The sequence below is a fragment of the Corvus cornix genome, chromosome Z (assembly GCF_000738735.6).
Source record: "Corvus cornix cornix isolate S_Up_H32 chromosome Z, ASM73873v5, whole genome shotgun sequence".
In the NCBI taxonomy this organism is placed as follows: domain Eukaryota; kingdom Metazoa; phylum Chordata; class Aves; order Passeriformes; family Corvidae; genus Corvus; species Corvus cornix.
This window is the reverse complement of record NC_046357.1, coordinates 63,957,958-64,207,214: the sequence shown is the minus strand read 5'-3', so window position 1 is coordinate 64,207,214 and position 249,257 is coordinate 63,957,958. Positions and strand designations below refer to the sequence as shown.

Sequence of the window (249,257 nt, the reverse complement as noted above, 5' to 3'; positions counted from 1 at the left end):
TGCGAAACTGTGTTTTGAGAAATGTGTGCTGGGGCATTGTAAGTCCCCATCACTGATTAACAGGCGGGAGGAACTACCAGTTAGTGGCTTTTCCCCAGAGAAATTCAGAAATGGCTGTTTCAGGGCAGGTGTTCAAATACTCTCACAGAGACTCTCCTGCTGCCAACAGACCCTTCAGGTGGAAAACCGTTGGTGTGACAAATGAATATGCAAGGAAAAGGCTGAGGACAGCTGCAGATTTTAGCATAGTGACCCCAACACAATTGCACAGATGGGAGCAGTCACAGAGCAGCAGAGAAACCAGATACTGCAAGTTTAATCATGGGAGAGACATAAGGCTCAACAGTAGGTGAAGGACCACTTCCTTCTTTTTAATCTTGGGATGTCCTTTCTCAAAGCATTTCTCAGCTGCTTCAGTTCGCAAGTAATGAAATGGTCATTTTCAGGCATGATACTTTTCCTGGAATTCTTCAATGGAAAAAAATTTCAGTTGCTACTAAACCTGGAGTTGTGGTGTTGCTCTGGAAAGAGGATGAAAATGAGGATGAGAGGGGAATTGTTTCATAACTTGAAGCAAACTGCAGAGCTCTGAAGCACGCGCCTCACTCCTTTTCCTTTAAGCTCGCACGGCCTGACCAAGTCTCAGTGTCCATTTAAGACAGCAAATCTGTCATGATGGTCATCATGTTTTCTTGTGGGGACAGTTTTGTTTACACACAGTGCCTACTTGCTGGTTCTCTTCCCAAAAGAGAATGTTTGGTTCTGTTTTGTCTTGAGCATGTCCCTGGGTATCTTCAATCAGATACCTTCGTCAGATCTTGAATGAGTGGTTCATTACCTTCTTAAAAGCACTTCACTACTGACAGATGAGGAGTAAAGTATAAGTGGATTGTTTCACAGAACAACATATTGCACAGATGCTAGGGGAGCCATGAGGCTACTGCCTCTTGTTAGTGTATCTAAGAAAAAGCGTGGTTATTTCTAACATCTCTTCTCTGTTTAATGTGATGTCCTTTAGCCAATGAGGGAGTTTCTGCTGCTTGTGGAAAACAGAGCAAGATTTTTTAATAGTTTTTTTAAAATTCTTTCCAAGTATGGCCTCTATCCGGACAATTTTGTTTCAGGACCTGAAGTCAACTGACTATCTCCCAGAATTTATATGAGAATACATGAGCATTTGTCAAGGTTAGCTAAGGTGAGGTGAAGGCTTCCTATCCTGGCCTGAGGGGAGGGTTGTACTTTTGCAGTGGGCAGGACTGCCTGCAGTCTTGCAGCTGATCTAAAACTCACCAAGGTTTGATCCTGTTCATGCCTGCTGCAGCTGACTCCATTTCAATATAGTGAAGTGCATTGGGTGGTGTTGGAGGCACAGCCCACTGTAGCAAGCAGGTTTGAAAAAGTTTCTCTCTCCTGGTGCACTGTTTTGGGAACCTGCAAAACCAGGTGAGGTCAAAGTAGAGGGAAAGACACACTTGGAAACAGCAAACTGTGTGACTGCTGGGCAATTGGGTGACTGTCATTCTCCTTGTGGACTGGAGGGCTGGAATCCATTCACAGCATTTAAGGTAAGTGCAGGGATTTGAGCAGAACTTGATGTACAAGCCTGTTCTCTGCAGAAAGGTGAATGCTTCTTGGTGAGAGAGCCTTCTGTTGTCACTCAGAGACTGTGGGCATTGCTTACAATGGAAACTCAGTGTTGTATGCTTAGCAAGCAAGTCACTGAGACTGAAACTGCCACAGTTGTGAGGATAAATGCTGGCTAAGTCCAGCATTTCTAAATGCTCTAAAATGATACTAAAAGCAAAATTAAGCATAGGATAATTTATGCATCAGGTATTCCCCCTTGTTTAACAAGGATGCAGTGAATATCCAAGACAGTACAGTTAGGATTTCATCACAGGCTATGATACAAAGGGAGCAAACTTCAGCAGAGGGACTGAGAGCTGTTTTGTTTCCTGAAGCTGAACAATGAATCAGTAGAAATGTGACAGGCCTACTGCAGCCAGGAAATGAGGGTTCCAGAGGAAACTTCTTCTGTGGATGTACTTTACAAATCTTTTTCAGATTCTTAGAGCAGAACAAAACATTCTCTCCTGTTGTGATTGAAGAAAATAAATTCCCTGAGTTAGATCCTGAGGTCCATTTTGCTTAGTGTTTGGGAATCCGCCTGAGGAAAGGCTAAGTAAAAAATGGCTAATAGGACGGCAGGATTTTAATTGAGTTTCAATAAGGCAATGTTGGGGATCATCATAACAATCTGAAAAAATTCTCACCTGCCTTGGTCTGGGGCAGACAGCTAAATAAACAGCACTGGCACCAGAAGTCATGTCCTCTTTCCAAGGTCCTCAGGGAACGCATACACACAGGCTTACACATTTCGTGAGGAAGTGCATTCCTGGGCTGCTGACTTACAGCTCTGTAAAGAGCACCAGTCTCTCCACAGAACTCACCTGGCATGACTCAGGCTGCCCACTTGACTGAGTTGCTATTGCCCCCTGTGACTGCGGTGCTATGCTCCCACAGCCTGGCTGGCTGGGGTACCTCAAAGGGCAAATCCATGCCTGTTCTGTGTTAGCCCCACCCCCCTTCTCCTATTTTGTGGTGAGTTGGCTGGCTTTTCAGCAAGAGTAGTTAAGCAAGGCAGTATTTCTGCGACATAACACTGCTGTAAAGATATCAGATTTTACTCTTGCTTCAAGCCACGTTTTCAGTATTGTCTTTGATACACACAGCTCCACCACATGCCTGAAGGAATCAGTGTCCTGACCTCCTTTGTAGTGCAAGGCTGTGGGGAACAGACACATAGCATGCTGAATAAAAGTCCTGGCGGCTAACACCTTGGCAGGGTTACTGGACTCCCCAGTTTTCTGCAGTTACAGAAATGCAAAGACTTGAACAGTTTGTTGTGGGTTTTTTTGGCTCTGCTTCTGCAATAGATGTGTAACTGAATCATATTCTTGGTGTATTAGATAATTACAGCTGTCTGCCTTAAAAGTGTCTTAAGGTTTTCCAAGTATCTGAGATAGACATTTTAGATAATCTTTCCACAGACAGCTCCTAAATCAGGTCTGCAGAAATAGTTTCCTAAGTCCTGTGACATAGCAGGGTATTGAAGTTTATAGGTAGACATGAAATAGGCAGGAGCAAGCTGTTACCGTGACTTTGTTAGGGTATATTCATACAGCTGGGATGCAGGCTTTTTAAAATCTGCCATTTTTTGTTTTTCGTAGAACTGATCATTCAGGCTGCAACAAAGAAAATGAAGATGGCACTTATTCCTGCCTTGGGCAGCATTGCCTGTCTCTGGGGCCATGTGCTGCTGGAGAGGAAGCTGGGCACCAGCTCTGTGTTCCTTAATTTTCCCTTGTTCCCACACAGTGCATTACGAAGGAGCACAGCTGTCTGCAAAGCACTGTTATTACCATGCTGCAATCAACAAGGTACTTTGAAGCTAGAAAAAAGCAGTCACCCTTGGCTTCCCATTGTTCCTTGGGCCTTGTGCTTTGCCCGTGGGTTACTTTGTGATTTTGCAATGTTTCTTGACAAAATATACTAAATACCTTAATACCGAGCAGCCAGGCCACCCCTTTTTGAAGGCTTTTGTTCCTACCTTTGCAGTAGAGGCCTCACAGTTATCAAAGGGATGTTCTTCCCGCTGTCCCTGAAAGTTAGTGCACTGCAGCATCGTTACAATGTGGTCTGTATTTTAGGGCAGGAGATGCTGACAAGAACATCAGCTACAGGGGAAAGCAATGAAAGGACAATATCCTGTTCAAAATTAGGCTTCTTTGCACAACACAAGGGAAAAACGCATTAAAAAAAATAGTAAGCACAGCTGGTGCTAAATCACTCCGGTGTGTGTCTTTTTCTTCTGGAAACTGCTCTTTTTAGTGAGCTGCAGTGCAGACACACTGTGCGCCGCTCTGCCCTTCTCCTTGTACAGATGCACATGTGCACTGAGCCCTCGCTACTGCCGTGCAGAAGAACAGAGACGGAGCTGACCTCTTCCTTCTGTCTTCCTGCAGTGCTTCGGCTTTCCTTGGGTTTGAGATTTTTCCCTCTTTTTCCCCCTCTTCTTACACTTCCAACACTGAATCTTTTCTCAAAATCTCCAGGTTTCAGCTTCCTCAGCTGATTGTTGCTTTCAATATTATTTTCTATGGAGAAAGGGTTGAATTTTGTTTTTCTTGTTTTCAAGACTTCTGCCATTCCCTCTTGTTCTGAGGCTCACATAGCTCTTCTCTGCTCATCCTCCCCCTTTGTTCTCTTTCAACCTTCTTCTGTTGAAGAGGAGTGGCTCTGACCTTCTCTCCATTTCTCTGTCTCACCACTTTTATTCCTTTCCTGGCATCAGCTCTAACACATAGCTACTGAAGCAAGAGTCTTGTTTTTTAAAATCTAGCCATCTATACAGAGAAATCCAACGAACAGATAAAATCCCCCTGCTTGTTTTTCCTCTTCCTCCTCTTATTTTTCCTGAGTTAGGTAAAAAAACTGTTTATGTAACTTCCTACCACAACTGAAAATGGCTTTTATTCTGAAGGAGAAAAATGCATGGATGCCTGTGCAACAGGCTGAGCCCAGAGATATGGAAGACAATCAAGTCCTTAGGGACATAAAATGTTTGAGCCAATCTGATTGTAGCTTTTGACTTCTGGGCCTTTTCTTTGCCTTTCTTTGGTTTTTTGCTTGGGTTTTTTTATGTGTGTGTGTTGGGTTTTTTTGGGGGGGGCCTGTTTGGTTTTGGTGTTGTGGAGGTTTTTTGTTGTGTTTTTGGGGGGCTGTTGTGGTTTTTTTTGTTTGGGTTGGTTTGAGTTTCTTGAGGGTTTTTTGTTTGCAGGTGTTTTATGTTTATTCCTAAATAATAAAGAAATGTTGAAAATCTACCTTCATAAGGAAACAAAAATGCTGATCAAATCTATGCTAGTTCTCAAAAGCAAAGTAGCAATAGTGAAACAAAATTATTTTTTAACACCATCTTTCTTCTGCATTTATTAATCAGCAGATGTATAAATGAGGCATCAGGCATTGAGAAAGGCATTTCAAAATTGTTTTACTCACTCCTTTTTCACATACTTTGAAGTCGAACAAATTATAATGAGCAAACTACTCAGTGAGTTTGAAGCAGTTTTCTCTTCAGTTTGTAAATGATGGAAGCACTAGTTTACATTCTGACAGATTGTTTTGTTCATAAGATTTTGAAATACACTTTGTAGCCATATATAAATTCATGATTTGCCCACAAAGCATTTGCTTCAACTGCCTGTTGGTTGATTTTCCCTTACTAGTGGATCAACACCAAAAAATACAGGAAAATAGTTCATTTTCTTACTCAGAAAGCAGGAAAGAATAGCAAACCATTCACAGCACTGCTAAATATCCAGGTATTAATGAATGCAGCCACGAAAGGCGACTTAAAAAAAAAGTAATCTGTGTAGGAAAGTGAATTTAACAGAATCACTGAGTAATTTAAGAACATGCTCAACAATAATTATGCTGTCTTTTCTTTTTCACCCTGCTTTAGTCTACATGACATTCTCTTTCCTCTGATCTGCTGCCCATCTCTGCTGGATCTCCCTTGTTTATTATAAAGCAAACTTTGCAGGATGGTGTTCTTGGACAGAGCACAGAAAAAGTCTTCTTTGTATAATGAAAACACTGTGAGGGAGTAATTTATTGGATTGGCATGTTGTTGTTTTTGCTGCTTGAATGGCAGATTTACAGGCCTTTGCCGCGTACGTATTCACTGCTGAGATAGGGAGGAAACTGAATCATAAACATCTTGGTGACTTTGAATAAAAGCAAAAGAAGTGCTGAGGTCATTCTAGCAGCTTGTGTTTGCAGAGTGCAACAGAAGGTGTTCAGCATAAGACAAACACTTTCCTTGGCCAGCTGCACTAGAATCTGCTCAATTAATGTTATTAGCTATTATTTGTTTGTATGAGGGAGATGTAGAAAAACAGCACTCTTCTCAGTAAGATACTTTGTTGTCAGTTTATCCTTCACAGAAAGATTCTTGTATAATTAGCTCTCTTTTTTAGAGCCACAAAAATCCCCACATAAAGTTACTTACCCGCTCCAAATACTAGTTTGAGAGATGGGATTAGGAGGAAGTAACAAGAGGAAGCCCATCAAAGTCAGTAGATGCTCTACACTTCATGTTTATGTGCCTTCTTGAGGCACACTCCTTACTCAACAAGATGTGTCTCCTGAGAGACCCTTGGCTACACAAAAAGAAGAGCACAGCCCTTTCTTCCAGCTGTCAGAATGAGGAGAGGGGAGAAGGCTAACGATTTTGATGTGGCATTAGCCCTGCATGGTTACAGCTGCTTAGCATGTGTTTTAAAATCTACAAGTAGCTAACACGTCTACACATAGGTAACTAGATATTTTGTCAGCAAATATAAACACCTCCAAAATTTGCCCTGTGTTTCTACCGGGAAGATGACAAAGTTCAGGACTACATGTTACATTTTTATTCTCAAAGCCTACATAGCAGAACTCATTATTATCTTATGACAGCATATATTACCACCAATGGGGGGGGGGGGGGGGAAAGAATGTTCATTTTTGCTTAATTTTTAAAATTGTGAAGTACCCCCATACAGGCATGTCAGCTAGTACTAGTAAGTGATTTAGAACAAATACACAAATACTGATAAATATTTTGATATGTGCCCACCACTGAACCTTGTTTTATACCATAAGGGGAATGGCCCTCCCTGCAAATACAGGTCAGCAAGATGTTTTGGCTGTTTTAAGAAATTGCTCAAGCTTCTATGTCTTTATTCAGAAGTCTGTGTACAGTATGCTTATTTTATATTTAGTGCCTGACCAAAGTTCACCTTCAGCCTTTATTTGTCCTGATGTAATCCTGACGTAATCCTAAGAATTATAATTTCTATATATCCAGTAGATTTACTTTGCCATAACTCCACAGCAATAATGATAACTTATTCAATTTATGCAGAACACTAAAATTTGAAATACAAAATCCACTCTGCAGAACCTATTCTTACATTGTTTTTGTTTGAAATCTGTATCCCAGATTTTCCCATACCTGTATTAATATAAGAGAAAAAATACAGCTTTTAAATACAGGATTTCTTTGCACCTAACACTGAAAGTATATTTCTGCTTTGTTCTTTCCTCTCTGATGTTGCAAAAATAACCTCTTCTTGCTGACTTCACTAGCACATGGCAGTGTTGTCCACATCACATCATCAGGGTGAGACTCACAAACCAGAAACCAAGATTCCAAGAGTGGTATTTTAGGGTTCCACAGCTAATTTCAACTTTAAAATCCAGTATTTGTGCAGCCTTGACAAGTGGTAAAGTCACTGTTGAAATGTGATCTGTGAAGCTCATGTCCTCTCATGTCAAATATGTGTGAACTGTCTCCTCAGACAACCTCTGGATTATCTTTGCAATAGCCCCACTTTGTGCAAGATCTCGATCAGATGACTTTCAAAGGTAGACTCCAGAATTTGCATAGCAGTCCAAGGAAAACACCACATTCTTGTGGTAGGCCGGATTATGATATGACACTACTCTTCTCCCACCTCTGTGTCACCAAAGTAGCCTAAGATGACAAATCCATCCTGAAACCAGCAGGATGAGGGAGTTTTAACTGTGTAACTATAGTGCTTTCTGTTCACTCTGGGAACTTTATTTAGTTTGTTTATTTATTTTATTTAATTCAGTCCTCCTTTCATGCAGCATCTCATGCTGCGGGAGGAAAAAAATATAATCTATTACTTACTGATCAGCAATGGTGCCCATGGCCTCCCTGAAACCAGTATATCATTAAAGAATGTACCAATCAAGATTTGCAGTGTCTGTTGTGTATGAAATGTAATCTGCATTTACCATAATGATTTTGAGGAAGCCTGTTCATCACCTGTTGTGTGATAGCCATGTAAAAGAGAAAGAGAACGCAAGGAAAGAATTTTCCCCATTGGTCTTGCCTCAAATCACTCCTCTCAAATCCCCAACACACTAAAACAAGAGAGTCAACATGAGTTGCTTTCAGAACCCTGGGGATGTGAGTTTTCCTGCTGGAGAGATAATCTGTTTTCCTTCAGGCAGAATGTATCATTCGCAATTCCCAGTACAAATGTGTTTTCTAATTCTCTTCTTAAGGGAAAAATATACTAATTAGCTCAGTTTGTGGTTTGCTGGGTCTTAATTCATGCGTGGAAACAGATATCTCAAGGTCTGTAAAACCTGACTTGTTATGTAAAAAAGCTGGATACTGGACTCAGAATAACATTATCAAGGTTCTTGAGCTCTACCCACAGGTCTCCTACTGTGCCAAGAAATATCTCTTGTCCCTGCCCCTGGCATAAAAGTAATCCCAGTGCTGCCTCCTGATCTATTGGTAAGATTTAAGGCATGACTTTGTATAAAAGTGCCTCTCTTGACTGTAAAGTTTGATGTGCTCAATCCAAGCTCCTAGAAGCAGAAGGGTGATGTAGCAACCCCAGTGAGAACCACAAGAGCACAAACGCTATATCATGTCCATCAGGATTGCTTCCAAGAGCAGACAGGTGCTCATACCACCTCAAATGTGTGTGTCCTGAGCTAAATACAGCCTATCACTCCCACCCCACAGTAGCTGCATTCTGGCACATAGTGAGGAGTCATGGCATTGTGCTGCTGTGACAGTCATAAGGGTTGAGTCTCTGGGCCTGTGCCCAAAGGGCTCCCAATCCCCTCCACAAGTCCATCTGACTCAACCTGAAAATGTCTGAGGAATAGACAGACTGTTTCCCTTTTTGCTTTTGTAGCCTTTGACCAGTCTTAGTCAATACTGGCTTGGCATCTTTTCTCTCAAGTCTATGGAAAGCATTAGATTTCTGTCTCAACTCTGCAAGACTCCTGCTCGTTTCCAGGAGGCCACTCCTGAGCATCTGAAGTTTTGCCAAGCAATTTGATGTGGAGATAACTAAGGCAGCACTTGGTCATTCTTAGACGATAAAAAAAACCTGACAATAGACAAGGACTGACCAAGGCAGTCTTGTTCTGATATTTCTTGGCCCACTGCAAGTGGAAGCTCACTCTTGTCCTGCCTATCCCTTTTCTCCAACACACATGGAGTGGCTGCCAGAAGTACCAACCTGGAGCTCTTCAATGCAAACTTTTCCCATGGGAACTCATCCATGCAGAAAGCCACTGGGCAAGTGCATGTATTCCCATGCTGTTTCTGTACTGCTGATCTCTTGAAAAAATATAAATTAAAAAGAAAGAAGTAAAGAGGATCTTTGGGGAAGGTTTTTAAGCTTTACTGAAAGGATTCATATGGTCTGTGTCAGGCATTCCCTTTGAATGGCAGACAGTTATGTGGTGATGAATATATGGTAATGCAAATATTTTGTTTTGATGGCCCTGGCCTTCACCTGGAATACAGAAGGCCATACTCAATTCCTCCATCTACTGAAATGGACTTGATAGAGGTTGGTACGAAGTGTAGGTGTATGCTTTTGTTAAAGTTTGGCCTTTGAGGACAACGCTCTCCATTAAGAGAGAGTAGATGGCAAAAGGTAAGAAAATCATGGACTTCCGAGTTAATGTCAAGAAAAACTAAATGAAGAGGTTGCAGGTAGCTGATTAAAACCAAAGCTATGTCCGATATCTACATGCATAGCTATTTTGAAGGGTGCAATCAAGAGAGTTGTAGTTGTTCAGTGATCTATTCAGCAGCATTGTTCCACCTCAGCTACTGCCCATTTGCAGCAGTTCATCCATGGGAAGAACCTATGCAATGCTTTCTGCAAACCTCTAACTCAGAGTGCCCAGGGGCAACTGCAGAAAGACAGAACGAGAAAGGCACTGCGACAAGACTTCTTGCTGCATGACACAGCTTGGCACAGTGGGACATGCCGGCAGGGCTGGCTCATCCCCTGGCCAGACACCTGCCACCCGGTGATCTGATGTCCTTCAAATGCCCTCTAGTGGCTGTGGCTCTGCCCGGGGGCCATGTCCCCGTGGTGCAGCTGGAGGAAAAGAGCACTTTGCATGCACATGTAAAGCAGAACCTGAAAGCACATGTGTGGAAAATGGCTGGTGCTAACTGGTAGCCCCCAGCTCCCCCATTCGTGGTGCTGCTGCACAAAAGTAGCATCCAATAATGCAGCTCTCTGCTCCACTAAGCAGAAGAGCTAGGTTGGGAAGCAACTGGCATTCCAAAACTGATGGAGGCTCAGTGGGCCCTCCATGTGTTCACACAAGGTGCAGTGCTGTTTTAAAGACCGCTGTCTGAGGAGAAATTTTCTCTTCTGAACCTCTGTTTAAAAGGAGACATAACAGTCCAGGCACCAGGGAGGGAGATGAGGCTCCCTGAGACAACATGGTCGGAATCCAGTGAGTGAAGGACTCTTAATACAAACACCTGTGGGGTCTGCCACAGGCTGAAAAAAGTCTGTGGACAGTGAGGCTTTATTGCTGAAGGTCCTAAATGGTAGCTGGGGAATCTTCTGCAAGAAATGAAGGAATTCAAGGAATTCAAGACACACTATGAGCTGCATATTTACTTTGGGGAGTCAGATGGAACAACAACAAGCCCCTTCCCTGTCATCAGGGAGCACAAGGCTGGTTTCTGAGGTCTCTATTATGCCTGTGCTGTTTGCACTTTCAGGTGAGGGCTTTGTCTGACCTGCATCTGAAGGTTTTAAGGAGCATATTGGCTTGCCCTCTGCTGCAGAAGATCATGAGAAGTCAAATTGCTGTGACCATGAGAATCAACACAATTGATGGGGACGCCAATTGGAAATTCCTGTGATAGTCTCTCTAGATTTCTTCTTTATCTTTTTTCCCAGTATTTTGTCCTCTTATTATTACACAGCTGCTACTTTTGCTTTTCAGCTGCTATTTTTGCTTTGCAAACCAGTATTCACTGACTGCTCCATGGTTGCCCTTTGCTCAGATAATCTTTGGGAGCAACACAGCTCCCACTTGGTGTGTCTGTGACTGCAGAGTGCTTTTGTAATGCTGGGTTTGTCATTGCTAACTTCTCACACCTGCTGCAGACTTATATAAATTATTTCTCAAGTAATTTCAAACTTGTGTGTGAAGAAAGAGAGTTACAGAAATACTGCTTCACATCCTGGTTCTCTGCAGCTGTATTAAGAGTGTAAGCTATTTGGGGCAGGGATCACCTCCTAGGGCATTTGTTCAACCTGTGGCACAAGGAGGTCCAGGAGACCTAATATTTTACTGCCCAGAAAAGCAGAGAGGTAAAAAAAAGCACTGCATCCTTATGGGAAGACTGTCCTGATCTATGATGTGTGTGGATGTGCAAATTACAACAGATGATGCACTTAGCAATCATGTTCTTTGCATACATAAGCAGGAAAAACAGCTCCCAGACTGCCAGTATCTCTCTTGATTCTCACCAAATGGCTGCATGTCACATGGTCACACAGGAAGGGGGATCAAAGAAATGAGAGGAAGAAATGACAGAGGAGGAATCTTCAAATGGGAAGATACATGCCTCTCCAACAGGGAAATGAACAGCATCTTTGAAAAAGACTGAAATTCACCTGCTCTTCAGGCCTTTTCTTCTTTGAAGTAGTTTGGTTTGAGCATTTTAAACTCGCTCTGAAAGGAGAAAAGTGTCTTCAGCTACCCATGCCCAGGAGTGCTGAGCCTGTCTGTGTGGTGGGCTGCTTTCTTAACCAACTCAGTTTTCTGCCCTTCCCTCTCTGTCTCCTGGATCTTCACATAAACCTCCCACCAAAAACAAACAAAAAACCAAACAAATGAGCAAGCAAACAAACAAAACCCTCAAACCCAACCCAAACGAAATAACCAAACAAAAAAACCTCCAAACCCAACACAAAAACCCAAACCAAAGTCCCAACATGAACAAATGAAATGAAAGGAAACTCTGGTTCTTCTGGTAGACCACCTTCTGAGAATTTCCACGATTCATTCCATATTCTGAATTACACCCCTCTGCTTATACAAGAACCATGGCAGACAGTAGGCACTAGACCAGAAGATACTATCCCTTCCCATGTTGGCTGTACGTTGAGCACTTCCTCCAAGCTCCCAGAAAGTTTGAGAGAAAGTGTAAGAGCTGTGTGTGGTTTAGGACCACTAAGGCTGGCTTCTCCTAGCAAAGGGAAAGTTCTCCTGCCCTGAGAAAACTTCACACTGACAATGCTGATGGAAGGAAGACTGCAGTTTCTGCAAGTGTTGATAACCAGATAATGTTTTACATCACCTGCCACACAGTCTTCCCTGAATCATGGAGTCTGCTGTCTTTTCTACATTTCTGCAGACTTCAGGAGAAAGAAACTTTTGACTTTATCTGCATGTGAAAATAGGTTGAGACCTCCAAACTCAGACATTTGGAAGATTTTAATTTGACATGAGTCAGCATGATTGGCAGGTCAAAGCACAATGCTGGCTCTTGCAGCTCAAAAGCACATGGCAAATTGGTGGAACTGCAAAGCTCATCATGCTGTAGTCTGTGTGGTGCATTTCTTGATATTCCCTCTTCGTACAGTACCCAGAACAGTTATTTGATAGTCCAGATTATTCAGACCACATCAGGGCTCAGAAAAGGTAGAAGAAGACAGAAATGGAGGTAGCCTGATCCTCTGACAGGTAGCCAATGAAACAATGACACCAGGTGTGAAGTCACTTAGGGCAAGCTTTTGAAATAACACAGCCTGTTGGGTGGTGCTGAGCTCTGTTTAAAAACTGGGACAGAATTTTTGCAATGGAAACAGCTGGATACTGAGTGCTTTTAAAAATCTGGCTCCTGTTTAGCTGCCTCCATGGGAACTGAGCTTAACTGAAAACCTGGCCCTGACTGTGTATGCTGAGGACTTTAAAATGGGCCCTTCTGGTCTTTAGAAATTTCAACTGATGGCATTCAGCAAATAGCTGAGATTTCCTTTCTGAAGTACTACTGTTCTGTGTTCCATGTTTTTTGTTGTGGCTTTCTTTTTCAGCTGACACAAACGTCAGTGCCTGCCAGTCTGTTCCAGGCTCTTTAAGCTTGTGTGGTTACAGCCTGCTAATTCCTTTGCTTACATGCCAAAAGCCAGGCGTAGCTATCCGTCACCTTACTATTTGTTGCTTTTGAATCCCAGCCTGAATGAGTGTGTGCATCCTTCAGCCTGAGTCCAGAGGAGTGCTAAAATTCAAGCCTGCAGGAGGAACACTGACCATCAAGAGCCTCAACCAAATCTTGGGGCCCTGTTGTACTCACAGTTATGCAAATAAAGCCTGTATGTTCCCTGCAGAATAAATAGGCAATATTGATATGCAGCAGTGAGAGAACCAGAAGGTATGAAGTGTTGAAGCCACTTAGATAAGAGTGCACAAAGCATGGATAGCCAAGGTGGGAAGAATATTATATCAAATTTCTCTCACTGTGTTTCAAAACCACAGCTGGACAAGTGCTTGATGCATACCACCAACTATCAGGAATCAGTGAAAGGTTATTAATAATTCCTGATAACAATGAGATGGGGCATTTCAAATATAGACAGAGAAGCATATATTAAAAGTCTTTTATAGGGCTGCATCCAGTTATTTAGCATGGGTGACTGCCAGTTGACAAGTGGGCTGTTTTGATTGCTTGCTGTGATGCTCTTATGGGAATGGGAGAGGTGTCTGGACAGAATATCACCAACACTCATGTCAGCTACACACTTCTGGGAAGTGGTGATTGGCGCCATGTAGTGCATTAGTGTATGGGATGCTCTTGCCTGCAGCACGGGGACATGTAGGCAGCAGCAGTGCTAGCTACATGATTATGATGTGACTTTAGGGCACAGTATAAAATCTGTGGAAACAAGCTGTTGAGCGTTTTTAGCAGTCTCATTCCAAAGGGCCAAGGCAATGCAGCAGGCAGAAGGCTAAATTTGTCTTCCCATGAAAATCTGGTTTTTGTACAGGCAAGGAGTCATTTACTGTTTCTCTGAAGCTGAAGAGTGATGGTAAACAGAGATTCAGTGCCAGCTGGAGTGTACGCAGATAATTCTGCTTTCATATAAAAGGTATGAGGCTGGTCTGAACCACTTGACTCTCTGGGTAGAGGACAAATCTCCCTGCTGCTAATTTCCTGTTGGCTTCCTGCATCTGAAAATATCTCCTTCTGGGCAGTAAAGTCAAAGCTAAGTGGCAAAAACCAAGAGAGGTACTCCTCCTGCTCTCCCTGAATCTGTGGATTTCTTGCTGCACCACATGGGTCTGTTCAGAAGAGAGCAGCCAGCTTCTGCTCACCCCATACCTAAACAGAGTTCATTCCTGTGGTAACACTGTCTTCACATTTTCATGCAAAGTATGATTTGCACTGCACTGTTTAGATTGGCTATTATGTGATAAAATCATTCTATCAGGGTGGGGCAGTAAGGGAGGAAAATCCTATCTTTTTGTTTTGCTTCTGCTGTCTGAGTCCTGAATGGGTTTCTAAAAAAAAAGAAAAGAAAAAAAAAAAAAGTTTGTGAGAGAAACAGGAGACAGAGGACCAGTATTGATTGCTGCTAGGGAAAAGAGCATTTTGTTGCCTAAACTTCATAATGAATTATACACTCTTCTTCCCACATTAAAGACCATACTGCCTTTGGATGTTATGCCTGTGACCACAAACTCGAGTGAAGAATATGTCTCTCCTTCTCTTCCCTCTGAGTGATAGCAAGGACAGGCTGCACCCTCCACAGGTGCAGATGGTGCCTGAGTGGCTTTTTGGGGTCTGCAGTATGCCCACTGTCAGGAGTCAAGTCTAATACTTTAAAAATGGAGTTCTTTCTGTATGAGACACTAAATTTACTATCTCTTTAATATATCCTTGATATTGTCCTACCAAATGTCTTATTTGGGAGAGAATCCTAACAAAAGCCTGACACAGATTAGAAGCTGGGGTCTAATACTGGGCATTTTCTGACAAAAGTTTTGCTGCAGGTGATTTGGTTCCAATTTGAAGCAGATTTCCTCTTCTGTTTCTTCAGTATCTCTAGGGTAAGGGGAAGAATGTGCTCCCTGATGCGCATTCTTTCCTGCTGCTGTTTCTGACTGTGCATAGTCTGCTTCTTCACAGTGACCAGACCAGGGTGTTTAGTCAGTGAATAGCCTGTTATGGGAGATTAAACAGATTTCCCTACAGTGAGAGAACAATAATCTTGTGATCATTCAGTGGTTGTTTGTTTTTTTGGGTTTTTTTTGTCCTAAACAGTTTCACGATACTGGAGTTTCATAAGCAGAGATCCATAGAGTACAAAACAAGAATTTGGTTTTGTGCAACTTACTGATACAGCAAGAGGTCCACTTGTGAAGATGAAAATACGGACATTTACTGCATATATTGTGGAGAAACATGGCAGTGTGACATGAAACGCAGCATCAAAGTTAGTGGAGGAAATCTCTCAGGCCCAAACATCGGCCTCGTGCTTCATCTTCATGACTTCCTTAGATAACAGCTGTTAGATATTTACACATGGGATCTGAGACCCCACTATAGATTTTGTTGGGGTAGATGCAAGAATGAGCCTTAGAGACTAAGAGGGAGCAAACCTCCTCCAATGATAGGAAGGCATGGAACAAAGGATCTAAAAACGAATCCCTACATCTTGAGAAGATTTATGACTCCTACCCTTGGGATGGCTGACAATGAATTTTTGCTCATCCCCCTCATTTTGCTTTTCCACCTACAGTTTTGTGCATGTGAAAAAAAAATGGCCATCTGAAAAGCCTCAGAGTCAGAGCTCTTTCCACTGATCCATGCTCAGCACTGCATCTGCATTGCACACATCCACCAATGGACCACATATGGTGCCTTCTGCTCTCAGAGGGCTGTACCTGGGACAAGGGAGGTGGCAGAGCCTGCATACCACTTCAGCCTACAAGCTGCTGCTGGAGGATGCTGTTGAACACCACATGAGCTGCAACTGACAGTATGAGAAGGCCTGTCCCACAAAAGCCCCAGAAGCTATCTGTGTGCTCCCCTCCCTGGATTGTCCTCATGCACAAACACACTGCTGCTGTTTCACCCAAGATAACAGGCTCCAGCGTCACACAGCTGGGCTCAAACTGGACCCAGCACTACCCCACAGACAGTGAGAAGGATGGTGCATGGGAAAATTTCAGAGTCCTTCCATAGATCTCTCTCTCCCCCTCCTTGGAGCTGGGACAGGGTAGTGGGCCCACCTCCAGGGCCAAGGCCTTGGTGGAAATTCCTCCCGATATACTCTGATGTTGAAACAGTCCAGCAGGAAAACAAAAGTTCAACTCTCCATCTCTCTCGGGAGAAAGAAAAAGGAACTGAAAAACTGGCTGAAATCAAGCAGAGTGCTTTCCCCACTCTTGCTCTGCTGCCACAGCTGAAAAAAAAGTCTCTGTGTGACCTTGAACGAGCTGCAAACTGCTTTGAAGAAGTTTTTCTCAGGTTTTCCTCCCCCCTTTCAGGCTCAGTTTAAAGGCACAGAAAGGCACTAAATTAATTTCTGGGCATGGGGCAGCAATAAGAGATACACATCACAAAGTCACCCCCAAGACATTCCACCCCTTATCCCATATCGTTGGCTCAATGCCCAAACTAATATATTCTAGTTCTACACACACACATCAATACATACATATATATATATACAGAGCTATGTACAAACAGTGACAGTGACATTCAGCAAGCAGTGGTATACAGGCATTCCACATTACAGGTGGAATTTTCACCCAACAATCAGATTTCCCTGCAATACACAAGGCCTTGCTCCATCTTTCTGCATCACCCACCAGGTGCAACCAGGCCCCTGAGCAAAAACAACCCCACGGATGGGTTTGTCTGTGCTCGAGGCAGAATTAATCCAAACAGTCTTTCCTAACAGACCTCTGACATTCACTACTGGGACCTTATCTCCGTCTACTGTATGCAGGGATTCAGATTGGGCTGGACCAGCTCTATTGGTGGAACCTTGGGTGTTAGCTAACCAGGTGGCCTTTGCTAGATGCTGCTCCCAATTTTTGAAAGTTCCCCCACCCCACAATCCATTGCACTGTTCCACTTTGCCTGCAGCTGGTGCATGGTAAGGGATGTGGTACACCCACTCAATGCCATGTTCCCTAGCCCAGGTGTTTGTAAGGCTGTTCTTGAAATGAGTCCCATTGTCAGATTCAATTCTCTCAGGGGTACCATGCCTCCAAAGGACTTGCTTTTCAAGGCCCAGGATGGTGTTCCAGGCAGTAGCGTGAGGCACAGGGTAGGTCTCCAGCCATCCAGTGGTGCCTTCTACCATTGTGAGCACATAGCGCTTGCCTTGGCAGGTTTGAGGCAGTGTGATGTAATCAATCTGCCAGGCCTCCCCATGCAGGTCTGCAACTTAAGAGCCTCATTAAAAAAGTGTTAAGACAGTTCTTAACTAGCTGCTGAAGTCCTTGTGAGGACTGGGGCAATTAGGAATTAATCTTTGTTTGAAACAGGAAAATATTTTCCACCAATGCAAAACCTGAACATAAACTAGTCAATAGGTGGAGAGATTTATTTTGATGACCTCTCTGTTCCTGTTTGCCCTTCTCAGGACATAGCTAGCACAGAAGAAAATCATGGATGCAGGAATCAGCCAAGTCACTCCTCTTACAGAAATTAAAATTTCTGTTCCTACAGTGTAAAAAAAGGAGAGGAGGAAATGCATAATCTTGGGTCTTTATCACAAATCATATGGGGATATTAGGAATTATACTGTAAAATCATTGGGACTGGAAACACACACGAGCATTCTCTGCAATCTCACTGACTGATAGTCTTTCTCTACCTGAGATGCAATATAACAGCAGTAAGATAGCTTTGCTGATAAATAAAATGATAACAAATATGTCCATGCACTGAATTAACAGGGAAAATGAGGTTTTTGCATGTACAATAAAGTAGACATATGTTGCAATTTATCTCTCTACACTGTTACTGCCCAGAGAAATGTACTTATATTTAATCCAGTTCTGGTGCACATGACAGGCATTCTGCAGCTGTCAGTGATGTTATGTACTGTAAACTCCAAACATCCATTGTAAAACTGTGCTCATTATAAGAAGCAAAATATGGTACCTGAATCTTAACCGAAGTATTAATAATAAAAATGGATTACACACATCCTGTTTGCTGAGCAATTATTCCAGGGAAGAGATTGATTTCAGATTTTCCCTGACTGACTGAATGGCAGAACAGGTATTTGCACGGAGTATCTCTGACCTGAAGAAAATGTCAGAAACTTTATAAGCTTTATAAGGAGAAATAAAACGTTCTTTGGGTTTTTTTGCCTTAGCTATATTTAAGTAAAACTCTATTGTCTGTGCTATTTCTTAGAAAAAGAAGAATCTCAGAAAAATTTAATATAATTTATTGAATCAGAAGTCTGTATAACCATAAATTTCTCTACGCTTGAACACAATCCATTTTTCAAATGTGTATCACTGAGGCTTTGTTGATAGGGCTGTTAATGAAAACCCTGACTCTGTGTGATGGACGCACATTTAGATGATGCAGTAGTGTTTAAATTTATGGCAAGCTTCAGATGTAGGCTGCTGGAACTGCTTAGCCTTTATATGTGCAGAAAATGTATGAAACATTTCACTTTTCCCTGTGTGGAATTCTGGGCCTCTATCTACACCTCAGCCATCGACACTGTGTACCAGACAAGCTCTGTGCACATCTCAGTACTGGCAGCCTGAATTCATAAAATCATAGAAAGATTTGGGTTGGCAGATCCAAAGAAAGATTAAAGATCATCTATTTTCAATGCCCCTGTCATGGGCAGGGACACCTTCCACCAGATCAGCTTTCTCAGGGCCCCATTCAACTCTGCCTTGAACATTTCCAGGGATGGGGCACTTGCAACTTCTCTGGGCAACCTGTTCCAGTGCCTCACCACCCTCACAGTGTCGGGGTCAGTCCCCCCTGCCATATGGTCCTGGGAGAGGGGCCCTGGAGGGGACAGACACGGGGTTTCCCAGCCCCTGGTCAGCCTCATTCCCCATTGGTTGTTTTGTGTTCCCCTGCGCGGGCAAGGACCCTCAGGTCCCGTGATTGCCTCAATTCCTCAGCAAAACCTCTGGCCATGCGGCTGGAGAAATAAACATCTCTGAAACATCTATCAAGAATCGGTCCATATATATTTCTTTTCCATGGGCCTCGTTGTTTGATACGTGTGTTGCAGTTTCCCCACTGTAACAAATGGTGGAGAATTGCAAGCAAGCAGAACAATCCCTGATCCCTAAGGACAGCGACTGATTTGTGAGTAAACACTGGATTTCTCTTCTTGTTTTGTTTGAAACAGGAAAACATCTCTAAACTATGGAGGAACCATGGAAAGACTCTTGTCTCTCAGAGCCGCATATGGACATTTATCTTAAACTTGAAAAGATTCTTGAAGAACGATTTGTAAATTTTAGCTTAATTCAGGCTCAAAAGGAACTGAAACATTTCCTTTCATGGCTGTTTAAGAACTTTTTCTACGTTTCTTGGGATTTAATTCTTACCAAACAGCTCAAAAGGAACTGAAACATTTCCTTTCATGGCTGTTTAAGAACTTTTTCTACGTTTCTTGGGATTTAATTCTTACCAAACACTTTTTGAATACCGTTTGGACACAATTTCTGAGTCAAAATATATGCTGATGGAAGAATATTCTCGTGAATATTATTTAATTACCGAGACTGTTGAGCAATGTCAGCTGTGTCTTGGCGAAGGGAAGCCTGGCTCAGGGACCGTGTGACCGTGGCCACGTGCGCCAAGCGCTCTCCGAGCAGCAGAGAGGCAGTTCCTGCACGCAGGCGGAGCGGCACGAGCTGCAGTGTTGGCAGCAGAGCGAGGCGCGGTGAGAGCGGGGTGACCTGGCCGTGCCCGCCCGGCCCCGCACAGCGTATGGTGGAGTGAGCCCTGTGAATGGCCGACTGAGAGGGGCGGTGCACAGGCGGCGGCTGGTGGCGGTGGTGAGGCGGAGCCGCGCTTAGCTGAAATGCGTGCTGGAGCAGGGCGCAGGGGGGTCGTTGCTCAGGGGCCTGGCTGAGACGTGGGCGTGGCCCCAGGCAGCGGCAGCGGAGCTGAGAGCAGAGGAGGTGGTGCGCAGGGAGCTGAGCAGCCCAGCCCGGCCCGGCCCGCGTGGTCCCGAATGTGATCCCAGGAAGAGCACGCAGGCACGAGCAGCCCCGACGGCCCCGGCAGCACTGACAACCCTGGCAATTCCAACACGGGAGTGAGCGAAAGTGAAAGAGAAAGCAAAAACGCAGCGAGACAGAAAACAGCAACCACTTGAAAAAAGGAAAAAATCACTGTAGCTAAGGTTTTAGGAATAGTAAAATGATAAAATGTTAAACAAAATTATGGTTTTATAACAAGATGTGACAACCAAGACGACATATTCGTTCATAGAATGGCTATTAAAAAGAATAACCCTGAAAAATGCATCCCAAGCTTGGGAGATAGAGAGGTGGTGGTGTTGCAGTGGGGATCCTGCAACATGCATATATCAAACCAGGAGTCCTGTGGAAAGGAAATATATATGGACAGACAGATTCTTGATAGCTGTTTCAGAGATGTTTATTTCCCCAGCCGCATGGCCGGGGCTCTGCCCAGGAACTGTTCCAGTCATGGGACCAAGGGTCCTTCTGCCCGCGCAGGGAACACAAACCAGCCAATGGGAACGAGGCTGAGCAGGGACAGGGAAGCCCCGTGTCTGTGCCCTCAGGGCCCCTCTGCCAGGGCTACACGGCGGGGGAGGGACCCCAACATGGTGGAGTTCAAAATTGTGCAAGGTAGAAAAGGGTTACAAGCAGCAGAGGTCACTGGGTCTGATGGTGTTCCTGTAAAAGGCAGTATATATGCTAAAAATCGTAGTCATGTTAGACAATATCTCCATTATAAGCCCCCCCTACAGTCTCCCTTTCCTAATCCCACCTTCCCCTTTTTACCCTATGTCCTATTACCCCCAGTGTATTCCCAATCCATTTTTTCACCCATGGTTTCCCTCACAAAACCATGCCTTTGCCAACTGTTTCCCCAAAAATCCCTTTCCAATGCCGAGTGGGGGATGAAGAGGGGGAGGAAAGAAATTAACTATTGTTGTTTAGAGTTCCAACAGGTACAAATGGAAGAAACCCTCTCCTGCCTCAGTTTCCCCACAAAGCATGCCTGGAGAGTCCTGTCTCCCTTCTGTCAGCCTTAAGATGTTCCAGAAAATCTGTGTGGACATTTAAAGACTCAGGAGGGTGGCTTGTTTTGTTTTGAAACTGTTCTTGTTATGTTTATCCAGTTGTTTTCAATGTTAAGTTTTAAATCTCTTTTTGTTAAAAATAAACAGGTGAAATGTTGGGGCCCTTCCCCTGCCATATGATCCTGGGAGAGGGGCCCTGAGGGGAGACACGGGGTTTCCCTGCCCCTGGTCAGCCTCGTTCCCCATTGGTTGTTTTGTGTTTCCCTGCACGGGCAAGGACCATCGAGTCCTGAGATTGCCACAGTTTCTCGGCAAAACCTCTGGCCATGCGGCTGGAGAAATAAACATCTCTGAAACATCTATCAAGAATCAGTCCATATATCTTTTCCATGGGCCTCGTTGTTTGATACGCGTGTTGCAGTTTCCCCACTGTAACATCACAGTAAGAAGTTTCTTCTAATAATCTAATCTACATCTACCCTCTTTGATCTTAAAGTCTTTGTCCTACCACTACATGCGTTTGTAAAAAAATTTTTTTACAAACATCTTTTTTACGTACCCTCTTCTTCAGCCTCTCCTTTGAAGAGCCCTCTTATCTAGTGTCACAAAAGTATTGAAACAGTGTGTTCTACCCTGGAATAATGCTGAATCAGGACAAGGAGCATCTTAACTGTAACAAGCGGAGTACTTAACTAACAAGAGGAAAGTACCCTGTAGCCTTGAAAGTTACCTTGGCAAAGTTTCAAAAGCTAGAAATATAAACACCAGAAACTGGCATAACAACAGCTGATTTCAAGGATTCCCTATTGCTGCCCATGAGATCTAAATTCTATTGAATTCAATAGTGACATTTCTTGTTGTGGAAGGTGTTTTGGACTTTTTGTAAACTTAACCCCAAATGTGGTTCAAATCAGGACCATTTTACCCTGGGTCAGGCAAAGTGTGAGGACTTTCCTTCTGCTCCTTGAAAAGGACTATTCACATCTGAAAGAGCAAAACCACTGAAAGCAGGAGGGAAAAACACATTTCCAGTGTTCACTGCCTCCCAAACAAGCGAGATGGAGCTGGCAGAGGGTGGTGGGACTGTTTATCTCATGGCCAGTGCCTCACGTGCTGTCTGAAAGCAGGCTCGTGTATCCATGGCAATGGGCAGCTCAGCTTCTAACGTTTCAACATGCAGAAAAGGAAAATCCATTATTTCATACTTGATGTAATGGCTGTCTGGTCAGACATCCACAGCTAATAAACAGTAAGATTTGGGTCAGGTATTTCCTGGCAGCTAATGGCCACCTGGGCGAAAAGCTGCGAGTTGCTGAAGTAATTCATTAAATGATAGAAAATGGACTTTACATCAGTCATTATGGCATCAATACAAAAGTTTTGTTTCAAGTGTAATCAGCTTTACTACACGAATGTCACTTCTAAGTGAAAATGGGAGTTGCCTGGTAAGTAGAGTAACGCATTGTGCGCAGCCAAACTGGTAGTTGCAGAGAAAAAACCCAACTTGTGAACTGCCAAACACCAACGAAAGGAAGAAATACCATTATCTTTCTAGACAGAATGCACTACGTCCTTTACAACTTACACTTTTTCTGAGGAGCCAGGGGAAGAGGGAAGCACAGGACCCCACTTCAACACTTAACACATTAATTCCACTTTTACGGAACTATGGGCAAAGTATGCTTCTTACCAGGATGTGAGAAGCCATAAAAAAGCAAAAGCCTTCCATACAGGCAGTCTATCATTTTGGTAAGAGCACATGTATGAAGTTCTAGTCAGAAGACATTAAAATGACAAGACTCATGTAAGTATTCACAGTTCCCTGAACCACATGTTTCTAGGTGTACCATTTGTAATGAAAACATGTCATAAGAGCCCCAAGCTTGGTACGCATCAAAAGGAATCTATTTTCAAGTTTTAATTTGTGCCGAATCTTTGGTCTATCATGCAGGTTGAAAAAAAAGAGGGATGATCACAGGAGAAACAAAGGAGCAGAATAATGAGGTAGCCACATTGGCCAGCGGAAAACAGCAGGTAATTTGAGAAGAATTTCGTTACACAGGGCAAATTAAAAGATTGAACTTGCAAGTAGAAGCCAATAAAAATGACAGTGATGAAAGAATTAGGAAAAAATAAACGAATAAAACTGTTGTGGAAAACAGAGGTAGACAGAAGTAAAATATTGTTTTCATCACCTAGTGCAAAATATGTATTAATGTTTCAATAAAGGGACAAAGGGTGAAAGAATTACATCAGACCATAATTTTAAATTAATCAGGTATCTCTTGCAGCAAATTCATATACGTATATATATGTATATAATGTATGTGTATGTAACAAATACATGCAAATTCACTCCCACTGCAGAAATTACTGTCAGATTTACCCACTTCTGCAGAATTCCTTCAGTCTATCTTGTCCTTACTAACAGTGTCTCTAATGCTCTGTTTCTGAGGTGAAAATGGAAAGGTGAACAGTATGTGAATCATAATGTCTTTCAAAGTCTGTTGACAGCCTGAAGAAAGACTAGAAAGGTACAAACTAGCTGAATTCTGACATCTGAAGTTAATAGTCTGCATTTTATTAAAAATAAGTGCAATATAAAATTAAATATAATACCCCATTATTATGAGATTTACTGAATGCATAATTAAACTACTAAAGAATTTCTCTATCTGCCACAGTGCTTTGCAAACTCCAGAAGACTCTTTATGAAGACAGAACAGGTTGCAATTGGAACAGATTTGAGACCTGGCTGTTCACCAGACAAAGGCTGGCAATTTTTGTCATTGTGCAACGTAGTGCCTTAGTGTAGATGCACCCACTGAAAATGGTGACCTTGAGAAGATATCTGCAAGCTCATGCTTCTTGTGTCCTTTAGGGTGATGAACCAGATACTTTAGCAGGGAGACTTTAAAATACAGAGAAAACCTACTTAGACTTGACATCCGGTTTTGTTTCCTTCACAAAAAAGGAATTTAAAAGGTCATCTAATGGAGGTATATGTTGTCCCACTGACAAAGAAAATGATTGAAACAAATTACAATACTTACTATGAAAGTATGAGGTGAAGAAGTGCCAATGTTGTGTAACAGACTTACTACAAGTTATTAAAAGGGGAAATTTTGACTGAAAAAGGAACTATGAAGGAACATAAAATGTCAGATTTCCGAAACTCTAAAGACCTATTTATTTTTGAGCATGGATTAGGTTTAATGTTTTATAAATGAAAGAAGGAATACAGAGTTTCTCTCTCTAGTTTTTGTTCAGGGGAAACCACTGAAAAACAAATCAGGCATTGATTTTAAAGCAAAATAGTGCTCCAGACAGACTCAGTATATGGAATCATATCTTCTCTGACGTGCTTAGTGGTAACTGGGCTTTATGCACCTTTGAAATAAACAAAGCTCAGGCCATGAAAAAGCTCTTCTCATGAACGTCCTACAAATGAACTTACCCAAGGAGAAGAAAACGAGTGCACCTGCAAAATAGTAATTCTTGCAGTTGAGATATTTGGTTTTATTCCACGTGAAGACAGAGGTGATTGGGCCATCTGTGCTGTGCAAATAAAATTAAATCCTAAAGTGCATGAACCCTACAGCACCTTTAGAAAAAGAAAGGCTTTTTTATTCTTTGGAGACCAAAACTGGCCTCAAGGTGTATTACCTAATGAGCATCATGCACTACCTAACAGGCAAATATGTGAATGAGTCTGAAATCCTTCAAGTCACTGCACACTGTTTCTAGTAGCAAGAACATTCTCCTCCTCTCATACCACTGATAGCACCAATTTCACAAAGAAAAGTAAGTAACAAGTCATTTTGAACAGCAGGTAATGACAGTATTGGCCTTTATTCTCACTTGTGCCAAAACCCCTTTCACACCAACCTGGGAGACTAGAGAGTCCTAAAAGCAGCACTTTATCATGTGTTGAGCAACTTTAATGAACATGAAAATCAAACCTATTACTTGAGAGAGGGTATGATAAAATGTCTGGATGCCAACAACCCTCACACAGGTGCCCCACTCACTGGGAGACAGAAGACACTCATCAAAGCAACTAGGAAGGGAAATTATTCTATTAGCTGCAGAAATCAGGGAAAACCACTTCCAAGAAAGGTGGCACTGTGTACTTGGAAGGAAGGAGAGCCTCTCTCCCACTCTTCAGTTGGTTTTGCAGACATTAAAAGGTTGTGGAAAAGGAAAAAAAAAGAAAGAATAAAGGAAAGAAGATGTCTTTCTAAAGCTTGAGCACAGGTCATCTGAAGGATCTACTGACTCTGCAAGATAGTGCATTTTGAGCAGACAAGTGCAGCTAAAGATGCCTGGAGAGGCAGGAGAGGAGAAGATAAAAGAGAAACAGAGAAGACAAAAGCAGACAAAATATTACTAGAGTAAAGCTAGAGGGGAGAAAGAATCAAAAATAAAAGGGAGGAAAATGAACATAAAAAAAGCCAAAATCATACACAAATAAACCTACAGACTTGAACCAGATGTCTCTAATAGGAGTTTGGGCTACAATGCAGTACAAATCTGAGCATAAGAGAAAACAAAAACAAGACACATGGGGATACTTTCAATTCGTCCTTGTTTGTTACATGTCCTGATTTTACTTCTAAAACTCTCTGGCTGAGAAAAAGCCTTAAAATTTCCTTGCTGTTACCACTTACTTTCTCATCTCCCATTCCCATTATTGGAGTGTTTTTACTTTGACAATTCATGTTTTCTCTATCATCAAGCAGCTGCACTGAGTGCATCACCTGGGCACAGTGGGACTGGGGTCTGGCACTGGTGAAACAAGGATAGTAGTGACATCCAAAATCCACAGTATCTCAGAAGAATATTTCCCATAAGAAAGGCACAAGGGCATCATGCACCTTTTGCACTGAAACATTTTGGTTATGCCTTATGCCCAGAGCACGGAGGCAGTAATCTTGGGTAACTTCAGCAATGCTTACTAACCTGGTGCAGGACGGCTTCCCTGAAGCTCTGCTGTTCCCTGCAGCCTCCACTGAACCAAGGCCGGCTCTGGTGATGCTTCAACACCCTGCTCCACTGCTCTGCTCTACCTACAGAGGTGAAGGTCAGTTCAGTCCTGCAGGTTCCTCCAGGCTGAGTGTTCCCAGTCTTTGTCTGGAAAACCATCCATCTCTGACCTTGGAAAGTGTGCAGCACTCTTGTATGCAGGTTTCCTATCTGTGGGGGTGGGCCAAGGCCACGTTTTTTACTCTGTGAGTGATATTCCCACCCTTGCAAAGGACAAGCATTTAATGGACCATCTGCCTATGGTCTTCTCAGGGTCTACCATGCTCCTGGCAAAATGATACCTCCCATTATGTTTTAGCTCCTTTCCCTTTAGGTTTAATAAAGCACTCAAGTGTGTGATGTCAAAATCTTGACACTATAGGAAAGGATAGAAAAGGCTGCAAGCTAAAGGGGAATTCTACATATTACTGATATGGTAGCAGCTATTGTTTTGCATAATGCCTACCCAATCCCAAATTGATGCAGCAGATGGAGGAAGGGAAAACAGGTTACATGCCTGCAGTGTAAATGTACTGCCAGGCTTTGCTCTGCCAACTACCTAAATGACTTGCCATGCCTCTGTTAGAGTGGTTTCTAAGAGGATGTGAAACTGCAGTTTAGATTGTGATTTATGAGTGCTTTTCATGTCAGAAGAGTGTGCTGAAGCATAAGTTTATCTGCAGGTACCAGCCCTTGGGTTTAAAATAATTATTTTGTAAAAGGCAAAATATTTGTCATTTGGATATAGAAAACAAAGAGTAAGCCTTGATCAGAATCTCCTAGAAAGACGCACCTTGAAAAATCACATTATTTGTATAATCATGTTATTTGCCACTTTGTGACTTTAAAACAAAGAAAATTCAAATAAAAATTTCTCTGCTTTATTTGCTTCCAAATTAATTTTGCCATTTGCTATTTTATGACTTCACATTCTCAGCTTTCACACCAGCACTTCTGAGACTGGGGTATCCTAATTTTCCTGATGCACACTTAAGATCAGATCTAGGAACTTAGGAAACTAGGTGTTGAGTTCCCCCAAACATGTGCCTCTTAAGGACAGTCCTGGGAGTGCTGAACCTGAACAGTCAGAAGTCAATCCTGCTTTCGGTTCTACTATGAATCCTGGGCTGGATTTGATGAAATAACATTTTTGAAATCTGCAGAGTTTACTACCAAAGTCAGGTTTTTCTGTAAAGTATGCATGATCAATTGGTCTGTACCTGTTTTACTGCAGGCTGCACATAAAAAATAATTTCTACAATATTTCCTATTACAAATCAATAATTACTTCAGCAAACTTTTTAATTTCAAGGACAGATATAAGATTAGTGAGGGACAAAACTGTGTGAAACAGGCTGAGATTCAGAGTTTACAGTATACTGGCCTAATATGCACTAATATACTGTTGGTTTATACCTGACAGAGTTAGTAGCTAAGCATATACAACAAACCCAGTTTAAAGCTGTGAAGCTCTAACTAGCCAAGAGCCAAGCTGTTTTAAAATAGTCTTGCTAAATATTTTCTAAAAAACACCCCACCCATTTCAAATCTAGGCAAGTCTATGTATGGCTAACTTAGGAAAGAAGAAAATGGTCTTATTCCACCTTGAATTTCTGCTTCCCAGGAATCCCAGGTGCTTTCCAGTGTCCTGCGCTATAATCAAACCTACCCTTTTCCATCCCCAGGCTGTGCCCCCTATCCTTGCTGACCACTACAATGCACTGACAGGTATGGGTGCCTCATCCCCATCCAAGCGGTTGTAGGCCAGGCACAGGGACACAGCTGCAGGACCAGGGCCTTAGCTCCAACCCCTGTTGTCACACCTGCTTGCTATGACCCAGAACAAGGACTTGCAAACTCCATGATGAACATGATAAGGCTCCTTGTCTGAGTTGTTAAGATTTATCTGCTTCTCATGGTGAAAGCAGCTTAATAGGTAAACGGGCTTGCCATCCCATCCCAAAACATGTACATTAGTATGTTCACACAGGATCTGTGTGATGGAGCAAGGAGATGAAGTTTGCTTCAACTTGTCCCAGTAAGCTTCGGTTGTTCTGGTGCATTTTGAATGCAGCAAAACTACTTGTACCTTTTTCACCTGCACCTAAAGTAATCTGCTGTTCATTTAAACTACACAGTCCTTTTGTGAGATGATTTGAACGATTACAAAGACGTTTATGCTTGCCTGGAGTCTTAATCACCCCCTAGCACTAAAATGGGGGCTTGGTAGGTACCACTGCCTGCTTCACCACTGTATGCCCACAACAGCCTCCCCATAGCAGCATGACTCAAGGACTCAGTGCCTTCCTGCCTGCTTGCCTACAACCACCATTTCCTCCCCATCTCTTGATCTCTGCTGCCAATCCACATTACCTGACAGCAAAGACAACAAATTGCCACCATGGGACAAGGGGCTCAGGCATTTCATCAAGGGTGGTATTATACTATGGCCTCTCCCCTGTCTTTGGTATTTCCCTCTCATTACCGTTGCCTTCATGGATCCTTTCCATGTTTGCCCTTTCATCTGCACTATTGTCAGCCTTTGCTGACACGGTACCAGCCACATCCCTCGTGAAGCCAGTGCATCAGACAACTAACCTTTCCTCTCAAGATGTCCTTGTCAGGGGTTTAAAATTCAAATTAAATATACCTTCACCAGTTTTCCCACCTGTGAGGGAAGGCTATCAAGTGCTGTGACACCAGCCAGGGCGTAGGTAGACAATTATAGGGAAAAAACTCGTCCTAATTCTGATCCCTTGAAAACACTACTCCTGTTTTCACCATGTGTCACATTTAGCTCCTTTTTGTGCGTTTTGAAGATGTCCCCCTAACCTAAAAAGAAAATAAACCCTCTGGGATTAAACCATCCTGCTTTTGCAATCCTTCAGTTGCTGTACTGCCACTGCAAATCAGTAGGTCACAGTTCTGTATTCCCACACATCAACTCAGCAGCAACAAGAGAGCCAAATGAAATTTTTCTACTCATTTGGTTTCTGTGGTCTAATACCTGCCAAGCATTTGACCACAGATCTTTGGCTTGTGTCTACAGCCTCCAGGACCCTGAGCTGTCTTGCCTCCAGCTACTAGCTGAGCCCACAACAGCTTAGCTGGCATGGGCAGCACAGGCAGTGTGCACTCAGTTCACTGAGGCCATAGGCACATTACATTCAGGTTGGATCTCCAGCTCTCTATAGGTCTTCGGGGAAAAGGGAATCCACTGAGCAACTGATTTGTTTTTGCAGAAATATGTAACAGCTCTTTTTAAATTTCTGTTGCTTTTCCTACATAATGATGATTCCATTTAGGGACATCTATAGAAACACTGACATATTGAAAGTACTTTTGGAAAACAGGAGACCTAGAAGAGACATTTTGCAAGGCACACCAATCCGCCAAATGTATGAAAATGAAATGTGAAAGAGTAAACATTTTTAAACTGATTTTAAATAGTTTTGAAGTCAGTGGAGCATGCTGCAAAAATCAGCCTTCTAGTTTTATAAAGTGTGCAGTTCTCCATCACCTCCACCCTGACTTGCACAGAGCATGGATCAGTCTTTCCTTGAATGAAGTCAAATTAGAATTTGCACACCAAGACTGCACCTAAGGCACTTCTGCCCCAAATCAGTCCAGGAGATCAGAGAGAAAGTCCAAAGCAAAAACTCCACCATCCTGAAATGTGCATATTGTGTATGTGAGTCCTTGACATTAGCTGTTTCATTTTGTAGAACTCCTCTTGGATCAGTAGAAGCAGTCCACACCATCTTATAATGCAAATATGGTTTATTGCAACCTATTCCGTCTGGAAGTTGAGAGGATAAACTGAGCAGTGCAGGAGCAATCCTTAGCAGCTGCTATCCATGTGGAAAAATACAGATAGCTCCCCATCTGATATTACTACTACCATTTACTAGAGAAGCATCTAGAGGCCCTTGATAGGGATTAGGCCACTATAATAGGCACTGCTTGGACTTAATAAAGTAGCCCCTGCCTCAAATAATGAAGAGAAAATATATACTGAGGTACAGCCTATTTGTAAAAGGAGCAAGACAGAGATTACTGCTGTGGTTATACACTTCTACAGACCAGGCATAAATGGGGTCACAAGTGAAAAATTCCTTTGGTGTCATTCTCACCCAGATTCATGTTCACCACTAAACTGCAAATAATCTGGCAGAGTTAGCTGATCTCAGCTGAAGCCAGCCCTGAAAATGCAAAAATGCTAGAGGTCAGGAGCCAGGTGGGACGGAAAACTGGGCAGGGAAACCTCCTCCAGCCTCCCTCTGCCAGCTGCTGTTTCTGAAAGCCTCTGCCAGGAGACCTATGCCTTTCTAAGCTCTAAATCCACCCCTGACAGCTACTGAATATCTTTGATTTGTATGAATAAATTTCAAAATGTCCTGTGATTACAGCTTCATAACATTCCGGAAGCAGATGGCAGGCACAGATGACACTGACAGTAGTTGTAAGTGTAAATAGGAGATGGCAGAGAGGAGTGAGGAGAGACCATGTTTAGTGTAGGAAAACCATGAAAGAAAAAGAGCTATTACTTTGAAGATGCATCCAAATAATGAAAGCAGGTAGAGAGGATTCAATTGCCACTAGGAGAGAAATACAGAGCTCTGCTTCTTGAACTAGCACAGTGTGTGCTTAAATGTCTTACTAAACAGAGAAGAGAGGGACAGAGAGAAAGACATTAAAATATTCAACTGCCCTTGACCATTAGGAATGAAACTCTGCTCTCCTAGGAAATAAACAGCAGTATACATTTTGGAAAGTAACACTCAGCACCTGGATAAACACACAATAAATCCCAGCTCCTTCCTTACTTCTGGACCAGGTGATAAAAGTTCACTAGTCTGAGATAAAGCTCTTTTCTAAATCATCTCAGAATACAAAGCATTTATCTGCCAATCCCACCAAAGTTTTAAAAATCATTATACGCTCACTGCAAACCTTGAGGTGATGTTTACTTTTATTAAGATGCAAGTGGGAATGTGAAACCATCCATGGTACTAAATGAAGTTCTTACAATGTCTCTTCAGAATACTTTCACTCTCACTCCAGCCAGCAAGAAGAGATTATTTCCTTCCTTCTCCAATACAAAGAATTAAGTAATAGAGAGGAAATCTCCTGGAAGATACTCAGTGTATCTTTCTCTTCTCCTCACCACCTCCCCTTCACAGATGTTTTTTTTAAACATAGCGTACATCAAAGTAAAAACTGACATGCATTTCCCTGAAGCTCTCCTACAGTTTTTTGATTTTGGAAATTTCATTTTCTACCTTATGATGATTACATGAGTGAAGATAAAATGCTTGCTTTGGGATTCATCTTAGACAGAGATGTAATAAACATTGTAACTTTGCACTGCAATGGAACAAATTCTTTTGTAGATGGGCAGGAAGGGACTGTGAGGATTAAATTATATCTGATCACTTGAATATGGATAAAGATGCTATATGATGAGTATATTGACGAGTGGAAAAAAGAAAGAGAAGAAAAGAGGGATTGATGACCTAGCCAGTGAAGTACTCACTGCAGTCCACCAGGTTTCTCAGTCCCATTGAGCTGCAGCTGTCTATTTGCACACACACATACAGAGTCCCAATTATTAATAAATAATTCATGATATTTTTCAGTTTTTCCTCAGTTAATTGCCAAGTGTGAGTCAGCATGAAGACTGAGTTACATCTACCTTGTACCAAAAAGTTTGTTCTTCCAGGTGCACAAAACAAGACAGAGATAATTTTAGCCATACCATGCTGTGCTGGATTACTTGTTTGCCTTTTCTCCTTGTAGGATGCTGTCGTTCAAAGGGGACACCACTGAGGCTGATAAATTCACCTTACTTCCAGCTTCTAAGTAGGAAAAAATAGCTTTGCGTTGCCCCGATTTTCCTTTCATGAAGTTTATAAAATTCCAAAGTGCATCCATACCTAAAAAAGAGAAGGCCATCTGCTCAACACCTCTGTCTTACACATGCTTGCACACCAATCTCTGAAAGAAAGATCCTGCTCAAGTTTGTCTATCAACAACATCCAGTGCTTTGTCTTTCTTTTAAAAGCATCTTTTTAATTACTTTAGTGTCCTGACATGCAGTATGTCTTGACATACCCTCAGTGCATGAATAGCCTTCCTCTGCCTCATCAGAGTGGGGAGGAATTAATCCCAGAGATGCTGTGGCAGAGCCTGGTGGAGTGCACAGTGAGGTCTGGGAAGTTGCTGTGACTGGGACACTCCTCTCCTAGTGTGGGCTGCGGCTGGGACCAGGACACTCCTTTCCTGTGCAGAGCCACTCATCCTCCTCTGTCATGCTCTTTGCTTGCTCTGGCTTGCCCATTAGCCCAGTTAGATAACAAAAACATCACTAGGACACTGACAGTGCAGGCAGCAGACATCTGGAGTGTGGTTCCTCTATACTCCAAGTGTGCTGAAGATCAGAGCAGATCAGTTCCTGAGAGCAGAGAGCAAACTTAAGGGTGGTGTAGAGCAAGGCTAGGCAGCATGGTATCATGCAAAAGTAAGCTTGGTAAGGTTCTCTTTCAAGGTCGTATGCAGTAGGATTCATGACAGGCTCTTTCTTAGTACCAGGAGCTGGCATTGATGCCGAGCTCTGAAGTGTGCATTCAGCTAGATTCACTGCCATATGTCTGATGGGCATCTGTGTAGGCATTATCTAGGTAACATGGGGACAATTACTGGTTAGCTTCCCACCTGGCCCATTTCACACGACTCATGATCTTTTGGGAATTTAGTGACACTACCTGAGCGTCTTTGCAGTAGATATGTGGCACTTACACAGTATAGGCTTGTTGGTCTGCAAGACTGGATCCCCTCAATGTGCTGTTTATCTTGGCTGATGGCCACTGCAACCTATGCTTTGGCACTGTGGGTGACCCCTCTTGGCATTTTGCCAGTATCTTTGAAGGACTTAGGTTACAGTGGATTGATTTTATTTCAGCAGTTTATACACAGGCATTGACCTTTGACTGCTGGGTCCCAACAGCTTTGTTCATCCAGCATTTAGACTCACATCATGACAGTAACAGTTGAAAGACTTTTCTTCCAGCTATGCCTACAAATAAATAGCAATATCTAAAGAAGACAAGAGCACACCAAGAAAACTTGAATCAACCCCAAATGCAGTCAAGTCTTTCACATAGCAAAACCTACTTTCATCAGAGATGAAGACAGCCTTACCTTGTGAAAGAGCTTTGTTTCACCTCCACCAGCTTCTCTAGCATACCCAGTCACATCTTGACAGTGGTGGGAAGAAAGAGATAAAGCCCATTTCAAAATGGATGTATTTGTATGATTTTAGCAGCTACAGAGCAAGCAAATTTAACAAAGTGTCACATGTGGCCCTGCTGTAATGTTGGGAAAACACTGTCCAGACTGTCAGAGCCAAGGGTTTATTTGTGAATCATCCCCTTTATCAACTCCCACGGGGATTGCAGTATCAACTTGCAAAAATTGGCAATGTCACCTACGCTGATTATTCCAGGATATTGGCACTGAGGTGTCTACTTGGACAGTAGACACACAGATAAAGTGAAACAGTTTTTAAAGAGAAAAGGAGATTGCTTCTGGGTGACCCAAGAGCTGTTCAATGCATTTTAGAGAAAGTATTGAGTGTACTGAACCTTTGGCACACAGAGGCTTAGGTTGCTTCTGAAATGCCATAGTTCAGTTCAATTTGTCTTGGAAATAAAAGGTTATAATTTTATTTCAAAATAATTGGACTGCAACTGCTGTTCAGGAGCTGTTTTACATGCAGCTCAGTTGTCTTTCACACAGCTGAGCTGTCCATGGGTAAGGAATGGGATGGTTAGCTACAGGAGGTCATCTTATTAGCCCTCCCAAGAATAAATTCTACTGACACAAGTTGCCCTTCGCTTACACACATTTAGATTTTCAACATCCTTATTTGAGTTAGGAGTATGATTTTCCTACAGTACAAATACTGTGTAAATGTCTTTCCATAGCATATAGACTGATAGCTAATTGGGCTAATTAGCTTAGTAAAGGTCTGCCTTTTTGTGGCCTAACAAAGCCTTATGAACAGAACTCTCCAAGCACAAACATGGCCAGGGGCCAGGCAGTCCTGAGGAGTGGTGTCAGCTTAACACTTAAGGGAATCCAGACCTCAGTCTAGTTATTGTATCTCCATTTCCTGTTACACTGACCTCTGCATCTCTTTAAAGGTGTGGAAAGACTTTCAAGAGTTTTTAATTCAGCCAACATGAATGTTGTAATGTCCTCAACTGCCTCCTTCTTTTCTTTTAATGACAGCTTCATCTGTGACCTCTAAAGCTCCTCCTTGGTTTTCACAATTGCATTTGTGCTCTTTCCCTAAGATTTTATTTGCAGCCTGTTGTGAGTAAATGTGGGGAGAAGAAGAGAAATAAACTGCGCAAGTTAATCCTCTGGCTTTTTCATCCGACCTCAATGTGTGTCTCCTCTACCTAAGTGCAGCAGCCTGGATTTCTCATGGTTTATTTCAGGTATCTATGCTAGCCTTCTATTCATACATAAATCAACTTCACTGATGTAGCGTTAGAAATTATGTATTGGGGTTACCAGGAGAGTGTAGCTCAAAAACTTTTATGTTCCAAAAGCAGTAAAACTTCCAATATTAAATTCCCACAGTATACTGCCTAGCTGAAAGGCAAAAATCTCATGCTGGTTAGTCTAATTGTCCACTAATAACAGACACATCCCCTCTACTATGACATACTACTAGAGTTATGATGGAAATTGTCTAAAAAGGCCTCTTCCTCTCGATTTTCTCTCTTTGCCACAGTAGAACAGCAGTACCACTATCTTTTTTTTTTCATGTACACTGTACACCTTGTATAAGGCAACAGTAGACTAAGAGAAAGGAAATAATGACTAGTTATTTTGTGTTTCATTCACTAGAAGAGTATTGCATCGAAAGTAGAATGGAAACTGTTATTTGAAATTTTATCTTTCTCAGGAATAAATGAATAAATAAGACAACTTTTGAATGATAAGAAGATGGCAGGTGGTTCACCATAGAGATATTTTGCTGTCTATCAAAACTGCATCCAGAGTCTTTATTCAAAATTGTGAACTATTAGGGCTCCATGTAAGACATCAAATAATGTTTCTGCTTGTCAGCAAGATGAATCATACAATGTGTCCTTCCTACTCTCAAGCACATTATAGGCTACCATATGCATATAAGCACACACCCGTGTGCTTCGGACTGCTTGGTTTAGATTAATTTCTTAATTTTCCAATTTCAACAGAATGCCAACTCAGTCTATTTTACCATGTTTTCTGGTGGCACCATGTATCATATAATTTTATGATGGAAGGAGTTTTTACCCATAATAATGGGCTTGTGAGGTTTTCAGCTGCCCTTCCTATGTAGCGCTCCTGTGTCTAATACCCAGAATTTCATCACAAGGTTTTACATCAAGATAAGAAAACCACAAAGATCTGGTCTAAGCTGAGTTAAGATCGCCCATTTTTTGCCAATTCCTAGGCAGACCAAACCTTAGCTTTGAACTAAATCACTTGAATGGCATAAGTATATTCTAAAAAACAGGTTGATAAAATGAGTATATTAACATATTCTGAATACAGATATGTGATTTTTGTGTTCTGTTATTTTGAGCCCCACAAAGCCAAAACTACATTAAAAACATATTGAATGGAAATCATGCAAATGCAAATCAATAACAGACCCCTGATCTATTTATATAGAGATCCAAGTTAATACTAAAAAAGATGGGAATCAATCATTAAGGATATTTTGCAGTGTCACTATCTGTCTTATCACAAGCTCTCATTGGGGTCACTGCTAGCAAATCCCTTAAAACACTCTTTATACCCATGAAGCCATGCCAACAAATTAACAGCCCTGAAGCATGGTCCTTTCAGGAATTCTCTTTGGGCTGTGCAGCTGCCCACAACTGACAACATGGACCATGGGAAAATAGAGAATGTTCTCAGCTTCTTCATTTGAAAGTGAGGTGTACTCTGGAAAACCAAAAAAGGAACAATTCACTTCAGACATCTGTCTGTGAAGAAAAATTTAGTGCCAGCATCTGGAAAATGTCTGATTGAAGCCATGCTGAAATTGGTTTTGAAGGAAAAGTGACAGTAATTAAAAAAAACAAAAAGGGCCAGGGATGTCATTTTCTTGTTCCTTTCATGATAGGAACTTCCACACCCTTTTATTTCAAATTCAGAAGAAATCACCTCCTGGGCTGGAGGTTATTCCCTCTGCCACACTCCTCCTAAAATGGCATGGACTCACAGGGACACTCTACACAAACATCCTTTGTAGAAGTTTTCAAAACACTTTCACTGTTTTGGGTCCCTTCCAACTCACCATAACCTATAATTCTCTGATTAACATCTAGGCAAGGTGGCTTCATCCGCACGTGGTTCCTGCAATAAGTAAATAATCACAAATGCGTTCAATGCTAATGTGTTCTTTATGAATTAAGTCCTTATCTGTCATTGTGAGTGTGAATGATACTGTTTACAGTGATGGAAGAGAAAGAAGCCCTTACCACAAACATTTTTGCCACCTGACTCTCATTTGCCTGCAACATTAACAAAGTCTCAACAGCTCACCCAGGTAGCTGGCATAGGGAAGGGCACTCAGCATGCTCATTGCTATGCAAAGCATGATGAACAGTGATGGTCATCACCAGTTTGGCAATTATTTCTCCATTTTGTCATTTCAATATGCCTCTGAGGTTGCACAGAAAGCTCTGTGTCTCAGCCATATTTATGGGTATTCTCAGCTGCTTGCAGTTATTGTGCAGCTCTGATTAATACTTCCTTCTCTGTGACACAGAAGGAGCTGCATTCTAATACCATCCTCATTTTTTTCTACCAGATCCCATACTTTTGCATAAAAAATTCCCAACTTATAAATCAAGGAGGTATGGTTGGAGGTCCATAAAAAGTGAGACCATGAAAATGTCATCACTACACGTTTTATTTTCCTGTCTACTCTTCCTGAATCTTCCAAATGTTGTTAGCTTGTTTATGGCTGCATTGTTCATTTTGGATACCTTATTCTTAAGAGGTATTCTGGCCAGGACCTCCAGCTCCACTTTCATGGTTCAGCTTGTGTTTGCAATGGTTATTTCAGCTTCCTTCTTCACAGGCAAGTCCATCTGTTAGTGTCTGTGGTAAGCTTAGAGTATGAATTGAGTATTGTTAATAACGTTTTTTCTTTGTCTGGCAAAATTATTGTACTTTAGTCACACTATTTCTATGTATTCTACTTTCTTCAATGACCTATACTATTTTTCCTTTCACCAGAGTAGACATTAATAGGCTTCACAGAAAATCTTGGCAACAAAGATCACATTGTACAATTGATATCAATCTACTCCTGTGTGAATGGGACTAGATTGCGTGGATCAGCTTGCCCTGCAAAAAGCTGGAGCACCTATCACCTGGGTCTTTATTTACTTTTATAATACAACTTCTCTATTTTAATTAAAAGCCACGGAATTTTAGTCTCCCCTTAATGGGAAGTTAGGCTAGTTCTACATAGGCCTTCTCCTTTTGAATCAGAGCCTATAATCCATACAAGCGTAAATTGTATTGATAAAACCTGTATTGATATAACATGGATACAACCCATATAACAGGCTGAATACTTGGTTCGGCCTGCAAAAAATAATGACATTTATAACTATGCATTTCAGTAATTTCTTCTTCTCTTATTCTATGGTACTCAGCTCAGTGACAGCCTATAGGACTTAAAACTGCCATCTGCATGTTTTTTATAGGCTGAATCCAGATAAATTCTGGCAGTTCTGTGATACCCTCCGTGATTAACACAAAATCTTTTTTGATGTATGCTATTGTGTAGTTCAGTGTAGTAACTCACCTTCTCTAACAGGAGTTGCCAGAGGTCTATTACAATTTATCTGAAGGGTATAAAGTGGTAAAGTGTTCTTTGTCCAGCAGTTGAGGAGTGTGTGCGTGTGTATGCAATACATGCATTTTTCTAAATTTCTGTAACAGCTGTTGATGGAGGGGAGAACGAAGGGAACAACTGAATCAGACAGAAGGTAGTTCCATCAGGTTGCTCTTCAAGAGGTGGACAGAGGCATTGCCAAAGCATACTGAGTGACTCTTCCAAAGCCATTTATTGTGAGAGCCTAGATAAATATCACAGCTTACATCTAACATCTGAAACGGCAAGCCAAATAAAATGATGGATAAGTAAGGCCATGGACACAATAGTAGAAACAACCTGAAATATAATGACGCCAGAGCCAATCCAGGCTGCAGAAAATTAAGCCAGAATGGAAATAAGAAAGCTAATAATAGATTCTCCAAATGGGGAAAAAAATATTCATCCTGACGTTTAGCGTAAGTGTAAGTGTTCTTTGTTTACAAATGCAGTGCTACCTAAACTATTATCTTTAGGCAACTTAAGCTTTCATTTTTTATCTGTACTGTAACTTGTATTTTGGGATACCCCATGAAACAACAAACGACTTATTATGCACCACTATAACTAAAGTATTCAGCATGCATTTTCCTTCCTCATTGTGAATATGATGAAGTTAATCCAGTCCTTTCTTAATCAACTGCTGTAAAAATCAAAGCAGAAGTACAATACATTCTCAAGCATAAGTGTGCTGATAGAAAATGTACCATTTCAGAGTTAATTCAACAGAATATGTCACCCAGTGGGGGGTGTAAATACATAAGAAACCGTGACAAAGGCACTTGTCACATCGTCAGAGTAATGTCTGATCCAGAACATGACATTCTGAAATGTAAGGAGTGCATGTAACAATGAATCACCCTGTGTTATATGTAATAGAAAGGATGCTGTAAGAAAATATTTATATTATTACAATACGAAATAAAAAGTATGGTATTATTCATACAGTGACTTCCAAGCCTATCAACATTTCACAATGTGTGATGCAATAATGGCTAAGGAGGAAAAAGCAGTGATTAAAACAAAAATCACAAGACAGTGGCCAGGAAACATTCAAATGCAGAGGATGGGAGAAGAATGTGCAGACAGAGAGAATGGGCTTCACCCACCCTGGAAGGAGATGCACAAGCTGGACAGCAGACATGAGCAGGCTGGCTCACAGCAAACATCATATTTCCAGGAAAAATACTGTTGGTCAACCTGAAAAAACCTCAAGACTGCAGAACACTCACACCATTTTCTGGAAGATTAAAGCTTTGTACAGCTCTATGTGGACTTACCCGTGGTATGAACATGTTCAGCCCTTCCAGATCACATAAAGGAAACACCTCACCTAAGTTAATTCATGATCCAGGCTCACACTTTTTCCTTCCAGTATTGTGGAGGTCAGTCTAGTACAGCATCTTTGTACTGCCTTACTAAAGAAGTTCATTTGCTGAACATGCCTGGGCAAAAAGCACAAAGTCTATGCTTAATTCATCACATGGATGTAATTTAGCTCAAACTGCATGATGCTACATGCTTTTCAGTCACAGCCTTCACTGCCTGAAACCAGTTATTCTTCAATTATACCTGAAGCAATGATGAGAACAAGTGTATTTCAATCTTGTTCTTTCAGTGGTGCTACCCTGCAGGGAGAAGGAAGCACCTTATTCATGCTGGTGCAATAGTCACAAGTATACAACATTGCTTGGAAGCCCTGAAGAAACCTGATTGACATTGGTCCCCTTTTCTAGTGATTCAAATTACTTCACTAGACTCCCTTATACTCTTACAAAATCTGTCATCAGGCTAACCTTGTCCATAAATATCTACTGAAATACCCAAAACCCATGGAAAATATTTCCATTGCAATTACCTACATCTCTTTCATGAATCCTAACAATAAACAAACTGACAAACAAATAAATAGCCTGGAAAGCCATGTTCTCTTCTGTCATGGCATTTACAAGCACAAGGAGAAAAATACCTATTTTTTAAGATGATACCGACGTAGTTATCACCATCTCAACTCCTATTGCATCATCAGTTCAGCAGCTTTCTTTGCAGTTATTAGAATCAGCAACAGAATTCTCAGCTCAAATGAACACATACTTTAAGTCTGAGAGTGCTTGGGAATTTAAGCACATATTTACAGTTAAATACATGCTTATGTCTTGTCACAGTGCCATATTCATCACTTCTGTAAGCAGCTGTACCTTCATTACAAGAAAATAGATTTGCTCTCAACAGAGTGGATTTGAAGGTGTGTTATGAGTTTTTATATCAGCATTCATTTCTAGTTCAAGCTGTTTTATCAAGAGTGACTGGTAAAAGCATATGTCAGCTGAGTGGGCGTGGACAAAAAGTGTAAGCAAGTAATCAGAAAGATGTGATTTTATAGATTTACAGGCCACTGTGACAGGGAAACGAGACCAAGGCTGCAAAGTCCCTGCCAATATCTCCATATTTTATGAACTGGAGTAGATCGAACCTAAGTTTGTCAGTTGAGCTCAGCTAGAAGAGATAGTAGGAGATGCATCTTTCAGGCTAGAGGCCATGGATCATTTTTTATTTTCATAAATCAAGACAGAAAACTCTAACTTTACCACACGTTTGGAATGATGTTCAGTTCTGAACCTGTGATTAAAAACCAGAACAGGATCTGCTGAACAACATCCAGCTCAGTTCTGACTGCTTTTGCATATTCTGATCTTGAATCCAATCAAAAACTCATGCAAGCATCACTTGTTTATGCTATAATTAATTTACATGTCATTTAACTATCCAAAGGTTATGTTTAATACTGTCTAATAAGTGTCCAGGTAACCCTAATTCATCATATGAGAGTAATCACTGATATTAACAGATCAGTGTTTGTTGCTCCAAAAAGATATTTCCCATGTTCACTATCTGTAGTCTTCGGTAAACTACTCACATTCTCTCTCTTCTCAGTAGTATTGAAATGTTTCTTTTACTTACAGATATATATATATATATGCCAGTGTTATCTGCATTCAAATGTCAGCTTGACAGGATATTGGCTAGAGCACATTAAATCAAGTAGAGAAAGGCTAAGGTGATATCTCAGCTTTTCCAAGTGGGAAATACTCACATTTTAGTATTTTCTGGGACGATGCACCCAAGGTAAGGTAGTAGTGGTTGTGTAACACTAATGCTAGCAATTACTGAGAAATGTTTATTACACAGTGTTATACTAAGGCAGTATTGCAATGTAGATATCACTAGCTTCCCCCCAAACTGGAAATAAACATAAATTAGAGCATTTGCGCAGGTTCAGCATTCAGGTTTTCTTTTAAGTTATAAAGAAAATCTTTAATTTAAAGCCAAGTTAGTTTTTTCCACTGTTATCGATACATGATTCTTCTGTCCAGGAGGTAAAAAATATTGAAAGCTTTTAACAATGTGAATGTCTTGGTGCCTTTTCAGATGTAAGTCCTTTTTCATACATTTGTGTTATGGATCAAGTGAGAGCTTTGGACAGATCTGCCTTAGGCTCAGATTTTTCACAGCAGCTCTACTTAGGTGACCTGCACCTGAACTGCTATGGCTCACAAGTTCTCAAGAATGGCAGATCAGGTCTATTATAAAATGGATTATTTATTAAATAGACAGGAGATTAACAGACAAAAGGCCTTAGAGTTAGTTACTACACAAGATAAAACAAAAGAACTACTAGTAGATTACATAAAACAGTCCATGACAGTAAGGTACCTATACTACAGCTAGCAAAGAAATAGTATAGATTAGGAGTAATGTGACTTACCACCGAATTGTCGACGGGGTACACAGAGACCTTTCACTCAACCCTCAAGAGAGTGACTCAAGATAGGCATCCCAAATCTCGAGGAGAGATCCCCACACATTTCCAGGGAATGCGCAGAAGATTTCTGCTTTGTGAAAGTATGGTGTAGCTTTTATAGTTTGTAGTGCAGTGTCTGTCACTCAGAAATTCAAGCTTATCTTCCTCCAATCTTGCTTTCAAGGCAAGATATTTATTGTCAGCTGGGAATGTCACCTCCATGGTGCCTAAATAACTTGCTACAAGACAAGCTGTCCTGACTGAGTTATTTCAGCAATTAGCAAATGCATGTGAGGGGGAAGATGCCCTGAGCTATCGCATCAGCTGATAGGTAACAAGACCTCCTGGGGGGGCCATTCTGCCACAACTTGTTAAAAAATGTTGCCATTCTGGAGATACCAGTCACAATTCAATAGACAAGCTTTCAAATGAGACTCTCTTCTGGGTTGAACAGATTGATGGCTACATGCAAACTGGATCGGGAACCACCTGTTTAAAAGCAGTTCTATAGATACACAAAGTAAGATTTGTCAGTTGTCAAAAAATTATTTTGTCTAAATATTATAAAACTCATCTGCGCCATTCTCCCTCCCAGAAGCCTCAATGCCTCTTTTCTGTTTCGGGGCCTTATTCAACAAACATTTAAGCCATTAGTAACTTCATGCATGTGAGTGAAAATCAGGTCCTGTGAGAGTTCTGCCTGGCAGGTGCCACAGATGATGATTATTTTAGGCAAGATGTGTTGTGGATTAAGGCTGGTAGACATGTCAGCCCCACACAGCTACTTTATCACTCCCCCACTGTCAGACAAGGAGAGAATAGGAAGAACAAAAGCAAGAAAATTCAGGGGTTGAGATAAAAATAGTTTAAAATGGAAGGAACAAGGAAGAAGGAAAAAGAAAGAAAACAACAATAAACAAGAGTAAAACAAAAGCGAGTGATGCAAAGAAGCCACTCACAAGCACACTGATACTGACACCAGGTTAGTCTTCAAGCAAAGCCTCCATTCAAAAAAACCCCAAACCCTCTCCACCCATTATATTCTATGGCATGGGATATCCCTTTGGTCAGTTTGGGTCAAGCGTCCTGGTTACATCCTCTCCCATCTCATGTTCCCCCAACCTTCTGCTGAGGCAGAGTTGGGAAAAGAGAAAGCCCCAGTGCCATACAAGCCCTGCCACAACATGGTGCCATCACCACTGCTTTAGTCACAAATCCAAAACAGAGCACCATCTGGAAGAAAATTAACTCCGCCCCAGCCAGGCCCTGTATAATGTTTATCTTTGTGTCTGCGCTCCCTATATTCAATCCTTAGCAAGTATAGGACTTGACCCTGCATTCAGATGATGCAGAGCAGAGATGTGCTGGCTTCAAGGATAACACACTAGAGCAGCTTCTTATTGAAGGATCAGTTCCTTGGGTGTGAACATATAAATATATTTTCTATGTCCTTAACCAACTTTTTAAGGGCATGGAACTTTCCTCTGCGAATTACTTTTTCCTCAGCGAAACCAGGCAGATATTTTGACTATTTCATATTCAAAATCATGGTTTTGCAGTTTTGCTCACATTTCCAGCTTTCTCTTAGGAGAAAGGAATGCCAGCCTTCCATGAAACATGAAATCCACAAAGGGCAGTAAAACTTTCAGGTTGGAAAGAACACAATGGTTTGAAACAAGCAAGCAAAGTGCTATTAGCAGTCCTCATCTGTCTTGATAAAAGCCTTCTCATGGTGGCTGCAGTTTAAAGGCTGTCGCATCAGTCACCACTGTTGACTATGAAAGACAAAGAAGACAAGGCAAGGTCTGGAGTGATTCAGAGGCCCTGCCTCATTCCACATGGTACTCTCCAGAAAACGTGGAATTTCTCTGCCTGTTCAATGCTCCCCGCTTCCATGGACTTTAGAGCACACAATTCTGTTCTACAAAAAGCTTCAGTTCCTTAGTTCATGGGTTTTAAACACACACCTATCTGAAAACTGATATTTATATTAGTTATGCTAAACTATTGTGGGCACCTAAGCATTACACAGACATTTACCCACTTCCCCACCCCCAAAGAGAGTTTTATGGGGAAAGACACAAAGAAAGAGCAAACCCCAGAAAAATCATGGGTCAAGGTAAGAACAGTTTAACAGGCAATGGAAAAGTGGAAGAAGAAATAGGGAAAAAAAACAGAGCTCATGACACAAGGACAATCACTAACCATCTCCTGTGCTAGAGTGATGCCCCACCAGTTCCCAAGCAATAGATAGCTAGCCTACCTAACTCCACTCCTCCCTGTCTTTTATTGCTGAACATGACACTATAGGGCATGGAAAATCTCTTTGGTCAGTTTGGGTTATCTGTCTAGCTGTGCCCCCATCCTACCTCTCACACACTCCTATCTATTCACTGCGGTAGGAGTGAGCAGAGAAGGCTTTCACACTGCACAAACACTGTTCAGCAGTATCTGAAACGTTGGTCTGTTACCAGCACCACAGGAGTTGTTATGGTGAAAATGACCTTCATCCCAGTCCGACCTAGTAGAGATGTTTCAGGTCAGTAACTGGCAAACAATCCCAACTCTGACCTATCTGGCAAACCCACAAGTCCTTTCAGTCTGGTCTTTGGCAGTCTTCTTGCTTTTCACTGTTACGTTACATTTTTAAAACAAAGACAAATGCCTCTCTCTCTTGATGTAGTGGCTGCAAGACAAATTGCTTTTGCAATGAACAGATGTTAATTGTTTGAAATTAATTTTTCTAATATAGTCTGGTCCTGCTTCCCTGGACAGGATTTTGTGTTTGTAATGGAAGCTCTCTATAGGAACTTACCTGTGGTGTGGCCATGTCCAACTCTTACAGCTTAATAAAACAGATTAGATTGGTTTCCTGTCTTCAGTTCACTGATGATAGCTATGAAAAATAGGTTTAACTTGTATGGTTAAGTTCTATCCAGATGCTTCTAAGTAATTTGTATTTGATGGGAATTATTTCACTGTCACTGAAATAGTAATTTCAGTGAGGGTGACAGTGGGACAACAGCCCTTGAAGTCACCGGAGTTGCAGTTGATCACATCAGGCTTAGCGCAACCTCTAATCCAGGAACTGGATCTCTCGAGCAGGTCCCTTGACTTCGCTCTTTTTCATAGCAAAACCAGCTTCCAGGAGAATCTAGATATTTTCTCTCCTTTCTCAAACACTTCTTCCGTGGTGTTCCCCCACACAATGATGTCATCAATGTACTGCAAATGTTCTGGAGCCTCACCCTTTTCCAGTGCAGCCTGGATCAGTCCATGGCAGATGGTGGGACTGTGCTTCCACCCCTGGGACAGTCGGTTCCAGGTGTACTGCACGCCCCTCCAGGTGAAGGCAAACTGAGGCCTGCACTCTGGTGCCAGAGGAATGGAGAAAAATGCATTGGCAATGTCAATAGTGGCGTACCACTTCGCTGCTTTGGACTCCAGCTCATACTGGAGCTCCAGCATGTCCAGCACGGCAGCGCTCAATGGTGGAGTCACTTCATTCAGGGCACGATAGTCCACAGTCAATCTCCATTCCCCGTCAGACTTGCGCACAGGTCAGATGGGGCTGTTGAAGGGTGACAGGGTCTTGCTGACCACCCCTTGGCTCTCCAGCTCGCAGATCATCTTGTGGATGGGGATCACAGCATCTCGATTTGTCCAATACTGCCAGCGGTGCACTGTCGAGGTGGCAATTGGCACTCGCTGCTCTTCTCCCTTCAGAAGCCCAACTGCAGAAGGATTCTTGGTCAGCCCAGGCAAGGTGTTCAATTGCCTAATGCCCTCTGCCTCCACAGCAGCTGTTCCCAAGGCCCACCTGAGTCCCTTCGGGTCTTTGAAATATCTGCTTTGGAGGAAGTCTATGCCCAGAATACACGGGGCCTCTGGGCCAGTCACAATCTGATGTTTCTTCCACTCATTTCCAGTCAGGCTCACCTCAGCTTCCAACAGGGTCAAATCCTGCAATCGCCCCCATCATGCCAGCAATAGAAACAGATTCTACCCCCACGTGTCCCTATGGGAGCAAGGTGCACTGCGCACCAGTGTCGACCAAGGCATCATATTTTTGTGGTTCTGATGTACCAGGCCAACGAATCCACACTGTCCAAAAAACATGGTTTTCCCTGGCCTCTACCTGGCTAGAGGCAGGGCCCCGCTAGTCCTGGTTATCCTTGCTTCCCTAGGCATACATTTTAGAGATTCCTTCAACAGGATTGGAGATGTCATCTTCTCTTCCATCATACCTGGCAGTCCACTACGGGCAATTGGAGCTACTTCCTTTCTGGTGAAACTTCCTCTCTGAGTCTTGCCCTCCTTCAATTCACGCACTCATGCTGCCGGGGCAGAAGTGGGATTTCCATCCCACCTCCTCATATTATCCCCACAGTCACACAGGAAGAACCATAGTTCAGCTCTTGGGGTGTACCTTCTCTCTCTAGCTGGGGGACACCTGCGTTTGGTAACAGAACCTCTGGTCCATACTGATGAGATTTGGAGAAGGCCCTCTTTAACTTTGTCCCTGAGTTTCTGGTGATTATCCTGCATCCTATCTTCCATTTTCTGCAGATGCGTTTCCACAGCTGCGACTCCTGCATGTGTTGGGCCATGCACAGCACCCGCATATGCTCGGAGCTTCTTCACCATAGCAGGCATGGTCTCATCCCCTTCATCCTGCTTCATCATTGCTAAAGCAGAAGCGTATTCTTATGGCCTAAGTCGTATGAGTTTTAGCCACATCACTGGTGTACATCTTCCCAAGTTTGGACTCCTAATTGTTGGGTCATCTGTGAAGACAAGCTCTACCACCACCAGTTCTCTCAAGTGTTGAATCCCTTGTTCTATGGTCTTCCACAGGGTTTGTTGCATATAGATATCATCTGAGCACAGGTATCTTTCCCCCACACTTCCCAAGAGCTATGTCCAGAGACTGAGAGGTTCAGGCCCCCTTACCATCCCCTCGTCAATAGCTGGACCATGTGACAGGGATTCCAAATGCCTTGGTTCAGTGCTGTCCAGAACTGTATTACCGCCTGCAGCATCCCAAATACAGACTAACCAACTTAATATGAATTCATCAGACTGTTGAGTGTAATCCTTCCTTAGGCCACTAAGGTCCCTCATGGACCCCCATGCCCCACCCACCCTGAACAGGTAGGGGATACAGCATCATAAAGTCGCCCCAAGACATTCGGGAAGTTCAAAATCACAGCTTCCAGAGAACCCAAGTTCAAATTAACTCATTTTCTTTTTGGGCCAGTGCATACACGCTGTTGATCAGCCCAGGCATGATAGTACTTTCAAGAGCTCGGTTAGGCTGGATGCTGTTTGTAGGCCTGCAGGAACAAGCTGTCTTTCTAGAGGTGCTCAGATACCATGGCAACTGTCACTTTGCAAGCAGACAGACAGCAGCCTAAGCCCCTGAGCCATCCCATTGCCCAGAGCTACTAAGGCTTTACTAGTTCCCGTAAACATTAGAGACACTGAAATTGGAGAAAACCAAAAAGCCTGGTTCCTTGTTTGCTGAGCAAGTTCTGCTGCATTAAAAAAAAAAAAAAAAAAGTTAGCTGGACTGCCAGCTGTATTTAAGAATTAAAATGGCCACAGCTGCTCTCTTTTGGGATGATTCATTGACAGTACACATTCAGGTGCATGCTAAAAACACAGTCACAGCATTGGATCCCTTTGGAGCTGTAGGCAGAGCACAACCTATCAAAGAACCTCTGAACTGGCTCAGGCATGACCCAGAAAGCAGTTCTCAGACCTGTCAAGCCAGCTGCAGCCTAGGCATGGATATGTAGTAGAGTACCTTAGGATGAAAACTCAGGTGCCTACACCCTTAAATAGGTTTATGTACAAACTGGACATACATGAGTCCACCACACAGTGGGGCTACACACAGGGGCTGAACAGCTGAAGAGCAGCTTGTCAGAAAATGTGCCGGAGGTCTGAGTCAACAACAAGTTGACCATGAGTCAGAAGTGTGCCCTGGAGGCAAAAAAGGCCAGTGGTATCCTGGGTTGCTTTAGGAAGAGCACTGCCAGTAAGTCAAGTGATGAGATCCTTTCTCTCTGCTCAGCACTGGTGATGCACATGCAGATGCTGGGTCCAGGTCTGGGCCACACTGAACATCCTGGAGTGAGTCTGATGACAGACCACAAATACAATGAAGGGACTAGAGCACCTTTTACAGAAAGAGAGGCTGAGAGAGCTGGAACTGTTCCACCTGAACAAGAGAGGTCCCAGGAGGGTCTTATAAATGTGTGTAAACACTCAATGGAAGAGAATAAAGAAAATGGAGTCAGACTCTTCCCAGTAATATCCAGTGAAGGAAGAACAGGCAGTAAGCACAAATCAAACTAAGACATTCCATTTAACCACAAGGAAAAAAAAAAAATACTGTGAGGGTGATCAAATACAAGAACAAGTTTTCCAGAGAGGGTGGTAGTCTCTGTCCCTGGAGATATTCAAACCAAACAGACACAGCACTGAGGAACCTGATGTACCTGACTCTGCTACAAATGCCCACCAGCCTCAGTGGCTAAGGTTCATTGCCCTCATGCATTCCATGCTTCCACTTAGTTTCTAGGGACCTAAACTCTTCCATGTTAAGTGACTTAAATATTCTGTCCTGACTGCCAGCCTGCAAAACCAGGGCTCATTTTCCAAAAATCATAGAGAAAGGGAACATGCTAGTTAATATCATATTTACTCAAATCTGTGAGTGAAAGTTTACAACAATTTGATTGATTGAAATTTAATTTGGAATTAAAGAGATTGAATTTGGAATGAAATTACAATTATTTGAGTGTTTGCAAAAATTAAGAAAATACCTGTTCAGCACACAAAACCAGGCATAGCACAGAGTTATACTATGTCCCATGGTCAGAGAGATGCAGGAAGTTGGATATACTTTCTGAAAGGAAGGTTTACAGAAAAAGTTGAACAGTACCTGAATAAATTCTCACTTTTCAGCATTACAAGAAAAATAATCTCTGGCAAATCTGAGGACTGTGGAAAACATCATCACAGAAGTGGTGAAGAACTTGTAGGGAAGGAAAATTGGCTGAGTTTCATCTAAATTTATCTAACAAATTTCAATTAACCAAAATTAACGAACGTATTTTCCCTATTAGGCATAGAAAATTAGGAGTAAGTACATTTAATTTCATTTTCAGCGGGTACAGGTTAATTTTTAGAGAAAGTTTAACAAGTCTGGCATCTATACCACTTCTTCCAAAAACCTTAGACATCTTGTGAAACATCTCTGAGACAAGCATCTACAAAGACTGTTTTTCTCTGTTGAGGAAGCATCATTTCAGCATGATGCATGCTCAATTTTCAGCACATGCAGACTTGCCAATATATTACCTTAGAGCTTGTTTATACATGCAAGCACCTTCCTCCAGGCACCACCCAATCTGTCATAAACAATGGAAACAAGATGAAAGTCTGCCTGCTTTCTTATCTACTCACTTTGCCAGCTCAATTTAAATGACTCTGCAGGAGTGATTTAAATTAAACAGTCAACGAAATTCAGAACACCTGAGTTTTGGTCAGATTTGAATCTCCTCCAAGAGCTTCTAAATAAACTGCTTTTAAACCCAAGTATCTCCCTCATGACTGAAGAAGGTGAAATGAGACATTTTTTATTTGTCTGCATCTATGAATGGATCACTTATGGAAACATTATAACTGGAGCTCCAACATAAGAAAGGCATGGACCTGTTTAAGCAGGTCCAGAGGAAGTCCACAAAGATGATCAGAGGGATGGAACCCTGCTTCTATGAGGACATGCTGAGAGAGCTGAACTTAGCCTGGAGAAGAGAAGGCTCTGGAGAGACTTTAAAGCAGCCTTCCAGTCCATATGGGAGGTCTACAAGAAAGCTGGAGAGGGACTTCTTAAAACGGCTTCTAGTGACAGGACAAGGGGTATGGCTTCAAACTGAAAGAGAGCAGATTTAGATAAGATATTTGGAAGAAATTCTTTCCTGGGAGGGTGGTGAGGCACAGGAACAGGTTGCCCAGAGAAGCTGTAGATACCCTGTCCCTGGAAGTGTTCAAGGCCAGGTTGGATGGAGCTCTGAGCAAACTGGTCTAGTGGAAAATGTCCCTGCCCATGACAAGAAGTGTGGAACTGAAGGATCTTTAAGGTCTGTTCTTACACAAACCATTCTTTGACTCCAATATTTACACTGGTGAGCACTGTTAGGGTAGCCAAGAAAACTCTCCCTGTGGGAAAGATTGTAAGATTAGGCCTCATATTTCTGTAATTAGTAGTTTGCACTTTTAAAAATGTTGACCTTGATTATAATTATTAAGAAGCTGGCCTTACTTGCTTATTTAGGCATTATTTGTTGTTGAGCACATGGTCATGCATTCAACAGCTTTCTCACAAAAAAAGAATGGGCCTTATTAGACTCAGCACAATATTCCTTTCTTTTTATTTCCAGATGGTTTTTCATGCTCTGGCCTTCAGGGTTCTGCAGAATTAGGAATACATTTTATAAACACTGCTACATCTCTGTGCTGTGCTTAAACAAACCTTGGTACTGAAGTGTTCAGACACTTTCTCTGGGGAACAAGCAGGCAAGACGTACTAGTAAAGCTTTAAACTACATTTAGCAGAGAAAGAGGATGCTTTACTGGTTTATCAGCAAGGAACCAGGAACAACAGCACTTTAGGGAACAGCAGGGAAATACCTGTAAATCATCCCAAAAGAACTAAAGAGGGCTCTTCCCAGAAAATGAAGAGGTGGATAGCCCCACTGAAGTGCCTCTACACCAATTCATGCAGCACAGGTAACAAGCAAGAGGAGCTGGAAACCATGGTGCAATTAGAAAACTATGACCTAACTGCTATCACAGAAACATGGTGGGATGAGGTACATGACTGGAGCACTGCAGTTGAGGGCCACAAGCTTTTCAGGAGACAGGCTGGGAAGGAGGGGTGGGGGCACTGTGCTCAATGTTAAGGAAGGGTCAGATTGTGAAGAGCTCCTCTGGGAAACGGCCACGAACAGACTGAGACCCTGTGGGTGAAAATCAAGAAGCAGACCAACAAAGGACACCTGGTGGCAGGGGTCTGCTACAGGTTGCCTGACCGGGGGAACCTGTCAACAAAGCATTTTGCTTCAAATACGGGAAGCATCACACTCACAAGCTCTCATCCTGATGGAGGACTTCAACCACCTGGTCATCTGCTGGGAAATCAATACAGCAAGCAATCCAGGAGACTCCTGGAGAGTGTAGGGGACAACTTCCTGGTACAGGTATTAGACAAACTAACCAGAGGTGAGACATTACTGGACCCGGTAATCACTAATGAGGTGGGTGAGCACATCAAAGGAGTTAAGATCAGAGGCAGCCTTGGCTGTAACAAGGCTGGTTGAGTTTGTGATCTCAAGGAGTTTGGGCCTGGCAAGGAGCAAAATCAAGACCCTGAACTTTGCAAGAGTAGAATTCCAGCTGTTGGGAAAAAATGGTGAATGAGGTCATCCCCTAGGTAACTTTCCTTAAGAATAGAGGGGCTGATCAGAGCTCTCGTAGAGCACAAGAGATCTTTATCCCAGTGTGTTGGAAATCATGGAAGGCAGGCTGGAAAACAGCATGGCTAAGCAAGTGTCTGCTCAACAAACTGAGGAGTAAGAAACAAATGTACCGCCAGTGGAAGCAGGGACAGGTAGTCTGGGGAGAGTACTGGGATATAATTTGGATGTGTAGGGATGGCATCACGGAAGTCAAGGCAAAGCTGGAACAAGACTTGGCAAGAGATGTGAATAACAAGAAGGGATTCTTTAAATACATAGGTCAGAAAAGAAAGGCCAAGTAGAGAGTATCCACCCTGGTAAGTGAGAAGGGTGAACCAGTGCTAACTGGAAGGCTGAGGTACTCACTAAGTTCTTTGCTCTAAGTCTTCACTGACAGCCAGGCTTCCCACTTCTCTCAAGTTCCTGATCCTATCTGTGGGTGTTGAGGGAGCAAAGTCCTGCACTCTATAAGCAAAGAGCAGGTCTGGGATTACTTGATGAAGCTGAACAACCACAAGTCTATGAGATCTGATGAAATGCACCTCAGGGTCCTGAGGAAAGTGGCTTTTGTTGCCAAGTCACTCTCCATCATATTTGAAAAGTCCTGGCAGACAGGTGAAGAGACTGGAAAAAGGGAAACCTCACTCCCACTTTTAAAAATAGGAGAAAGGAAGATCTGTGGAGTTATAGACCAGTGAGCCCCACCTACATGTTTGGGAAGATCATGGAGTAAATCTTCCTTGTAGATATGCTGAGGGACAGAAAAGACAAGGAGGTGATTTGAGGCAGCCAGCAAATTTTACTGAGAGCAAATGCCTGACCAATCTGGTGGTCTTCTATGATGCAGTGACAGCAATGGAAGGGACAAGCGAAGATTGACAGATGTCTCGTATCTCCTTCTGTAAGGCCTTTATGGTCCCAAATGACATCATTACCTCCAAATTGGAGAGACATGGATTTGATGGATAAGTGAATAAGGAATCTGCTGGATGGACACAGCCAGAGACTTGTGGTCAATGGCTCTATGTCCAGGTGGAGGCCAGTGAGGGGTGGTGTTTCTCAGGACTCTGTCTGGGGACTGATGCTCTTCAGTATCTTCCTCAACGACATCAACAGTGACATCAAGTGCACCCTCAGCAGTTTTGCAGATGACAAGAAGCTGAGACAATGAAAAGACAGGAACCTATCCAGAGGGACCTGGACAATCTTGAGAAGTGGGCCCATGGGAATCTCATGAAGTTCAGTAAGTCCAAGCACAAAGGGCTGCCCCTGGGTCAGGGCAGTCCCAGATACGAGTACAGACCGGCAGAAGAACTCATTGGGAGCAGAGCAGCCTTTAGGAGAAAGACTTGGGGTTTCTTGGGGATGAAAAGCTGGACATGACCCAGCAGTGTGTGCTCACGGCCCAGAGAGCCAATCGTGTCCTGGGCTGCATAACAAGGCGGGTGGCCAGCAGGGCGAGGAAGGGGATTCTGCCCCTCATTCTGCCCTTGTGAGATCCCACCTAGAGTGCTGAATGAGCTCAGAAAAGACACGTGACTGTTGGAGCAGGTTCAGAGAAGAGCCATGAAGATTATCAGAGAGATGGAGCACCTCTCCTGTGAAGACAAGCTGAAAGACCTGGGCTTGTTCATCCTGGAAAAAAAGGCTCTGGGGAGACTTCACTGTAGTCTTCCAGTACCTTAAGGGGGCTTATAATAACGAGGGAGAGGGACTTTTTTTCTGGGCAGATATTGACAAGGAACAATCATTTTAAACTGGAAGAGATCATGTTTAGGTTAGCTATTAGGAAGAAATTCTTTACTGTAAGGGTAGTGATGCTAACAACTGTACTACTTGGACACAAAGTGCTCATTTTGTAATATCTTGTCAGATGTTAAGAACTGTTAGGGGATTTTTGCTTAGTTTTCATCCTCATTTTTTAACCTATGTTTGTTAAAGTGAAGCCCATGAATTTGTCAGGAAAGAAACTAACCCACAGAGGAATACTTCTGGTAGTTGAAACTGTGAGAGTGGTAGTCTCAGTCTTATAAAATTACTTTGTTGTCTTTTTTTCATGGATTTCTTCTGAGCAACTTGTATTCAGATGGTGCTCAATGTCATTAATACCCAAAGTCTTGTGCAAATCAAATTCTTTGCTGTAATCATACTAGGTTACATTTCCAGTCAGAAAGCAGGAAGAAAAAGATGTGCCCCAGCTATGAAAACTTCCTTTTCCTGCGCAATGGCAGATGGATCAGAAAAAGCTAAATGACACAGAAGATCAAAAACTATTATTTAAGAATGTTAAGTTCTTCCCTTCTGTCAAAATGCCTAGGAAAATGTTACAGCAAAAATGATACGAAATTACTGAAATTAGGGAAAACCAGCATAGTCACATTCTGATTATATCTGGAGGTGTAGTTATACCTGGAAGTTGAAAAATATTTTTCTCTAAAAACATCTTTATTCTAAAAGCTTTCTAAAAAGCTGTGAGAAACATATAGCGCAACACATAGCCAGCTTTTTGCAGGCTGTTTTTTTACAGGAGTGAAAATCCCTCTTTTGGGAAAAAAAAAATGGAATTACAGTTTCTGGACAAAATACGAACCTGTTATGGGCAAACCACTTGCACCAGCTGTGAAGCAATGAAGGTATTTACATTAAAGAGCTACTTGCAAGTCACTATGGAAAAGCAGCAATACACCACTTTCCACCACTTCAATGACACTCAGAGTAGACCAGACCACCAAAACTCTGAATGAGTAACTTTGCCTGCAACCCAACCTGTTGTAAGGTGAAGAAACCAGAATACAAAAGCACTCATAGCTAAGCTATAAATATTTAATATATAAATCCAGTTCCTGGAGGGTTCAAAAAGCTATACAAGCACTTCCTACATACCAGATGCATCTTTGACTTTCAGCTTGCATTTAAAGCATGCCTTGATGTTTTTCTTACTTCAAACCATGGTGAAGATTAAAACAGATTTTGGCACTTCTTTTAACCTCCAACTATTCTCAGTACTTGCAGCATATCTTGGAATCTCTGAACTACAGGAATGACTAAGTGACTGGGCTGAAAAACTATCAAAGAAACAAATAATTTTAACATGCAGGATAGAATAAAAAACATTTCAAATTGATTATTTTGTGCTAATATTGTTATTGACATGATATCAAGACCAATAAAAATTCCTACATCATGTTACATGAGATTGTATAGCATCTAGACAACTTAAAGAATACTGTGCCTTGATTCAAACTAGAGACTGCTTTTTACATTACCCTGATTTGAGAAAGAATGAGAAAAAAGCAGCTCTTCCATAACTTTCCCAAGAAAAATCATGAGAACTTTCTCAAGCAATTTCCCATGCATTATCTGTGGTCTGTAAGCTAGAAAACAGAATGTTCTTGCTTAGAAAGAGGATGTTGTCTTCTCTGTCACTTCTATAAGCTAGAAAGATGAGTCTGAAGTATCAATTTCTTTACTCTTATTCTTAGAGAAACTGTGAGACTGTACAAGCAGCAAATGAAAGGAGAATCCTATGAAGAACTAGAACATCCTTTTAGGAAACAGCAGGCATTGCCAGCAGAAAAATATTTGTTCAGATGGTGCTAAATTCCATTTTTTCTAAGAGGTCAAATACACTTCTATGCTTAGAGAAAAACAGGTTTTTTGATGCATTTCCAGTACATATACTTCACATTTATCTAATATAATTCTGCACTACAGTATTCAGAGAAACATTTTTATTAGGGATTTCAGGATCTTTTTACTATATATGATACAAGGAACTTATCTGCATGTGTTCTGTAATGCGTGATAAATCATTCTGCCAGAGATTAGAGCAACCCCACCACTATGATGTCAGTCATAGACCCTAGCCATAGTCATGTCAAAGTGTCATCTCATTTCCTAAGATTTCCTAATATATCCTCATTATTCCTGGCCGCAATTCATGCATCAGGGGGATCTTCTCAATGAGCAGCATATAAAAGGGATGTTAATAAGAGGCTGAAGGGTCTTTCTCAAAGCACTTGCCTGAAATCAGACCATTTGAGAATTATGGTCCTATGTAATCAAATCACATCTTCACAACTATGCTTTGTGTTAACAAATGTTGGCAATTTACAGCAGTCTCAACTTTGAAAGATGATTCTTTTTATTTGGAAACAGCTGAAGTGGAATCTGGTTTGGACCAACCCAGTGCAGCATGGGGTTCACCTCCAAGCCAGCAGCTGCCAGATAGGAGACGAGGAACTGCTGGGAGGCAAACATGGAAGTGTGCTGCACATGATCATCTCGTGACTCCTTCTCCCAGTCAAATGGAAAAGGCTATCTTTGCAATGAGCAGACTTTTGGTTAAGACATGATAAAGAAAAGCCAATCAAGCTTGAAAGGAAGAAACCTTTATAATCACATCCTGGGTTTCACTCGTATTTGCTAGTAAGCATACAACAAAGAGCAGATCACTTTTCCAAGGAGGATTACTGTGGGGAGATCCTTTATCAATGGACCAATAGAGAAGCTGCCATGGTAAGAAGTGGACTGGCTGCATTTATAGCATACTGGAATTTATACTAGCAGCTTAGTGCAAATTTCTGTCCCTAAAGGTTGTATTTAGACAAATTTTACCAGGAAGATATGGAGCATAACTCAGCTCCAGCTGCTGCTAAGGGAAACAAAAATTATTTCTACAAGAAATGTAAGTACAATAGTGAAAAACAAAGAACAATTATATTTATTTTTCCAAAATAATAGCATTAAGGTATTTTGTAAACTTACTACAGCAAGACATCTCAAATGCTGAAATTTCTTCAACTTTGGAACTGAGTTGCAAAAACCTACAGATATTTTCAAATCTTAAACATAAATATTTGCTGAATAACATAATTTGACTTCCATTGCAGAGAATTGTACAATCCTATTGACCCCCTAATACGTATCTATCCCTACTGAAGCCTCTTCCAAATTAGGAGAGAATGACCTCATCCAGCAGTATTAAAAACTGGGGTCTGTATGTAATATATGCTACACTTAAATTAACTTTTAAAAAGCTCAGCTGGCCGAGTTAATTAGCTAATCACACACCTGCTCTGTTTAGGCTTCAAGCTGGAAATCTGTAAACATGACAAGTGCTAAATACTGCAGGCAGTGCTGCTGAAACACAGGGACAGTCCTGTGTGAGCAGCAGTTCTACAGGGGGTTGTCTGAGGCTGTAAGACTGCTTCCACTTGCAAATTTGGGTGGCTGGGGTAATACACAACAAAAGAAATCAAACTGCAACAGAAATATCTGGAAATGAGAATTTCAAATATCTTATTAATGTAAACTGTTGACCTCAGATGACAGTTCTGTTTCTAGGGGCAGGGGTATGTCTGTATTTTAATATGCAGTATCTGTCTTAGTTATGTCTAAGACTGTAACTAACTGAAGTAGAATTTTCTTTGCTTTTTTTCTTTTTTGTGAGAGGTTATTTTTCAAGCTTGACAAAGTTTGTCAGCTTCAAGTCAAAGACAATCTCAAATAAATTCACACATACAAAAAAAAAAATCCAGCAAAAAACCCCTGTACTCTCTGCAAATAGGAATATGAGACAATGCTTCCCTTTCCTCAGTTCAGCAGGACTTCTCAAACACAGCACTTCCAAAAATCATACTGCTATTCAAGTGGACAAAGAATTCCAAAGCCTTATTTCTCTTTAGTGAAAGGCAGTAACTGCAATGTACATTACCATACTGAATCATATTAACCCTTGTAGGTACCTAGACACATGAAATTAGCTATTTGCCTCAGTTTTATGACTGCCGGTCAATGTACCAAAAAAATCCAAAAAAACAAACCAAAACAAGCAAAAAAAACACCCCAACAACTTTCGAGGGGCAAATGTTCAAAAAAAAGAAAGAATTTAGAATGGACTCACTATAAAAAAATAATTAATTAAACACAGTTTTTTTAGATTGAAGAATACTTGAAAGCAGATGAAGGGTTCTTCATGCATACTTTTTGCTTCTTATTTTAGAAGAAGAAAAACTACTTTCAGAACAAATAGTCTAGTGAAACAACTAAATAAATCCTTGCAGCAAACTTAACATTTATTTTTATCTTTTTTGACTCACCAATGGAGTTTCATAAACATTTTCAAAAGAAAATATTTCAGGAAGGTAGTTTTTTGTGTGTTTGTTGCACTTTTTTACAAGAACATGTTCTAAAGCATAGTTGAAGCCTGTTGGTATTCACCGGAAAATTAAGCAACCTTGGAAATGTGTAGAACATTACAAGAAGGAAGATCTAAAGTATAAGGATGTTTGCTACTATAGGATTTCACTTGAAACATGAGATTTAAACCTTTTCCTCTTCATTAGATCTGTGCATATTGCTTTTCAAATGGATCTGCAGATAACTGCACCACCAGTACAAATCCCTGGCTGGAGCTGCTATGAAAGACAAGAAGTCTGTTGGAATGATTTTACTAATTTTATGTTCTTGGATGAGTAAAAGACATTACAAGTGTTAAAGCAGAGTAGCCACTAAGACTACAGTTGAGACATGATTAATTTTTCCCTCCCTGTCACCTGTGCTAGTCTGTCACCTTTCTCTCTGACCTGTTTCTACTCTCATTTCCTCAGCACTCTGTGGACCAAATTCATATTAGTGACATCAGTGATGCTGAGATCAGAAATTGGCTCCTTGCCTTTTTTTTCCCCTTGCTCTCCCTTTAATTTGCCTTTCCCTGTGCTTCTCTTCAAAGATGCTTTGCTGTAGCTCTCAGTGCTTTGCAGGTATCCTTGACTACAGCTGACTTTCCCATTCTCTGGCCAGCTGGAGCAGGTCTGGATATAATCCAGATCAAAAGCAGGTGGCTAATCAGCAAGAGAGCAACTTGTTGGCACAAAACAGAAGTGACTCAGTCACTACTGGGTCCTCTCTTTCCAGTCTTAAATTTGGCCAAAAAGTAGTTGTGGGTGGTGGATCTTGAAGACAGTGAATTATGAATCATATCACAAAAAAAACCCAAACTCCACAACCACAAAATGGCTCTTTTGGAACTGAACAGTCACAGATACCCAGCCAGCATCCAGCTACACGGCAAACCAGAAAGGCCCAATACTGCAGCACACTTGTTATGTGCTTTTTGGAGATGGCGCCAAAATAACTTTGTAATGCAAAAATCTATGATTGGATGGATAGCAGACCTTCTACGGTATTAGAAAGAAAACTGCAAAGTATTTTAACAAACCTTTAAAGATAGTAATTGCACAATAATGTAACTGTTGTGTGAGATTTTTAATATATAACCCATCTAGAGTAGGTTCTAGGAACAAACAAAGCTGCCATGTGCACAGTGACTTGAATATGTTTACAAAGCCCTGCTTGTATTTGAAATCGAAGTACATCCTCCTACAAACACTTCCACTTCGTGAAGATACTCAGCAAATCATTACAAGGGTAAGATAAGTCACTATTTATTTTCACTCTATTCTTGGACAACTTGTTTTCTAAAAAATTTTTACTAAATAGAATCCAAATTTAAAACTACAAGTCTTTAAACTCAACTGTCAAAATTCTTGTTGACAGTGGTTGTTTTACAGAATGCCTTCGCAATATCCCTCTTCCTCCCATCAAGTGATTAATGCAAGTCATTGAGCCGTAAGAGGAAATACACTATATCAACACAGATTCAACATTCCTTCCAGCTAGATCACTGGATAAAGAGTTGACCTCTATGTGGTGTCCATATATCTGCCACTAATTTATTCTTTCTTTCAGGGAAATTGCATGCTGTCCTCATGCTTTCAAAGTGGGGATTATCTAACTTGCAAGAATTTAGGTGCTTGGCCAAAGTACATTTGCAGCACAAGAATACTGCTCTCAACAATGTCATTGCAGACGTAAGGAAACACTGGGGGAGAAAATGCACCACCATGGCATGCTTAGCTAGAAATTCTACCATCACGTGTTAACATGGCTCCGTATGCCAGGACTACATATTAAGAAAGCCAGTGGTAGGGATCTGAACAGCAGTATTGGTACAGTTTACTCAATTTAGCTTCCAATACAATTTAATGCTGCTTTCTTTAAGCCAAGGTACGAAAAAAAAAAAAAAAAAAAAAAAAGAAGCAAGCAGAATTTCTCAGGACAAGAAAATATGGTAGCTATGTGCAGCATAGTTCCATAATGTTTTGGCAGCAATTTACTTGCTGTTATCTGAATTAAAAATAAAAGAATTTCCAAAGAGGTACAAACCCAGATCACACGTGTACTTTCAGAAACAATACAGTAGGAAAGGTTCCATCTATGATATTTCAAGTACCATCTGCACTAACATCTTTACCAATTCTTGAAACCAGCACTTTGATTTTCCAGAGGGCCTCTGGCAAAGCCTGGCCATCAAATACAAACCTCAATATAACTGCAGACCTCCATTCCTAAACTGATTGTATGGTGTGTTGCAGGGCTTGTGGTAACTATCACAATCACAATCCTTTAAACAACAAATTTTCTACTCACCAGTGTCTCCTAATAGCCAGGCTGTTTCTTGAGTAAAATTACACAACAACGTAATCCTTGGTTGAATAAGCCATGCCTGGAAAAAAGCACTTTCATCATGACTGAAATTTGAGATCTCTGAAGGTGGATTGCCTTAACCCTCAATTCAGCCTCTCCACAATTGCAGCAGCATTAAGGCACTTGTTTCTTAAATAGGTATAACACTCCTTTAACCGTAACAAAAATTAATAGTGTACCTGAGCCATGGTAGCATGATAAAAATGGTACTTGTTTACGATCTCTACTGAGTCTTTTTTATCCCTAAGATCATCCTCTAACCAACTACAATCATAATTGCTTCTGTGCGAGGTTGTGTTGGTTGCTTATTCAGGAGGTTCCAAGTACACCTATCAGATGAAACAAAGCATAGAATTCGTTTTGACATTACATGCCAGCTATGAGAAAAACCTGCAGCAGCCATGAGGAGGCAAAAGAACTGGCTCAGTCAAATGGGCTTTCCACTAACTGCCAGGAACCTCCATTTCACATTCCCTGGCCTGAATTTTTTCCCATAAATTAGTTTTAACTTGATTTGTTTCTTATTCCCGTTATGACTTTTCTCTTATTCTTACCTTCTCTTGTGCTTCCTCAGCTTCCCCCTCATGTAAGAAAAAAGCCATTTTTCTTCTAGGCAGACCATGCATACCAGCTAGGAACACAGATGCAAGTCATCAGGTTTCATGTGTATTTTAAGGCAGATTTACAAAAAACAAACAAACAAAAACAGGGACAAAGCCCCACAAAACAACAAAAAAATCCCCACTTGAACCCACAGGAACTAGGTATAAGAAAGAGAATGGGTATTTAGAAGGAGCAATATTTTGGGGGGGATCCTTCATTCTTCAAAATGGCCAAAATTTTGCCTGTTTAACGGGTGATGTACAGGAAGCAAGGAATAGCAATGGATACATCACTGACACTGATAATGGAGCCTCATCTCTAGATTTGCCAGAGTAATACATTTTCACATCTTGTCAATGTTATTCTCTGTGGATGCTGACTATGTACAAGTGAAACCCACAGTCTCCAGTGTATTTGACTTATTCTTCAACAGTCCATGAGTTTTTGCTAACTGGGCCGGCTGCTATTGCCCTTACCCATGCACATGGTCCAACTCCTTTATTTAAAAAGTCTATGCTGAGTCACAGATTTTGTAGATAAACTTCCCAGGCAACAAGACCAGCTAGAGTCTGTCCCACTAGCCAATCAGCTTCTAAGTGGACAATTTCTATTTAACTTTTGGGATGGTTTCTGAATCTAACATGTTGCTGGTGCTTTTAGGGTTAACCTTCCAGTTTGGATCTGCCCTGTGCAAGGATTTGTGCCACACCTTTGCTCTCAGGGGTTCTTCCGGAAAGTCCTCCCTCTGTGTAGTGGCTTCAGAAACAGACATGCCTGTGCAATCTCTATTTAGACTGCTCTGAACGTAGCTCATTCCTGGATTCTAAATGCAGCCTGTTCAGTCTCTCACAAGTGAAAAAAACAACTTTTTGCCCAAGCAAAGTAGGAAGCAAATTAGCAGATTATCTGCTTTATTTGGAATAAGACAGCAATAATCAGTTGTTTCAGCAATCTATACAACCTGAAGAGTTAGTTTTACTTCCTATTTGCATAACCTTGGCTTCTGAGGAAAGAGTTGGAGGGATGCAAGGCAGAAGCAGGAGCAAACAGGATCAATAAAAGTACCGAGTTCTTTTCTTCTCCTGGTTGTCCTACACCATGGCAGAAGGAGCAAGCTTAGCCTCTTGTAAGTCCTCCTGACAGAGGACAGGTAGGGCGATGGCTGACTATAGTGGGAGTAATGTGGGAAGAAGAGCTGAAAGAAGGAGAGAGACAGAACTCTAATCATTACTTCAAAACAATTTTCCTGTTACCTGAACCATTATCACCTCTTCCACAAACAAGAAACTTTATGATAATAAATTCCAATTTATCAATTAACCCAATTTATCAATAATGCCCCTAATAATTTTCTAATGACAAAAAAAGTAGCTTGGTTTGTTTACAGTGGTGCAGGATAACGAATGCTTTGCTAGAGATTTCCACATGTTTCATACCTGTTTCAGGCTTATGCAACTGCATCTCCAATTAAACTGTTGTTAGCTTGGGGATTGTTTTGTCATTATATCCCCTACATGTAGGGCTATATTAGCATGTTTTTTTGAAAGTGATTGTATTTCTTTCCTTGTCCCTGGGATTTTCTTACACAGCACTCCAGTACGTGTTTCCAGTTAACTTTTAAATGTCACTTTATTTGGTCACTGTGGGGATGGCTGTCTTATTACTCTTCTATCTCAGTCTGCTTGCACCTATCCATTCACAATTTGTTTCCTTCCTTGTTAATTATTCTTAATGCATCCAGTCTTGGAGGTGCAGCAGCAGAATGCAGGTTCTCTGCATTTTTTTAAAGCCTCCTGAGCAAGTTTAATACAATTATGCACGTGTGCTGCTTACCAATCTGTACACCACACATACTAACACTCATGAACCTAAATGTCAACCTACACTTATACCCAGGCATACCACACTGACAGCTTGCTTTGCTTGATAATTTTTATCACAGTACTGGGCCTGGTGAAAAGGCAGATGGCAGTCAAGGGCAAAAGGTGCACAGCCATAGTCCTTAATGTTACTGTTAGCACACATTAGAATGCATGGAGGCAATAGTGAGGCAGAGGATTGTACCCCTGACATGCTTAGAAAAATCCATTTGCCCTGATAAATAGGAAGCAAATACAATGGGCCAATAAATAATACAGGAAACAACTGACAAAATTATAAGCATTATGGACAATATAATAATAACAACATATCAACCTAGTGTCATCACCCAGATTATTAATATCAGGCTCTTTGTAACTAAGGAGTGGAAGCTTACCTAGCTCATTGGCTTCCATGGAGTGGAATCACATTGCCTTTCAAAGCTTCTAATCAGAGATAACCCATTTAAATGCACCCCTTTATATTTACTGAAATTAGCAAGTGCACTAGAGTTAAGTCTCTATTAGACAAATACCTCTCCAGCACAAATCCACAGTTACATGATGGCTTATTTTCCTTGATACTTTCATCTTTTATCCTGGACAAATGAACTCTGAGCTATTAAACTTATCTACTTTCTTCCAGATACCAGTATGTTAAGATTTAGTTGCATCTTTCTCCTCGTTGTCTAGTATTAATACTCTACAAGTACACTTTAAGACACTTTATGACACCTCTGCAACTAGGTAGATAACAAGTGATGACAACTTTTTCCCAGATTCCCACTCCCTGCTGCAGGGATTAACCTGACAGTTGTTTTGCTCTATTTTGTTATTGCTCTAAGCAAGTCATTCTATACAAACCTTATTGTGGAAAAAGTCCTCATTAATTTTGCAGAAAAGTCCCAGGTTTTTTTAGTAAGTTGTAAATTTTCAGAAATTTAGAATGGTTGGTTAACTGCATGTGTTTTATACACTCTAGAGGAAGTGAAAGGAGGAAAACAATTTCTGTTTTGTGACAGTTGATAACACAAATATTTGAAAACCATTGTTAAGTTCTGTGTGACCAGCTTCTAACTCCTCTGAGTATCTTCTCATCAGAAATGGGTTATTTTAACACTGTTCGAAAGTTCTGCTCCTTTAGTTACAAAAAGCATTAAAAAAAATCAAGTTTATAACCCCACTAACAGTTCTTCATTAAAATATAATTCTGATTATTCTCTGTTTTAGGAAAAGAATTGAAGACCATTAGGTTACATACATCTACATTTGAGACAGTTAGAGGCTTTCAGACTGATAAAGCCTTTTAAAAGTAAAAAAAAAAAAACAAAAAAAAACCCCAATCAATCAGGTGCACCAGAACACGTTTTGATTGTGATAACAGTTTCACACATATATTATATTCCACCTGTGCATTAAAGAGTGCATGGCAAGAGATATAGGGCTCTGACTCATAAGCATTGCAGCAAACTGCTGCAGCAGTTGAAGACATTACTAACACACAGACCATTCTGCCTTCTGCCAGCCAGGACAATGGAGTGTCCCATGATGTAAAATCTCTTTCAGCAGGCTGTACTTTCTCTTCATGGAAAGTGTCAGGTGACTTTGTGAAGTTGGCAGTAACAGAGTCTCCATATCCATAGACATCTACAAAGCCCCACAGCAAAAACCACTCTGTGGTTTTGGCTTAAGAAGCAGTGCCATGTCCACACCTCAGCTATCACAGGTCAAACTGGAACAGCACCATCAAACTTAGACCTGGTAGTTTACTCTCCGCAAACAGCTCAGAATCTAATGGGCCAATTCCAGGAAAATGTTTTATGATTTATGGGAGAGGAAGCCTAGCCATGGGGTAATGTCCTATTAAAATATTTTATTTCAAACTACTGAAATTTGTGTCAGAGCTGTAATGAGAGGAGCACTATTTGAGCCTAGTAGAACCTTGAATAGTTTAGTAATTTTTCATAGGAGGTCTCTAGCAAAGCTGGTGAGAATAATCTGTGCTGAGCCTCACAATTTCATCTACCGACAGACTTTTTTCCTGTATTTATACCTAGGTTTCTGAAAGTATGAACATTTTCCAAGCTATATAGTATGTAGTTACAGCTGTTCTGAGAACTTTCTTTGCCAGAGGCTAACTATCTCTTAGCTGTCTCAGCTAACTTACCATTTATTGCACAAGACAAACTGGACAGTAAGTATCATTATCACTTATCCTACCCAGAAGCTGTCAAGCACTTGATTGTGAGTTAACTCACGTACATGATTCAGGTAGATTAAAACATCATGTATTAAAACAATGCTCCATAACTGCTGCTAAGTTTAACATGTACAGGATGGCAAAGGCCAAACAGCCTCTAGCTCACAGACAGCAGGCAAAGTCACTGCTACAATGAACACAAAACCCTTGCAACGTAAGTAGCAGAATTTACATGTAATACAGTACAAAACATGTAAAAAGGCTGAACAACTCATTAGGGTTTCTAAAAGGAACACAGGTATTTTCTTAACACAGAAATGTTCCTGGCTAAGACAGACTATGTGAATTCACAATTTTTTCACAAAATTATTTATCCGTTTTATGATATCCCATTTATGACTGGATGACTCTTTCTGGAATCACCTGTTTTGTTGGATTAAAAGTTGCCTTCACCCATCACATTTCTTGTGAAAAATGGAATTCTCTGTAACATGTCAAAAACACAGCCTGCAGCAGCATTACTTTGCCAAAATGCAATGGGTTGGCTCATATCATAGAATGGTCTGGATTGCAATGAGCCTTAAAGATGATCTAGTTCCAACCCCTACTATGGGCAGCACCACCTTTCACTAGACCAGGTTGCTTAGAGTTCCATCCAAACTCACCTTGAACACTTCCAGGGATGGGACGTCGACAGCTACTGTGGGCAACCTGTTCTGACGCCTCACTAGCCTCACAGGAAAATAATTTCTTCCTAGTATCTAACCTAAACCTCCTGTCTTTCAGTTGGAAACCATTCCCCCTTAGCCTGTCACTACCTGTCCTTCTGAAACATCTCTCTGCATCTTTCTTGCAGGCTCCCTTCAGGTACCGGAAGGCTGCAATGAGGTCACTTCAAAACCTTCTCTTCTCCAGACTGAACAAACCCAATTCTCTCAGCCCTTCCCAACAGGAGAGATGTTCCACCCCTCTATCATCTTGGTGGCTTCCTCTGGACTCACTCCAACAGGTCCATGTCCTTCCTGTGCTGGGACCACCTGCAGCACTGCAGGTGAGGTCTCACCAGAGCAGAGGGGCAGGGCTCCTCCCTGCTGGCTGCGCGCTGCTTTGGATGCAGCCCAGCACGTCTGGCTCTCTGGGCTGTGAGTGCCCATGGCTGGGTCATGTTCACCACACCCAATTTACATTACCAGTCAAAATTAACCCGATTTATCTGTGTTAAAGAGTGGTCATATGAATTGCTGTGTCAGCAGATCACTAGAAGCAGTGACTAACACAACAGTGGCAGAAAGCTGACATCTACTTCTTCCATTGGCACTGCTGAATGGCCTGTCCTGTACACCATCCCACAATGAAGGATTTATTTTTAAGATCTTTTAGCTTTAAGATCTGTTTAGCTTTAAACAGAAGCAAACTATTCTTATGTCCTAACCAGAGTGTGAACACTAAATTAGAAAAAGTCTGCATATTGACAAGGCCAGCTGAATTCAAAACTCCACATTTTAAATTGCATATCTTCCTTCTTGAGTAGCTGTATTCCATGTTCATGCATCTGATTTAGTAAGGAAGAAGTATAAATTGAAAATAAAAATACCTCCTATAACAGTTAGCAATGAGCTCATAGGGGAGCACAGAGAGAACACCCTTAAGGCTTTATCTTGTGATTACTCTGCAAGTTGAGTAGCAGCAGAGATAGCTCCAATTTATCCAGGTATTCGATAGCCTCTAGAAAAACTTACGCATCCCAGATCTGCTATTTGCCTTTGGTACTTCTGATCAAATTGTGTAACTGAGCAGAGAGCAGTCACCCACCTAGGAAAACTGTGTTAGGGTACCCAATAAAATTGCCCTTGCACACTGAGAACATATTTAACAAAATACTGAAACAATCCTCTCTTAACAGACCATTTCCCTCCCCATTTTACTGTTGTTTTCCCTTATCATCATACTCACCAGGTTGATTTTTGATAAAATACATTTTTGAGATAAGAAGGCTAATGAGACATTCCAGGACTTGTCTCAAATGTTACACATTTGGGTAGGAGAGAATCTTAACATATTCTGCTACTTCATATACATACTTCAATACAGTGCACTGACTTATAAAATTTACCAGTATGTTCTAATTGTATTCAGTTGCTATTGTATTATGTGAAAACAGATACCATGACTGAGAAGTTGCAAACATATTCTACTGCTTAAGAATTTAAAAAAAAATATTGATATAACACGTGCCTTGCTTGTGGATTCACAACCTTATAATCAGAAAACTAAGGACATATGAAACAGACAACAGGACCCCGGAAAAATACTGTGAAAACAACAAAAAAAATCGCTACATTTTCTCTTTGGAGAATGAGAAGTAGAGTTACTTTTTTTTTTTTGTCTGTGCTCTTTATTTTCCTGGTTGCCAGGACAAGAATATCCCCTTTCATATGATGAAGTTAAGTATGAGAAAAAACACATATTTAGGGAGGATGAAAGTCCTGTTAAAGTCATGCCAAATTCAGCTTTACTTAGATTCTACTGTCTTAAATATGCTTGTATCTGGGCAAAACCAAGTCCATTGTTCAAGAAGAGGAGAAAGTAGCCATAATTGGCTCTCAAACATTGTTTAAACAGTGAGCAGTAGCTTACACAAAGAAGTATTTTTTACATAATGTAATTCCACTGTGAGTAACACTGGCTTAAACAGCACTGATGAAGGAAAAAAACATTCTGGAAGAAAACATAAAGCAAATGAAAAAAATTAGGTAACTGTAAAAAGGAAGGTGAAAAGTGCAAAGATAAACACTTGTGAGAAAAAAGAGAGGAACACAACTCAAACTTGATTGGAGGAACGAAAAGTGCATGGAGGAGAAAAAAACAAGTTACGGGAAATTCTACTAATTGAACAGATGTAAGATTTCCCTGGTATGCAGCTGTGATTTATACAGAACTTTCAGTGCAAGTCACGCTTTTCAAAGGCTGACAATATTCACTGCCTAAACAGACTTCCTTTCTAACCTAATAGCATATTCCAACCTAGAACATATATTACATGTATGCAATATATGCCATTCTTTGAATAGTGGCTTGACTTGACTCTTAGTTGAAGAAAAAACCCATTGTCCTTGATACTTGCTTTTCACTTGGACTAAACTGAATCAGCATAGTCTTTGTAATCATACAGCAAAGAAATTATTTTTCCCGATCTCATCTATTCAAAGTTCTACAGTGGTAGTTTTCTTTATGTATTCTGACACTGCCCAGTAATTAGCATGATTCTAAAAAGGAACACCAGAATAAGTTAATCATGAGAGATTTTACCTGCATCTTGTACTCAAGAGGCAAACTCAGAGAATGTTTAAAGATGGGCAAATTCACATTTGTCATAGGAGCGCTATTAACCACAGGAAGAACAGCAAAATGGATTCTTTAAGAAATCAGGCTTCGGTTGAGAATTCTGGGTTTGCTCCACTGAACAAAAGACGTTTGACCGCTTCCAGAAGGCTGTGCAACAGGCCAGGAAGAGCCAGAACTAGAAAACAAATCATCTTACTACATGCACACATGAAGATAACGGGATGCCAGAACAACAACAGGTCAACACCCAGGAATGAATGCCTAATAACTGAGGACACATCAGAGTACCAGAGAGATCTATTCTGGGCATGGCTCTCTTTAATAGTCTTTTAAATTTCTTCAGTAATGAGTATGTTTACAAAATCTGCAGCTGACACAAAGCTAGTGGGATTTGGCGAGCACTTCAGAAGAGAGGATTGGAACTGAAATGGATGTTGAGAAATTGCAGAGGCTCAGAAACTATTAAGATAAAATTCAACAAAATCAGGTGTAGAGTGTTACTCTTGTAAAAACATACACACAAAACTGGGACTATTTGCTTGGGAAGTACAATGGCAGCCTGAAAAGAACAAAGGGAGAAAGAGGTAACACCACCATGTGCTTCCCCTCTTCCATAAAACATGACAGTAAACTAAACTCCAGAACTTTAGAGACCACAAAATGAATAGAACAGTAACACATTATCTCTGCAAGCCAGCTCACCTTTCTCACATACCAGCTTTATCATGGAATGTATTTAGAAAGGCTCTTTTGACCAAGGAGATTGTTATTACCCTCTGTTTAGCCTTGAAAAGATCTCACCTGAATATTGTCTTTTCAACATCACACTCACAAAAACACCTTGAGAGTTTAGAGCAAATGAAGCTACTTTGAAACAGGCTCTATCTTTTAAACCTGTGAATGCAGATGGATGAGCATGTCTCCATAAAAAAGAGGCTAAGGGAAAAGGGGCATGAGTACCAAGCACATTCATAAAAGTTGTATTTGAACATAAGTTTTACTTTTAAATTAAGTAGCAATTAACTCTTCCACAAGAGAAGGAAAAGCTCAAACCAGCTCCAATTGACTTTGTTCTCAATCATACCAGGCTGAGACACACTCCACATACAACAATAGAGTATGGTACACTAATTTCGTTACATACTGGAGAACAACAGATGGTTAAAGAGTAACCTTCCCCCCTGGATTCACCTACTTCAGGGAATGCATTGTTCCCATTTAACAGACAGGTCATGAGAAGACCACTGGACATCACCAGCCTCCTTGCTCAAGAAGGATCCCCTGGGGCATGGTACTCAGAATTTTGTCTAGACTGCTTTTGAGTACTCCAGGGAAGGAAACTCCACAGCTGTTATGGGCAACCTGCTCCAGTGCTCAATTAGTAGAGAACTTCATGTTCAGGTGGATCTTCCTGTGTTCCAGCTTCTGCCCATTACTCAGCATTACTAGAGAAGAGCTTAGCTCCATCCTCATGACGTCCACCTGTCAGATATTCAGATACTTATACATATTGATGTGATCCTCTCACAGTCTTCTCCAGACTGAATAGGCCCTGTCCTTTAGCCTTTTCTCGTAACTGGGACGCTCCAGCCCCACCTTTGCTGCCCTCCACTGGACATGTTCCAGGAGCTCCAAGTCTCTCTTGTCCTGAGGAGCCCAGAATTGAACACATTGTTGAATTTCAGACGGATCCTCTCTGCTCACCTCTCCAACCTGCTGAAGTCCTTCTGAAGGTCTGCACAGCCCTCTGGGATATCGGCCACTTCTTCCAGCTTTGTGTCGTCAGTGAACATCACTGAGGAGGTATATGCCCCTTCATCCAAGTCACTGATGAACTAGTTAAACCATACCAGACCAGTACTGAACCCTTGGGAACACCACTAGAGACAGGCCTCCCTGTGCCACTGATTACAACCGTCTGGGATCTGTGGTTCAAGCTCAGGAAGCGTGGGCTGGATGAGCAGACAGCGAGGTGCCAGTTCTCACTGCACCTCACTGTCCGCTCCTCCAGCTCATGCTTCCTGAGCTTGCCTACAAGGATATCACTAGAGACAGCGTCAAAACTCTTGCTCTAAGTCCAGCAAAACGTCCACTGCTCTTCCCTCATCCACCCAGGTAGTTGTCTCAGCACAGAGGGCAATCACGTTGGTTAAATATTGTGACTACCCTTTATCATCTTCTCGTCTATCACGTGTGTGGACACGGCCTCCAGGATGAAACATTTCATCACCTTTTCAGGGGTTGAGACTGACTAGCCTGTAGCTCCCTGGGTCCTCCTTCCGGCCTGCTTTGAAGACCAGGGTGGTACTTGCTTTTCTCCAGTATTCTGGCAACTTTCCTGACTGCCATGACCTTTCAAAGATCTGAGAGGGGCCTAGCAATCATGTCTTCCTTCAGCACTCATGGGCGTATCCCATCAGAGCGCATGGAGTTGTGGATGGCAAGTTCACTTCTTTATGATTTCCCTGGACACATGAAAAAACACTTTTCTTCTGTTTTGGTTTTTATGCAGAAGCCTGATCATAAAGCCATCTTGGAATGTTCTAGCTTTAGCCTTTTTTCACTGGCCACCCAGGCTAAAGCAGCTGGATTCTTCTACGAACTGGCTGAGATATTAAAAAATAATTTTTTTGCTATTTCTGTTGCAGTGAGTGCAATTGTCTCTGGCAAACAATTGGTAGCAAACACAGAAATAGCATCACTAACTGTTCCAGCAGGGGTTTCAAGGTGGTAATGGTGAGGTTGCTGTAAATAACTGCAACTCCCTGATGGTAATGATCTCCTTTTGGTAGAAGTGTCCCTGCAAGAGTTCCACTGATACATCAGTTTCTAAACAGACTTATTATGTTGGTATCATTCTTCATATAAATCAGCTTTAGCTCTACAACAACGTATGTAGCTAGTCAAAGACATACCTCTTATAGTGGTACCTTATCTAGTTCGAGAATTTTACGTGCCATTTTACCATTACTGGCTGCATCCACACCATTAATTCAAGTTAAGGGGCCTCATCTTTTCTTCCTTTTGCTATGTTAGATAAATAAATAGGGGAAAAACAAATTTATACTATAGTGTGTGATTATTCATCATGTTTACATATCCATTATGCACAAAGCTTCAGCTACTTGAATCTCACATAGGGAAGCCTTACTCACCCTTCCAATTAAGATTTTTTGTATCATTTGAACATGCCTCCCTTGACAAAAAACCCCCATGTTTCCCATCCCCTTAGTACAAGTTACAATGAGATTCAATGGTACTTCATCAAAACACAAGAAGAAAAAGCCTTCAGACTGACACCAGCAACAGGCATGTTCACGCTCTCGCAAAATGAAATCGGTTGCTGCAACCTTCCCAAAATAATCATTAACTAAATATAGCTGCTTCTATCCCAGAGTCATGAGAACCCTTTTTTCTTTTGCCTGAAAGATCAACTTTATATTTCTCTTTTCTGTATGCTTTCTAACAAAAAGAATGGCTTGACCTGGTTTAGAATGGTTTGAGTGCAGCTGAATCCAACAAACAGTTGAGCCATCTTGAAAGAAAACTTCCCCTCCATTACTTAATGTTTGTTTTCCCTTCTGCAGAGAGAAAAGGCAAACAGTCCTCAGATATACGCTGGGGAATGGACAAGGAAAAACAAACCACAAACGCAAATGACTGCTTAATGAGAGTTTCAGTATTAAGAAAAGCGTATTAAGAAGAAGAAAAAAAAAAAAAGAGATAATAAAAAAGGATCTCTTTACCACTTTCATTTCCATTAGCATAATTTTCCAAGAATGTTAACTACATTCTTTTATCTCTTAGACACCAGTTCGCAGCTTAAGACAAAGCTAAAACCAAAGCTATAAATTACAAGTGGATCAAAAGATTTACATGATGACATAAGTTATTTTGTATATAAAGATTTGAATGTTTCAATTTCTTTGAATTTGTTCTCAAGTAAATATTTTTCACTGACAACGGTGAACTGAAAATACAGCCTTTTAAACTTTTTACTTTATTGATACTTAGTGTTGTCCAGTTAGCACTGATCCTTACACACTTATCTTTCGGCATTCTGGTCATTTACATAAAAAAAAAAAGATGAAGCTAACGACTACATTGGAAAACTACAGGAACAGTAGTAATTAGCATCATATTGCCAGCACTGTAAATTGATGATTGAACAATAAAAAGCACTCCAAGCTAAACACCACGTAAACAATACCTGTCACTTAAAGACTACAAGGTGCTCCCAGCACTGCTTCAGGTCTTTAACTGCTCCACCTGACCACAGAAGAGGAACTTCACGTTAAACTCAGTCACCTGAGCATCTGTAGTAGCTACTGATTTTACTTAGGTTCCTATGAACATTCTTACCCCACAGTAAAAAGTGAAATTTACAGTAGGAGATATACTACTTTCAAAATGGCAAATGCCGCCCATGTGACATGATCTTAGAAAATGTAACTACATGTAACACCATGTACGGTAGTCTGGCTGTTTTTTTTTTTTGTCTCTACAACTAGCGTTCAAGAAAAAAATCCCCTCAGACTGGCGGGCCCATTATTTTAATAAAGTACTTAGTCGCCTGTTACACGAACAGGTATAGCTTGTACAAAAAACATGAGAACTCTGCGGCCCCTGCAAACCAGGTAAACCACCTAATGCATCAAAAAAAAAAAAACAAAAAACCAACCCAACAGAAAAACCCCACAAACAAAAAACCAACCCAAAAAACGGCAGCAGCACATGGAACAAGAAAGCGTACTTCCAAACCAGCTGTAAAAAATCTACTCCAAGGGAAGCAAGTGTTGCAAGCAAGACGGAAGAAACGTAACTGCACTGTTTTCCCTCCCTATCCCTCAGAAACAAGAGATCCACCGCGGCTCTTCACCCGGGTTCCCTCTATCTGCCTCAGCAGCCGCCCCGGCCCTGCACCGCGGGGAGCTGCGGGCAGCCCGGCGCTGCCGCTGGAGCCGCAGCCTGCCTGACAGGCCGGTTCTGCTGGAATGTTCTCAAGCAGCCTCCTCTCGTCCACGACAGCACCCTCTGCCACTGGAGAGAGGGGACGGAGTCTAACTTTTTCCCCCTATTTTTTTTTTTTTTTTAAGGGGAGTGAGACACCCGCCCTGGGCACGCACACACACACAAACACACATACACTCACTCCCACCAGCCAGACACAGCTGACCGAAGACCCGTCAGGCTGGCTCCTCCCCGCCCCTCCAGCGGGGCAGAGGCACGGCGCAGTTCCAGCACCTTCTTCACCTCTTCCCCAAACTACTCCCGCGACTGCCGCCCGCGCCCTGCCGCCGCCTTCGTACGGAAAGAAGTCCTGCCCCTCTCTCCCCGCCGCAGAGGCGAGCTGGGAGGGGCACAAGAGCGCGGCGGCGGCACCCGATCGGAGCGCAGCCTGCCCGCCGCTGCACGGCCAGCGAGGGAGCGGAGCGCAGCGCACCCCGCCCCGCGCGCGCCTGCACACCTCCGCCCCCCCCCGCCTCTCAGCTGAGCGACAGCTCCTAGAACCAATAGAACCGCCCCTTCTGCGCAAGGGGGCGGGCACCCCCTGCCCGGGGAACCAATGGGAACACCGCTGCCTGAGCAGTGGCGTCCGCGACGGGGGGGGCGGAGGAGGGGCAGGAGTTTAGGAAGAGGAGGGAATGGCTGTCACCAATGAAGTCATGTTCGTAATCTAGTCCCTCGCTCCGGTTCTGGCCTCGGGTGACTCACTGAAGGGGGAGAGGAGCGACAATCAGCACGGTGCTCCGCCGGGGCGGAAGGTAAATACAACTTGCAACTTGGTCCAACCCCGCCAGCTCCCCGTGCCCGGCACGGTCCTTTATTGTCAGCGGCCGCGACGGCTCGTACCCTGCCCACCTTCCCTCTCTCCATCGCTCCCCTTCCCCGCGCACGGCCCCGCCGGTCCCAGGCGCTGCCGTGCCACCTGCTTCCTCTCCCCACCTTTCCCGGCGCCCGGCCCTCCCCAATATTTATATCCCCCAGTGGGTGGAGAGAAGAAACTTTTTGATCTGGTATTATTCTGGAATAATCACGATGCGTATCTCCGGAGTGGGAGCGACAGAACCCCCACGGAGTCGCCGGTGGCTGACTCGTGAGTCAGCGGCACTCTCGGTCTTGCCGCCCAGCGAGCGTGTCACGGGCTGCGGGCGACGCGGCCACGGGAGAAACAGATCCTTGGGGAGCGACAGCCCACACGGACGGGCCGTGGGCGGTTCCGCCGCAGCTGCCGGGGGTCGCAGGGTGAAGTTCAGGGTGTCCGGAGGTAGCAGAGCGCGGTGCGGTGGGGCTGTTTCTCCTCCGTGGCACACGCTGGCGCAGACCCAGCCGAGCCACGGGAAGTGGGGAGGCATGGGGAGGGAGGAACATGGTGCGTGGGGGAGCGGTCTCGCCTGAGAGGAGAGTAGCGGCATTCCCCGGCAGAGCCAGGGAGGCCATGATCCGGATCATCTCGCTGTCTGTCTGTCACAAACATTGCACACACCGGGGAGGGGGAAAGAAGCGGGGGCTGGGACTTCGGCCGACGGGCTGCGGCTCCTGTTGCTTTTCGGTCTCTTGTTTTTAACTGTGCAGTCACTCCTGCTGTAAAGGTGTCGCGGTTTACTTCCCAAAATAGCTTGCATGTCGTCGTACCCCTCCCGTTTTCCCTGCAGAAATTCGCCCTCCTCCTCATCCCCACCCCCAAGCAGAGTAGCACAAAACATGCGCTTAGAATTTTGGAATCGCCTGCCAAGCAAAAAAGCGTTTTATTTCCGGTGTGCGCGGAAATTTATTTTTTTTTAACCCGGCCGGGCGGGAGCCAGGATGCACACGCGCGCGGATGCTCAGGTAGCTGCGGGTCGCTTGCCCCTATGTCGGGAGAGGGGACGGCGGTGTTTGGCACCTGGAAAAGTTCTGTGCCCTGCCGGAGGCGAGGTGGGCGGCAGAGAGCTGCTGCAGCCAGCTGGCGGGCGGGGCCGGCGGGCAGCGGAGCCCGTCCCCGGGCCGCTGCGGGGCAGAGGCGGGACGCGGCGGCGGCTGGGGCACGGTAGGAGGGTGGGTGGCCTTTCTCGTTCCTCCGCCTGTGCGAGCGGCGGCGGATCAGGAAGTCACCGCCGCCACACACAGGCGCACAGACATGTTTGGTCGGCGTGACATGGTGGCGGAGGGAAGGAGAGGCGGGGAGACGGGCCCAGCCCAGCCCTGAGGCATGACCCGGCTGCTCGCCCTCCCGCCGGCCCGCCTGCCCGCCCGCCTGCGGCCGAGGTACGGGGCCGTGCGCGGACACCGCCGTCAGCAGCGCACTCGCTGCTTCGTGGAGGGGCGGGAGAAGGTGGCAGCGGGGCCGCATTTCCAGGCAGGGACGTTTTACAGCCTGTCGGCCGGGGAGAAAACTTTCCAGAAAGGCTGGAGGGGGAAAACAGGGCCCGGCTGGTTGTGCGCGCCCGCCCCGGCGCCTTTGCGGGGGAGGTGGCGGGCGGCCCGGCGCCGAGGCCTGCGCGCCGCCCGTCCTGCAGGGCCCGAGCACCCAAGGGCAGAGCAGCGGTGCTGCCGCGGAGGGAGGGAGGAGCGGCCGCCCTTGCCCCGCCGCCCCCCGGGGTTCCCGGGTCGCGGATCCCCTGCAGCGGCTTTTCCTTGTGTCCGCGGTGCGTGGAGAAATGGAGTTTCTTACGTTGTCTCCTCCCCTCTTAAATTTATAATGGTGGAACTGCAAACTGCGCACGGCTGGAAAAGTTACAGCTGTTCTAAACTCGATCTGAAGTTACAGTTTAACGATTGGCTTGGGTTGTTTTTATTTTGGTTTTTTCCCTGTGCGTGCGTTATGGTCAAGTAAAGGGAGTGTAAAAGTGTCTGCATGATTACGTACATCGCACCGAATTTGTTTTTTCTTGCTATCTGCTTCTTATGTTCGATACTCAGACTTAGCGAACTTTACGTTAACGCTGTTCTTTTTAGGATGTATTTTTATGAATATTTATGTGAGTGTGAATATGCAAGTAAATAACCGGTTGAAGAATTTAAGTTGTTGGTGGTTTTTCGGTTTTTTGTTTGGTTGGGTTTTTTACCGCTTTAAGTATTCTGCATGCTTTCAGTGAAGAATTGATCTGGAATTTGTGACACGGCGTTGTTCCGTTTGCGCTCTCCCTGTTTTGCTTTAGCTTTCTAAAGTGTTAAGTGGTTTTAACCACAGCCACTCAGACCCAAACGATAAACACTATACCAGAATTTAATTCCTTTGGTAGTATACCAGTTACCCGTTCGGGGTGGGGCAGTTTCTTCTGTGCAAGTTACTATTGTTGTGCAAATACCGGCACACTTTCTCTTTGGGAATCTAATTGCCCTATTACTGTCTCTGACTTTGTTTCTTTTGTCCTTTTGTTATTCTAAGGGCAAAAAAAAGTAGTGTACCAGAAGGATAGGCTTGCGTCAAGGCAGGTTTTTGTGTCTTTATATATAGATCTATTTATCTGTTCATCTATCTATCTATCTATCTATCTATCTCAGTAATAGAAAACAGAAAGACTGTATGGATAGTGAGCTTTTAAAAATTAGAGTGCATCATACAGCATATGTGGACTTGCCAGAGCTGAGAGTAAAGCTTCGTTAAAAACACTATTTCTCTCATGAGTTATATCTCCGCTTTAAGACTGGTATTTCTGTGGTGTTGCATAGAACGTGTGCCAAAAGAGTGTGTTCAAAGAAGTCTTAGATCTTTTCTTTTGTTCATTTCTGAAGTGGTCTGTGAGCGTTTCTTGTCAAGTTTGAAAAATGCTTTCACCAGCACCTGAGGCTTGAAAATTGACAAGACAAAAAGTCCTTCAGCTGGCATACTTACTACATTACATGTATTCTTGACAAAGGTGTGTTTGAAATTACTATCTGCAGATATATTTTTCTCAGTTTTTGTTGGACTTTTGAAGTTAAGGTCAGAATGTTCACAGTAGCAACTTAAAAAATGTTTTTTGTGGTCCTGGTGAGTAATATTGCTGTGAACTACAAGTGATCCTTTTCAGAAGGAAAATTCTAGTTCTTTGTATGATTTAGAACATTTTTGCAAATTACTCATCAAAATGTCTGTTACACTTTCTTGTATTTCCTGCTGCAGTGAAAAGTTCTCTATGTGTAAAGGGTGTTTTCTGGACCTCCATCACTTTTGGACTTTATCAGACTAGTTTGGTTTTTTCCCTGATTTTCTAGTAGAATAGTAAACACATTATGGCATAAAGATCACTTGTCATAAAATTGGCATTAGAGAAGAGCTCATATCTTACTTCCAAGATAAAATAAATCAGGATGAATAAGGGAAGAAAGTAAAGCTTTCTTAAATACATCTTTTGATAGTTTGTAAATATAGTAGAATAAGAAGACTAACACTGAAAATTGTTGTCTTTATTTCTGACATGTGTAAAGTCATTACTTATTAGGCATAAACATTTTCCTGTTTGTCTCTACTTGGCAGAGAATATTTCCTATTTATCACTTCAGAGTTTGAGTACCCAGGTGTATCACTTAGAGGTGGGACCTTTCAGAAAATGTTAAAAATAAGTTTATTTTTACAGAAATTATACACTTTTCATGTATGTTTTCATCAATACTTTCCCACAAGTAACTTGTATTTAAAACAATCTTCTCCCTTCTTCCTCCTCTTCTTCCCTGTTTAAGTAGAGCCAAGGCCTGTCAGTACTGTGGTGCATTCCTTTCCTTCTGCCTGTATCTCATTGTGGCTTCTTTTTTTAAAGGATCGAATGAGAAGACAATGTTCAATAACTGTGATTAATACCCGTAGTAAAGCTCACTGTATGAAAACTTAATCCATGACCATTCAGTAGTGGCCTGTATCAGTTTTCTGTGCCTGAAATTTACAGTGGAACCTACATATGTAGCAAACATGGGCTTGATCTTGGGCATTGTCTAACGGCAATTATACTTGTGACTGCAGCTATCTAGCTGTCCTCTTTTCCTGAAGGCTACTGTCTTCTGCAGCAAAGCTATCAGAAAGGATCATATGTCTGTGCTGTGGCGTCTTCACAGTAAAGTCTGGCAGCATAGCTTAGCCTAACTTGCGTGCACTCTGATTTGTGATTATGCCTTTTGACAGTCTGGAGTACATTCAATTCCCAGCTGTTAGCCAGTCATTTTTTGCTGCTGATGTGAGTTTTTCCTAAGAGGGTAGGCTGTAAGCTAGAGCAGTTGAGAAAAGTTGAACTTCCTGTAAAGCTGAAACAGCTATGCAGTAGGAATAAGAATTTCTACAAGAATATTTCAAGGTGAGGAGTACTGACTGTCATCCTAAAGTAAACTGTCTCTGCATGTGAAAATGGATCTTACACTACATGACTCCACAATGACGTTTCTGGTGTAAGCATTCCACCTGTTTTGTGCGCTCTGCTGGGATGCCTGCAACAGTTTCTGATAGAGAGCTAGACATGCGGCTAAAGTCATGTGCAGAGGTTTTTTTCTTCTGGCCTAAGTGTCTGGATAAGTAATTAAGGTTCAGCATTTCTGGTTCTGTGGTTTGTGTTTTAAACTACAAATTCCCTTGCAGAAGGTTTTTCAAGTTACACTGACACTGCATGCATGACTGCACAAAGGCAGGATCTCAGCTGTTAGTGTGTTTGGCTTCTCTTACGTGAACTAATAACTATGGTATATATTAGTTGAAGATTTGAGTATTTTCACTGATTCTTTGTTATTTCATGTGAACATGTTTATTGATTGAATCGTCATTTAATCAAATGACAGTAGTTAAATCATGATGAAAGGTAATGCAGAAGTTGTACAATACAAAACACTGATTTGCTTTTAAGTATGATAAGTTATTTTATGATGATGAGCTGCTGTCATTATTAATCAGCTCTTCTGCTTTGAGCATATTCTTTTGATTATAGTTAGCAGATTATGCAAGTAGTACAAATCACTGACAGTATAATTTCATGTTTTCTAAGGTAGTATAATAAAGATAGCTCCTTTAGCCTGTAGTGTATCAGAAGTTTACAGTTTATCTTTTCAAAGCCACCTGTGAATCATGACTTCAGTTGGAAATGTGTGGGGAGAAGCAGACTGTAACTATTTTTCTGTGAAGACAAAGTTACAGTCAGTATTTCAGTATCTTTGTGGCTGTTGTTTGGGTCCATATTTGATCAGCTCTAAGCAGTATAGTTTCCTTATTTTTCACTACATATGCAAGGCAGGAGATGTGGCCAAAACATCCTGGCTGAGGTTCAGTTTAGGTTGAGAGGAAAGGCAGAAGTTATATTGGATGGTGAAGGGAACTAGCTAGAAGAATTATAAATACCTACTGCTCCATCTGTTCTTAGACTTGGTGTGTGCCCTGTCGAAGCAGTCTATAATCCCTGGATCTTTTTGGGTGTACAGCTGGTCTTGAATTCCAAAGTAATGCAAATAGTTTTTTACCTGCTGTGTTTTCGTTTGGGATCTGCTAATATTTCCTCATGCGAAAAAATCCCTGCCATTGTTACCTTTGGGTTTGTAGCAGGTTTATACCAAAATATGTGTAATAGAAACATTGAACTGGTGGGGGTCTTATTGTACAGTGAATTACTTACATCTACAAAACTTTCTCAGTGTATATAAAATGACAGTGCAGAAATATTTATGCTTAGTGACTGTTATTTCAAATTGTTTACAGTGTAGGTATTCACTGTCCTAAACCATTTGAGCTAGAAATAGTTGAGCAGAGATCCTAAGTGTCTCTCTTAATTTTCAGCTCTTGGTTTTGTGGCTCTTCTTTGTATTTGGATCTGGCTGAAGTTCCTCTGACAAAGGATAGGTGCCTTTTTTATTTCCCTGTCTTAGCTCTGATTGTGTCAGCAGAGGTGGAGAAATTCTTTGAGACCACAGGAGGAACCATGTGATTCATGACAACTAATTCAGTTGCCAGTAGTTCATCTGGGGCTGTTCACAAAAGAGAATTGGTCATGTTGATCTAAATAAATCCAAGAGGTGGTAAGGGATTACAGTTCAGGAAAAAAACCCCGTCCTATTTGAAGTCATGTGAGTAATATTACTTCAGTGAGTGTTTTGAAATTGTAAGATTGGACGCTTGAAAAACAGTTAAACAACATGTAATGTGTTTGAAAATCAGGGCCAACAGCCTTGTCATTTGGAACAGTAAGATGGAATTTTAATTTTTTTTCATTGTACTATAGTCTTGTAATTTGTTGGAAACATTTACTTTTTTTGCCTCTCCTTCCCCTTGCTTTTTAATTCTAATGGGCAGTCAATAAAAAGCAGTCCAAATAAATAGGTCAACACTGGCTTTGGCAGGGAGTTGACTTCATACTGCTTTTTTCATTGCTGGCACCAGAATTTAGCCAAACTAATACCAGTGGTATCTGCGTGGAGCTTGGGCACTGTTTAGCCTGTTGTCTTTTTGTAGATTTTTGCTTTGACTTTAATGAGACTTTGATAAGGGCCTAAATGAATTAGGTATCTAGCTTTTACTGAATTTTAATGAGAGCAGGGTGCCTAATTTATATGGGTTTTTTTTAATGCAATCTCAGACTTAATAAATATAAACTAAACTATTTTTGAAACATGCTAAACCATAAACTTTTTAACAGGTTGGTTCTGTGAACAGATACTTAATTGGGAGGGCCATACTGCGTTCTGGTTTAGATCAGTGCCTGTTTTTTTAATTTTGTGAACTACTGTTGCCAGAGAAGATTGCTTTGTCTCTTTATTTCCATGACTGTCTTCAGACAGGATTTATTACTTGCATTTAAGTAGTATTTTCCAGTACTTTATGTTCCCTTGTTACAGATTTTATAAATTACTTTTTTTTTTCACATGTTCTTTGACATACAAAATCTCTGAATACAAATCTGTTTAAGACAATTCCCAATTATGTGAGATTGGGTGAGTTTATCTTCTCTCAAAGAAAGATGATGAAGGAACTTAATCTGGTGCACGTAGTGCAAACATTCACCTCTGGGAGCTACTGTTTTTCATAGTTTGGACACTTGTTATCCTAGCAAAAAGAATTTTAAATTTTTCAAATTTGCATACAGGGTATGTTTAATGTATTTGTAAATGGCAGTGTAACTAATGGGCCTGAGACTGGAGCCAGTTTTTATGAGAACTACAAGTTGAATTTTAAATAGGGTGGATAGGTGAATAGAGGGGAAGATTTTGATACCCATTTTAATGCATAGGTGTAGGTAGATGTCTTTTGTGAAGTAAGATATTTCAGGATGCTGTGTACTGATAGTACTTTTGTAATTGATTGTTCTGTGTGCGTTTTTCTGGATGGTGGTGGTGCTAGGTATCTGCTTTGTTAAATGGATTGAATTTTGCTTATAATGCACAGAGCAACTCAGCTGTGAGAGTATCAGTCTTAGATTTTGCAGTATCATGATTGACTCATGTAAGAACTGCTTGTTGTGTGGAAGTGTGTGTTGTTCTTCATACAGCCAGACATAGGCCTCTTAGAGGAAGCTATGGTGTTTGCAGTTGAGAACATTTGATACCTTTATTCCTTTTGTAGTCGTGTTGTGGGGCTGTAGAGGACTGTAGATTTTGAACTGAGAAGTTTCATAGGCATCTCTGTTTTAACTTGCAAGGAAACAGGATCCCAAGGTATCAAGTCATAGAATCACAGAATATCCTGAGCTGGAAGTCACCCACAGGATCATTGAGTCCAGTTCTTGGTCCTCTGCAGGACACCCCAAGAATCACACCATGTGCCAGAGAATGTTGTCCAAACGCTTTTTAAGCTCTCTCAGGCTTTGTGCTGTGACCACTTCCTTGGGGAGCCTATTCCAGTGACACTACTTCAGGCCATTCCCTTAGGTCCTGTACCTCGTCACCAGAGAGAAGAGATACAGTAACAGTGTCTGTCCCTCCTCTTTCCCTCGTGAGAAAGTTGTAGACTGCAATGAGGTTTCCCCTCAGTCTCATCTGCTCCAGGCTGAACAAGCCAAATTACCTCAGCTGCTCCTTGGTGCTTCCCATTTTGGGCCTTTCACCATGTTTGTCGCCATCCTTTGGACACTCTCCAATAGCTTTGTATCTCTCTTATCCTGTGGCACCCAAAACTGCCCCAGCACTGGAGGTGAGGCCGCCCCAGTGCAGAGCAGAGCGGGACAATCCCCTCCCTTGCCCGGCTGGTGATGCTGTGCCTGATGCCCCCAGGACACAGGTGGCCCTCCTGGCTGCCAGGGCACTGCTGACTCACTTTCAGCCTTCCCTTGGCCACGAGCCCCAGGTCCTTTTCTGTGGCACTACTTTCCAGCATCTCATTTAGTCTGTCCATACATCCAGGGTTGCCCCATCCCAGGTGCAGAATTTGGCAATTATCTTTGTTAAACTTCATATGGTTGGTGATTGCCCAGCCTTCCTGTTTTTCTAGGTTTCTCTGTTGGGCCTCTTTGCCTTTGAGGGAGTCAGCAGCTCCTCTCACTTTTGTATCATCTACAAACTTACTAGTATCCCTTCAAGTCCTTCATCCAAGTCTTTTATGAAGGTGAGTTCCAGCCCTGAAAACCGACTGCATCCTGTGTTGCATCAAAAGAAATGTGGCTAGCAGAGTGAGGGAGGTGGTTCTCCCCCTCTACTCTTCCCTCATGAGACCCTGCCTGGAGTGCTGTGTCCAGGTCTGGGGTCCCCAGCACAAGAAAGACCTGGACCTGTTGGAGTAGGTCCAGAAGATGGCCATGAAGTTGTAGAGGGTTAGGCAGAGCACCTCTCCTGTGGAAGAAAGAGAGCAGGGGTTTTCAACATGGGGAAGAGGATATTTCAGGAAGGCCCCATTGTGGCCTTCAAGTACCTGAAGGGGCCTTATAACAGTGAGCAAGAGTGACTTTTTATATGGGCACATTGTGGTGGGACAAGGAGCAGTGGTTTTAAACTTAAAGAAGGTATACTTAGATTAGCTGTTAGGAAGAAATTCTTTATGGTGGGGATGGTGAACCACTGGCAGAGATTGATCAGAGAGGTTGTAGATCTCTATTCCTGCAAGTGTTCAAGGCTGAGTTGAACTGGGCTCTGAACAGCCTGATCTAGTGGAAGGTATACCTGCCCATGGCACAGCAGTTGGAACTAGATGAGCTTAAAAGATCCCTTCCAACCCAAACCATTCTCTGATACTGTGTTTAAGAGCACTGGCCCTAAGGAGGAGCCTTGTGGAATCCCACCAGTGACAGGTCACCAGCCTGATGCCACCCCATTCACTGTAACCCTTTGTGCTCAGCCCATCAGCCAGTTGCTCACCCATCACATGATGTGTTTATCCAGCTGTGTGCTGGACATTTTGTCCAGAAGGATCCTGTGAGAGACAGTATTGAAACCTTTACTGAAATCCAAAAGGATTACATCAACTGGCTTCCCCTGATCCAAGTAGATGGGTTAGCCTGTCAAAAAAGTAAGTTAATTTTGACAGGCAGGACTTTTCTGTCAAGAACCTGTGTTGGCTGTGACCGATGACTGCGTTGTCCTTCAGGTGTTTTTCAAGACTTCCCAGAATAATCTTCTCCATAATTTTGCCAGTCACTGAAGTGAGACTGCCAGGCCTGTAGTTTCCAGGCTCATCCTTCTTGCTCTTCTGGAAAACTGGGATGTCAGCCAGCTTGCAGTCAATTGGGACCTTTCCAGCTTCCCAAGTCCATTTGAAAATCTTTGAGAGAGATCTCATGATGACATCAGCTGGCTCTCTGAATATTCTCAGATGAATTCCATTGGGCCCTATAGATTTACAGGGATCCAGTGGGAGCAGCAGATCCCATACAAGGTCAGGGTCAGCCAGGAGTTGATCATTCTCACAGCCATGGTCCTCCAGCCCAGGACACTGGGACCCCCTTAATCCATCACTGGCTTTGAGGACAGAGGCCAAGAAAGCATTAAATGTCTCTGCCTTGTCCATGTCCCTGTTTGTGAGGTGACCATCCTCATCCTGTAACAGGACAATATTATTTCTCCACTGTCTTTTGCTATCAATGCATTTCAAATCTGCTCTTTTTGTTGTCCCCGTCTATTGTGGCTGGCTTCAACTCCAGCTGATCTTCAGCCTGACAGATTTTCTCGCTGCAGTGGTGAGCAGCATCTCTGTATTCCTCTCACATCACCTGACCTTGCTTCTGCTGAGCCTACACCTTCCTTTTTGCCTCTACCTCCCAAAGAAGATTCCTGCTCAGCCAAGCCATCTTCTACCTCACCTGCTCAAATTCTGACATTTGGGAATTGCCTCCTCCTGTTCCCTTAGAAGATGGTGCTTAAAATGTGACCAGCACTGACAGATCCCAGCACCTGCAAAAGCATTTTCCCAGGGTACCTTACTCAGTAATTCCCTGAGCAGCCTGAAGTCTGCTCTCCTCATGTCCAGAGTTGGGGTTTTGCTGGCACTTTCCCTTCTATCAGAGATTTTAAGCTTGATTACGTTGTGGGCACTGAGGCCAAGAAGACCACCAATCACCATGTCACTCGTAAGACCCTCTCTGTTAAAAAGGTTGAAGTCAAGGAGAGCATCTTTCCTAGTCAGCTGTCTCAGTACTTGAACCATGAAGTAGCATCTAGGCGTTTTAAGAATCTCCTGGACTTGATTGTGCTAGCTGTGTGGTGTCCCCAGTTAACATCTGACATGTTGAATTACCCCAGAAGGAGAAATTTGAAGGTGTCCCTCAGTAACTTGAAGATTTGATGTCATTGCTGTGCCTAGATGGTCTATAGAAGGCTCCCATGATGACATCTTCATTATTTGTTTGTACCTTAATCTTAACCCAGAGGGTCTCAACCCTGCTGTAGCCAGTTGTAAGCTCCATACATTCTTGTCCCTCCATTATTAACAATGCTACCCCCCTGCTTTGCCTGCCCTGCCTATCCCTTCTGAAGAGCCTGTAACCATCCATCACGGCACACCAGTTACAGGACTCGTCCCACTGAGTTTCATTTATGCCAGATACTTCTGGCACTGGGCCAAAGCTTCCCCTTGCTCATTTCTCCGTGCTCTTCATTGTAGCCTACACCTCATGGGGCGGATTGAGTGATCTCAGTTCCTCAAGTTTTGGTGTGCCGTCCCATTGCTTATCACTGGCAAGCATGGTTTTATCCTTTCCTGCCTTCCAATCCAGTTTAAAGCTCTGTCAATGAGCCCCGCTAGCTCTTGTGCTAGAAACCTTTTTCCATACTGCAAAAGGTGCATCCCTTCATGTATCAGTACACCAACTGTTAGATAGACCATGCCATGATAAAAAAAAAAAGCAGATTTTGCCAGTGACACCCAGTGTTGGAACCACATGCCCCTGGGAAGCAGCAGACTTCCCTGTGGCTTGGGTCTGGTCTGCATAGCAGGTCTTCGGTTCCCTTTAGAAGGGAGTCACCTGTATCAACTACCCTTCCCTTTTAATTAACAGGGGCAGTCATGATGAGGGTGGCAGGTTGTCTTGCCCCAGGTGATTCCTCCATCCCAGAAAGGCCTTTATCTACCTCATCAGTTGACTGTCCTTCCAGTTTCAGGACATCATACCTCTTGTGAAAGGTACCAGTGCTATTTGATATGTTCAAGTTTTCAGGAGTGTTCTGCCTAGACTGGCCAGTGACCACCTTCCAGTGTTCATGTTCAAGAGACCTCTGCCTTACTGCTTGGTAGGGTTCTGAGTCCACCTGCATCTTCACTTCAGTGGAGGTTTGAAACTTCTGAGACACTTTGGGAATAGCCCGTCAATCTCTCACTCATTCTCAGGAGTACTGCACAGGCTGTTCACTTAGTCCCATGGCTCCTTCACCTGGCGACAGCTCATTTACAACAACACGTCTTCTGTGACAGGTGTGATGGTCAGCCCCAGCCTTACAGTGAGGCTGGGGAACTCCTGGCAACTTGAGTCCTGAAGAGGTGCGTCTATTACTGGATGGTCTGGCTGGCTGGAGGCTTCTGGTGGCTGGTACAGTGACTCCAGGGGGAATGAGTTCTGTGGCGTGTCAAAACCATACTTGAGGCAGCATACACTAATAAGATTATGCCTGTCTTCTCCAGCTGCTGGGTCTGTTCGCTGCCTCTGTTGGCTGCTCCCAAATGGTCCTAGGGGAGCTCTGCCAGTGTGCCCTGGTCACGTTCACTATGACCACTTTTGAGAGAGTGGGAGCAGCCGCCATCCTTGCTGTCTGTGCTCACACTCAGTCAGCTGCTCTAGGGCAAGCTGCTGCTTCTGTGTGGGTGTCGGCGCTCTGCTGTGGTTCCCCTGGCTCCAGCCCTGCTTGCTGTGCTCCATGGCTCCATGCTGGAGCTGTTAGCCTTGGCAAGGGGTGATTGGGGCAGTTAGGCCATGTTCCAACCTGTCGCTGTCACTACTGGCTCTGCTTGTGCCCAGTCAGCCACTCCAGGGCAGGCTGCTGGCTCCATGTATGTCTCAGTGCTCTCAGGCAAGTGCAAAAAAAGTTCTGAAAACAGTCTTAATATTCCTTTAATGCTTGTTTCAGTGTATTACCATGAATCTCACAAGTACAAATTTAAGGCTAGTCACAGCTGTTTAGGGAAAGAATTTTTGACACGCAGGTTACAGAGATGCCCAGCTATCTTTCCTGCTTTTAGTACTGCTGTGCTGTGCTTGGCCCACATGACACATCTGGTGATAGCCAGTCAGTTCAGCTGTTGTTGTTTCTGGTAGATGTTTCTCATAGCACACCAGCTGCTTTGTTCTGTGAGTACCATACAAATGTCCAGAAATGGATGGAATTACCAGGATCCTTATCTTTCTAGTGGGCTTTTAGAAGGGTGATCAAGCTAATGGGCAACATTAAGGATCATGTAAACATTTTTTGCTGATGACAGCTTGCATGTGTATGTATATATATGTGTGTGTGTGTGTGTCTGTGTGTAAGAATTGCCAGTAGATTTTACTTAAATTTTTTTCAATGCCCCTAATGTCACATAGAAATTGTGGTTTTGTTTTTGTTTTGTTTTGTTTTTGTTATTAGAGCTATTCTGCTAATTGAAAAGGAGACAGAAAATAGATGTCCACGCCTACAGACCCTGGCGCCATGCCTCATCCTGGTCCTTCTCCTGGACCAGGACCCTCACCTGGACCGATTCTGGGACCTAGCCCAGGACCAGGGCCATCTCCTGGCTCCGTTCACGGCATGATGGGGCCAAGTCCTGGTCCGCCCAGTGTCCCACATCCAATGCCGACAATGGGGCCTACAGATTATCCACAGGAAGGCATGCATCAAATGCATAAGGTAATAGTTCATTACAAGTGAACCTTTTTTCCGTAGAGTTCTCTCCACTGATGAAAAATCTACTTAAACTATGTTTAGACCTGCTTAACTGCTATTACACATCACCTGCAAAATTTCAGCTACGCTCTGACTTCTTTATTACTAAAGATTATTCATGTATCAGGTTAAACACAGTTTCCTTGTTCTTAGTAGACTACTTTGAACTATAGAGTTAGTAGTTTGCAAATCTTCATTTGTAAACTGTACTTTTCAGAAAGACAGATGTTACAAGGGAGAAGAAAATGAATGATAGTGTTAAAACTTAAAGGCACACCATTCTAACCACCTTTTCCTCTTTTTCTTCTTCTTGTCTGTTTGGACATACTGTGGTTTTTTCTGGGGTGGTTTTTAATTTTGTGTGAAATTTGTTGTTCTTTTTCGTAAAAAAAAACGCCACCAAAACAAACTTAATCCACCTTAAAGAATTTGTATTACAAATTTGTTTACTCTTCCATATTGAAAGTGTGGTTGAAAAATGTGGCTTTCAAGTTATATTATAAGGACTCTGTCTTACAAAGGAGTATAAAACTGTGTCATGTAAAACATGTCAATAATTGCACTTCAGTGGTTATTGTTACACAGTTAAAATTGTATGTGTGCTTAGACTATCATCAATGTTTTCTTGCTTTGAGGAATTACTTGCCTGTGTGGAAATTCCTTTGTGAGAACAGTCTCTTCATGTATTGTTGTTTTTGTTTGGTTGTATACCAGAGATTTAGAACCCAGAATAATTTCGATTGCACTGATGTTCTACTCAGAAATGTGTAGTAGCAGCTTACAGAGCCAAGGTATCGAAAACACTTTGGCAGCTATTGTTGATTCCACTTGGAATTGTTATATGCACATACAGAAAAAACTGCAATAAAAAACTGTTTTGAAGTAATAGGAACATATTTTAATTTTCCTCTTGAAATGACATCATCTTCATTTTGACACTCTCACATATGGGTCAGTTTGTCCAATCAAGAGGGACATGACATTACCATCTTTTACATGAAGAACTAAAAAATTTTTAATAGCACAAAGACTAGCTGAAGTGAGGGAGGCTATGATCCAGCTTCCCATTTGTACTGACATGTTGTAATCTCTGAGAGGTCAGTATGTGCAGTAACTATAACCTTTGCATTTGAATCTTGAAGTATCTGATTTACCTGTTAGCCAGATTAGACATGTGCAGTTGGCATTTTTTTGTTTGTGGGGTCAGTTACAGCCCAGCTTTTCAGAACTCTGTCCCCAAACTTCACAGCCAGGGTTCTTAATGTTCTTCATTCCTTTCTATTTTTCTTCTACTTGTAGAAGAAGATGGCACCAGGAATTTTCTGTAGAATTGCTGAATGCTTCACACATTATGTTTTTACTGATATATCCTGTTATATCAGCCATTTAATCCTGTGTTACAATTGGAAACAAACCAACAAATGTCATCCCACAACATTCTTTCAGAGACTTCAGAGAGCATCTCACAAGGTTCTGTGAACCAGAGTAGAAATTCGACCATTGAGGTGGCATTGAAATGTTTTGAAAAATGCACCACAAAGAGTCTGGATAGCCAATTCAAAGATGATCATTCAGTATAGTTACAGTTAATTACTCTCCCTCCTCTATACCTCGATTCTGATAATGGAATAAAGACTGTAATTTCACAAGTCTTTGTTTTGGTAGCAACAGCCTTGCTGTCCTCTAGGTTTCCACTTCAGAGGTTCCAGCTTGTCTTCGTATGTGTATGATTAAGCTAGAAAATGGGTCTGTGGAGCTGATACAAGTGAAAAAAAGAAAAAAATGAAATAAAATCATAGTTAATTTTCAGTCTAGATGAGATTTTGGGTCTGTTTTTCTGTGCAACTCCAGAAATAGTGTATTGTGATAACTGTTGGAAGGGTCCAAGAAATGCTGTAGAAGGGTGTCTCTAGATTATTTTGCAAATATTACTTGAGTGTTGTTCAGTGTAATTAAAAAGCTGGTCAGCTACCTGCAGCTGGACCAGATAAACATTTTCTGTTTGCTTAGTGCTATAACAAATATGTTGACTTTCAAGCCATGATATAGCATAACACTGTTTTTTTAAATGAAATGCAGTAAAAACGGGGTATTGCACCAAAAGTGCCCCAGTTATACAATTGCTTGTGGGGTACATATGTATACAGTTGGGATGTGGTTCTTCCTCTTAAAATTCACATGCTTAACTGAAACAACTTCATTCTGTGTTAGATGTTTGGCTAGCTTACAAACAATAATATAATGCAAAAAGTTTTAAAAAATCCAAAGGATCAATCTGTGGCGAAAACACGGATTGAAACAAATTTATATTAATAAATTGTAATTCCTAAAGTATGTTTACTTAAGAACTGTTATTATGAAAACTAAAAATTGCATATTCACTTAGTAACCAGAAAGCCCTTCCACAGGAAAATTTACTATTAGTTTACATAACACAGTTTTGACAGAAACAGTAAATTAACTGCATTTCTTGCTAGTTTCTTAAGGACTATCAACCAAATTTCCAAATACAGTTCCAAATTTTACTGAAGTGTATCTTGGATGCATGACAGCTATGTTTAAGGAATACTTAAGAAGTCTGTAAGGGATACTGCTAAATAGAAAAACCGTAACAGCCTCAGAGAGTCTTGTGAGAAAAAATACCTGGAAGCTGGAAGATACTAAAAGAAAGCATTGCTGCCTTCCTTGCCCTAATCTTACTTTTCCTCTGCATCCACATAAAAGCTTCTCTGGAGACAGAACGGGGTTACATGGTTTTAGTCTGAACTGGTAAAGCCTTTGACACAGACCCCCACAACACTCTTCTCTCTAGGCTGGAGAGAGATGGTTTCGATGAGTGGACTGTTAGATGGATGAAAAAGTGGTAGGACAGTCACATCTGGAGGGTAGTGGTCAATGGCTCAGAGTTCTGATGTACACCTGTGACAAGTAGTGTCCCTCAGTGGTCTGTATTGGGACCATGTGGATACAAAAATGCTGCTAGCAAGAAATTTTCCTGCTTCTTTCTAAGCCATGAGGTACTTTCCTCTCTCATGGAAGATAATAGCAGAAGTTCTATAAACTATGAACACCTGGGACCTTGTAGAACTATGTTTATGGTACAGTAGAAAAATATTTTGACAATGGATGTTTAGGACTTCCAGCCAGTCCACCCAGGGGGTGGCTGATCCTTTGTCCAATTAGACTATGAAGAAAAAGGTGTATGAAAGAGTTTGTAAAACAATTAAAATCATCAATCTTGCTGCACAATTCCTGCCTGCTGGATGTCTCTCCTCCTCCCTACGGCTGCGGGATACGGTAATATTTATTGAGCTAATAGGACCAGTGTTATTTAATGTCTTCATTAGTGACATAGGCAAAGGGACTGAACAGGTTTGCAGATGACACCAAGCTGAGTGGTGCAGTTGACACATCTGCACATGGGATGCCATCCAGAGGGACCTGGACAAGCTCAAGAAGTGGGTCCATGGGAATCTCATGAGGCTTAACAAGGCCATGTGCAAGGTGCTGCACCTGGGTTGGGGGAGCTCCTGGTATCACTACAGGCTGGGGATGAACAGATCAGAGCAGCCCTGCCCAGAAGGACTTGGGGGTGCTGGTGGGTGAGAGGCTGGACATGACCCAGCCATGGGCACTCACAGCCCAGAAAGCCAAACGTGTCCTGGGCTGCATCCAAAGCAGCGTGGGCAGCAGGGCCAGGGAGGGGATTCCACCCCTCTGCTCTGCTGAGACCCCACCTGAAGGGCTACATCCAGCTCTGGGGTCCCAGCACAGGAAGGACATGGACCTGTTGGAGTGAGTCCAGAGGAAGCCACCAAGATGATAGAGGGGTGGAACATCTCTCCTGTTGGGAAGGGCTGAGAGAATTGGGTTTGTTCAGTCTGGAGAAGAGAAGGTTCTGAAGTGACCTCATTGCAGCCTTCCGGTACCTGAAGGGAGCCTGCAAGAAAGATGCAGAGAGACGTTTTAGAAGGACAGGTAGTGACAGGCTAAGGGGGAATGGTTTCCAACTGAAAGACAGGAGGTTTAGGTTAGATACTAGGAAGAAATTATTTTCCTGTGAGGCTAGTGAGGCATTAGAACAGGTTGCTCAGGGATACCCCATCCCTGGAAGTGTTCAAGGCAAGTTGGGGTGGGACTTGGAGCAGCTTGGTCTAGAGACTGCCACTGCAGGGAGTTTGGAACTTTATGATCTTTGAGGTTCCTTCCAGCCCAAGCCATTCTATGATTCTATGATACAGCCTTCTGTATCTTCTTATTCACTAGCTGGACCACATGGTTTTTAACTGCTTAACTTTTGGTTATAACAACACTGTAGATTGTTAATTTGCACAGTGCTCAGTTGAGGGATGGATAGAGTACTGTGAGCTCTCGGTTTATTTTCTCTTCCATTTAATTGTAACCTGATGCATAATCACTTCTTTTGTGAATTTATAATGTGGTGTACTGTAAATGATTGCTGACTGTGGAATAACTACAATCATGTCATGGGCAATATTACTGGTTTTGGTGAGTGAGATAAAAAGTGAGGGAGAGAAAAAATTCTTCAGAAGTACAGTAGTTTTTACTAAATATATTAGTTGTTCACTCGATGTTCCATTAAAACAGAAGGCAAATGGTTTCTCGTTTCAAATATTAATGGGTAACAGATCTATGCACAGTAGACATTCTGAGAATCAACGTGATTCTGTCATGGTCCTAGATGTAACAGCCTGCAACATCAGCAGGCATGTTCCCTGCATTATTTTTCTTGTTTGTGTCTATGTTAGTTAAAAAAGAAAGAAAGTATTGCCAACCTTGAAAATTCAACAGAGAACATATGTAAAATGGTGATGTAGTGATTTTTTAGAGATTAATGGAATTGGTGGCCAATTTCTTGCTGCAAAAACCGCAGTCAGACTGGTTGTCCATCAGGGATGCATTCAGTTATGCTGTGTAGGTAAGTGGCAGTTACATGACAGTACACTGCTGTTTGATCTGTGTAGTTCCATTGTTTCCATTGTTTTAGAGGATGCATGGTCTACAAGAAAAACTAGTCTGGTACTCAGTCTTTGATTTTAAGGCTGGGGTGTTTTTTTGCTTGGTTGTTTTTTTTAAGAAGTGGATTAAAACAAACAAACAAAAATAACCCCAGACATTGTAATGTGACAGTTTACCTGAAAATAGGTCAGACTGGGATGTATCTGTGCGAAGACCTTAGTTGCTAAATTCGTAGTAAAAGCACTGTAGGCAAAATGTTCCTTATGCATTAGACATTATGTAAGTCTCTAAGTCTGCCAAGTCTATAGGCATGTGCTAGCCTACAGTTGAAGTTCATCCCTCATTCTATTTCTAGAAGCATTGTTTATTTGGCCTGTTCAGTACTTGTGTCCTTACTTACAGGGACCAATCAAAATTGTAATTTCTACTCAAAGTTGAATATGTCTCAACTTCCTGTTTCCCTTCTGTCATATTAGAAGACTAAAATAAAAAAAGTACCCCAGTGTGATAGTAGTGCTTTACTGGTAATATAGGTTACTTTCTTATCCCAACAATGTCATTGTGGAAGATAGCTTGAATTATTTATAGAGGACTGAAGAATTTACAGAAATTATATTGTGTGTAAGATCCCCTTTGTACTTTTTTAACCTGTTGCATAGATTTAGAGTTATCCTCTGTAACTGTACAATCATTCAAAAAAGTTATCAGAAATAACTATTCCTCAGTTCTTGCAGTCCAACACTGTCCTCTGCTGAATTGCCCTCCCCTATTTTATATGTTTTTTTCCATAGCCAGTAGAGGTGCTTTTAGATGAAATACATTCTTGGAAGTACCAGGCTCTGCATACATTAGCAATTGCGTAATCATTACAACTAATTTTGGCTTCACAGAAGTTTATGCCATCTTCATCTTTTGTATTTTTGCTAGTAAAAAGCTGATTTATGAGTTCTAATGAATTTGGTTTTCAGTTTTTTTACCGCATAAGTTCTGCAAACGCACAGATGCAAGCTGCATTCTTCTGTATATTCTGTCTCCCTTCCATTAGGCTTGGAGCATTTCAGTTTGCTACAGTTGTTTTTGTGTCTGTGGTTTTTTTTAGTAGTACTTTTTTTACAAAAACCTGTTCTTTTGATCAGTTCTTTCCAGAGAAGCATGCCTTGAATTGAAGTTTTCTTGTACGGTCATGTCTCTACCTCTCTGTTCCTGTTTGATTTTTTTTTTTAAAATTCCCTTTATCAAAGGCCGCATACTTGCTTTTCTCTGCTGCCCTTTTTTAACAGAAAACTCCTTTCCCCACCCTCTTTATGCTTGTACTTCTGATGTACACATGCTGTGTCCCATCTTACTCCCATCTGAGCTGTTTGCATTCCCAGAGGTTTCATGGTTGCCACCTATTAGTGCAGTGAAACCCATCCCTGCAGTTACACCACAAATGTGTACAGCTAGAATCTTCTGTTCTGGAAATCAGATCAAGTTACCAGCAAGTCTCCTCCTCTTGGCAGCCATAAAGATACCATGGCAGCCAACACATACCGTGACAAAATAAGAATGCATCCATCTTTACAGGTGTTTTGGTTTCTGTAGAGCTCATCTCGTGCAGGCAGAATGTGAAGCAAGTGTTCTGTTCTGTGTTGGCTATCTTTATAAGAAGGGACAGAAAGAGAGGGAGAGATTTTCATGTCTCAGAAAAGGGCACTGGGATTTACTTGGTTAGCAAAGTGTAACTATTTTTAATGTGTCAGTCATCTGTGTCTACATTTCTATTCCATATCCCAAGTTCAAGTTCTTGTAATCTAAAATAGCTTCTTGAGTAGTGCATATTTTTCTGATATAATTAATTTTCACAAATATTTTTATACTGTCATGACAATTAAATGATGCAGTGAAACATGAAAAGTCCATTTTATTTTTCCTTTTCTGTAACTTTCCTCCTTTTAACCCAAACTTCTGATACAGAAAAGTGATAGTGAGATCCTTCAAAAATGCTGAACAACAACAAATTCTGTACATTTAAAGGTGCTTTCAGTGAAATCTGATGATTGCAATGGAAAGTAGAAAATTTATATGGAGGGTTTATGAATCGAAATTTAGAATTACTTTTTCTTTTGTAGAAAGGATGACCTTAGTTTAGTTCTGTTGAAACTGAGTCATGTGCAACAAATTACTCAAAAATAAGAAATGTGACACTTTTTTTCTGTGAGCTGATACAGCTTCTTGCGCACTCGTTTAATTAACTCCCTACATTTTTCCACTGAAGTAGGTTATCTTAAGTCTCTTTTTAAAAAGAATTCGCAATAAATAGATGTACATTTAGATAAAGCAGACCACGAGTTCTCCATCCACATTAAGGTTTGCAAGAGCAGCATTTAGTTTGCATGTGTTAGAGAGGGGCAGAGCCGCATATTTCTGTAGAGAGGCTAAGTCAATGATGCAGTCTCTTCCTTCCTAATACGAAGCCTTACAGAGCTCTAAGTTAGCAGTTAATTGGCTTCCTGCCTTCCATAGTTAGGGATATAAGTTTTGCTTTCATGAAAAACTTCATTGTTTCTTAGGACATCTTCCTTCTGATGTTACTTTCCCCTTATTTTCACTTTCAGAGCCCTTCAGTTTCTATTATGGAGCCTTTTTCAGTGCCTAGAATGCCCTTCAGCATGTTTTTCAGACTCCAAGCTGTCTTCTCTTCACTCTCTAAAGAGAGCACTTGGAGCTATTGCGTTTGAAATACCATGGGCACTGTAGTTTTTGAGGAGTGTATGAGGTGACAGGAGCTGTAGGGAGCCACAAGTATTGTTTTCCCTTCCTTGACTGGCTATCCTTGTTTTTGTTGGTGAAGAAGATGTTACCTCCTGCAATGTCACCCGTGTTTTGAAGAGAAACAATGTTTGGGACTTTCCAGTAGAGCAGTGACTGAAAGGGCAAAGTTTGGACTAAAAATAACTCACATTAAGCCACAGGCTCTACTTTCATAAGTTAGTGTGTGTTACACTGCTTTGTAATATGAGGCCAGTACAGGTTATGTGTTTGTATTTGGACAATTTGCCTCCCTGCCATTGCCAACCAGTTCATAAGGAAGAAAAAAGTCAAAAAGGAAACAGATGGGGCAATCAGTCTAATAGTGTTCTGTGCTTCCCCAGATATCTAATTCCAGGGCAAAGGTTTCTGGTTCTCTTTATTTTGAATGGCTGCTGAAAGAAGTTTTTACACTTCATGTATTTGTTTAGATTTTGGGTTAAATTTGTTGGTATTTTTGAAATGGATTTATATAGTATCTCTCTCTAAATACTTATTTTGTTTTCACAGTCTGTCGATGGCTTGCATGAAAAAGGAATGGTTGAAGATGTTCATTGTGGCTCCATGAAGAGTATGAGACCTCCTCATCCTGGAATGGGTCCACCTCAGAGTCCAATGGACCAGCATAGCCAAGGTTTATCCATACTGTGCATGCTCTATGATTTTGGGGCCCCTTGTTCCACAAAGAGTCTGTAGTTCAGTTCCATGTAACAGATTACCAGTTAGTTCCTTTCAGCTTTGTTTGGAAAAGCTGAACATGGCAAGGCAAATAACTGAATCCCTTTGCGTTCTGGAGTGTCCATCAGGCATGTATTGGAAAAAAGCTAAGGTTCAAGTCTGTGCCTGGGGCAAGTCTATCGCAGATTTCAGTTCACATCTCTGAAAAAAAAAGCCCACCAACTTACTTCTTATGTGGCTACTGTAAATGCAAATGCATTATAATATGATTTATTTTAATCCTTTGGTGAAGTAATCATAAGAGAAGAACCCAAGCAGACCTGGAGAAACATTCTTTAACATCTGTAATTTCTGGTAAAGTGGATTATTTTTTATGCCAGAAGATAGAAACTCTTTTAACACATTGCTGTGTGCCTTCTTTGTGTCCTGTAGGTTGGAACATAAATGGACATGCGTTCTGTGAGCAGCTTGGTATTTTGGAGATTTAACTGGAAACACCTGCTAGTATTAATTAGTTTGGCAGCAGATAAAGCTTTCTGTGTTGCATGGTTAATTATTTTACAACACCTGAAGAATCCCAAATGAAATTAGGCTCTTGGTGTGACACACTCTGTACATATCTGTTAGGAGGTGGTCCTTGTTTGATGTGCGTACATAGGATAAGAGAAATGCTGGAAGGAGAAAACAGGTACAAGTCAGTGAAAAGACTGAGCCTGAACTTCTTTGTGGCTTTTCAGTGGTATGCAACTGAAACTCTGGCGTGTAACTTGCCAGCTGAATCCCAGTCCGGGACCCAGATAATTAGAAAATAATGTTTTTCCATTAAACCTTTCAATATCAATTAAGTAAAATAGAACTGACTTGGCAGAGACAAGATCTTCATCAGGTGAAACTTTCTCATTGATTTCAACAAAATATAAGCATGATCATCTGAGAGACAAATTTCGCTTGTCTTTGCATTTAGTGGGCACTTTTGCTTGGGATGAAATGAACAAACCATTTAGTCTAAAGATGAGGATGGGACAGTTCATACATTGTGTACTGACAATACAGGAGCATAGGTTGAATATGCTTCAAAAACAAGTAGCTTCTGAGTTGTTTTTTCTGTGCTGCCTGAGGTCAGATTTCCAGGTTGGTTTGCACTGCAAAAAGTTGATTGTGTTTGTAGCAACTTTGTCAGGCTAGAGACTACAGAGTCCTACTCTCTTTTTTGTGTATGCCAGCAACTGTTACAATGTAAACAGATATTACTAGAGTTCTGATGTGGAGCAGGCTTTTAAAAGAAACGGTCAAAAAAAACCCCCAGAAGTTCTAACATTTTTTTTTTACATTATAGAGGACTGTTTTAGCTTTCATTGCCTCTATGTCTCAATTTTTTTTGTTCTTAGACAATTGCCTTTTCCACAAAAAAAGTGGTGATGGCACTTGATGCTGTTCTGATCCAAAGTGCTGTTCTGGGCAAAGTGCCATCTACTAGACTTGCACATTTTTGCCATTAATGTACAGGTTCGGGGTAGAAAATCAGGTTCCTTAATAGCCTGTCAGCCTATTGGATATTTTCTGTGTGAGTTCCCATGACATTAAAGAAAGTAGGACACTTGTTTTTTGACAAATTTTGTGGAAATATGCAGTGTGGTGAAGGAGGGTTTACCCATGCCCGTGGCAGAAGTCCACACATGGACTTCTCTGAGAATCCATGGAAAGATGCCTGGTAGCTCTTGAAATCCTGACAAAATCTTCGGTTGAGTGTCGTAGAAACCAAGACTTATTACAAGGTTCACTTTCTTGTAGATGTCTGAAAGTTGAGCTTGCAGTACACAATTATGTACAATTTTTAACAGTGTAAGTGTCAAATAGAAAATACACCTCATTAGTGCTAGGTCTGTTTTTTTCATGGCTTATTGTTTGTAGTCCTCAAGTTGAAGTAGATAAATGTATGCTAATTAATATTTTTGGGGGGCATTTGGGGTAAAGTGGCTGAATAAATCCACAACCCCAGGAAATGAATCATCCTAAGTTTGCCCATTAATTTGAAATCTTAGGGAGAATGGCCAAGTATCAGTAAATATTGTTGTAGGTAAAATAAAAATGTCTGTAATTCAGACCATCAAGAATAATTTTTTTGAAAAAATCACAGAATCATAGAAACATAGTATGGTTTGGTTTGGAAGAGGGCCTTTAGAAGTCCTTCTGTCCAACCCTTTTGTAGTGAACAGGGACATCCCCAGCTAGATAAGAGCCCCATTACTGTTCAGAGTTGTTCAGCACCCCACTGAAACTGACCCTGAATGTTACCAGGGATGGGGCATTTATCACTGTGCTGAGCAACCTGGCCAGAGTTTCACCACACTTACTAAAAAAAAAGTCTTCCTTGTATCGAGTCTGAGTTTATCGTCTAAAACCATTCCCCCTCGTCCCGTGACTACAGTCGTTTTAAAAGGTCTCTTTCCAGTTTTCTTGTAAGCCCCATTCAAGTATTGAAAGGCCACAGTAAGGTCTCCCTGAAACCTTGTCTTTTCCAGAGGGAACAGCCCTACTCTCTCAGCCTGTCCTCACAGGCGAGCTGGTCCATCCCTCTGGTCATATTTGTGGTCCTCCTCTGGATCCCCTGCAACAGTTCCATGTCCTTCCTGTGCTGGTACCCCAGAGCTGGATGCAGCACTGCAGGTGGGGTCTCACCACAGCAGAGTAGAGCAGAGGGGCAGAATCCCCTCCCTGGCCCTGCTGCCCACGCTGCTTTGGATGCAGGACACCTTTGGTTTTTTGGGCTTTGACTACACAATGATAGGTCACATCAAGCTTCTCGTCCACCTGTATCCCCAAGCCCTTCTTGGGCTGCTCTCAATGCCTTCACTCCCCAGCATGTATTGATACTGGGGTTTGCCTCAAGCCTTGTGCAGAACCTTGTACTTGGACTTGTTAAACCACATGAAGTTCACATAGTCACGCTTCTTGAGCTTGTCCAAGTCCTTCTGAATTGCATAAAGTCAGCCTTTAGACTGACAAAGTTACTATATGTTATGTAAACATGATACTATTATATTATTTTTATATACTAGTCAAACAAGCCTGTTATTTTTTGTGGAGATCATAAGCTAAATTCCTTCATTAAAATGTCAAGGGGTGTGATTTGTACAGTTGTCAGGAAAAACGATCCTAGGCCATGTTTGGGGCTTCTCTTGCATCGTTAAAGCCAGTAGCAGTGACGATAGACAAAACTTTGTCTGCCTGGTAGAGTTATAGAAATTCCTTGGCTTGTTACTCTGTGATACTGTGATTTAAGAGAAAGATATCACTAAGTAAAATCGGTATAATCTGCTTTTAATATATTAAGATAATTAAATGACAGATTATAAACTTACCTATAACTAGAAGATGATCATCCAATTGTGGATTTTTCTAGTCTTTTAAAAGTCTGTTTTGGTTCAGTGCTGTTCAAGGTATTTGTGATCTGGAGAAAAGTTTAAAGTTAGTACAGATAAAAATTATATATAGCGCAGAGGTTTAGCAGTAAATAATAAACTAATTTGTTTACAAAGGCTGATCAGAATCTGAGAAGAATGGGCTTATTTTTCTAGCACAGATTTTAGCACAGCCAACAACAATGTATGTCTAGGAGCAAAACAGTTTGCTGTGTAGGGGTATAAACTGTTTCGTAAAAAGCGGTTTTTACTGCTGAGAAGAGTGTGTTTGTTTTATCCTGGAAAATGTCAAACTCCCATTTTTTAATCTATCTGATGAGAGAATTAAAGGAATACTTGATCTGTCTGCACATTCCCAAATAGTAAAAGGGCTTGTAATAGATGGAGCCTTTAAAGGGAAAAAAAAAAAAAGGAGGCAGTGTATTTCAGTACCTGCAAATTGAAATTATTTGAATTGAGAATGTGTTAAATAGCTGTATCTTACTTAATGAAGATAATTAACCCTTGGAACAAAGATGACCCAAGTATTGGTGGTAGTTTTTGTGTCATACAAAAGCTAAGTCAACACTCATCTGTTTCATAGGCTAAAGGGAGAAGTTTGTTTAGAGGTCAAGAGTCTTTGGTCTGTTTTGGACAAGTTAGGTAGACTATTGTAGCTGTAATGGTCCCTTATTGACAGAAATCTGCCTGTTCACAGGCTCCAAGATTCTGAGAAGAACTGGTAAGCTGGAGTGGGAAACAATGCCCTTATATTTTTTGACAGTGGCAGGGTGGATGGTCTTCATAAAATGCTTCAGTTCTTAGAGATCTGAGTGGAACAGTTGTGATTAATCCATAGTCTATAGTGCTTCTGTATGGCATTTGCAATGGGAAGTGATCACAAAATGAGATTTCATTTAAATGTCAGATGTTCCAATAGCAGTATTTTTAGTTCTTTTTAGTAATTTTGGTAAAGAAGGAAATCTTGCAGAAGATTGTCTCTAAGTACAAAAGCAAGATTTTTTTTATAAAAGACATGTTTACAAATGTGGGAAATAAATTAGAAGTAAATTGGCAACTGCACAGGCAGTTGTAGATATAGTTTATGTAAATCAAGCCTACAGTTGTGAAAGAGAAAGTTGATACAGAATTTTGGAAGTAATGATTCTTACAGTCTGTGTTAAATAATTAACTGCCATTTTCTGAGGTGAAATGAATGATGAGGAGATCAGAAACATTTGAAAGCTAAATTTGCATGAACTTTTTCATTTTACTTAAGTGCCTGTTGCTGTTTGAAGGGCAGTTACTGTTCTGAGATTTTTGCATTTTTTAAACTAACAGTAATTACTACGTTAAGATATGCAACTTTATTATTTATTTTCTGGGTTTATTTTCTTCTTGCTGCTCAGTGAGATGTGAGTCATCCAGAAAAAATGTTTTACTAGCTCAGACAGATCGTCATGTTTTTATTGCATACTGCAATAGGATGATTTTCAGAAGTCTGACATAAATTTATGGGGGAAAATACTGTAAGTTGGTATCTTTCTCCTCACAGTTACTCCTTCCAGTCTTACTGCCAAACTGGAGAGAGGGTAACATTCCTTACTAGTTTTAATGGCAGATTCTCTTTTCTCGAACTTACGCACGATGATGTCCCAGTTTAGTCTTAATACCTTTGTTTTGATGCTAATAGGTTAAATGAATGGAAAATCTATTGCTCCAACTTCATATTTAGCTGTTTAAATAGTAAGCTTACTGCGCATTACTGATTTTGAATTGGGTTAGAAACTCTTCGGACTCTTGAGTGAACTGTGGTGAATTTCGCAGTATTTGAGGAGTCTGAAATTTAATGTAATTTGTTAAACACTTACCCAACTGATTAAAATCATGGTTAGAATTGGCTTTTGAGGGGGATTGGGGAGAAATTGCAAAGATGAGCTAAATATTTATATAAAATAAAGTATTTGTATTATAAAGACTTCATAAAAATATATAAATGGACTGGAATAAACAATTTACATATTTTTCTGGGATTTGTAAAAATTAAATGAAGTTACTGTTACTCAGCCTTGAAATACAGACCAGTTTGAATTGTTTGGCTGTCATTTCTTGATGTTTGTAAATGGGAACATAAGGGCTGAAGGAACTTAGGATTCTGGGACTTGATCTGTATTAATTTTTAATAATCATGTAGTATTTGTTGAACTTAAAAAGATACACCATTTTTTAACTTACAGAATTCACTAATATACTGCTACTTCACAGGCAACATTCATTGTCCCTAATGTTTTTAAATTAGTTGCACCTACTTTTCTGGGTTCTTTCAGACTTTTAAAGATGAGAAAAGACCTGCCACCTTACTCATCTGCCTGCTAGTGTAAAACCTCTCAACAGTTTTATTTCTGCTGTCCTAGTTTTAAATTACTTGCACACGTGTGACCTCTCTTTTTCTTTGTTCAGTTTCACAAGAACTTTTGTTAACCCTGGCCACACTAAGAGGGAAATTTTATGTTTTGCTTGCCTTAAGAAAGTTCGTAACCTCAGTCCAACACGGGCATATTTTTCACTGTGTTCCAGGACACTATGCATTTGTACTGTGTATTGCGGAGATGTACTTGATTCCTTTCCATTGCTTTTTAAGCTAGCTTCAATTGATGATTGAAGTGATAGTTCAATGAGTTACAAAGCTAGATTTCTTCAATCCTGTCTATATCTTGCAAATCCAAAAATTCTCTTACAGTCACATTCTTGAGTACAAATATACCCTTGCTGTTGGTTTTAGCATAAAGATGTGACCTCTGTGATCTTCAGACACTTTTGTTGTTTAAGACTTACCAAATTTGAGTGGAGATTCAAAACCTCTGTTGAACATTCCAGTGTCTGGACTGCTAAAACTTTGATTCTTTCTGTGTCATTACTAGGGTTTAGAATTCATTTGAAGGTGTTCTTTCTGTTTCATTTTAGCATTAAAACTGGAGAAAAAAGTGTCTCTATTTTTAGCGCTCTGATTTTTCAGCTTTAAAACAGAAAAGAAAGATGTTATTGTTTCTGTTAACTGAAGTGAAACAAAAAGCAATTAAAGCCAGAACTTTGTGTACAGTCTGCCCTCCAATAGTACTTGGCGAAGTGTTAGAACGAGGATTTCTTCCAATGTTAATACTGTAAAGAATACGCATTGTTTATGGCATGCTGTGGTGTATTTCTGCTGAACAAGGTGATACCAGAGGGGGATTAAATATGTTTCTGATTATGCATACGGGTAGGAAAACTTGAGAAGGTTTCTGATGCAGCCTCTTCTATAACCCATTGAAGGATTATGGAAAGACAGACAAGACACTCCTCAAAGGTGCACAGTAATAGCAGAGAAGTAATGGTTACAAATTGTGTAAGTGGAATTCTGATGGGACTTACGGGAAAGGAAATTCAGCATTAGAGTGATTAAGAATCACCATCATTCGAGGTTTTCAGAAAAGGCAAGATCTGGAGAAGCCTGATAAAGCTTAGAAGTTACCACAGTTTTAAATGATAGGCAGGGTTGTTTGGCCTCCCTTTCCCGGCAGTGGATGACTTCTATTCTCTGTGTTGTTCAGAACTGTAGGTTATATATTTTATGGTGGTTAAACGCAATTTTAGGGGATCTTCTTGTGTGTACGCTTATCTGTGTTAGAGTGCTTGTAATAAGATAGGAAAAAAGCAAGTAGTGTAAATACCTTATTAGGACAGGCTTGTGTCTGTTTCTTCTGTCACTGTCATTGTATGAAAGTTTTCAGACTTAAAAGGAAAATTTTCATATAACATCATGACATTGTGTAAATGCCACATTTTGGCACCTTTACAAGAAGTTTGGAAGGATTTTGTTCTTTCCTAATATATTTTATGGGAATTTTGTTTTCTTTCTTCCTCTTGTCAAGCACAGTTTTCTATTGTTAAGAACTCTAATACAGACTTTGAGGAAGAGAGAAAGTGTAAGAAATATGTATCTGGAAAGATCAAAAAACATCTGCTTCTGTAAACTGCTCTGTGCAAAACTTAGTCCCAGACTTTGCAGCTTAAACTGTCAGGACTGAAAACAAATACTCAGCATCTTAGACCACTGTTCTAAATTTTTGTAGTCCAGATGCAGTTCAAGATCTTGGGTCTGAAATCTATCAGTCATTACGGAATTTATAAATTGGACAATATAACTTGAGGAGGGACAGAAACCATTCTTTCAAAAGCAGTTCAGAAAGCAATGTAATTCCGATTAGGTGCCATTTAAGGTAAATCCTGAGATTCAGAAATGTAATAATGCATAAATATTGCAATAAACCCCATTTTATAGTATAAACCATTAATGCAATTGCATATGTTTTGTTCTGCTGTGGTTTGATGGGTGCTTTTTTTATGCAGTGTGCTCAGCAAGAGAGATTTGTAGAGGTAAAAGTAGGTTGGTGGAAGAAGATGAATACATGGAGTAAACTTGCAGTTATTTATCATACTTTTTATCACCAAGGGATGTACAGACCATTATTATATTGAACTAGTATATAGCTCCAGTAGTTTTAAATTTTTAAAGTCTCTTTCTTCCTTTTCTTTGAACTTCTCCCCTCATTTTTCTCTTGAACCATGTAACTTTTCTTACGCTTGCCAAAATCATCTTCCTTTCCTGTCATCATCGTCTTTAAATTGAACTTGGTCTGTTTCTGTCTTGTCTGGTTTCTTCCCATCACAAACCCCTCTTTACCCACTTTTTCTTCTGTCTCATGCATTTGCAACCTTTATTTAAGTTGAGCACAAATTTCAGTTCTTTTACAATCTAATCTCTTCACTTGCCTAAGTTCTAGTGACTTACAGCTGCTGTCATCCCAGAAAAGTTGAGACTACTGCAAGGTTTTGCTTATGATACCTTTACTGAAGGGTCAGTAAGAACAGTGAAGCTAAAGAAAGAGCAAAATTTCTTCTGTGATCTGTACTACATATAGATGGAATTGGTGTAGTTTCACTTTAAAATGACAGGAAAATTGGGAGAAGAGTAGATTGTGTGTCACAGAATCATGAACTGTACCATGATCTTCGGAGTTATGATCTGTGGCTTATGAACATGGAATATAGAAATGAGCCAGAAGATTTTTAGATTTTTACAAATTTTTTTTGACTTTTCCAGTTTGTGAGAAGGTTATTTGTGTTCCAAAGTACCAGAGCGAAGTGAGTAAATATTTTTACCTCTTTTTCGCTCTTGGTGGACAAAATCCCCAAAAACCAGCTCTCTGTTGGGCTTTGTGAAGCTCAGGAAAGTATTTAGTAGGTGTAATTAATATTCAGAATTAAAACCACTGCATTTTCAAGTGCTGTAATAAGATACAAGCACTGTTCATTTCAGAACTGTGATTGCTCTTCAGCAGCTTCTTCAGAGGGTGATTTTTGTGCTTGCAGTTGATGTTCCAAGTTGTTGAGCACCCAGATGGCAAAAGGTATTGAACATACTTTGTCTGGCTCAAACAATTTGTATAAATTAAAGAGTAATTGTACAGAAAGTGAATACTATTTATTTCTATTTCTCTATGTTGGTGAGCATTAGCAAGGAGGGCCTGTAGAAGTGAATGGATATTCCTTGACGTGTGTACATCAAACTTAGAATATTAAGCTATAAACTAGGCAGACTTCGCTGCATGTGTTTCACAAAGAAACATTTTTCCGGAGTTCTAGTAAACAGCACCATATCCCCAGGCTTCTGTATTGTATTTCATGTTTTAGTTTGTCTTACTCCAAATATGCAGGTAATTGTTATTTTTAGCAATTATTGGACTAAGTAACAGTAGTTCTTCTTGAAGAGGAGCTCCTGAGGCTATCTTGATATCCCAGGGAACTTTGGATTGCACTTTTGTCTTTGCAGAAAATGCTACAGCTATCCTGACATGAGAGAGACACTTTTCTACTTTATGTACTGTTAAAAAATTGGATGGAATTTAGGTTTAACTAGCAGAGTGGCAAGTTTATGATTCTTCTACCTGTTCTAGGTTATATGTCTCCACACCCATCTCCACTAGGAGCACCAGAGCACGTGTCCAGTCCAATGTCTGGAGGAGGTCCAACACCACCTCAGATGACTCCGAGTCAGCCAGGACCCATTATAGCAGGAGACCCACAAGTTATGAATCAGCCTAACAGAGGGCCTTCCCCCTTCAGCCCTGCACAGCTGCATCAGCTGCGGGCTCAAATTCTAGCATACAAAATGCTGGCGAGAGGTCAGCCCTTACCCGAAAACCTCCAGCTTGCTGTCCAGGGCAAGAGAACCCTGCCTGGCATTCAACAGCAGCAGCCTCCCAGTGCCTTCAACAGACAGTCTGGTAAGTGAATCTGTGGTAGGAATCATTGCTCAGATAATTCTCCAAGTTCTACCTGTGATAGATTAAGAAATGGGTGCTGTGCAGGGCTGTAATTTGGGACTGTATTTTGGCGTCAAAGTGAATAGCATGGCCTTTGGTATTAAGCTTGAGCAAGTGCATAAAACACATCTGTTATTAATAGGATATTGTCAAAACTGCAATAGAAGTTATTTCACTGTGCAGTAGTGTCTGTCCTGATATGCTTGGCAGTTTTTGAATGTTAATTGTACTTTACTGATAGCAATTACCCTTGTTTTTCTGAGTAAATTTCTAGTCTCCTGTTGCTATGCAGGAAAGTAGATAAATAATCTGGATCAAGTTGATTGATGATTTAGGTTGTTGAAAATAAACCATGTAGAGTGTCCTGTTAAGTGAAAAACATAAGGAAAAGGAAGTGTACTTACTTTTTTCTCACAATGGTAGTAGATGTTGCAGTAAGGTAAGCAAGCACATTTTGGTCGTAAGAAAACTGTGTTATATTAAACACCCTGCACCTGTAGTTTCTGAACACTTCCATTACTGAGTTTGCATTAGAATTGAGAGTTAAGATGGTACTATTTTCTTAGGTTTTAATAATGTCACTGTTCTCTTTATTTTGGTGAATATGGCTTTTGCTCCTAAGTTGTTTTTTTCATGAAACATGATTTTGATACACTTCATTAGGTGTATGTATTAACAGTAAAGCCCACTTAAATCCTTATTTTGTGAAGAAATGTACTACTTGCCTGAATAGACTAGCATGCTAGGAAACAATGATTTTTGAATCTTGGAAATGCTTTGCGTCTTAGCAAATTTATTTCCTCTGTCAAATTGCAGGTATTGGGTTACATGCAATGAGTGGTGCTGCAACTGGACCAGGGCCTGCTCCAGGGATGCCTGGACATACAGCTGCCATTACCCCTAAAACTTGGACTGAAGGTATAGTGGACAAAAGATGTGGGGAAAAGTGAAAAAGGAAAGTAAAAAGCTGTGCAGAAAAGTCGTATTGAAGATTTTAATCAAGGAGAGTCTAACCTTTTATTAATTTGGGAAAGACCCACATAAAATTACTTCAATTTTTAGACAGACTGAACATGAAGCACCTTTTTGTAATCAGAACAAGATACGTAAGTTTTCTGAGGGACACATATAAAACTTAAGTTATGTTCTGAGCATGCTTAATTGTAGCAAGCTTGTCTTTCACCTTTGCTACTGTAAACAAAAGTTTTCAAATCATGGTAGAATTACGCTGTTTCCTTTTGCTTGTTTTGTTCTTTTGGAATTGAATAGCTTTGAATGATCAGTGTAGTCTTTGAGGTCAATGAACAGTGTAACTTCTTTCCCCATGTCTTCAAAATTTTTGTCATTCATTGTTCAGTCATTCAACTTCTCAGATTCCCTGAGAACTGAGATTGCACAGAGGCTTTTGATTGGCTTGCTTTTTTCTCTTTTTATAAGCTGAAATGCAGTGTTGCTAAATACAGAATCTACAGCTTGTGCTCAAGTTCCTTTTCTGGAGTTTGATGCAGATGTGTGAATGACAAATGGTGATCTCTATAGATTTCAGGATGTTGGTTTTGAATTAAGGTTGATTACAAGGTTGCAGGTGTACTTTGTAGCTGTTTTCCCTAGCTTAAGTAACTATGACTCTTCAGACAATTAAGTGGCATCTTTATTTTAGCAATGTCTGTTATTAGTGAATTCATGAACATCTGAATGTATAGGGTAACTTGTCATAATGAAATACTGAAATCTATGACCCTTAGGGACCCTTAGGTACTATTTGCTTGTGTTGCTTTTCAAGATGATTAGAATAATTGAGTTCCTGATATTTGAAAGAAATACAATTAATGGGAGATCATAATGGAACAAAAGCTATTTATATCTGGCAGATATTTATCAATACAGTTGTAAAAATTTTCATGTGGTTATCAAGTTCTGATAGAGGTCTAAAATCAGACCTACTTCTTCTTGTTGTCAGGTTGGGGTTATAGATGCTTTCTTCTAACTAGTGCAAGGATAGTGAACAAGAGGTAGAATGAGGTCTTGGATTTGCAGGAAGTCAGTTCTACAGCTGTTTTGTTTCTTGTAACATTAGAATTAAAAGTCCACAGGAATAGCAAAAGAAATGGCATTCATCATAAAGTTTCATGCGTTTTGTTTTTCTTTCGGCCATTTCTTGCAATGTATGGTATACTTGCATTTTAGTATGTCTGTTTCAAAAAACAGTGTAGTCTCAATGTCCCTTTCGTGGTGATTTTGAATGTTTACCTTACCTTCATGTCCTGTGTTCAGATTTTCTTCCTGCTTTCCATATTCCGTGTTATGAGTCAGTAGTGTTTATGTTTCAGGCCAAGCCCCAGATATGAATGTCTCCAATGCACAACAAAAGCTTCCAGCGCCAGCTCCTAGTGGGAGGCCATCTCCTGCTCCCCCTGCCAACCAGCCTGCTGCCACCATGCCTGGGCCCTCTGTACCACAGCCCCCACCTGGACAACCTTCACCCATTGTCCAGCTGCAGCAAAAGCAGAACCGTATCAGCCCTATCCAGAAGCCACAAGGATTGGATCCTGTTGAAATACTCCAAGAACGTGAATATAGGTAAAAATGAAAAACAAGATTAAAATGATTTTCACATCCTTAACTGGAACTCCTTGCTGCTGTAGTGGTAATAGTCTAAACAAAGTTTCCAGAGAAAAGCTGTGTTACCAAGAAGTGCACAAACATCGAACCAAACAGTTATTTAATTCTTCCCCAAATTATGAACTAGTAAAGCATGCTGGCAGTATCATTGCAAACCATTTAAGTTTAAAACAGGCTCAAGGGCTCTGCTGAGTTAGTGTATTACTTGGATCTTGCAAACACTGAAAGTTAGGGAAATCAAAATCCTTGTAGTATGCAGAGAAACTAATTTAGTGCACAAGATTTTCAATATTATAAACAAAGGGAAGTTAGAAGAAAACGGAGAGGGTCAAAAGGCTGGAGTTAGTAGCCACAGCAAACCCACATTTTATTAGTATGATGGATTTGGCTGGACAACTGAAGAGTGGAGAGAATAAGAAAGTCACAGGCAAGATTAAAAAAAAAGTGTACCAGGAAGCATGATTTTCAGAAATTGCCTCCTGAGTGTTCTGTTTAGATGATGAAGTGTATTTCTTACAAAGTGTAGGGCAGAACATTTGGAGTTAGAAAGAGACTTCTTCACTCTTCATCATCAAGCCTGTTTAACTACTGACCTTGAGAATCTCCCAGGCAGCAGAAGGATTTTGACCTGCACCTAACATATGTTCCTGATGATTATCAGAGGGAAGTAATTGCACTCAGAATATTACCTGTTTTGGACTAATGATGCATCTTGCATTGTTACTTTGAGTTTGTAGAGGAAGGTAGCCAAGAGGGATGGTGATCTCATGGAAAACTGGTTTAATGACTTTTGCTTTATGAAGGTAAAACACCATGAAGCATTTTAGGGTGTGATGCCATGCCCAGAATTCAGGCCTTGATTACAGAAAAGCTCTTGTATTTTGTATCTGGTATTGCTTAAGTAGTTCTGTCAGTGCGTTCTTGTTGTCATTCTGCCAGTCTTATCCATATTCCCTAGGACTGAATGGCTGTAACGGTTTCAGCATGAGCAATCACTACTTTCCAGCATCTTTTTCAGAAAGCTTGTAGAACACATCATTTTATGGTTTCACAGTTATTCTGACAGAAGAATTGTAACACTAACTTCATCCAAGAATCATATAGCCCAGTATGATGTAACCTTTTCTGCATCAATTAACCTCAAATTGTTACTCCTCATGTGTTTTCGCCCTGCTGTGTTGCACTCTTTGTGCCAAGCTATTATGTCTTAGTGTTCATAAACAGAGAAAAGTGAGGAGTGACAAAAAATAACGCTGATGCTTTTTCTAATTTAGAGAACCAGTTACAGATGCATCATATCTGTTAGGTTCTAAGTACAATGATGTTCTTGGCAGAGCAAGAGGAAAGCTTGATAGGGATTCTGCAGCCAGAAGGGTTTTATATATATATTTTTTTTTAAATCCTAGAACATAGATGAAAGATCCAAGCTTTTTTAGTGTTGAACATTACTGGTATTTGATTTTGCATTGAATTCCAGAATATGTAGAACTCCTGGAAATCTTTTAATTAATTAAAACTGCATAAATAACATCAGACAAAAGTTTTGAAAAAAGCAGTTTGACAGCTTCTGTGGTTTGAATGGTGCTGGATTTAGCTTTAATATAGGCAAGTTTAATTCAGAAACATGCATTCGCAATTTGTTAATAAAAATTGAGTAGAAAAAAAGCCAAAATAAACATCCTTATCCCAAAACCACTGAGATTAGTGAAAGCTTTATGAAACAGTTGGCTCTTGAGATCTCACACTAAACCCTTTTAATAAAGGGGCATTATACTTTGAAAACCATTTGAATTACAGGTGGATCTCTGCATCCCTGTGGTCCTCCGTGGGCTACAGGGGCACAGCTGCTTCGCTATGTTGTTCACTGTGGGCTGCAGGGGAATCTTAGCTCTGCTGCCTCTAACGCCTCCTGCCCCTCCTTCTCCACTGATCTTCGTGTCTGTTCCTCTCACACATTCTCACCCTGTTCGTCTGTGGCCACGATTAGATGGGCCCAGTAACTTTTTTTTTTCCCTTCTTAACTCTGTTATCACAGAGGCATTACCAGCATTTTTAATTGGCTCAGCCTTGTCCAGCAGAGGGTCAGTCCTGGAGCTGGCTGGCATTGGCTCTGCTGGACAAAGGGAAAACCTCTGGCAGCTTCTCTCAGAAGCCAGTGCTGTAGCCCCCCTGCCAGCACCACCTAGCCACGCAAATCCAATACAATGTTTTTATAAAACTCTCCTTAATGCTTTCTTCAAACTAAAGTGCAGCTTTTTAATCTCATTGAGGGGCTGTCTTAAAGATAATAATGTCTATGATTTAAAGTTGTTCTATTATGTTGAAAGACTTTTTCCACCTTCTCATTCTCGTTGCTAATTAAAAAATAATACACTTGGTAATGTCCTACAGATTGTACATGGTTTCTTTCTGTTACCTGCAGAGTATCTTCTTAGGTATCTTCTTGGTTTACGGCATGGCATCCATGCCAGACAGGTTTGAATGTACAGCCATAACCTCTGCTATTGACCGAAGTTAATGAGGAATGGGTGTGCATCACTTGTTTTGCAGAGAGATCTCTCTGTACATTCAGAAGATAAATGAAGATAAATTGCTGAACTGTGAAGATTAATTTATTACATCCTTTAAGTGGTGATATGATATCCTCCAAGTGATTGTAAAAAGATCTAGAAAACCTTTTTCTTTGGATTCTCTTTACCTAACAGCTGTTAGCATTTTTCCATGAAGATACCATCAGTACAACAAACTGTGGTCATTTTCTTTAAAGACTAGAAGGTGGCTGTGGTGAGAGATAGCTCAAGCAGTTCTTGCATTTACTTGGGTTGGAATTCTTTCAAAAATCTTACTGACTACTGAAGAAAACATTATTACCATTACTCTACTAGTACTGCAGGCAATACGTGTAAATAGTACTTCTATGAAAATATGAAATTAAACTTCAAAAATTTTTTTTTTTTTGGTTCGTTTTTTTTTTTTTGGTTCATATATAACCCATCTGGTTGTCATTTCTTTATTCTTCTATATCTGTACTGTAGATTTTCATTAGTATTTCAACTTCTTTTATGCTGGACTTTCTTTAAATAGAGAATTGATCTGAGTTACAATAAAAGTTTTCTGAGGTAATACCTCTACTGACTTAGAAGTTTTGTTGTTCCTATACCTTCCCTCTGACTGGGTTATTAAAGGGTGGATAATCACCCGCCAAAGCATTGAACTGTCATTGTTTGTAGCTCAGTGCATTTCAATGTATGAAGGAAAACAGTTGAAAGAAAAGTGATCCTGGATATACTAATCTGCCCTGTAATTTAATGATAAAATTTCAAGTGCATTTATTTCTGATCCACTTTTTTATAAACTCAAGTTGAGAAAAACAAAATTATTAGCAGTGAAGTGTGTTTTATATGGGAGTGGACTGCATGATGTGTTGATGGTACATAATAACCATACTCTGTGAGCTTTGATTATGTTTAGACATATCTCAAGAAACATGTATATTTGGATTTTTGTTGCAAATTTTAATAATAGCAATGTAAAGACCAACCCACCTTTGGCAATTGCTTGAACTTTATTGTGTAAACTTTTACATCAGCAAGCACTTCTGTATGTTTTATACCTGAAGTTAAAGAAACAAACCAATTCTGACAGAACTAGTAAGTCAACATTTCACTAAGTGTTTATTTGGAAGTGGTTCTTACAGTCAGTTAGCTAAAACCATGAGGTACCTCAGGGAGAGCCTGGATTAACTTTTTGTGCTCATCCTCATGTATAGTACAAGAAAGAACACTCATTGGTAACAAGAATGGAAAAAGAAATTGAAAATATGTTCAGTATTCAGTTGTTTTAATAAGTTCACAGCTCAAAAGAAAGATTCGGAAAGGTTGTGACTGCTCCCTTAAGGTTTCGTTAAAGTCAGGGAAACTGGGATTTGGCTATAACTGTTTTGTAGGTGATCGTTTCAGGAGAAGCACTACAGCTATTTGGAAAGGGAAAAAGAATAATAAATAATCCTTGAGATGCAGGACTGCATCCATGTGTGGGTAAGTGACAGGTAGAGCATGTGATATAGAACAGCTTGGCTGCTTTTTCGTATGAATGTACACTAGTACCTCTCTCCATGAAACCACTTAATTCTCAAGATTTTACATCCTTAGGTGAACTAGAATATCTTCTTACTAATTGGAATGCCCAGTTGTGCAAAATGTGAGCTTTTTTTAGTGTAGTATATAAACTGGAAATAAGAAAATAAGGCAATGTCATTTTCTCAATGAAGACTTTTCCTGCAGGAATAATGAACTTTTCTGGACCGAGACAAGCATTTTCAACTTTGAATGAAACTCTCTCTAATTAAGAAATAACTCTTCTTGATTTGCTTTTCAGTTTGTATGACAAACATTACTTATCTGATTCTGCTTCCATTTTTTGCTCTCTTGAAGACACCAAGATAGTCTTCTGCAGTAATGCAGCATTACATCCTATTTGCTGTTCCAAGAACTTTAGAATTCTTCTGGTAACATTAAAATTGGAAAAAATCAAGTTCTGTCTTTCTTGTCTATTACTCTTTTTTTTCTCTCTCTCTTGAATTTGCAAATGAATGCAAAATGAATTTCTAAAGGAAGAGTGAAGTACAATTTGATTTACAGTAGCAGCTATATAACTGTGAATACTTTATGAACAAACTTACTTTGTCAATAAAATAAAGAGGTGGAATTCCAGATATTAAGGCAAGTACTGTCCATGTAATCGCTGACTACACTGCGTAAAAATAACACCCATCAAAGAAGCTTGAAAGCAGAATCCCAAATAGCATGTGTAAAATAGAATTCCCAAGTTCATTTTCATGTGTCTAGTTTTAATTGAAAAGAAAGGCCAAGGGACATTTTGATCACTTGAAAATTTATTTTCAAAGTGGGGAAAAAATACCCAGTGTCATCTCTGCAAAAGCCTGTTAGTTCAGGAAAAAAACCAGAAAAAGACATGTAAATGCCTGTGTTAAATTGACTATTTTTAGTATATAATTTTAGTAACGGCTTTCAGATTTCTTTTGGTGTCTTACTCAGTTTTCTGGTTTTGTAGGCTTCAGGCTCGAATTGCTCACAGAATCCAGGAACTGGAGAACTTGCCTGGTTCTCTGCCCCCTGATCTGCGAACCAAAGCTACAGTGGAGTTGAAGGCACTTAGGTTACTGAATTTCCAGCGCCAGGTAATGCAATTTACTTGAGGAAAATTTTCATAGCAGTCACAAGCAAACATGTTCATGCAGCAAAGAGTAAACTGGAAAGAGATTTTGCAGCAGTGCAAACTGAAAGCAGATTCTGCATGAGAGCTAACAACGAAAAAGCAAGTCACAGGAATGTTAGATTTTATTCTGTTTTGGTAATAAAAATGTGCAGGTGTTACTTTTGCTCCTTGCTTTATCTTCCAGTCTAGAATGTGACCATAGAACTGCGTCTTTCATAATGAACATGGCATTGGCACAAAGACAAAACAAGGGCTGGACAGGCTGCATGCTGATTCTCAGCACAGATCTTTTCAACAGATACCTCTTCCTAGACATATTTTGTATTTCCACAAGTCCCCTTGTTTTAATAAGAGTTGTATGTTGGTGTTTTGTGATGTATTTTTCTGATCCATTTTTGGGATTTCCACTGTGGCACAGACGTTGAAAATGAAATAACAGGTTCATACATAAGATTTAAGTTGAATGTTGAGTGCCTATATCAACAAATGAATCTCAGAAAAGGAATCACACTGCCAGACTGTTACAGGCCTCTTGCCATTGGCTTTTACAGCTAGTTTGGAAGAACAAAGATGCAATTTGGCAGGTCAAGAAAATTACTTCCTGACAAAAGCTTTGGCAGTAATTGTGCCATGGTGTCCAAGTCTTCCTTCCTTCTATCCTTGGAACTCCTTTGTAATGAAGTTTTGTCAGAGGTCAGATGAAAAGCAGCAGGCTCTCCCTGCTGTACTGCTGGGACTATGGCAATACTGTTCCAAGCTTTTAACATTTACTTCTCCCACCTATCTTCTGTACAGCTGACAATGAAACGAGTTGTCAGTTACGTTCAGGTCCAGCACTAGAAAATGCGTTATGTATGAGGTCCATTTGCGTTTTATTTTGATGGTGTAACATCTTGGCTGGCCCCTTTTATTGCAGCAGGACAGTTGTTACCAGCATCTTGTAAAGAAGGAAGAAATTATGATCGAAAGTGATTAACACTTTTGACCATTCTGTGAAGGTTTAGGATTTGTTTAGGGTAAGAGATGTAGTTGTTGCTATATAAATACTGTATCTTTTCAGAGCTATAATGAAAAGGAAGGAGGAGGCTGGGATGTATTTTGAACTGTTTACTGTTTTACTCTGCCATAACAGTGTTTAAAATTGTTTTATTAAAAGCTATTATATTTTTTTGAGTGATTGTTTTTTTCCCCCCTCCCTCCACTGGTAGCTAAGACAAGAGGTGGTAGCCTGCATGCGTCGTGACACAACACTGGAGACAGCACTGAACTCTAAAGCCTACAAACGAAGCAAGCGCCAGACTTTGAGAGAGGCTCGTATGACAGAAAAGCTTGAGAAACAGCAGAAGATAGAACAGGAGAGGAAGCGTAGGCAGAAGCACCAGGTATTTTAACCTGTTAGGTGTTTTCCCCAGACAGATATGCACCTTACTTTGCTGGGCAGGTCTTCTCTTTTACATATTTTATTTATCTTTGGAGTTCTTCTGATTAAAAAACTCCCAAGTGGTGTGATACGTAATTATAAGGCTTTAAGACTAGAACTCCTGTATTCCTGATTCCAAATCCTTGCTATGTCAGAGTGCCTGCACTAACTTGATTCTCTTTCTAGGAGTACCTGAATAGCATATTGCAGCATGCTAAAGATTTTAAAGAGTACCACCGGTCAGTCGCTGGGAAAATTCAGAAACTTTCTAAAGCCGTGGCAACTTGGCATGCCAACACTGAACGTGAGCAGAAAAAAGAAACTGAGAGAATTGAGAAAGAAAGAATGAGGAGACTAATGGTAAGAAGTAGAAGAAGGAATGTGGTTATTTTAGTTAAAGTTACATACTGTATTCTTTTAATATCCTTCTATACTATCTCAGCCACCCCCATGTGTTTCCTTTGCGAAGTACTCTGTAATGAAAAAGATATAAATCCCAAACTATTACAGTTTGTTATGTATGTTTCTGTTAATGTAGTGAGTGTGATACTGTTCAATTTAACCTATTGCTCCTTCTTTTTTAAGGTTTTTGTGTAGGAATAATTGGGGATTGTTTACTGGCGTGAAAACTTAGCACGGCCACTTCTGAATAACAGCAACTTAATCTTATTAACTTCATATACTAATACTGTTGTATAATTGCAGGGCTATTGGTCCATTTTACAAATAATGGGCTTTGATTTATTTCTAGGTGTATAGTTTTGAAGATTTCAAATTACTACCTTGTTCATGGCATTATTCCACAATTTTTATGTACGGTTGATTCCACATATGAAATACATAGCAATAGTGCGTGTATCTTGAGAATGAATAGCAGTCAGTTCTACCCATGTAATGCTTCAGACCACACTCCTTACTACTTCATGGTTTTTTCTTCCCTATACCCTCACAGTATCAGCTGTATCATTCTAACAACAGAGTAAAATGGGTTTATGTATTGATGCCATGAAGATTTTTTGCCTTTTCTTTTATACCCTTGTTACACCTTTTTTACAACTTCTGTGTTCTTAGTGCTTTTTGCCTACATTCTTGGACTTGTTTGTCAAACTGAGAGACTAAACAATTTAGGAGCTTTGTTATTACGGATCAGTGTGCCCCAGACCCCAAGGTCCTCTCCAGAACACATTCTATGAACTAAGATAGAACCATCCAGGGGAGGGCTCCTTGGGGAGGGGGGCTCACTTGAACCTCTCATTAGGGAATCTTTGATAGGTACACTGATTAGTAAAACCTATAATGTTACACCTGATCTTTTGAGGGTGTGCTTATTGCAGTGTGCATTTCGGTGCATATGACCTGGACGTGTGCACCTAAGGATCCTTAAAATAAATACCAAGGTAAAATCTCTTTATCCCTTCTAACCGTGTATGACTCTTGATTTTAAGACCAGGAAAAGGCATCAGTATAACCACGTCTCTTCAGAATGCTGTGGAGCCAGTCAGGGGGCTGCCTACATCTCAGGAATTAAAATAATTCTGGAATTTGAAGCGTAGGCAGATCAGTGCATACGTACACGTATGCCAGTGACTTGGGGTAGAAAAAATTCTTCAAAGCATTGGTTGACGTTTTATTAACATTTCACCAACACAGAATGAAAGGAAATTGACAAGCTTACTTTGTAACCTGCTGACAAAAAGCAGTAAGTATCTAATAGAGGTGTAGAGATAAATGCTAGTTCCTGTCCAGAATCTCTTCCCACCATGAATATGAGCTGAACAGTTTGGTTTTAAAGTTAAAAAATGAAATGCAGAAAAAGTTAAGTGTAACAATGATAGAAACTTGGAAATAAAAGCTTGTGTAAAGTGTGAATTAAGAACTTGCATAAGAGAATAACAAATGTGTAGGCCCTAGGGCATTTCTCAAAATTACATAGTAATCAGTATTACAGAGCTTTTTTATAGTTGGGGATAATCATCAGCAGTTTGTCTAACCTAGCTTGTAAAAATGTTAATTATTAGCAAAAAAGGAGCTGATTTTAAATAAAAGCAATACTGACATTTGGAAAATATTTTTGTATCTTGTGAAGTTCAGCTTATGTTAAATTGAATATGCAGTGTGATAAGTAATGAAGATGTCCACTGCTGAAAAGTATGAAGTAGATTTGAATGCCCACATTATCAGTGCTTTCTCCTAAAACACCTTCACCATGACTGGTTAACCTCTTATTGTACATACAGAATTTCATAGGCATTTTCAGTTTAGGGTTTTGCACCTACTGCTCAATCCTTCTGCAAAACCAATCCGTGTGTTTTGTTAATGGGGTTATTTTGTCTATTGAGTTTTAGTCCAGTTGTGGTAAATTTGGAATTCACAGATGTGTACTAGTGGTTTTGTTTTAAAATATTATCTCCTCTCAGATGCTTGGCATGGTCTATGAGAATGTGCTGTGTCTAAAACTTTTTGCATATATTTTCAGGAATGCTGAATTCATTCCACAAATTTCCCTTCATTTACTATGATTAGAAATGGTGCTTGTGTCACAGCTCATTGTAGTAGTATATATATCATGTGCAAAAATGGGCATTGGTGTGATTTAAAAAGATACTGTCAAGACAAGCTTAAATGTATAAAAGAAGTACCTTGGCTAGATTACACAGACTGTGTATTCAGTAACATTAGAAACAACAAAAACAACAATAATGGTAATGTTTTTTTTGAAAACTTGGGGTTTGAGTGTTGGAATTTTGATGGGTTGAACATAACAATGGAATTTTGCAAGCAGTTTTGCAAGTTCAATTTGAACATTATAGCTATTTTTTCTAACTGTATGCTCTTCTGGTGTCTCTAGAAAAGCAGGAGATCTCCCAGAGTGCTGTATTTTAAAGTAATCATCTTTAAAATATTTTTTACTTATGTTTGGTTTTTATAAGGCGTTGTATACTTCTTAATTTGTTGTTTCAGCCAAAATTGAGACAGGCATGTCTGCTACTTTACTTGTATTTTTCTGACATGCTGTATTATGTCGTCACAGCACATGAAAATAATATTCCTTGTATGTCCAACACACAGAGGATGCAGAAGTTGCCAGGATGACTCAGAGATAGGGTTTATCTGGTGAACCCTGTTTCTGATTGTGACCTCTATAAGAGATGAAACAACACCAGAGTAGAACAGTGATAGATAAATCTAACAAAATAAAACTTTCACTTAACAGCTAGAAGAAAAGGTTCTGTATTCATACTGGAAAAAGGACTAAATGCAATTTTACGTCCAGCTCCCATGTTGTTCCTCTTGGTGAATTACCTGCACTTCATGTCTTTGAAAAGTCATCTCAGTAGAAGACTCACTATCTCCGTTTCAGGACATTGCAATCTGCCTGATGTAGCACTGATTTTTTTTTTTTCCTCCTTTGCCAGTCATAACTGCTGCAGATTTTTCCAGTCATTAGTCCATGAGAGTGAAATGTGTAGAATCATGGAATCTCTTGTCTCAGAGTCACTCAGCCTGTCAGGGACCTCTCTAGTCCAACCACTTTCCCAAAGCAGTGTAAACATCGAGTTCAAAACAGGTTGCTCAAAGCTTCTTTCAGTCCTGTCTTGAAAACCTCTAACGTCAGAAATGGCACAACTTCTCTGCCTGTTCAGGTCTTTCTGAAGTGCTGCCCAGCCATTGAGCAGATTGACAGGTATCTCCTGATTTCACATCCTCTGCAAACTTGACTGAAGTGCCTTTTATCCCTTCCTCTGTGTCACTGATAGTAATGTTAAACACAACATGATGCAGGATGGACCCCTGTGGTATGGCTCTTCATACTGTCTTCAGATAAAGTATGACCTTCTGACACCTCATGGAGAGGGATTTTGGGTGTATTGGTGGATGACAAGGTGAGCAGGACCCAGCAATATGAACTTGCTGACCAGAAAGCCAACTGTATCATGGACTACATCAAAAGCCAAGGCCAGTGAAATGGCAAAGTGCCATTGTAACAAGGTGACATGCCAGGCCCTGCCCTTGGGTCACAACAACCCCACTACAGGCTGGGGCAGGGTGGCTGGAAACCTGCAGAGCAGAAGCAGACCTGGGGGTGTTGGTTGACAGCGGCTGAACAAGAGCCAGTGTGCCCAAGTGGCCAAGAGGGCCAGTGGCATCCTGGCCTGTACCAGCAACAGTGTGGCCAGCAGGACCAGGGCAGGGATTGTCCCCCTGTACTCAGCACTGGTGAGGCCACACCTCAAATCCTCTGCTCAGTTTTGTGACCCCACTCCAAGAAGGATGTTGAGGTGCTGGAGCGTGTCCAGAGAAGGACAACAGAACTGGTGAAGGGTCTGGGGCACAAGTCTTGTGAGGAGTTGCTGAGTGAGCTGGGGTTGTTTAACCTGGAGAAAACAAGGGTCAGGTGGGGCCCTCATTGCTCTGTACAACCATCTGAAAGGAGGTTGTAGCAAGGTGGGATTGGTTTCTTTTCCCAGCTAACAGGCGATAGGACAAGGAGAAATGGCCTCAAGTTGTGCCGGGGAAGGTTTAGATCAGGTTTTACACCGAAGAAAGTACTTCACTGAAAGGGGTGTCAAGCACTGAAACAGGCTGCATGGGCAAGTTCAGAAAACATGTAGATGTGGTGCTTAGTGACATGGTTTATTGGGGGAGCTGGTGGTGTCGAGTTGATGTTTGTACTTGATATCTTTGAGGTCTTCCAACCCTAGTAACAATTCTGTGGTTCTATGAAAGTGTGGTTAGAGTAGATATTAGGGGGAAATACTTCACTGTGAGAGTGGTGAGACACTAGAATAGATTGCCCAGCAGAGTTGTGGATGCCCCATGCCTAGAAGTGTTAAAGGCCAGGTTGGATGTGGTTTCGTGCAAGGTGGTCTAGTGGAAAGGTATCCTTACCCATGGCAGGGGAATTAGAGCTAGATGATCTTTAAGGTCCCTGCCAACCCATATGATTCTGTGATGTATTGATACAAATGTATGACTCCTGGGCCTTATCATCCAACGATCATCATCTTCACCCATGTAGCTGTCCCTTTCTGCAGATCGTGACGACCTAAGATAACACTTGGTTATTGACATAGGAGTTGGTGTGTGTCCGCCATCATTTCTGACATGACTGGCATCTCTTTTGTATCACTAGGCGGAAGATGAAGAAGGCTACCGTAAGCTGATTGATCAAAAGAAAGACAGACGCCTAGCCTACCTGTTGCAGCAGACGGATGAGTACGTGGCTAACTTGACTAACCTGGTATGGGAGCATAAGCAGGCGCAAGCAGCCAAAGAGAAGAAGAAGCGAAGGAGAAGAAAGAAGGCGAGTAGTTACAGCTGATATTTTTAAGCCATTTCTTCTTCAAATCAAGTTTAAATGTTGATAAATGTAGTAATGCCCGATTGTCATACACAGACCAGACGTCTAAAAACATCTACACCACCAAATTCTTAACACTGAGGGAACTCATCTCTCTCTCTATTGAAATATATGTATGCTGTTATTAAGTCAAAAGAAGGTGAAAAGGAGGCAGGATTATAAAATTATTAGCTGTTAACATTAATCTTCTTGTAACATAATTTGCTCATAATCTTTGTACAGGTAAAATTGGGACAGATATGTAAGTTAGGGTTAATGTACCCAAAAGTTCAAGGTATCAAAAATATACTCTGTGAAGAAGATAGCAAGAGTCTGGTTTGTGTAGCTGTTTCATGCAGGGCACCTGTTTTAGACTTCCACATTATACACTCAGTCCATTTTGTTAGGACAAAATTGACTCAGTCCATTTTGTTAGGACCATTGGAAATGGCTAAAAAACTTGGCTAGGTTTATTGTAGTAAATGGGTATTTTGCCAGTAGTATTGTTCACTGTGCATTTTTAACCTTTAATTGAAACTTTTCAAGATTACTTTTCTTCATATGAAATGTTTTACCCTGTAAGAGAGAGTTGTTGAAATTGAACAGTGCAATTTTCAAAAAAATGATTCCATGTGTGAAATAGTGATTAAGGAATGATTTGTAATTTTTTATGACCTCAAAGTACTTTGCGTCTCTTGCAGAATGAATAAGAGGATTTTTATAATCCATTTCCATGCCTGGTTTGCTACTAATTACTGCTACAAATACAAGTATTATGTTTACAGGGTTTGCTAACAGTACTGGAAATGTGCTAATAAGAACCAGCATGGAAAAATATGGATCTTGGCCATTAATGGCCTAAAAAAATAGTTAATGTTTTCTCCTGCTGTCACAGAAACCTCGGTTCCTAAGGGTATGTTCTAACATAGGAACAATACCCTGTCTACAGAATTAAGACCTAATTTGGATGCAGTTCTTGGCCTGTATTACCAGTGAGAACAGGCCTGATTTATTGGAATGCATGGTAGAGATAATCATTAATGAGACAGCATGTGGAGTAACTGCAAAACTTTAATAACAAATACGTATGCCCTTAACTATCCACATTCATGATATGTTTCTCTTTCTATGTCAGTTTAGCTGAACTATTTATGAGAAACAATGTATCTTCTGGCCATGTCAGTAAAGATAAAATTTTCTGTCCCTGAAGTTGAAAGGAAGTATGTCCCGTGTTCAGTGTTTATATATATTCCACTCTAAAACCTAAAAATATTAGCAAAAAAGAGAAAAATATCTTTGCTCTGTCTTGCTCATCTTCATCCTTTTGTTTGTAATTAACTTCTTCCCAGCAATCTTTTGCTCATCTGTGAAGGAAGTAGGAGTCTACGCAAATATTACCCTTTATTTTAATCTAGAATTCTATGAATTTGTCATTGCATGGCTGCAGAACACATTGCAATTAGTGGGCACTGTGTCTTTTTTCAAAGTCATACATGTTCAGTCCTCAGGCTTCTATGTTTTGTAATCCATACAAAAGTTTCGTCTCCTACCACCTGTAGTTAATGTTTTGTACTTACAGAGAAATGAGAAAAGAGAGTTCTTAGGATTTTCTCCTGGGAATGGCAGTGAGGAAGTAGATGGTGAAGAAATAATCTTTGCCAGACTCATTATAGAATATCCAAGTGAACCCTATATTCTTAGTAGAAAAAAATTTGAGATTAGTCCATTCTTTCTCTGGGGTACAGTTTCTGTAATCTTCATGCTAGATTTTCCCTGTTTGTTTTTCACATTCCTCTATTTGTGTTTTCTGTCTCTAGCTTCCTACTGTAGTCATGGATAAGAAAAAAATACTCCATATGAAATTTTCGTCTGATAGGCTAGTTCAACTTGCTATGCAGTCTCTCACTTTATTGTTAGTAGTTTTTCCTGTCATTAAACAGAGAATGAAAAACATTTTTAATATTGGGATTTCCCCCATTCAGGGATTAAATTGTCAGCATGGTTTTTTCCCAGTGAACAGCCCTGATGCTTACTGCTTTTCTGTGATTTGAGTTGTAAGGTTCTTTTCCATTGCCCGTAGCTAAGCTATAACAATCTTTATGTATTCAACAGCATTCTCTTGTGTAAAAGAATGGATCCCAGCCCTGGTTCATCCAGGGAGAAAGTATCCTAAGTCACTGCAGTGTGTTCAGCCAAGACTAGATAAGTGTGTTCATAGCTTATCCTGCCCATGTGTTTATTTAAAATCTTCACTTCTGGTGCAGTTCCTTTCTTTGTCAGCAGTCATACCTGCTGCCTAGAAATGCTGAAGCAGGCAGACTTGAAGCTTGTATTGTTGTTGTTCCTACTAAGCATCAGCTGCTGCATGTTCACATCTAGTTTATGCTTTACATAATGGACTTCAATGACAAAGAAAAAGGCTGAAGCAGTTTCTAAGGATAATATCAATATTAAGAAGTGCAGCTATTCCTCAAGTATAGTTATTAAACAAAAGAAGGAATAACTTGATGGTCCATATTTATCACGTGCTTTGATAATAGTTGGAAGTTGGAAGTTTTCTCTCTCTAAAACAGAATTTAAGAGATAACTTCTTGTTGTTAGTCTATTTACATTAGTATCCAGAATAATATTTTGCTGTAGTACTATAAATTCAGCAGTGTGATGTAAGGAGAAGCTGTAAAATGTGCTTACTTGCTCAGAATTGTTTAGGAAAGTTTGAATGCAGAAGCAAACTATATGTCTTTCATTTTTCCTTATACTATGCTGACATTTTTAAGTAACGTAAATGAGGACAAGCCTTGAGGAAGATACTGCTAATTTCTCAGGCTGGTGCCTGGAGAGAAAAAAATCTAGCTTTCTCCAGTGAAGAACTCCAGGGTTCCTTTTGTTTCTAATTTGAGTAATTGTGGTCTATGCATGATTGGGAGATAGTACAAAGAACTCCCAAAATACTTCTTCTAGTTAGTTGTCAGACCAAAAAACCCAAAATACATACCCAAGATAAAAGTGCCTTGCATGAATATATGCAGCAGTCTGTGATGCCTGCTGACACCTTCAAAATGGAAATTAAAGCAGTTTAGAAGAAATTAGTAGTAAATCACATGAAAATAATTTACTATTTTATTTGCATTAGAATAGCCTATGAGCAACTGAGCTCTAGGTCTGAACCAGAAATTCAGTGGGCCAACCACTTCTTACATGCAGATTTGTAACATTGACTGAGGTGAGTAGGTACCATTAGTAAATGCTTTGTGTGTGTTAATTGTTAGGGCCCATCTCTGTCTATATCCATCCACACCTTTGTTAACTTGAATCCCAGGCTGTTCAGAAATAAGTGAAACATACTCATGATCCAAAATGTTTACATCATACAAAGTATTCTTTCTGTACTTTTAATCTGACCATAGTATTTTTCACTTCTTCATTTGTTTTAGAAAGCTGAAGAAAATGCAGAAGGAATGGCATCTGGTCTTGGCCCCGACGGAGAGGTATGAGTTTTTACAAGGTGGTTCTTTTTTCTTGTTGTAGGTTTTTGGTTTTAAAAAAAAACCTTTCCGATGATTGTTCTGGATTGTGTGTCATGGCTATAACTTCAAAGAGTTATGATGACAACTGTTCTCGGAGCTGTTGTTTATAAACAGAAATAATCATTACCTGGGTTAACATTTATGCTAGCCTGTCACTATTCTGAAAATCAAAGACTAAAACGAGAAGTATATTGAATATAATTCAGTATATTGAAGAATTCTGGGTGTGCTGAAGTCTGCCTCTCATTTTTGTAATGTGCTTACAAGAAATACTTTTCTTGCAGTCTGTATATGTACAACTTACTTTCTAGTTTGAGCTCATAAACACTATACATATATATCTTCTCATCTTTATAATAATATATTGCTGACATTGCATGTAGTTAAATTCCTTTCAGTCACAGGACAGAATATAGTGTAATGATGGATTAAGATATCTGAAAGTTCTTTCTTCCTCAGAAGCAAATGGAAATGAGTAATTTTTCTGGGTCGTTCTTCAAGTAATGTTCTTCATTCAGTAGCAGAGCATATGCTGCCTTCAGAGCTTTAAAACAGGCCTTTACTTAGAAAGCTAGCTAAATTGTTTGATTCTTGTTTCTCAAAAAAAAAAAGCTATCAAGTCACTGTATGTTTTTTGTTACAGATATCTGTTCGTATAAATAACAGGATTAAATGCCTGCAAGAATACATACCGTGTGTCTTGACAAAAACCAATAATGTATTCTTTTCCATGCTGTTCTTTCTAATTTACTTGGGATATTGGGATATATTTGTGGATGTCGTATAGAATATGTTACACACAGAAGTACTGTGACTCAGTGCTTGCTTAGTAGTCATGTGGGGAAAGTGTGGCATCTAATAACAAAACTCTGCTGGTTGTTCAGAACTGGAATTTTGATAGTACTATTAGTTTTTTTAATTATGTAAGACAAGCATGAAATTCACTTACCTTATGGTGTAAAATGTCACTTGAATTTTTAGCCCATAGATGAGAGCAGTCAGATGAGTGACCTTCCAGTCAAAGTGACTCACACTGAAACAGGCAAAGTTCTTCTTGGACCAGAAGCACCCAAGGCAAGTCAGCTGGATGCTTGGCTGGAAATGAACCCTGGGTAAGTAGTTAGTGTACAAAGTAGACTCTTTTTTCTATTTGCAGTGATACTTTCCATGTTATACTTTATTTCTTGTTTACCAATTCTATTCTTATTTTAATATAGTGTATGTAAGCTGAATAGGACATGTATTGAACCTATTACCTCCTCTTGTTCACTGTAATTCACAATCTTTCTGTCATTTTTGTACAGCTATGAAGTTGCTCCCAGATCAGACAGTGAAGATGAGAGTGGTTCGGAATATGAGGAGGAGGTATGTATCTTTAAAAAGAAATACTGGGACAATAGAGTAAAAAACAAGTACTTATTTCATATTTCATTTTCCCCTTCTTCATAGTGAAGAGAGGGGAAGTGATAGCAGATGTGTAGGTGCTTTAAGACTAATACAAACAGGAAAACTAATTGATTCTGTAGTTCTTGATTTATAGCAGTTGTTCTTTATATGCACTCTAAATGCCTAACTGGTAATTGTGGTTAGGAAGAATGAGTATTTTACTCTGATTATTAATAATAATGAACTGGAGAATTAAGCGGGTTCCTATTTTAAAATACATCTCAGGAAATGCTGCATTGTGGCTTTGTGCTGAATGAAATTAACATCTTCAAGGTTTATGCATCAGAGGTTTTATAGGCAATAAAGTAACATGGTTGCTACTTATATATTAAGTGTATTAAAATGTTAGGAATTATGCCAGGGATTTATATTCAGACTTCTCAGGGTAGGCTTATTTGATTCAGTATTTGGATGGTGATTTAAATACTATTATTACAAAAATTCTAAAAAGAATCTTAAAATTAACACACACAAAGATCCCAGGCTAGTAGGGTCATAATATTAGGTACTATGAATAATGAATACTGATACTTGCATAGCATTTTCACATCATTATTTTCTAAAGGAGAACAGAAGTGAGGAATAGAGAGGGACCATGTTCCATCAACAGCCTGGTAGCAGAACTAGGTATAGAGCTCAGATCTCCTAAGTTTAGCAGTCTTCAAAATACTAGACCAAGCAACTACTGAAACTGACTGGACTGTGTCACGTTACAGTATGTGCCTTTGTAGGACTAATTTCTGGTAATACAATTCTACATGTCTGTTGATGCCATGAAGATTTTTTGCCTTTTCTTTTATACCCCCGTTATACCTTGTTACAACTTCTGTATTCTCAGTGCTTTTTCCCTCCATTCTTGGACTTGTTTGTCGAGCTAAGAGACTAAACATTTTAGAAGCTTTGTAGCTAGGGATCAGTGTGCCCCAGACCCCAAGGTCCTCTCCAGAACACATTCTGTAAACCAAGATAGAACCATCCAGGGGAAGGCTCCTTGCGGGGGGGGGGCTCACTTGAGCCTCTCATTGGGGAATCTTTGATAGATATGCTAATTAGTAAAACCTATAATGTTATACCTGATCTTTTGGGGCATATTCGGCGGGGTGCATTTCGGTGCATATGACCTGGACGTGTGCACCTAAGGATCCTTAAAATAAATACCAAGGTAAAATCTCTTTATCCCTTCTAACCGTGTATGACTCTTGATTTTAAGACCAGGAAAAGGCATCACGGTCACTATTAAGAGAGGAGAGAAGGGCCTGATACCTGTCAGGTTTCAGAATCTCACTTAATGACATTTTAAGTTATTTGCTGTCTGCTGCAACTGTAGCCAAAAGACAAGTTACTTTAAAAAGAGTAAAAATAACTGGTTTTAAAAAATTAAGAAACTAGAGGCCTAAATCAGTAGTTAACAGTTTTTTAAGCTTTATTAATTCATCACACATCTAGAATACAACATAAAAAACCCCATGATACTGGAATACTCTCCATGAATATGGTAGTCAGAGAAAGCGTTTTGAAAGTAAGATCATTAAACGGGAAAATAGTTTTTATTTCAAAGTCTTATGACTTCCTGCCAGTTAATGTATGTCAAGAGTAAACCATCTTGTTATGCTGCAGTGCAGTTCTATTGCAGAGCAGGTGTAAATTGAACCTTGTGATTCAGATGTCTGTCGTAAACCACTGACCAGTGAAAGCTATGTGTATGTGAATGCCAGTTCAAAGTATGACTGAGGAACATATTACACTTCCCAGAGCTTCTGTTCTTCTGTATTCTGTAGGATGAGGAAGAAGAATCAAGCAGACTAGAAGCAGATGAAAAGATACTCCTGGATCCTAACAGCGAGGAAGTTTCTGAGAAAGATGCAAAGCAAATAATCGAGTGAGTATTTGTTAAGTGCTGTTTGTTTGGAACCATGGTTTTTTACAGTCACATTTTACAAGAGTAGCTTTCTCTAGAGTACAGTTATTTGAGGCGTGAATATCTGCAGGAGAAGGAACATGATCATTTAATTATATACTGTTTATAATCTTGCACCCTTTGGTGTACTCATCGCAATTGAGGACTTGTACTGTTTCTTTAGACATATATATGTGAGCCATGGTCAAAAAATATTTGTTCATGGGAATTCACTCAAATTCCTTTTCTGCTTTCCAGGACTGCCAAACAAGATGTGGATGATGAATATAGCATGCAGTATAGTGCTAGAGGGTCTCAGTCCTACTACACTGTTGCTCATGCAATCACAGAAAGGGTGGAAAAGCAGTCTTCCCTTCTTATTAATGGCACCTTAAAACATTATCAGGTGAGAAATCACTAAAACATTAAATTACTTGAAACTTGGAATTATGCTGAACATTTCGGTGTGGTATTTCATATGGCAAACTGAAAACTTGTTAAAAAATACAAAGTCTCTAGTAGGTTAGAATTTGGAAATATGGACAGAGCAATGACACCTGGCACAGATAATGTTTCATACGTACTGCTTAAATAATACAAACTTTTTACAGCAACCTCTACCTTTTTTTCATTTCAGATGAATAATATTTTGATTTTGCTAACTTTCTCATTGACTTGTAATTTCTGTTCTTAGTGTTTTAATTTGTGGTGGGTTAACAGTATTTTCCTTCTTCCAGTATTCAAAAGTTTAGAATTGTATTGTTTACTTAAGATCCTAATAATTCGGTGCAGTGATAGATACAATTTGAAAATAAGAAAAATATTTTACTATGGAGGTTGGTGTCACCTGTTCTTCACAGACTTGCACTGGATTTAGTAACCAAGAACTTCAGTATTCTGACCATGACCTAGATGCACAGGTGATTGAAAATGTCCTTGACATGTGTTTTCTACACTTCTGCTATTGTACAACTTCCTGGTTAATTCCAAAAACCTGCACCTTTTCTCTAGTCAGAGCATTATTTGTGTGTATATGTATCTCTCCACATAACGAATAGTGACGCAGACACGATAGCTTTCCTTTTTCCAATTCTGAAGCGGCTTTGTAAGTGGGACATACGGTGGGACTACAGGTTCCAGTCAACTCTTGATGGCTTAATAGTAAATATGAATCAGTCCACGTGTATGTAAAGCCAGTGAATTGGCAGCATTATTTTGGATACTGTCTTGCAGGGACAACAGATAGTTACTTCAAGCATGTATTGTAGAGTTTTCCCTCTGAACTTTCTCGGGCCACCTAATTTCCTGCTCTCTCCGTGCATGAGACATATGAAAACTCTGGATGTTAGAAGCAGAAACTTCACAAATCCGTCAGTAATGTGATACACACGTGGAAATCTGTCTGACAGAAGGGAATAGTGCTTCCTAGCAGTATTCCTTGGTGTGTGAAATTCTGTTATGTAGACATTGCTTAGCTACAGAACTCTGGCTTCCTTCCAGCTCTGGAAGTTTATACACAAGGCATATTTGGACAAAGGTGGCTTACTCTGATGTGGAGTTTTGATGGCAGACGCTAAGTGGACATGTGCTACGAGAGTTTTAGCATACCAGTGATACAGTTGGCAACTGTGAGGCTTGCATGTTCTGTGCAGATTTGACAAGTTTCGTTTTGAAAGATTTTAATTGACACAGGCAAATGTCATGAAGTACACGCAGAAAGTTAGCATTTGACAGTGTTGAAATTGAGGAACAAATTCCTGCAGTGGCATTTATCAGCCTTACATATGAGTGCCTCTGTTGGACATTTGTCCCATACTGCTGATTTATTATTAATTTTTTATTATTAATTATTTTTGTGAGTTTTAAATAAGTGAAACTCTTACTCTTCATTTCAGCTCCAGGGACTGGAATGGATGGTTTCTCTCTATAATAACAATCTGAATGGAATTTTAGCAGATGAAATGGGACTAGGAAAGACAATACAGACTATTGCTCTCATCACTTACCTGATGGAGCACAAAAGACTCAATGGCCCCTATCTCATCATTGTTCCCTTGTCGTAAGTAACGGGTCTCATTCTGGCATTATTGTCGTAAGCACTGCAGATTGGTTTGTTTGGAACACAACACACTGGCAAAACCAGAAAGCTGATAAAACACTTGATTCTATTAATTTTGATGAACAGTATTGAATTTACTGTAATTCACTCTTAAGCCAAAAGAGGGGGATGTTTTTTCTTTCCTGTTATATGCATGCACTTCATCTTTCAGCTTTTAACTGATATTAAAAATCTGTTGCTTAGTTCTTTAAGCAGCTGGTGCCTCATCTGATACCATGCAAGCATGTTTTAATGAGGTTGATCTTTTAAATACTGTATAGGTACCCCTGGATATATATAGTCTTGATTGATATGCACACTTCCGGCAGGTGTGCAGATTATGATTATTTCTTGTGCTGCGTGCTTTCCCTTAACTTTCCAAAATGCTGCTTGTTTCATACATTTCTTCTAATGTATCTTCCTTTCTCCAAAGGTCAGGTGTGGATTTTAGTGATTTGAATGAAAAATGTCAGGCACTGTAGAACTCTTATAGGATGTTGAGGAGTTGTTTTCTTATTTTTATGTGTAATTGACTTGATTGATGTTCAGAAGTTTCTGGTAATTTCATTAGCCAGTTTGTCCACCGGTTGTGCTGAGCATGCAAATTTGTTCTAAAATTAGGATAAATTTGATTTGTGGTCATCTCTTAATTTCTTTTGAGGTGTCTTCTGGCTGCACTGCAGTAGTAACTGATTGACTAAGATAAATGCCACAGGTTTGCCTAATTGTATGGGTACAAATTATAAGCTTAGTTTGAAAAGAAACACCCGAGAGAAGAGCTATGAAACAAAAATAGCGGGAGTGTATTAATGTCAATTTTCATGTGGGCACAGTAAAAAATCACATTTCTTTTAAGTACTCTGTTTTTTAAAAAACTGAGAGGAGCTGAAAGTTCTTTCTTGTATATGTTTTAAAAGCTGCCTTTCTCTGCCTTTTCTAAGTCGTTAGTATTGCTGCCATCATTGGTCCACTAGGAAGAAGAAAACCAGCTAGCAGCTGAAAAACCTCAAGGTTATTTTTTGCTGTTGTCTCATGATAGCAATGAGCTTCGCAGTAAGAACTTTTTTGTTGTGATCAAACTGCAGAAACAGTGCAAGAATGGATCCACGTAGTGGCAGTGGTGGTACTATGAGTAGTTCTGCTTGAGTAGAACACAGATGAAGTCTATTATCAGTTTTGTTGGGCTGTATCTGAAAAGCTGTAATGTCCATTTTTGGATGATAAGTAGTATAGAAGAACTTAAAAAACTATTTTTTTGTTCAGAGATATTGTTCTTATCCTTACTATGTTCCAAAGTATAAAGGTCCATGTAAAATACTACTTCTACTGGTTTCAAAAAGGGCCCTGAATATAAGCTGAAAGAGTGTTTCACACTTCTTTTTGTGGTTACTTTTCCTCTGACATGCTTGTATTTTGTTGCAGTACATAAAGTGCATTTTTAAAATATGTTGTTATTTATGGGGGTTGATTACATAAAACGTGTTGAAAAGCTGGCAACCACTTGGAAACGATTATAAAGTTTGATTTGCAAATGATGAAATGTTACTTCTTCTTTATAATCTCTATGATAGGACTTTATCCAATTGGACATACGAATTTGACAAATGGGCTCCTTCTGTGGTGAAGATATCTTACAAGGTTTGATTTGCTTTTTATATGACTGTAGAATAGAAGGAATGAGAACTAGAGACAGTTTTTCCTCTGTCTCAGCAAACTTTTAAACTGTTCATTAGGTTTTGTCATGTATGTCAGATACTAAGCAGTGTGAGTTAATCATACTAAGAAGACTGTAACAAACTATGAAAGACTGTAGAAGTAAAACAACTGTAAACCACTGTACAAAATGCAGAATAAAATTGTTAATTACCACATTGCAAGGCTTCTGATGAAAGTTACAGATGGTAACTACCTAACATTTTATTCATAGCTAAATACTTTCTTGTGTAGCTGCTGTAGTAGCTAGATATAGCCAAGCAATTTGTAGGGAGACCAGACCACTGTCTATTTTTTTCCATAAGCCCGTTAAGCAGCTTTACAGGCTAGCAGTGGTTTAGGGAAAGAGCACTCTGCGAAGGTCTGGAATTACATCAATGTATTATTTACTGTATGGTCGCAGGTTCATGTAGTTGCTCATCATCTGCTAATTCATAAAAACAATGTTTTTTCTTCAACAAAGTAGAGAATAACAACTCACATGTCTCTCTCTTTTAGGGTACACCTGCAATGCGCCGCTCACTTGTTCCTCAGCTTCGAAGTGGAAAATTTAACGTTCTTTTAACTACTTATGAGTACATAATAAAGGACAAACATATCCTTGCTAAGGTAATTTTAACTATTATCTCTCTACAGCAAGACCCAGACACCTTCAAATGGTACCACAAAACACATTTTTGTTTTATAGGGAAATTCCCAGTTGTTCTGTCCTTCAGTAAAAGTTAACCCTTTCATTTACTTTCCTGTTCCTCATTTTTTGATAGAACTTCTCTGTCACAGTTCTTCCTTATGTAAACACTAGGATTTTCCTGAATGTGGCCAGGGGACTAATTCCTCTGTGCAGTTCTGTCAGTACTGTATCCTGTCTGTCCTTGGAAGAACATTACTTTTCTCACCTCTGCATAATACTCAGCCTAATATGCATCAGTGACTTTCAATTTTTTCTGTTATTTCTGTCCTGACACTCACTCTTATTAGAGACCTTCCAGCTACGTGGTCACTTTTCCCCACGTGACTAAATAGTTACCTATATCATGAATTTGGTATCCAGACTAAAGAGTCTACACATTGCAGTTCCTAGGGGCTCACTGACTGTCTACAGGTAGGTATCAAGTACGATGAATTAAAATGAAAACTACAGTACTATAAGACTATTTCATGTGCACACAAAGCAGACTAAGGAAGTATTTGGCTATACAGAGAAACCGTATGGTCTTCCTGAGTTTTGTTGTTCATTTTCACTTCATTTTTGTCTGTTACATGCTGCCTATTTACTGCATGTTACTTGTTTGTCCTGTCTAATACAAAGGCAGTGCATTTTCTTAGCATCATTCTGAATGCTTGAAAACAGCTTGAGACTACCTAATGTTCCTTTTCCCCTATTTTTTCCCACTCTTGCTGAAAGGTAGGAATGACAGCACTATGCCACTCATCATGTCCTGGGAAATGGAATTAGGTAGTACCTCTAAAAGTACAAACTGAGGCCTCCTAGTCATATGGTCAGTGTGACACTTGCGTTAACCGTCCATGTTGTAGTGCGGATGGTAACAGAGAGTTTGAACAACAGCTTCCAACATCTGCTGTGACTGCATTTAAGATTTCATATTAAGAAATAGAAGCTTTGGTTGAAAGCGAAATAACGGAGATGATTTTAATTATGCTGCTTTGTTCTCAAGGGAAAACACAGGATTAGCTGAAACAAAGTTCAGGGTTGCTGTTGTTTGTGAGCATACTTACTTTATCTGAAAATGCTTTTGTCTCCTTTCAAGGTTCTTGTTACAGACAGATTTATTTGGAGTTTATGCGGTTTCTTTCTTCCACTGTGAACCATATTCTGGCCTTGAAGAGCCAGTCATTCTAATCTCTTTCCCAGAAATGGAACGAATCTGCTGTTTGCTGTTTCAATTGCAGTCAGAATTCAACATCAGATTGAGCATACCTAGTGTTTGTCTCTATGTTTGCTGCTAGCAAGGACACTGATAGTTGCATAATGCTTGATTTGGCTTTCTTCAAGGTTGAGACTGACTAATGTTTCAGGCTTTTAAGTATTTTTGTTCTATACATGTTGGGAGGAACTTGACAAAGTCTGGCCTGTTCTAACTTCGCCAACTTTTCTTCTTTTTCTTTCAGATTCGGTGGAAGTACATGATAGTAGATGAGGGCCATCGAATGAAGAACCATCACTGCAAGCTGACTCAGGTCTTGAATACTCACTATGTGGCCCCTCGGCGGATCCTGCTGACTGGGACTCCTTTGCAGAACAAATTGCCTGAACTTTGGGCTCTTCTCAATTTCCTTCTTCCAACCATTTTCAAGAGCTGCAGCACCTTTGAACAGTGGTTCAATGCTCCATTTGCCATGACTGGAGAAAGGGTACTGTGGCAGTGTTTTTTAAAAGATCAGAAATAAACCACTTTGATGAAAACAGAAGAGAGCTTATACAGAAGGATTAGTGTTTGAACTTGCTCTGGTACTTAGGGATTTAACTAACAGACCCCTTTTTTATAATACCAAAATTTTAATGTTTAAAGTGTATTTTTTGACCCAGTCAGTTTGGTTGTAAGATGCAAGTAATTATTGCACATTCTTAACTTTTCATGTGAAAGAAGACATTACCTAATGTACTTGAGTTGCCTTGTAGTGACTTTTATAAACTCCTCTAGGTGGACTTAAATGAGGAAGAAACTATTCTGATCATCCGCCGTCTCCATAAAGTGCTTCGGCCCTTCTTGCTGAGAAGATTGAAGAAAGAGGTTGAGTCTCAACTGCCAGAAAAGGTTTGCAATGAGAGGAGTTCTGGAAAGGGTGTAATATTCTTTCTATGCATTAAGTAATGCCCCTTTTTCAGATTTATTTTGCAGAAGAGGACCTCTTTAGTATTTGTTTGTGTATACCTCTTCAGAGAAAGCTGGTCACTGAGGAAGCCTGAGTACCTGAAGTTTCTGCATTCTCAGGATTCCTCACCAACTTTAAATGTGTTTGTTGTAACCACTGTAAGATATGCAACTTCTTTCTATAGAGTCTGGTTTCAATTTGTGAGTCAGCCATACGCTGAGCATAAAATTCTGTCCTGTATCATACTCCTTGAACTGGGCTGAAGCTAGTCCACTGAAATTCTTGAAGGACTACTGGACTTCATAAAGCAGGCGCAATTGGTCCTGCATTATCATTCCAGGAATTGTGTGAAGTCTCTTGTTGAAATTACACCATTTTTTAAACTCGTGGCTTTTAAATTCAGAACTTAAAATTATTTTCTGATTTCAAAGGTAATTGTTTTTATTTCTGGGTAACTCATCTTGTCCCACTGTGTCCTCCTCTGCAATTCTACATCCCTCTTCCCGGAATAACAACAGCAACTAAATAAAAAAAAGTAAATTTGAAGGTGTGATAAGGAAAATTTGGTTTTAAGGTCAACTGGATTTAAAACCATACCAAACTGTAATATTTGTAAGATGTGTTATAAGCTGACTGGCTAAATGAATTAAGAACTCTGTACAGATGCTTAGAGACAATACAAAGAAAGGCATTTAAAAATTATTTTTCATCTTTATAATCATGTCAACACTACTGCTGTGGCAAATTTTTGTTCCTTCAAATGTCAAATTTCAATACCCTCAGAAGGCATTTATTTGAGAATAAAACATACTTGCATTTGAAAATAATACCGAAATCAAGCCACTGTGTTTGATAAATCCAATAATAGGCTTTGGAGAGGGAAAATTTTCAAGTTGCATACACACTCATACTCAGAAGGCTATGTTTCTTTTTGTTGCCATCATCTTGAAAAAAGGAATTCATCCAACCCTGAGGACTGAACTTGGGGACTGAAGCCTGTTAATAAGGTTCATTTGCTTTTGCTAATCTTGGTGAAGAAGCCATTGAAGAAAGTCACTTGTCTTTAAGGAGTTCATACTCCTGTCTTTCTGAGAAGAAAATATCTGATAATTTTCTTCCCTTTTATTTATTAAACGTTAGGAAGCTTATGCTTTGTCTTTTATTCACAGCTTGAAGGATTTCTAGCCACTAGTGTGGTTTTGTTATATTACAGTTTTTATTTAACATAACTTACTAGAAACATAGTGACTATAATCCAGACATTGGGCAGTAGAAAAAATGACATAAAATTGGTGTGTGAAGTCTTTGTGTTACTGTTTTTAAATCTAGTATGCAGTCAAAAAATAAATAGAGTTTTAAAAAGCTGAACAAGTCAGGCTGAATGTAGGGGTCATACAATACTGTATTAATTCCCTGTGTTTTAGTGTATGTTGAGAAAATGGCATATTTCTGTGACAACCTAGGTAAATATTATGCCAGTTAGACTCTGCGAGGGATTCTTAATTGCTAGATATACAGTGATGATATTTTTATAATGCTTTGCTTAGTATTTCTATAAAGCTTAACAGACACAATAAATTCCATGGGTTATGAAACACAAAATACTTTTTTAGTTGCATGTTAAATATAAAATCAGTTTTAAATTATTTTTAGATTTTAAAAATTACAGAGTGAGAAATAAAGTATGTTTGGTAATCCTGCAGTTGCATCGTTAGGATCCAGCTGTCTCACTGCAGTTGTGACTAACAGATAATCTTTTGAGATACTCATTGCTGTGCTTGCAGTTGGAGTGCTGGTTGTTGAAATTTTATGTGGTGTTATGGTACAGATAAAAGATTAGTAAGGTTGTTTTGTTTTGTTTTGTTCTAGAATGACAAGAATCTGCAGTTAGATCCTACTAACATTATTATGTCATTGTGTTTATGGTTTTTGGTTTTGTTTTTTTTTTTTGCACCAGGTGGAATATGTGATCAAATGTGATATGTCAGCTCTTCAAAAGATCCTGTACCGTCACATGCAAGCCAAGGGAATCCTTCTCACAGATGGTTCTGAAAAAGACAAGAAGGTATGAAAGAAAAAAAGACTAAAATATAAAGAAAATAATGTATTATGAACATGTTAACAATTTGATTTCTGTTTTATAAAATTAATGTGTAGACTCTTACTGCAGGTATCTGTCATGGGAAGAGAAATCTCAGGCATGCCTTTCAATTACAAGGCTGCAGCTATTCACAAGGGGAAGATACTGCTTGTATTCAGTGTAGTTGCAGCGCCTTTCTTCAAACAGGCAATGTTTGAGAAAAGACTGCATTTCCCTTGGCTGAGTTTAATTCAATAATATATCTGAATAATTGTGATTGTGGCAGCAATGGTGACAGAAGGTCATTTATCTTGTCTTTCAGAGCTATTAGTTAAGTCTTGTTTCAGTCAGCTAAGACTGTATGCTTGTGTTCATCCTTAAAAGATGTCAAAATTCTTCAAGAGATCAGTAAGATTCAAAGTCATATAATCAAATTTAGACTGTGTGTTAGTAAATGTTGGTTATGCTGTCATGGGATTTGATCGAGTCAATACAGAGTAAAGAATTTGCCACTCCATCAACTTTTCACATAATAACAAATTTGAAATACTGTAGTAAATGTGAAATACTTTGAACAGACACTGCAGAATATCTAGAATGTAACAGTTTCAGTTTGTACCCTCTTGTGTATATTGCTAATGCAGTGCAATCACATACAGTCTTTCCATAATCCTTTTTCAGGTTGCATTGGTATAGTGGGTGATTTTTCTATTCAGTATCTTATTTTACCTTCCTGGTTCTTTACAGTCAGATTGTTTTCTTTGCTGGTGCTTAATTAAACTCCAGACAAAGGATTTTTGCCTTGGATATTGAAACTCATCTTCATAGTTCGAACATTTTTTAGACATTAATTCGTGTTCCTCACTTGTGTTTTTCAGCAGTTTTTCAGTTTGATGTCTTTGTATTTGTCCTAAAATTTCATTTTGTATCACAGTCTTCTACTTCCTTCCTTTTCTGATCTCTTTCTTTTCATCTGCTCAGAAGCTTCTGTGTATTTTGTCCTACCTGTTTCTCTACCTGGCTTTGTGTTTAACCAGTTAAAATGGCCTTTGCTGTTTTCTGAACATTTCCCTTGCCTTCCTCTCTCCCCAAGGGACTAAAATTTTGCCTTTCTTGCAACCCTTTCTTAACTAATTTTTTTCTTTAAATGTTGAATCAAGGTCTGTTATCACTGCTGCCTGTTGTCAGCAGAGGGAGGTGGTCATTAAGACCGCTTGGCTTCAATGATCAAACAACTATTGTGTTAGGAAAAAATCTTGTCTTTCTGCAGCTCTGGCCTGGGCCCAGCTGAGATTAGAGACAATTTGCTAAGACGGAAAGCTCTAGGAGATTATTTTTATAACAAATATGAACTGCATTTTGGAGCAAATGTGAGATGATCCTGGAAAGAAAACCAAGTTTTAAATGTGTGGAGTGCCCCCTTCAAATAGATAATAATCTCTGCTCTAGATGAAAGTTACGATTTCAGTGTACTTCCTAGAAAAGACTAGAATATTGCTAGTATGTATTATGGTCAAGTAGTGTATTTTCCCTTGGTTTTAAAACTTGAAATTGGTAAATTGTTTTGGCTGAGATTTTAAAAATAAATCTAAATTAGTCATATAGTAAGCTTGGAATATTGATGCCACTCTGTTTACATTTATATAAAATGACAACAAAACAAAATGGCATTTGAAAGCAACAAGATTTTGGCAATGTTAATGCGATACAAATGTTCTCAAACTTACATTGACCAACTGCAGTTAGTTTTAAACCATACAGTTTGTTCTAGCACAGCTGACTGATGAGTGTCCTGGTTCTACACCATTAACTGTAGTGTGTGTTTTGAGAATATACTTCCATAAATAATAAGACGACTCATGAATTTGGTGAGCTTTAACATTTTTTTACCTGTGGCCTGATGTTTTACTCGGGCTGGAGTGAGAACCCATATACCAAGTTAACAGACTGGAGAAGTTACTGTGGAATTGAATAGAACCCAGCTAGAATGATTTCCTCTTAGACGGTTCAGACACTACGGAGTTTGTATGGTTTCATAATAAACAGTATAAATAATCAGGACAGTAGATGCTCTGCTTCCCACCATGAATATGGCAGGTAGAAATGTAGTGCGCTTCATGGATTACTTCCAGGTCTTCCTTTTTCATTACAGAGCATCCTTACGACAGATGACAGCAAGACAACTGTTCTGGATTTTTGTTGTTTTGGTTTGGTTGGTTGGCCTGGTTTGGTTTTTTATCTTTGGGGAGTTTTAATGGTTTTTTGGTTTCCTTTTGGTTTTGTTTTTTTTATTAGGGATGCAGTGTTTGGGTTTGGGATAAAAATATTTTAAAAGGTTATATTTGTAAATATATTAATTAATTTAATCATTAATTAATTTATCATTTGATTTGCATTGTTTGTACCTGTAGGGAAAAGGTGGAGCAAAAACTCTTATGAACACTATCATGCAATTGAGAAAGATATGCAATCACCCATACATGTTCCAACACATTGAGGTAAGACTGATAGGTTAGGTTTTGAGAGTTGTTTTTATTCAGATGGCTAAAATAATCGAAAACTGCTGCTAAAGCTTATGTATATGGAAGGGGGCATTTCTGTCCAAATAATTTATACTGGAAAGGAAAGATTTGGAAAAAAAACATTTATTATAGTCAACAAGTGCCATCTTTGTATTGATAATCCAAAGTCTAGTTTTAAAGTATTTAATTTTATGGAACAGTGTCTTTAAAAAGTGAGGGGTTTTTTTGTTAATTTAAGACAACCCAGAGCAACTTAGTATCCACATACACCAACCTTATGACATACAGACACTAGTTCAAAATATCATGTGTAGAATCTTTGTAATTAGCAGACTGCTAATCTTCTACAGTGCCAATTAAAATTGTTCTAATCCATCCATCTTGTTTTTTCAGCAAAAATGTACTATCTATATAACATCTCTCAATAGGATCTAAGTACATAAATATATCTGAAAAGATAGAAAGTGTCATAGATATCTATGTTTATGAAAATATAATTAAGTACCTACTGTGATGTATTATTATTAATTATTATTATTATTGTAGTTTTCATTCTTCGTTATCTTGTATGCTGAGTAATTAAACTGAGTAATTTGCAGATGGATCGTCTACTAATTAGTGTAAGTTAGTTAGTATTCTACTGTATTTGTAATCTGGTAAAATGTATGCTGCAGAAGTCACTTCTTCATGAATTTTAAATAATAGTATAGGAAAACATTAAGCAGAGCACTGTTGCCACAAGGTGGCTTCTGAGAGTATGAACATCATTGAACTCAAACCTCAACACTCATATATTTAATTTGATTTCTATAAGAAAGTGTAATTTTTGGTTACTGTGTAGTTTGTAATATGTTTATTGCTTATAACTTTGCAGGAGTCCTTCGCTGAACATCTGGGCTACTCAAATGGTGTCATTAATGGGTAACTCTTCCTGTTTTTCCTCCTGTCCATAGTGTTGTATTGGAATTAATGATCACAGTCTTTTTCTGGAAGCTACATGTCAGCAAACTCAAGCAGTTCATACAAAGGCAGAGGAAGTACAGGGCACATATGTAAATCAAAACCTATTAGTACTAGAAGTGTTACAAGATCTTTTCATGACTGTCCGACTCTTTCACGATGGCAGGCAGAAAAGACTCGTGTCTTCCTTTCCCCTTATTTTGGAATAATACACCATTTGAAATTCATTGGGATGACTCTAGAGATATCTGTTAGGATTTTCTTCTCTCTCTTGTTACTTTTGCCTTCTACTTTACCTTCTTTACTATCTTTATTCCAAATTAAAGTAGCATTTCTTCCATTATCAGAAATGAAAAAGATTTGTTTTGTTTTTCTTGACACGTTGGGCAACTGTCAGGTTAATAGATGCTTTCTAAACAAAAAATGTATATCATCCACCTAACTTTCTTCCTGTATAGGTGTTAATGACAATTCTTTTCTTTTTTTTTCTTACCTAGTGTACCAGGCTGTTTGTCTCCTTAGCTAGAATACCAGAATACTTGTCTCCTAAACAGTTTAGTCTTTGGCTGATTACAGATGTGTGCATATCAGAAGGCTCTGTACCTTCTGGATTTTGTACCATTGCTAATGATAAGTTGTATTTTGAGAGTACAGACTCAACGTTAGAGAAAAGTTGCATGAAGTTTGTTTCTCTAAAGTATATCACTGTGATGCTGATTTAGACATCCTGTTTACTTCTGCTCATTTTCTGTTTTATGGGTTGAATTTCAGTGCTGAGAGTCAATTTGGAATTCTTTGCATTAGAAGACAAAAGTGTAGCTAATCAAAGCAGGTGAACACTGTTCAGGACAACTAAAGTTGTATGGCTAAAGAGTATATCCTATGTCAGACTCCTGCCGCTGTCTCCGTATATTAGTTCAGTTTGCAGTATTTCACTTCCATGTGCGTAATAGTTGAGTGGAAAGGGGGTTGTTTCCAACATACGACCGATGCATACAATTTGAAACTGCAGTTGCAATTGAAAGTTGTTTTTAATGCCAGTTGAAAATTAAATAGCAGGTGAATGTCTTAGCTTATACAATGCTTATCTGGCTGAGAAATAACGTTTGTTTTAATAAATAATGAAAAAGAATTGAATTTCATAAAGATATTCTGTGTGATTGAAAGTCAGGACAGATTTTGTAATTGAAGAAAAATCAGGAAATTATTAGTCTTGTTTAGATTAAGTAAATTAGTCTTTTTGTTATATTCTGACATGATAATGACTACAGACTTTCAAATGGGGGCTTATTCTGGCATTTACTGTGCTGCTTCTCTCCAACAGAGCTGAACTTTATCGGGCCTCAGGGAAGTTTGAACTACTCGATCGTATTCTACCAAAGTTACGAGCTACTAACCATCGTGTGCTTCTTTTCTGTCAAATGACATCACTCATGACCATTATGGAAGACTACTTTGCATTTCGAAATTTCCTTTACCTGCGTCTTGATGGTAAGCTAAATGCAGAAAAAGGATAAATAATAAAGTAGGAGGTAGCATCCTTCATTAGTTTGGGCATGGGAGCCTTGGGTTCTCCTCCCAGTGTTTCCGTAACAGTGCTGTGTTATCACTATACAAAAGTGTAAACAGGTTCGAAACTATTTTATAATTCTGCAAGTGTGTTTACCATGAAATTATGGCAGTAGACCCTTCAGGGGCAGTTTACTAGAATTTCCCATATTCTTCCAGACAAGGTACTGAGAAAGACATACTTTTGCTTCTGTCGGTAGAAGTAATTTTCTCTGTCTCTTTCAGTGTTTTCTTTTATCTGTTTAACCTGCAGACCATTTGGTCAATGGATTCTTTTGATAAAGACTCAGGTCCATTCCAGGAGTGCAGATTATGTATAAATTTGCTGCTTAAAGGCTCATCTCTTTTTCACACAGGGTTTAAAATCCAGGGTCCCCATTAGTCATCACTATTTAAGTTGCCTGAAAGTATTCTCATGATAAGAGATGATAATGCCTCTATTCCAATGGAATAAATTCATTTTTATCTGTTTAAAATTCAACTGCTATTCTTCACGGGATAGCTGAATTTCAGCATCGTGCCTGAATTTCACAGGAATATAAAAAGCCTCAATTTCTTCATATGTAGATATGTTTTATTACGTTAAATAAAAAGAGGATTTAGAAACATTGTAGATACCAATATCTTTATTTTGTTTAATATCTCTGTTGAGTGTTCAATATCTTTGTGCATGATCTGGATGAGGAGATTGAATGTACCCTCAGTAGATTCAGAGATGACACCAAGTTGGATGTGAGTGTAGACCTGCTGGAGGGCAGGAAGGCTCCGCAGAGGAATCTGGACAGGCTGGATCAATGAGCCAGGGCCAGTGGTGTGAGGTTCTACAAGGCCCCATGCCAGGTCCTGCCCTTGGGTCACAACAACCCCAGGCAGTGCCACAGGCTGGGGCAGAGTGGCTGCAAAGCTGCCCACAGGAAAAGGACCTGGGGGTGCTGGTGCCAGCAGCTGAACATGAGCCAGGGTGTGCCCAGGTGGCCAAGAAGGCCAATGGCATCCTGGCCTGTACCAGCAACAGTGTGGCCAGCAGGACCAGGGCAGGGATTGTCCCCCTCTACTGAGTGAGTACCCACTGGAGAGGCCATACTGCCAGTTCTGGGTCCAGTTCTGGGTCCTGCGCTCCAGGAAAGCCATGGAAGTGCTGGAGCGTGTCCAGAGAAGGGCAACAGACCTGATGAAGGGTCTGGAACACCAGTCCTATGAGGAGCAGCTGATGGAGTTGAGGTTGTTTAGCCTGGAGAAAAGGAGGCTGAGGGGGGACCTTATCACTCTCTACAGCTCCCCAAAAGGAGGGTGTATCCAGATGGGGGTTGGGCTCTTTTTCCAGGCAACCAGTGACAGGACAAGAGGACACAGTCTCAAGCTGCACCAGGGGAGGTTCAGATTGGACATTAGGAGGTATTTCTTCACAGAAGGGGTGATTGGGCACTGGAATTGGCTGCCCAGGGACGTGGGAGAGTCACTGTCCCTGGAGGTGTTTAAGGAAAGACTGGATGTGGCACTCAGTGCCGTGGTCTGGTTGACAAGGTGGTGTTTGATCAAAGGTTGGAGTCAATGATCTCACAGGTCTTTTCCAATCTATTTGATTCTCTAATTGATTCCTGCAATTCTATGAAAGGAAAACTAAAAATAGTGAATCCCACCTGAGTCTTAAATCTGTTTGAAAGAAGTTTCCATTTTGGTCTTCTTCCATGTTGATGATCTCTGCCTCATACTGAGCTTATTAAATAGTGGTCATTTTTACTTAATGTTTTATCTCACACATTATAGTATTACTAATGCCAGCAGCATTTATCAGAATACTTTTTTAACAGAGAAGCAATGATTTAAGATAAATATAGAGAACAGTGTAAGTGAGACTTGAAGTTTCTTCTGAATGTTTTTTAACAGCATTTTAAATTGACTCTTAGCTTCACACTTTATTCAGAAGAAAAAGTAATACCAAGAAATAGTCTCATCTTTTGCAAATATTAATGAACGTGAAGTTGAACCAATATTATCCTTGAATGTAAAATGGGATTATGAAATGGACACATAAATGAGCTGTCTCACTGTGCCATGGAATGACAAAACCGTCTGAAGAACATATTAGCATGCTAAGAAGCCCCTCTTCACACCTCTGGCCTGCATGTGTTTTAAAACTTCTATTCAAGAAAGATAAATTACATTGCATTTTAATTGTTTTAGATTACTTTACATCATGTATTTTTGAATGAATTATTTTTCAGGCCAGAATGTTTGTGGCAAGACATAGTATGGTAAATACACCTCATTGTCTTTTTCGGGTCGTTCATTAAATTAGATAAACCCTTTCTCTTCCAGTTTCATAATAACAGATATCTTCTCTACATGGATCCAATCTATCCAGGTTCTGTCCAGCTGTCTTCTTGCATGGAGTATTTCCTACCCAATTCATGTGTTTATTGTGGGGTTCACTGGGTCAGCAGTGGGCCGGCAGTTTGGCTGTGTGATTGTGGTGTTTACAGGTGGCATGGAGTTAATTTTCCTCCTAGCGGCCCATATAGTGCTGTGCTTTGCATTTGTGGCTCAGCAGGGTTTGTAACACCACCAGTGATGTCACACAGTGTTTGGCTATTGCTGAGCAGCACTTGCAGTGTCAAGGCTTTCTCTCCAAACACCCCTCACCCCCAAGGCCAGCAGGCTGCATTGAATTGGGACCCAGATGAGACAGCTGACCCAAGGTGACCAAAGGGTTGTGAACAGCAGTAAAACCTGAGGGAAAAGAAGAGGATGCAGGGACATTACTTGTTACAGCATTTGTCTTCCCAATTAGTCATTACAGGCGTTGAGGCCCTGCTTCCCAGGAAGTGGCTGGACATCTGGTTGCTGATGGGAAGTTGTAAATAAATTCCTCCTCTTGTCCTTGCGTACACGCCTTTCACTTTTACTAAGCTGCCTTTATCTCAGCATAGGAGCTTTTCTGTCTTATTTCCTCCCCATAAACTGCTGAGTTTGGGAAGGCAGGGGGTTGTATCTGGAAACTAGCTGGGGAACAACCCACCATAGTAGTAAAAAAAATTTTGTAATTTCGTCTTCTGTACATATATCACCCTCAAGATGGGACATTTTAAGAATTCTCAGTCTTTTATTATTAACTATGACTCCGAAGGCAAATAGTGACATTTTGATAAATCTCGATATAAGTAGTATAAGTATTTTAAAAATATTTAATGTTGCTGTAGCCAGAAGGCATTAATCAAAACTAGAGCTCTCTTCTGTTTGTATATATTAGCTTCAATTGAAATTTATGTGAGTCATAAAAAGGTATAACAATGTTAGCCAACATTTTAAGATCTACTTTAGGAATGTCAAAACAAATGCATTAGAAGAGACCTTTAGAAGTCCATCTTGTAGGTGTGATAGGCAGTTGACCTAAACATTCATGGCCAGTGTTACGGAAAATGTGTCAGAGGTGTCAAAATGTAGTGCATTAAAATAACCCTTTCCCATGTACTTTTAGCAACAGACGTTGTATTTATATTATTGCAGTTCACATCTTTATTATACAATATTTCTATTTTTTTTTAGGCACAACAAAATCAGAGGATCGAGCTGCTCTGTTGAAGAAGTTCAATGAACCTGGATCACAATACTTTATCTTCTTACTGAGTACAAGGGCTGGAGGGCTAGGCTTAAATCTCCAGGCTGCTGACACTGTTATTATCTTTGACAGTGACTGGAACCCTCATCAGGTTATTTTTATTTTCTTACCTTCGTGAAATGTGCAAAGAATACATGATGCTTTTTTGAGTTGCTTCTTTAAATAGATGATACAGCTTGGGATGAAAGGAAAAAATCCAAATAGGAGATAAAATGCTTCTTTGAGAGGAATTAGTGAGGCAAACTGCCACAATGAGGAAATGTTTTGGTTTTAATTGGTTTGCTAGTTCTGTGCCTGCATATATATTTTATCTGAGTCTCGGGGTATCCTCTGTGCTAGGAGTGTTACAAACCTGCTTCATTTGTATAACTGGACTCATTCTTTAACCGTTAGGATACAATAACCAGCTCCCTAGTCTTTGGTAGATAGTTTGCAATACTTTAGTAAAGGCTATGCTGAATGCTACCTGTCTCACAAAATTCGGTGACCGTGTGAGTGCAGTAGTCTTGGTCTGAGGCACTGATCTTACTCTGGTGGTTAGTAGTAAATACAGATCACCAGGAAAAGAGGATATCGTACCACTTAGGCTTATTTGAAAAGGCCAGAAGAGGTAACTGAATTATGTCTTTGCCACCTTTTTTTTTCTTTTTGTAAGAAAGTACGTAACTATGTGGTGTTTTCAGCTGTTGTGCAAGTATATGCAAATCACATCGTACTCAATAGCAACATGTAAAGTAAGGGAAGCAAGACTAAGAAGAGTTTGAATATCTGTGTTCACTCTCTCTGTTAAGTTATTCTCTGTGTTCTTTGCCTAATAGGACTTGCAGGCCCAGGATAGAGCTCACCGAATTGGTCAGCAGAATGAAGTTAGAGTCCTGCGACTGTGCACTGTGAACAGTGTGGAAGAGAAGATACTTGCTGCAGCAAAGTATAAGCTGAATGTAGATCAAAAAGTAATTCAGGCAGGAATGTTTGATCAGAAATCTTCAAGCCATGAACGGAGAGCGTTCCTACAAGCTATACTGGAGCACGAAGAAGAAAATGAGGTAAGGGAGTTAGAAATAATTGCTAAGAGAGAGTTTCAGGAAGTACTGACTCTTCTTTTATTCGTCATTTACAAAGATTGTCATAACTCTTGAAATTAGAAATGTCATTATAATTCTTACCATCCAGTCAGAAAAATAACTTAATTTTTTTCTTCTTTTATGGTCACAGTAATAGGCTGTAACCTAGTGGTTATGATGTCATGGTTATGATTAAATCTTAGTGTAGAATTAGGCATTGAATTGTAACTTAAAACCCATTTTGGCAAACAATTGCATTCAAACAAAGTTTTTCCAGAACAGATTACAGACCAGCTCCTAAGTCCAATATATATGTTAAACTAGGCAGTTTGATTTTCAGACATGCTGAGCAGCTAGTACTACCTAGTTTCAGTCTTGAAGGACATGGTTATTGTGCTTCTTTTGGAACCTAGTTAAGAGTTAAGATCTGCTTTGATGTGCCTTGGGCTTAGGACAAGCCAGAAAGTAACTGTTTCTTTCTGGTGCTGTGTCCAGCCTGAACTTCTCATCACCACTTCCTCTTTGAGAAATAACTAGCTGTTTAAAAACAGCTGTCAAGTCTTTCCTTACAATAGTGGTAAGTGAGGTTATAGAGTCATTGAGTGCCTGTCTTTTCATTGTGTTCTTCTGTGGAACTGTGAGTGTGGAATGATGAACCTATTCTTTCACCTGTCACTGCAAAACTCTTCTCTTAATTGGAGCAAAATTCAGTATCAGTGTGCCTTGTATGTCTGAATAAGGTGCACACTGATAGAAGATTCTGTAGCCTGTGTTTCACTGGCATCCTTCATTACATGAAGTAAAGTTTCAAAGATCGAGGAGTTTAGTTCTTCAGTCATTAATCCTTTTGTGTAAACTCTGCATTGTGAATATAGAAAATGTCTCAGTTTTGGAGACAAAATTTTAGGAGGAAGCGCTCTGGAATGATTACCTCCTCCAAAGGGAAAAGGGCCTCCCCTCTTTGTCCGTCAGTGGGACAGGTCGGTAACAACAAGTGAAAGTGGAGAAAAACCCCAAACTGTTCATTAACACCAAACAAAACAGGGTAGAACAGGAAAAAACCCCTCAAAATACAACAAATGCCCAGAGAGGGAACAAACACACGGGCTCGGACCAGCCAGGGCCACCCCACAGGCTCCCTGGACTGGCGAGGAGGGAAAGGAGGCAGTGAGGCAAGGGAAGGGAAGAGAAAAAAAACAACAGAACCTTTTTCCAGCTGGTGGCAGCAAAAGAAACCCAAAGAGCAGCACAGCGCTCCCGGCGCACTCCCTTCCGCACCCCACGGAGCCCGAGAGCCCCCGAGCCGTTGGCCCCCATCCATTGAACCGACCTGCACCCAGGTCCTGTGGCTCCGGCCCTGCCCCCCGGGTCCATCTTACAGACAAAATGTCCTTGGGCATTAAGCAGATGGTTAAGGAATAAAGCATGAGTAAGATGAAATTTTGTATTGTTTTAGTATTTTTCATAGAAATTAAAGAAGAGTGGCAAGCATTTTTATCAGTGATTGTCTTTTATTTGTGGTGTTAATGCAGAAATTTGATGATATACATATGTACCACTTTTCATTAAGTAAACCTGTAGTTCTAAAGCAACCCACACTACCTATACGAGTAGATAGATAAACTTGATACCAGCAGACATTTTCAGTAGTCCTATGAATTTTTTTTAAATTAGGTGTGCATTTGTTTCCGAAGCATTTATCTGACAGTGTTTCAGAAGTCAGGGCTGTAGCTCAGGCCTCTGTGACATGCCTTATTTTGTAGATGACTTAAGAACAAGTTGTTTCTTGTGTGTTGTTCAAATATACTTGGTCTCCAAAGAAAGCAGATTTTTAAAAAGTTTCTTTTCCATAGCCCAGTATCAGTCTTTACAGCATTTAAGATGCTGCAGAATGACTTGTAGCTGAAGCTTTCAAAGTAATGCTTCTTTGTGAACAGAGACTATGCAAAACTCTGCCCAAACACTCAAACTCTTGAGTACTAAGAGGAATTGAATTTGCACCATCCTTCGCTGGTCACCCTTACTCCTTCATTGCAGCAGCACTCAGTATCAAACGGGAGATTGACGGGAAAAAAATAAATCTCTCAATTAAAAGTTAAATTATTAACAATATTGACACACATTTGACTTGCAAATGTGGAGTAGCACATCTAACAAAGATACTGTTTACTGAACATCTAGTTAAATATTCCCATGCTAAGCATGCTTCAAACTTCTCACACTTTTATGTAGAGTACTATGTTCTGTTCATACTTTCTTAGTAGCTTTTTTTAAATTTCAGTTATTTTTCTTTCTTCTTTCTTCTTTTTGATCTGTTTTTTCTTTTAGCAGTACTAGATAAAGCAGAGAGGTAGTTTCTGTGTATTTAGAAAGATTCTTTAGAATAATAGCAGTGTACAACAACTGATTATAAGTAACTTGTTCATAGAGTAATTTTTTGTTTGCGCTTGAGTTTATCCATAATTTTTTTTCTACCAAGCCTACCTGCTTGGCAACAGGATTATTCAGCATAACTGCTGATAATGTGGACACTGTTATTACAGCTTCTACTGTGGGATCACTTTTTTTTTTTTAGGTCAAAAGTTACTCTGAGATAATAAGGAAGTATGTGGAACTTTCATGATGGTCACATTTATAAAAGAATCTTTTTTTCTTTGTGTGTGTAACCACGTGATTTCCTTTTTGTGAACACTGAAGGAGCAGTGACTAGAAGTGAGAAGACCTAGCTCTCGTAATCACTTTCCCAGTTGCCTGGTTCATGTTACAATTTAAATTATATGCTGATCAAGGTACAAAGGCGTTCCTTGAGAATAGCATTAATGAAAACTGTTTTGGGTTTTTTTCTGAGGTGTAGAAATCCTGACACTGGAGGGAAGATAAGATGTGTGGATATATAAATGACTTCTTATTTCTGAAAAAAAGCTACAGGATATTAGCTTTTCAGATGCTGCATGCAGCATTCTGTACTCTCATTAAGCTGGGTTCAAAACATGAGTTTTTGGCAAGAATTACAGGTCTGTAGTATACTGTAATATAGGTTCAGAAAACCACGTGTAGAATAACCTGTTTCCTGTGGTTTCAGAATAATTCGGGGAGGAAGAGTGAACACTGAGGGCTTTGTTTTAAAATGGGTATCATAACTGTTTCAGGTTTAACGTTTTCCATTGAACACTACAGTTCTAAATTGTTTTTCTAGTGTCTGTTTCTGTTTTTATGAAATAATCCATTTTGTCTGCAGTAAAATGTTCACATCTGAGTTCGTAAGCAAAAAATGGTCAAGAGAAAGTGATTCAGCAGGGTTATTTTCCAGTATAAAAACATGTTTCATTGTTTTCATTTAATCAGAAATTTTTCATTCCCCTGGCTTTGATGGGAAAGACCTCAAAATGTAGAATGGTATTTCTGAAGGAGTACTGTAGAATAGCAGAACAGAAACACATCCATTTTAACCAAAGCACTAAATGTGCTTCTGACCCAGGAAAACCACAACCCAAAATTTCCTGGTTGTGTATTTGCTCATTTCCTCATTCTTGAATTTTGAAGGTGGTAATAAGTCTCATTTGTCACTCTTAGTATGTTATTTTGTTACTTCTGAATAGCTAAACACTTCAAAAGTTTTCATTTCAGTTTTAAGTGCTGCACATATGTTGTCAGCGAGAGAGGGTCAGTGAAGCTCTGAGCTGATAGAGGCTGTTACTTCTAGGTGCATGTGAGTACTTTCTAATAATTTTATCCGTCTTTCTAACCAGGAAGAAGATGAAGTTCCTGATGATGAGACTCTGAATCAGATGATTGCTCGACGTGAGGAGGAATTTGATCTCTTTATGGTAAGGATGGTATAATCATAAATAAATTATCTTCTCTAGTGTTTTTAACAAAGACCATAATCTTTTTGTCACTCAAGTTTTTCAAAACTTTACTGGAGAAACAGGTTTTATTTACTTGCATTGTTCATCTGAGGAAAGAAGTGTAGTCTGCTTAAATACAGAGTTGCTCAAATGACAGAAAGACTTCAGAAATGCTTGCTGTCAGTGGAACAGTTGACAGTCTGGAGGAAGAATTTCACACAACCTGAGAAATTTAGAGTGCAAAAATGTTACTCACAGTTTGGCTTGCTAATTCTGCAGCATATGTTTACTATTCAACATTTCTTCCTACTTTCGGCCTTCAGTAATGGCAAGGACAACTACAGAACCTTAACAAGGCAGTAAATTAGTAGACTAACAATGCTGTTTTCTTGGTGAGTTAACTGGGATATTGTTGATGGTGTTGTCAAGAATCCAGTTAGCTGCGTGTCTGCTGCTACAACTGTTGAACAGTTACCAAAATAGAGGTAGTGGTTCAAATGTGAGCCACTCCTTTTTATTAGTACTTCCTTTTTTGTCTATGCTACTGCAGCACTGATGGAATAATTACTCAAATGTCTTTGTAGGTATTGCTCTTGCCTTTTATTGTTTGTACAATCTGAGGATTGCTGGAGGACCTCTGGGTTTCACTGACACCAGTACAGGGCAGTACTTAAGTACTGAAGGTAAAGCACCATGCCCTCTACAGAGGCTGCTTTGTTCTGCAAGATGGAACAAGAGAGACACTTGTATGTGCATAAATGGAAGTGTATAAGGTGGTGTCCACTTTAGAAACAACTGCTGATAGGACCACAGCAAAACCTGTGTAACCAATACAGGTTTTTAGTCCCTCATTGTCTTCTGCTCAAGGATTCATCTGTAAAAATTTGCTGTTACACAAGTGTGCAGCAGTCCTTTTCACATAAGTGACAATTGTTTGGGTACACTGTTGGAAAAGGCCATATTACCCCATACGACTGTTACTTTGCCATTGCTGACTTGCCAGTTTAGTGCTTTTGTGCTAAGCTTCATTAAGTCTTAGCTCAGAACTGATACCACTAAAGCCAAGTTGCACAGAAAGTGAGTGCTTACAGACACCTGTCTTTTTAAACTTTCCATCAGTGATTTGGGTGTAAGGAGATTTACATGACATTTACATGACAAGAGGTAGCCATTTGATCAGAAAAAAAAAAATTCATCTGAGTTACTGACTGAACATACCCTGAGTTCTGTGGAAGTGGGTTTGCTGCTGGAAAAGAGCCTCTGATTTCTCCTTCAAACCCAGAAGGAAAGAGCTAATCCATAGTTGAAAGTAGCTGGTGAATTTATGCCTGTTTGCTTCAACTTTTAGTACTAAGTTTGAGGGCTATAAAACAGATTGTAAAACAGTTGGGGAGCCTAGAGTGAAGACAGTTTTCACAGAATATGGTGAGTTAGAAGGGAACCACAAGGGTCGATTCCACCTGGCTCTGCACAGGACATTCCCAAGAGTCACACCATGTGCCTGAGTGCACTGTGCAAACACTTCTTGAACTCTGCCAGGCTGGTGCTGTGACCACTGCCATGGGAAACCTCTTCTAGTGCCCAGCCACCCTCTGGGGGAAGAACCTTTTCCTGATACCCAGCCTAAACCTCCCCTTACAAAGCTTCAGGCCATTCCCTCAGGTCCTGTCACTGTCACCATAGAGAAGAGATCAGAGTCTGCCCCTGCTCTTTCCCTCACAAGGAAGCTGTAACTGCAATGAGGTCTGTCCTCAGGCTGCTCCAGGCTGAACAGCCCAAGTGCCCTCAGCTGCTCCTCCTACGGCTTCCCCTCCAGACCCTTCACCATCCTCGTGGCCCTCCTTTGGACACTCTCCAATAGCTTTATATCCTTGTGTTGTGGCACCCAAAACTGCCCCAGCACTGGAGGTGAGGCTGCCCCAGAGCAGAGCAGAGCGGGACAATCCCCCTCCCTTGCCCGGCTGGTGATGCTGTGCCTGATGCCCCCAGGACACAGGTGGCCCTCCTGGCTGTCAGGCACTGCTGACTCGGGTTCAAATTGCCATTGACCAGGACCCGCAGGTCCCTTTCTGCACATCTCATTCCTCCATCTGCCTTTACATCCAGGGCTCCCTGTCCCAGAAGCAGAATCTCTCTCTTCCTTTTTGAACTTCATATGGTTCATACGGTTGGTGATGGCCCAGTCCTCTCATTTGTTGAGGTCTCTCTGCAGTCCCTCCTTGCTTTTGAGGGAGTCACCAGCTCTGCCCAATTTTTTATTGTCTGATACTTGCTTAGTATCCCTTCAAGTCCTGCATCCAAGTCATTTATGAAGCTATGTGGGCTAAATTTATGTGTTTCATATTAATCTACATGGAAGTTTTTAAGGGAAAGTAAGGAGTTGGTAGTAGGTAGTAAAAGTTTGAAGAGGCAAAACTACATGCTTTGAAAGCAGGGGGTTTGAAAATTATAAGACAGAAAGAGTGTAGTTAAATATTAATGGCTAAGAAATAATTTAAAATGTTAATATAAAAATTGGTTTTAATTTTTGTAAACTGTTTCTTATAAAGGAAAAATCTGAAAAGCAAGTCTAGTAGTCAGAGCTGTTTGTCTTTTTATCAATATTTCAAGTCTTGCATAGTCAGATAAAGAGCAGAAGGTAGTCTGTATTCTCCTTACTGTAGTGATCTCTGTGCCACCTCATTCCCTTTTAAAGTTGTGCATATGTAATCAGAATTTAGGAGACTGCAATACCCAAGAAAAAATGTTTGGGTTTGTTCATTTAACTAGTCTTAGGTGTGTAAAAGCATGTATTTTACTTACTTGAAGTGAGCAGTTACAAAACAATCAACAAGAGAGATTAGTTCCATGAGAAGCTCTTCTGTAGCCACTTTGCAGGTTAGAAGTGTTGTTTGACACAGGACCTGAAATGTGGCTGTAGAGCTAAATACACTGTTCAGAAAGAAGGTGGACAGGTGGACTTCGTTCCTGTGGCTTTTAGAGGCTTCATATAGTAAAAAAATTTAGAAAATACTCAGTGGTTTTATGTGATCTGTATAACTCTTTTCATTTCATAATAGTGCTTTTTTTCTGGGAAAAAATGGTTGCTTTTTATGTTCACATTACTTAAGTAAAGAAAACATTAAAAAGTCATGATTTTTGATGTAAAAAATGTCTTTCAAGGGAAGGCCAAATGGGTACCAAAATTCCAGTTGTGCTAATACAGTCAATCTCCTTTAATCCAACATGGCAAACTAGTAGAACTGAGTGTATAAATTGCTGGTTTTACGCTGAGTGGCTTGGATGTTTTTTTCAAGGAGTCTTTTAGTTACAATTTGGAAAGTCTAAGATAACCATTCACAATTCACAGGACAGCAGTGCTCTGTGGTTTTTCTATACTGGAAATTTTAGGCCTTGAGTGTGCCAGCATTCAAGTTCTTTGCTTAGGTCTAAGTATTGGTAGCATAGGACTTACTTTTAGCGTTTAGGCCTTTGTGAGGACAGTGAACATACAATTATTTTAGTAGTTATATAATGTGGATCTCTCTTGGAAACACAGGTTTTGGAAAGATAGGGGAAGATATAACCAGAGGTTCCCCAGATGTAAATATGGTTTGAGTAGTATCCTTAGAAAACAAAGTCAGTTTTTATCTCTGACTAATCTCAGATTAACTGAGATTGTCTTTAATTTTCCTTCCCAAGCACTTTTATATCAGCAAACAGCTATTATAATATACTGTCTTAGTGTTCAGTCTTTGTTTTAGACAAAGAATCATGTTCATCAGCGAAAAAATACAAAGTTTCAGCATTGGCTTCATGTACTTAATGTCATTAAAATATGATGTCTCTGACTTCATTCAAGTTCTGTACTAAATAATAGAGAAATTTATTTCATTTATCCCATTGGAGCTGTCTCTTGGTGCAGCTTTCTGATTGTCATGTTAGCAGTAAACCAAGCTGCATGTCTGGCTTGAATGAGACACTTTTTGAAATTAATTCAAATTGAATGAGTTGTTCATTAAAAGGTGAAATATGGAAGTCTGCTATATAAAACTACAGGCTGCACAGCCCATTCACTATTGCCTGCAGTAATGGGGAATAGGGAATACCCACATATATTTATAGTTGCTTCATGAATGTAACTGGACCTACAGACTGAAGACATACATCTTGCTTTCTGCTTTTCACCGAGTTTAGAAATCAGGTAGTGCACAAGGCAAGATGATGAAGACAAGTTGTAAGGTGCTCTCCCTCAGGTAGTATTTTAGAAACGCTTGTGTTTGAAAACTGCCAAGATGAGAGAATATTCAGCATATTCAATGGTGCCGTCACTAAGCCTCAGTTTTTAAATTTGGCTGGGTTTCAGCTGTCCCTCTGGAGAGATAATACCTCTGAATTCATGCATGTCTGTGTTTTGGCTAAGGTTGTAAAATGATGATATATCTAGTTGGCATTGTGTGTTAACTGCAGCATCATGTACACGAGGGAGACATTTGCCCACAATTGAGAACGATTTTTTATGAAGGTTTAGTGGCCAAAGCAGTAGCCTCTTAAAATGCTATAGCCAGTTCTGATGCCTGTCTATTTACATAATTTTTTTCAAATACAAAAATGAAATGTCGGTGGCCATCTGTTTGTTTTCTCTGCTTAGCAGCTTATTACTGAGTGTTAAGTACTATATGACTCTTCAAAAGGCATATTTGAAATGCCTCTTCATATTACCTGATTCGAGTACTTAAGAAAATGCAGATGCAATTCCTGGGACCATAGGAAGCCAGGTCAGCATATAGTTTATAGAGATGGATGCTTCCCCGGGAGGATTATAAAACAGCTCACTGATGAGTCTACAGTAGATCGTGAGAATGTATCGTCTGTATCCACATCTGAGTTAATTGTTCACCACACTTGAATAATTATTTAAATTTCAGCTGAAAGTCTTAACATTATCTTCTAATGTTCTTAACACTTTACCTAATTTATCTGATGTTTTTGTGTTTTGATTTTTGTCTAGTACAGCAGGAAGATCAGAAAAATTCAGGGATTCAACCATGTTGGCTTGCTTTCTGGCTCTGTGTGAACAAGCTTTTCTCTGAATTTATTAATGCTGCTTTGATTCTTTGTTTCTTACACCAACTTTTAAATTTTCTTCTGTTATCCAGGCTCACAAAACAAGCGTATTTTCAGTTACTCTTTTTAGTTACATAGTAGTAAAACCTTACGGGGACAGCAGTGTTCTTGTGATCTGCTTTGTGTCACTTGTCTGTGTGTTGTTGAAGGAACTATGGTTCCTTCAGTGAAAGCTAGTTATGTAGTAGTGAATATGACTGAAAATGAACAATTGAGTGTAGCTTCTTCTTTTTACAGTAGCATTTTAGAAGTATTTAGGAGTATTATGAAAGGGAGATACCTGTGAAGGACTTTGTTTAAAGTTTCAAGTGTAGTTAGGTAGGTAGGCATTGACATAGTTCACTTAATACATGCCTTTAAAACTTTTTTATCCTTTGCAAATTGCCATTGCAGCGCATGGACATGGATCGTCGCAGGGAGGATGCCAGAAACCCTAAACGTAAACCCCGCCTGATGGAGGAGGATGAATTACCATCCTGGATTATTAAGGATGATGCTGAAGTTGAAAGGCTTACATGTGAAGAAGAGGAAGAGAAAATATTTGGAAGAGGATCCCGTCAACGCAGGGATGTGGACTATAGTGATGCTCTCACAGAGAAACAGTGGCTGCGGGTAGGTTGTACCTTTTGGTTGGTTTATTTTACACTTGAAACTTTTTGGTTGGTTGTTTTTTACACTTGAAGCTTATTCATTTGTGGTGGGTTTTTCTTTTCATTTTGGAGACTGCACCAAGGAGAGCACGAGAGGCCTAACATTTCCTCATTATCCAGCTTCTGCTGCTGTGTTAAAGATATATTTTGAACTGCACTGCAGAAACTTAAATCAGTGTTACTAAGTGCCGAATCAGGACTATGATAGCATTCTACTGGAACTATTCTTATTTCCATGGGTCTTACATCTTTAGGTACTTTTGTAAGTGTTGGCTTTCAGATACATGAAGAATTCTTTAATGTTCATGAAAACTATTACTCAATGCGTATTGAAACATTCTGTGCTGCAGAAGCTTATTATATTTTTAAATACCTGTGTTTAATCCTTTTAAGGATTCAGAATTTTTCACTTAAGTTTTCTTTCTCTCAGGCTATTTAATTTCCAAGGCTTGAGCATCGATTGGCTCCACTGAGATCAAAACATTTGATAAATGGTTTAAGAATTTAGGACCTGAAAGTGAAGCTTCTGTACTTAACTTATACCAAATGTGGGATTTTGTCTCTTGCTGTTCTTTGAAATACACATTCAATTAATAATAGCGCACGTGTCTTTTCAGTGTGGTAGCAATAGCATGGTAAAGAGGTGAGGAATGATTGTTGGAAAGGCTTTTCAGAAATTTGATAATAGTATGATTTCCAAAACTTAAAAAGAAAGTATTGTAAGTGCAAAACTAATTTACATGGTTTGGCAAAGTTTTGTTGTAGAATAATTACAGACAATACCAACAAGAATATAAAGTGTAGGTTTTGTGTATAATTTGCTAAAGATAGGTAAAAATCTTACCTACTTAGTTTCAAATGGGATGTTTGTGAGACTGCATTGTGCAATACTGTACTAAGAGCTAATCCAGATGTGTTGCTTAGGGGAGAAGAGGCTTGAATTATACACCAGCTGTAAATTTATGCAAGTCCATGAAACTACAGGGGTTTTATACTTGACGTTTTCAAGTAGTCAGTGGAGAAGAAAGATCTAGAAACATAAATTCCTGTCTGGATTCTTGAACATTTACCTATCCTACAGTGGAAGTGCTTGCAGTATAGTGTACATCTACTCAGGGTCATTTTAAGCTACTTCTCTTAATGATGGAACACTCTGGCTATGGCAGCATAGAAGTTAGCTTTGGCTTTCATGTTTTGTGTCTTGAGTTGGCTGTAATATTTGTTTTGAGTGCATTATTGTCAAAAATAGCAGGCCTAAAAGAAATCACCTGGTCCCTGTCATACTCCAGGCAGAATCACCCAGTCCTGCGTCATTTATAATAGTTCAGGATCTGACCTCTTCTAGGCATTCCTGAGCAGTGAACTTAGAAGTCCACAGTTTTTAACTGTTTGGCTTTTCATTGTATTTTATTCCACTTTTCCTGTTGGATTTTACACTTACTACATCATCCTAAGTACTCTGCTCATGCAGAACAGCCTGATACCTCTCTTTTTTTTAACATTTCTTTGTGTCATAGAGGAATTGTCTCCCAGTTGAGTAAATTCATAAGGTTAATAATGACTGCTTCTGCAATATTTTCCCCTGGTTCCTGTTTTCTAGATCTCTTGATTGTTTTCACTGATTTCCCCTAGTTGTTCTACATGTGACTGACATCTTTCTACAAGTTTGATCAAAAGCTAGACATCAGAATTCCAGATCCAGTGTCATTTGAATAAGGAGTTCATTTGCATAACTTCCATGCTACTTACACCTCACAGTCCAGTAATTAATTTTTTAACATGGAAGGTATTGACTCATGTTAAATTTTTGATCCAGTATAAGACCTTAATCTTTTTCTGTGGCTCTGCTTCCTTGCTAGCTTTTCAAAATCATGTTCCATATAGTTGATCTTTCCTTCCTAAGAGGATTTAGCATATGCCCTTGTTGAATAATTTCCAAGTTTTTTTCACCAAAATTACTCTGAATTTTTAGCCTGTCCTTGAGTGAACTTCAGGTCACCTTCATGTTCTTTTGAGATTTAGTAGGCATACCTTCTATTCTGTCTTTCTAAAGACACTAAAAACACTGAAGTGCTGGACTGTTTTATGAGAAATAGAACTCACTCTTTAATCAAATTTTGAAAGATTTAATAGGAGACAAGGTCAACAAGGCAAAAAGTAACAGCGCTGGCTGCATAGCACACCCTCAACAGTAGCAACCCCCCCTTATATGCCCCTGGGTATTGCATCAGCTTATTACATAGTTATAAAGCATTTTTCATATTAAAACCATCTTGAACTAATTAACATGGCTCCTCCCCCATCCCGCCTTTTTAGAGCATGTGTAGTTGTCTTCGTGGAGGGTAGTTGTTACTGTTCTATGCATTCAAGAGGTTTCCATTCCCTCATTGGTTAGATGTTATCCAATTACAACAATCCTCCTATCTCAGTACAACCTTCGTGTTAAAAATAGCTCCAATCCCCAGTGAAAGTCAACACTCAGCCCCCTCCCCTCATAACAACAAAACCACTCCCACAGAACCAATATTAAAATGCACTTAACAACAGAACCACTCCCACAAGGCCAACATTGCAATGTACAACACATCTGCGAAAGCCAGCACTATAAAATGTACTTTTCACAATTTGATAAAAAGCTATACAGTTCTACTCTGAAAACGATTTCTGAGCTGGTCCCTGTATGCTTGGTAGTAATTGTTTCCATTGTTTGCTTCTGAGACTGTTTTGTGAGGCTGTCTTGGGGTGACCTTATGATGTGTATCCCATATCGCTACCTATGCCCAGAAATTAATTCCTGTGCCTTTCTATGCCTCTAAACTGAGCCTGAGAGGGGGAAGGAAAAAACTGAGCAAAACTTTTGCAAAGCAGTTTGCAGCTTGTTCAAGGTCACACACAGATAGCAATTGGTTTTCCCCACTGCGGCAGGGGAGGGAGGAAGCACCCGGCTTGCTGCGCCCAGGACAGTTTTTTTGGCCAGTGGTTCAGCTGCTTTGTTCTCTGGAGAGAGACTGCGAGTTGAATTTTTCCTTCTCTGGAATTTCGGATGTTCTCCCTTTTCTACTGGACTGCTTGATTGCTGTAACATCAGAACACATCGGGAGGACTTTCCACCGGGCACAGAGGGCCTGGCCCCGGCCCAAGCCCCAGCTCCGAGGAGACCAAAGGGAGGACTCTGACACTTTCCCAGGTTTTTCCTCCACAGTGAAAGATTTTACCATTTAACATTATTTTCCTTTCCCGTGTGTTTGTTAAATAAATAGTTTTGTCTTCTTCACTTTCCTTCGAGGAAAATTTATTTTTTCCCGAACCTGGTGGGGGAGGGGTGGTTGTGACTTCTCTCAGAGGATATATTTCTAAATTTGGCCAAACCGGTACAGAGGCCAAGTTAGAAACCTTGCTAGGCAAGATGGTACATACACTACCCCTTTTTCACCATGGCTTGTTACTCTATTGAGGGAAATTATTCTCCCTTCTCTCTTGAGTGATTAAGCATGTTTTCAAATTAGCTAAGTTGCCTTAAGTCAGACTGCTTCACAGTGCATTGCAATCACTATATAACTTTACTGTATACATAGCTTAACATGCTTTCAGGTGCACTTGAGGGTGTGATGAAACAAATGGAAGCATAAGAACTACTAATACTTTTCAGTCTCTTCAGTAGAATTACATTTATAATGTAACATTGCTTATGCACGTTTAGAATAAAACTACCTAATTGGGTAGATAATGAAATATAAGTAAAGTTTTCTAAGGTTTTTTTCATTATCTTATTTTCCATGTGTGTGAAACAGAGTTGTCACACCCATTGCCCTCTCAGCATCATCACTTTTATGTCTTTGAGAATATGTTTTTCTGGTAATGACATCTCTGGAAGATGTCATAATAATGGTGTGCAACATATTCAGGGGAATACTTAACTGTATAAACATAAAAAAAAGTGGCAGATAGTTTATAAGCATAAACTTCTATCTACTTTATAAGGCACTTGTATCTTGTGGGTTCCTCACTGTAACCTATAATAGTGTCATACATAGCACATGAAAACAGTGAATTGTTTCATGCTAACTTGGATGCCGTGAACTACTTCACTTCATGTCAGTTGAACTGACTGAAAATAATCAACAAGTTCTGAATTAAGAGTGATATTTTAATTCATAAGATGCCCTTTTAGCTGTGTTCTGTGTCATGCCATTTTCCAAACCATGGGTCTATTTTTATTGTGGTATTACAAAAGAAGGAGATTTATTTACCAGCAGCAAGGGATGCCCCTCACATTTTTCTCTTGCTGTGGCTTCTGTTACAGCTTTTATAGCTATCTTCTCATGGGGTTTTCTGAATAAAACTTTGCATTTCTGATCAGTAAGTTGGTTTCATAATACTGGTATGTAGTCCTGAGCTGTGTCTTTTATGTCTTGGGGAGTTGACTAGATCTCTTCTTTTCCAAAGAGTTTTGCCTCATTCAGCAGCCACAGCTCTGACTGTGGAATGGGTGCTGGCTCCTTTCCAGTTAGACCCTGAACCCTCTGCTGATACATGCAGCACTGGAGAGTGTAGTTCTGGCTGTGGCAGATCCCAACAGGACCTCAAGGACAGTACACCTCAAGGTCTGTATGCATGCATGTACACTGACCAAGTATGTCAGCTCCGTTCTTACTAGGAGGTCAAGTGCCTGAGTTTGGAAGCAAGGGACAGAATAATTACAGAAGCCAAACCTGTAATCTTAGGCAGTATTTAGTGAGAGTGTGCTGCTGCTCAGAACAGCCTGTAATTCATTGACAGTCTCCCAGGAAAACTCTTAAGACAGAAACAGGCTTCATCACTAGCTGTCGCTGCAGCCTGCTGTTCTCCGACTGTTGGCATGACAACCATATTTCCTTTAAAAAAAAAAATCTGGAAGGAGGAGTTTGCTTCCTGATCTTACAAAGCATTTATATTCTGGAAGGATTTCATGCTCTAGCAGATTCTGTCCCCGCACTGCTTCTAACAGAACTGCAAAATACTTCGCTGGTTCCCATGGCATATTATTTTTGAGAGGGGTCATCTACTAAGAACTTGATTGCCTAAGACAGGCTTCCAGAAACAGAGGATTTGTTTGAGTAGGTAAAACACCCTTAAGACAGTTGCATCTGGTTTCAGCTTCTCATGCAATTTAATTGCTGGCTAGGTGACATAAATAAAATTTTAGTCCCTAGTTGTGCCTGTTAATTTGAAATAGCTTTATATGTTGGCCGGGGTACAAAATTATCTGAGGTATATATCTGAATTATCTGTACTCATAGCTGAATACAAAATCAGCAGTGTGTCATTTATGTCATGCAGACATGCAAAGTCATGCTTGTTTTGCTGATCTAGAAATTGTGAGTGAAATTCATGCATTTGGTTTGTAATTAGTCAATCTTACTTAAAGACACACAGTGCTGGCTTTCACTCATACAGAATATCTGGTGAATATTGTTTATGTAACATAGTCATGACATAAATTTTATTTATGTTTACTAAAGTCATGTTGTATAATAAATCAAACTGCCTAGCGGGGAAATTTTTGGATGTGTTTTCAACTATTTCCTGTTCAACGGGAACTTTAAATAACTTTTTGATTTTACACACTCTCTAATAGTCTGTTAACAGCTTTCGATAGCAGAGATAATAAAGTGGGTCAGCTTGTTTCAAGTAGGTTTGTGTTTTCTGAGAGAGCTTCACTTCTATGTATTTAACTTCAGAATCAATACTAGGAAGGTATTTTAAGACATATTTTTTGTAAACTGGGATGGTGGAATTTGATTTTACAGTATTGTTTTGCTGATGGATAGGGTCAGAGACAGACATCAACTTAACGAATAGTGTAACTTACTGTAATGCAAAACTGCAAAGAATCACAAAAGGATAAGCTAAGCAATGACATAGTCATTACTACAAAAACATCCCTGAAGTGATTATGAAAGATTACAGTTACCGTACTTCACCCTTCATCCATATCCACATAGCGGCTGGGGGAAGGTGTCACAGCGAAGGACTGGAGAACCATGCCCAGTAACTGAGAAATCATGTGGTGCGTCTGCCTTTGCAGGCAACGAGGCTTCCAACTTTGCTGTGAGAGTAGCCCAGCTTTTATAATAAGCAAGCTACCATTACTTCTAATGCAGGAACATCTGGTTTTATTCTCCTATTGGGTTTCTCCCAAAGCCTGGCCAGGGCTTAAGGAGGAACCAAGGAAGTTGTCTTTGATCCTCCGCCCCCAAACAAGGCCGTATATGGCCTTGTCCAGTTTCTAAATGTGGGAAGATAAATACCTATATCATATTGCTAATAATACTTCACTAATTAGTGGATGCATAGAACATTTGGTTGGAAGATTCGTCTAGAGGTCAGCTTTGTCACAGGGCCTGTTCTTCAGGCCTTACTACTTCAAGTATTCTTCATTAGGTACAGAATACCTGTCTGTAAAATTAGCATTACAGTCTGTAACTGTTTTAGTCTATATTGGAGGCTGAAATTCTTAGAAGGAGGAAAAAAAAGTTTTTAGTCAGTGAATAGTTTATCAGCATAGTTCATGTATGTACCCCTGGTTTTCTCTCTTCATTTCTATTCTGTAACATTTTTGGTTACAATTGGAAAGTTTCCTGAGTTGCTGCTAAACCTGTTTAACAATCGAGTGAGTATTTGCGCAGGACATTTGAAGAAAATTGCATTCTGATCTAAACCCTGCTCTGTAGTATTGAATTGCAGATCCAGTTGTTAAGCTGTACAGGAAAACAAGTCACATTTAAAAGTCTGTTACTGGAAGATCAAAAAGTCCACCATCCTAGGGTGTTGTCTGTTTTGTGACCAGCGATCATCAAAGTGCCCCAGGTACTATTTTCAGATGTTCAATGTGAGGCTGATCAGTTTTATGCATGTGGAAGCTGCTTTTTGAAAGGTTAGAAAGTTGGACATGACTTCAAGGCCTCATTGAACCAAGCCATTTTTATATTCTGTATACTTACAGAATATATCTTTCATGTCCTTCTCATGAAATTCAATTCAGAATCTACTTAAGAAAAGGGGAAAAAGGGTGCTTTCACATTGCAGTGAAATTAAAACTAGTGAAGCAGAAAGGGTGTTTTCTTGGTTTTTCATGGATGAGAGGGAATTTTAATGCATCTATCTGATAGCTTTCGTTCGCTATTTTGGCAGGATGGCTTTGTTAGTTTATAAAGGAAAGAGCCTGATTTACACTGGGTAATTTCTCAGAAGTTCTTTTGTCTTTTCTCAGAATGTGGAATCAGGATTGAGAGTGTTAATTTTGGAAACTGAAAAAGTACTTTGAAATGCTTCTTCAATATTTCAGGATTATTCTCCGTAAAGAAATTTTTAGTATTTGATAAATAGGGGTTTTTTGTGAGAAAGACTTCAAGTCAGGAAATCTGAACAGCTGTTTATGAGGACTAGTTATCAGTAAAACAGTGCCATACTTTCGTAGGATTCTTTTTATTTTTAGTCTGTGATTTTGACTATACAGTGTTACATGTAAAGTACCGTAACACATATTAACATAACTTCAAGTGGAATTGTACATCTGTTCTGCTCTAGAAAACATTAAATAGTAATGCCATGTAAGTACTTACTTTTTAAAAATGTGGGGAATACTGTTAGCATTAGGCTAAAATAAACTTCATTTTCTTTGAAATAGATGTATCCTCTGACCATATGTATGTCTATATATACCTTATGTATACCAAGTTTACATAGCCTGGAAGCTGTGAGTTTAAAATCTGGGTTTCAGGTTTTGTTGTATCAGTACTGTTTCAAGTGCAAAATTTTTCATGAGAAGAATTAGGCCCTGTGGTTAAGATGCCAGTACTCTTTATGTGGAGGGTCAAAATTCAGATCAACTGCCTGGAGGAGACAGAGGGGAGACCTCACTGCAGTTACACTTCCTCATGAGAGGAAGAGCAGGGGCAGGCACTGATCTCTTCTCTGTGGAGACCAGTGACAGGACCCGAGGGAATGGCCTGAAGTTGTGTCAGGGGAGGTTTAGGTTGGGTATCAGGAAAAGGTTCTTCACCCAGAGGGTGGCTGGGCACTAGAACAGGCTCCTCAGGGAAGTGCTCACCAAGCCTGACAAAGTTCAAGAAGCATTTGGACAATGCTCACAGGCACATGGTGTAACTCTTCAGTGCTCCTGTGCAAGGCCAGGAGTTGACTTGATGGTCCTTGTGGGTCTCTTCCAGCTCAGAATATTCTATGACTCTAAACCTGAAACAAAAACAACTATTCACAGAACCCACAAGAACAGAAGTCTGCATTAGAAGTCTAAAGCATTATTGTTGTTGGGGGCATATGACAGTGAAACTAAAAGCAGCAAACATTTTAATATTTGGGTCCACTGCATTGTTATGTTTTCTGACATGACTTACAGTAACAGTGATAGGTGATATGCAGTAGCTAACCTTCTGTCAACAATCAGTATTTGAATAAACACAATACATTTTCATATGTTGATTTGCGTTTGCAACATGGGTAAGTTACTCATACCTTTCCAAGTGTATATTGTGGCCAAAGTATTTATTCACTCTGTGAAAAGGGAGCCATTTAATATTTTGCCTTGTCATCAGAGGCAAATTGAGAGACCTTTATTGTAAAAGGGCGTCGTCTGAAGGCAGACCTGAGCAGGTGATGGGAGTCTTTATGCTGATGTTTTTCATGCAGTACGCATGCAGGCAAAAGTAATTCTTCTGATGGACTGGTGTATGCATGCAGAGCTCTGCTTCTTCTATAGCAACTACTTTGTATAGCAACTTAAATGATAGCAACTTGTCTCTTCTTGTATATAAATAAGTATGGAAGTACTAACTTAACAGATATGGAAAACCAAGGAGGTTTCAGACTGAATTTCTCAAAAACTATTCAGCCAAAGCTTAGGCATGTCGTGACTGGCAGTTACATTCCTGAGTCATCCTGAAGTACACTGCTTGATGAGTACAATAGTGTACTTCCTTGTTCTAGCAGTAAAATTTTAACCTTAAAAAAAATCCTACAAAAACTTTCCAGTATCCACAACCATGTAATTTTGTTTCGTACTCTGAAATTGGCATGTTTAGCAAGTTACAAATCATGGTGCCATGTATATTCATTATGTATTCTTTTCAGTTGCATCTGACATTTTTAGCTGGGTTTCTAATGCAGAACCAAGAACTTTCTTGCTGTTTACAGCCTTACTTTAGTTTTTTGTATATGCACCTATACTGTACTGTACTATACTATACATTATTTTGTTGAGAAGCTTCATGTTCTCGTAAGTCATTGGCTTTTCAGGAATCCTTGTACTGTTTGGTTAGTGTTTGCTTAGGTAATAGTTTTTTCTCATCAGACTGTGATTTGCATTGCATCTTATCCCAGAAGAACAAAAAAGCCTTCTAGACAGATTCTGGTCGTGTTAGATTTTTATTTTTAGGTTGTAATATGCATATTAAAGGATCAGGTCTACTGTGACTCCTGGCACAGTCAGATAACTGCACCTTTAGAAGCATCCTGAAGACACAGAACTCACTGCATCGCTGCTCAAAGTTAGCATCACAACATACTGTTTTAGTATAAAATACGTGAAAGATACATGTAATTTAGCTTTTCTCAGCAAGTTTTCCAAAGTTTGACTTATTTTTGTTCTATGCAGTCTTCCTCCAAATTCTTCTAAGTTACTAAAAAACTATGTTGAAACTGTCATAAAGGGCTACCTTCTGCTGTTTATTATTTAAATACAGTCTATTTCTATAAGCAATTTTTTTTCCTCTGCCGGCACAGGAAGTGAGTATTCTAACGTCTCGCCATATATTTCTGTCATCTCATGCTCTCTTAGCACTGTGTGCTTTCCATTCTTAATTGCCTCAGAGTACTTACATTAATAATGATAGATCTTTAAACTAAATTTCCCATGCTACTGGAAAAATCCTTAATCTGTTTTCTGTGAATAAGTAGTTAAAAGAGATCTGTGAGCATCTACTGAAAAATAATTAAACTACAATGGTTTCTGAAAGCCGTTACTTTTTTCTTCTCCCATATTTATTTTTTGCAACATACTTTATTGGTTTTGTTTTGATTTTGTCTCAGTTTTGCTCCCATTTAGTTATGTTCCACATTTTGAACTTGGAAGAAAAGGTAACTGCTTGAGAGTATGTGAATATACTTAAATATAAGAGAGAAGAAGAACATATGAAGAAAAATACTTGATGGTATGACTACTGGCAGTAGCTGAGCTTACTTCGACATTCATAAAAATGCCAGTTTAAGCTTTATACTATAAGCTTCTCATGTTACATTATTAAGAGCACTAGGTTTCAGGGCACAAAATTTATGCTCATCTTTAAATTAGAAGCCTTGCGTTAGTCTGTTAATCAAAAAGAGAAAACTTCTACTATTTTTCTGAGTAATTTAGAAGGCACCACTGAATATCTGTTTACTTGAGAGACAAATAGTTCACTTATTCTAACACTACTGATTTATCTCAAAACGAGTGATTCCACACTGGAAATCAACTAATCATCCCTTTGTGTTTTAGTCGTCACCTATGTTGCTTCCATAATGGAAGAAAAGGCATCTTGTTCTTTATAGGGAAACATTCTACTAAGATACGGTATCCTGCTGTTGAGTATGTTGCAGAACAAGAGTTGGTAATGTCTTCTTATCTTTTTCCAGTGCTTAGAATTGTCAATTTTATTTTTACCATAGAGAAGATGCCTGTTGCTGCAAATGTTTGCAATGTTCAGTGGAAGCAAATGTCCTGGAAAGAGCCAAGACTGCAGTTTCTTTGCAAAGAGCTGGTCTGATGAGGGTATAAACCCTGTCTTTATACCAGGTATTTTTCTCATTTAATTAGTAGGGTCTTAGAAGATAAGGGAGACAGTTTTTTGAATGAAGAAGGGCTGAACATCTGGAAATTTTTTCAAAAATAATTTTTAAAAATCCATTAATTCCCATTCTTAGATTGAATTTTAAGAATTTTTTCATAAGGAATAAAATCAAACAGAAGAAGTCTATGTTCAGTTTTTAGCATTATGAGCTGCAAAACATCATCCACACTGCTAGTCTGCCAGTGGGTGACATTACAAAGTAAAAATTTCCTACTTTTTCCACCACAGAAGAATGTCTTGTCTATAAAAAGGTAAATGTCAAGGGAAAAAAGATAAATTAACATGGTTTAGAATTACCCAGAAACCTGCAGCAGTAACAGTATTTTGCAAAATACAAGGTAAAATGCAACTGTAAATACTTGTCTCAGAACTTGGAAAAGAACCCATCCTATGTAACTATTTATTAGTGGTCAGATGTGTTTCTGATTGGTTTTGTATGCATGATCTCCCTTGTAAAATAAACAACATCTTAGCTACAGTGGGAGATGATAAATCCTTGGAATGTTGAATTCCTTTTTCTTACTGGTTTTGGGTCGGGTTGTTATTGATGAGTATTTCCATTACCTCATTGCAGCATATTTCCTCCTCGTCTGTGACATTTGTCTGTGCGCCTGAATGGAATGTAGGTGTTAACAGAAATACTAGTAAATTAAACTTTCTTCATAAGCTTTAAATTAATTCATCAACTATTTTAGCAAATCATTAAAAATGAAATTAAAAAATTATCTCAGAAGAACAACAGAACAATGTATCCCTCCAGTAAAAGATTTATTTTAGGCCAAAGAAGGAAGTTCAGGAAGCAAAACCCTCAGTACAAGCTAAGCTATTACAACATTGATACTATTTTTCTTCTAAACTCTGAGATTCCAGGGAAATAAGGAACATCTGTTCTGGGACAGAAACATGTTTAGTGTTGACTAAATTCCAAGCTTATTATTTTAAAGGAATTTAAGAAAAAATGAGAAAAGTAATCCCCATCACAACCCCCCTGGCACCCACCTCCTCCTGGTACCCATCAGAAAAAGTGATTTTCTCATACAATTAATGTTCTTTGCCCCTTGTTTTGGAGAAGGTAATGTATTTGTTCAAGAAAAAGCATAACTCTAGTACCAATTATCTCAATACTTCTGTCAATACGGACATCTCTACACTCCAGTAGTAGGCTTTCCTGAATCAGAATTCTCGATAAGACAGGGAGAAAAACGCTTATAAAAATTGAAAAAGGGAGAAATCTTTCCCATTCTCTCCTCTCACTGAAGAACACCAGTCACTAAATGCTCCAGAATCTTGTCTATGCAACAAGCATCTTTGTCTCTGACACAGTGAACCAGATAAAGGGGAAAAAATGACGCATCTCTATCATGGTAGATTTTACTTCAAGATGGATTGCTTGTGAATCCGAAGCCAGGAAACATGCCTGCAGTCTTTTCATTACAGTCTTCCAGTACATCTCCTTCAGTCTCTCAATTTTACTTCTAATCATACTCCAAAGATACCTGCAACTAGTTCCAATAGCAGCCTGTTACCGATACTTATTCTTTGTGTTATCAATATGCTGTAAGGTTCTGAACAATAGGAAGGCAATCTGAAATACTCAGGATACCTTGTACTTGAGAAATGCTATTATAAGATCCCTTTTGGAATATGTTTCTTTATCATCTGGCAATTTCCCTGCATAATATTTCACAAGTCTGTTATAAATTGTCCTCCAGTCTTGAAGGAGAGCGTTTTTCCCTGTGTTCGGAAACAGGCTATTATTCTAAGTGATGGGAATTCTTCAGCAGCTTATCTAGTTTTCTAAAACAGAAGGGAAGAAGATTTGGGAAACACAAACAAAAAACCCCACCACAACTAAACAGTTCAGTAATGAAGAGTAAGAAGATGATATCAATAGTTTCTGGTATAGAATTTTTTTTAATTCCTCCCCCATCGTTCTGTTGCTCCTTGATGAGGTTGGCTTGGTCAAGAGGTTGTTAAAATTAAGTCTTCTTAGCAAGACATTTTGAAAACTCTCTTGACAATTACAGACCTGTAGATCTTCTCAGAGTGTGGCTGAGTAAATATAGACCACAGAATAGTGATGATTTTTTGGTAGTTCCACATTCAGGTACTTGACACAGTATGTATTTTCTCAGTGCTCTGATTGGTTAAGCAAAGTATCTTTATAGTCAGCATGATACAGTTGTTCCTTTCTATGACTCAATTCCTTCTCTCTAATGGAGCACTTTCAAGGTGCTCGCTTAGCTGGCAAGCAGTGGATCCTGGCATCACGAGTAGTTAATTGTGCTCTTCAATTTCTCTCTCCCCAAAGTTTTTGAAAATCTCATTGGTGCAAAATCAGTTTGAGGAGTTCCATTTAAAATCACTGTTTGCCTTTTGGGGAAGGGACAAATGAGACTAGTTACAGATTTTTTTTTTTAACCGAGATTAGTAAGATTTCACTTTGGAACAAAAGAAAATTGTATGTGCTTGTCAGTGGGGTTTGTCATAACTTAGAGTTTACTGGTGCTGGCTCTGGATGATGCTTTACATAATAATAATAATACTGAAGATGAAGCTTTAGCATTAAGATACCTTATATCAAGATTAAGTATTAGGATATTTGACCTGAAACAATTTTCTCAGACCCAAAAGAAAACACTGAAGATAAAAGCTTTGATCCTATTAATATTTTAAGTCAATACCTATTTTTTTTAATATTATGCATGTTGCTTTGGTTGAAACCATTTCTCTTTAAAGATAACTCATACTCTTGCATGGTTATATCAGGTCATTTTGACACCAGTCTTTAAGTCAAAATGTAGGAAAAAGCTATAATTTACATTATTGTTCTCCTTAATGTCTAAATATAGGCAGCTGAAGTTTCAGTGCAAATAATTAAGCAAGTATTAATAATTTTCAAATGTAAAACAGTAAACAGTCTGTCTTCTCTTGCCTCTTAAAAAGATGCTGGTTTCGATGATGTGATGACACAGACTCTTGATTGATGAACACATGGGTGAAGTTTTTTTACCGTATTACATTTACCGTATTTGGTGGAAGTTCAGCCTATCTGAGAAGACCAGATGTATTACAAGTTGATTTGTTTTTGCAATAATTGCATTTTGAGTTTTTAGAAAAAACAGTACTTTTATGAAAGCAAGTTAGAACTGGATGTAGTAACTAATTCTTTGCCTTTGACAGATTCTGGTCTATATTGTGTTTTAGTTTAGTCCCAGAAAAACTAGACTGGTAAATCTGTAGTGCAATAATATCGAACAAGGAGAGGAAATGGAATTAAAATAACTCTTCATCAATCTTTATAATTATTTTCAGGTATTTATTATTGCACTGATAGAGTATCTTAAGGCGTTTCATCTAATTGTCAAGTGTTAATGGCATTCTTCCTCACAGTCTTTATCTTGTATACTGACCTCCCCGTTGTTGCATAGGAAGATAAAAGTACAGTGTAAGGAAACTTGCTCTAGAGAGCCAAGAAACAATTCCAGCATGGGGAAATTAGAAGCAGTCTCAGATGTCAGGAATGTTAATGGTAAAAAAATAAGCAAAAGAGCTGGATTTTGAAGAGATCTATTTAAGAATGTGAACTGCAGTGTGGAAAGTTGAAGTCTTCATTGGTCGTGAGATTTAATCTGAGAACAAATGTAAAATAAAGAATGGTAGGATTTCAAATAGAGCAAGACAGCACAAAAAAAAAAAAAACAAACCCAACCCAAAAACCAGGAGAACTTCTCTTGGATATCAATACAATATTCCAAGAAGGATCATGTTGAAGAGAGAAATTGGTAAGGGTAGGTAGGTATCATTTTAAGGCTTTCAGTGTTTATTATTAGCTGTCCATGGGGTTCTTTTCTTTCTTTCTTCTCTTCTGATATGGTAAATGTGAACTTCATTTTGCAAAGCAGTCATCTGTTGTTCATTACTGCACTACTGACATGTTTTTTGGTTTTAAGTACTTAACAGCCCTTAAACTTAATGCCTTTTGGCCAGTAGTCAGTAAAAGGCCCTGTTAAGTTATTTGTTGTTCTCAAAAAAGCTCATTCTTTTGGAAGTTTTATGTGAGTGCGTTAGTATTTATGTTCAGGGAGTTGGCAAGGTCGTATGTTTTTTCTGTTCACCTATGTTTTATGCGCTTTCTATTGAAGTATTGAGTTTAATTAGCATGTTAGGGTATTTCTTCACATGATAATGTTAGTTACAATAGCTTTCTTTCAACTTTGCAAGTTGGAGAGACACAGGGCATTCATGTTTGAAGGGATGTGGCAATTCTCTGAATGTTCATCTCAATGTAAATTGGAGAGGGACACAGGAAGAGTTTGCATGTCCTGTGTTCATGTCCTGTTTCATCTGAACAGCATCAAGCAGACTTACTGCATGGCGCCCTACCACTTCTGCTTTGTGTGTCCAGTTTCTTAGACTATGAGTAGTACCAAAAGCTTTCACTATATCTGAATTTTCTCATAACCATACTACAGTTACTTCCAATCAAAGGAAAAATAATTATGTAATACAATGTTTTACCATCTAAACAAGACAGGCCTTAGCCACCAAAGCTGATTTTACGATGGGTAGCTCCACTGATCATTCTGTCACCACACCTGAGTTACATGATTCCTGTAAAATTATTTTAAGGCATATTAGCTGTGTAAGGCCTACACAACTATTGTCTTGCAGAACACAGTTGTGAAATAAAACTCAGAGCTGTTAGTACCTAGTCCTTACTTGCATCTGTGATTCTGAATTGAAAAGGTATTGAGTCTCAGTGCTATGTCGTGCTCAACAGAAGTTGTTAAGAATATATCTGTAATGTCCTGTCCTTCAAATGGAGGAAAGAAACAGTTTGCATTTTATCCTTACTTTGTTTCTGTTTGGTGCTCATGTATAAATGTTGTATCGATATTCCGTAAGAATACTTTCACCTCAAAACAGCTATTTTCCTTTAGTAAAGGTGAAAATCTAATTGCAAGCAGCAATAGGAAGGCAGACTGTCTCAGAAGTAACTTCTGCTTGCCTCCTGAAAAACACACTTTTGTTCTTGGGAGGTAGAAGCTTCTTTTTGGAGAAAGACAGTTTTGATTTCTTTAATCCATGGGTAAGTGTGCTCTTACCTCTTTAGAAATGAAATTGTTTTGTGTACATGGACTAGGTTACAGCAATATGAGTCAGAAAAGCAGGAACATTTTGTCAGTACAGAACTTAACACAGGGTCCTCATATTTCACTGGCATATTTGCCTTTCATGAGATGCCTGACAACTTGCAAAATTTGACATTGAGTTCTTACAGCAGTCTTTCAAAAAAAAGAGGTGTCCAGACTTCTTTTTGGGCACTATTTTGTCCAGTTTCCTTAAGGGAAGGAAAGTGTTCAATTTTTATTAGTGTACCAATTTCCTTGACTCTCTTGCTGTTCACCTCACTAATCCAGAGGCATTTGAGCATGGGAGATGTCTGTGTTATTTTGCACTCTCACACAGCCCATCATCTGTCAGGAACTGGAGATTTGTGCCTGGGATTTGTATCATTATCGTACTGGTAAAGGTTGGGAAGGGCATTCTCTTCAGTGTGGCACTTAAGGCTTAGAATAGTAAGCGTTTCTAACAAAGAGCTCAGTCAGATAAATTAGCTTAATAAATATGTTGTTGCTAATACACGCTTGGATCATATGCACAGAGCATTAATCTATCTGCTGATAACTGATTTATTTGATACAGTTTTAAGCCATCTTTTGAGACAGAATAAATCATACAGGTTTAGTTCTAAATGTTATTGTTTATATACAAAATACATATTTGTCCCTTGAGAACTGATGTTAAGAGTCACAGTAGCAACATTTTTATACTGCTTGTATTGTCAGACTGATTTTCGAGTGGGGTCACTAACGTCTTAAGGACGGATGTCTGAGTTTACATTCATGCATACACATTTTGAAAGTTTAATATAGTAATTGATTGATATATTACTGGTTAAATAGAAATTTTAACATTTGATGGTAGATTTGTAATTTGCTAAGAATTAATTTGCTACCTGCTAGTCACTAATTTTAAGAGTGCAAGAGTATACATTAGTTTACTTGGGCTTTTTTTTTATCATTTGTCTTTACTACATTGCTATATGTAAAATTTAAAAAAACCCCAACTTTTCACTTCTAGCTTTTCTTTTTGGTAATATTTATTTTCCAAAATGCTGCCTACTCTAAGCAAGAATTTTATTCAGAATTCTAAAGTGAGATGTTAATAAACTCTGTGATGACAGGACCACTGTGATTTCTTTTTTGTGGTAGAAAATCTGTCAAGTGAGCAAAGATATAAATATGTTGTAGTTAAGTGAAGTTTTCTGAAGGACAGCAAAATGTTACCAAAGTTAACAGAATGATGACTTGGTTTGTTTTTATTTTTTTCTAATTTATTGTAAATCAGAATAGATTTTTGTATCAGTTTCAGTAACCAAAACTTGATCTGTTCACTGTGGAGGAATAGGAATATGTTTTCCGTAATGAATGCATCTTTAAAATGCATGCAACCAGTCTCAGTTTTAAAATCATACATGAAACTGTCTGATTGTGCTATTATTGTTATAATGATAACAAGAATCCGTAACTGCCCAGCTAAAAATCTAATTTGAATGCCTAGAATAGTAAGGGGAGAAATATGATAAGTAGTTGTCAATATTAAAACCAGCTGAAGGAGGAAGGCGTCAGGCCTTGTAGTAGGTAGAATGAAACAGCAGATTTCAGTATCCACAATCCTTTCAGTATTAAATTTTCAGTAAAATAAAATTACTTGTATATGAAAACATAGCCTTTCCCCAGCTCTCTTTTTTTTCCTGATCAGCTGATGAAGAGACTAGCAGCTCGCTGCTTTGCTGGCTTGTTAATTTTATCCCCACTAACTGTGATTTCCGATAGCCGGCCTGCTGATAGTGGTAAGGTAAATATCCTTTTTCATTGCCGTCTTGAAGATTCAGTAGAACTACATCACAGGCATGTGTAGGTGTGTAACACATCAAAAGTCGGTGTTCTCCGTGTTTCAATGTACAACTGAGTGCTTGAGGAGAGCAATGACATTAACTGTTGACAGCCTTGCATGCTGTATTTAGTATTAGCTTTTCTAGCTTCCAAGATATGCAGAGAAATTTCCTTTTCTTAATCTTCATTAGTCTCAGTGGTTTATAGCGCATGTCCTGCTTTAGCCAGATGAATATTAATGAATTTGTGTGCAGATTTTTTTTTCCCTTCTCTTTTCTTCCTAACTCATCAGATCTCGAGCCTCCTTCGTAGTAGATATCTGAATGCTGTGGAAGCATGATGTAAATTGTCTTTTGATTATTAAGGCCTAGTTTCAGGCTGTCTCTCAGGATTCTGCTTTTGTGTTTGTCTGTGGATTTGCACATCGGAGGATGCATAGGAAACAGATTTCAAAATCCCACTGGTTTTTTAAACGTCAGCTTATTTTGTGTTATGCATCAGGTTTTGTTCACAAAACGTTTTTGAAGAGACCTTGTACACAATTGAGAAAAATTATGTCTGGGCTGTAATCACTTTTTTATATTGATTGTTATGCTCACATGATCATAAATATTAGCCATGTTTGGTGCCGTGGAGAAATGAAGGTAATTGCCTTAGGATTAGAGCTCTTTCAGCTACGAGAAAGGATTGATTAGCATTTGCATGTACTCAAGGCAATATTGAGAAGCAAAAGCGACAAATATCAACATCAGTTAGGTTCTGAGAAAGCGTTAATCAGAAAGCCTTGAGTTTTAAGATTTTTATATTTTATTTTATTTTATTTTTTATTTTTAATTTCAGTTCTCTTATGACCTGGTACTTTTATTTATTTTCTTTTGTTGGCTTTCTCAAATCACAAAAAGTTCAGCTTCTTGCTTTATGACATGGATAGTGTGTGTGAACAGGTTCCCTTTATTCATAGTTTGGTTTTTTGTAGCAATTTTTTTATCCCTCTGCATAGAGCTGCTGGGTCTGGTTAAAAGCGTATGTCCAGGTAATTGAAACAATTGAAATTAGTGTTCGTTGTGTGTGACTGTGTGTATGAATTGGGTTTTGGGGTGAGGTTTTTGCATCCCACATTATGAGTGCTGTTTACAACAAACCAGTGTACTGTCAGTGCTTCTGCCTACCTCATGGTTACTATTCTAGAAGAAAAGTATACATTTTAGAGATTATTTTAACACTTAGGTGATCTAAAGGTTGCGTAAAAGGTTTGGAAGAGAAGATGGGTTGTTCCTGCCTAAAGTGTCTATTCTGTGTGTATGCACAAAGAGCTGTGTGTGAACTGGCTTTGGGAGCTGAGCAGGATTTGGACTGTCCTGTTTGAAAACATATGGTGTCTAAATCTGTTTTGCATGGAACTGTGTAACCCAGAACCAACACTGATGTGAAAAAATTAAAGTTTGTTGTACACTTACTGAGACAATTCCACAGGCCATTATGTGTGAAACTCTGATTTGGTGTGGAATTCAAAGTTCATATAAATAACGTGTGTATTTAGATGATAGTGGGATCCTTAGGACAAATTAATATTTAGTATCTCTTTGATTGCCAGTAACTCAGTTTCTTGTTGTACTCTTGTTCGTAAATAAACTGAACATTTTGAATTGAATTACATGCATCCCATGGAGTTGCAGGGGTTTTTTATTGCTGTTTTTAAATATAGTTTTTTATTTCCCTTTGCAATATCTGTTTTGTTTAAAAATCATACTTTTTGAATATGGTTGTCAGGCAATTGAAGACGGCAATTTGGAAGAAATGGAGGAGGAAGTCCGGCTTAAAAAGCGAAAGAGGCGAAGAAACGTGGATAAAGATTCTGGGAAGGAGGATGGAGAGAAAGCAAAGAAAAGAAGAGGCAGACCCCCTGCAGAGAAGTTGTCGCCCAATCCACCCAAACTGACTAAACAAATGAATGCTATCATTGATACTGTGATAAACTACAAGGATAGGTGAGCTTGGAGACAGTCTATCTCTATTGCATGTGCTCTCTCCCTTCCTGCTGATATCACTCTTTACATTTTATAATGGCTTCATTTTTTTCAGTCTTTAGAAAGACTTGCTGACATGGCTTTTCTGAAAAGTAATTCCTCTTAGGACCTGATCCTGAAAGTCTCACACTTCATAGGGGTTTTTTTTAACACCCATCTGATAGAAAATTGTTGAAACACAATTTTAAAAAGTAAGAAAAAAGTAAGCATAGAGCTCTTGCTTAGGTATGAAGTCATTCTGCTCAGGATATGTACTTAAGAAAATACAGCTTGAGCAGGGTTTTCCTTCAATTTAGTGGTGCAGCATGTGTTGAAATTAATCTTTTCAAAGACATGGCTACAGATTTATTAATTCAAGTTTACATGGGTCTCACAATGAAAGACTGAAAGACTGCCCAGAATGTTCAGGGCTCATATCATGAGCATCAGAGCTGCCAAAAGAAAAAATACAGAAATACTGAAAATATGTTGTCCACATGAGAGATGGAAGCCTGTTTGTCAAGAAAACCCCATTTTCAGCATAAAAATATGCTAAATATTTGGCCTTTAGGAAAAAAGTATTCCTTCTGATGGAAATGTTATCTGAAGACTTCGGTTTTGCATATTTTCAAACCGCAAATCACCTATGCTTCATGAGCAAGAAATAGAGAATTAATTAATAATGCCTTTGAATCAGACTTGATTGCAAACATTGTATTTTAACTCAGTTTGTATCTACCAAAAATCAGTAAAGCCTTCTTGTGTGTTTATCCCTTCTTTGCTGTACATTGAATTACTTAGATCATATAAGCACCTATTATAAACTAAGTTAATACTAAATGCATTCAGAGAAAGTCCGGAAGTACTTGCTCGGTGACCTGCACCTAGGTGTAACAATATATTTTTTGCCTGTAAACAACTTTCAGTCTGTGACTTTTAATGGCAGCTTGAACGCTGCCTTTTTTTGGAGTTACTGTTCTGGCTCTGCCTGTACAAGGGTAGTTTGGGTGGTACTTGGTAAAGCACACACTGCTGTGATCCATGATTTTTTTTGCACATAACTGTTAAAAGAACCATTCTGTGATCTGTGGGGTCTTTCTAGAGTACATCAAAAGGTATTTTATTGCATCACAACAGCATTCATAGCAACAAACAGGATAAGCAGCAAGCTGACTACAATCTCAGTATATTTAGCTTGCCATGACTCTCAGCCAAGAGAATAGCTGAGAAGGGAGAAGTGTTTAAGTTCACGTGTTCCAGTCAGGGCTGCAAGGAAGCATCTCTGCCTTTTAGATCCTTGGCCTTGAAACTTCTCCTGAAGCCAAGCACTTCTGATCAGGGTATCTCTCACTTTTAAAATAGCAAACAAAGTTGCTTCTGCTGGTCTCTAGTAGGGGATAGCTACTGATTGTAACTGATAGCTTCTGGGGAGGTTAAGGTTTTTTACCTGATGTTCATGCCCCAGGAAGTTCCTATCTGATTTCTGTCAAAAAAAGTTAACAACTGAGCTATTATGTTGTGACAAGGCATAGTGTTTCCTCTCCCAGGAGCCCACATTTATGCAAGACAGAACTGGTTCCCAATTTAAAAAGTGTATGGAGCTCTATTCCATAAGGAATTAAAAATGTGTCTTGAACTGAGCTCTTCAGTGCTTTTAAGTTATACGGAGGAGTTCCAAGTTTCTGCATTCTGATTTTTTTGTGAGCTAGCATCAAACCACCCAATACTATGAAAGAACAGAATTACAAGTTTAGGCATCAAGAAACTTTAATATCTTAAAATATTTGGGGTTAACTTTGCTCTAGAGTTCAATTAATACTTTCAGGATTTGCAGCTTTAGAATTAAGTGGCGTTGGAACCCTTCAGCTTTGTTGGGGGTTCATGTTTGTTCAGCTCTGGGCTTTTGTGTGTGTGAAGGCAATTGGGGCAAGTATAGAGGGACAGGTTAATTGGAAGAAAAGTAGGCCATGAGTTTCATCTGGGGAAAAAAAAGGGTTTTCATGTATTTAGTATTTGAATGCTTGAAATCATCTTTGTCTTTAGCTTAAATTTTCAGTGCTAAGAGATGCTTCATTTTTTCTTTATGATAAGTCCAGAGGGCTCATCCAGACCATGGAGAACTGATTGTGTCCCAAAAGGTGGTCAGGTGATACCCATCCAAAATCATACTGAGTTAGGCCTGAGTTACTTTGTCAAAGCCAATCCTACAAAACTTAATAAGTTTTGTGCAGTTTAAAGGGCAGCATGAAAAAAAGTAAAAAGAATACATTACTAAACTAATACGTCTTTGAGCCGTTTTTTTCATATTTTCCCTTGCTTTTGAGAAGAGTTGCTTGTAAATACAGAACCACTTTTCTGTTCTTATTAACGCTTTAAAAAAAAAAACAAAAAACAAAAAAACCCATAAAATCCATGGTGCTCACAAAAATCTAAAATGCTAGTTGGCTGCTTTTCTGTGGTGACACTGCCTAATGTTGATGCAGGGAAGGATTCTCCAAGTGCTTTCCTAACTGTCTAGTACTTGACTTCAGTTGTAAGCATCTGGTGACAAGGACCATCCTTTCCTTCCTTATGTAAAAAACATCCATCAAAATTGACTGGGTTATCTATGTCAAGGAAAGCTAAAGATTTCAATACAAACAATAAGCTCTAGTAAATAGTAATTGCACAGTTCCAACTTAAATGTGAAGATCAAAACTAGTTTAAACAGACATATTGGCAATATTTGAGGTAAATTTTCAGTGTGGAGAAGTGCAACATACGATTCTCTAAAAAGGAAGTCCAGAGGTAGTTATCCCAGTACTTGTAAACCTCAGTTAAAGTACTCCATGCAAGAAACTGGAAGTTTCTTGTCTGCTGTTTATCTCTGTCAAGTCCTTAGTGCAATTCCAACCTTTTGATTTAGATTTTTCTCTTTTATGCAGTACAGTTTAGCAATCCTCCAATTTCCTTTTATTCCCATTGTGAATCCCAATGTGATGCTGATTTTAATGAAACATTCCATTGACAATAAGTTTAATAATTCTTAGAGACAAATTTACAAGTGAAAGCTGATTTTCTTTGGATATTTCTAGAGAGCTGGAAACACACTGGAGGAGAAAAAACTGCAGTAAGATTTGACTTGACTGGCAGGCAGCATTAATTTCCTGAAATTAGGGTATCTGGGGTGTGTCCAATATAGCAAAGAAAATAGTTAAAAAAAGAGAAAAAGGACGAAGATGGAAGACACTGAGAATGTTCAGCTTGGACTGCTTGAATGCCTTTGGTGTGAGAGTTGTTGAGGTTTTTTGTCAAGTTGACAGTACTTGATTCTTGCAGCCTCTTTTGCATTGGATTCCAGTACTGGGTGATGTGCTTCAAGATTTTCTTCATATTGATAGGCATTTCTTTATCTTATCTTCATATTTATCTTTGTTAAACTGGAAACAGATAGCTGATATCTCAATCTGAAGAACTGTGGGGTACATGCTCCAAATCATTAAGTAAAAATTACAGTTGAATTCACTACTCCCTTTTTAAACAGCACCTGTGCTCTCATTACTCAGCTTTCAGTATCAAACTGTAAACATGTAGTGGTACTATAGATGCAGATCCTTTTTTACTCTTCTACACTGCTTTGCCATCACAGGGAAAGCTGAATTAATCTAGGTTTCATCCATACTGGTTTAAAATGGAGAACAGATCTTTAATGAAGCAAAAGCAGGAGAGAAAAGATGGTCAGAATCCTCTGAGTTCTAGTCATCTGATCTAGTGAAAGATGTTCCTGCCCACCCATGGCAGAGAAGTTGAACTAGCTTATCTTCAAAGGTCATTTCTGAACCAAACCGTTCTATGATTCTATGATTTTGCTAAAGTATTTTTTAGGGTACCACAGGAACATTATAAGCTAATATGAAAGAAAGAGGAGATCTAATATCTCATTAATCTGAGTCAAAAGAAGTAAAAATATCTAATTGAAGGCACTGTTGAAAAAGGAACTGCTAAACTGGAAAGAAGATAACAAAAAATTTCTTGGAGAATTTGTGTTGGCGTAGATCACAATATATTTATGATACGTAGTAAAAATGAGCAGTGTCCTGGCCAAAATTAAAACATCAGTAGTGGTGTGATAATCACAGCAGACTGGACACAGTTAGGTCTGGAGTAAAAGAAACGGCATGAAGTAAAGTACCTCAGAGTGCATTATATGGTACTCACAGACCAAAAATAAGAAACTTTTCTTCTGATTCAGGTGTCAGTTCAAGTAGAACTGACAGAAAAAGAATTACCTGGGCAGAGAAATTATTGATTAAAACCAACTATGATCCATCAATATTGTCCAGACATAAGAAAACAGGAGCCTTACTGTGATGCTGTGTGGATGTGGATGCCTTACTGTGTGGATGTGGAAATATTCATTATGGGTGTATGTCATTACATGTGATACTGTTAATGCTTCTGAGTTGCTGTATATAGTACTTGAATGCTTTTCCATTCAAAAAAGATTAGTTTACACTGAGACAAGTGTAAATAATTATTTCAGTAATAAGTAGCATGGGAGAGCTTTACAGGAGCAAACAGGTTGGTTTGTTTATCCAGTCTTGAGAGGGTAAGATGATTGCTCTTAATAAATTCACCTGGGAAAGAAGGGAAGCATAAACACAGGAAGTGTAGAAACACGTAAAAATACAAGATGGTGGTCACAAGGTTATACGACTGGAAGCATTTATTAAATCACACAAGTTTTAATTAAGAGTTTCTGTAATCTTTCCATATGGAATAGTAGGACAGAAATAACTAGATAGATTTGGCCTTCGTTCCTTGATTTAAAAAGTTCTATGTGATAAACCAAGACCCTAGATTCAGGGACCTGGAAACATATTTCCAGTTACACATTGATCCTGTTTCTCCCAAGTAAAGTATATGCATCATCTTTGCAGACTCCATTTGCAGTGCATATTAATCTGAGATTTTGTTGCAATTACTTATTAAACTAAGATTTAAGTGCCTTTACACCCTTGTACCTTGTTCTAACCTTGCAGTGTAAAACACCTGTTTAGAAGAGAGCAAGTTGCAATTCATCAGTCTGACATTATTGTCACACATTTTTCTAGTTCCCAGTCTTTTATTTTGTCTTGCTTTCCCTCTAAAATTAGGAATACCCATAGAAATGAATGTCATAGAATCGTATGTTATGTATGTTATGTTTTCACTACACAAAACCAAAGAACCACAGAATGGGTCAGTTTGGGTGGGACTACAGCAGATCATCTGGTTTAACCTCCCTGCTCAGACAGGGTCATCCCAGAGCATACGGTACAGGGTTGCTCCCAACATTTCTTGAATATCCACAGTGAGAGAAACTCCACAGCCTCTCTGGGCAATCTGTTCCAGTGCGTGGTCACCCGCACAGTAAAGCAGTTCTTCCTCAGGTTGAGGTGAAAGTTCCTGTGCATTGGTATCTGCATGTTCTTTCTCATCCTATTGCTTGGCACCATCAAATCAGTTTGGCGCACAAAAAGTAGTTTGTATGTGCACTTAAAATGCTTTAGCCTTTTGAAAGAAGGGGCAGTTTTATTGCTGATAGAAATTCTTGTCAGAAAATTCAGAATAAGGAATTTTTATGCCAGATTTGAGCCCTAGCTGCTGATCTGCATCATACGCATGCAGGCTTAAAAATTATATTTTTCCCCTTGTGATGGTTTTTCTTTATGGTTTATTTCAGAGGAAGACAAGCTGTAAGTTTAGCTTTCTTTTCCTGATGGTTAAAATTAAGTAGAGAAAATGAATCATACTTTATTCTGGCAGGATTAGGGAAATGATTGTCCCTCTGTAATCAGCACTGGTGAGGCCACACCTGAAATCCTGTGTTTTGGGCCCCTCACTCCTAGAAGGATACTGAAGTGCTGGAGTATGTCCACTACCATGAGAAGGGTAATGGAGCTGGTGGAGAGTCTGGAGCACAAGTCCTATAAGGAGCAGCTGAGGAAGTTGGGGTTTTTTAGCCAGGAGAAAAGGAGTCTCAGAGGAGAAGTTACTGCTTTCTACAACTGCTCCCTGAAAGACGTTCAGCCTCTTCTCCTTGGTAACAAGTAACAGAACAAGGGGAAATGGCCTCAAGTTGCTCCAGGGGAGATTCAGACTGGATATTGGGAAAAACTGCATTGAAACAGTGCTCAGTCATTGGACCAGGCTGCCCAGGGAAGTGGTAGAATCACCGTCCCCAAGGTGTTGAAAAGGTGTGAGGATGTCACACTTACTGGTAGACTTGGAAGTGCTGGGTTAATGGTTGGACTGGATGATATTATAGGTCTTTTCCAACCTAAATAATTCTATGATTCTGTCATTCATACCTTGTAATCCTTCAACTTCCTTAAAAACCCACTGTTTACTTCTGCTTTGCGTCAGAATATAGTGTTTCCTGTCTGGGTTCCAGTTTGCTACTACCACTAGTTTGCATTAACTTTGCATAAATAGCAACAGCTGAATTCAGGGGTCCTAGGATGCTGATAGGTCTGTTCCATACAGTGATTTCATTTGTTTCTCCACCTTCCATCTGATCTGTTAATAGATTTAAGGTAAGGACTTGCATAGTGTACCAATTAACTTCACAAAGTCTCCTCCTGGTATCATGTAGCTGTTTACTACATTCTAATAAGGATATAAAAAATTGAAGGGTGAAGTTTGTGTGTCTTTTTCCTGCTTGGCAAGAGACTACTCCTGTCTGTGGTGTTTAGCATTTTGTTCACTGCATCATTAAAGCCAACATGTTGAAATTTGTGCCCATAGTACTCTTAATTTTGATGACATAGCTCAAGGTGAAATGGATTTTATTCAGTCTTTTCAGCTGTTTTCTTAAGTTGCCGGTTTTTAGCTGTTGTAAAATGGTGAGTAACGCAATTAGCCATTACTGATCTAACTGTTGGTAATTAATTATGCCAGCTGATACTCTTGGGTATTCAAACACACAGAGTAAGTAATTCTTACTTATATCCAAGCCCTAGTTATGGAGTATGTAGCCATATGTCAAACGCGGGAGTTACATATTTAACTATTTTTACCCACTTCCATTTCAGTGGTGGAGACAGGTTTACCATGTACTGCTGTAGTCAGTTCCAAAAAGGAGCCATTAAGCACTGATGAAAATTAATCATGTCCCTACATAGCTGAGTTACTGTTGAAAGTCACTATGCCAGCTCTTGTCATTCTCCTCCCCCACACTTGCTTTTCTTTTAAATACCATCTTTGTTAGTTGCATTTGATTCAAAGTTGTAGTTTTCAAGCCATGGTTCTGTTTGTGAGCACTCTGACTTGGGCAAGCATGAAGGACTCTTCATTCTACCCACTCTAAATTTACTTTCATTATTTGTTAAACGTTTGAAATTTGCCGGAAATACGAGAACATCTTGCAGTTTCAGCTTCATAGTTACCTCGCCTTTTGAAATCAAAGGAGAGAGTCTTGGTAGTAATATACTTTTAACGGGCCTGTGCCAGCTGTCAAACAAATAGAAAAGGAGCCTCATACAAACGAGGTTCCTGCATTTAATTTCACCAAAGACAATACTGACTAAAAGGGTGGAATTGTATGCTTGTATGCACCTTGTAAGCAGTTTGACAGAAATGAAAGAAAATTAGAAACATTGCACACAAATATTTTTCTGAGCAAAACCATTTTTTAAATAAGCAGTATTTCTTAATGCTTTTTTAACTTGTGCAGCATTCAAGTGATTTAATGTGAGCACACATGGGACTAGCATGTTGAGCTGATGCAGTAGCAGTGAACTGTCACTCACAGTTCTTTCACAGTCAGATCTTTTAATTTATTCTGCTCCTTCTTCCTTTCAGCACGTAGCCTGCTAGTTGCTAGGCAACCATAAGTGATTTTTTTACTGCGCATGATTTTTATGTGGTAGTTGTTGTGGTTATTATTTTCTAATAAATGGGCAAAAGGATTAAAATCAGAGCTGCATTAATAATTACTACTTTTCTCTTACTGTATCCACAACACAGCAATTTGAGATTGTTAGAAAAGATTACATTCATTTATAGTATGGATGCACATGTACAAAAGGAGTGCAAGATAGTACTTCTTTGTGTAGGTTCTATAAAAATGATAGAATAAGCTGTTATTGATCTGAGTAGACAAAATCAGGCTGTAGTCTTCTGTCATATCCTTAATGCTTTTTTTTAATGGCCTTAAATGATTTTAGTAATTAATTACATCAAGCAAAAGCTTAAGGGTTTTCTATGGCATTCTTTAGTTTAATAGAATAGTGTGAACAAATCACAGCTGGCTGTTTTTGCACCTGGAAAATAGAATATTTCTGTTCAATAGTTTATGAGTTGTATTTTTAATATGAAATACCATATAAGGGTGGGTGTGTTGGTGTAAAAAAGAGAAAAAAATACAGCCATGAGATTAAAAGCTATAGTCATCAGGAGCTGTTTCAGTAGGACAAATAGGCTAAACATGTTTTAAAATTTGATCAGAATTTATTGGTGTCTGTTTCCTTTTTAATGAAGTGTTTCTATTCAGTATTAAACTCTGAAGCACAGCTGAGGATACCCCAGCATCAGTGGTTCAGTAATTTTACTCAAATAGAGATTTCTGTTAAGGCTGCTGAAATTAAAACACAGCAGTGATAGTCCTTCTGTACAGCTAATCCACATTCATACTGTACCAAGGTGCAGGTAGGTAAAGTTACAGTGTGCCATGTAATGGTGCAACAGGATACTGCTTTGTTTTGCTTTGCTTTTTCTCAGGATCAGTGCCTTGCTTGTATAAGGTGGGCACTGATCACTTAATGAATAGTTGAATTCCCCCTGGGCTTCTTTATAATGCTCCTAAGGAGTCCAAATGTTTTGCAGATGCAAAACTCCTTTATAGCATTTTATTCTCATTTTATAAAAGGGGAATATAAACTTAGATTTTAAGATACCATTTGGGCCTCAGAGATCCAATTGCTGGTTTTCATAGTGTTGTGTATGTTCAGAAGAAATTCCATGGATCTCAGGTGCAGCTGTTACTGCTCAACACTTCCTTCTATGATCAAAACAAAAAAGAAAATGAAGTCCTCAATTTTCAAAGAAATAGAAACACACATTAGTTTAGTCAGTTGTATAGAATGTATTTAATGCATTGCTTTTCTTGTATTGCTTCCAGTTTCACTTTGTGAGGGTAGTCTGTGATGCAGACAGGTTCTGTCATGCAGCATGACACAGGCACACAGGTCAAGAACAAGATTGGTGCCTTTAAATCCATTGTATAACCACTTGGATGGGGAAAGTATGAAAGTAATGAATTTGTGAGTCCATACCAAAGGAGATAGCAGGTACAGTGGCCAGAATTTCACAGTTACTTGCTGGCAGGAGGGAAATTTTAAGACTTGGCTGTGAACAGCTACCTGGCCATTTTATGCTTGCTTCTATTTTAGTAACAGGATGCTTCCCAAATGAATTAGATCTGTTGGGTGAAGTTGCTAGTAGCTGCTGCCGAGGTGCCAGTGGTCTCTGTGAGTGTCTATCCCAACAGCTGTATAGAGTAGATAGATTTCACTGTCCTCTCCTGCAACAGGGACGCACCGTACGCCCACTGCCTTGCCTCACCTGCAGCGACCGTGCCCAGGAGCGCACTCAGGCGTGTGCCACAACCTTGCCGAGACCAAGGAGGCATCTTGGCAGCTACTGCTGAGCAGGCAAGGGCTGCTGCTGCTGCTGCAAGTCAGACACAAATGTATGGGATGAGACAGAGGCTTTTGGTTTCTATGTCTGCATTGAATGAAAAAATACTCTAGCTGCCAGTTGGTCCCAAGATTTTGGTAGAACAATGCTGATTAGTAGTCTGCAGGTAGAGTATTTAGATTATCATCCTCTGTGATGGAAGGAACAGCATTGTCCCAGGACCAAAATGAGAACAACAAAAAATTGTGCATTAGGTGAGCACCAGATACCTAGGAAGTGAGGAAAATCTCTTTATTCCTGCTTGTTCATTAATCTGTCAGGTCCATGAGAAAGATTGTACCTTCTCCAATTCTGATGTTATTTCAGGCATTAAGAAATGCATGCTGTATAGTAAGCATTTGTTACTTCCATAAAGGTCAGAGCTGTTGCCATCTTTTTGCTTTTTATCATCCTTTTTCTCCATTGCAGAATTCCTTTAGTTAACCTGCAATTCCGTTTTAGTTTAAAGTGTCTGATAAGGTCCTGCACCACTCTGGAGGGTGGCTGCAAGAGAAAGCTCAGGTGGATACCCGAACTTGGTAGCCTTCTTGCCCAACTCCTGTGGAGTTTGGTGTTCCTGAGATACTGTCTGAAAATTCAGCTGAGAAAGCAGGGCATTTCTGGAGTAGCTGTGAGAGAAGGAAGCGTGTGAATTGCACTGAGAAATGCTTGTGAATGCTGTGTGCAGTTCTTCACAGGAGAGCTCTTTTCTGCTACTCAGTGAGAAAAATTGGGGGGAAAAGAAAACCAAAAACAAACACAAAAACAACTAAGCCCACAAGTGTCATCAGCACATTTCCTCTCGAGGTGACTTACAGCCACGTATTATTTGCAAAATGACAGGTAAGAAGATTTTAAAAAGATTTCAATATGAAAGTGTTAAAATAGCTATTAAAAAAGGATAAACAATGGGAACGTATGGGAATCTTAGAAAATTCGGATTCCTCTACGTTATAGGCAGTGTTCTGAGAGTATAAAAGTTTTATAGATAATATATCACTTTGTTTCAAATGAATGAAGAAGTACAATTGGCAGTAGTGTTTTTCAATATAGTTGGAATGATCTTCCCAGAAACCCAACAGTCATTAATGGAAGTTACTCATTTTTTGTTGTTCTAACATCAAGTTAGTCTAATAGCAGTCAGCATATAGTATAATGGAAATCAGTATGGTTTGCTATAATGAGGAGTTACAAGATCAACTATATAGTGATCAAGAAGAAGATGACAAGAGTGACAGAAGGGAGACTTGCTAAAAATCACTGAACAAAATTAAGGAAACAGTAAGAGTGTACTCAGCAAAAGACTGTGGAAATCAGATGCAAATCCTGATTCTTCTTTCATAAAGCCTCTTATACATATTCATCTCTAATGATGTTAGATGTGAATGACGTATTTATGATACGTTATGACAACAGTTTCAAATTCAAAAATTGTAAGTTAATTATTGGTACCAAATTTAAAAACCAGGGTTCCGTTTCTAATTCTTTGAAAGAATAACTGTGATTTTATTTTATTATTTTAGTTTTTCCTTATTAGATTGTGCATGTGTGTTTTGTGAGAAAGTTGTAGTCGTTCTTTTCATTATGGCTTTGTTTTTCTCAATAGTTCAGGACGGCAGCTAAGTGAAGTTTTCATTCAGCTCCCATCTAGGAAAGAACTACCAGAGTATTACGAATTGATTAGGAAACCAGTGGACTTCAAAAAAATAAAGGTAAGGAATGAAGGAATTTTGGAAGTGGAGATCCTTCCATTTCTTCTTGCTTTACGCAGGGGTGAGCATAAAGCTGTTTTTAAAATAACAATATGAATATTTCATGCACCTGTATTGGTGGAGTAGATTTTAAACATTGTCACACACCTTGTAAGTAATTTTGTTTAGTGTATATTGCCGTATATCACTGTAATTTCAAGGTCAAATCAAACTATAGTAGTGTGACATGAATGACACGCTCAGAAATGACATCTCGGTGCCTTTTTTTGCAAAGACCTAATAGTGAATCTGTCAAGAGCTCTGGTAAAAAACACACTGTTTGCAAAGATTTAATAATTCTAGGGCAATATAGCTATCCCTACCTTTAAAATCATAGAACCATAAATATCCTGGGTTGGAGGGGACGAACACATATCATCAAGTTCAACTCCTGGCTCTGCACAGGACACCCCAAGAATCACACCAGTGCCTAAGAGTGATGTCCAAACACTTCTTGGACTCTGTCAGGCTGGTGCTGTGTCCCCTGCCCTGGGAAGCCTCTTCTAGTGCCCAGCCACCCTCTGGGGGAAGAAACTTTTCCTGATACCCAGCCTAAACCTCCCCTGACACAACTTCAGGCCATTCCCTCAGGTCCTGTCGCTGTCAGGACAGGAGAAGAAAGTGCAGCGATCAGTGAGAGAGAGAGATCAGTGCCTGCCCCTGCTCTTCCTCTCATGAGGAAGCTGTAACTGCAATGAGTTCCACTCAAATCTGCTCCTCTCCAGGCTAAACAAACCAAATTAACTCAGCTGCTCCTTGTACAGCTTCCCCTCTAGACCCTAGCCTCATATCTTGGAAGAGCCAGGTCAGATCCAAACAGTGTTTGGTAGATGGGGTCTAGGTGGCATGTTGCACCTTAGGTGATGTTGTAATTCTGTATCTTTCACTTGTGTTACAGTTACTTTGTTTCTTTTCTGGAAAGACAAAACTGGAACTTCTTTTACCAAAAGAACTCTATTTCTCTTGCTTTTAACCCTTGCAGTTCACAAAGAAATTGCCTAATTTTTGCTGCTTTACCTTGATGCATTTTTTGAGTACTACTTTAACAACATGGTTGAAGACTTTCTGTGTTTTAAACAGATCCTTATCTTGATGCTTAGGTAAATTTTTTTAAGAGAAAGCCTTTAATGTGTTGACTCATATTAATTCAGTGTCCTCTCTGCTGTTCTTCTTTCTGCACCACTGCCCATTAATACTTGTCTTCATTTCCTCAACAAATGCAACAGGAAAGAATTCGCAACCATAAATATCGGAGTCTTGGGGATTTGGAGAAAGATGTCATGTTGCTGTGTCACAATGCTCAGACATTCAACTTGGAGGGATCTCAGGTCTGAATGAGTCAATTTCTGTTGAACATACAGGTTTCGTCTATCTAATGTTTTCAGTGCTTGTTGATTATTATTTTTGTATATAAACTCTCTGTTTCAGATCTTACTTTGAGTAGAGAAAAATGTCCACATTCTTAGAATCCAGAATTCACTGGACACTGCTGCAGTGTGTATTTTCAGAAAAATTGGTTTTAATACTAAATCTGAGATCAGTTTTTTCTGATATGTGTGTACTTTAAAGCTGCAGTTAAGACTTTTTGAATCTCTGGTAAAAAGCAGTATGTGTAGAGTGATACATCAGTTTAGGTTTTCCACAGTGGATCACAGAAGGAGCAGATGTAACAGTATAGCTCTAGGACAGGATGTTGAGGAAATACATCATAGAAAACTCTTCAGTTCTGCTCATGGAAGATAAAAATTCAAGGTTGTTCATCAGTATATATAAAGCTTTTCATCCTCTGAAGCCTCTGGTTTTTAAAATTTTTTTATTGTTGAAAGGTCAGTGTCCATTTTAAGAGAAAGTAGTAATAAATCCCAGATGAGTCTCAGAGGCTTAGAAGGCAAACTCATCTCAAACAGATGTTTTGTACACACTGATGGGCTCAGAATTCAGAACAGGGTGCTGATCCAAAAGGAAATACTATGAAATCTTGATGATAGATAAGATAAGAAAGATAAGAGACCGATGAGAAAGTTGTCTCACAATACAGTGAAACACAGTCTTGGATGATTATTTTTACATATGAGGTCCAAAAAGTGTGATGCAAAAACAATATTCAGTCGAAACAGAGACCATGAAGACAGCTTCCATAACGTGCAAGAGATAAGAAAAGATGTTAATAGAAGCCTAAATAAAAGTAAGCTGAAGGATGCTGCTGCCAATAACAAATGTCTGCTTAAAATTTGTAAACATTAGTGATAACATTTAGCTAAACTGGAGAGTTTATGTTAAAATTCGAGAATTAAAAATGAGTATGGAATTAATTATGAAGAATTGTTGGATTCAGTTCATCGTTTAGTGATTATTTTTGATATCAAGAGACAGAAAATGCTTTCTGTAATATGTACATGTGGTATTTTTACTGTCTTCAGTTATATGGAAACAACTACAAATAAATCAACTGAAAATACTTTTTGAAGTAAATTAATTATGTTAGAATGCTTAGGACAAAATTTTGCTACGTGTCCAGATGTAAATTTTCAGTTTACTGCTTATTCATATAGCAGTAAAACTGCTATAAGTATCTAAATATGACAAGATGGGGGAAAAAAGTAAAGGAAAATTAATAACAAAAAGTATGACTGAAACTTCAGAAGATGGTAAGAATTCGTAGAGTAGATAAAAAGAGGTAAAGAAAAACCAGTATTGAAATGGGAAAAATAATGAAATCATCAGAATGACTCAACCTGCTTATGGAAAACTGGTCTCTTGTTAGGCAGAGGTGGTAGAATTGAGAGGAATAATCCTGAGTGGACAGAAGTGTTAGTAGATATTGCTACTCTGTTTGGAAATAACATGGCATGTATCAGTGTTGTAGTATTATTTTCTGTTCCAGAAATTAATTATTAATGACCAGACCTAATATTACTTTTTATAGCACGAAGCCCAAGTAATTTGTGTCTAAGATTTTTCTTTTTTTTTTTTTTTTCTGTGAAGTTCTCACACCATTCATTTTGATTTCCCCTGAGCTGCAGGATACTTCTGCAGTAGTCCTCCAGTTTTCCAGGCCTCCTTGCTACCATGTGTTCTTTGTTACAGTTCTGGTATAGCTTTGCTCTGACATACCAATTGACTTCAGTAAATTAGGTTACTTGTGTGTGCACTCAGAATGAAAGGGCTAATTCAGGTTGTTGTTTAAGCACACAGTGACTTCAGGTGTTCTCTTAGTGTGGTGCATGCTGCTTTTCCTTGGAGCAAAGCAGTTCCATCTGAGATGGAAGCTTGTTCAGGGTTTTCAGGGATAGAATGACTTTGTGTGTTAAGGCTTTTGTCCTCAATGTTTTGGAAAGCTTACCATGTTGTAATGGTGAAATGACACACAGACGTACAGGGTTAAAAATGCCATGTCAAACAGAAGATTTCTCATTAATGTTGTCATTTGTTGAGAAGTTCTTTCGTTGTTACTTCTCCCTTTTTGAAGAAAGTTCTACTGTCATTGTTGCTTGGTTTTTTGAAACCTGTTAGAATTGGGTTTTTGTCAAAATAATAACATTTCTATTTGCACAGCTTTTCATGAAGCAGTCCTGTGGATTTTTTTGTGTATCAAAATAGATATGAATATTACAAGTAATTCCACATAAAGAAGGTTAAAACAATTTTTGAAACCCCTGTGTTTCATTGGGAAACTCTGAAAGTCTGGGTCACATTGATGCCCTAACTATGTAGTACCCAGCATTAAAAAAAAAAAATTTTGTACAGGTCTTTAATTCTTTTTGTCTTAGAATAGTGAGAGTGAGAAAAAACAGAAGGTTAGTTGAAAGAGCCATTCCTAAGAACAATTGAATAAGCTAGGCTTATTTATAGGAAAAATGAATAGTTCTCAGGAGGAACTTGGCAGGTTCTATCAATAGCTGACTTGAAAAGAAGTAGCTATAAGAGAAAGTCAATTGTTATTTGACTTTAAGGAAGCAAGTTCTGGTGTCTCACAGCTCTCTAATGTTATAAGACAGGAGAGCAACCTTTTCAAAACATTCATGATTATTTTTTATAGATAATAGATATAAAAAATTTTACCATGATTGAGAGCAGTCAAACATCTAATAACAAAAAGCACAGAGGAACTTACAGAATGGGGAACAATCCACAGTGAGAGGCAGTCTTTCAAAAAAAGCACTTGGTGGTCAAGTGAAAAAAGTAGGAACTGGATATTTCATGTTAGGTATTCTGAAGAAACTTTTTCTAATTCAGTTTGTCGAACCCACAAAGTATTAGAGCAATTTTACCATGTTTAGTGTACAGATTGCATAATGGCAGCCAAAAATCCTTCCATTATCTTTTTCACAAATACCTAGCATCCCCTTATACAAGAAAGTGTATTTAGGCAGAAGAGTAGAATGGCAGACAGCCAGGGTAGATGATGATGATGATGATGATGATGATGATGATGATGATGATAAAATCAAATGCAGTCTGTGACTCTGTACTTTTCTGGTGATTATTCTTAATTGTTTAGTGCTGAATTGTCCAGTGCTTGTTTTCTGACATTTTACAAAACAAACTGCACAAGATTATTTGTTCACATGATGGCAAAGAACCAGATACTCGGCAACACAAGATTTTTACTGTGTTAATCTAAGAAATGTGTTACAAGCCAGAAGTAGTCACTCTTGAGAGTCCCCCCATGTTTGAGGTTAAAGAGAAAATCTGATGATTTATCCAAGATACTTTGGATACTACAGAATGTTTAAGAACACGTGTTCATTTTAGAGCAAGCCCTTATTTTTTTTCAGTCTTTTTAGATCTGAGAGGAAGGATGGGATGAGCTGCTTGAGATAAATTATTTTCCTTGTAGCCACTTTGGATTTCAGAAGAAAACTAAAGATAATTAAATGATGGCTAGCCATTTGTCATTATTAACTGTATTGCCAGACAATAAACCATGTTTTAATTAAGGTGTTTACTGCTGAAGTCTGTTCCTTTGGCAGATTTTCAAAGCTGTTGTGATCTGATGAAAATGCACTATAGTTCCTATGGTAGTAGAAATAATAAAAAAGCCACTAACTAGACATTTCAGATGTAATACATTGTAAGAGTTGTTTCTTTGCAGCTCACTACTGATAAATTTCTTCATTTAGAGCAGGAAGAATTAATGTTGGCATTTCTCGTACAATTCATGCAACAAACATTGTTACTTGGTATTTGAAAATGCCATATACTCTGTAGATTTGCACTGGAAATTAAAGTTTATTCTGTGAATTTTTGATCCTGCTTGACTTCATAGTTCTGACAGAGATTTGTACCTGTGCTGTAGATCTATGAGGATTCCATTGTTCTTCAGTCTGTGTTCAAAAGTGCACGACAGAAGATAGCCAAAGAAGAAGAAAGCGAGGATGAAAGCAATGATGATGAAGAAGAAGATGAAGAAGAAGAGTCAGAATCAGAATGTGAGTCCCCTGCTAGATACTGAATACTGGGGATAGAAGAGGAGGTTTTTCTGTTTCTGCATGGAAACTGGTTAAAAGGTTCTGTTTTCCATTGGTGGAAATAATTTCTTACTAAGTTTGCTTGGGTGTTAAAGTTGTTTTAGTCTTTCAGCTGGATGTTCTGGCTTACTTCTGCTTAAAATATTTTTAATCCAGAAGCAAATCACAGAGGTGCTTTGGGAGTGACCATAATTGTTTATCAGCCTTTCAGGGCCTGTTCATGTTGTTTGTAAATGGAAGCACCTGGAAAGGCTAGAGACAGTCTTTATCCACAGGTGGTCAACTTTTGCATGATGTGACATGCAAAGTTCGTTGTATGGTTAAGAACTAGATGATGTTGAAAATACTGTTCAGTGTGACAAGGACTAAGTGGAACTCTGTTTCAGAACACTCATTAAGTCCCTGCAGACTTGGAAACATGATGAAGTGGAAAAGGAGGGATTTCTTCATTGCACTTTGTGCCATCCAGTTCATCTACCCAAACTCCAGCTACCCTTTTTCTCTGGTTACAGATGCTGTAGTACGTGGCCCTGAGCTACCCTTCCAGGCGTGTCATATGTGTGTGCTATGCACGCAACTTTGGCAGGTCATTTGGAAATGAGTGGATATTCTGGAATCAAAGTAACATGTTCTTTAGAAACGTGTCAACTCAAAATTCGCCAGTAACCTCTACATAGCATTTCTGTGCTTCAAAATACAAAAAAAATAAAGTCTCTTTATACAAAGAGGGTAAGGAAGAAAATATTGTAAATGTGTATCTTCTCACAGGACCATGTACCACCTGTAGACACCAGGCATTCTGAGAATGAAAAGAAGATGCACATGATCAGCTTAAAGTCAGTCTTCATAGTTTAATATGTATTATTGTTAAAACTATGAAAAAGTAGAGAAATAAAAGCAAATACCTCTTGTTTTGTTGTTCCACAGTCCATATAAAGTCAGAGGGGAATGTCTTTTCAGGCTGCTACCGGAGATGAATTTCTGTGAACGGAGACAGCATTGATAAGTGAATGTTACATTAATGTACGTTGTTAAACTTTTTGCAGCAAAATCAGTGAAAGTCAAAATCAAGTTAAATAAGAAGGATGAAAAAAGTCGGGAGAAAGGAAAAGGCAAGAAGAGGCAAAGCAGAGCAAAAGCCAAGCCTGTCGTGAGTGATGATGATAGTGATGAGGATCAAGATGAAAATGTAAGTTTTGTTCAGTGAGACTGTGGAAGTGGTTGCAGTGATTGCGTCTCTGCCTTGTCCTGCTTGCTGTCAGAATTCTCAACTATTCATGCTTAAGCCCATGTTTAACATGTCGTGATCATCCTGAGAGAATTGGGTGGGGGTGTTAACTGTATCTGAGTGTGCTTGGGAGATTTGGTTCCAGTGCTGGAAGACAAGAAGTCTAAGAAGTTTGGATCTTATTCTTCGAGCTGTTTGTACATTCATCGAACCTTTAAGTCTCATGGTCTGTTTGCTTTTGTCCACAGATGAAAAATTACAGCTTGATTATTTTTTACCTTTTTTTGGTGGGTGCTTCTACTATTGCAACAAATGAAAATAGATGTCTTCCCAGTTGTTTTTAAATGTCTGGATAGAAAGAAAGAGCTGGTGTTTCCTGACTCTCTGTCTTCCCTCTCTAAAGAAGTCTACAGCAATTAGATGAAATGTCATGAAAGAGAAATACTAGATAACACAGTACCTTTCTTCAGGCTATCTTGATTTATCAGTTTAATTGTCATATTTCTTCCTTGTACTTCCTTTTATTTTTCCTTCTTTAACAAATTCCACAGAATAGCTGGAAAGAATTTCTGACTTGTCTTGTGTCTCTTACCTCTAGGACCAGTCGGAAGCAAGCGGAAGTGATGATGAGTGATCCATAGGGTTTATTTTCTTGGCAGAACTGACCCCTTCCCCTTCTCTTCTCTTTTCTCCTATTTTACACCCAGTGAATTCTTTTTGTCAAATAGACATTGGGTTGTTTCTGTATTCTCATTCTCTATAAATTAGCTTTAGGTTAGTGCCAGACAAACATATGATATCATGGTGTAAAAAAGGAAAAAAAATGTAACATATTGTGACCAAATGGGCCTCAAAAAGCAACAACAAAGAAACCTTTTGAGGGAAAATGTGGGTTGATAGTATATTTCTATGGGCTGGTTTTGACTTTGTAATGGTTTGATTGTGCCTGGTTTTATCATTTGATAAGGTTTTTTCAGTGGCATCAGAAAGACAACAAAAAAAAGTCTTTTGTAGCATTGGTAACCAGGATAAGTCATTAAAAGCCACTGGTTATTTTATTTTTCATCAGGCAGTTTTCAAATTTTTTATTTGTCCTGTACTGATTTTTTACACTGTGGTACATATATGCAACTTTGTTTAATAGCTTACAAATGTTCAGTAGTTAGCTTTCATACACCTTGCCCCATATACGTTTTTCCACTTTACGCTTGATGATCTTCAGAAAAAGGCTTTTTGAATTGTATCAAATTTATGTCTACTGTGACCTTTGCTTAACTTTTTTTTCCTCTATTAAAAAGTTGGTTTTAAAAATGCTATTGAATATTGCAATCTATATAGTGTAACGTATGGCTTCTTTCATCAGACTGATCTTCTATGTTACCAATGTGGATTATCACCTTTTCCCTAAAGTGTACTTAATCTTTGCTTTCTTTGCACAATGTCTTTGGTTGCAAGTCATAAGCCTGAGGCAAATAAAATTCCAGTAATTTTGAAGAACGTGGTGTTGGTGTTTTCCTAATAAAGAAATAATTTAGTTCAATAAATGCGGCCTTGTGTTACAAGTTCCACAAAAATATTTTTATAGTAGCAATGAGAGGGCAGGAGTGTCTCCTGTAGAGAAGTCCACTGTGGTACTTCCACGGGTAGGAATTACCTAATTCTGTTCTGATGAAACTAAGCATTCCATTCAGTGGGAACAGAACTTTAGAACTGTGCCGTCATATGAGTGTTTAAACACCAAGGGCCGTGTTTGCGCAGGGGATAACTTTGTTAATTACATTGAAATGAAAATGTAAGATTCAAATATCATAGAAGTATCTTCTGAGATGGAGAGAAGATGCACAACACATGTTAAAGTAAGAAGAATAAAACTGAAGTAGTAGACTGATACTTGGAAGTAAATGCATAATTCATTATTAATTACAATTCAAGTGATAAAGCAATAAAATAAACTTTTTTTTTCAAGAAATGTATGTCCATGTGCCATAGTGGGTATGAATACAGTTAGTTATGCAGGCAGTCAGCCCACCCATAAGTCAGTTTATTTAAAGTCTTACCTTGAGGTATCATGGTGGTGATGCAATAAGATGTGATAGTGTAAACATTTGAAATACATATCTGCAGTTAATGCTGCTACTCTGCAAAATCAAAAGATTTGAACATATGTTGTGTAAAAATGTACAAGCCTAGAAGCCTTTGTAAACAAAACATTTCTTTGTTATGTGAACTTCTGAGAGTGTGTCTGCAATAAATCTCTTCGTGCTGCCTTCCAGTGTGCTAACTGCTTCAGATTTTTGTAGCTCATTTGAAAAGTGATCGGTAAATTTGACTGGTGCCCATTTGTTTATATTAGCCCTGCACTGAGAGAAGTCAGCTTTGCTTAGCTTCAGCAATTTCAAACGTCTTATTCCTAGTGTGTGCCCCATCTGAATGGAAGAGCAACTATTTCACAGAGAGGTATCATTGATCTCAGAGGCTCACATTGGTGAGGCCACTGTCTGAAGCAGCTTTGCAGAGCACAAAGTCCTGGTGGACACCAAATTGAACATGAGCCAACAATGCGTTCTTTTGGCAAAGAAGGTATCCTGGACTGCATTAGGAGGAGTGTTGCCAGCCGGTCCAGAGAGGTGATCCTTGCCCTCACCTGAGCACTGGTGAGATGTATCTGGAGTGCTTTGTCCAGTAGTAGACTCCTGCTGAAGAAAAGACATGGACATACTGGAGAAAGTCCAGCAAAGGGCCACTGACACCATTAAAGGACTGGAGCTTGTGACATACACAGGGAATCTGAAAAAGCTGGCACTGTTCAGCATGAAGAAGAGTGGGCTCAAAGGCAGTTCACATTGGTGTGAATTAGTATTGGGAAAGGGAGGGCACAAAGAAGGCAAAGCCAGGATCTTTTCAGGACAGGACCAAAGGCAATGGGCACACACTGAAACACAGGCAGTCCCTGTGAATATCATGAAACTTTTATTATGAAGGTGACTGAACCCTGGAACAAATTGCCCAGAGAGCTTGAGAAGTCTCCGTTGGAGATACTTAAAAGCCACCTGGACATGGTCCTACTTGAGCAGAGGGACTGGACCAGGTGATTTCCAGAGCTGCCTGCCAATGGTCTTTCTGTGATTCTGTGATGGAGGATAGTTCAGTTTTCAGTGACAGTTTCACAAGACCATAGAGAAATGTTATTTTTTCACTGCAAAATGAACCAAGTCTATCAACCTGTTAACATGTGACAAAAAGCATATGGCAGTAGGCTCCAGTCACTGCTGGCCTAGACTGGATTTAAACTGCCCACTTGGATATAAAAGGCACAGTATCACATTACCCATCCCCAGAGTCCCTGATGACTTTGCAGTGACCCAGTTTGATTTGTTTTTCAAGAACTCATTATTTGCAGATGAGCATTTAGCTGGAGAATAAAAATTAACTAAGGAGCTGCAACATTTCTGTTGAAGTTGAAAGTAGCTTTGGGTTTGGTCAATAACTAAGTCTTATGATGATACCAGTTTGCATTAAGAAATACAATTGAATTCTTAGCTGCAGTTTCTTTTATCAGGTTTAAGTAATTTCAAAATATTTTCAGTTTCCTCTCTAAGTTTCAGAAAACCCCAAAAGATCTGCAATTATTTTTTAACATTAAAATAAAGTAGAATTAGCATGTAAGCCCTGCATATGCCTCCACTGCAGTTGGTTCTGTTATTTTGCTTGGGATTTGAGTTTATTTCTACCAGAGTAGAATTTTAATTGTCACCTTACTGTTTCTTTGTATGAATTTACTGTATTTTTCAAGATTAGTTGTTTTGCTGGCAATCTTAGCACATTACTATATGAAAAAAAAGGTACTGGGAAAATTGTTGTCATACGTAACTTTCCAGATTGTTTACCAAAAAAAAAAGAAAATCTTTACTTAAGGTACATACAAATCTGTGTTTAAGATGAAACCATTTTCTCTTTTACAGAATTCCCTGCCCAGTACTAAGTGACAAACACTTGAATTACTTTTTGGACTGTACCCAAAAAAAAAGCACAATGCTACATACAGTCCATATTGAGGAAATTGAGCTCATTTCCTGCCTTAATTTCAGAAATAGTGTAGTAAAAATGGAAACGGTGTAGCTTGGGCTCTGAGGGACACAAGCAAAGTGAAGTAAATAGCAAGAGGTTTTCTTGCTACATCCGTTTCTCCTGGGAAGTAGGCAGCAGTGTTAAGTGGGCCAGATGAAAAACTTTTAACAGCTTTTATACATTTCAGATGCTATTAATAATATTTCTTTTCCCCTCACATCTTCTGAAAGAAACAAAGAAAATACAGAATCTTTTACTTGTTAATATAAATGGCTTCCTCCTTAAATGTGTCTGGTCCTCAGTGCAAAGTATTTTTCACTCCCTCAGCTCATGAATGAAGCTGGTGACTCAGTGATTGTGGAGGCAGAAAGACACAGCAAATGTTGCCACAGCCTCTGTGCACACTGAGACAGAGGCACAGTTGATGCAGTGGTAAGCCTCAAAGTTGTGTGCAGTTATTGAGCTGTTGGTACATGCTCCATCCTGCCAAATACCTGAACATTAATAGCTCTGTTAATAATGCCCAACCTACTGTCACTTTTTCATGAATGCTTGGATGATCAGGTTTACCAAAAACACAGTCTAGCCTAGAAAATGGGACACAGGATATTAAAAGCAAAATTTATTTTTTATAAAGAGATTTTTAGGCTGGTCTCTTGCTTTCCCCTCTATTCATCCCCTGAAAAGCTTCTGAAATGTTTTTAAAGTTTCTGCAGATTTCGAATAGGGACTTCAACTGTAAGCTGAAACATAGGTTCACAAAAGGGGCTAGCAGAAGTAGTTTATGTGGTTGTATTGACCTTAAGGAAGAAGGGGAAGTAGGTTTGGGGTGGGCAAAGAGGTGAGTGATAACACAATTTTTACTCCTTTGCAGTTGAAAGTATATCATTTGAGGAGTCAAGTCACCCCTAATTTTTCTGTGCTGAACAAGGTATAGAAGGTAGGTGAGAAAAAAGCAATAAGCAAAGGGTGTAAAACAAGTCACCAGTCAGCATTTTCCTAATTCTGTTTTGATGAAACTGAACATTCCATTCAGTGGGAACAGAACTTCAGGACTGTGTGGTCATATGAGTGTCTAAACGCCAAGGACCACATTTGCGCAGAGGGTAACTTTGTTAATTACATTGAAATTAAAATGCCATGATGGATTATCCAGTGGCAGCCTGCTTTTTCTCTGTGAGGTAAGTCAGAAAGTGTATTTTATCCAAATATTACTTAAACATGATGTAAAACAAAAGTTAACTGGAAGTTGGTGCATCACTCTTACTTCCCCTTAACGACCAAGAGCTCAAGTGAGAGCAAGTTGGTGCAGACACACCAGTATTTCTTTCTCATGCAGAAGTAACTTCTGCTTTCTAGATGTTAGTCGTTGTCTCTCCGTTAGCTTGATGAGGATTGTCAGTGTGGCAGTATTTACCATATTTTTAGCGCTGTGTTCACTCAGAGATGAGTGTGCTGAAGAACAAGTTGAAGTCTGTGCCTTGATCAGACACATGTATTCCCCTGTCTTTATTATAAAGAGCTTGTATTTCAATCTGTATGGTATTTTTCCTTCCTTGTTATTTTTGTGACCACAGCAGACACAGTAAGAACAAAATTCTTACACAATTAGGTGGTGACAGCTTCTGTTTTCTTCCCCTGTATGCCAAGTTGCTGTCAAGGAGGCTGAATCACAACAAGTAACTGCAACATGAAGTTACACATTTTCAGAGGAACCAGAAAACTTGTATTGGAGATTTATACACGAGACAAGGACCATTTTCATGACAATTTCCAATTTAGGTAGCTGCTTGCTGGGTTTGTTCTTGGTATTCAGTGTCATGTTTTCATGCACAATCCATTGTTGTGGTGACATCTGCTGATGTTTCATTATATTTATCATTTTTGGTGACATCAAGGGTTTAAGCTATGTATTGCATCATCTGCCACCTGCAAATACGAACTTTACGTTGGCTATTCTCACACCGAGAGATGGAGATAAAATTCAAGAGAGTACCCTAATACTTAATTAGTAAAATTAATTCATTGCAAATGAAAAAGATCTACTTATATGCTAAATGTAATTTTCTTTCTCTGAAACGGACATGGTTTCTGGTAGAGGTGAATGTGTATCCACTTGTGTTATTTATATTATGGCTTGTGCTCCATTTTACAGTACTAGTATCTGTTATATGCGTTCTCCCCTTGGGCTTCCAGCATAGCTTCTCTTCTGTCCATCATCTTCCACTGGAATAAATTTTGTATGTACTTGGATGCCTTACAGACTTAGAGAAGTTGGTGAATAATTGTGCAGCATTATTTCCTATCTCCTTTGTCATTCTAACATGAAATGAGAAAGAGAAGAAGGAGGAAAAAGCTATTGCCCAGCAATTCACTTAGAGCTTCTCTTTTTCTTGTTTCTATTAATGCTGTTTTCTGCTGGCATAACCCTAGGGACATGTCAGTGCTCCTGCACTTTAAGAAGTTTTTTTGAGCCATTCTTACGGTCAAGGAAGAAAGCAGTGAAGCTGAGCGTGTCTGACATTCTGCAGATGCGCAAAAGACGGTAAGCGTTCCATGTCAGTGCACCTAAGTACTTAGAAGAACTAAATAGGTATTTAAAATTTCACAATTTCAGCTGCATAAGGGGCAATCTTATCAAAACAAGAACATTCTACTTCTGCTTTAGAAAACCTTACTAGACAATTTCCACTGCTGCATCACTTCACTGAATGCTGTTTCTTCGTGCCATCTTCTGTCCTACTGTTTCTACGTGATAGTAAAGATTTAAGTCGTGGTCATCGCAAGTCGTTATGGGAAAGTCATTCATCCTGGAGCCTGGCCAATGTGATGCCCATCTTCTAAAAGGGTCAAAGAAAGATTGGGGGAGCTACAGGCCTGTCAGCCTGACCTCAGTGCTGTGGAGGGTTATGGAGCAGATTGTCTTGCGTGCCATCACACAGCATGTACAGGACAACCAGGGATCAGGCTCCATCAGCAGAGATTTGTGAAAGGCAGGTTCTGCTTGACCAACCTTCTATGACAGGGTGACACACCTAGTGGATAAGGGAAACTGTGTGCATGTCAGCTACCTGAACTTCAAAGCCTTTGATAGTGACTCCCACTGCATTCTTCAGGAAAAGCTGTCAGCCCATGGCTTGGCACAGGTGTACTCTGTGCTGGTAAAAACCTGTCTGTATGTCTGGGCCCAGAGAGTGGTGGTGGATGGAGTTACATCCAGCTGGTGGCCGGTCACCAGCAGTGTGCCCCAGGGCTCAGTACTGGGGCCAGTTCTGTTTAATGTCTTTATGGATGACCTGGATGAGGGCATTGAGTGCACCATCAGTCAGTTTGCAGGTGACACCAAGATGGGCAGGACTGTTGACCTGCTGGAGGGCAGGAAGGCTCTGCAGAGGGATCTGCACAGGCTGGATCATGGGACCAGTGGTGTGAGGTTCCACAAGGCTGGTGACAAGGCCAGGTGCCAGGTCCTGCCCTTGGGTCACTGTGGCTGTTGTCGAAGTGGACATAAAAGCCACACTGGTCGTAATCCATACTCAAGAAAGGTAAAAAGATTTTGTATTTTCTCTACTGCTATTCTTATACCTCTTCACAATGGCTGTGGCCTAATTTAAGATTGGCTGCTTAGCGAACAATGGCAAGCCTGTCTAACAATCAATGACCACTCGGGCAGTAAACAGTCAGCTATACAAGCAAAAGTATAGTTGCTACATATTATCCACAAGTTCTTCCTTGTACATTCTCAATGTCCCATAACAAGAAAATCCTCCCCTCGTGTCCAGAACATCGTCTCTCATTAATATCTTCCTGGCCTTGTCTGTGGGTTATACTAAAGTGATTCTGTCATTCTGACTACCTCTGGGGCTGATTCTCTCTGCCTTTCTATCTGTGCCAAGTTCAAAGTTTACACCTGAGAGACATTGTAGAAAGATAAACACGAAACTTCAGTGCACTTTTTTTTAACTGTAGTGATACAGAGAGTACAGAAAATACCCTTCTGTGAAGGCTGCATTCACCACAGGTGAATTTCAGGAAGGTCACACATTTATTATCTCTTTGCTCACAGAAGGGCTGGAATGTATGGAGCTCACAGTTGTCAATGCCACAGTAGTGGGCTTTTGGGTAAAGATTAAGGGGCAAACAATGCAGATGTCATCATGGGAGTCTGCTATAGACCACCCAGCCAGGACGGTGATACTGATGAACTAATATTTGAGGAACTAAGAGACACCTCTGAATCAACTGCCCTTGTCCATATGGGGGATTTCAACTATGTGGGAACACCACAGAGCTGGCACAAACGGGTCAAAAAAATTCATAGAACACCTGGATGACCACTTTGTGATACAGGTACTAAGAGAGCTGGCTAGGAAAGACGCTGTCCTTGATTTGTTGCTTGCCGACAGAGAGGGTTTTGTGAGCAAAGTAGAGGTTGGTGGCCATCTTCACCACAGCGACCGCAAAGCAATCAACCTCTGTTGACAGGAGGAAAGTGCCAGCAAAACCCCAATTCTGGACATGAGGAGAGCAGACTTCAGGCTGCTCAGGGAATTACTGAGTAAGGTACCCTGGGAAAATGCTTTTGCAGGTGCTGGGATCCGTCAGTGCTGGTCACGTTTTAAGCACCACCTTCTAAGGGAACAGGAGGAGGCAATTCCCAAATGTCAGAATTTGAGCAGGTGAGGTAGAAGATGGCTTGGCTGAGCAGGAGTCTTCTTTGGGAGGTAGAGGCAAAAAGGAAGGTGTAGGCTCAGCAGAAGCAAGGTCAGGTGATGTGAGAGGAATACAGAGATGCTGCTCACCACTGCAGCGAGAAAATCTGTCAGGCTGAAGATCAGCTGGAGTTGAAGCCAGCCACAATAGACGGGGACAGCAAAAAGAGCAGATTTGAAATGCATTGATAGCAAAAGACAGTGGAGAAATAATATTGTCCTGTTACAGGATGAGGATGGTCACCTCACAAACAGGGACATGGACAAGGCAGAGACATTTAATGCTTTCTTGGCCTCTGTCCTCAAAGCCAGTGATGGATTAAGGGGGTCCCAGTGCCCTGGGCTGGAGGACCATGGCTGTGAGAATGATCAACTCCTGGCTGACCCTGACCTTGTATGGGATCTGCTGCTCCCACTGGATCCCTGTAAATCTATAGGGCCCAATGGAATTCATCTGAGAATATTCAGAGAGCCAGCTGATGTCATCATGAGATCTCTCTCAAAGATTTTCAAATGGACTTGGGAAGCTGGAAAGGTCCCAATTGACTGCAAGCTGGCTGACATCCCAGTTTTCCAGAAGAGCAAGAAGGATGAGCCTGGAAACTACAGGCCTGGCAGTCTCACTTCAGTGACTGGCAAAATTATGGAGAAGATTATTCTGGGAAGTCTTGAAAAACACCTGAAGGACAACGCAGTCATCGGTCACAGCCAACACAGGTTCTTGACAGAAAAGTCCTGCCTGTCAAAATTAACTTACTTTTTTGACAGGCTAACCCATCTACTTGGATCAGGGGAAGCCAGTTGAAGTAATCCTTTTGGATTTCAGTAAAGGTTTCAATACTGTCTCTCACAGGATCCTTCTGGACAAAATGTCCAGCACACAGCTGGATAAACACATCATGTGATGGGTGAGCAACTGGCTGATGGGCTGAGCACAAAGGGTTACAGTGAATGGGGTGGCATCAGGCTGGTGACCTGTCACTGGTGGGATTCCACAAGGCTCCTCCTTAGGGCCAGTGCTCTTCAACATCTTCATTAATGACTTGGAGGCAGGACTGGAAGGGATATTATCTAGGTTTGCAGATGATATAAAAATGAGAGGAGCTGTTGACTCCCTTGAAGGCAGGGTGGCCCTGCAGGTAGACCTCAATGAATTAGAGGGCTGGGAAATTGCCAGCCATATGAAGTTCAGCAAGGGAGAATGCTGGGTTCTGCATCTGGGATGGGGCAGCCCTGGATGTGTGTACAGACTGGGGAATGAGATTCTGGAGAGTAGCGCTGTGGAAAGGGACCTCATGCCCCTCGTCTGTGGCAATTTGAACCCGAGTCAGCAGTGCCCTGGCAGCCAGGAGGGCCACCTGTGTCCTGGGGGCATCAGGCACAGCATCACCAGCCGGGCAAGGGAGGGATTGTCCCGCTCTGCTCTGCACTGGGGCGGCCTCACCTCCAGTGCTGGGGCAGTTTTGGGTGCCACAGGATAAGAGAGATACAAAGCTATTGGAGAGTGTCCAAAGGAGGGCCACGAGGATGGTGAAGGGTCTGGAGGGGAAGCCGTAGGAGGAGCAGCTGAGGGCACTTGGTCTGTTCAGCCTGGAGCAGCCTGAGGACAGACCTCACTGCAGTCTAAAACTTCCTTGTGAGGGAAAGAGCAGGGGCAGGCACTGATCTCTTCTCTGTGGTGACAGTGACAGGACCCAAGGGAATGGCCTGAAGCTGTGTCAAGGGAGGTTTAGTTTGGATGTCAGAAAAAGGTTCTTCCCCCAGAAGGTGGTTGGGCACTGGAAGAGGCTCCCCAGGGAAGTGGTCACAGCACCACCCTGAGGGAGTTCAAGAAGCATTGAAAAAATTCTCTCAGGCACATGGTGTGACACTTGGGTCAAGAGTTGGACTTCATGATCCTTTTGGGTCTAACTGAGAATATTCTGTGATTCTGGATACAGTCCCTGGAGTAGAAACTAATTCAAAGCAGCTCTTCTAGGTGAACATGCTTCCCTGAATGAGGCACAGGGATTAATAAAGGGGGCACCCTTTGGGTAAGCCCAGCTGTGGGAGTGGGCAGCCCCTTTCAGAACCTGGTTGAGCACATCCATCTTATCCCCCCCTAGGGCATCCCTGCTGAAATCAAGTAGCCTTACTGTCTGTTCTGCTTGTGTCACCATTCCTCTGATGACAGTCCTGCCTGTTTCCTCCAGACTAGTTTTTTAATAGCCTAATGTCTGTCTGATAAAGAGATTTCTGGCCCTTGGGAGCAGTTGTTACCTCACTGGTAACAGTCAGTCACAACTGGCTTCCTCACTGCTTTCCAAGAGTTCCAGGAGAAGTCTGTGTCGTGCTTTCCCTTTCCGTTGCTTGCTGCTATAGATCCTTTAATGTAACTATGTGATCGATCAGAGTTACATCAGGTGAGTCACAGACACTAATCCTACAAAATAGCAAAGGCATCATCTGCACTGTGTAATGGTGTCTCTCATCTCTAGCCACCTCACCTTTCAGAAGTCCATCAAGTGTTCAGCTTGGGGTCGTTCAGCCTTTGGAGTCACTGAGCGAAAAGCAATCTCTAGTTCTTTTAAACTAAATGAGCTTGCACAGTAAAGTATTTTTAACTTGTCCCAGAATTGTCTCTGTCCAGACAGAGGATTAATAAATACTGTGCCAGACAGTGATAGCTTCATGAAAAGATAACTTTAACCTCAGAAAAATACCTACCATAGAGAATTCACAGTTATATTTTCAAAAATAAGGTAGTATTCATATGACATAACTTTGCACTTTACTGCTCAAAAAGAGAGCAGTCCTCTGAGAACTTGCCAAGAGAGTGTCTCCAGCACATCGTGCGTCCTAACCTCCTGTCATCCCTCTCAACCATCAGCCCCCACCTCAGTCTTATGGTATACTTTGGTATAAAGCACTGGGATCCATCACATGAGAGGCCTGTTTGAGTCTAACAAGGTCTGACAATATGTCATGTGAGGTGACTGCAGCATTCGGTCTTGAAAAATGCTGCAAAGATAAACATGAAATTTCAGTACCCTTTTTTTAAGCCTTAGCATTACAGAGAGGTACAGAAATAGTCTTCTGTGAAAAGTGTGAACATTTCCAGGAAGGTCACACATACATTATCTTTTGCATGTTCATGGGGGGGGGGCTATTTTTCCTTCTAGTTTTGCCTGAAAATACACTCTGTCTCACATAAATGTACCAGTTGCCTTCTGACAGCTTGAACACTGAGTAATCAGTGCCAAGGTTTGCACCAGCCTCAGTTGTATCACAAAATCAGGGAGTTGGAAGGGGCCCACAAGGATCATCAGTCCAACTCCAAAGTGAATGGCCTGTACAGGGCTCGAACCTGTGACCTTGGCATTAGCAGCACTGTGCTCAATCAACTGGCAGCAATCCATCAACTGTGTCCTAAATCATCCCTCTTTAAAGAGGACTGAATTTTGCCTTTGAGATGTTAGATAGCAAGGACAAATTGACTTTCCTAAGGGCAAATCTGGGGAGACTTCTAAAGGAAAATGAAACTCAGTAAGTGAGCAATGAGTTACAAGTTTCAAAAGCACCTATTTTCACAACCGAGAAAGTAATTTTTGAGATCGCTACTGAAGCATCTCTTGCTCTGTGACACATAAATTAATTTCAGCCTGATGACAGGCCTTACAGGCACACTTTTAGATGGCTATGGGGAGCCATGTTAGTCTGTGAAGTCTCTGAAAGCCACCTCTGGCCACATGGTCTTTCCATTCTGTCAAGGAGCTTCTTCATTACTGCAGACAGCAGAGGGAAATTTGCTTTCTCAAGCAACTGATCTCAACCAGGAAAAGCAGCCTTTGCCAGGGGAACTTCAGCTTGGGAGACAGGCAGGCAGAATTAATACTAAATTAAAATCCCTGGTCCTATTTACGTAAGTATTAATGCTTGCACAGATTATTGCAGATTGCAGACAGAATGTTTGTTGTGGGAGGGGCACAGCTGAATTTTCATCTTTTGCTTGTAAATGATTGGGTACCCACGAAAATATTTCCAAATCTGAATGGGAGAAACCACTGTTACAGGCTGTGGAAATACACCGCTCTTTAGCACCTTGAGTCATGGATCTTTTTAGATGTCTAGTGCATCTCAATTACTGTCAGATTTGCACTGAGGTACAGAAATTCAATAGGAATTTGAGTTATGCTGTCAATAACTAACGTAAACAGCAAGCAGATGACAAATAATAGTAATTCTTGCCTGAATAAGTCCAGGCTTAACTTCTATTTCCTCCAGTTTGAACTGAAGCTACCATTAAGCTACCAGTTTGCAGATCTTACTATTCTTTGAACCTTGTAGTAACCTGTTTTGATTTTTATTGAACAGTGCTCTTGCCAGCTCAGATGCTTCAGCAGTGTTTCACTGGATCTCAAGACTCCTGTCCAAAGTACCTCAAGGTTTGAAAATTAATATTTCAAAATACAGGAGAAATGGGAAAAATAATAGTCAATTTAAAAAACCACTAGGAAAACCACTCTTTTAGAATACTTATGGAAAGGTATTAAAAATCTATGTTGCTACAATTGGAAATTGGAATATTTACATGCATGTATAAACGCTGTTAGAGGATCATCCTGCTCCACCCTGGATACCAGATTTACATCCTTTCCTTCCCTCTGTTTATATTTTTTGCTAAATACCATGCAATTGGATTTCCCTTCTCAGGTTCCTATGAACTTCTACAGAGTTAATTTTGACTGATTCCTCTCATTGACCTCTTTTCCTCCCAGAGCATCAGAAGGCAGTTATAGCATGATGCTGGTTCGGTATGTCAGGCTTTCCTAAGCGGCCAGAAATCCTTGGCTGCTACAACTCCAGATATTCTGACACAACCCTGAATTTAAAAAAAAACAAAAACAAAAACAAAAACAAACAAACAAACAAAAAACAAAAAAAAAACCAAAAAAAATGAAAAACAAACAAACAAACAAACAAACAAACCCAAAACCCAAAAAACAAACAAAAAACCAAAACCAACCAAAAGAAATTATGGCAGCAGAACTGCCAGAAATATTTATACAGTGAACATCAGCACATGCAAGCTATGACATGGGAGGAATCACTGGATGCTAGAAAAGATACTTAACTTTTGCTTTAGAAGAACTTAATTGAAAGTTTTAAAAAGCAGTTTAGAAGCCTTCTTGCTCAGTTGTTAGCTTCTATGTTTTGCTTATGTTTCACTGCTTTCCATGGAATAGGCTAGAATGGAATTGAATAGAATAGAATATTTCAGCTGTAGGGGACCTAAAACACTCATCTTGGCCAACTGGATTAGCACTTCAGGGCTGATCAAAAGTTAAAGCATATTGTTAAGGACATCATCCAAATGCTCTTTAAACAATGGCAGGGTCAATGCATCAACCACACCCTCTAGGAAGCCCATTCCAGGGTATCCTTCTGGTAAAAAAATGCATCTCTTCTCTTAGCTTTAAAAGACCAAGGAAGAGGAGACCTCCCAAGAATCCTTGGTATATCTCAAGCCTGATGGGAATGTCTGAATTATATCAAAATGCAAACATTACCAAAGAGTATTGATTTAAGCAACAAACAAACAATACCTTTAGGCGTGTAAGTACTTAGCTTTTTTTTTTTAATGGGGCTTTAATGGGAGAAATATGCTTTGCAATAGTATTTTTTTAGGCAATCCATCAGCTTCTCGGTTTTATGACAGATGTGATCCTGAGTCTAAGCACATACGTAGCAATGGAGTACATTTATGCCGTTTCAGGGCATTGGAAACACAGCCCAGATTTTGGTATGTTACAACAACATTGAGAAAACATTTACAAACTTAAAAGGAGGTTGTATAAAGCAAGGACAACTGCACAAGGATGGTATATGATTAACAGCCATGAACTTCAGGCTCTTTGGGTTTTTTTCTTCTTGTAAATTAATGCAACTGGAACGTATTACAGGCAGACATTAAGTCATAATTTGAAGTCTCTGAGACAATTGGTGTTCCTAGAGCAAAGGGATAGACCTTGAAAGAAGGGAAAATTAAGATCAGGTGAAAGGGCAGGGAAGCTGAGAGCTGCAGGTGACAGCAGTGCAGGCTCATGACAGAACTTGGTCATGGGCTGGGGACACGGCCAAGGTCATACTCAGACACTTGCCCACGGCTATGGAACGATCAGTGGGTCCCATGGCCAGGCAGGGTTCACTGGTGGCGCAGCTCAGGCAAAGACCAAAAACAAGCAACCAGCTTAAAAGCAGCTTCCAGGGCAGGTGGGAGTGACCTCTCTTGCTGAGGCTTCAACAGCTCAGGGGCTGGTTTACCAAACCTTCAGGTTTTCGGTTTTTTTCAGTTTTGGTTTTGTTTTTCGTTTGAAAATAAAAACAAAGTAATTGTTCATATTCTTCCACTTTGTCCAGAAGACCTGATAAGATGCCAGCAGGGGTTCTCTGTGTAAAGAACAAACCATGAGCAACCCCTGATGGATGCCCTCTTTCCCCACACTGCTCTGGCACAGGGTGGGGCGGTCTGAGGGTGCACACAGTTCTTGAATTCCCGGCTGCTGTGAGACGATGAGGGGAGCACTGGTTTCCCAGAGCTCAGAGGGAACCCCACCTGCAGTCAAATGTTCAAATTATTGATTTGAACACCAGGAAGCAGAAGGGAGAAATCAACTCCCAAGGTTGCCTTTTCTGTTTACACCCTCCATGCTTTGGCACTAGCAAAATATTTTGCTGATAGAGAACCTTTCATAATGTCTACACTTGAACCCTCTCACACACAGTGCCACCCTGGACTTCTTAGGATGTTTATAATTAGAAACCTAATGTGAAGTGAGACAACAAAGTTTAATAAACTAATCTGTACCACTCAACTTGGGGGCAAGAATTCTGGTACCACTGAATTTCTGAAGAGCTCTATCCTGCAAAATCAAGCACAGACCAGTCAATGTGAATAATTTATACAGATGAACCAGTGAAGTGAGACATCATCTTGCATTCTCTGAACAACCCCCCACTATCAACAACCCACTATTTTGAAGTGTGATACCACACAATTAGCAGGTCCTTAACAGCCAACCAAGAATGGCCTTTTTAAAACAAACCCTCCTCTGGAAAGCAGCTGTGTGCATCAACAGGCTGATTACTTCAATCCAGAATTTTACATCTCTGTGGGCAGATGGACTGCATAGATGAAAATTGCTGTTCAACAGGTAGGAAGAGAGCTGAGTTTTCTTTAAACATCAGTTTTTAGAGCCCGCTTCCTTATTTTCATGCCTATAGTGTCTGTTTCCAGGGAAATTAATCTTTAGTAGTGAGCAAAAGCCAAAAGTATCAACATCCTAATCAGCAGGGAAGTGCAGAAGTCCCCAAGGTGAATGTATGGATAGAAATAGAATTTAGGGGCTCTTAATTGCAAATTTTTCAGATTGTGTTAGTCCTGGGCTCTTCCTGGTTACTTTCTCTCTTCCCTCTGTTTCCTGTCCTTGAGTCTGGAAGGAAAAGGTTTTCTCATTATGGTCGTCTTTTTCTGCTGGCAAGGCAGCAACAGCTGTCATAATGCAAAACCAGCCTGTGAAATATACTTAATTCTTAACTCAGTAACTTCAGATGACCATGACTTCTCATTGATGTGGACTTCTTCCTTTTAACTTGTAGCACACAGAATGCAAACCTTGACTTTCTTTTCAAGAAACTCACAGCCGCTTCACTGTATCAACTCAAAGCCACCTTACTGTATCAACACAAGAGTTTAAAAAACCATTTCTTTCCTTACTTGCATGTAAAACCAAGTTGAAATGTTCCTTCTATGACAGAATTCCAGCTGGTGGTTGACCAAGGAATAGCACAGCAAAGCTGACTGTTGTAACCTACAGAGTTTTTGAATCTTGTAATGATACAGAAACCTGGAATCTCAGATGAGAAAAGGAAAGAACATTTTTCTGCTTCTTCTATTTTTTCTGCTCACTTTCTCTACAGACTGTAAGAAGATAAAATCCCTGCCCAGAACCAGCAGCCTGCATGTCGATGTGGGTCACCACCAGCCCTGGAGCCTCACCCCGTGTGACTTGGTACAGTCTGTTGAATCCTGTGATGGGATCCCGCTGTGTTCAGCAGGATCTTCATTCTCCATGAGTCTTAATTAGCTGGCATAATAAAGTTAGCTGACATTCAGATCTTGGAAGAGCTTGCTCAGGCTGAAAGAAGTTCCTTCCTGTCCAACTGACCTGGAGTTTGGAAAGAAGTAGATCAGCTGTTTTCTTTTCTGGCTACAGCAAGTCACTGAAATAAAGTGCTTTGTTTGTGGCAGTGTTTTCATCCCTTAGTGCCAACTAAAGCCTTTCCAGGAGGTCTTTAAGTTTTCTCCTGTATGAAGTTGGCTTTCTCAAATATTTATGCTTAGAGCTCTATATATAAACTAATTAGGAAAATAAATTAAGTCCATAAAAATTTGCTCTATTAGGAGCCACAATAGTCCTGAATTTTCAGTATGTGTTTCTGCCCAAGTTTGGTCAGAGGGCTTTGGTCGGCTGAAATGTTTAATCAGGCATTATATGTAGGTGTCTTTGTCTCTCTCTCCTTTTGTTCCCCTTATGCTTTCTTGCAGCCTACCATTTCTCCTACTCTGCCCTCTTCTCATAGTTTCCCATGAAGTGGCTTTGGGAATTAACTCATTTAGTTTGGCATCTTTGGTCAGCATGGCAGCCTGGGGCCAAGCAGGCTTAGTGCTAAGTCCGTCGAGCATACGCTGACGATCACCACCAGACTGTGCCTCATTGAAAGGCACCGTTGTGTACAGGCCCCTTGTTGGTCCTGCAAGGGGGAATTATACCTCAGACAGCCTTGCTTTTGCCATGTCCCCATGTTTAGGCATTTTCATTCTTAGCACAGGTCTTAAAATTTTCTTTCCTTTCTGTATAGAGGAGCTGGCAGTGCCTGGAAGAGTGGTTTTTTAGCAATTAAAGAATTAAATGGCAGGAATATCCAGTCCATACTTCCTTCCTGGCACTTCACCCAGCTTTTCTGTAGCCATTCAATTCAGTTTAATAAGGAATTGCATTCCCACTAGAATTGCATATGATGGTTCAGTAACTTACAGCATCCTGTTGAGCTTCTGGTTTCTGTGTCCAATAAGGCTTTTTCTAAGGAAGCTGCAGCTCTTTTCTGATGATTAAGGGATGCAAGCTAGAGGAACTGTTAAAGGAATTTCATCCTTAAGTAATATTTTTGGTCAGTGGAAAAAAAGTGAAACTAAGATTTGGCCCCTGTGTCAGTGTCCAACTGATCAGATGTCGTGCTCTGTATGCAGAGGTGGCTCTGTCCTGGAGTCCATGCCATATGCCATATAGATTCCTTAATTTTTCTAACTGCTCTGTACCTAAAGTACCTCTGTAATCTATTTTTTGTGTGAAATCTATTGTTCTTTCTAGTTTGCAGTCAACCAGATTTAATAAAAATGCTGAGTTTCTTGTGGAATGTGATCTCAGGAGAACCCTACACTGTCTCCATGGCAAAGTTAAGCCAAATAAATCCTGGAGTTGTTTGCAACACAGATGACAAAGAGATTCAGAAGTGTAGCTGTTGTGAGCATTACAAGACTGGCATGAAAAGATGGAGAGATTTCTAGACTTTTCTTAGAGATTTCTAAGGAAAATGAATGACTGAATGTCATTCTGCAGCCAATGAAGAGCTTGGGTAGTGATAAATGCAACAGAGGGACCCAACAGGGAGCAGTGGTTTGTGTAGAAGTACACAAGACAGTCCAAGAGCCTTTTCAAGAACAACATAACTCTAACTACAATAGCAGTTCAGAGTATGACATGAGCCTGTGTCTATGAAGTAACAGACTGTTCTCTCCAAAAGGAAGTGTTTTATCTACTGTGCTTTTGCAGCAATAAACTCAATTTTCAAGACATTTCCAATGCAAGAATAAACAGCACTTATCCAACAAGACATGGAGCAGAGGTGCTTGGCTGGCCCTGATACTTACAAACCAGGAGGAATTGGTCAGGGATCTGAAGGTCAGAGACAAGCCTGGTTGCAGGAACTATGAGATGGTGGAGATTATGACCCTTAGATGATGTAATAAGGCAAACAGCAAGACCACCTTGGACTTCTTGGGAGCAAAATTTGTCCAGCGATCTGGCTGGAAGAATTCCATGGGTTATGGCCCTGGAGAGAGGAGGAGTCCAGGACAGCTAGTGGATGTTTAAGGGTAATCTCCTCCGAGCTCAAAAAAGGTCCATGCCAACAAGCAGAAACCAAGCCAAGAGTGCAGAGGATGAACAAGGAGCTCCCAGCTAGACACAGACACAAAAAGGAAGTGTGCTGGAGGTGGAAGCAGGTACAGGTGTCAGGAGGACTGCAGAGATGCTGTCTGGTTGTAGAAATTTTCAGGAAAGCCAACGCTCATCGGGAAGTAAATATGGCAACACATGTGCACACCAACATGGAAGGTTTCCACAAGGACAACAGCAGGAAAAGGAAGACCAGAGAAAATGTGGCCCCACTGCTCAAGTGGGCAGGGAGCCCTGTGACAAAGGCCACAGAAGTATTCAATGTCTTCTTCACCTCTCTCTTTACTGGTATAGCTTGCTCTCAGTAATCTCAGGGACCAGTGGGAAAGTCCAGGGCAAAGCACATTTACTCCCAGTGGAGGATGATCAGGCTAGGGGATATATATAAATAAACTGTACCTACAGGCATCCATGGCCCTGATGCAATGGACCCACAAGTGCTGGGGGTGCTGGCCTAGGTCATTACAGGCTGCTTGCAATCAAAAGGGTGTGGAGGAGAGAGCTGGGAGGACTGGGAGGAAGCAAGGGTCTCTCCTGTCTCCGAGAAGGGGAATGGGAATCTGAGGAACTAGAGCTTGAGGAGTCTCACCTGAATCCCTGGGAAGGTGGTGGAGCAGCTAATCCTAGAAACCACTTCAGGGACAAGAAGGCATCTGCAAGTAGTTGGCATGGACTTACAAAGGGAAAAACCTGCCTGACCAACCTAATGGCCTTCCACAACAAGGTGACTGGCTTGCTGTATGTACCATAGGAAAGAAAGGCTGGGAAATAGTTACTCAGAACAAAGGCCAGAGAAAAACTAGGTTCCTGCTGTATGTAATAGATTCAAGAAATGTTTACTTAGCATAAATTTGGATGCCTGCTGGATAATTTTTATATTAGTGCTGACAGCTGCTTGCTGTAGCAGATGAAAGTACAGTGCTGCTGCCCTCTTTGTGTTTCTTTCTTACTCTGGTACTGAGTCTCCATTAGCATTTTTGGAGGAGTAAATACGTTGATTGGGAAAAGACGACTTTCTTTTAAATATTTGACATGGGTGTGTTATCAAGACATCAAGAGGAAAATGCAAAGATAAAGGAGAGGCTGTTTGTCACTGTCTGCATCTTCAGACAACCACCACTACAAAAAAATCTGCTTTATTTTTAGGAAGAACCATAACAGAGCTGATTGCCACCAAGTGACATCTCTTTTATGAGTGGACTGTGTTCAGCAACTAAGGTGAATTCTGCTGTAAGAGTTGAGGAAATGTTCCTCACTTTTGACCACCTCACTTTCTGCTTTGGTCACTGTCCCTGCCAAACAAAGGAAGGCAAAAATATGAGTAAAAACAAATAAACGACCACAAATATCCAGAGTGGGACCTGTCCTGCTTCTAACAGAAACTAGTATTAGATACATTAGAAGAACATGCAAGAAAGGCTGTCACTAACAACTGAGCACAAAAGAGAAGCCTTTTATAATTCTTAGCATTCTCATGGCAATGGCACAATGATTTTTTTTTTAATAGTAATTAGTTTTTTGACAGCCTTCTGTAGCAGGATGCCATGCTGCCAATATCTGTTATCCAGTCCTTCCTTAATCCTCCAAAATTACTGGTTTCACTTTTAATTTGTGACAATAGGTTCCATATGGGTTTATCTGCATGCCTGATACTAATATGAAATGCTTTTCCTTTCTGTTTGTTCCTGTTCTACTATTATAAAGGCCAAATAAAGAAGGCTTTCCCCAGAATTATCACTCATATTTTACCTTTCTGTGGATCCCTCTTTTTCATCATGGGTGAAATCCTGCCTGGAGAGAACTACTACAGTGACTTCTTTGAGCAGTAGTATCTTTTTCCCTTGATTCTTGAGCTACTAACTTTCTCATTTGAAAGAAACTTTGCTTAACACCCCAGTGCTCTGTCATTCCTTTTGTTCTTGTGTTAGTGTTACATCTGTCTTGATCTACAGTGAGCAAAATCAAATGTTTTTTATAGACTGTACCATCATTATGGGTATCTGTATTATTTGCTTGGAATAGAAAAAGATGTGTGCCTGAGTGGGAGATGAAAAAAGACTATTAGGTGAGATATATTAGGAAGTATCTAAAAAGACTAGTACTGCCAAGTTAAACTTTTGATTTTCAGTGGATTTCTGTGTATTAAATTTATATGCACCCAATTACATAGAGGAACACTTTCTGTAATTTCTTTCAAAAGTTTGATCTGTGTAAAAGCTGAACAAGATCAGGTGTTTCTGACAAATTTCAGTGGATACAGGACGTCAGTACGGATGCCCAAGTAATATTGGCATTTCTTGGCTTCATGATGGGCAACACCAAAGGCATGAATGCTTCTCTAGAGCTGCAGAGAACTTTGGGAAGTTATACCCCAACTGCTCCAGGACAGATCATGGGAAACAGGAATCAGCAAACCAGCAGCCTTTACCTGGAATTGATGTGTTAAAAGATGTTTTCAAGAATTGTTTGGAGTTTTTTGCATGATGTTGCCTTTGTGTAGAAACATGTTCCTTGTAGGTACTGACTGGCACTTAATTTCTCTCACCTGTGTTTTCATGATGAAGTACACCTGCCACAGGAAAAAGACAGTAACTTGAAATGTTTAGTCTTTGTAGGGGGTTTCAGTCCAATTAACAAAGTAGGCTAATTCTGATGAATGCATTTATCTTTGTGACTCATCCAGGCAATCTAAGTAGGACAAGGAAACTGATATACTGTTGATCCTAAAGTGATACTTTAGGCATTACGAGCTTACCTACTACTGTCTATGCAAAGAGTAACTATATCCTTGCCCTTAGCTGACACCAATAAAACTCTGTTTGTGCTGTGACTAGCTTGAGGTCTTCAAAACAGACACAAAATTCATAGGAAGACCTAGGAAAATTTTTCTGCAATTTTTCCATGCAGCTCCTTCTTGCCTCTTAAATGGTGCAGTGATAGAGAAGATATTTGGCAGACAGAGAACCACAGCCATGAAAGAAGTGAAGTTCAGTAAACATCTGAGAGCACGACCGTGTCACACAGTTTGGAGAACAACCATTTTCTATGAGGTAGGCTTTTTTAATGAGGATACACTGTGTTCCTCAGGCTAGAAATGAAAAAAAAACAAACCAGGAGGACTTGAGAAGCTCCTGTCCTGTATGACGTGTGTGGTGCTCTCTTTGCTCTCATAATGACAATCCAACAAGGAGGGGTCAGGGGCACAGTGTTCTAGGATTAGAAGTTTATGTGTTGTAGCAGGGACATTGGTGGGAAGCTGTCATTTTAAGTGTATGAAAGATACAGAGAGCAGTAAAAGAGCACACACTTAGGCAGTACAGGTTATGCAGTATTTCAGTAAGAACTGGGTTAATTTCTGGCTGTAATATTGTCATTCAAGTTGTGGGGTAAAAGTCTGAGTAAACCAAAATGAAAGTGATTGCCCAACATGTATCTTTATTTACATCTTTGTCCCCTAGACTACTTCCTTTCTTGGGAATTTATCTCATACACTGCATTTATGTCATGGTCATCTTAGACATAGATTCCTGTTGGAATCTTTTGTTTTGTGGATCAGATACAAACCAGTAATAGGTTTAGGTTTGGTAGTTGTTTGTTGATTTTTTTTACTTAATTTAAATTGTCACTCCAAAGGGATTTCATCCTATACAGTGTAATACAGCAGTGTTTTTGTTACCTGCTTTTATTAAATGCTAAGCTCAAAATGCTCTGCTATGTCACTTGCAGTGAGGTCTTGCTTGATGCACTCGCTACAGTTCTGCCCAGCTGCTTTTTATGAAGTCTTGCAATTTGTCTATAATGAAAGCATTGCCTTCAGGGAAAAAAAAAAAATCAATTCTTGACCAGGAGAGAGCAAGAAATAAAGAACCCACCATTGTTAATAGTTGATTCTGGAATTTAACCTTTGCACTAATTGCAGCAGTGTTACTTTTATCTTCATAACACAAGCAAAAAGGAATCCCATGTCAGTGAGTTTATAAATTCCATTTTGAATGAAACTTCAAGCAGCACCATTCCAGAGTAAATGTGTATGATCTGAAATCATTAGACTGGATTAACTTTTGGAGTACAGTTCTGCTGAACCCTGCTGAGCAATACTGGTAATGTAATAGCCTCACAGACACACATTGCCTCATCTCTTGTCAGAACAAGCTATACCCCAGACTTGAATTCACACTAACCCAGCTGAAGTTTGGCACAGCTGTGCAACACTCCTTAGGTGTTTCCTAGTCAATCAGACTCATTTACTTTGTTTCTGCAGCATAACCCCATTGATTAAAACCCCAGTTCATGGGATAAACATCTAGTGATTTTGCCTTTAGAAAAATTGATTTGCTGATGCATCTCCACAGGTTGAAATCTTTCCCTTCTGATGCATGGAGGTGAGAAGGGAAAGAAAGTGTAATAGTACTAACATCCCTCAGAAAAATTATTAACATGTATTAAGACAATTGTGAAGAAATAAAGTTCACCAAAACACGGCACTCTCATAAGCCTCATGTCTTGTGCATTGCAAATAATTATACCTTTCCTTTGGCACTAATCTAGCAACACAGAATTATTATTCTGTGCTAACAGCCAGTTGTATTAACATTCTCCCCAGTTATGTCCACAGACATTCATAACAACATGCTGAGTACAGAAAAGATTTGCAAATGTTCTGACTTAATTTCATCTGTTTAGTATTGGACTTGCTTTTCAAATTCAGACAGGTAGACCAGTCTGGCTCTTATTAAGCTTAATGTACTTTGAACATTGATGTCAAAGGAAGCAGCGCTGGACTCCTGTTGAACATGAAATTTAAAACAAAAGTGGTGATGAAGACCTGCCAGTCTGCAGTATGTGTATGAATAGAAGGTAGGTTGCATAAGATACTTGCCACTAAGAAGAGGCATATCAACTTTCTGGTTTGATTTCACACCCAACTTTTATAGCACTGTTTGATAATACATGAAAAATTCCTGGACCATATCTTCTGCTTATGTAATAGGTGTAAAACCTGTGACTTCCTAAGAACTGGTCTAACATGTTGTTCTCTAGGTGAGGACAGGGCTGTGAGGCATGATGCACTACAGACAAATATGCACTTTGTCCTTACAAGTAACTAGCTGTATGCCTTTTTAAGATACAGCATTAATTTTGTTGAAAGCAATACCTCTTACCACAGAGTCACAGAATGGCTGAGGCTGGAAGGAACCTCTAGAGGTGTTCTGCTCCAGCCCCTGCTCAAGCAGGGCTACCTCAAGCTGGGTGCCCCAGATTGTGTTCAGATGCTTTGCTACCTTTAGGTGTTTATACACACTGACAAGATGTAGGTGTGTGTGCTTCTCTGAACAGCTTCCTGTGGGGATGATATAGGAGCCTTTTGTTGTTTTGTATTTCCCAGCAACATAGTTATAATACTGATAGTACTGTTACAGACTGAATAAATAAATTAGAAAAAAAAACCTAACTGCTGTGGATTTGAACTTTGAACATTGCACACGCAGATGTTTTGGTATTGCAATGGAAGTAAAAAGATTTACAGGATGACTGTCGCAGACAAATTCTGAAGTGCTACCATCTTTTTTGAAGAATTGACTCTCAATTTTGATTCTCTTACTGTAAGCTCAAAATAATCAAGATGATCCATTCCTTGATTTTCTCTTAATGATTCTGTTTATGAAGCAAAGCACTCATATAGGAGCCAAGACTTGATTTATATGCTAATTGCTATTAGGACAAAGAGATATGCATTATTTGAGGGTTCTGACCTGCCTTCAAACACATGAATGAAATTTTTGTTTGAAGTCAAGATACTGCTTCTTGGATGCCTGTCTGTGAGCAGGCTCAGAGATGCTGCCTTTTCCAAGGGACTCTCCTGAAGAAAAGACACAGCAAATGACATGGGGACTCTAGAGCAGTTTTCCAAAATGCTTAAGGCAGGTACATGTAGCTCCATCCTACTCCTAAGATAGCATTGCAAACTTGCCTTGTGCTTGGGCTCTGACAGCAGAGTAAATCAAGGCCAAGTGGTGTAAAGTGTTCCCATGATTTCTTTCCTGGCCTCTATCTCTTCTGTCAATCCCTTTAGACCAGATTGGCTGGAAATGTTTAAGTGATGCAAGCTTGGGTACACCCCCACCTTGGCAAACCACATCTCCAGTTGCTGATAGAGCTCTTGGAGGTCCCCTTTTCAGGAGCAGGTGTGCAGTTAATTAGTTGGAGAGATTTAAATACAAGGTCAGACTTCATGAAAGGGGAAAGACCACAGGAGGATCCCCAGGGTGGGTACAGCTTGCAAACAAAGCACAAGTGATTCAGGCCTTCAGGGCAACTGATTGCTGTGGTTTAACCCCTAGCTGGTGTGGATAGGCAGAGAACTGTTCCCAAAGCTTTAATGTGCCACTAGCTAATGTAAAGCAAGGCTAAACTGGGCTGATAAACCCTTTCTTGAGCCAAGCAGCTGTTACACTGATTCTGCACTTGGTCCAGCCTCCTCTCACATTTTCTCTCCTGACTTTCTGTCAATCCATCTGTCATCTGCTCACTCCAGTGTCCCCAAGGACTAAGTGGTTCTCAGTACCAAAGAGGGCACCAAAGAACATTGGATGGCTCCCAGGCCTGCTTACCCAGGCCTATAACATAAATGGCATTTTAGCAAAAAACACAACTCTTACAGGTGGGGGGTGTTCAAAGCAGAGGCATAGGGACTCAAAAAGAGAAAACAAACCCCTGAACTGCTAAAGCCTGCAGGTAGTGTGTCTTTCTTCAACACCCAACAGCAAGTTTTGTAAGGAGCCTTTGAGAGCCATGGTTTACCCACAGAAATAGCTAATTATCATAAGAAGAAAGGAAGGGGGGGCTTTTCCTGAAACAATAACGGGACAGGGGACATAGGCACATAGTAAATACCACCTTTTAGATGAGAGTGAAAGACGGATCCTGGAATCACTGCTTCTAATTTTCAGCACTTAGCAGTGTTTGTCGTTCATTGTCCTGCCCAGCCCATTTTGTTGTATACTCCCCGGCAGGATGCCATCTGAAATTCTCCTTCAGTTATTGTCCATAAATACAGTATATTTCTGTCAACTGCTGTCATGCTTCGTTCCCTGAGGTGATGGAATTATGCTGTGAATTATGATATAAAACTCTAATTTTTACCACAGCTCTGTCATAAGGTACTATTTTCGCTGGCTAACCAGGGTCAGTGTATGATGTAATGTCCTTGGCATAGTAACATTTTTGCTACTACAGTTGAAAAGTGCTGGATGGTCTTATTATATTACAAATCCTATGGAGACTACAATAAGCATAATCTATATTTAAATGCAATACTTTCCTTCCTAACTTACTAGATACGGAGTGATTGAATGCAGGAAGTTGGTGAGTACCTTAGGTAATCAACTAATACTCTTTCAATAACTGTTGTTTTGCACGTGATTTTCTATGCCTTTTTATTGATCTATTTCCATTTGTGGCATAAGCCCTTGCATTTGCCTCCTAGCTCTTTAATGATATTATTGTAATAGTTAAGAAAGAAATTACAGTGATCTGTAGAGAATGTTGAAAATGTTGAAGACCACAAATGGAAGGCAAACCTAAAAATTTTAGATGAAACAACACATTTCTGTACCACTAAGGTTTCTCCAGAATAACTTGCATCAAAGGCTAGAAGCAGTCCTATGTGTAGGTATAAAAATCTGTAAATGTCTATGTGGAAAAAATGTTCTTTTTTCCTTGTCAAATGTCATCTAAATTGCACTTGTACTGTGGTCTTATGCTACTGCTAACTAGCAGGTCTCTCTGCTTTTCACTTTAACTCAAATGCAAAATAAATGATGTGGCCTTTAAAACACATCAGAGAAGGAAGCAGAGATGCTTCAGTGGATATGTGATTGAAGAAAAAGAATGGATCCAATTTATAGAACTCACTCCTGGGCCTGGGGCTTACACTTAGGGAAGCTTTCTCTTTGCTGTCACAAGAACCTGCAAACATCCTAATCAAAACAAAACCAAATCAGATCAATTTCCCCTGCTCTCATTAGCAAGGTTGCTTTGTTCTGTTGTGAAAACAAAAAGAGAACAGTGCAACAAAAACGTGTTACTGCTTGATTTTTCTGGTGTGAGGACACTCGGGTCTGTCTGAGACTTGGTGATATGACTGTAACGCAAATTGCCACTGTTAGGTTTTGAAATCTCTACAGGAAACACTTTATCGCTGCCTTCCCCTAGCAGAATGTTTCTCATTGATGCTGAAGAAGTGGCACCGGCAAGGCTGAGCCACTGCGGCAATTCACGTGCGGCTGCAGATCCCCAGGCAGCAAGGCAGGGAACCTGTCCACGGGCCCTGGCTGCCTTCCTGCTGGAGTAGCTCTGTTGCCAGGAGTGTCCCTTCCTTTCTCTGTGTCTGCAGGAGCCTGTGGGACCTCAGGCCTGACACACCTACTGCCTCACATACTGGGCAGAATAGTGTTAATTACATTAATCAAAGAACCCTCCTGGAGCATCAGATGATGTTTTGACATTGTAGAGATGATGAAGCTACTTAACATTCAGGCTGTAATCCCACAGTCCTTCCCTACCCACAGAAATCCTTGGGTTTGAACATATACTGTGTTGCATGGACTTAGCGTCCTGCTTCATAGACAACTCAGTTTAAACAGGACGAGTATGGAGTATGTTTGATCTCCCCTGTTTACTCTCATTAGTCTCTGAAGTTGAAGATCTGCTTATGCAAGCAATCTGCAGGGAGCAAGGGGAGGCTGAGGTACAGGCAGCTCCTCTAGCCCACTCAGTTTGTTGACAATAGGGTAGTTTCTATAACCCCTGAGATGCAGATTTTTTATACCCGTCTCCTGAACTCTGGTGTTGTGACAGCCACAGTTTCCTGGGGAAAGCTAAAGCACAGCCAAGTCTGATCTAGCTGTCTCTGCATCTAGACACGACTGACCCAATTATTCCAGGCGTTTGTGCATCTCGAAGCTCTGCTGGTCACAAGTGGTTAGTAACAGTGTGCAAACGAAACTGGCTCCCCACCCCCTTTCTGTTTTTGCAGGCAGCTTTTACCAGGGCACCTACACGGTCTTACTCTCTTCCCCAGCATGTACCCTGCTCTGTGGTTTTGATAGCCACTGTCATTCTGTATTTCGGTGCTTTCTTACTGGGTGGCTAATTTCTACTGCTTAGAAACACAGCATATCTTCTCCTCCGTTTTAGTTTCGCAGACTTCTCCACTGTCTGCTGCTATAGCTGTTAAAAGAACTGTGTTGTGAAAGCTATTCCCCTGAGCTGTGGGATTTGAGAAAATGGTTTCTTCATTGAATAATATATTTTTGCACATTGCAATACTGTTTGAATAAGGGGGTCAGATGGAGGATGGTGGCAACAGGCAGATCACCAATGAAACATCTTTTGTTGCCAGGGTCTGCACTTGCCTAGGGAGTGTGAGATCAAAGTTTGGTGTCTTCTTTTGATCCAGGAAATTGCTACAGAAATTCTGTGACAAAATCGCTAAGATGCTGGTGGAGCTGGGACACGAACCCTCGTGCTCTGTCTCTGTGACTAGTGTCCCAACCATTTGCACGCTGCTTGAAGTGTAAAGGTGCCACACAAAGTGGGAGGACTCACAGTAGAGAACAGTCTAACCACCCTTGCAAGAGCCCTGCCTCAAAACCAGAAAAGTAGACAAAGCTGTATAGAACATGAGTCACTTGTCCTCAGTGGTTAGAAAGAAGCAAGACCTTCCCTCTCTGCTATTCTGCTCACCCTTGAGCTTCGTGCTTTTTCCTCTACTTTTGTTACACAGGCTGCAAAATGAAACATTTCGGATTGTTTAGAATGCTAAGTTTATTTGGTACAAAAGTGAAATGTTTAGGTTTCCACTTAACTGGTAAGAATAAATGATGAATTGAGGAGTACCAAGTGGTACTTGGTACCACAATAAGGATTTAGCAACTGCAGTGCCCGTCCAGCAGGCTGACTGCACAGACTCCCTCTTCCCCTGAACTCCACTGCTGGGTCATTCTCCAGCCTCCAGTGACCAACTGTCCCCATTCATCTTCCTTGCTGTCCTAGCCTGTGGAAATGTGCTAGCATCAGCTGCTATTCCACAACACACCCCTCCTCTCCCCTGGTCTGCCTCTCATCTCTTGGTTTGCTGTACTGTTTCTCTCAAAGCACTTTCAGATCTCATTTTACTTCCTAGAAATGTTTATTGCTGGACCTCTTTGCAGGTGAGAAAAATGAGGGATACAGGACAAGTCAGTTACCCTGTTCACTCTCTTGCACCTCTGTAAGAAACAAGTGTGAGGAAGCTATGCACCAAAGCTAGGAACCACATTTTTCTTTTTGATTTTTTTTTTGTGATTGCTTTGTGATCAGCAATTGCTTTGTGATTTTATTTTTTGTTTTGGTGTCATTTCTTAACACCAGCAGTTGTCTCATCTTTTATATGACTGACAGGATAAACATTCTTCTGGAAGAAAAATAGGAGCATCCACAGAAACATTCAACTACCTCTTTCATGGATTTCACCCCTCTTTTTTTTCCCCTCCAATTTTTTTTTACTGTTTTTGTTTTATTATGACTTCTTTCTCTCCCAACACACAGCACGTGTGACCACCCTCGCACACATTGCAGGTGCCAGCTTATCGCTGCACCATGCCTGCAAGGTTCTGAATTCTGAAAGGGGCAATACCCAGTACTGAGCAATTACAGAAGAATTTCAGGGGGTTGTTTATTTATGCAAATACTATGCTTCTGGCACTCATGCTGCAGGGAAAGTACTGAATTCCTCACTCAGGCTATGGTTCAAAACAAAACAAAAAACCACGGAAGTTTAAAATAACAGAATATAGCCATCTGTAATTTGTTTTGTTAATCTACTGAAAAATATGTTTGTCTGGGTCCTGACGTAAGTTTTGTCCCTGGATCCATCAGTATTACAGAAAACAAGCAGATACTTTCTTCTTCCCAAACAGTATATTATCCTTTTCTTTTTTTAGGCATTTTGACCTGAAACTGTACTAAAATAATCTGAACATTCCTCTAGGATATCATTAATAAATGACATGGAGTCACAAGATGTATCTGAAAAGTTTCTGGATTCATTCTCCCCTTCTTCTTATCCTCTCTCTTTTACCTTGTGTCCAAGAGGCAGATAACTGCAAATGGAGATTTGCAAAGCAGTGCAGAGGGTTGATTTTAATGGCAGATTCATGGCTAATCCCATGCAATGCTTTCATATTTCAACCCCCACTTCATAGTCACTGGCTGGAAAAGGCTGCAGAGGTAATCTGTGAGCTAATGCACATGTCTGCTAAGCATTACTTTTCAGCACAGTCATGTGGGCACTGTGCTTTGTGGCCCAGGAGGGCTGGGAATATGAAAGGGGCTGCTGCAGGTCTGGGTGCAGCACCACTGCAACCCTCTTCAAATGGTTTGGTTTGGCCTGGAGAAAGCCCCCATCTCTGGGCTCCCAGGCTTTAGGACTGGGATGGTGTGCACCCTAAGTCTATGTGCATCCATTGGTGCAGTAATGCTCCCGGGACTAAACTATGGCTGCTATTAAAGAAGGGTTTGTGGTGGGCCCCAGTGGGGTCTCAAGCACCTACATCAATCTGAGGCCTCAAAGAGTTCCTCTTTTTCCCACCACAGAGCTCTGCACTGGGCTCCTTCCCCAGCACAGGCTACAGTGAGCCTCCTCATACAGCAGTCCATACACCCATTCACCTTGTGGCCCCTCTGCAGCCATAGTTTTGGCAGCAGTGCCTTTAACTGGTGCATGTAACTGGTCCCACTGCAACCTGCCCCAATCGCACTCCCCGTGTCTGTCAGAGCCCCTCTTGAAATGAGCTTTTGCTGCATTTTCCTTGGAGGATGTTAGCTGGCTGATGGGGAGCCCTCGCTTAGCTGCATGCCGTGGCACAGTGATTTAAAGCTGCAAGGTGAAGTCACTGTTAATAGCAGAGCAGCAGGAGGGCAGTCTTGTAATGAAATAGGAGTTATGTTGCCTGTTTTCAAGTATGGCATTTAATTGTCACTAATAATGCCGTGAATCATTATTATGCCTATTTTAGAGAGGTTTTTCTCTGACATAAGAAAGCAACAAATGGTAGTACCCTTTTGGTATACCGAGGTATCCACATAAGCCGTGGGATACTACAGTGTGCATAAATCTTGCCTGTGTAGTCTGGCTGGTGTGCAGGTGATGGGGGATACAAGCAGAGACTAGAGCTCCAGGAAGGGTGCCCAAATCCCAAGGAAAGGATCAGAAGAGACCAAATGGCTGCAGAGGGTGCTCCCTTGTGCTGTCAGGAGACAGCCCACACAGCTTGTCTCTCCAGCAGCTGTGTCCCTCAGCTCCCAGGGCAGCCCTTAGAGCAGGGTGCTATGGGGGATGCTGAGATGGTGGCACTGCAGGTAGTGGGTGGGCATACAAACCTGTTCTGGGGTTAGCTTTGCCAGGAAACTCATAGCCTGCAAGGAGAGCCAGGTAAATGAAGTGCTCACAAGGGCCACTGCAACAGCAGTTGGATCCATGTCCCCAGGGTGCTCTCTTGCCTCTTGCTGTGGGCAGAAGACCCTAGACTTGAACTTGTGGGCCTTCCTGCAGGGCCAGAAGAGACAGTTCCAGGACCCTCAGGAGCAAGCTGGGCTCATCACCTGGTGACCTGCTGTGGTGCACAGAGCCATCATGCAGAGCTCAAGCAGAAGAGAAAGCAGGAAAACCTGGCCTCTGCATCCCACCCAGCTTCCAACGCTCAGATGCCTGTAACAGCATCAGTGTCCTTGAGGTTTCCATGTCCTCACTCAGATTTGTTTGAGTTCTGCCAGAAGGATTCAAGTTACTGCATAAGAGGGATTACTCACAAGCAGAAACAGCTGGTTCCCCCTTAGGAGTTGCTTCCTTTGGATCTAGGCTTAAAATATGCAATTTTTAGCACCTGCACCTTGTTTCCAGATGAAAGGAAGCAGCTACAAAGCTGTGATGGGTAGAGCACAGTTGAATGCCTCAGCAACTTTCTTCCCTATGAAATGAAGTTCCACATACCTCAGAGATGATCCTGAAGCAGGTGTGGAGGATTTTCCATGTCTTTTTCCACATTTTTTCACTAGTGAGGGGCCACAAGTGATGGGTGTGATGGTGCAAAGACAAGTCTGGCTGCTATCGCATTTTTATTTTTTAGGTAGATTTTGGTTCTCTTGTTGTATTTGGGTTTGTGTTTGTTGTTCAAGTTTTTTAGCAGATGGTTTTGGCTTGTACAGATGTATGGGAGACATTTTTCTTCCCTCAAATGCCCAGGTGATGGGAGGTTTTGCATGGATGAAGCGCAGGATACATAAGGTGCTACAGGTAGAATTACACAAACTGATTATCTGAAGAACGGATAACTTGTGAATGGCCTTTATCATTTTAAAATATATTTAAGAACAGGGAAATGACTGAGTGATTCCCAAACAGCTCAACAAAAGCTGCAGTATAATCCTGGAATATTTTTCCTGATGGTTGTCAGATGCTAACTGGGGAAACAAACTGACATTCACCAAAGATGTCTGTATTTATTTCAGACTAAATTATGTTAACCTAGAAACAGGATCAGACAATTATCCAGAGGCTACTCTTTAGCTTGTTGTTCAGCTGGCAGTAGATAACCATGTTGTATCACATTTTTAAGATGTAGGGATTCAGAACAATCAACTCAGGCTTGCTCTTTAGTAATTTTTGTTCTTCTTTGTGGAGAGATTTTACCTCAGAGTTTGGAGAAGATATATAATCACTCACTGCAAGACAAGAAATTATTTTACAAGAACAAATGCTGGTTGCCATGGTTTCCAAGAGGGAGAAAATCCAAGGTCATTCACTGAAAATACGCCACAACAGTCAGCAGTGAGGATACTCCCTCACCTCACCAAGTAACCCTCCCTTGTCTGTAGATATATTCCTCCCATCTCCTTTGGTATGCAGCTTCCTGTTTAAGCCACAATAACACTGATAAGAACATGATGTGAAACACCTGCAATATGTCTGGAAATAAACAATCAAGCCTGGATTTACGAGCCTGTGGGATTTCACAGTTGGCTGCTTTCTGGCTCGTTTGTGCATCTCCTGGAAAACCTGACCTACCTGCTGGGTTTGCCAACCAGGGACTTGCAGGTCCACCTGAAGGAAAGGCCAGAGTAGCCCCACATGGATGGGCTGGCACGTGGACAAGCAAATGGAAAAAACACCTGAGATGGGACCCTGCATTTACAGTTATGCTAGAAATAATGTCAAAACCTACATTTTGTGGGTTACTCTTCTGGGTCTGAAGTACAAGAAAAATTGTGTTTCTTTCAATGACTGAGGTTTAGGCACCATAACTGCTCCTGAATGTCACAATAGTGACCTATGTGCTGGTGACAGTAAAAAAGATGGCTTCAAACAAGCAAAATCCAGCTCTGTGACCCTTCAGCATCCCAACCATGACACCAGAAGGCTTTACACTGCTGGAAATCCAGCATATCAACACAGCAATTAGATGAAGATTCTCCTTAAATTGGAACTGCCAGGACAAATTAATTAATAGCTAATATTATTCAGCTGTTCATTTGAAATGACAAATTTTCATTCTATCATGAATTTACACAGGCAGGTACATAAGCTTTTTGCTCATGATTTTACAAATGCAAAATCTGTGTGCACATCATGCCATGACAAACTACAGTTTACTAAACTTGACTCATGAAAAGTAAATGCAACCCTCTAAGAGGTGTCCAAAGCCTTATTAGTGTAGCAAGCATATTTCTTGCATGATGGTGTGTGTATGTGGTGCCTCAGTTACCAGTGCCATAAAATCAATCACCCTTGAGTACTTGCTAATTTCCATTTCTGTCAATTTAAAAACAACAACAACAATGTATTAGATTAGAAGTGACAAGGGAAATGGCTACATTAAAGTGATATAAATAACATTTTGCAGTGGACCATTGGCTGCACTGTGTGCACAAATGCAATTCAACTTGCCAAGCCACATGTCAGCAACTGAACATCTTGTGCAGGGGGAAAATACTTGTTATTAGAGTGTACAGGCTGCCAATGCAACCAACTCCTTTTTTGACGAGGTTTCTGGAGCCAGATAGGCAAGAATTCTAGAGTGGGACTAGATCTTCTGCTGCTAGCTTGTCATTCAAATCAGAAGAGATCGATGTACAAATTGATTATAGAGAAAGAGAAGCACTGATGGAGATTCAAGGGCTGAATTTTACAAAGGATTTAAGGACCCAAGCACTGTTTAAGTCCTGCTTTCAGCATCTAAATTCCCATCTCCCTAACCCTTCAGCACAACTGTCACCTCTATGGAAAGCCTGTTACTGTCATGGCACTGCGGTTTTGCCATAAAGCTGCCCAAATGCACAGAGGTGGTTCTGAATTAGTGTACTCTTGCCCCAGTGTAAACAGTGCTTTAATTCTCTAACACTTAATTCCCCTTGGGTATTGAGATGTCTGACCCTGACTCCCAGACTTCAGAGGCTTTTATCAGAAGTACAAATAGAAATTCCACAAGTGGTAAATACTTAGAAATGTTCCTCATCTGGTACTGGCAAGCAAGTCCGTGCACCCAACAGCTGTGACCCTGGCCTGGAAATCTGAAGAATAACACTCTCTGTTGGTCTACCTCTGACTCATTATCTGTCCTTGAAGGAATCATGTTGACCTCTCTGTGTCCTGATTTTCTCAGCTTTTATAATAACAATGATATATTCCCACACTGAAGCTATCAGGTTGGAAAGTGCTAACAATTATTTCTCTGTGACCCCTTTGTGAAAGTCAGAGGGACCTCTTCTATAAGAGTTCAGATGCTGACCCGTCTTAATTTCACAAAAGTTTCTTTTGATCTGTCTTGTCTGTTTTCAGCCTCAGGTCTAAATTGTTGAGTGAGTCAGATATATGGGGTTTGACATGTCATATCTCCAAAAATGTTATTTGATCAGGAAATCTACTCTAGGTAGGTATAGATACTTTGGTTGAGTGTATGTATTCATAATATTTGTACAGGAATTATTTTTTTTTAATAAAAAGGAAAATAGGAAAGAAAAGGGAAAAAAAAAGAAAAAGGTAAAGAAAATGGAAAAAAGAAGATAAGGAAAAAAGAAAATGAGAAAAAGTGAAACCACAAATATATTAAAAATATGTTGCCAATGCATTTTGGTTTTAATTGTGTTACCTCTGCCTGCAGATGAGACATACTTAAAAATATGTCCCTCTGTTTAAAACCAAACTATTCAATATGGAAGACTAGATTGTACTGTCTAGCAGTACCAGAGCATTCACATGACTTGGAAGTCCTAGGAAACAAAGAAGAACAGTTTCAGGCTGTCTGTGCAATAAACCAACAAACTATTTTGATGATGTATATAGAAATCACTATTTCTGCATAAACTTTCCTTTCTGAACTTTAAAAGAAACAAGTTCGATTTCCTTAAGGAGTCTGCAGGGAATGTGTGTTAGGCATTGCAATAGTACCTGCTATGCCAGCAGAGCTGGTAATTTCCTTCCCTCTCCTAGTACACATACCTAAGATGAAATTCCTGCAGTTTTCCCTTGTTACATTTAGGATTTCTATCCGTTTTCTGCTCACTAAATCATAGTTTTTTCTATGTAAGGCTGTACCACAGTCTGATACACGTTGAGCTAAGGAGGCGAGGGGCACATATAGAGATCATCCTTACAATGTCATGTTCCTACTAAATTTTAAAATACCATTTAGGTTGTCTCTGTCTTTCCCGTCCACATTATTCCTATAGAAGTTCTCATTTTCAAAGTCTTTGTTTTCTCTTTTTCTCTCATGTTTGTCCTTTTCCCGTATTTTTGTTTGGTTGGGGTTTTAAAAATTCTTTTAAAAAGCTTTCCATCCCACAGCTTAACTTTCTTCTTGATTCAGTTTCTCTGGTGGAATTTTCTCATTGCAAAATTCCCCTTTCCCAGCATGTACATGTGCACAATCCATGGCACTACCCATGATTTTCTCTCTGCTAATTTTCTCGCTGTATCTCCAACTTTTCCTTCCCCTTGTCCTCAAGGCCACTCGGCCCTCCCCTGCCTGCCCAGCAGCACCTCTCATCTCTCCTCCAAACCCCAGCCTCCCTGCTGATTCTCACCCACACACAAGAAGAAGGCCTGTAAGAAAAAAATAAGCAAATTTTGCGAAGAGATATATAGGTGTATACATAATTTTAATATTTTCCATCTTCTGACTAATCATCATTTGCTTACCATCTCTACATGCTAATCTTCTTGTACAGGTTACAGCTGTTTGCCAAAATTGCTGTACTACCAAGAAAACAACCTTCAGTATGGCAGTTAAGTGATTAAAAAGAAAATGTCTCCCACAATGTCACAGTAAAAGTAACAGACTACATCTCCCAGCACAGCTTATGGGCAGGAAAAAAATTCCCACTTTCCAGCCACCCTCTCAGCATGAACTACAGAAACAAAAGTACTTTTCTTCATCCCACTAATTTACTCTCGCTCTCCATGGTGGAATTGATGCTGTCATTTTCATCCTTTAGATTTTAGCAGTCCAGACGCCAGTGTAATTTATGCCTTCTCCGATCCTATTTTTCCCCCCTGCTGGTGGCTTGGGAGAGGAGTTGCACATACCTGTACACAACGCGTGTGCGTGGAAGATGGCTTTGTGATTTTTTCAATGTTGAATCTAAGAGTAAAATAAAAAGACATGAAAGACAAGCTGGGTCTGACAATATTATTGTACTGATCGTTCACCTATTCTTGTAGGAGAAGACTGGCATAATGCCATGAAACAGTCTTAAACCAATAAATATCTTCTGATGTAATAGATAGGGAAATGTGTTTTCAGTTCCTGCTTCCTACATCACAAAGATACATCATGTGGACCAAATCAAATTACATATAAAAATAAGGAAGAAGAAAAGAGCCAGGTATATCTGCTTTATGTCATCTCATAATAAAGGAAAAATTCCCCCGTTTTTGATCAACAAGTCAATTCAGATGAGTATATCATATTAATAAAATCGTAAATTTCCCAGTGTTATTAGTGTAATCTTATAATATTTGTTTCCCAACTACAGTTTCGTTCAAATGAACTTCAGCTGATTTTAGAGCCAGAAGACAAAATCCTTTTGTGCTTCACACAGAAACATTTTGGGAGGACCAAAAAGGAAGAAGATGAAATTACCTGGACATAAAGCAAAAGGAGAACCTATCTGTAACCATCTCCTGTCACATCTCATGTGAATTGTAGCCTGGTAAAGGCTACAGTAAAGATGGGCAGTTTCTGTGATCCAGGCCCTCAGCACGCCTGCAGAGATATGGAAACATCATCTCTTTAGCTGACTTGATGATCTCATGTCAGATCTCAAAATCTTATTCTATCATTTTATCCCAGGTGGTGAATTTCTGGAATGTTTTCAAGATCCACTCTTTCACTGTAGTTTCAACCAACCACTGTTGATTCCTCTTGCAGCTGGTCTTTAAAAACTATCCTTCTTGCCCTGCTGGTGAAGAATACACGTGTTTCTGGGTCCAGAATTCAGGGGGACTGGGGCTGCTGGTAAAGGAGTGAATCCAAATCTCTCCTGTACTATCCCAGCTGCATGGGAAAGTCCGATGTGGGAACTTGGCTGTGCTTGGCAGTGTTGAATTAATTACTGTGAGGTGTAAAGAGCATCCATAAAAGGCTAGAAGGTCCAGATGCTGTTAGAGAACATTGGCAGAAACAACAGGATGAAGCTGTGGAGTGATTAAGAGCCTCTGGAAGACAAGCAAGGACATGGAAAAGAAAGTGTTTTGAACCTGTGTGCCTATGGATACAGGAAGCCTTCTGCTGGTGGTGCAGATCAGCAGAGCCCAGGAAGTCACCAGGTTTTCCCAAACAGGAGGGTTCAACCCTCCTGGTGGGTAGATGCCCTGCCATTAACAATAAATGGAAGAAAGGATCAGGAGGCTGCCTAGGGGCTGTTTGGGAGCAGTGCTTTGGGTGATTCAAGGGTTTAGGTCACAGGCTCATCAAGGTTTTAGTGGGCTATAGCTAGCAGAGGTGTAGGTATTAACCAGCACTCATCATCTGCCCGTTGTCGGCATTGTGAGAAGGATGTGGCCCCCAGGGCATCTGGGCTGTAAGCTGCTCCTCTGAGATGGGCAGATATGGGGGCAGCAGCAGGGTCACTGCAGAAGTCAGGTGAAGAGGTCTGCTCTCTGGTTCCGCTCTTTCCCAGTGTGTCCTTTATGCTGCATATGCAAAGAAAGACTGCTAAGAGCAGCCCTCTGGGTACCTCATGGGAATCCCACTCTACTGCCACATTTCGCTGCCCTCTGGCCTATTGCTTGTGGGTGCAAAGCAGAACTCATGGCCCAGACAATCTCCTTTTGTCTCATCCTTCTACAGGCAGCTGTTTTGCTCTTGGCTTGCAAAGGACTTAATCTGGCATTTATCCCCTGTAATAAAACAAGAAATGTGTCCACCTTGGCCTCTGTCCAGCATTTTGTCCAGCGGCAGTGAAGAGATCTGTGGTGGGTACAGCTGGAGGTCAGGCAGTGGGGATGGGGAGAAAGGCCGCTTATAAGACATTAATTGCACTGTATGCAACTCTCTCATGTCTTTCCTCTTTCTTTCATGCCCATATTTCTGAAAGGCCAATAACCACCTTATTGTTTCCATCTCTACAAGCAATTCCATTCTTTCTGTTGCTCTTTCTTTAGTACATAACTGATCCACAAGCTAGAAGCTATTTGGCCTTCAGTGCTCCCTTGGAAGCATTATTTGGTTAATGCTTCATCAGAAATAGAGACACTTGTGCTTGATTTTATACAGTTTGAGATTTTTCTCTGTCTGACCCACTTTCTTCCAGAACAAAGCCTCAGACTGAAATGCCGAACTGGAAGGACACAAAGATCTGATGCAAATTGAGATAGTATAAGTCTGATGAAGCTGAAACAAAACCAAACACAGATCCTGGTTGTCTGAGTGGTTATCCCTTCCTTCTTCTTGCAAATAATGAATTTGCCTCCTGGAATTTTTCTGCTTTTCTGCTGCCTTTATTCTGGCCAGTTCATAAGAGAGTTGCCTGTCATTGGGGGAAACAATGGTATGCACTCCTTGCTGCCACTGTATGAAACCTCCTGTTTCAAACAGAAATCAGAGTAGGTTTAAGTGACATCAACCTCACATCTTTTTGCTGTCCACATCTTCTCTGCTCTCTCTGCAGCCTGCCACTCTTCTCATTAACCCGGATTATGTTGAGGTGACTAAGTGACTTTTCATCACCTATTTCCCCTCAGACCACTAAGGTTTGAAATGATAACAGGTTTTGTTAAGAAGATGTAGGATTCCTCAAGATGATCCGTCTTGGCTTGAAACCAAAAGCAAAGGGTGTTGAATAATTAGTGTTGGCCTGTATATCCATGTGAGGCTAGAGAGACAGGGCTGAGTATGGAAAATCACATCACTCTGTAAAAACATTAACAGCCTCCTCATATCTGTTGGAACAAGTTCGCTGAGGTCATGGATTAACTCACAACATTTTCCTATTCCATATTGAAATTCTATTTAACAAAATTAAATAAACATACATACATACAAGTGTGTTTCCAAGCCAAAAAATACATGATCTCAAAAAACAAATAATTATTACAAATACATAATCATAATAAGGTTAAGAAACTGGAGACTTGGGAAAGGAAAACCTTTGTTCTTGGACCTTTCTTACCGTATCAAACAGATGATTCCTTCTACTCTAACTTCTTGTGAGATCTTGACTCAGCTACAGTTAAATGCTTTGTCTACACTTCTTACTCTCACTGCTGTCTAGAAAATGAGATAAAATTTTGGGAAATCTGTGTATAATATCATGAACATCCTTGGCAAATGATCCGGAAGCTGACACTTGCTGGGTTGAATGTTGCTCTGGGGCTAAGTGAAAATTTCAAACACTCCTGTGCATTTTTCATGTCTATGTAAACAAAGTTAGCAGTTGCATGCATATTGCCATTCCAGGTAAGCTTTCAATTAATATGGATGCCCTTTACATTAAAATCTCAAAGGCAACGTTCCAGGAAAGGGTCTGTTCCTACATTCGGACTCCCTCCTAGTTACTGTAATGACTGTAGATTAAGATGTTATCAACCTGAAATGCCAATGATGTTGGCAAGCAGCCAGTTTGGGATACACAAGTGAATTCGGGTATGAATAAAACTGTTTAACTTAAAATCCCCCATGCTGGGAAGAGAGGGAAAACAAATAGCAAGCCAGCTGTGCAATAAATCCATTCCACTGAGTTACTGCACAGAGACAACTGGGTGCATATTTATCATTTTCCCTCTAAGTGTTAGGTCTGTTTTATTTCATATTTTTTCTGTGGCCTAATCTTCCTTAGAAACCCCCATTTTGTTCTGCTTTATTACTATTAATGAAATATTACTCTTGCAGTAATTTGGGAAAAGGCATGAAGCTACCAACATGACTGGATTACAGGGACATGATATCAGTGGCTGGAATGAACAACTGGTTCCCATAGAGAATCTGGGAAAAAGAAGCTCTGTTACAGCCCTCCAAGGTAAGGAGAGATTGTCATTCAAAGGACCCTAACACAGTGCCCTGTAAATTGATACTGGAGTGTGTGAAGTACTTCACCTACAATTGCAACACTGAAGTGAAACATAGTGAAATACCTCAGCGTGTGCAAGAGGGATCCTATTGCCCCTAGGACAGCAACTCATCAGTCGGATGAAGCGCAGCTCAACTCCCCACACCATGGTGCTGGAGCAAATGTGCTAGTTGTCCTTGGGAAGCAAGGAAGACTACTTTTCTCAAGGACTGATCTCAGCAAGTCCTCATATTTAGCCTGAGTGATCAGTCTACAAATCAGGATTTGTTCAAAAAAAACAAAGATGAAAATGCAACTACCTTGTAATGAGTCTGACATACTGTTCTTGCATCTCTTTCAGTTAGCAGGAAGCAAGAGGGTTTGTGATATATAAATTACAATATAATCATTGCTTCAGCAAAGATCAAGTGTATTTACTTTGTATGAAAAACATGCTTTTAAGTCACCTTTTTTCTTATAAAAAAGACTGAAGGGTAAGTTCTGAGTGGGGCACTTAGAAACATCCACTCAGACTTCAGCATCAAATTCATCACTGATATAAGAATGTCTCTCCATGATTCTAGGGTGCTGCTGGTTTTGTGTGTAGTTTGACATGTGTCAGTTTCCAAACAGAGGTGCCCCAGCTTTCCCTGCTGTTGAACTCCTGGAAGCTGAGTTGATACTAGTGAGTGTGGGTGGGTTTGGTACAAGTCTTGCTAGACCCATGCCTGAGAACAGCTTTATCTGCATTACGAGTAGAGGAGGAGGCAAAAACATAGCCTGCCGATTCGATGCAGCTGTGTTGTGTAGGAGTCTGATTTGCCTTTGTGCAGATGAATTATACAGCCAAGGAATTTCCAGCTCTTGGCACAGGCTGCTAAAGCATGGATAAGCTTAGTATTTCTTTGCTTCCCGCAAGGACGATCCTCATGAGCTGGAAAAATGTAACGTAGAGGGGAGTCCAAAGACTGCCTCTAAATCTAACTCTCAGATTGGAACTGATTCTCCCTGAAAAAGAGGTAGAGAAATCCTTTCAACACCTAACAATTAGCTCTCCTCACAGAACAGTGCCCGTTGCAGCTCAGTAGCCTTTAGGCCTTGGGCAGAAGAGACGAAGTGTGCTTCACACTGATTTTCTGGTTCACCTGCAACTTGAATTGGCACAAATCCTTTTAAGCACCTTCAGTAAACTTTTATTTTGCTAAATACTTGAGGGCAGTGACTATCTCAAGGTAGAAGCTTCATTAAAATCCACCTGTCAAAGACTACTTATTTTGGATGAAGTCAGTGTTTCCTTTAGAATATACTGGCTCTGTGTCCAATAAGCAGTGAAACCTTCATATTCAGGGCCTCATTTACTGGAGGGAAAAGGCAGCTCAGTCTCGCTTGTCGTGATGTGTTCTGCCTAGCCTGTGCCATACTTCAGACAAAGAAAATATTATAATCAACTAAAATTTGAAGGGTTGTGGAGAAATAGCTGTGGACAAATACAGAAGAATTCAGCCAGTCTTGGAATTTACAATCCTCAATTTGATCCATCTGCTTCACAGATTTGAGGATTATTTGTGAGGTTAAGTATGTGTCACCTGTGCTAATCTCTAGTTTGAAAAAGAAAAATTAATTGCAGCGTACTCAGAGAACAAAACCTGCCTGGCTCATTGAGGTCAGCAGCAACTTGAATCTTGCTTGTTCAAGATATGGCGATTTTTTTCCTTGTTTCTTTCCTTTCTTAGAGAGGACCCAGGTTGAATAGCATCTTGTGATGATGATGCAGATAAAGCAAAGCATCTTGTAACTTAACATAGAGACTGAATTCCCAGGAAGTATTTAGATCTTGGATGACTAGGATGTTTTGTTGAACATGTCACACTAACACACTAATGCATGCTAACAATCCATTGAGTTCATAAAGTTTGAAAAAGCACTAACAAAGGACAGATGATGCAAGACAGGGAAAAAAAGGAGCAATTTGTTTTCTCAATAGAGTTGATGGATGCTTGAAAATCAAACATGACATACTTGTTGGAAGCCAACATCTTCCATTGTCCTGCTGAACCTCCCCTCTGTTTGCTTTCTTTTCCCTATTACAAATGAAATGTTGGAAGAACTGGTATATTTAATAACTTACCGTGGTGTCACTGTTCTACAGAAATCCTGCAAGAGTTTCTTTTTTTTTTCTCTTTTTTTCTTTTTTTTTGCCTGCTTAGGATCAGGCCATTATATTCATGTGGAAGCTAAGATATAAGTGAAGCAGAAAAAAATGCACCCAGAAGAACCACTCAATAAGGACAGAAGCAATGCCCAAGTCCTTCTCTTCCACACAAGTCTACCGAAGCCTTCATAGGAGCATCCTTTGTGAGGGGAGGAACCTTGACACCAGGAGGGGATTGGCTCTGAACTCCATAGCTTTAGTCCATGTCAGGATGGAAATTATTTTAGCAACAGTGCTTAGGACAGCTGATTGGTTTACAGATGCCTTCTCCCTTCCTCTCTTACTTCACGCTGCAACTGTTACCCATTTGGAGACTTTGGTACAAAGTCAACAGGCAGAGTTTGCCAAGTGAATTCCCCTCTTCTAATAGAAGTGTTGACTGTGAAGCAATTGTGGATTTGGTTTTTGTTTTCTTGTTCATTTGTTAGTTTTTGTGTGTGTGGTTTTTTCACCAGAAATAGAGAAGAATTCAAATTAAACAGATTCAGAATTGAGAATTTGCTTAATAGATAGAAATAATGACTAAGAAATGTTACCCTAAAGCAACTCAGTTACTTTTATTCAAAAATCTAGCTGCACTGTGAAATACAGCAAGTTGTCTCAGTCTACCTGAAGAAATGAAACATGCATGGACTTAGACTAGTTTAGGGCCTCAGCCAGTTCTGACAGCTTTATTGAAAATTACTGACAAGTACAAATGTTGCAAGATGCTTGTCTATGTCATGTGAATTTTAAATATTGCTCCATGACTCTATATTGGTAAACAGAAATCCATCCTGTTCTTTCCAAAACTTTTATATTTGATGTGTAAAACCACCTAAAAAGGCTTCATGCTTCAGAGGCAGGACCCATAGCTGCCTGATTGTGGGGCAGCATTTTAGGAGGCAGCACTCTGTGGCTGACCTTCAAAGGTGTGATCTTTGTGACTACTTGTTGACCTACATTCCCTTCTTTAAGGCAGCTGGCTGTGGCATCCCACCCTTAAGGGGAAGGAACACCCAAGACTCATAGATTCTCATGGCCAAAAGGAACAACAAAAATCAGAGGGTCCACAAAAGCCCACAAATTTCATTAGTAACTTACACACTTGGGATTTAAATTGGTATGTTAGTTTCTGGACTGTATAAGCACAGGCCAGTGGCTTTAGGATAAAGAGGTACAGTAGAAAGGGAGGGAGGGAGGGAGGAAGGCAGGAAGGCAGGAAGGAAGGAAGGAAGGAATCAGCAGTCCTGATGGCTCCAGCATCAATCCAGCTGATGGCATGTCCATGTATCACCCAGGCTTGGTGGGGGTACCTTTTTATAGACAGGTTTTCCCCACCCTGGAGCTAAGTTTCTCACTTTCTATACAAATCAGTTATCATGCACAGTTCATTCTTTCAGACCTTTCCGGAATTGGGCCAGAGGGCTTTGGGGGTCTTGAGTGGTCTTGATTCCTCCCCTACAAGGTCCATGCCCACTTCTCAGCCTCATTCCTGCCCTTGAGATGTACCTGTACTTCTGCTTATCTGTAGGAGCCATAACAAGGATGTTTGTCCCAGAAAAGTGCTGCCCTATCTCTGCATGGCCCCTTCTCCAGCTGCATCCTGTTCTTTCTCACAGGTTGTTATTACCAACAATCCTTGGCTGGCTCCACAGCTATCTGTCTATCGGTGTTTGACACATACACATCAGTCCCCTTATCTTCTAGGCTTCTGCACTGGCTTACTGGGACCAAACCTCTGTTTATTCCTTGCTTTATTCTTTTCTTACCGATTATTTAAAACCAAACACAGAACATTAATCAGTGAAGAGCTAAACTAGGCACCTAGCTGAACTGCAGTCTAATCCCATCTGCTCTGCTGGAGGCTTCCAGTGCATCTGGGTGACATCAGGGAAGGGGATTCGACAGTCTTATATCCCATGCCCATGGCTACATAATGTAGTCCTCCTTCTCTACTGTCTAGACCTCCTTGGTTACTTACTTGGATCTGAGAGCTTTGACTTAAACATTCTTAAAATGTTAGCAAGGGAATACTCTGGGAGACTGTTTTAATGGCTGTTCCCAAAACTTGGCAGCAGACTTTCTCTATGACACAGTATATAAACCAGCAAATCAAGATCTTCGAAACCCTTATCCTCTCCATGAGTCCTCCCCTGTGTCCCCTCTTCCCTTTGCACCCTTTGTAGGATTAATTCTTTGTCATAATTCAAGTGGTTACTTGTTAGTAAGTTGTAAATCCACACTGAGTATCCTTGCTTAAATACATTAATGTACATACTGATGTACACAGGCAGCAGATGCTTAACTTTTTTTCACTTCATGAACCTCTGTCTGGAAATACAGTGCAAAACATTCACGGCAACAAAACTGTGCCGCCAGTGTGCAGCAAAATCTGGTAAAATCAAACTAGAAGGAACTGCTCTTCTTCTGATGCCATTTTAGTATGCTGTTTTCTTCAGCTACTAACCTGTGGACAGGAGTAGATTATTTCTTTTAATGATTACCATTAACACGGAAGACAATTTGTCTTTCTCAAAGAAGGGACTCACTGGTCATGGTCAGGTTTTCCACTTTTCCTTGCAATTAGTAAAAATCATGATAAAATAGCACAGTTCTCTATCTATTACTCTAGTCATTAAGTGAATGATGAAGGGCATACACTGTACATCTGACTTAAATGGATGCTCAGATCACAGTGTTATATGGGAAATGGTAGAAGACATGGCTGTTAATTGAAGTTAATGAAGTTATAGCAGAGTGACTAAACTGTGGAGCTGAAAACTATGGCAATAAGGGAATGGCTCTATCTTTAGCAGAGAGTAACATGCAACATGAATCTGATGCATTCCAGTGGTCAAATATTTAGAGTTCTTACACAGAGAAGACCAGCATATCATGTTCTCTCTTTTTCTGGCAGAAAGCACTGATCCTAAACAACATTTGTGCCAGTGAAATAAGCACCAGCATTTCACACAAAGCTACACCTGAGATCCTACTTTTGTTCACTTAAGTAGTGGGGGAATTAAAGAGTAAAGAGAAGCACAGTTAAAAGGTCAGAAGCTGCTGTAAGGGCTGAACCTGTCAAGGTCTGTGCAAACAGCCACAGAGCCTTTGGAGAAGGAGCTATCCTGAGAAAGGTCTCCCAAGCCCTTTGGGTGACCCTTCTGTTTTCTGTGGCTTTGCTTCTCAATATTACTTGGAGGAAGTATGTTTTAACCACTTGTAAAGCCATGGATCTGACGCTTCTTAGACATGGCATAGAAACATGTTTTCTGCTACCACTTGCTAGTATCAAATATTTCAAGTCATATAATCCTCACTGAAATCCTCAGGTCAATTGTATAATTTGTACAGCAGTTTCTGTGCAAGTTGTTAATCTTTGACTCATTCCATGGTTTATCACTCCAAGCATTTATTCAGACCTTTCAAATGCCTCCTGAGGAGACTGTCTTTCAGTAACAAGACCAAAATCTATGGCCATGTTTGGAGGTTATAAATTCTCCCTGGAGAGTTAAAGACATCTTGAAAATGGGACTCAGGCCCATACTGATAGACTTGTGTGGCTGTCAGTGTTAAGAACAACCAAAGTAAGTTTTTAAAGGTGGACTTGCTGCTTTTTTTCTAAGAATTTCATTAAAACATGTTTTTTCCCATGCTAATCTAATGTTTTATACTCAGGATTTTTTTTTCACAGAGCACAAAAACAATCTATACAAATTTTATTGTGAATATCACTACAACTTTATCCAAAATGTGGAGACTGAACTTTTCTGTGGGACAAAACTGGGATGATCCAAAGTATAATTATGGATTAATATTAAATTTGACTCAGTTTAAGTATCCTTGAACTATTAAATGACTCAGCAAGCTAATGTCATGTTTCAAAGTAGTTAGAGAAGGCTAGAAAAAAATCCAGGGTCCCTGATTTCTGCATAAAAAGCTGAAAGGAGGTTGCTGGGGTAGATAACCCTCTTATTACATTGCCAAAATTATTTCAGGAGTTGTTTTATTGAAAAATTTGGTCTGGATTTATTAATGTGAAAGGTCTTCTACAGCTGTCCAGCTCTATCCAATTGCAGGAAGTGAGATATCAAAGATGGAGAAAAGAATAGTTTTTCATGAGTTTGCTACTGAACTTCAATCATCCATTCACTTTTCAAGCTATTGATAACAGACACTGAACGTAACTTTGTAACTACCTCCAGAAAGGTTCAACAAATTCTGTAGGTTCTTGAACACTTAATAGGAAAGGAAAATATTCCGGATATGTTAAACAATAATTTATAATGAACCTGTTCCTGATAACTTTAGGGGAAGTTGCAGCACATAGGCTTTGCTGTCATGGGGACATCACTGAGACATCTGGGAAGCATTTCATTGCTTAGCTGTGTCAGCTGCAAGGTGTCTATCAAGCAAATAAAGTGTGTGGTCACTTAAGGCTACAGTGAATAGGACATTGGATACTATCTTCTGTTCTTTACCAAGGTGACACACTACTGGTAAGCAACAAAAATTTGGCCTTATGGACTGTAAATAAAGGGTGACTTAGAATGAACATGCAGCTTGCTCTCCACATTTTATTATTGTATATTTGTTTATCTAAAGAAAACCTCCCCACTTTTCCTACTGTTGATGAATTTTCTTTTAAAATGAAGTTGATAGGACTTATTACTCACTTCTTCTGAGTCTCAGTTTTGCAACATGTAAGTCAAGGCACACTAATCTGCACACCTACCCTGCATGATCTTTGTTTGCACCAGTAATAGTCTGCAAGGCATTCTCCTCCACTTCTTTGCATTATAAAATTATCACAGATTTCTTTTTTCTCTGTAGTCTGAACCACTCCTTTTTAGTGATTGTCTGAACATATGAAGTGTAACTGCTGTGCTACCTCTAATATCCAGTTACACCTAAAATAAACCAGAATTTTTTGTCCTGAAGTTCTTTGAGCCTAGTAGAAAAAGTAGGGAAAGATCAGCCGGTTCCAGTTTGGTGTGGATATCCAACCTGAAACATTATGGGTGCTGCTCTACCTGGACTGTATGGAATACAGCAAAAACAGAAGACTGAATTGGACTGTAAGATGTTGAAAATTAGTTGGAGGAATAATGAGTGACAAGACAAAGTCTGTATAAGCTTTGTTAAAATCTGAATAAGTTGCTAAAATGGTCTGGTAATATGAAGCTGTGCAGTATGCGCTTGTGATCAGACAAGCAATCTTATAGATGTATCTTAATCTATTCTGTCTTTTATCTTGAAAACATTTCATCAACTTTTTATTACTACATCTGAAAAGACTAGAACAAAAATGATTGAGGGATCTCATGCTTCATTGGGAGTACAACTATGAATGTCAAGTGATTGAAATAGGATGATTACTTGGGATGAAGAACATTTTAGTACTGCGGCTACATATACTATACCCATATTTTTTGGGTTTTATATTTTCTATTGATGGAAAAAACCCTGAAACATAGCTTTAGTCTATATGACTCTCTCTTCTTCAAGACGGAATAACTGTACCTTTCTTCTCCGAAATACTGGCATGTTGGAGGTTACTGTTAAAGAATGACTAGCAGAAAAGATCCATCTGAGCTGGCTTGTACAACCCACCCAGATGACCTTGGCAGAAAGTGCGGAGATCCTCTGCACTCATGAAGGACAACACAAGATGTGCAATGTGGTCAGAGAAGTGTGTTGGAAAATTTTACTCCAGAAAGTATCTTCATTTGATTACATTTCATAAAAACACCTATAATTCACAAAAGTACTTTGGTTAAGACAAAAATAAGATCGTCTGTTCAAGTTGATGTATCCTTGGTGAAAACACCTGACTTTGCAAAACTGAGCTGAACAGCCTCAAATATCCCATACATTATCTGCATGTTGTGCTCAAGCTAAGAATTATGAAACTTCCATTCCTTTTCTGTTTAGTCATCTGGTTTGAAATTAATCTGAAGAATACAAAGCCAAAATGCAAATTCTTGTGTGTTGGCTTCCAGATCCAATGTACTCCAAGAGGAAATTCCATGTTCTAGGAAAACATTTTCCAAAGGCTTGGATCAGAAATCATCTAGAAACAAGCACAGCGCTGTTTGAGTACAAGCCAAGGAAATCAGCACTGCAAAACAATCTCTGTGCTGTGCTTCATTTCCTGAATGCAATTGTTCTATAAGGAAATTCCCTTCCCTTTTTTTTGTATTTAGAATCATAGAACATTTCAAGCTGAAAGAGACCCATAAGGATCCTCAAGTCCATTGAGACCAACTCCATCGAGTCCAACTCCAGTTTTCAGGAACTAATGTTATCTGGCATCAAATTGACTTTATCTGTTAGGTTTCTATCAGTTCTTAGTTCTACCTGCTGTTAAAATTGCATACAATGCAAATAGTACTAAAACTCATTAAATATTTCTGTTTGACTTTTTTGAGAAATAAGATGCTTCTCCAGGTGAAGAACTTTGCACCAAAACTGCCCTTTTAAGAACTGTTTTTAAAAGGTCTTAAAAACTGTTAGCTATTAAACTTCACCTCTGTCTAGAAACTTCTAGAAACTGGCACACCTGTCCACCTGTTCACAGCAGGGCTAATTCTGAACTTCTTGTTTTACAAGATGTAAAGATGTTTTCATACACATGTTCATCCATGCTTGCTGCTTTCCCTGACCTTTAAACTCTTCTTGCTGAAACTTGTTCAGCACTAAGGTCACATTAAATGTCAGTAGATGGGGGTTGAGGCACTGAGGCATTGAAGTTATCCCTCTATTAGAGAAAGAGGCAGAAAGTATTTTATTGAACACTCTGTCATGCTCCATGGCAGTGAGTCTCATTGCTGTGTAGATGGTACCAGTTAGGGGGGACGGAGGACACAGCTTCTTAAGAACATAGAAAGTATTTAGGTTAGTGACTGCATCTGCCTGGCTGTTTTCAGTTGCATCTTTGGCTATAGAATTTAGTATGTCAGAGGAGAAAGCTAAGCCTGGATGAATTTGAAGAACTTGAATAATGTGTTAACAGCATGTATGAAATGCACCTTCTTCTCAGCTCTGACACCACTGATAAATCCGTGGATCTGTGAAACCAAGTGATGAAGTACTCTTTAGAGCTTCATCATGGGATAAGTCTGTCATACAAAGACAGCACAGATTTTAGCTTTTACACGGACAGAACCTAGCCAGTGCCTGTATCATATCAGTTTCTCATCTCTACACATTGTAGCCTGTACATAGTTCTAATTTCCAGAAGTCCTGAAAAAAAATGGTTGTATGCTTTGATTTCTATGTATTTCCCATCTCCATACAAATTCTGTAATGCATAGCAAGAGCTGGCTGAAAGCACAACAAACAGGGGAAGAAGAGATACATTTTAGCATGGTGATGGCTGAATTACATTCCCGTGAGATCTTACGTGTAAAACCAGCTTCTGAAGCATTTCCTATAGCTGGCAGTTTCAGCCTCAACTCTGCAGCAGGCAACTAGTTAATGCAGGTAAACAAGCTATTCCCTGACATCATAAGTTTTTCCAGGAACAATGTCATTTTGTTTTATTTTCATACCAGCCTTGAATAGTAAAGACTTAACACACAAGTCACCCTTATATTTCATCTGTTCTTTACTCACTACCTTCCACTTACTTTCTTCTAAAACAAAACACTAAAACATCTATTGAAATCAAAAAATCATCAATGTTGGAAGAGACCTTCTAGGTCATCCAATCCAGCTGCCCACCCCTAAACCATATTACCAGATCCAGATGCCTGTTAAATACCTGCAGGGATGTTTACTCTATCACCTCCCTTGGCAACCTATTAAAATGCTTGATCATCCTAATGGTGAAAAATTGTTTTCTAATATCAGAATCTCCACTGTCTCAGCTTAAGGTCATTTCCTCTTGTCCTCTCACTGCAGGCAGAGCAAAAGAGATCAACCCTCACCTCAATGCAGCCTCCTTTCAGGCAGTTGTAGAGGGCAATGAGGTTCCCTCAGAGCCTTCTTTTCTCTATAAACTAAAGGAAAACAGCTCTCTCAGAGGTTTCTTATATGACATGTTCTAAAGATTTCACAAGGGGTCTTGCCCTTCTCTGGACACCTTCCAGGAGCTCAGTGTATGTTTTAAACTGAGGGGCCCAGAACTGAACACAGGATTTGAGGTGTGCCCTCACCAGTGCTGAGTACAGGGGGACAATCCCTGCCCTGGTCCTCCTGGCCACACTGTTGCTGGTACAGGCCAGGATGCCATTGGCCTTCTTGGCCGCCTGGGCACACCCTGGCTCATGTTCAGCTGCTGGCACCAGCACCCCCAGGTCCTTTTCCTGTGGGCAGCTTTGCAGCCACTCTGCCCCAGCCTGTGCCACTGCCTGGGGTTGTTGTGAACCAAGGGCAGGACCCGGCACTGGGCCTTGTAGAACCTCACACCACTGGCCTTGGCTCATTGATCCAGCCTGTCCAGATCCCTCTGCAGAGCCTTCCATCCCTCCAGCAGATCAACACTCCCACCCAGCTTGGTGCCATCTGAAAACTGACTGAGGGGGCACTCAATTCCAATGTCCAGATTGTCAATAATGTTAAACATAACTGACCCCCAAAAGAGCCCTGGGGAACACCATTGGTGACTGGGCACCAACTTGATTTAGTTCTATTCACCACCACTGTGGGCCTGGCCATCCTGGCAGTTTTTTACCCATCAAAGAGTCCATTCATCCAAGCCACAAGCAGTTCTTCTAGGAGGATCCTGGGGGATCTGTGGGAGATGGTGTCGAATGCTTTATTGAAGTCTAGATATACAATACATAGAAGTCAAGATACTAATTCTAGGTTTTTACCTTATTAACCAATCGTTTATTAATAAAATAAGGTTTTTTGCTAAAATATTTGAAGACGTCAAGCTATTTCACAAGTTGAGTGGGTTTATCAATACGTAGACTTTGCTCCAAGTTTTAATACAATGGACATAACTAGCTAAGAAAATGGAAAGTGTGATTAATTTTTCTATGCTAAATAACTGCCTGGAAAAGAGCTTAGATTTCAGACTCTCATTGCACATGTGTAGTAATACAAAAGCACTTGAAAATTATGCAGCTCTTTAAACTTAGCAAGTGACACCTTCTCTGCAAAAACAAGCGCAGTATCAATTGTACTTTATAGCAGAAGCTAGCAACATGCCAAAGGAGCAAGAAGACTCGAAAGCTGGTAAAATGAAAAACAAAATACTTCTTGAAGTTTTACTCAGCAGTAAAAGCTGCATCGTCCCCTGCGGTCCCCATGATTCAGGACATTTCAGCCACTAGGATGAAAGACTTTTTGTAAGAACACCATTCTAGCAAGGACTGTTCCCCGAGCAGCTGCTCTCAGTGTCACAGGGCTGGATCTCCTTTACAGCATGAAGACCACTCTCTAAGCCCACGGCATTGCTGTCTCCCCTTTTCTGCAGTCATGGTCCTTTCTCCATTTCCTTTTCCAGACAGGGACTTGGAAGAGACCTAGTGAACCTTACAGAAAATCAATATTGCAGAGCTACTAATGATAAAAGGGTAATGGGTAATGGCCCATCCCACAGGGTGACTTAGCATTTGCTGAATAAAAAGGCCTCATCTCCGCTTCCAGACAAACTCAGTTATTAAATACATATTGGCAGACAAAATATGCCTCTGTGGTGGCCGGTGAACATACATTACAAGGGACAGAGAGCTCTCAGTAAGACAAGTCCCTCCTACCACAGGAGCCGCTTTGTATCGGGGTGGCCAAGAGGGCTCCTCCCGAGATGCTTGTTCTGTTCTGTTAATCTATCCCAGTTTGGATTCCCTGGTTGGCTGTCAGCCTCTACCCCTCGTCACCCCCCCAGAGCTTCCCCACTGGTCCCTGTTCCCTGGTCCTGCCTTTTCCCCGCCCCCGGACAAAACTGTGAACTTTGGGATCATGTTCATATTTGCCGCTGTAACCTTCGCCAGTGTAGCAGCAATGAATGCTCCTGCTAGAACGCACCCAAATGCCCTTCTGGACTCTTTGCTACCGACTGTAACACTGAACCCACCCGTGCATCTGTGGGGGCACACGGGACCCCATGGAGCAGGGCAGGGATGGTATTATGCCTCCATTTTTGTTTATATACAAAACAGTCACACCATTCCCCCCCCCTAAAAAGTCACAAACCAAACCCAAGCAGATCTCTTAAACTAGTGCTGCAATTCAAATATTAAGCAGAGAGTGGAGCAAAACCGAGTTCTGTTTGAGAGCCTATCACTGCATAATAACATCTTCATGGATGTACTATAAAAGTCTTCCTCACAAGAAAGCTACTAGCATAAAAAGCAAATAAACCTTGTGCAAACAGCAAATTAATTGTAGTATGAGATGGCAAATTAATATAGTAAAAACGTAAGTTTATATGTAATTTGGTACAGATACACAGATCTGCGCAGCAAAAAGTTTTCAGAGATTCAAAACTCTGTTTCTGTTTTTCTGGAAGTTGCAGTCCGGCAGAATATATGTCTTGCTCCTAAAATAGAGAACTTGCTGACAATCTGAACTGTCATTCCACGGCTTGATGAGGTGGAAAACTTGACATCTGTGCCAATTACATTTGAGGAATAAGTCACTGCAATCCTCAGTCCTGTATCCAAGCCTATGTACTCCTGATTTGTGCATTAAGCAAACACTACAGATGAGTGTTTCAGCTTGGGGCCAGCATTTTTTCAGTTAGAAAAAACCTACATCTATGAACCTATGTGATATTATCTCAAAAAGAAGTGTGGTTTACTCGCTTTTTGTTACCAATAGACCCGATATTCAAGACATTTCCAAAAAAATAGTAAACAACAGCTTCCTGACACAGGTGATTGAGGAGCCAAGAAAAAAGGTGCTTAGCTGGACCAGATACTTACAAACCAGAAGGAAGTAGTTGGGAATATGAGGATTGGTGGCACCCTAGACTGCAGTGACCATGAGATGGCAGAGGTCAGGATTCTGAGGGAGAGTAGCAGAGCAAATTACAGAAACACAACCTTGGACTTCTGCAGGACAGAATGTAATCCCTGTAGAGATCTGCTTGGAAAAATCCCATGGGAGACAGCCCTGGAGAGAGGAGGAGTCCAGGAGAGCTACTGGGCTCCAAGCTCAGGAATGGCCCATGCCAACAAGCAGAACCAGAGAGAGTAGAAGGCTGTGTGGTTGAGCAAGGAGCTCCTAACTTGGCATGGACATAAAAAGGAGGAGTACAGAAGGTGCAAGGAGGGGCAGGTGGCCTAGGAGAACTGTAGAAATTCTGTCTGACAGTGGAAGGATGGGTTCAGGAAAGCCAAAGCTCATCTGGAAGTGAATATGGCAACACATGTGAACACCAACATGGAAGGTTTTCACAAGGACATCAGCAGCAAAACAAAGACCAGAGAAAATGTAGCCCCACTGTGGGCAGGGAGCTTTGGTGAAAAAGATATGGAGAAGGCTGAGGTTCTCAAAGCCCTACTCCTTTCTTTCTTTATACCCTCAGTATTCCAGGCTTCTAAGACCAGTGGTAAAGTTCAGAGTCATGTATGATCACCTTCAGTGGACATCAAGCAGTTTAGAAATCATTTTAAAAGAGGGGACCTACCCTTTCTCCATGATGTGATAGAGCAAGTAATCCTAGAAACCATTTACAGACAAGAAGGTGACAGGGTGTACTTGGAATGGGAGGGGAAATCAAGTCTGATTATGGAGGGGAAATCAAATCTGATCAACCAGATGGCTTTCTACAAAGGGGTGACTTTCTTGATGAACATGGAAAGAGAAGTGGATAGTGTTCTTTCGCACTTCAGCAATATGTCCAGTTGTCCACCTCCTAACATCCATTTTAAGACTGGTGTGGTGGGTAGACAATAAAGATAATGGTGGTAAATTCCTCCTGGTCACATCCCTTGAAGGAACAAGAGGAAAATGACAAAAATTAAAATACATGAAACTTCACTGAAACATGAGAAAAACCTTTGGGGTTTTTTCCATGAGAGTTGTCAAACACTGGAACGGGTTGCCCAGAGAAGTTGTGGAGTCTCCACTCTTGGATATATTTCAATGTTACTTGACACACCTCTCAGTAAGCTGGCATGGCTGACCTGTTTTGAGCAGGAGGTTGGACAGGGCAATCTTCACCAATATTTCCCAACCTCGACAGTTCTATGTTTCTTTAATCGAGATAACATGATTATGAACTTCCAATAAGATCTAAATCAGTGAAGGCTAGTCTTTCAGACCTTGATGCAAGCAATGAAATGTAAGTAGTACCTACTTTCCCAGAAGCTTTCTCTTTGTCTCAGAGAAAGGTGACCATGGCAACATTTTAAGAAATCTAGAGGAGGACAGTGGATTGGGACAGAGGTCCCAAATTCAGAGGCTTCTACTGTCCCAGTTTCCAATGACTTTTTGACTAAAACCTTCCAAACATGCATTTGAGTACTTAATGAAAAGCCATGTAAGCACCTGCTACTAATCACAGTGAATAAAGTAAAAAATATAAGTCTTGCAGAATCAAGGCTCTGCAATATTACTTGAGCCTGTAATACAGCTGCTTGTCTCCTTGCAAGCTGGAAATTATTTCTGACCTGGCAAGGATAGCCTGTATTCCACAGATGAAAACTGTCGCGAGTACAAAGCAATTCTGTGCTCTGACATGTTTTCTGGAGTTTTTTTTTAAAGTGTTGTGAAAAAAAAAAAAAGAATTTCATATGGGGGCCACTTTCTCGTTTATCAAAAGGTCTTCCATCCTCCTTAATTGTAATATTTAACTTTATTTTTTCTAAACTTTAGTTTAAAAAGGCCTATCTGATTTCTCTTTGTAATCTGTAGCTTAGAGGACAAAGAATTTGTTGGTCAAGATACACATAGTCTTCACTTTATTTTGTCTATCAGTCTGCTGTGTGGCCTTGGGCAAGTTATTTCATTATCTGAACTGTCTTTGTAAAACAGGGACAGTGATACTAGAATCCTTTTAAAAGACCTTTCAGATGTACTCCATGTAAAACCCAGCAAGTAAGAACTGAACCTGCTGTGCATTAGTGCCAGAGACGCAGCTTCTCTGTACCTGGGAAGATCAAAAACTCTCTGTCTGACGCATTAATCAATTCCAGTAGAGATAAGAACATATTAATGTAATTATACAAGGCATTGGCAATGTTTCCTCAGCACACTGTGCAAAGAAAGATTCACCTAAACTGAAAAAAGTATAGGACTGGAAAAATTATTAGGAAGAGGGAACATAAATTAATTCAACTTGCTTAGTGTAGTAAAACCTTTTTTTTTCTTAAAAGGTTTTGACTTCTCAAGAGAAATACACAAGAAAGGAGGAGATTTGAACAAAAAAAAACAGGGAGAAGAAATCAATTAACCAACGTTGGCATGGGAACAAATGGCCAGTGCCCACAGAACTAAATCAGAAATGAAAGGTTTCTCCTTTC

General features: G+C 40.1%; 2 protein-coding genes and 1 long non-coding RNA gene across 8 annotated transcripts; 2 read left to right on the top strand and 1 right to left on the bottom strand.

Annotated features, from left to right (window-relative positions):
* Positions 1-31,131: 31,131 nt before the first annotated feature.
* On the bottom strand, positions 31,132-73,899 carry LOC120411540. Its single transcript, XM_039567585.1, has 6 exons — positions 73,796-73,899; positions 73,175-73,604; positions 61,684-61,813; positions 60,570-60,646; positions 59,959-60,034; positions 31,132-32,113 (listed from the first exon to the last, which is right to left on the bottom strand). The coding sequence occupies exons 1-6, from the start codon at positions 73,897-73,899 to the stop codon at positions 31,950-31,952; spliced, it is 981 nt and encodes a 326-aa protein (XP_039423519.1). The 3' UTR covers positions 31,132-31,949.
* SMARCA2 (SWI/SNF related, matrix associated, actin dependent regulator of chromatin, subfamily a, member 2) lies at positions 73,641-194,497 on the top strand. Of its 6 annotated transcripts, none has more exons than XM_039567254.1 (34): positions 73,641-73,787; positions 86,932-87,192; positions 95,509-95,632; positions 105,074-105,403; positions 106,259-106,360; positions 107,773-108,022; positions 113,138-113,264; positions 114,511-114,684; positions 114,909-115,082; positions 119,857-120,027; positions 123,498-123,551; positions 124,572-124,702; positions 124,895-124,955; positions 126,815-126,915; positions 127,192-127,339; positions 128,829-128,992; positions 130,603-130,669; positions 131,243-131,353; positions 132,875-133,117; positions 133,408-133,521; positions 135,537-135,644; positions 138,071-138,157; positions 139,056-139,102; positions 140,466-140,632; positions 144,257-144,420; positions 145,148-145,375; positions 149,143-149,220; positions 154,741-154,959; positions 174,616-174,833; positions 186,157-186,262; positions 187,528-187,629; positions 191,601-191,733; positions 192,819-192,961; positions 193,599-194,497. In XM_039567254.1, the coding sequence occupies exons 2-34, from the start codon at positions 86,968-86,970 to the stop codon at positions 193,632-193,634; spliced, it is 4,707 nt and encodes a 1,568-aa protein (XP_039423188.1). In that variant the 5' UTR covers positions 73,641-73,787; positions 86,932-86,967; the 3' UTR covers positions 193,635-194,497. The 6 variants fall into 6 exon arrangements, with proteins under 6 accessions (XP_039423188.1, XP_039423191.1, XP_039423190.1 ...); XM_039567256.1 differs by lacking the exon at positions 73,641-73,787 and adding an exon at positions 74,776-74,853; XM_039567255.1 differs by lacking the exon at positions 73,641-73,787 and adding an exon at positions 75,052-75,270.
* Positions 194,498-219,334: 24,837 nt separating this feature from the next.
* On the top strand, positions 219,335-237,002 carry LOC120411469. Its single transcript, XR_005603771.1, has 3 exons — positions 219,335-219,422; positions 233,486-233,612; positions 235,850-237,002. It is a non-coding gene; the product is annotated as an uncharacterized LOC120411469 (long non-coding RNA).
* Positions 237,003-249,257: the final 12,255 nt, after the last annotated feature.

Coding starts and splice junctions, on each gene's coding strand:
- SMARCA2 (XM_039567254.1), top strand. CDS start 86,968: ATGTCCACGCCTACAGACCCTGGCGCCATGCCTCATCCTGGTCCTTCT. Junction 106,361..107,772: donor CCCTAAAACTTGGACTGAAG/GTATAGTGGACA, acceptor TTTATGTTTCAG/GCCAAGCCCCAGATATGAAT. Junction 186,263..187,527: donor TGGACTTCAAAAAAATAAAG/GTAAGGAATGAA, acceptor CAAATGCAACAG/GAAAGAATTCGCAACCATAA.
- LOC120411540 (XM_039567585.1), bottom strand. CDS start 73,899: ATGGAGAGAGGGAAGGTGGGCAGGGTACGAGCCGTCGCGGCCGCTGAC. Junction 60,035..60,569: donor CTGAGGAAGCACAAGAGAAG/GTAAGAATAAGA, acceptor GCTTTTTTCCAG/GCATGGCTTATTCAACCAAG. Junction 32,114..59,958: donor CTGGCTATTAGGAGACACTG/GTGAGTAGAAAA, acceptor TCTCTTTTTTAG/GTATGGATGCACTTTGGAAT.